This window comes from Oryzias latipes, chromosome 14 (genome assembly GCF_002234675.1).
Source record: "Oryzias latipes chromosome 14, ASM223467v1".
Classification (NCBI taxonomy): domain Eukaryota; kingdom Metazoa; phylum Chordata; class Actinopteri; order Beloniformes; family Adrianichthyidae; genus Oryzias; species Oryzias latipes.
In genome coordinates, this window is record NC_019872.2 from 19,241,151 (window position 1) to 19,492,736 (window position 251,586).

The following is a 251,586-nucleotide window of genomic DNA, read 5'->3' on the forward strand; positions in this document are numbered from 1 at the left end:
ACAGTAGAACATGCAAACTCCACACGGAAAGCCCTGCAGCCAGGATTTAACTTTAGCTTTGAGGCACTAACCACCTCACCTCCATGCAACCTGGATTTGAAACGAAGATCCAGTTTATTATCTATGCAGTCTTACTCCTGATTAGGGTTAGAAGGGTTACTTTGGGTGAAGGCAGGGAGTATTATGGAAAGTCACTATCTCTCAAAAACTACGGGCATCTTTTGATCTACTTTCAAATCTATGTCCCAGAGTTCTTTTGATTGTGGTTATGCTGTTTTTAGCCAAAAAAAAAAAATAAAAAACTGGTCATTTTCTACGATATAGTTTCTGCAGAGCAGCAGTAGTTCATTAGAAATTCACGTCTGAGTTCTGGGCTGAAATGTTGGCATGGAGTAAAACCATCCCTGCTTCCCATCATTCCTCTGTTTACACATTTTTCCGCTAGCTTACAGCCCCTCACAACCCCAGCCTAACATTACTGGTGTAACAAAAATGGTGAGCAATATTGGAGCTATCCAGACGTACAGTTTTGAGGCAGATGCTAGCTCCAGTATAAAGGTTGTAAATGAAAACAAAGGCATACATGGATCATGAACTGGGATGGAGCGGAGCAGGGAGATTGTGGCTTGCCAGAGAAGTCCTCTCTCACATCTGCAAGCTTTTTCAAATGGCTTTTTTGTCTGCTCCTGATTCAGAGCGATGTGAGTAAAGAAATACTCAGAAATGTAATTTAAAGCTTTATTTTCTTTACAAATGTCCTCCATCAGAAAAAATGCCACAAGAACATGTTGATAATACCAAAAACACCTATTTCTTCTGTGTGGGCCTTAAAGCTATGTTCACACCAAAGTTTCAATGTTAAGTCAATGTACAGATGTGATTAGAGGTAGTGCAATGCGTTTTGAGCATCTGCATGACACGTTTAGGCACTGAGGCGCAATTTGGATGCGGCTCGAGAGTTCAAATGTTGAAACTTTGTCAAAGAAGTTGCGTCACGTCAACATATCAGGGACTCAGTCGTTGACTCGTCATGTGTGGATGATGTAATCAATGGGTAGAGTCCTAAAACCAACATGAAAGAGAATCTAATCATTATCCTCCTGAACTTCATTTTATTACTATTTTTGTGTTTTCCCTCCTCGGACCAATGCAGCGGGACAGCAAGTCATCAAACTCGTTCACAGAGAGATGGGAGTACCACTAAAAGCAGCCAGCATTCAGCTCAACCTTTAGTTAACCTGCACGTTTTTCAGAAAAACATTAAACTCCACATAGCCTGTCTGAATCTACGATTACAAAAGGAAAGAAGGAAGGAACAAGGAAGTTTTTTTCTTTAATTAATGTAAGTGAAACAGTAGGTGTTTCTGTAACTCAGGGGAAAACTCACTTTAGGTGTGTTTTACTTTTAACTACAGGCTCCCAGCTGGCTACTGCTTCAATCACAAACTCAGATTCCTGCACATATGCTGCTTTTACACATCCAAATGCAGATGGTATTATCATGCACTCTAAATTAGTTTACCATATGCTAACACCAGTAAAGAAGTAAACTTGAGCCAACATTACTTTTGTTTTGACAAAATAATTGGTCCTATAAAGCTAAAACAGAACAGTTTTTCATTGTGGCTTATGTTGAGCAAGAACGGGAAGAAAATGTTATCAAAACAACTCTTTTCCGATCGTGGTTCTGCTTTCAGCTCTGAACATCAATACATCTGACATAATAACACCTTTTCTGTTAACAACTTCAAAATACGGGCGCTTACCATCTTCGAAGCAGCCTTTTATAAGATCAGTCTGTCATTGACTGACTGCAGCAACAGAGTACTGTCTGTCCTCAGGGGGAAGGATGAAAACTATGGCTGTGATTGGCTGAGTTAAAATTTATCTGAGGTGTTCATATACAAGAAACCAAACATTTCCCTGTTACTCACACAAAGTTTGCTTAAAGTGATGCTGAAGTCTAGTGGTTTTATCTCCAAACTGTTTGTTCAGATATTACATTGTGCTCTCTGAGACAAAGCAGACAATTAAACTGTTCATGGAAAATGTAGTTAATGTCCAGGTAAAGTTTATTTGTGATTCTAATCTCGTAGAGCAGGAGTGTCAAACTCTAAGGCCTGCTGGTTTTTCCAGAAATCCTGCCTATCTAATGCTGATTAACTGGATCAAGGGTGTTTAGTCAATAAGGAGAAAGACCCTCAACGGCAGGTTGGTAGGAAAACACGTAGGACACCAGCCCTCGAGGCCTGGATTCTGACACACCTGTCATAGAGTCTTTGGCATTGTCACTCACGCAGTTAACATGAGCTCCCCCAACAATACCAGCAGCTAAATTCTGTGTGCACACAGACAAATCTAAGACCAGAATTTGAGAACCACTACTGTTGTGTCTTCCATCTGTTGTTTTTAGCTGTACTAGAATTTTGTTAAAATGCTGAAATAGTTTCTGTGTGTGTGTAGTTTTATAGCTCTTTTCACCGCTGTGAGATAACCCCGGGTAGGAAGCCGTCATCAAAGCAAACGACACGTCTAAGGCGGACCTCAGGTGGATCCAAGGTGTGCCAGGACACTGCAGAAATGATAGTCCAGAACCCCTGTCCGGGAAATGGAAGTGGACCTTGCCAAATATGCCTCCAGCTTGACCAGCCAACCACAGTTTTGCCGTGCCAGCAGAGACACTTCAGTCGGTAGAGGATGGACGACATCTTGAGCAGGTAAGCTGGGAACCCCTATGGCAGTGGTGGTGTTCAATTAGATTATTTTTGCAGTTTTGTTGAAGGTTCAGTAATTGGTGGTTGGAGACCAGCAAAGACTCAGTTGTTTGGATGTCAATAATCAGTATAGAAAAATAAGTGAAAAGAAAAAATAACAGCCACAGACGAGCTGCCACATACATTGGCGCCATAGCTAATAATCCGTAAAGGCACCGGAAATTATTACGGTAAATATATAGCTTTACGGTCCTGGAGAAATCTTGATTTGGGGAGGGGGTTGAACTCCTAACTATAGATTGCTGTGTGTGAGAACTCTCTTAAACACACATAATGAAGTCATGTGGGGAAAACTGCAGCCCTTCTGAAAGTAGCTCTGTGACTTTTGCACACTGCAGCCTTAACCTGATTTCACAACGTTAAATGCATTTCACCTTAACCTTTTCCAGCATGTGAAATGTGCAGCCATGGGGAAAAAAATGGCCCATGTGCTCACAAACGTCAGGTACACACACAGATTACATCCTAATCTGAACGTCTGACTGAATTGCAATTACATGTACCTGTGCAAACACTGAAGCGGGAGCATTAACCAACAAAGGTAAATAAAGTGTGGCCACAGGAGGCTCTCGTAGCACTGCAGGGTTACTTTGAATGCACAGTGGGATACTTTCAAAGAAACATCTCCATGCGAGAGTAACAGATTTGTATTGTAGACATGCTGGGGCCGTGTGTTTACTGCCATAACTTTGTGTTTAGATAATGTGACTGTTTTTAAAAGTGTAAAAACATGTGCTAACTAAAAGCTGTAGTCTGGGGAGCTGTGCACACTGCTGAGAGCACACGGCGCCTGCAGTCTTCTGATGTGGAGGCTCTGCAGCACATTCAAAGACACTGAAGCAGAGGGAGAGAGGCAAAAATCACTGCAAGGAAACAGTTTGCTCATCACCTACAGCAACCTTTTACACGCAGATTGAGGCCAACTGTAATTGCAGGCACAGAGACATTTCTCATCTTTTAACTTCTGCAGAAAAAAACAACACATTTTCCCAGGTTTTATTTTTGGCAAACATTTTTAACAGGTCTGAATCAATAGTTCCAAACAAATTAACGTGTCCTTTGAATGAAACTCATGCTGAGAGCTGGTTGTTTAATTGACTCCACCTTAAAGGTTCAAACATCTTTTTAAACTGCTGCACTGTTGAACAGTGGTTAGCACTTTCATCTTGGAGTGAAAAGACCCTGGTTCAAATCCTTGTGTGGAGTTTGCATGTTCTCCCTGTGCATGTGTGGGTTTTGTCTGGAAGCTCTTAGTGGAATGTTGGTGACTCTAAATTCTCCTTAAGTGTAAATATGAGTGTGCGTTGTTGTGTCCCTGCAACAGACTGGCGACGTTTTCAGGGTGTGCCCCGCCTTTGCCCAACGGTGGCTGGGATAGGTTCGAGCAACCCCGTAACCCCAAAACGGAAGGTTTTCCACTGGTTTAGGACTGTTTATAGGAATTTTAATCTTAATCTTTTCTGAAGCACATTTTTTAGATAAGACAAAAAACAATGTCTTTGTGCTAGTCCATCCCAAAGGTGTTCTTGGTCAGGATTCTGTGCAGGACAGTCAAGTTCTTCCACACTAAACTAGCTCGTCCATGTCTTTGGACCTTTTTGTGTATTGGTGGGCTGTAAAATTGTAACAAGAAGGAGGTATACTTTAACCATTCACATGAAGTTGGGAGCATAGAATTGTTTTAAATCTCTTTGTGTTCTAAGTTCTTGATACAATTCAGCCAGAAAAGTACTGTTTGAGACATTTGCACATTCCACTCCTGGACATCTACTTGCCCTGCTCTGTCAACTAAGATCTTTGTCAAAACACCACAAACTGGTGATTGTAGAGTATTTAGAGGAGTTCATTTTTTTAGGACAGGACTCATTGCCCAGTTTGGAATGCTATCACACTTCCAGGCTACAATTCTCAGAGCTCTTGAACAGCCCATTCTCAACACCTGTGGCAATGAAAGTGAGTGAAACACCTGAGTTAAATTATCTGGGTTAGTAAGAGAATGCCTGTGGCAATATTGCGTAATTCAAGAGTTGACCAATGCTGTAAATATTAAAGCAAAGTCTTCTGGATTCAAATTACAATGTTAAAGTATTGTACTTTTTTTTTTTTACATACACTCACCGTGGCTCTTGTTTATTCTGTGGTGCAGTCTGCAAACAGTGACTACAACCAATCAAACACTCAATGAGGTTTTTAAGTCAGTTCCAACCCACTAACCCAGGTTTAAGTACTGTTAATAAACATAACCCAGTCATTGGTATTTTTCTGTAACCTCAACATAAGCAACAGCAAAATTTCCACACTGTCAACATCTGTCTCTTTTACAGCTGCACTTGAGCTCCTCTGTTCACCTGCGGCTCTCTAGGGAAGAAGCTGGGGACACTGAGACTCAATACATAAAGGAATCATTGCAAATATTTATGCTTTTACTGAAAAAGTAGGGTAGCTTTCCTTAGCTATACTCTATTTCCCAAAGGCAATTCTCCACAGATCAATGAACACAAACAGATGAGTTGCAATCACTCAATCGCTGACCCAGAGAAGAAAAGACATTTCAAAGAGAAATACGTTTCAGTCAACCAACATTTTGGGTGATGGTTTAGACAGAACAACAGGTGAACTAGTGTTTGTATGTAAATGATTGTTACTGCTGTCTCTCTGAGCTGCTTTGTGAAGATGTGTCAGTCCCCAATCCTGCTCTCTATGGACCTGAGACCTGAACAATGTAGTGGCACAAAATTCCACAAATAAACATCTCCTGAAATCAAACTGGGGCTTACATAAGAAGAATTCAGAAGGAAAATGAATGTTAATCATTGATTTGAAAATTAGGAAAAGTGAACACTGTTATTATAAGTGTCAGCCTGATGTGGTTAGTAAATGTGGAAAAACAACTTTTTTCTTATTTGCTCATTAGTTATTATTTGATTTTTAGGAGATCGGGATGTTCTTCCAGATTTTATGACAGCTTCAGATAAAGTGATATGTCATCTGGAATACATAAACAAGACAAAGAGACTTGGTGGTAGACTAAAGAAGTTAAGGAGTGTGTTATGAGAAAAAGGTTTATAAAAAAGAGTGGGACACTGAAAGACAGAAGAGACGAGACAGAACAACAAAAAGATGCAACACAAAGTGAAAGACAAGGAGGCACAGGCCAAATGGTAAGAAGTGGTATTAGAAGTTGTTAAGGCATTGGTCATATTCATTTTTGTTTTTTTATCCCGTGTGCCTTATTTCTGTCTTAAAAGGGAACTTGCTGTATTTTTTGGATCTTTGTATATCTTTTTGTGTTGATTGGTTTCAGGTGTGGTGATGAAGAGGTGTGCCAGCTGATTGAAACAGAGCTGATGAAGAAATCCTTGAAATCTCCATGTGACCCTTTCTGGAGAAGGGAGTCCTGCTGTCCTTAGATCTCTGCTCCATGTTGTCATTTGTTGTGGTTAGTGGTGGTGGTGGTGGGAGTTGTAGTAGTATTGGTGGTTGTAATGGCGGTTAATGTTGGTGGCTTTTGGTTAGTGATAGAGATTGTTGTGAACGTGGTTCATGTTGATTGCTGTGGTGCTGGTTGCTGTTGTGGTGATGGCTGTCGTTGCAGTAGTGTTGCTTGTTGCCGGGTGGTGGTGGTTGTGGTGGCGGTTGATAATGGTAGCTTTTGGTTGGTGGTAGAGGTTGTTGTTGTTAATGGTAGGTATAGATGTGGGTGATTGTGGTGATGTGGTAGATTGTTGGTGAATGGTTGTTGGCCATTTTTGTTGGCGTTGTTGTCATTGCTGCTGTCATGGTTGTCATAGAAGATCCTGCTTTGCTCATTTTTTTCTGTGTTAATTGTATTTAAAGTGAATCTGTATGGGTGTACTACCATTTTCTATGCTAATAGTTTTCTCCTGCTTATGTTAGTCCAGAGAGTTTATTTTCGGAATTATTTTGTCTTTTATTTTATTTTCAGGTGAGGATATTTGTGGATTTAGATAGTTGTTTTTTTCTTTGATATTTTGACCTTAAGTTCCTTTTGAAACTTTTTTGCTTCAAAATTCATGTTATTAAATGATCAGTTGTTGTCATAGAGCATCTTTCTGTGTATTTGTTGGTTTAAGTTCTGAATAAGACTTCTGTAGGGCGTCCCCAAAAAGACAAAGACAAAGAAAAAAGGCGTAACCCAGCTTGGACAAAATGAAGGGACAGGTGAGGTGAGTCAGAGAAACAGAAATGGAAAGAAGTGCAGAAGGTTAGAGTGTTTTTGTAGGAAAAGTACATTACCAAGGGACTGAACAGATGTTTATGGGTTTAAATTGGCTACAAGGGAAATATGGTTTTGCTTTGCAATATTCTGATAATAATCTAAAAAATTGTTTCATATTGCAAGAACTGTTTTGATTAGTTGTTGAGACAACAGGCAGCTCAGATGAAGGAAAAAAATGTTTTGACTAAAGTTCTCTGCAGCTTGGAAGCATGTTAACTACTAAAAAAATGTTCTGTGTTTTACTCCTTGGAGACCTTTTTTTTTCTACACAGTTCATCTGAGTGGAGAAAATCTAGCCGTTTGCTGAACTAAAGAAAAAAACTAAAGGAGTTCTTTTGTCAGGCTATTCTTCAACTAAATTTCCATAACAGTGATCAACGAGTACAGGGATGGAAATGTTCATGTTCCACAAGTGTGATGGAGAGATGGAAGAAATTTGAAGAGCGTATGATTGAAAAAAATGTTAGAGAGCACAGAGAAGAAGAGGAGACTGTTGTGGAGCAGAAAGTAACAACAATCAGAGAGGATAAAGTGAAGAAGACTTTGACGAGGAGGAAGAAAGGAGAGGCAGTTGGTTCTGATGACATATCTGTGGAGGTATGAAGGTGTTTAGAAGTGGCTAATGAGTTTCTGACTGGACTGGATCTCAGAGAGTCTAAGGACTGTATGTGTACTAAAGAGATTTGGCGGACCGGGGCGATACAGACTCCTCCATTCTTCAACAGCGGGATCCGCTACCACCAATGATCATGGTGTGTCTAAAGTGAATAAAACCTTGGGAGGGGGCTGTTTGAATTTTTTTTATTTCCTCAATTGATTTTTATTTTACTTTATTTCTTTTTTTCCTCCTGATTGATATTTGTGTCTTTACATAATTTTTTATTTTATTTTCTTTCTTTTTTTTTTGGTTAGTGGTGTGTTGTTTTTTTAACATTCCATCATCCATCCCAAAATAACATAAACACTCACTCGAGCACAGCTGCTAGCTCACCTTTGCATGAATGGTTTGCATGACTGAATGAAATGTTTCACATGTGTTGCTTTTAATGCATAAGTATGCGTGTGTAAACATTAGTTGTATTGTGCACATGTTGATATGTTTATATATAAAGATTTGTAGAGCCAACAGGTATGTTTGTAACACTTTAGTGTGTGTGTGGACAGGCCCCACCCCTTTTAGATTTACTATGCATCTACACCTGACAGTAATGTTTATTAACTTCCAGCAACTTGTTGGCTGTTGCTTTAGGATGATTTATGATTTTACCCCCGGCCCTTTCTACAATCATACTGAGTCTTCTGGGATTTTATGTTGCTCTTTGATGAAGGTATTCAGGTTTTTTTTGAGATCTTCACCTACCTGCTCCGGAATGCCGGAGACAACCAGGTTGTCCCTAATGCTCCGGGCCTAGGGGTAAAGGGGCGTCTCTTTAATAATCTCTTTAATATTCTCTTTAATATCAGTAATTAAATTACAGTTATTTGTTACTTTGTAATTTGTTACCCCTTACACCGTTCAAAATAGTATTTGTACACGGACAGATTCCTTCTGATCATTAATATGTAAATCGACCTTTCATCATCAACTTTCAAGCAAAACCCAACAATCTAAGTATTGCAGCAGGATAAAATTAGTAATTCTATAGGTAATTCTATATTTTGTGGTCTTACATTCATTTGTTAGTGGTCATTTGAAATGCTCTCCAATATTCCAAACCTACCTTAAAATACTATTACAGAAAGCTTGTCGGATGAAGTCATGTGACATGGAGAGTATATTCAATAAATTCTACCATAAAAAAAATCCTTTTTCCCACTAAAACCCTCCATACACAGGGCATGTAAGTGTTTACTTTGTACTGTGATGGTGTCCTAGCTCTTTCTTATAATGGAATACACTGAATATAACTTGCAGAAACACTCTCTCCTGTGTGTTTGTCAGCTTCTATCCAGACACTCCCAGGGCTGTGGACACAAATGTGGTGCTAACAAACATCGTGGCTCCAGCTGCCACTTCCATTGTTCTTTTAGTACTTTTCAGTGCAGAACAACTAAAAATATGATGCAACCTTTCATAAATGATGCAGTGGTTGTTCTCCAGGCTGGGATGGAAGATGCACAAAGCCATGACTTAACCAGCACCTAATGCTGGTTAACATGGTGATAGTCTTGATGGTGCAACAAAAGCAAACACATTAATTCATAAACTAAATCATATATTAATAATATCACCTTTGCTTTGAATTTGTTGTGCAAGTGGGTTTATTTAGTGGATTGGGTTGTCTTCTTTTTTTCCTCTTTTTTTTATGCCTATCCCTGCCCCTGCAATTGTAGGGGTAGGGCTGTCCAAAATTGTTTTTTTTAAGGACTAACCCTCGTGTGTTCTGCGTTGCGCTGTGCAGCGGAGGAGAAGAGCTTTTCTTCACGTGGTTGTGCTCTGATGCTCTAAAGTTCACATTAATGTACGTAAGTAAATATAAGTTGTAAGCTGACTTGGCGACTATTCGCGACGTCACCGAGTGGGATTAACGTCCGAATTCAAAGACACCGTTTTTCCATAACTCTCCATTTGGAGGACTAAAAGTACGGGTAGGAAGAAGCCGTGGGGGAAGAATTCGGATTCGGCCTATGACTTCTAGTTCTAATTCCAACAATGCTCAAGGATTTAGGAGGTGATTGCTTACAATCCCTGGGAGATTTTGGAATTTGTATATGGTACCAAATAGGATTTTCTTTTACCGGTAGTAATTTTCACAATGGTCCCTTCTCTTCAAGGTCAAAGATCAGTGAAACTTTGGTCATGGTTGTAGACCTAACCTGACATTTGTGTGAGATTTCATGATGACTGCATGAGCAAAAGTTTTTTTCTTTTCTTTCCCATACGGTTTGCCCCAAAAAGGCTGCTAAGCCTATAGGTCCAGTAGCCATCCCATAATAATCCCCAAACTTACTTTGGATGTTCTTAACAGGTTTTATTTTATAAGTGGACTTTACCATTTTTTTTTTAGCGCCATTAAAAAACCTTTGTCCAATTCTTTTTTTTTTTTTTTTTACAATTTCTCCCACTGTGATGTCGTCATTTTTTGGGGGACGTAGGATCACTACGATCTCAAAATTTCATTTTCACTAGTTACGAGGTGTGTGTACATTTTTGTGTTATTGTGTCAGGGCCAAAATTTTCGCTTAAACGAAAAAAGAATTGCGAGAACTTTTGGGTCCTTGCAGTGCAGGACTACTGTGAGCCATGATCATGACACTAACAGTGATGCATCAAGTTATCCTGAAAGATGATACTTACAGCTCTGCAGGGTTAAAGAACAACTTAGAAACTGATGTCCGTATTTTTCAGCAACTTTTTCTTTTTTTTAATTTTATTTTTCAGTTTTTTTCTTTGCTCAAAAAATAAAAAGCCAGGCATTCGAAAGCTTAATCAGGTCTAAAAGCCATGCCTCCATGGTAAAGTCTTGTCACCCATGCTAAGCAAAACGATGGAAAACAGGAGTCATACCTTTTGGTTAATTCCATTTTGTGCAATAAATCTTAATTAGTTCACAGAAATTCATGATATTGAATATTAATTGAAGGTGTTGTCAGTCATTTGAGGACGCCTGCTTCATTCGCTAAAAGTGGCAACCGCTCTGCTTGTTATCTGCAAAAATATTTCAGTCCTGAACTCATGTTTATTAAAGTACTTTAATGGAAAAACTCCGGAGACAGACGTTATGAAACCATAAAACACATCAGCCTAGGGCAAAATGCCCTAAAGTTGCACTCGCAGTGAGTATCACTGTAGTTTTTGTTATGTGACGTTTCAAACTGTCATTCCACTGTATAATACATCAGCACTCAGCTCAGCACAGCCCATCCATCACGGCCCCGCTGCAAAAATAAAAAGAGCGGCAGCTGAAAACACTGCCGTTCAGAGCAGAGAGGGCGCAGACTTTACAAAAGCTGTTTCCATAATTCATTTTGCATGTTAGGTGCTGATAGCAAAACAATTACTGCGGCTACAGGAAATAATTTCACAGAGTGCAAGTAACGAGGCAACAAAGCCAGACTGTAACAGCAGATGAAAAAGTCTCCCAGGTGCCAGAATGGGCTGTTCCGCCTGTTATGTGAACATCAAATGTGAAAATAAAAGTCATGCAAACATACTGACATGAATGACTGCCAAAATGATACCTGTGTAGAGAACAACACCTGAGAAAGAAGCACTCGTGAGCACAAAACCCTGTTTCCCCTTTCTTTCTCTCAGAGCTTAGCGTTAAAGCTGCATATGATGCAGAGATTGTGAGATTGTTGCAAAACCCATAAAAAAGACACAAAAAAACAGGATGAGGAACGAGAAGTGGAACACATGAAGAAGAAGAGGAAGAGCTTTTGTACTGTGGGGTGAGAAAAATAGGCCAAGGCTAATCCCCAACTATACAGCTCAGCATATGATTACAGGGTGCTGGAGTAATTGCACAGCCAAGTAAAGTGCCATTAAACCAAAAAGTTATTATTTTCTTCCTTGAGTTTTGGTTACCGGGACATCTCAAGATCGGGTAGAGTCATGCATGTGGACTGATTCTGAGACTTGCAGCTCAATCACCGTTTATGTGGAAAGAATCTGACAAATACAAACGCAAGTGAAAGGGAAGAATCAGTTTAGAAAAACGCATGCGTAAGAACTACTCAATAGATTTTGGTGAATTACCGGTACTTTAGATTTTTTTTCAAATAATAATTTAAAGATCATGGTCTCAGAAAATACCTCTGTTACATCTCTGCGAACCCTTTTTCCTTCTCTGTGAAAGGACACACAAAATTGTGTTATTACATTACATAACAAGGAAAAGAAATATTTGCAAAGCCAAGTCTGAAACTGTCACAGATGCTTACAAAATCAGTACAGGGAATTACAAACTGCATTTACATTCCATTTTGTCACATCTGACAAACATGCCCACTTACTATCATAATTTAAAACTCTCCGTTTTACAATTTATTGTATGATTTTTAATCTTTTTTTTACTATAATTATCACACGGAAGCTTAACTAACAGTCATGTGTTTTTCAGTGTTTGGATAAGTCCCCATCTTCCATTATCAGGTTAGTAACCAAGATTTGACAGTTCCTAAAAAGACCATTTCTGAGATGGTTTCTGAAGGTAACAATTCCTGTTGTTAAAAAGGTCAGATTTTACTCAAAAATGTGTGCACAATCCAATTTTAAAGTGCCACTTCGATAAAAATAGTGTTTTTGGTGTTCTAACATGTTCTTATGGCATTTTTCTGATGACATCTATAAAGAAAATTAAGCTTAAAATTATATTTCTAAGTATTCCTTAATACAAATCATGGTGAATCAGAAGCAAATGAAAAAATGATATTGGTCATACAAGAGAACTGGGTCGAGTGACTGTGATGTCACCCATAGAAAATGACTTCCTGTTCCAATGAAAGAAGTCATTTTTTTGTAATGCGGGCACCAACATGTTTACGCAAGACAAAATTACTAAAAGAGTGATTGGTCCGAGTCTGTCTGAGTTGACGTTTGGAAGAGTGGAAACCACTCTTGCCAATCAGGTGAAAGCTTTAAAAGTGTGGTTTGGGAGAATTTGTCAATCAAACGTTTCTAAAATTCAACGTGAGACCACACTTTTATTGAGGCATCAGATTGGTCAGTTTAGAACTTGAATAGCTTGTGGTACAGGAAAAAAAAAAAGGCTTATCAAGAACATGTTAGAAAAATTTATCAGAGCAAGTATGGTTATTCTGGCAAACAGAATGACTGAGTAATAGCTGTTTGTTTCTCTAATCTATGGGATTTTGGCTTTTTGGGATCAGTGGGTACTTCCAGGTGGGTACGTGAGGGAGGAGGGGTCACTCAGTCAAGTTCCTGATGTACAGTCAGTGGTCATTCAAAGCAACACCACCCCAAACGATCAGGTGTGAAAGGTATCAGCATTCCCTGCCGGGTAGAACTGAATTTGAGGGACTATCCTAGTGTGAAAGCAACCTTAGGGTGCTTTCACAGTAGTTCATGCACCACAGTCATGGAAAAAAATGGTGTGCTACAGCGAGCTCTATAAAAGAAGTGAGTAGTGAGGCAAAGTTATAGCACCAAACATCAGAGCATGGAATACAAACGTGAGGGTCAGCACACTTTTGCCACCATAGGAAAGCTGTTCTCATTTAAAAATCTCAGCTTGGAACTTTGCGCTCAAGATGAAGTTCTTCTGAGTTCAGCTCCTGGCAAGCCAAGTCCTTGTTGGATCAAATTAGATTTAATTTGAGCAATCTACCAGAGTTTTTATTAAGTTCCAGTTAAAACAATCCTTGTGAATCTAATTTAGAATTATAGGGTAAACTAAGGAAACTCAGCCCTCTTTGACAAAAACAGAAATTAGAGTGATTTCTGTAGATGGAAAGAATAAAGTTTTAGCTGTTTCTCTGTACCCATTCAAGCTGTGCTGGGTGTTTCCAAGAAACACACCAGGCCACTTTGGGACTTTCAGATGAGCGTGATTACAAGAGGCCTCACATGGAGATGGAAATTAGGATGAAAAGTTTTAGCAGCTTCCTGAAAAATGTATGAGATTGCATTGAGAAAGGGGAAGAACTGTTAAGTCCCCTCATGGCCAACGTGTGTGACGTAAGAAAAAAAATTTAAAAACACAAACGATGAGGTTGTGTGTTTAATCACATCTACTTTATTCTGAAACCATTTCTGAAAAGTATTCTGAAACAGGCAAAACTTTTGCCTGTTGTTGAGGGACACTCCAATCAGTCAAAAAAAAAAAAAAAAAAAAAAACTCCAGTCAATGTTGACATTCCTTAACTGAATCGACAACTACTTTCCAAGCTGATGAACTAAGGAGTTGCTTTGTTCATCTTGAAATTGTCAGGAAGGGAGGGGCTGGTGGGCGTGAAGGACCCAAAATGCATATACGGGAGGCACACAGTTCCAAATCAAGGGGTTTATTCTAAATAACAAATAGCGCTGCAGAGCAGGAACACAAAACTAAAACTAAACTTACTGTGGACATAGCATGAAAACATGGCATGAAGGGAGTCAGGGAAGAGACGTTAAAGACGTTAGAGAAAATTTTTTGGACCAGCACAAGAGGAAGGCAGAGACAAGACTTATATACAGACAGGACTGACAAGACACAGGTGAATATGATCAGGGCAGATTGAGACCAAGGAAGTAAAACTCAAGAACATGACAAAACAGGAAACCTTTCAAAATAAAACAGGAAACAGAACTCAAACATGACAGAACAAGATAGAAAGCAAAAACCAATACAAATGGAATAACTAGTATAAGATCATCAGAGAAGAGACAGTGTAATCAGGATCCAGGCGAGAGTCAGGGCAATTCAGTTCAATTCAATTCAATTTTATTTGTGAAGCCCAAATTCACAACATGGGCTTCGTATTGGTAATTGAAAAAGTTAAAGATAAAATCAAAAGGATCATAAATACATAGATTTCAATAGGAAAATACTAAATCGAACTAACAAACTGACAAAGCTAAACTGGACATCCAGGGCAGGAACACGCAAACAGAATCAGAAACAGGGTCAGGAGACAGGAGAGTAAAGACCAGATCCAAACACAACCCTTGGCAATGAAGGCAGAGTGGCACAAACAATACTTCGCACTGAGCTTCACTCAGTGCAGTGGTTACGTTTGCTGTGGTTGATGAATGAAGGAGAGTCAGGTGTGCGGCATCCAGGAAGTGTGCACTGGGGTTTCTGGGAACTGTAGTGTGGTTTGAACTCTGGAGACACTTTCTGCCAGTGACCAGAGGGGGAAGCAGAGCTCTTACTTCTGACACATAAGCACGCACTCTTTATTTGGTGGGACTGAAAAGGCTAAAGCTGAGATGTGAATCCCCAATTTGACGTATTATTTAAAAATCGTGATCTGTTTCTTTTTTAACATTATGTAGCTGCGTTCACACCAAATGTGATTCAGGGGGCAGAGGCATCCTGTTTCAATGTAGAGTCAATGTACAGCCCCGATCCTGCGGCAAGATTTAACCCTTGTGCTATCCTAGGCACTTTAACATTGGGAGTGGGGTCATCTGGACCCCACTAGACAGTGCACTGAACCTTTTTTCTTCAATGATTTGTGATCTTCACTGGTGTCCATGGATTACATGAAATCTTCTCCACCTTTATCCACCTTTGTCATGGTAGGGAAAACACGTCAATGTAAGGGTGGGGTCATAGAATAGCACAAGGGTTAAGCATCAGGTGTGGCACAGCAGTCCGGCAGCGGCACAATTTAAGCATTGTTGCAATTTGGGCACCGCGCAGCGTCCAGTGTTAAAAATCTAAACTTTGGCAAGGACAATGTGTCGCGACCATAGGTAAGTATTGGACTAAAGATCGACTAGTAAATTGGGAGATTTGCTTTGTCGCTCAGCTATCTCTTCCCCACAACAGACCTTTAAAGCAATCCCATACTGGCAGATGTTGCACCAATCTGCCTGTCAATCTCACACTCCGATCTTCCCTCTCTCGTGAACAAGATACTGTACTTAAACTCCTCCACCTGTGGTAGGAGCACCCCGCCCACCCAGAGAGGGCAAAGGGGCTGTCTCCGGTCGAGAACCATGGCCTCAGGTCTTAAGGGGTCTATGCAATGCAAAATCAATTTTTTGAGCTTTTAAGTGTATTATAGTGTTCATTCCTCGTGAAAAGAAACCCCAAAGCAGGGTATTTTGATCCACTCATGCATTTCTGAGCATTCCTTTATAAATCTACGCACTGAGCACCAGCTCCTCCCAATCCATGAAAACAAGCAGGTTTTTACATTGTGACGTAGATAAATAAAGAACAGCCCCTTCCAGATTGAGTCTTATGCTGCCAGCACCGTCCTCAGGTTAACACACACACTTGCTCCGTGGAGCTAGCAATGTTTGGCTAAAACCCCTTCCTTTTACATGAAAATATGTACATCCATCTTTGCAAAAGCTTGGATGTTTGTTTTTGTGGGCAAAATGCAGACACGCTGCTGAGGCCGGCTCTAGGTTGAAGTCATGAAATGCACCCGCAAAAAAACATTCTTTTTGTGTGCAAAGGGTAAAGTATTATCATATACATGGATATTGTTTACTATAAAAGGCTCAAGAAAAGTATGGTATAGGCCCTTTAAGGAAATTTACAGTATTCAAAAGAATTTCAATACTAAATTGTGGTCATCAGCTTTCAGTAGAGTACACAAATCCAAAGGACTTCATGTCATATAGTAGCAATTACAGCTGTTCTGCCTTTGACGTCTCTGTGACTCTAGACGCGTAACAGAGACACAACGAAATATGATGTTAGGTTCCATCGCAGCTCAGTTGTGTGGAACAGTAGCTTGTGTCTTAGCTAACACTGATGACAGCTGGTGCTTTCTGCCAAACTTGAGAAAAACGTAACAATACAGTGCAAAACAAGAAGCTCAAGAAGTCAATAAAGCATTTGCTCAGTGCCTTAGGCGCTTTACAAATAAAGCTGCCTAGATCCAAGGCATGTTTCAGCACTAAAGGAGCCAAAACGTCAGAAAATTTCTTTTTGAATCAGCAACCTTGTGAAATTACACTTATATGGGGATGACACAATCTTGACTTCTTCTCGAGAACAATGAAACTGCGTGTTACACTTATTACAGGTGAAGTGAAATCTGTCGAGTGGGGAGGAAAGACAAAAAGTAGATGAAAGCAACAGCTCCCTTTTCCTCACTGACGGGTATTAAAGGAGACAGACAGTCTGAAGCTCCCTTATCACTCCATCATTTAAAAAACAAAAAGTAGTGAGGGTTGGAGCAGCTCAGATCACTAAAGCGTGTGCCATGAACGCAGCATCCCTGAGTCAAAAACAGCCAAGGACTAGTGTTGCATGGCAACTGGCTTTCCTTCTCAATTCAATATGTTTGCATCCAAAACTGAAAAGGTAAATGATAATTATTGAAAAAGTAGAAAAAATAATTTTAAAAGTCTACTGTAATTCAGAAGAAATTATGGGATGCTGGATTATGGGATGAAACAACAAAACCAGTTCATCTATCCTTTTGGCAAACACCAATAATGCTTCATATGTTTTTTAAAAAGGCACATAGTTCTTGGCTAAAATGAAACATAGCTCTCTGGCACACATGAGCTTCGCAGCTGGCAGAAATATCCTCACATTATTAAAATGTACAAGCGGCAGTGCTATGTGTCTAAAACCCATGAGCTGCTCGCGCAATTTACAGTGTTTGTCTGTCTGCTCTGCAAGCTTAATGGATTGGTGCCGTCAAATGGATTTTACAGCCACTGACAGGTTTTCTTCTGATGTGATTACATTTGATTAATAATTATCCAAATGTCACTTTTTATGTATAAAATGGAATCCAACTTCACAGATTGTTGAGTAAATAATTGTAAAGTCCCACTCAGATCGTCTTTCATGTATTTTAAAAGCATTTCCTGTGGTCTTTTAATTAGGATTTTCCGCATTTTTATCTAAAATCAAAAATCAGAGTCATTTTCTATGACATACAGTAGTTTCTGCAGAGCGGCAGGAGTTGAGTTCAGAAATTTACCTCTGAGTTGGGAGTGGCAGTGTTGGTGTGGAGCAACCCCGCCACCCCTTCCCCTCCCCTTCGCTGAGAGCCCTGAGCAGGGTATTTTCTACAACACCAATATGTTCTTTTTCAAACAGCACTTTTTCATCATTCTCAATGATTTGAATAAAGAAATCCTCAGAAGTGCAATCTTAAGCTTAATATATACAGGTGGCATTCTAATTGATGTTTAGAATAAAAAGGGGAGGGGTCACATGAGTTCCCATTTAATCTGAAGTGGTTAAAAATGCTTCAAAGTTGGACTTTCTGTTAAAATGGGTGTGTGAGGAACTTCTTACTAAACTCTGTTTGAGCACTGGTACGTTTATAGCGAATACCAAAATGTCAATTACACATGTACAATAAGGGAAATGTTTGCTGAAGGTTGAAAATAGATTTGTAAATACATACATGAGAATCACCAGTTAAAGCAGATGGAGCAATCCTGACAGCTACCTTTGAAAGAGCATCCCTGCACTTCTGATATGGAGCTGCAGGCAGCAAGCTTTTATCAAGGTTGTCTCTAAAGATATTGGCCTTTGTTGCCTGTCAGTGATGCACAGTTCTAATTACTTTTATCAGATATAATCTGCAACAGTACGTGTCAACCTCCCTGTTTGGTTATTACAGTTTTATTTGTATTTACTATACGATTCTTCTCGATATTTACGTAATTTCTTGAATTACTTTCTTTAAAATGTTTTAAATAAATATTTGTCATGGCTAGCAGGCTTGGCAGACCCAGATGCTGGAACCCGGAAGGATACTCGGCAGACAGAATGGTAAGTTCAAAAGATTCTTTAATTCTAGAGGCAGAATTAATAGGGGAGAATTCCACAGGAGCTGGTTGGAGGTTCTTGCGGGCGAACACCGTGGTCCGAGGATCTTCCAGCGAGAAACCAAAACGAGAGGCAGCGAGAGGTGAGTACGACCGTAGGTCCAGATGACAGCGAGAGTCCTGAGAGGCAGACAGACAGGGGATTAGACAAGGCAATGAGGCTAGAGCGAGATTGTGCATGAGCGGCCAGTGAAGCACCGAGGAGTACAACGAACTAGCGTTGAGTACAGGTCCTGGTCCTCCTTAAGAGCCTGGATCCTGATGGCGCTGATGAGGCACAGCCGTTGTCAACAGGTGGATGAGATGACGAGGGCTCAGCCGGGGGCACCGTGACAATATTGTTTGTTTTACTGCAGAAAAGAGCAGATAGTAGCCACTGTTCACAGAAATAGAAAAAAAAAGGAGAAAGAAGGGCAGAGTAAAGGCTACACAAATACAAGACCCTAAAAAAGATGTGGATTTCATAATTTAGAGTAACAAAATGCTGGGGGAAAAACTGGCGTGATGACATTTGCACATTTAAGTTGAAAAGAACCAATGTTCTGCTCCCTTCTGCATAATGCCAACGATTTTGTTTTTGAGGGGTTCCTAAAGCCGTGGAGCATCTTGGAAACAGGCTGTCATGACTTTGGAACCCTGCCCTCACTGAGCAGAAAACAAGAACAAATTCAACAGACAAGAGGGAGATTAAAGTCACTTTGTGGGGTGAATAAATGTATTAAAATGACATTAGCCCCCAAAATTTAATTATTTAGCAGTAGGGCCACCAATCAAAACCCCACTTTCGAGCTTAGAAAGTAATGAAATAGATAGAATGTTTTTGTACTAGGGAAATAGAGTCAGGATTAGATTAAGCAAAGTGCACTCCTAGGAAGACAGCAGGGAGGTCTATGTTTTTTGTTTTTTTCCCAAAATCCGTTTATGAGTCAAAATGAAAAAGTGGGAAAATAGAACAGACTCCAGAGAGACAGACAGTAAATCCGAAGACCCGGTTGTTTCTGCAAGATGCCAACTCGCAATCTTGAGAGGGAAAGACCACCCGTTTGTAGAGTTAAGATTAAACTAGAAAGTAGGTTCCGGAATTTCTAGGAATTCTTCTCTGAAACCTTATTTTGGAAAGACCAAAAAGAAGAAGATTACATTCAATCCCTGAGTGGCATTGCATGCCCCGGAGGCGCTACCGACTCCACCTTTACTGTCGCCTTTTGATCCACCCTAACTGGCTGAGTGTCTGTTACACATCCCTCACTCACCTTATGCGCCTGCCAGTCTGGTCAGAGCTGAATGACCCAAATTCATGAACAAGACACTTTCAAATAGCTGCTTTTCTGTGGGTTTTATTTCGACAGCAACCATTTCAGTTTTTGGTCGCCTGGGCGTGACTGTCACGCATATGTAATTCTCAGAAGAATCTGCAAAAGTAAAGTTTTGAATTCCCTTAGCAACAGAGGTTGTTTTGTTAAGCACCAACATTCCTAATGCGATCATAACATGTACAATTAATTTCATTCAGTTTGAACCAGGGATTCATCAAATTTTCAAAATATTCTGGGAAAAAATGTGTGCAAACCGGAGATCGTCACAGTTACAAGCTTGCAATGCTATTGTCGTTCAAAATCTACAACTTCTAAAACCAACATTATTTCACATGTGGCTTCTCAATCATGCTTGTGGAGTTAAGATGTGATAGATCGAAATGCCTAGAGGAAGTTTAAATTTGTAGAAGGTATTAAAGGAGATTTTTTTCTTTTTAATTCAAGATGGCAGTCTCTTCTTGAGATAAAAAGTCAACAAAACTTTGGTTTTAGACTTAACCTTGTGCCGTGTGTGAAATTTCATAATTTACCACAAAATGCCAGCCAAGCTATAGGTTTTGTGGCCATCCCATAATAATTTGAAAACCTTCTTTAGGTATCCCTAACACGTGTGTTGTGGTTTCCTTATAGAATTTTGACTTTTTTCAACCCCATTGGATATTTTGGCCCCATATATTTTCTTGTAGGTTTTGCCTGCTGTGATGTCGTCATAAACATGTCTTTTGAATGGGTTCTAGGTGTGTGCAATTTTTGGCGTGTTTTTGAGTATGTGTTGGGGTGCAGATTTGCTCAAAGGTGCAATAAGAAAGAAAATTTGCCAAAACCATGTGGTAATTGCAAAACAGGACTGCTGCGGGCTATAATAAATAAAATAAAAAATAAATCTGTAATGTGACGTAAAGAGTTTGAGCTAATTTAAGTCTAGTGGAATAGGTGCATTCTTTTCTTGGCAATAATTTAGTGCAAATACAAACATCTCGTTGTTCTGAAATTTGATCTTTTTTATTTTGTACTTATCTCTCCAATCAAAACAAAGAGAAAAAGAAATATTTTATTCAGCCTTAAATGGGGCACAAAGAGATTCACAGCCTGTTTTCTGTGCACTCAACCTTCTACAGGAACGAACTCAGCATGTTTCACAAAGTCTGGTCTGTAAGGTTTGAAAGTGCTGGTTGTCCCTTTCAGGCTTCAGAGGAGTAATCAGGAGTAAAAAAAAAAAACACACACACAGATGGCAAACATCTCTGGAAGGAACAAACAGCTGATGTTAGCGTTTAAAATGCTGCAAAAGGAGTGCTTTCGTTTCTTCTGAGTTAAACCCTTTCCTGTAAAAATGTCACTCTTAACAGAAAGATAAACTGACATAAAAAAATGAAACCAGTTTGGAAGGTAGGACGAAGACTGTTGAAGCTATCAGAAGAATTGAACTACCCAAGCAGTAATCCCACCTCAATGTTTAATTGACAGATTCTCCCAAGTTCTCTTTCAGTGGAAGAGCTGTGGATTTTGAACAAGCTTAGTCCTGATTGGTGACCGTAGTTGCCATAGAAACGTTGACTCAGACCAATCACTGTCATCTGGCTTCAACATTGCAGCTTTGGAAAAATGGCATCTGAACTGGCTCTATTTGACTGGAGCCAGAAGGAAGGCATCTTTTATGAGTGATGTCACACTCACTCAGTCCAGTTTTCTTTATACAGACAATGGACAAGCTCCAGCCTCAGTTTTATCCTGAAGATCTGGAAACAAGAACACTCACTATTAATAATATGCTGTTTTTCAGACTATAAATAGCACCAGACTATAAGTTGCAGCATCCAAAAAATCCAAAACAAACATCTTTGGGAGAAAAGTGAAACACCTTTGAACAAATCTGCGATAAGCCCGGCCTAGTGCTGCATTCACACCGAACACGATTCATGCCTCAAATGTGCGTCCACTGACTCTTTTTTGACGCACGTCAAATTTGATGCCCAACGCCTGTCCAAAAATGTATTCATGAATAAGACACTCCTGTCAGGTCTGGGAGAAGCTATATGGAAGCATATACTGTGATCTCAATTACAACGCACCAAAGACAGGGGTATTTATTTAAAAGAGCTCTACAAAAACATTGGAAATTACATTTCCGTGTTCACGAGATCATTGAGTCTTTTTTAATTTTTTCGGTGAGGTTTACCATCAACTGCAGGAGCTGTGTCTGAGTCACGGTGCTTTCAGCTGTTCTTCCGTGTCTCTGTAACCCAGTTTGATGACTACATTTTTATTTAGACAGTATTTCTTCATCTGCATTGCTGTTAGTATCAAATACTGATAGACACAGTTACAGTGTCCTAGTGGTTGTTAGAGGGAAAACAACAAATATATGAGCTTATATTTATTTTTGAAAAAAATCACATATAAGTTGCTCTTGCGCATAAGTCACACACCTGGCCCAACTTTGCAAACAAAACGTGACTTACACTACTTAAAATTCAGTACTTGTAGGATTTAGCCATTTTTGAATTTTTTTCATAGTTTTTTACAAACCATACAAGACATGCTGCTGTTTTCAGTTTTGGATGGCTAGCAAGACCACAAACGGTGGAAAACCCTGGGGGGCATTACTCATCTCTTCTTGCCCACACAGATTCTGGTCTTTACCACTAGACAACTTGGAGTTAAGGCTGCACGTTCCACACCTTGACATCCTCTGCACAGTCCCAGATGTTGGTATTTATTGCAAACTCTGCCACTGTACCCATGCTCCAAACAGGAGCTCATTCTGTTCAATATGAAATGTGCTATTCAGAACTTCGTGCAGCATTGTGAGGCAGCAGCAGCATCATTATCAGAATCATCATACATCAAATTCAGCAAATAGAGACTTCTTAAATGTCAGGCCATGTGCACAGAAGCCCATTAGCTGAGCAGCAGAGGAAATCTGACATTGTTTTTTAGGTAATTATCCCTTGTGGGAGCTCATAAAGAGGAATAATAGTTCTGCTGTTCTTGGTAGGATCCATACAGTGCTATTATCTACCAATTCTCTAAAAACCACACTGGCTTCATGCTGTGAAGGACTGTAATCAGAGAAACTCAAACATTGTGATCTAGCAGAACAAAGAGGCACTTATATCAGAGTACAATCTGTTGTCCGGCAAAAATCTGAGTCCCTGTATAATTTAGTAGTCTTGCATTTATTCCCAGCAGTGCCTTAAATACAGGAACCTCAATAATAAAGGTAGAGCTGGCAACATGGGGATCTTCATTTAATATCAGAGAATAAACGTTATTGTTTTTGCAAAATACTCTTTTCGGGCAGTCTTTTTAAGAGTCAGAAAAAAAGATGGATATGCCTACGAGTCTGTGGCGATCAAAGGTGAGGCTGTTCACTTATATCAGCTAAACCTCTGAGAAAAACAAAAAAAGAGAAATTCCTCTGGCTTTATAACAAACGGCTTTCATCTATATATGAAGGGAATGAATATGAACTATATAAATGCAGCTCAAGGTTAATTTTAAAGCTTTTACCAAGGCAGGAGAAATGTGTGTACCATGCCAGATATCTTCGCCGATATTTGTTTGTTATTTTCAGATACATCACCATCAGGCTTTTTTTTTAATGATATGGTTATTGTGTACTGAGCCATGGACATGGCATCAAAAAATAAATAAATATTTACCTAAATTTCTTATTTTGGCAACACACATTAGTATCACAAAATACTAAGTTGTAATGACAAGTTAGCATTTTGTAGCATTTGATTGCAGAGCCAATCAGAAGCCGAAACTGTATGCAGGGTCCTTGAATATGGCAGAGAGAAAAGTTTTCTCGTGTGGAGAAGCTGTGGAGGGTATATGGATCTGTGAAAGATACGTAAACAAAGAAAATTCCCCTGAAATTGTAACAAATATCTCAATCCCCTACATATCACACAACTAGCAACCAGTGGTTTAACGTGTTTGTTTAATGCGTGAATGCAAATATCTATTTTAAGCTTATCATGTATTAAAAAAAGGAATGTTTGTCCTCCCGTAATAACCTAACTCCCTGCACTTATTGTTTTTGTTTTTGCTTTTCACCAAGATAAATCATTTTATCTGTGTTTAGATTTAACTTTATTCACTATGAAAATTTTCAGAGAACTGTAATTTTAACTTTTTTTTAATTATTATTATAAAGGATGCTGCTGATCCTGTTACTCTGTACTGCAAGGAGCCTGTTATTTATTTTGTTTTTTTTATTTACTTGTTTAAAAAAAAACCTAGTTCATTGTTGGTGTTTGTATTATTCTAAATTTTGAAGCCAATATTTTCACCTCTACCACAAAGGATGAATCCAAAGATAGGCTATTTTGACAACCGGTACTACTAATTTGCATCAGCCCTAAAAAAAAAGAAGATATTTGTTGTGGGTGTATTTGCCGACATATTAAGTTAACTTAAGGCCAACTGGAGATAAAAATGGACGCACTTTACACCGTTCTTCTAGGTTCTCAAGGTTGCAGTGTAATAGCAGACAACGCCAAATAAAGATGTATATTTTTTGACATTACCCACTGAATCTGGCAAAGTTAATAGAGCTACTATGTGTGACAGCACCCCTAAAGTCAGTCATGCAACATCCCAACCTTAGAAAGCACCTTGAATTATTATTTTTTTTGTGGGTGTGTTTTGATTAAAACATAAAAAAGCAATTCAAACTTAGCTGGAAAAAAACATTTCTAAAACGATTTGTATTTTTAGTTTGTTCTGGTAAAAAATTAGTAGAAGAAAAAAAAGTGTGGGAGGTCGCAGCTGATTACACTCGTGGCACTTCCCTATGTTAAAGAATTAATGTGCGTGACAACATCCAGTGCTCCCAAGTAATATTTTGCTTTCTGTCCAGCTAAAAAAAAACATAGGATGACTAAGACCTACCACAGAGTTGCTGTTGTTGATTTTGCATGCCTCACTGGAAGTCTTGTCTTATCCTCACAGTGTCACACAAGCTTCTTTCAGACATATGCATACTATTGCCACACAGAAACACTCCTCAAACCAGCAGTTCTCTCATTCCTGCTGTTGCTGGGGCCACTTTCGATTAAAATTTGGTTAAGATGCATCTCTGATACATTGCTTCTGCATTTGAATCAAAATGTTAAGTCAAACAGATTTTTTTGGTTCAGACACAAGAAGACAGACAGTGTTTGTAGAGCTAAAATGTCTTTTGTTGGTCAATTGTCTGGGAAAAATCCAGAGCTGATGTTGTAATCGTGTCAGATGTTTCATCGCTCTTCCAACAGAGATTTTTACAGTTCCTCCCAACCACACTTGGATCATTTCAAACACAGGATTTACCCATTTTCAGGCTAAAGGATACAATCTTAGCCGATTTACGTTTTTGACCTCCAAAAAACAGATTTGGTCACTTTAACACCGCTGTTCTGTTTTGAGACTGTAATACAGCACAGTCTCTATAACTCCATTTCATATATTAGTGTAACCCACATTTCCCTTGAGAGGGATTTTCTCAGCTTGGGTCCCAGATGCCTTTAAGTCGTTTCTCTCTCACGCTCTTTATTTTATTTATTTATTTATTTCAAATTTTCTTCTGAAGATGCCTTTGGCTGTTGATGAAAGCAGTCTTCTTTTTTTTAATTTAAACTAAATTGTAGAGGCTTGACTGCAGGCTCACAGAGTTTCTCAGAATATTTATATGTTTGCTTCCATATGGCTGATCTAAAGCTTTCTGACACAAACAGAGCACTAAATGATGAACCTGTGTGGAAGGGTCACATCCTAGAGACTTATATTTATTCCTTTTTCTGGCTGCAAGTTTTTTTATACCTAACCTTCTAGTGAGTGCACAGGCTGATCTAACAAGTGTGTGCTTACAATAATACCTTTTCCTTGAATTTATCTTGAAAATATACTGTGTTCTCTCAAATACCAATTATCTATTAATGCTGGTTTATTTTAACATAAAAGGAGGAACTTGTCTAGTTTGACTTCAGTTTATTTCTTCTGCAGGATATTCAAAATGCCTGATGTCATAAAATGTCAGACTTTGAGACGGTGTAGGTACCATAACCATTCGGCCTGGAACTTGCGTTCAGGGTCCTCGGACTAATGCTGACGTCACATTATGTGACTGGCTGTCCGTTGGTCCGATGATGTCAGATAGTGATGGGTCTGGACAAATTACGATACTACCATAGAAGAAAATATTATGAAGTCTGTTGTAAACAAACACAGCTCCGACATAAAGTGAGAGTGTCTTCTAAACGTTCCTTTATTGTTGTTATGATTATTATTGAATGCATGTTCGCTTATAGTTTTTTTAATCTGTGCGCCCAGTGCTTTATTATTGGCAGAACTGTCCCGGAAATACAACATTTAGCCGTGCTAACAACATTTTCAGCCAACTGAAACTTAAACTGGAATAACAAGCAGATTGTGGCAAAATGTCTCTGTCAGACACACTTTTTGCGGGAAAATAACTTTATGTTACAAAAAGGAATGTGAAATGAAAATTTGTAAAGCCCGAGTAGATGTCGACGCTACGTAGTTTGTCCAAGTGTGGTGACAGTAGTGTGACATTACTTCAATCGAAAGGACCCCGAATGGAAGTTCCAGGCCGAACGGTTATGGTACCTACAACGGTTAGTACGCCACTTGTTGACGCTACAGTGGCACACAGTGGGGTGGGTTTTCACAACGTTTACCTGTGCTGCTTAAAGGAAGTGACACAGTGATTAATGGGATTTTTTATAACATCCTAACAAATTGTGTTTTTTTGTTATAAATTATGTAAATAAGCTGTACCTCATTTTCAAAGCATGTTTGTACCACAAAGCAGTGGATGCAGTTTATTTTCTAAGAAGAATAAAGAGGAATTTGCCTTAAAGTGACATCATAAAACCAGGAAGGGAAAAAAGGTGGGCAGATGCAAACGTGCAGTTTGCATCTGTGGTTCAGGCAATCAGAATGAGAGTAGCTCCTCAGTGTGATAAAAGTATGACATGGAAAAAACTATTGTTAAGCTTAATGTATATATATAATTTTTTACTGTGTTACCATGTCTAAAAAGAAGTGTAAAAGTGAAATCATTTACTGCAGAAGAATTCCGTGTTGCACCGTGTCTGTTTACAAACCTTTCAACACACAACTGTGTTCTTACTCATGCGCGGGGTTTCAGCACATACCCATCCTCACGTACAACAGGTTTCAATCTGGGCGCATGCGGCTTATAGACAGCTGCGGCTTATGTATGTACAAAATGGTTTATGCTTTAAAAATGTGATGGGTGCTGCTTATAATCAGGTTCGCTCTATAGTCCGGAAATTACGGGAGTTTTCACTTAATATAGAATTTGAAACAAGCTCAAAAAAGAAGCTGGCGTAAAGATTTATCTAATAAAGATCGAATTATCCGTCTAGTGTTATATTTAAAAATGCTTTAAAACCAATAATCATACGGTTTGTGTCAACTGGATCTTTAAAAAAAAATTGCAAATGTGGACTATTTCAATTCCTGTTGTAGAAAAAGCTTTTCCTTTTTCTGAGCTTAACATTTAACCTGTTTTGCATAAAAAATATAAAAGCTTGCAAAATTACCTTTTTTTTATTTTTGATCGACAATAAGAATGCCGGCTTCCTGGGCCCGGCGGTGCTCTCTCCGCGCGGCGGGGGGGTTCACATTACATCTGAGCCGGGAGTGTTCGTGTCCCTGGGGGGTGGGTTCTGGTCCTTGCTCCTGGGCGCTGGGCCCCGCCATATTTCCAACTGTGGCCGAGCCTGGTCGGGCCATATTTACAACACCCCTTGTGGGCCCTCTTTTTTTCCCCGGGGTTCCCCCCCTCTTGGGCGGGGGCGGCGGGCCCCTGCCCCGCTCCTCCCTGGACCAGCCGCGGGCCGGGCGGATGGCTGCCTGGAGCGCGGAGCGGGTCTCCCTTGGGGGGTCCTGGCTCGTACCTGGGGTTGGGGCGGGGGGATGCCCGGAACTCCTGGGTGGTGGTGGGGTGCTCGTCTGGGGCTGTGGGCGTCCGTCTCCGGTGGGGCCCTGCGTTGGGTTCTCCCGGCGCGGCGGGGGGGCTGCTCTCCTGGTTGGGCTGGGGCGGCGCTCTCTCTCCCTCCGTGCTTCCCTGCTCTCTGGCTCTGGGGGCCTTGCGGCGGTCCTGCTGGCCCTGGCCTGGGTGGCGGGCTTGGTCGCCCGGGCGGCGGTTGTTCCCTGCCGGTTCCCGTGTGGCGTTGGGGGGATTCCGGCTGCCGCTGCTGCTGCGGTGGGGGTCTTGGGGTGGGGATGGCTGGGCACTCTCCCTCCTTCTTTCCACGTTCCACCATCCATTTTAGAAGAACATAAACACTCACCTGAGCACAGGTGTTAGCTCACCTTTGCACTTACAGTTTGCATGACTGAATGACTGAAATATTTCACACTAGTTGGTTTTAAGGCATAAGTATGCGTGTGAACACTATCTGTTTTGTATATATGTCGACAGGTGGACATTTTTTGCAGCTAGCAGGTGTGTTTATAACATTTGAGTGTGTGTGTGGACAGGCTCCGCCCTTATTGTACTACATTTGAACGTTACCATAATGATTAACAACCAGTAAACTTGTTGCTTTATGCTGCTTCATGGTCTTATCCCCCTTCCCCTCCTATTATCACCCCCTACCCCCCCTCTCTCTATCGTCCCTCTCTCTTCTTCCCCTCTTTCCTTTTCCGTCCGGTCCAACACCAAAGATTTTCAGACATGATTGAAATTAATAAAGTTTGGCCTCAATTACAAAAGGGGTTTATCCAGACATACCTTTGGTTTGTCTGAAGATTAATAACCCCTCTTGTTAAAGTAAAATCTGTCCAACACAAGAGGCCCTCAGCTCTCATCTGTCTGCCCAGCTGTTGGACAGGACAAGTTAAAAAAAAAAAAAAAAAAAAAAAAAAAAAAAAAAAAAAAAAAAAAAAAAAAAAGAATGAAAAATACAAAACTTTTATTCACCGTAATTTCGGACTGCATTACAGAATGTGTGCATTGCTTATGTTCCTTAAGTTCAACTGTTCACAGAAGAGTCGAGAATCCAAATCTGGTTTCGCTACACACACCTGTGTGTGGTGCTGAAGGAAACAAGCAACGGTTGAAACAATATCTGAAATTCTAAAAGAAAATAATTGATTATGATAACATTCTCCAACTCCTTGAAGCCTCCTGGAAGGTTCTTTGAGGTGTGGGTAAAGTATTTACAGGCTCCAGCAAAGAACTCCACTGAGAGATGAAGTTGTTGAAAGAAGATGTAGATGACATGCACAAAGGCTTTTCTGATGTTACCATCCATCCTTGTTCTCAAATAAGATGTTTTGACAAACGTGCACACTGCCCTACGTGTAGACATACATGCAGACATGCCAACAAACCCTTTCCAACAAACTAGAATATGAAGGGAAAGTGTATTTATTTCTATAATTCCATTACAAAAAATTCATAAAAGATAAATTTAGGGCCTACTATTTATATGATTTAAAATATTCGTTTGTGTATTTTGACATAAATCTGGGTTCCAGCTCATAAAACCCACAAAAATAGGATTTCAGTATTCAAGTCATGCCTGGAATACTGTGGAGAAATCACCATTTACTTCCCAGTTTTTACAAAAAGTCTTTACAAAAAGATAAAGACAGAGAATTTGATCGCATCGAGTCAATCAAAATGAAGTATTTTCAAAATGACATATTCATGGTAATGGGCGTATACTTGTATAGGACTTTCTACCTTCCTCGAAGGCTTTACAGTCACTGTCCCGTTCACAGACATTCACACACTGGTGGCGGCTCCGCTGCCAAACACTGGCGCCAACCTTCCACCAGAGGCAAGGTGGGGTTCAGTGTCTTGCCCAAGGACACTTCGACAAGGCGGAAATCGAACCTCCGATCTTCCGATCTGAGGTCAACTGCACTACCGGTATCGACATCTTCAACACTTCAATAGTCTGAGCAGGAGCCAGGTCCTGCTGGAAGATTAAATCTGCATCTCCATCCAGATCCTCAGCAGAAAGAGTCATGCAGTCCTATAAAACATTCTGCTTGACCGTTGCAGTGATTTTGGATTTAGGAAGCGGAGTTCACCAACACTGAACATTGCAGCCCAAATCGTGACTGACTGTGGAGATTTCACCTCGGGACTTCCAGCAGCTTATTGGTTGTGCTCACCAGTCTGCCTCCTAACCCTTGGACCTGGACTCCAAGATAAAGGGACACTTTACTTTTATCAGAGAACAAGACTTAGGGCCACTGGCCAAAAGTCCAGTTTAGACATTTCCTCCACTGACCCAGACTCCTGAATGTGTCCGACTGTGGTGGTTTTTAAAGCTGTTCCTCCACCTCCTTCTTTTCTTTCTGGATGTCTGCAGGTTCTTGAATCTTGTCCTTCTGATAATCCGCTGAAGCACTTAGTCGTCTCTTTTGCTGCGGCATCTTCTCCTCCCACATTTTGCCCTTCCATTGATCAGCACTCTGTGAACAGCCAACCTTGTTATGTGGGAACTTTTGCGGTTTACTCAGACTATGGAGGGGATGGATTATGGTGTTCTGGCTAGTTTTCAAGTCTTCCCCAGATTGTACTGAACCAATTTAAGGACACTAGTAACATGTGTTTTGAGTTTAGATGATTAGTTGGTTTTCTAGTTCCAGTTCTATATTTTCTGAAATTCTTTTTTTGTGGGTTTAATGAGCAGGAACCCCAATTTATGTAAAAATACACAAATACTTGAAAACATTAAACAGTGGGTTCTAACACAATATTCTAAGAAAGTTACATTTTTTGAATGGAATTTCTGGAATGAATGCACTTTTCTATGTTTCTATATATACATTAGACTCAGAGCCAACAAGTGTATAGCTTATTGTGTCATTTGAAAGGGTTCCTTTTTGTTGCACGTTGTTCTCCTAAACCAAATTAAAAAAACAGAAAAAGACAAATGTGTTTTTGAAACACTGCAATTATCACCCTTCTGAACATCATTTAGATCACCCAGAAGCTTCGAATGGATAAAATACCAAATGTCTTGAAAAGTTTATTACTGCTGTCAGTAAATCATTGTTTTAAATCATTTGGAGCCAAACTTGGGCTGCATTTCCTCCCTGCACTGTGAACATTAGGGATGCATAATTCATCAAGTCATTAATTTATGAAGCTGCTGCTGCTTAATTGAGAAGATGCAGCTGAGACAGAGATACTTTAAATGCCCGCAAACCACTGCAAAGTTCTGGGCTTATTCCCCTGTGAGGCAAAGTTTCCCAGTATGCCTCAAAGAAAGTTTCCAACTCTTGTCAATACCTGTGAGAAATAGACTTTTTTCTTATATTAATGTATGATTTGACATGTGAAAGCCACTATACAAAAATGATTTTCAAATATGTACTAACATAAACATCATTCACATTGTTTTTTTAAACATTATTTTATGTCAAGAGGGTTTTAAATGAATGTGTTAAACTTGGCTGTAGGCACTCCATAAGACACAAGTTTGGAAATGCATGATTAGTCTCATTTGGGATCAAACTGTTCTTACAAAAATGTTCTTAAAGGTTTGTGGCAAACATTGCAAGAATGATTTGGAGGGTTTTTAGTTTTAGTTTTTTTAAGTAAAATCTGGTTGGCTTTAATTTTTAATTTTCAAATGGAAACAAACTAGTGTCACACGTGTCAAACCTGTTAAAAATTTGCCTCCCAATTCTCCCACACTTCGTCTGACAGAAACTAAATCCAGTCAACTTCCAGGCATCAGTCAGATTTACTGACAACATGCATATCTAAGGCTTAAGTGCAAATGTTTTTAACATGCTCAAAAGTCCAGTGACACGAGAACAAGACACCACATGTTATGTAGCGAAAGCTTTTGCATAGATGACGGAGGCTCCTCTGACTTTGTTGAACGATCCTGCTTAGCATTTATTTATGGAAGAGATTCTGAAGCATAATTAAAACTAAAAGTCAAAACCAGAAATGCTTGTTCATTTTCAAAATGAAGCTGCATTTTTTGACTAAAAATTAAAATGGAAAAGCAATGCGACAAAATGCTTTTTCTTTTTCAACACTGCTTATTCTGTCACTTAATTAAAATGATAATGAAAATGGTATTTGACGTTTCATTTTTAAAAAGTTATCTGGTAAATGTGTAGCAAAATTCATTTAGAAATGTCTACTTTAACAAAAGTCAAAAAGTGCAAGTGAGTCAAAAAAAGCAACTTCATTTTGAAAATGAAAAAGCACTTCTGGTATTGACTTTATTTTTAATTATGCTACAGAATCGCTTCCATATTTATTGAACAGGAAAGGGACACAAAAAACAAAAAATAAAAAAATAAACACAGTTACACCTAAACGCTCACTTCTGGTTTTTCACAATAAGATTAGTCTTGGCCTAAAGAATTATGCATTTCTCTGAATCAATTAAATAATTCAAACTAAATCATAAATGTTTTTTTTACATTGTCATTTAAACTTTAAATAAGTCACAACACTGCATAAAAGACATTTTAGAAAATGTTTAAAAGTTAGTGTTCAGTATTTTTACTTGTAAGTAAGCAACAGGTCTTGATTTCGAAAGAAAAAAATGCTTGTTTGTCTATTTTGTTGTTTGTTTGTTTTTACAATTGTGCATGCGTTTTTTTAACAGTGAACTTCTGCATCCTGATTGGCTGTTGACCATGTCAACCGCCTTCATGCCATGTCTCCTGCTCAAAATGCACACAGTTTACCAAATTTACATATCTTCTTTCTCTTTCGGCTTTTCCCATCAGGGGTCGCCACAGCGAATCATCCTTTTCCACCTCACTCTATCATGAACATCTTCTACCCTAACGTTAGCCAACTTCATGTCCTCTGTTAAGACATCCATATATCTCCTCTTTGGCCGTCCTCTTGCCCTCCGGCCAGGCAGCTCCATCTCCAACATCCTTCTACCAATAAATCCACTATCCCTCCTCTGAACATGTCCAAACCATCTCAGTCTGGCTTCTCTGACTTTGTCGCTAACACAGGCAACATGAGCCGTCCCTCTGATGTACTCGTTCCTTATCCTGTCTAACCTGGTCACTCCTAAGGAGAACCTCAACATCTTCATCTCTGCTACCTCCATCTCAGCCTCTTGTCTCTGTCTCACTGCTACCGTCTTTAACCCATAGAGCAGAGCTGGTCTCACCACTGTCTTGTACACCTTTCCTTTGAGTCTTGCTGGCACTCTTCTGTCACACAACACTCCTGACACTTTCCTCCAACCGCTCCAACCTGCCTGCACTCGCCTCTTCACCTCTTTTCCACACTCCCCATCACACTGAACTGTTGACCCCAAGTACTTAAACTCCTGCACCTTCTTCACCTCAGCCCCCTGTAACCTAACGCTTCTACCTTGATCCCTCTCGTTCAGACACATGTATTCTGTCTTACTACGACTGACCTTCATACCTCTTCTTTCCAGAGCAAACCTCCACCTCTCTAGCTGTTCCCCCACCTGCTCTCTACTCTCACTGCAAATTGCAATGTCATCCGCAAACATCATTGTCCAGGGAGATTCCTGTCTTACCTCGTCTGTCAGCCTGTCCATCAGCATAGCAAACAAAAAGGGACTCAAAGCTGATCCTTGGTGTAGTCCCACCTCCACCTTGAACTCCTCTGTCTGACCTACAGCACATCTCACCACCGTCATACTTCTCTCATACATGTCCTGAACTACTCTGACATACTTCTCTGCCACTCCAGACGACCTCATACAGTACCACAGCTCCTCCCTCGGCACCCTGTCATACGCCTTCTCTAAATCTACGAACACACAATGCAGCTCCTTCTGACCTTCTCTGTACTTTTCCATCAACATTCTCAAAGCAAAAATGGCATCAGTGGTGCTCTTACGGGGCATGAAACCATACTGCTGCTCACAAATGTCCACCTTCTTCCTAAGCCCGGCTTCCACTACTCTTTCCCACAGCTTCATTGTGTGGCTCATCAACTTTATTCCTCTATAGTTGCTGCAGTTCTGCGTGTCACCCTTGTTCTTAAAGATCGGGACCAGAACGCTTCTCCTCCATTCCTCAGGCATCTTCTCACTCTCTAAAATCCTATTGAACAACCTCGTTAGAAATTCCACTGCTGTCTCTCCTAAGCACTTCCATACCTCCACAGGTAGGTCATCAGGACCAACGGCCTTTCCGCTCTTCATCCTTTTCAGAGCCTTCCTAACCTCATCCTTTCCAATCTCGGCTACTTCCTGCTCCACAACAACCACATCTTCCTCCCTTCTTTCCCTGTCATTTTCCTCGTTCATCAGCTCCTCAAAATACTCCTTCCATCTTTTTTGTACACTCTCCTGAGTTGTTAGCACCTTTCCATCTCTGTCCTTAATCACCCTTATCTGTTGCACGTCCTTCCCATCTCTGTCTCTCTGTCTGGCTAGCCTGTACAAGTCCTTTTCTCCTTCCTTTGTGTCTAACCTGTCATATAGCTCATCGTAAGCTTTCTGTTTGGCCTTTGCCACCTCTCTCTTCACTCTACGCTGCGCTTCCTTGTACTCCTGTCTACCTTCCTCAGTCCTTTCTACATCCCACTTCCTTTTAGCCAACCTCTTCCTCTGGACGCATTCCTGTACTTCCTCATTCCACCACCAAGTCTCTTTACCGTCTTTCCTCTTTCCAGATGACACACCTAGCACCTTCCTACCTGTTTCCCTGATAATCTCTGCTGTAGTTTCCCAGTCCTCTGGAAGCTCATCCTGACCACCCAGGACCTGCCTCAACTTCTGCCTAAATTCCTCACAAGTTTCTTCATTCTGTAGCTTCCACCACTTGGTCTTCTTTTGTGTTTTCCCTCTCTTCTTCTTCCTGACCTCCAGAGTCATCTTACACACCACCATGCGGTGCTGTCTGGCTACACTCTCTCCTACCACCACTTTGCAGTCATTAACCTCTCTCAAATGACCTCGTCTACATAGGATGTAGTCCACCTGAGTACTCCTACCTCCACTTCTGTATGTCACTCTATGTTCCTCTCTCTTCTGGAAGTAAGTGTTGACTACAGCCATTTCCATCCTCTTCGCAAAGTCCACCACCATCTGTCCCTCCAGATTCCTTTCCTTCACACCAAACCTGCCCATCACCTCCTCATCACCTCTGTTGCCCTCACCAACATGCCCATTAAAGTCTGCTCCAATAACAACTCTCTCTCCTCTGGGAAAACTCTCTATGACCTCATCCAACTCACTCCAGAATCTCTCCTTCACTTCTAACTCACAGCCAACCTGTGGCGCATACCCACTGACTACATTCACCATCACCCCTTCAATTTCTAACTTTAGGCTCATCATCCTGTCTGAGACTCTTTTCACCTCTAGAACACTGTTTACAAACTCCCCCTTCAGAATCACTCCTACCCCGTTTCTCTTCCTATCAACACCATGATAGAAAAGTTTGTATCCTCCTCCAATACTACGTGCCTTGCTGCCCTTCCACCTTGTCTCCTGCACACACAGTACATCTACCTTCCTTCTCTCCATCATGTCTGCCAGCTCTCTGCCTTTCCCTGTCATTGTGCCAACGTTAAGAGTCCCTATTCTCAAACCTATGTTCCTGCCTTTTCCCTTCTCTCTCTGGCAACGGACCCTTCTGCCTCCCCTCTTTCTTCCACCAACAGTAGTCAAATTTCCACCAACACCCTGTAGGTTAACAGCATCGGTGGCGGTCGTTGTTAACCCGGGCCTCGACCGATCCGGTATGTCTAAAGTGTTGTGGATGATTTGCATGGTTATTTTGGCAATTTTTACGCCGGATGCCCTTCCTGACATATAAATCTTCAAAATTAGAAATTAGACAGTTAGCCTTGATGAGGAAAGCACTTTGGCGGCGTGGACGCTCATAGTTTGACAGTGATGATAACAAAAAAGCTAAGTCCGCATTTATAGACTCTGATCAAAAAGCAATCAGTTTGACTTTTAGCTGACAAAATCTTTCAAGCAAAACTTCGAACAAAGTCAGCCAGTTCAGAAACAGCGGATTTCCCATTAAGTACATGTGGCAGGCATTGTGCAGAGTGGTCACTCGCTAAATCGCAGTTCATTTTGTGTGGTCTTGCTGTATCCCAGATTTTCCTTGTGCAGTTTTTTTGTTTTTTTAGTTTTTCATTGTAGATTGTGTCCTTTGTTCTGATTGGCTGTAGAACATTTATTTCTGTTGTGCTGTGTCTCCTCTTCAGAATGGGGTCCAGCTTGCAAACATGATTTTTGGTTTCAATCTATAATACTGCACTTGTTTCTATACGAAGGTTTGAACTTTGAGAGTTTTTACAAAAGAGAGAAGTGTGAAAATATTCACATCTGTCTGAAAAAAGTGTGTAAAGTGTGTCATGAGGAGTTTACAGCCTTAATAGATCTCCTTAGCAGATTTAATCTATTACGGGCCATTTTTAGAACATAATGAGATAATACTGTACATGAGAACTGAACGAAGTGAGTGTGACGCCACCCGCATAAAATGGCTTACTTCCAGCTCCAGTGAGTAGCTGGTAACACCTACAGTATAAGGCATTTTAAAGATATCAATCACCATTTACTCCTTTACATCTTGTGTGTGTATGTATGTGTGTGTGTGTGTGGGGGGGGGGGGTGTTGGCAGTGTGCGCGTTTTAAACAAAAAATGTTTGTCTTGTAAAATTGGATTATGTTTTTATGTGAAGCACTTTGAGTAGCATGAGTTGTAAAAGTGCTATACAAATAAAGTTTGGCTCGATTAGGTAATAAATGCCTTATGAATGTTCTATAAAGGCTCATAAACACATTATTAAAGTTTGTTAATTTCTTATAACGAGATTATTAAGGAATCTCCTTATACACATTAACTTTATATAAATCCTTCTCATTCTATTATCTTTTAATTATGAACTTCATAGAATGTCATTTCCACTGAGTTACAGTATCTGTGAAATTTGCTTTGCTGGTGTCTTACCTGTGGAGTTCTCCCTGGGCCAAGAGGATGGCTGCGGCTGCAGCTGCTTCTTCTGCTGAAGCTTACTGGAAGACTGAGGAGACAGAGGAAACTGGGGTTAACAATTTGTTTTTATTTAATTTAAGGAGCTCAACGTTTGATATTTTTGGTGATTAATTAAGGAGACATAACCCTTGTTAAATTGATTAATTATTTTATTTCAATATAAGCCGGTATTGTCTATTGTGGTGTAGTTCTTTCCTGTTTAATCAGTCAGTTAAGAAACCTCCTGATGTGTGTTGTTTTTAAGTCAGTTTTTGTTCTTTTGTTAAACTCGGTTTGGTTTGTGTTTGCTGTGACGTATTAACAGTTGTGTTTAGTTTACCCCTTTTATGTGCCCAACACTTTGTAATTTTGTTAATTTAGCTGTTTAGGTGTATTAAAAATCCTGCATTTTGTCATTATTTATGAATTTTCTTCTCAATGCAGTTTAGTACTTTATTTCCAGGTTTCAGTCTGTTTTCAGTGGACTTTACACAGAGGCTTGACCTTTCATGTGTTCCACCATGGTGGTGACACAGGAAGAACCTCGTGTTTGAAGATGTAATTCTGCATTCCACCTGTCGCCATACATCTTCCCCAAAGGCCTCACTATTTGAGTGCAGAAAGGGACAGCACCTTTGTTTTGTTTTTGTGAACAGACAGTTTTTTTAATGGGTGTCACAACAACAAATGACCATGATGGGGCCCAAATGGCCTTTACAGCAAGATGCTCTGGCCATGGTGGTGTGTTTGGTGCAGAATGAGTTCTGGCATTGTCTGGCTGACTTAACTGCAGACCACTGAACACCTCACAACCACAACCCCTCCAGAAAAAAAAAACAGTGTTTGGCTTCAAAAAACAAAAAATAAAGAAATTGCGTAAAACATGCAACCCAGTCCCAAAAAATGGTTAGCAAAATAATCAAGAGACTGCAGGACATTTTTTTTTTTTACCTTTAGTAGATAGTCAGATTTTACTTTAAAGAACGAAAGAATAAACTCCCAATTTTTGCATTGGTGTGCTTATCTTCAAAATATTTTGGACCCTCATGAGTGAGAATCATACACAAGTTTTCATGAAGTTGACATAAAAAGACAGAGCAATGATTGCTTTCCATCCCTTCAGACTTTATATTTTCTTGTGTGAACATGTTTTCCTCTGTAAATCAACAAAAACACATTTTTTAACAAATTAAAACCGGTCATGTCGTGCGAAAAACAATCAATGAAAGAAGTATGCACATTTTCCATCCTGTTCTTTCTTTGTTTTCATTTTTTTTGCAACTTGATGATTAGTCAAAGATGTTTCAGCCTTTTTCTGTAAAATAAATGGCATGTTCAGCTGTATTGCATACAGTGAGAAGTTCAAAAAGGTTTTACAAAATCAGGGTTTTCTCCAGAAAAAAAGTCTGTGCATGTTTGTCAAATACTGAGATTATGATTGCTTGGAAATGTTTACAACTCTCTTATAAATCTGGAAAACATTTTTTTTAAACATCCAAATGCTTTTCCCATGACGGCTCTGAAAAAGAAGAAGACATGAACTTTGCTGCAGTGTCAGAACAGAACTCAGCTGAGATGTCAGAGTGCTGGTATTTGATTTTTGTTATTTTTTCCTTTTTGACCCTCTTCAGCAGTGAACATCCAGAAAAGTCTCTGATTTGCTACGTTCTGCACCAGCTTAAAGCTTAAGATGAGAATCAGCTCACTCCTCACAGGACAGAGAGTTAAATTGACTCAGCACTTAAAAGCTGAAGATTTAGACCTTTATTTTTTTATACTTTCCATGTGTTTTTTTTTAAAGATAATTTCAGGAAATATATGCAAGCTTTAAAGCTTTAGGGTTGGGTACTGAAAAGCCTTTGAAAATGCAAAAATGATTTTTACACTGATTGAAAATACAAAAAAGACAAATTTTATAATTCAAAACAAGAGGATTTTTGTTGTTGTTGTTCAATCGCCTTTTATTTCCTGCATTTTGTAGCTGTGCAGATTTTTATGAAACAGCTGGATCTTTAAAAAATTTAAAGGATTCAAAAATGTAGGATTCTCCAGAGTTCCTGGATACAAATCCCTGAATGGAAAAAAATACCTGATGCTGTTTTGAAAGCAAAAACCTTTACTCCAACAACTAATAATGTACAAATCATTAAGCATTGAAAACTAATTGTATTGTTTTTAAAAATATTCACGTCACATTTTTAGCAAAATAACAAATTGGGAGCTGGTTCTCTCTTCTCTAAAAAAACTAAAAAATGTCTCCTATTAAAGAAAAAGGGGAGATAAAATTAAAAACAAAACCCATAGAGTCACTTTTTTTCAGATATTAATGTTTGCATCAATTCTCTCTTGACAACCTCCTTTTTTTTAAAAAACCAAGCTATTCTTTTTACATGTCCTATTCTTTCAGATCAGAATCACTAGCAAGTGACTCATTTTTCTTAGTTTTGGAAGATAGTCAGAAAATTATCCTAAACAGGCTATCCTGAAACATAATTTGAAGTTACTGTACTTGCTTTATCTTTGTTGGAAACTGACAGAATTAGGTCAGTCACATCCAAATCCTACAGCCACAACCACTGAGGGGTAAAAAAAAGGGGGTCTATCTGCTAGCATCATTTTAAACGTACCTTATGAGGTGAAAATTATTATTATATTAAAAAAAGAAAGACAAACAGTACCCATTGTTCATTTCTGGACTCAAACAATGTGAAACTTTTTTTAGTGGTGCTTAATGATTGCATGCATTTGCAACTATTACATTTCACAGACCAACATAAACGAGGTCAAACTGTCAACTTCAGAAACAGGCTGTTACCATATTTGTCATCACTGTAGGGTTTGACTGTTTGAGGCCTTTTTTTACATGTAACCCTTGTGCTATCCTAGGCACTTTACCATTGGGAGTTGGGTCATCTAGACCCACTAGACAGTAAACTGAACCTTTTTTCTTCAATGATTTGTGAACCTCACTGGTGTCGATGGATTACATGAAATCTATCCACCTTTATCCACCTTTGTCATGGTAGGGAGAACACGTCAATGTAAGGGTGGGGTCATCTAAGATAGCACAAGGGTTAAGTTCCCCTTCGCTCATCCTTGTATCTATTGTCAAAGCGTTCCCAGTGGTCTTATAATTATGATTATGCTGTTTTTTAGCCAAAATTAATTACGCCTGTGTCGTGTTTGATGACATATATAGTTTCTGCGGAGTGGCAGGAGTTCATTTGAAATTCGCCTCTGAGTTGTAGGTGGGACCGTTGGTGCAGAGCAACTCCGCCCCGATTCCCATCACCCTTCTATGTACACGCTTTTCTGCTAGCTTACAGCCCCTCACAACCCCGAGCTAACATTGCTAGTGCAACAAAATTGGTGAGCAATATTGGAGCTCGTCAGAAGAACCAACCACTGTCCACACAAAAAGTCAAAGTCCTCTGTTATGTCTTATTACAGGCAACATTCCAAAATGATTCAGTTGGGAACAATATGACCATGGAAGCACCATAGAAGCCATACAACAGAAAGGGGCTTAACCACTCTACCATGCAGTCCCATTTGAATCCACATGTAAAGCAAATATTTTAATCTTAAAATCTGTTTTTTGCAGTACAAATTTCTCTCCTGTTGCAAGAATAAGAAAAAAAAATGAAAAGGGGTTTACTTTCAAATTCTTCTCCACTCAGCTTGAACTCAGGACCCAGTTTGGGACATGAACATTAACCGCTTGGGGTTTGGGAATGGAAAAGTTGTGACGGAATTCCCTCACTACTCACTTCTTAGTGCACTATATTGGACTTTCGTCATTTTGTAAAGGTGTCCGAATCTACAATTTCAAAATCCAGTGCCTTGGAAATTTTCTCAGAAGTCTTCGCAAAAAAATAATTTGGTGAATATATACCTCAACACATTGCATTTTAATGATTAGTCATTTGAAAAAAAAACGTGTTTAAATGCAATTTATTTAAATCATTTAAGTTTAAATCATCAGAACACAGTGGATTCATAAACAGACTTTGTGAAAATCAAAATCAAAATATGAAAGTGCTGAACATGCGCACTTAGGGGACTAATTCCACTCACTAGTCCCCTATTGTAACACAACCCAAGTCTCATTCAAGTTGTGCTCCTTTGACTTCCACAGTGAAGCTTTATTCAAAATAATTGGCTTAGTCTTAAATTAGTCTAACTCCAAAAGGCCTTCTGTTGAGCAAATATAAACATGTTTTTTGACTCGTTCCACCAAATTTAGTTCTGTGCTGTCATTTCATGCTCAAATGGGAAGAAATACACATCTTTTATCCAGTCTTTGTTTTTACTGGTCTTGAGTTTGGACTTGTCTTTAGATTCAAACACAAAGATCAAAACTTGATGTATAATTTTCAAAACAAACTGTTGTTTACTGTCCTGCTTTTACTGGCAGTAATTCACTTAATATAAATGGTATTTTATCAAAGCTAGACGTGTACATTTACATGTGAAATGTGTGTTGGTCGAAACAGCAGAACGGAAATTACTGGGGTTATTTATGAAATAAACAGCGCATAAAGTCTTTTGGGAGCCTGTGTCAGTCTGATCAAATAGCTCAGTTGTGAAGTCTCCAGAGGCCTATTTTCAGTGTAACCCACTCTTTTGTGCTCCACAGTCAAATAGGCCACAACATGGCACTGAAACGAGCTCTGCTCACAGGAAATCCCAACAGGGCCGTTGTACACATCTGGGGATGACTGCACAGGGATTTCATCCAACTATGTTATTAGCATTCAGTCCAGCTATCTAATCAAAAATTGGAGTTGACCTGAGCTATTGACAAAAAAAATTTGACAAATAGACTTTTTATTGTTTTTTTTGCAAAAGGATGACGTTGGACACATAAATGGAGCTACCTCATTCACAGCAGTGTTGAACAATTGGGCCATGAGAACCTCATGTCCCCACATCAGCCACACAACAAAACGTGCAGAAGGCCACGTTCCCATCTGAGATTATTATGAGCTAAGTCTGGATTCAGATTACTGTTAAGTCTTTCAGGGGATCCCATTTGTGCTGTATGAAACCACATGTGCAAAGTGGTCTCATAATACATTTAAAAAACACCCTAGCAAAAATGGCCTACTCATTAAAGCTTGAAAACTCAAACTACATGAACCGTATTAGGGAGCAGCTGAGTCCAATCAACTGTAACCATGAAACATGCTAAAGCCATGGATGGGCGCACAACTGGGAAGCAGCAAACAGTGGCTTGTTTTTTAAATGATTATTAACTGAACATCGATAGAAGGGAGTTGTTTTTAGTTTACAATAGCACATTTGTCAACAGTAGCATTTCAGGAGAAAGCAGATTGGAAACCAGAAGCTTTGATGGATGGTATAACAAGCCACGATGGTTTCCAATTAATTGCAGCCTTGACAGTGATTTGTGTTGCTTCATCCTAATGTGATGACCTCAGCACTTTTGTCGTAAACCCTAGGTCCCGCTAAAGCGTCACACTGCATTCCGATGCTGTGTTTGTCCCTCTGGCAAACATTCGCATTTCAGTCACACGCATTACGCTCCTCAAGTGGAAATGTTTATGCAGCTGTTTCAGACAACGTACTGTACCGCTTTAAACTCCGCTTTTTGTCCCCGTCAGCCCTCGCAAAGATCAAAATCGGCTCTGTATTGTTGGGACGCTGCGCCATTTTGTGGGAAGGGTCCACGGAATCGCGCTGGAGTGACTGCGATGGTGAGGATACACAATGAGCCCTGGAGCAAAGCAGCTGGATGACAGAAGGGCCAATTGCTTCAATGAGGAGCTGACAGCTTCAGTGAAGCCTCGTGGCAGTTCATGGTCACATTTTGGAGTACATGCTGCCGAGTCTTTATGCAACCATGAGCATAAAGTTCACCAATCATTTTGTATTTATTTATCAACCCCAAAGACCCTTATGTGCTAAGTACAAGCTGAACACAGAAACTATGCAGCCATCTTTCTATTGATAATTATTCAACTGTTGGCAGAAACAAACACAAATTAGCAGATTTAAACCAGCAGAAATAATTTTCATTTCTGCTTTTTATAAAACATCTTAGAGAAAAAAAGAGTTTTAATCCTGGAATCAAAAATTAATCATCTTTTGATCTGTGTTCAAAGCGTTCCCAGTGCTTTTTAAATAATGGTTGTTTAGACAAAATCAATAAACCTGCATAGTTTTTGAGGACATGGTTTCTGCTGCTTTACACCCCCTCACACCCCCAACCTAACATTAGTGGTGCACTAAAATGGTGAGCAATATTGGAGCCACTCAGACGTTTTTTATAATCAATTTAAATTATGTTAATTGCATACATGGTTGAAGAGTTAACGATACTTCAAAGAAGGCTTAATGTACGCATTTTTGATTAAGATAAATGGTTAAGGGGATTAAGAGGTTTGGAGAGAAGTGCCTTATGAAGTTTTTCACAACAGTCATACTAAAAGTGACAACTTGTCACCCGTGTCACCATTCGTGCGCTGTACAGACCAAGGATATCCCATCACCTGCCATCATAAATGGTAAATGGCGGATACTTGTATAGCGCTTTACGTGCTTTACAGTCACAGTTCCATTCACCCATTCACACACACATTCACACTCATTAACACACCAATGGTGGCTCTGCTGTCAAACACTGGGTTCTGCCAGAGGCAACATGGGATTCATTGTCTTTCCCAAGGACACTTCGACACATGGGAGGGCAAGATGGGAACACAGCACCTGCGATCTTCCGATTAAGGGTCGACCGCCCTACCGCTGCACCACAGCATATGAATGCTAATGATAAAACAAATATTTGTATGTTAATGTGTACTATAAATGTTGTTTATATGTATGATTCCAATCATTTTATACTCAAAATTGCTGTATTTTGTGTATTCCCTGCTCAGTGTAGGCTGCGAGGTGCGGCAGCATTGAATTCTGCCTCATGTTAGATGACTCAATCCCATGTAAACTGGGTTAAGCGAGCTCTTTTGGCTAAGTCAGTGTCTGTTACCAATGCTTTATTAAAACGTTTTTATACATTATGGACATTTTTACAACACCTCCACACCTTCAATATAACAGTGTTTCAAGTGTGTATATCACTTATTTAGTAATAAAACCGCACAGGAACACAAAGGATGAGGCAGGCAATATCTCTGTTCCAAGTGAAGAGGGCGCACTAAAGCTTACGTTTGTTCTTCAGTGGTTGCTAATAAAGTTAAACAGGAGTCAGTTATTTTATGTGCTAACTAGCTGCGTTTACATGGACAAAAGTAATAGGAGAGAATGCCTGATCGGAAGAAAAATGCCTCATGCAAAAACGCCATTCGGAATACTCTGCCCCGATCGAGACAGGTGGGTTATGCCGATTGTTGATCCAATCGTGTTTCAAGTAAACACTACTACTCTGGTTTTCCGTCACGCATAGACACGCATAGTTCAGAATATCATCTCGTATATTACCGAGCTGCCGCATAAATATATGTGGCATCTCGGTTTGTTTACAGCGGGACTCATTTCCTCTTCTGGTATTTTCAACACTACTGCGCATGCCCAAATGATTTCTTCCGACCAAAAGTGTGACCATGTAAAGGTTTTTCTGGGCCCATGTACACGGTTGAGTTCTAATCCGACGGTTAATCCGATCAAGATATGTTGCCCATGTAACCGCGGCCTCTGATTGCAAAAAGGGTGGATGTAATATTACAACCACAAATGTTTTTTGAAAAATGGTTGTTCAATCAAAACGACAGCACCATAGCTGGAGCTTAAAGGCTTCAGGCTTCAAAGTTTAAAAAAACGTTCAAACTGTTTCTTAAACCAAGATCCATGGAATTTTTTTTTCCCTGGAAGAAGTGCATACAGACTGCATTTAAAAGGAAAGATGAGAACATTATGCAAATTATGTGTGTGTGCATGGGAGAAAGCATCCACCATGGTATGTAGCGTCCGTACATTTTACATTCTTCCTTGGCCTAATATGTACCCACTGTGTTTATTGAAAGAAGGCTGATTAGTGAGATGAAACACAATCAGTAAATTGGGTCTGTATGTTTGCAAAACTGACTATGAAAGATTCAATGTCTCACCAGCCAAAAATCCCACATCACTGGTACGTACGTTTTTTCATGTAAAAGCTGGTATAGGAGCTCTGTATTGGCAAAAACTACTGTTGAACTACTGTTGTATCCATGAACTGCAGGTGACGTCTCAAAAGAACAGTGATTAAATAAAATACATGGTGTAGTTGCTAGCATAAAAGCTTGAAGAAAAATAAACTATAAATTATCTACTTAAGTAAAGACTGTGGTCCAGCAGAGGATATTCCTGACAATTTGGGCACCTGCTACAGACAAACTGTATACAGATCTCTCCATGTTTACAGTATGAACCTAACCTTTTTCTGTTTTTCTACAGGAATACATAAACATGAAAAGTTTCATTTTTAAATTAAGTATTCAAAGTTGTCAAAGTTGTCTGTGATGCTCTTTGGAACATTGTTTCAGCTCTAACTCCACTTGTGCCAGTTTACACCACTGATTGCTGCAACAGATTGTTAAATGGGTTTGTAAATCAGGTGAATAAGATCAGAAAAAGTGTAAACTCCTATTGCTGTATCGTCTGGATTGCTCCTGAGCGAGATTTTCATTACACAACCATTTCAACCATTTTAATAATGTTTCTTGCCATATTTATGCTGACGAATTTCAATTGTATTCAGTGACTCTGAGTTCCATAACCTAAGTAAGTTAGTAAGTAGTAAGTAAGTAAGTAAATGTTATTTGTATAGCACCTTTCACAGACAAAAGTCACAAGGTGCTTCACAGGTTAAAATATGTATATATACACATATAAAAACATAAAAAACATAAAAGATAAAAAGCATAAACCACGTAAAACAATCATCTCAAGCCCAATAAAAGCAGTTTCAGTTAAAATGCTTTGCAAAAATAAAAAGTTTTTAGTTGACTTTTAAAAGAATTCACAGAGTCCAGGGAACATAGGGACAATGGAAACTCATTCTAGAGTTTGGGAGCAACAGCCTGGAAGGATCTGTCTCCTCTAGTTCGGAACCATGTCCGAGGGAACATCAAAAGGTTCTGATCCGCAGACCTCAGTGCACGAGATGGTCTGTAAGGGGCAATCAGATCACAAACATATGGAGGAGCTTGAGAATGAATGGGTGGGTGGAGTGCTTCTGTCCCAGGTGGAGGAGTCAAAGTAACCTGGAGTCTTGATCACCGGTGAAGGAAGATTGGCGTGGAAAATTGACATGCCGATTGGTGCAGCGTCAGCTTTTACACAGTCGCTATACTGGTCCATTGTGGTGAAAAGAGAGCTAAGTCAGAAAGCAAAGCTCTCAATTTACCGGCTAATCTTTGTTCCAATACTCACCTATGATCATAAGCTCTGGGTCATGACCGAAAGAGAGAGGCCACAATTGTTACCCAAGTAAACATAATTCAATCCGTCTATGTGCAACTTGGATCAAGGACACAATCTATGTCTTTGGACCGTGATTCAAGACTTTTGGTCAAAAATTGTTTTTATCATCTAAGAAATATTGCAAAAATTTGGCGCTGTTTTCAGGCTCTGATCTTGAGATAATTATTCATGCTTTTTTTAAATTCAGATTACTGTGACTTTTTTTAAATTGTCACAAAGATGTTCTTCCTAATTTTCAAATGGTTCAGTAAGACTTTCTACATCCACTAAGGACCCACATCAAACTCATTTGATCCTCCCCACACTGACTTCCCATCAAATGATGTATTGATATAAAATGTTTCTATTGTGACCCCACAATACACTGGTGATTTGTTGTGGCCCTACTCCCCAGGCCAGGTCCTCTGATCTTCTGGCTAGAGTTTTTTTAAAAGTCCCAAAAACAAAACCAAGGGAGAATTGTCCTGTCAGGCTTTAGCCCCCATGTTATAGAATGGCCTCACCTTGTTTGTGTGGCTTAATCTGTTGAGTCTTTTAAAAAGGTAGCTTAAAACATAGTCATTTAAACATGCTTTTAACTAACTAGCCTTTATTATTATTTTTTTTAACTTGTATTGACTCTTATTGTTTGAAGGGCTGAGGAGCAGAAGTCCAGCAGTCGACTTTTAATCACTCTAATCAAAAGATTGCAGGCTTGGTCTTGCTTTCCCTGCCCTTGTGTTGAAAGGCCCTTGGGCAAGAACTGAACCCCTCATTGCTACTTGTAGTTACACGTTTTAACACTGGTGTAACAGCGTTTGGCGGAGCCATGATCAGTGTGTGAATGAACGTGCATGGGTGAATGTAACATGCTTTGGGGCCACCAAGGAAGGTAGAAAAAGTCTATGAAGTATACAGCATCTACCATATTTATATTGTTTGATATAGTGTAACAGCACTCTTTAAATAAACTTAACTTACTTTCTCATATACTTTTTTAAACAATATACTTTGTAAATGCTGACCCAGCCATTGCAAAAAGTACACATTGACATTAACACCTCAAAAGTTTTTTATCCTTAGCCTCGCTTCTTCAGTTCAGGTGAGAAAAAGAGAAAATGTCACTGATCGAACACATGCACCGAGCAGTGTTGCATTCAGAAAACACGGATTTGTGTTTGAGCTTGTTTGTCTGTTGTTTTGTGCAGATTCACAAGCATTTAGATTTTGTAAAGATGTTCATAGCACATCCGATTTTTTAAGCATTTTCTTTTTCATTTTTGCCATTTACAAAACATTTCTTTTTTGCTAAGAAAAGATTTATTTTGGGCTTTTTATAAACAAGTTTTCTTGTTTGTAAACATTTGCATGACTCAAATATGTACATGCTTTGGTTTCACCTTTTTGTTTTTCCCAAATATTATATTTTATTAATGTTTTGCTTCTTTGTGAGCCAATTTGCAACAGTTTTTAAAGCTATTTTCTTTTCCTTTTCTTTAACTTACAATTTCATGTCATGTAAAATGTTCCATCTCCATTCAAGTTTTTAATTAAAAAAAATAATTTTTCAGATGCTTCTCAGGTTCATAATTGTCATAGCCATTTTAATCACATTGTTCATTTGTATAAGTTACTTCTTAGACTTTTCAGATAGAGCACAGCCCACGCATCTAGCACTGTAAATGTTCCATTCATTGCATAAAAACTTGATTCTTCTGATAACAACAAAATTATAATTTTATAAGTATTTTTTTTATTTTAATTTTTTTTTAAATTTAAAATAAATGTGTTTTAATTTGGTACTATGCGCCTTTTTTATGTGATCATCTAAAACTAAACCACTGTATAATTAGTAGGAGGAAGAGGTAATTATGCAGACAGGTGTAATGATGCAATTTGGTCATTTGATTTGATCAATTTGAAAATAAATAGATCATTAAGCTTTATCCTTTTTCGTAAATGTTATGGTTGCTGGCGGTTTCTTAATGGTCAACCCCACCTCTGCACAGTAATTTTAAGTTTGTTTGAAGGAAAATGAATTTTTTTCAAGAGCCCAAATCCATGGACGGCCCATTAAAATACTGCCCATTTCCCTTTCTCATTCCACAAAATTTGTCAAATTTATTTTTAAATGAAAAACACTATGTCCTCTTCATAGCCTTTTTTTCCTCAAACATTTCTCCCAGAAGCTGGAACTAATCAAGAAAAGAAGATGAGAATTACACACACCTGAGTGTCAGTTTTCCTGAGTTTATAATTACTTGCTAGAGGACACAATTACACTGGCCCGGGAATTATTGAAAGGAAGTTAACTGGATGGCATTTGGTGACAGCAGAACGGCTGGAAATGGCACATCGTACTAGATTTAATTTTTGCTCTTTGGAGGAATAAAAAGGCAGAGCTGATCTGAAATGTCAGCCTTGCAGACACTCACCTTTGCAATAAGACAATTCTTACAAGTGGTGAGTCAGCACACAGACAAATAAATAGTCTTCAAACTAAATAGAGAGGCTTGAGCTTTTGTCTGCATTGAACATTTCTTTGAAATAACACTGCTGAGATCTTCATCCGACACACAGAGATTTGTTTCTTATGCTCCGCAGCGTCTGCTGTGCAGGCGGCCATGTCTCCCCCCCTTTTTGCCACAGGAGCTGTTAGCAAATCAAGTTTATTAGAGCTCCTAATTACAATTACAGTCTCAAAGGGCATCACAATGGAACAATAAATGAAAATGATAAATGAAAGCGGCACAACACACAGCCCGTCCGCTATGAACCTTAGACCTTCTGCGAGAGCCAGAAAATATCCTTCCAGGAAAACTCAATTAGGGACGAGAACCAACAAGCTTCATATGGAACATTGCAGGGAAGAAACCTGGTTCCAGAAGATGTTATAAAGTCAAAGTTAGTGCACTAAACTGGGCTTCAAATCAACTAAAATTTGAAAAAAAAAATCCAATAAAGAACAATACATGATTAGTCAAAGGTAAGAGAAAGAAGCTCATTTGGTTGAACCTTCAAATAAAAAGGCTGGGTTGTCAGAACCTAACTCTAAATGATGCAGGCTGCAGCTTTCCCATCCGGTCAAACAGAATAACAGCTGAGCTACATTCACATTTATTAGAGGAGAGAGTGAGTGTTCTGAGACAACAGAGGGCCCATGGAGGAGACAGAAAATCGAGATTCAGGTGTGCTCAGTCCTAATCTTAAAATAAACTTGATTGATTTAGAAAAATAAAAGAACAACTTACTGCAAGCAGTGTCATCAAATGTAGATTCATGCAATGTATACGTGTAAACCTCAAAGCTTTTAGCTTTAGTTTTAAAGTCTCACTTCAATGAAAGTCCTGTTTTTGGTGTTTTTATCATGTCCTTGCGCCATTTTTTTCTATACATAAAGAATTCCATTTCTGAGAGTATTTGATTTTTCAAATTGCTGTAAATCAAGAGCAGACAAAAAATGCTGTTGGAAAAAGAGCTTATTTGGGATGTAGAAAAAAATGTGCTGGGCGGGCCACAAGTTTCCTGCTGAGAGCTCTCAGCAATGGCGAGAGGAATGGGGTGGGATTTGCCATCAGTCCCGCCCACAACTCAGAGGTAAATTTCAAATTTTACGTTCCCACTGGGCATGTGATGCATGTTCTTAAAGGTGCTAAATACACATTCTTGACTGCACATTTAGCCCATGGTGTTCACACTAGACAAGCAGGGAGGGACTTCTTCCTCCTTTTTCTTGCGACTGTTTATCAGTGGATGTCTGCCACCTACAGTATGAAGAGGCTTGGTGGGAAATGTCAAATCGGTGCAAATCTGGTAAGTCTTGCTCCGCACTTTTTCTTTCACAGCCCTATTTGGTTATATGAAAGACTTAGTGACGTAGAATTCCGGAGCGACACAAACAGCAATTATTCATTTTTCCCCCAAATCAACTTTCGAACAGTTAATTCTTCCATGTATTTTGACGTAATCCATCTATGACAATGAAATCCGAGTCACTGATTGGTCAGTTAAACCTGGTTTCAGTGGAAGTTAGCCAAGCAAGTTTATTAGAGCTCCAAGTTACAATTAGAGTTTTAAAGGGCGGCACAATATACAACAAATGAAAATGATGTGATCAATGGCCGTGCAGAGCCCAAAATCCACATTTGTGTGAGTTTACATAGACTTTTTATTGAAAGTGGTTGCTTAAGGGCGGTGTGAACGTTGCTTAATGAACTAATGTCACTCTGCAGAAACTATGCAACAACACAGGTTTTTCAATTTTGGCTAAAAACGGCATAATTATATTTAAAAGACCACTGGAAATGATTGTGTTTTTTTTTTTTTACAAAAGTTGAAGTTTGAAGTTATCAAAAGTTGATCAGACTGGGACTTTGAATATAAGTATATAGGTAAATATATCCATTTTTAAGTGCAAAAGTGTTCTGAGGACCACAGCACTGATGTGTTCATGATGTCCAGAATCAGAAAATCAGATTTAACTAAAAACAAAAGTCTTGAATTGTTTATATCTTAATAAAACATGGACTCACATGTATTTTGCTACAAATATGTCCTCTTTTATTTTTGTTCTTATATATTTTACTTTGTTGTTTTGTTGATTTCTTGCTTTTTTGTTTTGTTTTTTTCCTTTGAATTCCTAATTTCTCAATAAAAACAACTATATAATGATGAACCAAATTCTTTTATATATTAAAAGCACGTTTAATGTTCACTCCACCTGAGTTATTTCTGAAACATTTTGCCTCTTTTTTTAATCCTTCATGTTTTTGCAGCTGGCAGAAGTGTCAGGTTAGATTCCGGTCAATTTAACTTGAGAAATCCAGTCCCAATCCCCAAAAGGCATTTCAACTCAATAATTTCGTTTGTTTTTGACAAGATCCTATAGCAGGAAGCAAAATCAGGTCAGGCGCTCCTGCAGCTGTGCGCAAACACGCCTGGGAGTCTGCGCGTAAACGCAGCGCTCTTGTACTTTTCGCTGTTGCTGTGCGCAGGGGTGAGAGGTGACACCACAGGAGAGCGTTTGGAGACGAGGAGGTGAAGCCTCTCATTTTTTCCTGTCCTCTGTCCCTCCGTGGAGCCAGCACCGCCCCAAGGTCGCACGGTGGATATATGATCAGCTCTTATTTCCTCCCACTGCAATGACTCAGATGAGATTACTTTATCACTGTCAGCGGAGGCGGCGGCGCATCCCAGCCAGCCGGGGTTGAACCCCGGGCACCTGCGTCAGCGCGCAGTCAACGGGGCCCATCGTTTGTCGCCTTGTAGTGCACAAACGCACAAGGACAGGGGGGGGGAGGGGGGGTGCAAGACGCGCACCCTCCTCCCCCTCCAGAGCATCAATGACAAGCTGGTCGGTTAACAGCAAACACTACACGTCCATGTGGGCTTTGATGGCTGTGACAGATCACCGTCTGGGTTCAGGGTTTGCCCCCCTTTAGTCCAGCACCAATCTGAGGTGGGCAAAGGGAGGGGGCGGGAAGGTTAGTTTGAAGAGGGCAGAGCTTTGCGCGCGCGGACGCCGAATTATCCGTTATTTCTCGACTGAGAGGAGAAAAGAAAGAAAGAAAAAAAGATCCCTTCCAAGTGGATAATAACAGTTGAGGGAGAAATCATTGGGACTGAACGTCAGAAGCTAATTAACTCTCAGGAAACCGTGAAGGAAGACAAAACAGCCAGAGACGCAGCAGCAGCTGGTGAGAGTCTTGTGTTTTTGTTTTTAAATCAACTGTGATTCTGTTCATCTCATGCATGATGTGTGGGCTCCGTTTCTGCTTAATGCAAGCATTTCCTTCACACATGCAACAACTGCTGTCTGTGTCGCTACTGCAGTAGAATTGATGGCTTAACAGGTCTCCGCTGCTGAGGTGCAGCGGCTGCCGCGGATGCGGCGCTGCCTTCCCTGCGTCGGTGAATCAAGCCGCCGCGCGAGGTTCGAGTGTTTCCACCCGCAGACCCGGGGCTCTGACGACGTGACATTGCGGTATTAAAAAGGGGCTTTAACCTTCTGTTTGTGTCGACCTCAATGCGACATGGGGGCGCGCGCACAGTTTCTCACTTTCTGTTAATGGCTAATTATCGCGCGTGACGCTTTTCGAGAAAAGCCTAACGAGGCGCACCTGTGTCAAACTCCGGGCTCGTGCTTTGAGCGCGCGGGCTCCTTGCCGCAACCTGTGACCAGTCTGTTGATCTTAACCTTGGACTAAACCCCCGTTCAAGCAATGCCCTGCCTGCTTTTTGTCCCTAACTGCGCTGTTCGGTGCTTTTTCAGGTAATATAAAGAATATTTCTAGACTTTTCCACAAAGGAATCGAAGCCTTTCAGAATTTTAGACATATGTCCTTCAAACAGCTCTTAAGAGCATCTTTCTTTCAATCTGTTCTGCAGTCCTTAGAAAAGAGGGAGATAATTACCCAGAAATTCTACTCAAGTTAGATTAGTTACTTCAAAATAAGAGAAAAAGTAGTCATGAAAAAGTATTTACTCAAAGAGAAAGGTAACTGGTGAAAAACTACTCTAAGTAATGGTTTAACATCTTTATATTTTGTATTTCTGTCTTCAGAAAGCCTCCCACTGATGTATTGAGCAAGTCAGGGATGTCATTTTTACCAATATGATTTTTTTAAAACATGTTTGGACTACATGTGATAAATGACTAGTCTACTTTTGTTTTCTTTATTGGATATGGAACACCAAGTCTGTCATGTTTTTAAAGGTCCTTTTCTTTTTTCTTTAAATATTTATTTTACTGCTGCTTTACAAACCTACAAACAACAGGTTCTTCATTGGTTTGTCTAATTTCTTGATGCCTTCTTCTTCCAAAATTTCAAATTTTTCTCCAGGTGTGTTAAGGCGCTTTTAATCATTGTTGAATTTTACCATCACAAAATCGTTATACTAACTTATTGGTTAACTTCATGCAATGCAGTAAAATAAAAATAAAAAACTACAAGACAGATATTTCAAGCCCATTTCAGATAACAGGTCTGATTAGAAAATAAAGAAAAATGAACAAAGATATTAAAAGATGACTTAGCCCTCTTGACAGTGTAATAACTCATGATCATGTTGGATGTTTTTGCACTTATGAGTACACATAAACCGAATCATTAAGTATGATTATCAATAAGACGTAGAGTTTTATTTTTTTATTATTTATTTTTATTTTTTGCTTGAGAGGGAGTAAAAAGAGTGAGAGGATATTATTCTACCTCTGTTGTGTTATTTTGCAATTATTTTTACATAGTTGCTATTTTACATTTTTGCTATATATACTATAAATATTTACGTTTATATGAAGTATATGTGCTGACTGTGAGTTTTTTGTCAGTGCTGATGGGCATTCTTAGTACAATAAGAGTACAAGTTAGTACAATAAAAATGTCAAAAACTAAAATAACTTGACAAATACAGCCCAGTCTAGACAGCAAACAGTAAAAATAAGACAAAACTGCTCCTGAGAGTACAGTTTAAAAAACAGTTGCTAAGTACAAATGAATAAATGTAACTTTTACCCATATAAGCTCAAAAGGCATCTTTTTTTACTCTTCTAAACCTATCATTAACCAATCAGTGGCTGGGAATCTAAGTTATTATCGTACTCAAGTTATTATCAAATTTTATGTAAAATAAATATTTCAAAAATGCAATTTAGTAAAAACGTAACAGGTATAAAACTGCTAAAATATTGCGTAAGAGTTTAAATAGTTTGCCTAAAACTAATAATTATTTCAAGCTCAAATAGATTTCCCCCCAAAAATTAAACATGACATTAAATCTATCCTTTTTTAGAGCTCATTCATTTTTTCATTTTCATTCATCTTCTTCCGTTTGTCCCTCTCGGGGTCACGGGGCTGCCGGAGCCTATCCCGGCCACTTATGGGCGAAGGCAGGGAACACCCTGGACAGGTCGTCAGTCTGTCGTAGGGTCACACATCACACACCCATTCACACTCACATTCACACCTATAGACAATTTGGAGTGAACAATTGACCTATGAAGAATGTTTTTGGATTGTGGGAGGAAGCCAGAGTCCCTGGAGAAAACCCGCACATGCACGGCGAGAACATGCAAACTCCAGAATGGTCCCCCATTATTGTTCTGCTTCAGGTCCTACAGGGGGACTTGAACCAGGGACTTTCTTGCTGTGAGGCAAGAGCGCTAACCACTGTGCCACCGTGCAGAGCTCTTAATGGACTTTTCTGTGTTAAAAACATGTTTGTACCAATGAATGAGCAATTGTGACTTCATCCATAGAAAATGCTTTACTTCCATTTCCAAAGAAATGAAGTCAATTCAGTTCACCTTTTTATGCAATATGGATGCTGCCATGTTGGAGCCAGTCTTCGTCAGTAAGCACTAATTAGTCAGAGTCAGCCCTGTTGCCATAGAAATCAATCAAGAGTGGACTTGTTGGAAGTCCACACCTCTTCCACCTCAAAGAGAAAGATAATCTGTCAATCAAATGTTTTGAACATCTGATTGGTCACTTTGTAACTTGCAAAAAGGCATCAGAGCAAAAATAGTTATTGGGACAAATAGAATGACTGAACAATAGTTGTTTTTTCTCTTTTTTTCTCAATAGAAGTGTATGGGATTTTGGCTTCTTGGAATCAGCAGGAACTTCCTGTTTGGAACACGAGGGGAAGGGGTCACTCAGTCCAGTTCTCCCATACAGTCAGTGGTTAGTACCCACCTCTGCAAATTAGCTTGTTTTGTTCAACTGATGCTATTATCAGCTTATAAAAGATCTTTCTAGAGTGTTCCACATCCGAATCTTCACAATTTAGGATTCTGTCCTGACCTGTCCTTCAAACAATTAATAAGGAGACTGCGAAGTGCTTCAACCACCTTTGAAAGCATACTTCTATCCTTCTGTTATTATGCATGTCATATAGAGTATTCCCATGGCACACTGAGAACTACCTGAAGTGATGTTTCTGAAACATCAAACCAGCATGCTTCAATAATTTAGCTCCTACCATCTTGCAGGAGCATGCAGACCCTTTCACTTGAGTACACAATGGGGCAATTGGCTCCTTTTCAGGCCAAAATTTGGTTCTGAATATTTTAAATAGCCACAGTACACATCTGTAAGTGGATTGTGGGGCTGCGGTTCCTCTCCTGATGAAGAAAGTGGATTCAAAAAAATTACTTTCAGGAGTCCATCCATCCATCCATCCATCTTGTCTTATCCCTTCATCCTGGTCAGGGTTACAAGGGGGCTGGATTCTCTGCCAGGAGTAATCAGGCAAGGGGGCGTGGCACAAATGGAGCGGGTCACAAATCCATCACACTGAGGCAATACCCGTGCAAACACTCACTCCTACAGTTCATTTACAGTTAACCATCAACCCAACACGCATCTGTGTTTAGGCTGAAGAAATGCACGTCCTTCCTATGCAGGCATGAGCCGGAGGTACAAACTCCACAACTGAAGGTCCTTTCCAGCATCCCTCCCCCGAAAGACTTAGATGTGAAAAAACATAGCTCAGCAGTAGACATGAATATCTTTAAAGCCTCTTATGGAAAACATGTTAAGTTATGCATTCATTAACAACTCTGTAGCAGTCTTTTCCGTTTCTAGTTAAAAATAGTTTAAACAAAAAGTTTTTCTAGAGATTTTGTTCAGATAAGTCCAGATTTATTTTAGGACAATAAAGACAAAGTTTAGTTGACCACAGGGCTTAGAAAAAACAAAACTAACTTTAAACATGATAAAATAAAATATTTTATTTATTTTTTTATGGTAGAGAATGAAAACACAGTCTGTTAATTATACCTGTCTGTTCACATTTAAGAACTATTTGGCATGATTTAGCCAAATGTAGGACTAAAAGACCAGATTTTTACTTTGAGAATCTTTCTTACTAGCTGTTAAACCACAATCCTGAAACTAGTTACTGCTCTGTAGTTATCTGTCACAAGAACAGGCAGACGACTGGATCCAATTGCAGTAGGTTTATTAGCTCAGCTAAAAGTCCTCAAAGCTAAATCAGGGTCAGGCAGGCAGAGGTTAATGACAAGCATGAAATTATCAGAAAAGAGACAGGAGTAGTCAGGATCCAGGCGAGATTCAGGGCAGACGACAGTCAGAAACACGGTCAGGAAACAGAAGATCGGGTCCAAATATAACATACAGAACAATATTTCACAAACAATATATCGCACTGGGTGAGGCTCAGTACAGTGAATATGTGATTGACAATTAATAACATTTACCGTGTTGTGCTGTGATTGAGAGTGAGGTGAGTGAAATGAGAGTCCGGTGTGCGGCATCCAGGACGAGTCTTGGGGTTGCTGAGAGATGATAGAAGAGGTTAGAACTCTCGAGCTTGTTCCCGCTGGTGACCAGTGGGGGAGACAGAGCTCTGACTTCTGACATTATCATTATATTACTGTATTTTTTGCACACCTAAAAGCCTCAAATTCTTTTAAAAAATGACAATGCGCCTTATAATCCAGAGGGCCTCATTAATTAATTTTGCTTGTGAATAGTAATGTAAAGCCAATTTTGGGAGGTACACAGTGCTCTGTCAAAATGTCAGCCTGCTTTTTGTTTTTAATACGAGTTGCAAACAAGGTAAATTGTTATTTTGAAAACACTAACGTGGCTAATGTGTAGCAGGGTCGGACTATGTCACTAACAAGGTTGGTAGTTACAGGTATCGTAAATATTCTATGCCGCTAATGTGTAGAGTGTTGCAAACAAGTTCTAGAATTACTGTAAACACAGTAAATAATGTCGGACTGACGGACTTAACTCTGATTCTTTAATGCAGCTTGGGCTGCGTTCACACATTTGTGTGTCAAATTCACATCACATGGCTTTCTTTCTACGTGTGTGAAATTCAGTGCTCGCCGCTTGTCCAGAATTGTGTTCATAAACTTGACACTCCAGACATGTGTGGGAGGAGCTACTATCTAAGGTTTTTAACCTTGTTGCTTCATGTGCGCATTGTCTAGAAAAATAAAAATAAAATTAGACAATCCTTTTATTGTCTTTATGGGAAAAAAGAAAAATTTTACACATTTCAGGAGTAGAACTATCAAATTGTCTTCCATGTTTGTTCCATCTGCTGATCAACAGGTCATAAACACGTCACGGGCCAAAGCTGATTCTCTGATTGGTTGATGCAATGTGACTTTTTTGCCAAAGTTCAGATTTTTTAACTCTGGATGTGCAGCGACACCCAAATCACACCCTGATCCCCAAACGTGCAGCTGCCAGACTAACGCTCAAATCGCGCCGCAGGACCTCTCATTCCGTCTGTACGTTGACTTTACATTGAAACTGGAAGCCCTTGATGTGCAAATCCCATTTGGTGTAAACACAGTTTTATTGTGTAATAGCTTTAAATATGATATAATTTCAAAAATAGATCATTCGTTAATGGTGCGCCCTGTCATGTGGTGCACCCTAGAGTGCAGAAAATAGCAGAACATGCAGACACTTCCCTTTGGACGCATTTCAGATGAAAAAGATATTTCTCTATATTTTTTGTCCAGATATTTTTGTTTAATTAGTGGGCATCATGATTAAAAGCTGAAGAATAGTTTCCTTTCTGCTTTGGTCTTTGAATGCCCCCCCCAAAAGTTTGTCCTCCCCTCCTCGCATTTTGTTTTCAAGACATCTCTGACTGTGGTGTTGGGCTCAACCGTATGGAGCTCTCCACAGTCAGATCTCAGTCCACATGGTGTGAGCCTCTCTGGCCTCATGAGTGTGACCACAAGTAAATGACTTTTCTCAGTCGGTCCCTTCATCTGTTGAGACATATGGAGCTAATTTTTCCCTTCCACCCCCCACCTCCCCTTGTTTTCTTTCACAGCAAATGTCTGCGTGGTGAAATGGAAGCATTTTCAGATCCTTTGTCCAGTAGTGCGAAGTGTGTGGGAGAGCGGGTTCTGGAAGGAGAGGTTGTTATCTTATCGGAGTGCCAAAGATGCTCAGCTTTTATGAGTCAGACATCTGAAGTGTGGTGATTAGAGGATCTCTTTTTAATTGCTGCTCTTTGCAGTTCCGCGTGCACAAGCAGTCAAATCAAATATGTAGCAGAGACAGAGAAAGATCTTTGCAGCGCTTTGCATTTGCATCTTTATTCCTGAAGGCGTGGAGATGCACGACGCAGGAAGACGAGGGATCTCAAGTGACGGCAAAATAAATAAGAATAATGCCTCCCCTCATGACTTGGGGAAGACCTGTTTTAGCTGTTGCTTTATGCAAGTCAAGGCATAAATATATGTTTTGAAGATGTCTCCATAAAGGAGTTTTCCTGAGCTCCACCCCCACTTCATGTATAGGAGGAGGAAAAGCTGCTTATAAAAACATCACCCTGCAGATCTGCTGGTCCTGGACGTCTCCCTATTCACTGTGCTGGTCAAGCTGACATTTGTTCAGGACATAAAACAACCATCTGATGATGATGATCAAGAAAGCTGATGAGATGTAAGTATCATCTCTTATTTAGAAGCTTCAACCATGATCATGACAGCCATAAACAAAAATACTGAGGGGGAATTTACAGCTTAGGTCCCGAGGGTGACACAAACAAAGCCGATGAGAAAGACGGGCTGGGTTTATCCACACAAACCTGCTTCCCTCATTATGCCCAGCCACGGTGTCTGGATGCACAGCTATTAGTCATCGAGGTTGAAAGGAAGTATTTGTTGACGAAACCTTGTTAAATGACACATTTTTCTGATTTGGGGGAGTGGCTGGAGCACAGTCAGTTGAGCAGCTGTCTGCCAGGTAGATCGATGGTTTAATTCCCGAGCTTAACAGTCGTTAGCTATGTTTACTTGCACGCCAATATTCCTATCTTAGCCCTGCTAAGCTCATACGCTTGACATGGTAACATCAATTCATTCATTTGGTCATCTTAGTTAAAAAAAAAATTGTTGTATTCTGGAGAAATCAATTAGAAACACGCAAATTTTTCATTGATGACCCAAATGATTGACACACAGAAGCAGTCACTGAATTTTCAGACTGAATTTATTCTTTTCTGCATTTTTTTATTTGACTCAAATGTTCCTTGGCAAGCTTTTCCTCACAAAAAGTTTTACATTTACTGGACTTGGGACCAGCTCACGCTTACACTGGGTGTCAGTTACAAATGCTCAGAAAAGACAGTGTAGCACTCATTCCAGCTCTTTTGTTTCCACACAAACCATTGCTAAAATATTCCATTGCCATAAAAAAAAACCTCAAATCTGAAGAAATACAGCAAATGTACATGTTGAAAGTACAAAGACATTTATTGAGATGCCCGCCTACACTCTGAAATGTGTTTTAGTTGACACTAAAATAAATCAAAACTATAAAAAAATGAAGGCAAACTGTAGGTTCAAGTTCCCTTTGGTAAAGCTTTATTTAAAACGTTACAAAATGACTTTTTCTGCTTCAGCCTTGATATAGATGCTTCATAATAATAAATACAGCTGAAGATATTAATGCAATGGCCGTGAATTGGTTTGAGTTCGATTTGAAGGATAAATAAATGTTTAACATGTCAATTTTCAAATGTTATTTCTTTGACCATATGTTTACGAAAATGTTTGAAATCCACACTGGCTGCATGGCGCAGTGGTTACCGCTCTTGCACAGCTAGAAGGCCCCCGGTTCAAGTCCTGGTTGGGGGGGGGCTTGAAACAGAACACTAATGGTGAAGTGTGCATGTTCTCCCTGTGTCTACATGGGTTTTCTCTGGGGACTCTGGCTTCCTCCTGATTCACAGCAGTTTGAATAAAGAAATACTTGATGTCCTTCATCATCAGAAAAATGCCACAAGAACATGTTAAATCAGTAAATCAAAAAGATTTGAATTTTTAATTCATTAGCACTCATCCTCTAACACAGTTAGGAGCCATCGTCCCCACATTTGGGCCGTGATGGAGGCACGGTGATCAGACAATGTACTGTAGCTACTGTTAAATGTATTAAGCTTCAGAGCCTAAGAAGGAGTCAGCACCTCTATACTGTAGTTAGTTAAAACTCTGTAAACATTGATTTGTATTTTTTTCCCCCAGTACAAGTTAAATCAATGTATAATAGGATGTTGCTGAAAACACATAGCCACCCTGCTCCTTTTATTCATAAAGCCCCACTCCAATCATCTTTTGATCTATTGCAAAGGCATTCCTACTGGTCTTTTCATTATGATTATGCTGTTTTTAGCCCCCCCAAAAAAATCCTTTTCTAGCACATAGTTTCAAGAGAGCAACAGAAGTTCATTAGAAATTAACCTGAGTTGTGTGTGGACCGTTGGCGCTGTGTAAGCCTCCCCACACTTCCCATCATCTCTTTGTTTACACTCTCTCCTGCTAGTTTACAACCCCTCACACCCCCAACCTAACATTATGGGTTCAACAACAATGGCAAGCAATATTGGATCTATTTATGCTCAGACAAGGAAGACAATGACGTACATTGTCTGCAAGTGGCTGCATCAGAATGGAGCAGAGCAGGGAGCTTGTGGCTTGCCATGGTAACTTCAACGTCATATCTACAAGTTTTGTCCAACTGCATTTTTGCATCTGCTCCTGATTCACCATGATTGTAATAAATAAATATTTAGAAATGCAACTTTAATCTTGCTTAATTTTCTCAATGTGTGTCCATCCGGAGAAGCATGCTGCAAGAACACGTAAAAAAACTCAATTTTCTCTGGAGTATGTCCTTAAGCATAAAGTATGTTTTTAACAGTTTTGGTGACCTTTCTGAGTGACGGTCAAAATCTCTCAAATGTCACAAGCTTCCAGAAGCCTAAAGCTCTCATTTTACAGGAGGGACAGAATGTCTGCCGGTCACAAGACACTTTGAAAATGTCAGCCATTGGGGACCCAAAGTGGTGTTGAAGATAAATGTGGGGTTTAAAACTGTAAAAGCTTGTTTGTCGAATGAAGAATCGCTCCAGTCATGCATTAATTAGATTTTCTGGCAGTAGAAAGGAACTACAGTTATTGGATACAGGACCTACGGCCGAGGCTGGCAGAGAACTGTAGGCTATTTTAGTCGGAAAGGCAAAGACAGCAAGGGGCCAGTTTTTGATCCAGATAAGCTGAGAGGCATTGCTCGAAGGTTATTGGCTTCAACAGTGGGTGTCATTTTCCTGGATCAAATCGCAGAAGGAAAAAAGTGAAATAACTTCCTAAAAACTGTTTACTCTATCAATAAAATGAAGAAAAAGAAGAAAAAAAACAATCTTCGGAACTTCTATTGCACTTGATGTTCAAAAATGTAATGTTTTTTTTGTGCTTTTGTCACACAGAATGTGTAAAGCGCCGCCGCACATCTGTTGCTGTGGCAACCAGATGTTTTGGCTAAAGGTTGTGTGCGTTTGCTCAGAGGGGTTTCTGCAAAGAGGAGAGGAGCTCCAACTGTCTTTTCGTTGAACTTGTTATGCACTGCAGTAAATAGTGTGTGTCACTGCGTCCTGGGGGTGTCACAATACTCAACATCCACACTGCAAGCATGTTAGCCGCATGGAACGGAATCCTGCCGCCACTATCAACCCTGTTAATGTGAGCTCCTGCATAATTTAATCCCCAAAAAAAACACATAAATAAAATGGCTTTTGTGTTTGTGCTTCAAAAGCTTTTCTGTCATTTCTGACAAAACATCAACAAAAAGGACAAAACCAAAATGATCAATAGAAGATTAATGTGTCCTAAAAACCTAGAAGAAATAACATGGATCAGTGCTGGATCCTATTACGTTATACCTATTATGGTATGGTTTTAGAGGATAAACAGTGCATAAGGGTCTTTGCCTAAATGTTATCACTTTTAAATACCTACTCCATTCCAAATGGTGTTTTTCTACAGTTCTTAGCATTTTTGTCACGATGAAGAACATTATAGAAAAAAAATCAAGATTATAACAGTATTTCTGATTATTTCTTTATTCAAATCATTGTGAATTGAGGGAGAAGAAAAAAACCGTTTGAAAAAGAGCAGCAGAAAGTGTAAACAAAGACATGATGGCTTACTCCATTCCAACAGTCCCACCCAAAACTCAGGGGTGAATTTCTGATGAACTGTCTGAGAAATGGCACAGGATTTTTCATTTTGGCTAAAATGAGATAAAAATTATTAAAACACTACTGGGGACACCTTTACAATAGAGCAAAAGATGATCGAAGTGGGACTTGAAAGGTTCAGGCAAACGGCTTCATACAATCTAATGGACTTTGCGAGAACTCCTGAGGTCTCTTCAGGGTCCATTCTGTGAAGGATATGCTGCATGTTTTTAAGAACCGCATAGTAAAATACAATAGTACATCAATAGCATTGTGAAAATGAAGGAACGCTCTTATTTAAGCAGTTTAGAACCACTTGTAGAAGAATACATTTTTTTCCTTTTCCCTTTTGCAAAAAAAAAAGAGATAATTAAGCAATAACTCAGAAAGTTTGATTTAGACCTAAACCAGTCTTCTACAGTAAATTACTAAACCTTTGAGGCAAAGATCTGCTCTGTTGAGAACAATATGTTAAAATTTTTTACAACATCTGGAAAAAATAGCTTTTTATTTCCCCCCTTGCTGTTGTGGAATGATGACTAAATGCATTTTTTCTTGTGAGGTAAACCAGAGTTTTGGATCTGGACTGTCCTCTGAGTTGATTTATAGTCCCTTTAGGCTTGAAAATGACAGACTGCCAGACACTCCAAAAAAATAAAATAAAAAAGGACAAATAGTAGGGGTGTAACGATTAATTGTTTCAAATATTCAATTCATATCATAATTTGTGATTGACAATCTGATTCATAGTCGACATTTGTTCATTTTAGACAATCCAATTTGATCCATTATGGGACTGTTGGTGGGGGGGTGCTCTTTCGCACTGGTGGGTTTGATGGGCTACCTGCTCTCACTGAAGCATTCAATGTGTTCAACTACATATTAGGAAACACACAGTAATTCAGTTTACATGAAGTTACATTATGACACTCATCCCATGACCCAAACATGACCATCACAGAGGCACTCAGCTGCAATCTGTGTGTTCATTTGCTGGACACGACAAAAAAATCCAAACTTTGATCCAGTTCACTACCTAAAATCAATCCGAGATATCTAGCTAAAACTTCAACCAGTTTGACTCAGAGATCAATACCTGATCAGTGCGAGTGAAGTTTTCCAGATTCTTTGTATTTTTTCAAGATAATCAAGTGTAGATTAAATATGTGTACAAACAAACAAGTAAATAAGAATGACTGTCAAATCCATTCACATTCTAGTTTCCATAAAGTTGTTTTTCCATTTCCAAATAATCCAAAGGGAACATTAGTAGAACATTGTAGAACACTGTATGGTCACATGTCTTTGCTAAATTCAAAGTGTTCCCACTTGGACTGGAATGATGAACTGATCATTTTACTGTCATCATATGTGTGTCGTCTGCTGTGATGCACTTGGTCATTTTTACATTATAGTAAAATAAACCTACCATACCTCAATACAAATGGTATTTTCCAATATTGATATAACCGATTTATTTAATTTTGAAACATTTTTCTTAATGGTATAGGATGATTCATTTAACAGATTGCCTCAAATAGATCATTCTAGTTGGATCATTGGAATAGAAATTGAGTCGATCCATCGTTACACCCCTAGCAAATGGGTGAAGCAAACAAGCCTTACATTTGATGAAGACCGTCACCAGTTAATATTACAGTATTTGATTTTAAATCTATTTACCTATTACTTTTCAATAAGTTTCCAACAGTGATGACAGTTTTGATCTGTTAGCTTAAGGACTGTAGTAAATCGATCAAATTCATAGTGTAAAATGATCTGGAGACATAGCTTCACTCATGCAGTCTTGTCTGCAGGCCCTTGCTTTATTTATTTAGCCGGAAGCCTCCCAAAAAAAAAAAATAAGGTATAAAAAAATAAAGCATATTAGCAGACGAACAGAAGACAAACTCATGTGTTTCAGTTGTTGCTGAAAAGGAAGAGGCTCCAGCCTTCCTTGACAGGAATATACAATAATAATTCCCTCTTCCTGGCACCCGCACAGGGAGAACCTCTTTTAATATAATGAATTATCTGGCTCGATTATGTCCATTATAAAAGAAATGCGACATAGATGTATGCTTATAAGTCACTAATGCAGAAATAGTGAATGCATCGGCAGTCCTTAGTGTATGCTGGACTGTATTTTTATGAGAAGGGGGGGAAATGGTGACACAAAGACATAAACTGAGTGACGAAAGAAGTTATCACCCTCACTGTTTGCTTTGCTCTTTTTTCAGTCTCTTTTTTTTTTAATTAAACTGACTCAAGCTAAAGATAAACCCTCTGACCCACAGGTTATAAGTTGAGCTGTGCACCATGGGGTCTATATCGGCTTTAGGTCATTGCTAAATGGAAAAGAACTGGCTGGACAAAGGTTTTTGAAGCTGCTCCTTAGGTTTTTAAACCATTTTTGCCTTCATGAAAATTATCACAAATATGAGAATGGACTCCGGCTTTACTAGATAATTAAAGTAAAACCCATAAGTATCAATCCGGTCATGATTTTGTATGTTTTTTCATGTTGTCGTGCAGCTGTCAGGTTTCTAAATAAATGTTTTCTCCTTTGATCTCCTCAAAACACAAACAAAAGACGTTTTTTATTTTAGGTCATGTGTGCAAAATGAACATATGTTCTTTAGGTTCTTTATGCTGAATGCAGGGTTGCTTAGAGTGTCTTCAGGGACTCTAGAGGATCTCCACCTTTGCCTCCTGCTGTCTTATTTAATTGCATGTTTGCATGGTTGCATGTGGTCTCTGGTCTGCAAAACTGAACATTTTCATGGGAAAACTGCCTTTTTGATTCCTTTTTTCAGCATCTGCTACTTTTTGAAAAAGGTGATTCTAGTTCTCCAAGGCTTTATCCTTCTGTGTAATTGAGGCCAACCTAGTTATTGGCATTTGAAGAAAATAATCTTCCCAGTGTGGGTATTAAGGATCTGTATACTAGTAACAAATGTTTCTTTGTTTTCTCCCAGCTTGATGAAACCAGAACTATATTTATCTATTCTAAGGGTTTAGTGAATTTTCTGTTTTTATTGCTGATTATTTCCAATCTAGCCACAGGGGTTGCAAGCCAGTTACTTCTGTGCCGGTCCCAAGCCCGGATAAATAGAGAGGGTTGCGTCAGGAAGGGCATCCGGCGTAAAAATTGCCAAAATAACCATGCGAATCATCCACAACACTTTAGACATACCGGATCGGTCGAGGCCCGGGTTAACAACGACCGCCACCGATGCTGTTAACCTACAGGGTGTCGGTGGAAATTTGACTACTGTTGGTCGAAGAAAGAGGGGAGGCAGAAGGGCCCGTGGCCAGAGAGAGAAGGGAAAAGGCAGGAACATAGGTTTGAGAATAGGGACTCTTAACGTTGGCACAATGACAGGGAAAGGCAGAGAGCTGGCAGACATGATGGAGAGAAGGAAGGTAGATGTACTGTGTGTGCAGGAGACAAGGTGGAAGGGCAGCAAGGCACGTAGTATTGGAGGAGGATACAAACTGTTCTATCATGGTGTTGATAGGAAGAGAAACGGGGTAGGAGTGATTCTGAAGGGGGAGTTTGTAAACAGTGTTCTAGAGGTGAAAAGAGTCTCAGACAGGATGATGAGCCTAAAGTTAGAAATTGAAGGGGTGATGGTGAATGTAGTCAGTGGGTATGCGCCACAGGTTGGCTGTGAGTTAGAAGTGAGGGAGAGATTCTGGAGTGAGTTGGATGAGGTCATAGAGAGTTTTCCCAGAGGAGAGAGAGTTGTTATTGGAGCAGACTTTAATGGGCATGTTGGTGAGGGCAACAGAGGTGATGAGGAGGTGATGGGCAGGTTTGGTGTGAAGGAAAGGAATCTGGAGGGACAGATGGTGGTGGACTTTGCGAAGAGGATGGAAATGGCTGTAGTCAACACTTACTTCCAGAAGAGAGAGGAACATAGAGTGACATACAGAAGTGGAGGTAGGAGTACTCAGGTGGACTACATCCTATGTAGACGAGGTCATTTGAGAGAGGTTAATGACTGCAAAGTGGTGGTAGGAGAGAGTGTAGCCAGACAGCACCGCATGGTGGTGTGTAAGATGACTCTGGAGGTCAGGAAGAAGAAGAGAGGGAAAACACAAAAGAAGACCAAGTGGTGGAAGCTACAGAATGAAGAAACTTGTGAGGAATTTAGGCAGAAGTTGAGGCAGGTCCTGGGTGGTCAGGATGAGCTTCCAGAGGACTGGGAAACTACAGCAGAGATTATCAGGGAAACAGGTAGGAAGGTGCTAGGTGTGTCATCTGGAAAGAGGAAAGACGGTAAAGAGACTTGGTGGTGGAATGAGGAAGTACAGGAATGCGTCCAGAGGAAGAGGTTGGCTAAAAGGAAGTGGGATGTAGAAAGGACTGAGGAAGGTAGACAGGAGTACAAGGAAGCGCAGCGTAGAGTGAAGAGAGAGGTGGCAAAGGCCAAACAGAAAGCTTACGATGAGCTATATGACAGGTTAGACACAAAGGAAGGAGAGAAGGACTTGTACAGGCTAGCCAGACAGAGAGACAGAGATGGGAAGGACGTGCAACAGATAAGGGTGATTAAGGACAGAGATGGAAAGGTGCTAACAACCCAGGAGAGTGTACAGAAAAGATGGAAGGAGTATTTCGAGGAGCTGATGAACGTGGAAAATGACAGGGAAAGAAGGGAGGAAGATGTGGTTGTTGTGGAGCAGGAAGTAGCAGAGATTGGAAAGGATGAGGTTAGGAAAGCTCTGAAAAGGATGAAGAGCGGAAAGGCCGTTGGTCCTGATGACGTACCTGTGGAGGTATGGAAGTGCTTAGGAGAGACAGCAGTGGAATTTCTAACGAGGTTGTTCAATAGGATTTTAGAGAGTGAGAAAATGCCTGAGGAATGGAGGAGAAGCGTCCTGGTACCGATCTTTAAGAACAAGGGTGACACGCAGAACTGCAGCAACTATAGAGAAATAAAGTTGATGAGCCACACAATGAAGCTGTGGGAAAGAGTAGTGGAAGCCAGGCTTAGGAAGAAGGTGGAGATCTGTGAGCAGCAGTATGGTTTCATGCCCCGTAAGAGCACCACTGATGCCATTTTTGCTTTGAGAATGTTGATGGAAAAGTACAGAGAAGGTCAGAAGGAGCTGCATTGTGTGTTCGTAGATTTAGAGAAGGCGTATGACAGGGTGCCGAGGGAGGAGCTGTGGTACTGTATGAGGTTGTCTGGAGTGGCAGAGAAGTATGTCAGAGTAGTTCAGGACATGTATGAGAGAAGTATGACGGTGGTGAGATGTGCTGTAGGTCAGACAGAGGAGTTCAAGGTGGAGGTGGGACTACACCAAGGATCAGCTTTGAGTCCCTTTTTGTTTGCTATGCTGATGGACAGGCTGACAGACGAGGTAAGACAGGAATCTCCCTGGACAATGATGTTTGCGGATGACATTGTAATTTGCAGTGAGAGTAGAGAGCAGGTGGGGGAACAGCTAGAGAGGTGGAGGTTTGCTCTGGAAAGAAGAGGCATGAAGGTCAGTCGTAGTAAGACAGAATACATGTGTCTGAACGAGAGGGATCAAGGTAGAAGCGTTAGGTTACAGGGGGCTGAGGTGAAGAAGGTGCAGGAGTTTAAGTACTTGGGGTCAACAGTTCAGTGTGATGGGGAGTGTGGAAAAGAGGTGAAGAGGCGAGTGCAGGCAGGTTGGAGCGGTTGGAGGAAAGTGTCGGGAGTGTTGTGTGACAGAAGAGTGTCAGCAAGACTCAAAGGAAAGGTGTACAAGACAGTGGTGAGACCAGCTCTGCTCTATGGGTTAGAGACGGTAGCAGTGAGACAGAGACAAGAGGCTGAGATGGAGGTAGCGGAGATGAAGATGTTGAGGTTCTCCTTAGGAGTGACCAGGTTAGACAGGATAAGGAACGAGTACATCAGAGGGACGGCTCATGTTGCCTGTGTTAGCGACAAAGTCAGAGAAGCCAGACTGAGATGGCTTGGACATGTTCAGAGGAGGGATAGTGGATATATTGGTAGAAGGATGTTGGAGATGGAGCTGCCTGGCCGGAGGGCAAGAGGACGGCCAAAGAGGAGATATATGGATGTCTTAACAGAGGACATGAAGTTGGCTAACGTTAGAGTAGAAGATGTTCATGATAGAGTGAGGTGGAAAAGGATGATTCGCTGTGGCGACCCCTGATGGGAAAAGCCGAAAGAGAAAGAAAGAAGAAGATTGCTGATTATTTCCAAAAATGAAAAAACACTAAATAAAGATTATACCCCTGTCAGTTTTTAAAATGATTACTTTTAAAACATTACTTGGTTAAAAATGTATTTTTAAGCAACTTATTCAAGCATAACATGTATTTCAAGTTGTTGTACTTTTCCTAATAGCTTTAATGTGCATAATTAGCCCTGATGAAATGTAGACACAAAATGCGGAATTTAGTTTTCAGAGGTTTTGCATTAAACACATAGGAACCTAATGCTTTTCTGTATTCATGAGCTTTAGTGTTAATTAAACCCTTTCAAAGACTCTGAATCAAGGCAAAAGCTTTAAGGAACAACCCAAAGTTTGAGACATTTGGCTCGTCGCAGCATTTCAGAGTATAGGATTCAGAACAAAAGACACAAAACAGCTCAAATGTCTTAATAATTGTGTAGAATGCAAATGTTTAGTAAAAAAGATAAAATAGAAGTCTCTTAAAAATCAGTGCATCAATTCCAAATGTAATATTTTAAACAGCTAGAACAGAGTCTACTGTATACAGACTAGGTAGGCGATGCCCCCCACTCACAGTGATTCTTGGCGCCTCGATACCCTTGGAGTCCCACTCCAATCATCTTTTGTTGTTTTCTAGAACATAGTTTCTGTGGAGCGGCAGAAGTTTATCAGAAATTCACCTCTGGGTTGTATGTAGTACCACTGGCGTAGAGCAACCCCCCCCCCCCCCCCAGCTCTCTGTTTACACGCTCTCCTGCTAGCTTACAGCCCCTCACACCCCCCTCCTAACATTAGCGGATTTAACAAAAATGGTGAGCAATGTTGGAGCTATCCAGGTACACATTTTTTAGCCAGATACCAGATCAGACAAGGAAAATGACGAAGTACATGGATCTACTCGTCTACAAGTGGATGCTTCAGAATGTAGCGTAGCTGGGAGCTTGTGGCTCGCCATGGTAACTTCAACGTCCCACCTACAAACGTCTTCCATCTGGATTTTTGCATCTGCGCCTGACTCACTATGATTTGAATAAATACTTAGAAATGCAATTTTAATCTTGATTTTCTATATATGTCCTCCATCAACAAAAAAATACCACTGGAACATGTTAAAAAAATCATATAGACATTTTTCATCCTAATGGGTCTTTAAAGATCATTCTTCTCCCCTGTTAACCAATTCTAGATGAAGTTCCCTTCTGAAGGACATTTCTAGTTGCTCAAGAACAAAATAATAATAACCATGATGCTTTAGTTTTCCATCACTCCAGTTATTAAAGATTCATATCATCAAGAACGAGAGATGTGTTTAATACATCATTGTTTAAAGGCAAAGGATTTTCCTTTTAATGACGGCTTGATATATGTCTTCGCATAGTATGCGAGAATGGGATAATAATCCTGAAAAGGTAAAACAGAACTTTTCATTTTAATACCCAGAATATTTAGACCTTTAACCATGGAAACAAATATGAATTAATCAACTTTTTTTTAATCAAAGGACAGATTTAAAAAAGGGCCAACAGAGGTTTATAGTTTTACGTAAAAAAAAATTGAAAGTTTTATTAGAAAAGGTAACTCAATCATACTTTAGCATCAAAAACTAATTTACATTATTTTGAAGAGATTAGAAAATATGGAGAAAGTGCTGTATTTGTTAAATGACCAAATATCCCAAATGACTAAATGGTGTAAAATCAACCACAGAAACAATACACAAAACAAAAATTATATGTCCACTATTCTCAGAAGACCAAACAAGGATTTTACTTGATTTATGCAAGCTTTTTACTAAAAAAACAAAAAACAAAAAACCCTCACCCATTTGACTCTAAAACCTTAAGGCTGGTCTTAAATTTTTAAATGTACAAATATCTGAAAAATGTTGACAGTTCTCTTCACAACTCTTTTTTTTTTATTTTTAGTTTTTAGTTTTTTTCACTCCACAGGATCTATGATGTGTGGGGTTTCCAATTTGTTTACTGCTTTGTGTCAAGCCCTACGAATGTTGGTTTTATTAGACTTTACTTCTGCTTTTAATACTTTCAACTTATTTCATTGTGATCGATCAATTGATGAAATGAGTGGGTGATAAAGAAAAGCTGTTGCTTCTCCTCCTGCCTCTTAAATCAATCTTTTTGAGTATCCTACAGTTCAAATCCTCCAGCACCTCCTTTTACTTTAGTTGGTAAAAAGGAGTAATTCCCTGACCCTAACTATTCTCAATTTATCTAAAAGCTTCTGTGCCAGGGTCCCGCAACTTCAGTTTTCAGATGCCATCGTCCTGTTTCTGTCCAAGTTCAAATCAACTAGGGCAGCACGAAATGAGAAAAACTTGCGATATGCAATATTAGTGATCAATATTGCAATGATGATATGACTTGCAATAAATGTACAAATAGCAAAAACAACAGAAACATTTTAATTTGACTGCAAAAGTTTAATTTAAATAAGAGTCAAAATACCTTAAATTATTCTCCAAATATGATCCTCGTCTAATTAGGAGGGCAACATTTAACATAAAAGCTCCATCTGATTGGTCAACAACGTGAAGGGCTTCAAGTTGCCATAAGATTGTTTTAGCACATTTAAGGTTTACCATTTATTGCGATTTTCGCAGACCTTTCCTATATGGACATCGCACAGCTTCAAAATCGCAATAACGATACATTTGCAATTAATTGTGCAGGCCAAAAATCAAACATGCCTTTGGAGCTTTTCTTTGGCTGGACACACCTATACAAAGTGATCAGTGGATACGACAAATATATTAAAAACTATATTATTGTAGCTCTCTCTTCTCTTTTTATTCAGACCTTCACCATTTGTTTACCATCAAAGTTCACCATTGGTTTATTTGTTTTTCTCACCACTCTACAGTCCCTGACAAAATTCTTGTCGCTTATCCATTTTATAGAAACAAAAGCGTAACAAATAAATAAAAAATAATACGACAAAAAGGGGTTTATACAAATCTACACTCTAGTTTCTTGAAGCTATATAACCTCTTTTTGTGATAGTAAAACCTGTCCAACACAAAAAGCCTTCAGCTCTAATCTGTTTGCTCAGCTGTTGGACAGAACAAGTTAAAAAAGAAAAAAAAAAAAAAGAAACAAAAGCGTATAACCTCACTTTTAATGAATCCATTGGTTTTAGAAATGTCTCATATTAAAGCTAAAACCCTCCCAAATATTTTCAATATACTAAAATAAAATTGCTTCACTGAAGAAATATTGATCATGTAATGAACACAGAAAGGTCACATTGGCAAGACAAAAGTTTTGTCGCCTACAGAGAGTAATGTGAAAATTTAACAAATAATTTACTTCAAAAACAAAAATATGTTGCATAGCATCAGTGAGTTAAGTAGTGCTACTGTGAGATCCATATTTAATATCTTGTATGACTTCCATGAGCTTGAAGGACAGCATCCTGGCGGTTTGACAATGATTCATACAATTTATCGATGAAGTCATCAGGAATAGCAAAGAAAGCAGTCTCACATGTCTCCCAGAGTTGATCAAGATTGTTCGGTTTGGTTTTCCATGCTTCCTCTTTCATTCTAACCCAGACATGCTCAATGATGTTCATGTCTAGTGACTGGGCTGGCCAGTCCTGGAGCACCTTTATCTTCTTCGCCTTGAGGAACTTTGATGTAGAGATGGAAGTATGCGATGGAGCACCATCCTGCTGCAGAATTTGACCCCTTTTATGGTTGGGAATGTAAGAGGTAGCTAATTCTTCTTGATATTTTAGGCTATTGATATTGCCTTCCACCCTGCAAATGTTTCGCACACCCCCATACTGGATGTAACCCCAGACCATGATTTTTCCGCCACCAAACTTAACTGATTTCTGGGTGAATCTTGGGTCCATGCGGGCTCCAGTTGGTCTCCTGCAATATTTGCGGCGGCTGTGATGTAATTCAACTGAAGACTCATCTGAGAAATCCACCTTCTGCCACTTTTCCAGCGTCCATCCATTTAGCAGGCTGTGGGCCTTGGCAAATGCCACACGTTTTTTCAATTGCCTTTAGTTTAGTGCTGGTTTCTGGGCACTGATTCGACCATGGAGGCTTTTTTGAGACAGAATTCTACAAACTGTTCTGGTTGACACAGGGACTTGATGTGACCAGGCCTGGTGGAGCTCTGCTGCAGTGGAAAAGGGGCTGGCCTTGGATTTTCGAACCAACAAACGGTCCTCCCGAGCAGTTGTCTTGCGGGGTCTGCCGTACCTGGGCTTGTCAAAAACATCTCCAGTCTCTTCAAATCTTTTTCTTATTCTTTATACTTGACGCTGAGACACATTGAAGGTGTCAGCCACCTCAGGAGTGGATCTGGTCTTCGGCCTCTTGATAATCAACGCTTTGGTCTCAGGGTGAATCTTAGGCATGTTGTCAGAGGTCAAGTTGCAGTTGATGTGAAGGCCTGGTGTGCTGGGGTTCTTTTTATACACACCCACTAATTGATTGATCAGTAATTGATCACAGGTGAGGCTGTAATCTAGGATTGGGTGCATCATATGAAAGGGGGGGAAACTTTTGTCTTGCCAAAATGTGACCTTTCTGTATTCATTAAATGATCAATCTTTCTTCAGTGAAGCAATTTTATTTTAGTATATTGAACTTAATTTGGGAGGGTTTTAGCTTTCATATGAGACATTTCTAAAACCAATGGATTCATTAAAAGTGAGTTTATATGCTTTTGTTTCTACAAAATGGATAAGCGACCAGACTTTTGTCAGGGACTGTATGTCTGAACTGTTCAGTACATTTATATTGATGTATTTTCTCACCATTTTTCATTGCTGCACAGATCACCTGCTCAGTGCTTAATGGCCTTATCTTGCACTTGACACAAAGCTAAAGGTGATGGTGTCTTCCAGTCAATTGAACACACTTATGGCAGCCAGTATCTGTGCAGTTCTTTAAGACATCTGAATGTTGTTGTTTTTTTTTTTTATCTTGACTCAACTGCAGTTATTGGTTTTAGTTTTTTTTTTTTTTTTATTATTTGCTAACTCTTAAATATTATAATAATATATTGTTTGCATATGAATGGACTGGAATGTAACTGTGGCTGTAAAGGGCTTTGGGCTTTAAAAGATAATTATGATAAATAAATAAGAAGTAGCATGTTTTTGGTGTTATCATATTCTTGTGGCATTTTTTCTGATGATGGAGGACATACAGTACAGACCAAAAGTTTGGACACGCCTTCTCATTCAAATGAATGGGAAGGTGTGTCCAAACATTTGGTCTGTACTGTATATAAAGAAAAATAGTCTTAAAATTGCATTTTGAGTATATCTTCTTTTAAATTAGTGTGAATCAGGAGCAGACGATCACTCCAATATTTTTTAACCATTTTTGTTGCACTATCAGGAGAGTGTCTGAGCAGATGGATCACGGGAAATGGGGCTGGGCTTAAACTGCACCAACTGTCTTGCCTCTAACGCTGAAGGAATTTCTAACAAACTACTCCAGTGCTGCAGAAACTATGTCCTCGAAAACAATACAGGTTTAGTGATTTTGGCTAAAAACAGTATAATCATAATTAAAGGACTACTGGAACACTCTTAAAATAGATCAAAAGACGATCAGAGTGGGACTTTAAAGGCCTATATCATGCAAAATCAAATTTTTTAGCTTTTTAAGTGTATTATAAGGTTCATTCCTCACAAAAAGAAACCCAAAAACTGTATTTTGATTCGTTCACACATTTCTGAGAATTCCTCTAAAAACCTGCATTCTGAGCATCAGCCCCTCCAATCCATGAAAAGGAGTGGATTCTCACGAGCTGAAGTGAGGAACGGCCCCTTCCAAGGAGAGTCTGATTTGCCAGCACTTCCCCCAGGCCAACACACACACACACACCTTCTCCGTTGATCCAGCAGTGATCGGCCTAACACTTTCATTTTATATGCACAATCCATCTTTGCAGAAATTTGGATGTTGTTTGTTTTCTTGGGCACGACACAGACATGTTGTCGAGGCCGACTCCAGGTTGACATCATGAATGTGCTGCACCCACAAGGAGCGAAAGGCGGTGCCTCAGAGATTGAGTCATTTTACTTCTGGGTTGGAAAAGATCTTTGGAAAGTAACTCAAATTTGATTTAAAAAATGTGTTCTTTTGTGTGCCAAAGGTAATATAATATTTGTCATATACATGAATATTGTTAATGTAAAAGGCTTCAAAATAGAGGGGGCTGCTCGGTGGCGCAGTGGTTAGCGCTTTTATAGTAAACAATATCCATGCATATACATGGATATTGTTTACTATAAAAGGCTTAACAAAAGCATGATATAGGCCCATTAAAGCAAGATAGAACAGTGAGATAAAGGTTTATGCCATACACTAATGTTGTCATGCATCCAACCTTGATGTTAATCCCAATAAAAGCTATCGGATGTATTATAGTGCACACACAAGTTTATGTAGCTACTCAAATTGTTTTTTGTTTCAAGAATTTTAGACAGGCAAACACTGATCTCAATCATCTGATGTTTCACCTAAATCTTAGTCTGTTTTAAGGAAGAAGATGCCATGGCTCAACTTTAAGACAACCTAAATCTAACCTCCATTTTTCCCTTTAGCTTTTATCTTTACCAAGAGCACATAAATGGCATTTTTCACTCATTAGCACCAATGGGTCCATGGTGTGATAACCATAGCAGATCACTGAATATTCTAAAAATTATCCTTATGGTTAACAAAGACAAGAGCACACACTGCATGCAGCTTTGTGTTCACACTGAGATCTTTAACCATAAGGACTGATTAATGTGCAGAACACGTTTGCCTTTCCTTTCAGGGGTCTCCACAACAAATCATCACGCAATTCACACCTGGATTTGGTTTATTTTAAGCAATCATAAATAAAACTACAAAAAAGACAAGCACATAAATCTATACAGATGATTAGTCTTGACTTGATTTGAAAAAATTAAAAAAGTAAAGAGTAAAAGAAGATACACTTCCATGTATATACATCCATTTACTCATACAAATGATGGCACGTTGAATCCACTAATTGTTAACTTTGTCAAACCCAGTTTAACAAATTGCTTGAAAGGGGGTGGGAGAAGACACTCATATGATCCCACTCATATGATCCCACGGGCGGCCTTGGTGCAGCGTTAGGGCGGTCGACCTATGATCGTAAAATTGCAGGTACGATTCCCGCCTTGCACGCCCATGAGTCGAAGTGTCCTTAGGCAAGACACTGAACCCCATCTTGCCTCTGGTGGTAGGCGGGTGCCTGTGTTTGGCAGCAGAGCCGCCACCAGTGTGTGAATGTGAGTGAATGTGTGTGTGCATGGGTGAATGGGTCTGAGACTGTAAAGCGCTTTGTCCTTGTAAGAAGAAAGGCGCTATATAAGTATACGCCATTTACCATTTATATACGATTTGTAGCCAAGCGTCTTTATTTACCCAAACTTGGGACAGGCCCATAAAAATACTACATTAATACATATTTCAGATGAATAAAGGTCAGCTCAGTGAGTGAGTGAGTACTTGTAGGCATATACTAAATGCAGCAGCTTCACACTCTTCACAGTCTGCTCCAATTCAGTATGAAAATTTAATGTAAAACAAAAGAAATAAAGAATCTACAGGGACTGTAAACAACAAGCTTCTATGGAATTAAGTCATTTTTGTTTGTTATTTATGAATAAGATATAGAAAAGGATTGGATTTGACTGCACACATTTTAATATTAGAGGTCATAGAGACAATAGAGGTATTGTTTTTTTCCCCACTCTCTAGACAAATTGAAGAATAGGTACACAAACCTGTAAAACATTGTGGGTTAATACATTCATCTATTATCCGTTTCAGCTTCATTTTAATCAAGGCCCTTGGCTTTGCTGACAGCAATACAAACAAAGACAAAAAATGCACATTCACTTTTAAGAAAAACAAAGGACATTTATATTATTAATTTGTGAAATGTGCTCTTGGGCTGTGGAAAGAAGCACCCAGAGAAAATCCATGCATGTGCAGGAAATCGGTATAATACACAAGTAATAGAACCATTAACTACTCAAACTGGGACATTTTTTTTTTTCTTACTTGTCCTGTCCAACAGCTAGGCAGGCAGATGAAAGCTGGGACTTCTTTTCTTGATGGCAATGGTGCCAACAACCTTTCCACCATGCATCTTGACTTAGTGTATTCAAAAAATATATATTTATTCCAGATGTGACTTGAAAAGGTCTCAAAGAGTCTCAACACTGGTTTGAACGTGAACACTCAGCACCATGCTGGCATGCTATGTCCTGCAGCCTTTCCATTCCTTTCATTACATTCAACTACTGTGTAATGCATGTGTTGATTAATAGAAAAAAAAAAAAAAACATCAAGCCTGGTGGGCACTGATGTCTGTTTAGAGGTAATCTAGCTGTAGGAATACATTTATCTTCATCAGACTTGGTTGTATTGTTGGCTGTGGCTCAGAAGACAGCATATTGTCCGCTAACCTAGAGGATTTAATCTAGATATGTCTTTACCTCTTTATGCACATAATGCTGGAGAGGATGAGCAAGGCTTGAAGTAAATAAAAGTGCTTGCTAGATGTTCATCTAATGAAACATTGATATGCTAACATATATTTGATGGTAGACTTTTGAATGTCTTAAATTTCTGCTAGTTTGTCTATTGTATAACTAAAGATACATTTCTGAAAGACTCTTTTGTCAGATCTGCATCGTCTATTCTCTTTTTGCTCCATCCAGGTTTTAGTACAGTGAACTTAAATCTGACCTAGACGCTGCATAGACACTGAACCCGAGCAACCCAGCAGTCTGTGTTTAGTGTTGTGTGTCGACTTATCAGCAGAGTTTTCCCAAAGTGAGTTTACCAGCTTTCAATTATAGATGAGCAAAGGAGGAAAAAGCGGGGCAGCTTAAGTGAATACAGACTCCAGACCTCATACAAACTCTGTGGAAGCTATTGTTGGGGGTTTTACTGGCCTCAAAGTCTTATCAGGGTGAGTGAATGAAAATGAATAACTGAAATTCAAGTTGAAGAATAGTGTGGAATACTCAACAAAAGTAAGTTAATCACTCCTTTAAAAAAAAAAAAAAATTGCTGTGTGTATATTGGTGATTTTTTTTTTCTTCTTTTTTGGGGGGTGGGGGGGTGTTTTAGTTTAACACTTTAACCTGTATGGTAGTGTTTTGTTTTTGTTACCACAGACCATACATTTGTCCAAAAGTGAAACTTATAGATCCATTCCAATTAAGATTTTTTTTTGTCTTTCTAACATGTTCTTGTCGCATTTTTCTCATGATGGAAGACATGTATAATTAAATTAGGATTAAAATAGCATTTCTGAGTATTTCTCTATTCAAATTGTTGTGAACCAGGAACAGACGACAATGACATTTGAAAAAGCGTCTAGTTGTTATGTACAAACTACATTGGGCGGACCTAAGTCTCCCTGCTCCGCTCCATTCCGATGCATCCACTTGTAGGCAAATGACGGCTGGATAGCTCCAATATTGTTCACCATTTTTTTCTGCACCATTAATGTTAGCATGGGGTAATGAGGGGTTGTAAACTAAGAGGAGAGAGTGTAGACAAAGAGATGATGGGAAATGAGTGAAGGCTTACTCCTAGCCAACGGTCTCACCCACAACTTAGAGGGAAATTTCTAAAGAACTCTTGCCGCTCTGCAGAAAATGTGTCATATAAAACAACACAGGTTTTTTTAAAATTTTGTTTAAAAACCGCATAATCATAATTAAAAGACCACTGGGAACACTTTTATAGTAGATCAAATCTGAGTGTGACTTTAGAAGGAAAATATTAGAAGCAGTTAATCAAGTCATATGGAATACACACTTGGGAGCTTGGACCTCCAAACTATGATGGTTTGACTTTTGAGATCTTTGTGTTCAGTGTACCGTGTCTATCTGAAAAAACTTCCACCAAAAAAAAATAGCCCTGTAATGAGAAGGGCCAGGGAACAGATCAGTGGAACCTGACATGTTTGTGGTGTGATCACTAAACATTGTTGAGCATTTTGACTTGTACTTCTAAGTCAAAATGCCAATTAAACAATGTCCCATGTGTGTGCTGGCTCAGCTTGACTTGGCACACGCGGTACTCTATAGCATCCACTCCATGTTTTCAATGGAAAAGTCACGTTCAGGTAATGGAAGCGCATGCAAAACCTTCTTTTTTCTAAGGTGGATGGTAAAACAAAAACAGTAGATACTATTACCAGAACAACATCAAAAGTACAAGAGCATTGATTAGTTGATGCAACAGCTGTGAAAGGGATGGAAAAGGGAAGGTTTTAACTCTCCGGTCATCCCTATCTTTAAGGATAAGGAAACCCTTTTTAAATATTTTTTGTTGTTAAAAGTTGTTAAAACTCAAATACAGCTAGAGTGAAGTAAAGCTAAAAACATTAAAAGAACAAACATAACTAAACTAGTATTTTTCAGTAAAGTCATTTTTTACCATGAGAAAAGGGAATACTCATGTCTGATTGGCTGCAGGATGTCCATTAAAAAGTGGTAATGGTCACCTAAAAAAAAATGTTCCGGTCACATTGCACTTGAAACATGGGTGGACATTCATTATTTAATAGTTTATCACAACACCAAAACAGTAGAAAATATATTGGTCTTTTACATGGCTTTATGATGGAGATGACAGTTTCTCTATCAAATTTTACCATCAACGGCATGTTTTCCTTTAAATGTTAAAATTTGTTGCCTGTCTTTTTTCTTTACCTTATTGCTTAATACAGAGCCCTTATATATGACATCCATCTACACAATATATTTTTTAGTCAACAATTTAAGAATGTTTGCTTTAGTCTTTCTTTCAGGTTGTCTTGTATAAGAATGCAGGTGACTCCCCTTCTTGTGTAAGTAAGCCCCTAGAGGTTACTTCATGAACAATCCTGCCTTATTTAGCTTTTTTAATGAGCTTCATTCCAGAAACCAAAAAGGTGACTTCTTGGTTAAGACCTGTGTTTGGCTGTGAAGCACATAGGAAATTCTTCAATGCACCCTAAAAGCTAGCGTTGAAACAAACAAACAAAAAGCAAAAACACAAAAATGTAGCAAAAAGCTTTGTAGAGGGATTTGAGGATTTTATAAAACTGGTGAAGCAAAGAGAAGAAAGCATGATGGACTGGTATTTTACAGACTCTGACAAAACTTGCAGTTGTCAAATAACAACTGGGTGGGTTGGGCATGAAAAACGACAGGTCTGTACCTCGTGTAAAGCACATATTTAAAGAAATGCTGCATTCATGTTGGGTTAGAATGGTCGAAAAAATGAAAAACAAAATCTTACATCACAATCAAACACCAAATGGATGCACAATAACTTTCTGCACCTAAACAAAGGTCAAATGTTTTGCAGTGCACCATCTGTGGGGAGACTTCAGAAATACAGGGAAAATAAAACATTAATAATTTATTATATTTATTATCAATATCATTTATTCTAGTTTAGCTCGCCAGATTAAGTAGTTCAACATACCATATTGACTGGACCCTAGTTTACCCACCCCTGCTCTAGACCAGAGGTACCCAAATATTTTGTGAGGGCCACACAACTTTTTCTTCTCCGATGTGTCTGATTTTAAACGTCTAATGTCTTTCTTTATTGTGCAGCCCTTTGATAGTAAAGTGTCATATGAACAAAGTTTCATTTCATTCCTTCATTTATTCATGATCCTCATAATAAGATAAACACCATTTATAAAATACAAAATAACCAAATAACTTTCTTCTGAGATCTTCAAAGGAAAAAGTCAGGAAAAATAATACTAATACATTTCAAAAATAAAACCAATAAATATTCAATCCTCTCTTATCATCATCCATTTATAACTTTGGAGGGCTGCAGCTCTGCACATCATACAGTTAGTGCTAAACTTTACGAATAAAACTAGGCAGCTGTGGTGCGTCCTGCACAACTGTGAAGTCAAATTTGTTTGTCTTCTGTTGCAGCTGGGCAGATATCTGCATTACTTTTTCATCAGTACAGTCTTCCCCCATTTATTGCCGGAGTTACGTTTTAAAAATAACACGTGAACTTCAGTATGCCAAATATGTAGACCAGAATGCGCCTACGGCCCATCACCTGAACATTCATGTGCATTCACACACCAGTGAAGCCACACTGGAAGTTGGGAGGGTGAAGTGTCTTGCCCAAGGACGCAACAACCATTGACTGGGGGGAACGGAGATCGAACCGCGAACCCTTCGATCATTGGTTAAACCTGCTTGTGGGTTTGCATTAAAGGTTACACAAAAAGATCATGATTTTAATGGACTCCCCATTTCAAACATGAGTTTAATGTTGAGAAAGTTTTTAAATCTCATTTACGTTGACTGGCAGTGATGAGCCATATCAAGATGATAATGTTCACAGTGGCAGATCATAAAATGATGTTCAAAATGTTAAACATCTAACATTTAGCAGTTTGTGTAATTGTGAAACATCATTTAGCTCTTTAAATAATTTAGAGTGAGTAGCACAGCCATCTGCTAAGGCTTTTATGAATGGTGATTACACGTCAATAAACATGTTATGCTAAAGTTACAGCTATAAATTTCAAATTCTTCTGCCTTACAGGAACATGCAGGTTTGATTCAGATTTAAGTCAAAGCTGAAGCTGTAATGATGTGTGAAGCAGTGATGATTTATCCCTGCGCAGATGGCGGTGCTCTAATTTAGCTGCCATTTTAATTAACCGGAACACGTTTTTTTTTTTTTTTCGTACACTCTTAACAAACATTTTACAGACCCTCACTAACAATCACGACCATCCCCGAGAGTCTACACAGCTACCTTACCTTAGTCAGAAGGTTTTCTGCCACAGAGGAGCTTGTGTTTGGAATTCTCTGTTAGATGAAGGTCAGCAGTTGCCTTCAGCTTCAAGTTACTAAAAATTAGTGGCATTCAGATACCAGAGGGCAAAGTGTTAACAATATCAGGATCATACAAAAATGTGTGTGGAAGATAGTTTGTGTTGATCAAACTGTAGATTTTTTTTTTTTACTTCTGGTGTTTGGCAAAGGCTTCTTCTTCCAATTTCCAGGTAAATGTTACCCCTGTGGATGCAAAAAGTCAGATATTTAAGACTTTTTTCTTGGCAATATTTTGACTTGAATCTGCCTTTCATCAACCGGCAAATTTAATCCTGGGTGGTAATAGCAAAGATATTTCTTAGAACGTTATGAGGCGATTTATGAGGCATCATTGTTCAAAAACAATAAAGTACCTATGTTTTATTATATTAGAACAAAAGGCAACAGATTCTGTTTTGGTCAGGAATAATTTTGTGCTCAACTTTAAAAAAAATCTCTTTCAAAGGTTGAAACTTGTGGACTGAATTTCAATTTTGAATTCATATAAGCTGCTGAAAACGGAACGACAAAAAACTATCAACTAAGAAAACATTGAAAATCCACTTAACAAAGGCTCAGACACACCCCACATGGTCATAAGGCGGGGTTTATGCAGCTTTACATGGGAACTTTATGAATCATTCAGAACAGAACAGCCTCCTACTCTGCTTATTGTACCATGGAGTCTATTTTACCATGCTGTGCCAGCTGAATAATGCCAATTTACATTAAAAAAAGAAGGGCACGCTGGAAGTCTTCATGAATGTAAAAAAAAAAGAATCTGCAAAAATAATTTCCAAGAAGACTTTGGCGCCACCTTGCTTTAAAATACCACTCTACTCATCTTTTGATCTATTGTAAAAGTGTTCACAGTAGTCCTTTATTTATGATAATGCTGTTTTAGCCAAAAATTAAAAACCTGTGTCATTTTCTAAGACTTAGTTTCTGCAGAGCAGCACGGGTTCATTAGAAATTCAACTTTGAGTTGTGGAAGAGACTGTTGGCGCTGAGAAAGCCTGCCCTTTTTGCCCATCATCCCATTGTTTACACTCTCTCCTGCTAGCTTGCAGCCCCTTGCAAAACCAACTTAACATTTCCAATGCAACAAAAATGGCGAGCAATATTGGAGCTATCCAGCTGTACAGTTTTGGACCAGATGTCAGCTCAGACTACGAAAACAAAGACGTACGGTGATCTAGTCATCCACAAGTGGATGCTTCAGAATGGAGCGAAGCAGGGAGCTTGTGGCTTGTCATTGTAGTTCCTTCGTCACTGCTACAAGTTTTTCCAACAGCATATTTTTCGCCCCCTGTTGATTCACAACGATTTGAATTATAAAAAAACAACTGATAAATGTAATTTTAAGCTTCATTTCCTTTTATATGTCCTCCATCATGAATAAAATGTTACAAGAACATGTTTAAAACACCAAAAACACATTTTTTATTGGAATGGGTCTTTAATAAGATGAGTGAATTGAATTGAGACGGAGAAAAATCATATATACTGACCTTGGCGAGTGCAATGTATCTTTAGTTAGAAGTGGAGATATGGTGTGAGCTAAAACTAGATTAATTCGAAAACAAATATATAAATAATACAATTTTGTTTGTTTCTTTAATATGCCTGCTTCAAACTGATGAAGCTCTATAGTATTATAAACTCCTACTATATAACTAACAGATTCACAGATTCCTGTTTATTTGAATGGAGCTTAATGTAATGAACGCTCAATAGGGTTCTGTGTACCACATCTGCAGTCAGTCAGCCTTATTATAGTTGTGTCGATTATGCCTTGTGCTCAACCAGCAGTCTCCACCAGAGTGATAACGTGCTGTACCAGCAGTCAGAGCAGTGCCGATCACCAGGGTCACTCTCAGCGCTCTTGTCGCGTGCGACAGCAGCCTGCATACAGCTTACAGAAGGCTGCCTGTCACAGACACTCAGTCATGCCTTCATGAGTCGCACTAAAGCAAATCCAAGTGGCCAGATGCGCGATGCTGATGTTTTCTGTGGTTGCCAGAACTTAAGTCGAAGTTGTGCTCACCCTTCCTGCCTCCAGCGTGGTTCCCACTGGAGACATGCTTACCTCAGCCGCAATCAGTCATGCTCACTGGAGGGCTGTGGAGCAGGAGCAGCTGGCACTGTACACTACGTGAGGCCAGGCAGCCATTGTTGAAGTCACTCTCGCCAGAGGCACCCTCACAGCTGCCATCATTTACACTAAGTGGGATCCTACTGGCCACACAAAGAGCCCAGCAAACATATCGTCCGCAGAGACCTCCAGCAGCATCCGAAACCGATAGTGGCTTTGTTTACAATCACACACCTCGTGGCGCTGTAGGAGAGGCTCATTAGTGTTCATGCCAGGTACTCACAGTGATGGAAGTTATAGTAAATGCTGCAGATTTATTTATAGCTGTTCTCTGTAGTAACAGTTGTGGATCATCTTTAATATATTCCATCAATCTGTAGAGTCTAGTTTTCATGCAATAAAACTGGAGGATGTCTAGATCTGTGGGATTTGCAAATGCATCTGCTCTGACGAGATTTACCAGCTCTTGGAAGCTGGATTTTCTGCAAGGGTTCTGCAGGGAGGAACATCAGTAGTCTCATCTGTGTATTAGAGGGGAAATTTCTTGACACCCCCCCCCCACTCCTGGCAGCACATCAGCAGAACCAAAGCCCACGAGTCACAGAAAGTTCACATATCAAGTATCCATTTGAAAGTTGCTGAAGTGAGAATCTTATTCAGTGCATCGTCATTGACAGTAACACGTGCCGACTCTTGAAGTGGGTGAAATGCACGAGATTTTTCTGATTCAACGAGCATTGGATGAGTTCATAAAACTTCTGCAAATATTTCTGACACAGTCACAAAAAAATCTCATTACTGCTTTGATTTAATGCACAGTTTCTGCAGCTATGACAGCTTTGATATGGTCTACTTTTCCAAAGAGCAAAATTCCATTTAACACAGGTAGTGTCAGCAACACTTTAAATATCTTGTCTGTTACTTCGGGTCGGATTAGATTTAGAACCCGAAATGAGAAAGCAAAAAAATATCTCTCCTCATCCATCACCCTCACAGGGGTATCGTGTACATTTCCAGCTAAACGATACATCCTTGAACCCATTCGTGTTTTGATGTGATATGAAAACAAGTACACATATTTAACACAATTTTTATCTGAGTGGCAAAGACAGGCGTGTAGAGCTTCAAGGTGAATCACAGCTTGCGTGTTGTTTGATTTATGGTTTAAATTGTTCTGTTGGGTCAGTCTAGCATAAGCGTTGAACTCCACTGCTCTTAGATCGGCCATTACTTGGGAGTGGAACCTTGAATTCCAATTACAGTGAGGCTGTATAGCTGTCATTCAGCTGGATAATGGCTTTAGCTTCTACTTACAATGAATCCCAAGCCTGCCCATGAAGCATCGGCTTGTTAGCTTGATTGATGGATGACAATCAACTTAGTTAAGGTGTGGTGATGAGGATTTTTTTCGCTCCCATTTTAACTTTAAGTTGCTCTTCCGTTTAGTCATTTTTACAAACTCTGCAAAAGTAAATCTAAAGCGTGGAAGGGACAAAAAATTAATTGATTAAAACTGTGATGATGAAAGGCCATGCAAGTCAAAAGGGGAGCCGCAAAATTGGATTTTAAATTAAAAAAATAGAATGATAGATGATCAAATACCTGGATTAATTTTGAAGCTGGTTTGATTAAGAGGAATGTCATTAGAATAAATGTTTTATCATCATCTCTCTGTTGGCTTGATAATTTGGCATTGACAACTGATATCCATCATTTACAGCCAGTAAGTTTTAAAATGTCCAGAAACCAAAAGGAAAAGGCATTTACTGAGAGGTGCATGCTCAACTTTCTGCTCTTTCAGCTCCATTCCTTCAAAATCTGCAGAACTATATTCTCATGGGCTGCAGTGGATGGCAGTTATAAAACAGGCACATAGATGAATGTGTCTGACTGGCAAAAAAAGCCTTCACAATATATAGACCATGTTTCATCTTTATGATAGCTGAGTGGGCAATATCAATATTCCTGTAAAACCCTTTGTCACGGCTTCGTTTTTTTTAAAGTGCTTTTAAATAAAGTTGGATTGGGTTGTAATTTTCTCACAACCCTTTTTTGTAACGTCTGAAATTATTTCCCTTTAAAGGTTTGCATTCCAACAGAAGCTAATATAAGACAAAAGGATGTCAAAATTGAAAACATTTGTTGACTTGTCTCAGACAAAATATCTGGCACCCATAAATTTCCTAATGGCGGATAGTAAAGCTGCCCTTACGGGGGGATATGGGCTGTCTGTGAGAGAAAAATCTGTACAGGTTCTTGTGCAAAATTTTAAGATCATAGACAACCCACCCGTAAGGTGAAAATGTTCTTGCACAATCTTTCTGTGGGTCATAACGAAGTTATACAACTCACAAGGGTAAAGTGATGGTAAAGTAGGTAAGATGCAGACATGTCGTATGCATTTTTCTTCTTTTTTTTTTGACCCCCTCCAAATCCTGCAGACAAGGGGCCCATAAGTCCTGTTCACATGATAACTAAGCACTCCTTGGGCGCCCCATACAGGGTTTTCCATTTTCAACCACAGCCGTAAAGGCAGTTGTGACTGGAGTGTGGCGTAAGGGCACTGGACAACGTGCGGTTACTTACCACACGTACAACACTCATATATTCCATTTTCAACAAACCTCAACAGAACCTGCGTTCCCTGTAAGATGTGGAAGCTCCTCCACGGGCCCTGACGACCCAAAAACCTGCAGCACCTGTACAGGTCAAGCCCCGTATGGAGGCATGTTACTAAGGATTTATACCAGGGGTCGGCAACCCATGGCTCCGGAGCCACATGTGACTCTTTTATCCTTCTGTTGTGGCTCCCTGTGACTTTGGAAAATAATGAGTATTTTATAATAATTAAATTTTATTTTAGTTTTTTCATTCTTCATGGCATTTCAAAGCCGCTGATGGCTCCATACGAAGCGCGAGCCACGTAAAAAACAGCTTCGTAATGAGCTTGTATTTATCGGGCGAGACCTGCAGAGCTGATAGCAGGAGGAGACACGCGGGGCGGCTTCAATAAACACTCTGATCTTCTGCCGGGAACTTGACGTACCGCGGGGCAGAGACTGATGACAGACTGAGAGTTCGCGCCAGTGTTGCCAGATAGAGTCACAGTTTTCCAGCCCAAAAGTCATCTGAAAACCGCCAGACCCAGCCAAAAAACCGCCCAAAACAGCTTTTGTTGATGTTTTTATTCGTACTGGACTGATAAAATAAAAGATTTTTCTAAATAAAAGATATTTCTGACCAATAATAAAATGTGTACAATATTGAATATTTCTTCAGTGGACCGCCTTCTTTGATTCATTTGCTTAACCCGCTCTATCCCCGCTATAACCTGCGTCCTGCTCTTTCATCCTTGTGCGGCGCTGGAGCCCCCGACTACCGTATTTTGCGCTCTCTGTGTAGGACACGCTGAGGAGCGCGGGGGAAACCAACTCTCAGCTGCAGAGTATGTGAACAGGTAGAGAGGAAAATCAGGTAAAGAGGCGGGGGAAGGGCTTTGGCTTCAAACTCTGTCAGAGAGATGCAAACACGGGCGTCAGATTGAGACGCAGTTTTCCCTGCGGGAGTTGAAGCAGAGACTTTCTCTGGGATGATTTTATGAACTCAAACATGGAAACATGATTACCAAGTAGAACTCTTCAAAATAATAAACCTGATCTCTCCACATTCTCAGTGTCTACCATGCATTGACAAACACATCGCTCCATGCAGCGATCAGACCAGAACCAGTAGCTCCTCCCACACGCGGCCGCGGTATCATCCTTTAAAGAACATAATGTGCATTTGCAGCGACGTATGCTTCAGACGATGTCCGATTGGCCAATCTACATGTCAATCAAGTCCCGTACTTCTCAGTGAGGATTATGATTGGCTGGTGGATTTTAAAGAAGTACTTTTTAAAAAAAATCTTTTCTGGCCCGCGATCTACACTCATGTCATTGAAGGTCGACCGGTCGATCGCGATCGACGTAATGAGCACCTTTGAATAATATATACATGCATAATATATATAATGATGTCAAAACGGGTTGTGGCTCCGGTGCCTTATCATTTATTAGGGGCGGTCCCAAATGGCTCTTTGAGTAAAAAAGGTTGCCGACCCCTGCTTTATACCATGGTTCAGTTGAATACTCGATTCTGATTGGCTGCTGGGTGTGGATTAAAACCTGATGAAGAAAAAAGAAGTTCCGGTCACCTAGCTTTAATATTTTGTATCACTGCGCCGGCTTCTTTAAAACAACCTTTTGTGTCATCATTTGGACAAAAACAAGCGGTAAGAGGTGAACTTTCTCTCTGAACTGATGCTTTATTCAACCCATCGGGACGATCAGCATATATATATATCACCAAATCTTGACTGCAGTGGTGGTGCTGCGCGACGCGGACTATGTGTTACGTGATGCGGCGCATCACGTCGCATCACGTAACACATAGTCCGCTTTTTGTGAGAAAAGCGATCCAAATCGGAAAAGAAACAAGAATTAAGGACTAAAAACTGGTCAATATGTATTGCTTTTGTAAGTGACCATGGTATAAGCGGGTTAATGGCCTTCGAAGTGTGCATTATTACTAATTAAACGCACTCAAAAGCAACCGTCCGACGCGACGGCTTCCACGGCGTGCGTTAAAAAGTAAAAACGCACACTTCGTCGGCCATTAACCCTTACTTATGTTACGACTGTCTTTACAAATGTTACTATATTAATCAATTTATGAGATTTGGTTTTAATTGCAGCCCAATACAAGTTACTCCTTGTATCTATCTGAATGAAGAAACGTACAATGGGACACTCTGTCCTTTAGCAGTTTTTGAAATTTCTTGTCTTGGCATGGAAAAAGCCCTCTGAGACCTCTGAAATGACAAGACATCTTCTATAAAGTACATTAAACCAGCGGCTCATTAAAGATGTACAGTGGTTTTAGCACCAGCTTGGAGAAGCAGTTGGCCGAAGTATTCTGCATAGTATCTAAAAACTTTGCTTGGATGATTCACCTCATTAAAAAATTAGACAGAGCGAAAGGTTTAAATAGCTCTGCTCCTTCTGGGCTTATCTTAAAATGTCTCGTTAGCAGGATACTTTATGGGATACCCATCATAAAAAAAGGAACGAGGAGTAAAGAAACTATGCAAAGTTAATTTGTCTTGGTAGTTCATTATCTTAGCTTCTGGCCATCGGTCTGTTGGGACATCATTTCAGTGACTGTTAACCAGAGCACAACAGTTTGTTGTGTTGTTGTTTGTTCTTCTTTGAGTGGTGCTCTCAGGTGGATGACTTCCTCATAATCTGTTATCTTCTGCTGTGATTGTTCTGCAGCATTTTACTGGTGAATTAGGGCTGCATAATATGAGGAAAACTTAGGATATGTAGTATTAGTGATCTATATTGCAATGACCATTTGACTTGCGATACAAGAACTAATAGCAAAAAAATAAAAATAAAACCTAAATGCATCATTTACAATTCACTGCAGCAGTTTTATCTAAATAAAAGTCAACATAACTTGAATAATGCTCAAAATGGTCTTTGTCTACATATGAGGAGGGGATCTAACATAAAAGGACTTCATTCGAATGGTCAAATATGTAAAGGGCTTCATCTGATTTGTTAAATACGTTGAACTGCTATGAATTGTTTTAGCATGTGTATAAACATTTATGGTATGTACTTATCGCAGTTTAGTCTGTCTTTTGCTTTAAGTTTATCACACAGCATCAATTTATTATGCCCCACTTGACAGGGGAAAGCATCCACAGAGTTTTCCAAGCAGGAATTCACACACCATCCAGACACACTTTTCCCTTTTTTTCCTGTTTTGTTCAACTTCTTGAGAGGTTTAAACAGTAATGGCGAGGTGCTGGTTACGCATGGTGAAAAACCTATACAAGACATAATATTTTATCAATTTACCACAATAAATAGAACAATAAATGTATAACATTAATCACCAGTTAAATTCATGGCTCCATCATTAACTCAACTCAAAGTTAACTTCATAGTTACGAGAATTCATTGAAAATACAGCAATAAATAAATATGTTTCATAAATAGCAGTGCTCTTGTAAATGACATTTAATGAAAACTTAACAAACATTTTCGCTGACGTGGCAGCTGACGCGGAAGCGCGCGGCTGGAGTTTAAGCGCACAGCGGATCACCATAATTATGCCCTGCACAATGATCGAATCTTGCCGGCTACTTCTGTGGTTCTGATGCTTTTTAACAAGGTTGTTGGAATAGATTGTTGAGATGGATCTCAAGTGTTCTGATCTCTCTCGACCTCTGTCTAACCTATGGAAGCGATTATGTAGCATAAATAAAAAGCAAAGTCAAAACCAGAAATGCTTTTTCATTTTCAAAATGAAAAAGCATTTTTTGACTCAAAAAGGAAATGAAAAAGCAATCCACCAAAATGCTTTTTCATTTCCTTCCTCAACACAGCTTATTCTGTCACTTAATTAAAATTAAAATGAAAATGGTATTTGACATTTCATTTTCAAAAAGGTCCCTGGTAAATGTGTACCAAAATTCATTTAGAAATGTCTAATTTGACAATTAAAATGGATTAACAGAAATGCTTTTTAATTTTCAAAATGTAGCTGCATTTTTTGACTCAAAATTAAAAAGAAAAAGCTATATTTCAAAATGCTTTTTCATTTTATACTTAAAACCGCTTATTCTGTGTCATAATTCAAACGAAAATGCAAAGAGGGGATTGCATTTGCATTTTAACATCCAACCTGCGCACCTTGTCGCAATATTCATTTCTTAAAAGCATTAGCAGAGGGGAGGCGGGGCGATGACGTCACTGCTTTCTCCGTGTGTCCGGCTGCTGACTGACGCACACACACGCACCAGGAGCAGACTGTGTTAGCGGCAGAGACGAGGGTTTTGTGATGGTTGTGAACTTCTGATGAGTTTCCACAGCTTCTCAGGACTACATAGCAGCATGTCCGCCTTCTGCGGTCCTCCTCCGGACGCATCGCGGACAAGCTTTTTTCTTAATCGGACCGCCAGCTGCCTTCGCACAGCGGAGCGCGAAGCTCCCGACGATCGCTGAAGGCGGAAATGCTGCTGCGATCTGAGAAACCTTCATATGAATTTGTGTTTCCAGTGGTGTCCAGAACAAAATAAAGACTGATATAATTCCCAGATATTTACACATTTATTTGCAGCTTTGCGGTGAATTTGCTGTTTGATTTATTAAGATCCAGGAATCCAGGTTTGAGCAGGCCAGGTCCAGCGGTTTTTGAACAGGACCCGGTTTTAGGTGATCTTAATGTGAAAAATGCAGCAGAATGTTCCTTTAGCTCCCTTGCGAATCAGAAGCTGTGAATCGTAAGCCAACTTTAGCGTCGTCTGACCGCACGGATTTAAAAACATATGATCGAGCAGAGCAGGCCGTAAAATATAGTCATGACAGTAATAAAAGCACATTATGAAGATAGTATACTGCAGCTTCGCGCTGAGTGAGTGTTTTTGGTCCAACCAGCAACGTTTAGCATGGAGAAATCTGCTGTCTGTTGATGGAGCTCCAGCTGTCATCAAACAGTAAATTCACCGCGAAGCTGCAGATAAATTTGTAAATATGTGGGAATCAGTCTTTATTTTGTTCTGGACACCACTGGAAACACAAATTCATATGATGGTTTCTCATATCGTAGCAGCATTTCCGCCTTCAGCGATCGTCGGGAGCTTCGCGCTCCGCTGTGCAAAGGCAGCTGGCGGTCCGAAGAAAAAAGCTTGTCCGCGGTGCGTCCGGAGGAGGACCGTAGAAGGCGGACATGCAGCTACTTAGTCCTGAGAAGCTGTGGAAACTCATCAGAAGTTTACAACCATCACAAAACCCTCGTCTCTGCCGCTAACACAGTCTGCTCCTGGTGCGTGTGTGTGCGTCAGTCAGCAGCCGGACACACAGAGAAAGCAGTGACGTCATCGCCCCGCCTCCCCTCTGCTAATGCTTTTAAGAAATGAATATTGTGACAAGGTGCGCGGGGTGGATGTTAAAATGCAAATGCAATCCCCTCTTTGAATTTTCGTTTGAATTATGACACAGAAGAAGCGGTTTTAAGTATAAAATGAAAAAGCATTTTGAAATATAGCTTTTTCTTTTTAATTTTGAGTCAAAAAATGAAGATACATTTTGAAAATTAAAAAGCATTTCTGTTAATCCATTTTAATTGTCAAATTAGACATTTCTAAATGAATTTTGGTACACATTTACTATGGACCTTTTTGAAAATGAAATGTCAAATACCATTTTCTTTATCATTTTAATTAAGTGACAGAATAAGCTCTGTTGAAGTATAAAATGAAAAAGCATTTTGGTGGATTGCTTTTTCATTTCCTTTTTGAGTCAAAAAATGCAGCTTCATTTTGAAAATTAAAAAGCATTTCTATTAATCCTTTTTGAATGTCAGATTAGACATTTCTAAATGAATTATGCTACACATTTACCATGGAACGTCTTGAAAATGAAATGTCATATACCATTTTAATTTTAATTTTAATTAAGTGACACAATAAGCTGTGTTGAGGAAGGAAATGAAAAAGCATTTTGGTGGATTGCTTTTTCATTATATTTTTGAGTCAAAAAAAGCTTTTTCATTTTGAAAATGAAAAAGCATTTCTGGTTTTGACTTTGCTTTATATTTATGCTACATAATCGCTTCCATACTAATCTGGCGCTACGCATGCACCTCATCCAAAAACAGCTCCGTTGCGCACAGCTGGGACTTTGAATGACACCGCGCCCACTACTGACTTAAACTTCCCTTTTCCTCTCTTTTATTTTTTATTTACTTACTTAAATTCATTTTCTCTCAAATTTAACAGTATATACTTTAATACAGTGTGTGATGTACTTCAATAAATTTTTATGTTAATTTTTATGTTAATTTTTTTTTTTTTAAATAAAATCACTTGAAACATCAGTTTCCTCTAGTTTGACCTCACACACAGGCTGATATTGTAATAACGATAAATGTGCGATTTTTTTTGTGCAGGCCTAAGCTGAATGCTCATGAAGCTGATGAAGGTTGATCAAACACCAATTCCCAAGTTCACCACAAAAACAATGAATGCCATGTAAACAGGTCCTGTGAATAATCCAGACAAACCTCCTGCCATTACTGTGGTGCATCGCTGCTTCAGAACACATTTTTTTAGGTGTTTGTTTTTTCCCAATCACTTAGTATTAGTGCAGTTTTTCATACAGCTTGGACATTTGAGCGTCATTGTTGGTTTCTTATCTGAACTACCCCTCCCTCCTCTTCCCTGACAAAGGTGTTGCACGCTGCATGTGAACCATGCTTTCAAGTCCACACTCATTTGTATTCCCAGAGAGTCATGACAGCAGCGGGTGTCCATGCTGACCAGCAACAACAACTGAGGTGTGTAAACAGCCCTGTGAAGTGATTTCCTAAGTAGTTTGTTCCTTGAGCAGACTGAACATCAGCACAGCTGCAGAAACTGTAGGAAATGATTATAAATCTCAGCTCTTTGTCCATGCTCCAATTTTTTTCTCTATTAATTTGCAGCCCTTGGTGACCACAGGTCAGCACTGCAGCAAAGTCAGTGTAACAGCAGAAATATGCACAATTATGAACATCAAGAGCAAAGTCATGCATGTGAGCCTTGTTATAAAATTGGTTTTGCCTGGCTAGATCAACAAGTCCTAATCTTTCCAGAGATGGATAAAATAAAATAAAAAATTTTAAAAACAGGGACAAACAAACCTTGCAGGTGTTATAAAAGTCCCTGTAATTGTTCTGTAGAGCTGGGGAGTAGAACAGTTATTCAAGTAACAGGAATTCTAAATAAAAATAAATACTTATTCAATTCCTCAATGAACACTAATTTCACCTATATAAATATGTTTTTAAAAAAATAGTTTATTTCGTTTTTTTGCCTACTTGAAGAATGCAATAGTTGTGTAAAATCTTTCTGTAAGAACGTAGGAACAGTCTCTTCTATTTTAGTAATTATTTTAGTTTTCTTAAAATCCCATATGAAAGTATATATGTGTCATATGGAAGAATCTCTTCAAGATGCTTTAGTAAATCTTAAAAGTAAAACCCTACAAAAGGTTGTGAATAAATAGGTTGTAATGCAGAGTTTTACTTGCAAGACAAAATCCCCATGTACAACAGCACTGTTGATGGGGCAGCTTACTCAGAAATTTCATTTACAGATTTGGAAAATAAATCCAGTTTAAATTAAATTTCTTAGAGTAGCAATATCTACCAGAGATTTAAGGGTGCATCTGTCCTTAACCAGAGTTCACATTCCTCATACAAATCAGGGCAAGACTGCAGTTTTCACACACCCTATATGTCAGTTATTAAGCACTTGTCTTCATTTATCATGTTTATCATTTATCATAAATGACAAAAAGTCTCATACGCCACTGTGTTAAAAAGAAGTCTTTCGGTGCTTAGAGCATATTTATTATTTTTCATTCTGGTCTGCCTTGAGGAGCACAATGTACTTTTTAGTTTAGTTTATGCTGTGGATTTAGCCATTTCCTGCATTTGTAACATGTTAAGCAACACATCTGGTTTAACGTCATGCATAGACGGTGTTTCGCTCCAGAGAAGGCTTTGGAGCTCAAACAGGACCGACCGGCTGCTCTGCGGACGCCCGGTGCAAAGCGCGGAGCGCCGCTCCGCCCTCGCCCCGTTGGCTCCTCGCCTTTCCCTTCTCTTACACCCCTCGCAAGGTGGGTGGCGGGGAGGAGCACTTTGTGCCCTGTGACGTCTGGACCCTACACGGTTCGGGGTCGGTTAACGGTGGACCGAGCAAACCGTGTCTCTGAGCAGAGAAGCCGGATTTATAACTTTGTGTTTGAGTGGAAGGGAGAATGCTTTGTTACGTGTGCGTTTTGTTGTTTTGTTATGTGTGGGAGACTTCGGACTGCGATCCGTCCCGCCGCTCTGGGTTAGCAAGCTGTTAGAGCAGAGCTCAGACTGCCAGCTCACAGACCGGCTTTGGGGCGGTGTGTGAGCTTTTCAAAACAGAAATGCCGCGCAGTCCTTAGAAACCGTTCAATCACCTGGATTTTGTTTCCAGTCGTGTTTCGACAAAATAAAGGCTGATGTTATTCCCACATATTTACATGCAGCCAAGATGCAGATTGTGGCATTTCCTGCATGGATTTTATGTTCATCAAACAAGGCTAAATGTTGTTAGCGCGTGTAAGCCTTCTCTTAACCTTCTTCCCGCTCCGTTCCGCGACAAAAAAAGCACTGATCCCACGGATTAAAAATAAAATGATGAGCGAACAGGCGCTTTATAATAACTATAACAATACTAAAAGCACGTTTAGAAGATAATCTCATATATTACGGAGATGCCACATATCTACTATGTATGTGGCAGCTCAGCTTGTTTACTGCGGGACTCATTTCCTCTTCCGACATTTTAAAGAGAAGTGCGCATGTTCAAATGATTTATTCCGACCAAAAGTGTTGCCCATGTACACGTTTGTTATAATCAGAAAAGGTTTTTTGGGCCCATGTACACGTTGAATTCTAATCCAATCTTTGATCCGATCAAAATATTTTGCACATGTAACCGCGGCAATTGATTTCAGCTCCTTGCTGTTTCCCTCTCTTCTGACCAAACTATCCTGCCAAGTCTGAAGGACCAGCTTCCTTGAAATTCTTTTAAATTCTGTTTGCCCTTAATTTTCTGAATTTAAAGTTTCACTCCAGTAATCTTCAATCTATTGTAAATGCAATCCCAGTGGTCTTTTACAATGTTCATGCCATTTTAGCCAAAGTAAAAATTAAAAAAAAATTGTTTCTCAGGACATATTTTCTGCAGAGCGGCAGTAGTTCATTCAAAATTCACCTCTGCGTTGCAGGTGGGACCGTAAACACTATGTAAGCCAGCCCTCATTTCCCATCATCCCTTTGTTTACACGCTCTCTCACTAGTTTACAGTCCTTCACACCCCCAACATAACATTACCGGTGCAACAAATATGGTGAGCAATATTGGAGCTATTCAGCTGTACAGTTTTGAGTCAGATGTCAGGTCAGACAAGGAAAACAAAGACATTCGTGGATCTGATTGTCTGCAAGTGGATGCATACGAATGGTGTGGAGCAGGGAGCTTGTGGCTCTCTGTAGCAGCAACATCACAGCTACAGGACTTTTCAAATGGCTTTTTTTTTCATTTGCTCCTACTCACAATGTTTTGAATAAAGAAATCCTCTGAAATGCAAATTTGAGCTTGATTTTCTTTATATATATGTTTTCCATCATGAGAAAAAGGTCACTAGAACATGTTGAAAACACCAAAAAATGCTATTTTCATTGCTGTGGGTCTCTGGGGTTTCAGATGCATCCAAGATTAAAAGAACAGCCCTTTTCTTAAGGAACAAAAACGCTTTTGTAGGTTGCATCAACATAAATTTTAAATGAATGCTTAAGCTGTTTGCTTTTCCCTGGTTCCCTCACCCTGAGCAGATGTTGACTTATTTTGTTTTTCCTAAAGCACACAATGTCTGTGCCTAAGAATCATTGCTTCCAGTGCTACCGCTCGTTTTCTCTGTTTAAGTAATAATGATGGTAAAATGCATAAACAGGCTATTACTTGACACGTTTTGCTATATCAAGTTTTTTACCTCTGCATTTGCATCCTCCTCTGTAGGATAAAAGAGGGCCCATGTATTGCACTGATGCTGCCTGTTTTATTTCTTCTTGTAATGCCGGGTGTTACTCCCTGCAATGCAAATATATGGTTGTGTAAATGTAAGCTGTTAAGGGGCTTATAAAGTGTGAAACATCCAGAGTGGAGATCTGCATCGTTTGTCATTCGAGCTGTGAACAGTTCACCGGCCCTGGGTAATACGCCTGCACAGGTGGTAGGTGCTAGAATAGGTATCACTCCTCACCAGGAAGGCCTGATAAACTCTGACACATTTCACCTAAGAGGCAGGGATCCTGTCTCCACTGATTTCCAGTGTTTTTTAAATCGCAGCCGCAGTGACTCGTACTCTGATTTGCCATAGGTTGGTTAGAATCGTAAAAGCCACATTGATTTGAATAATGATCCTGATTAAAATCTCTTCTTGGAGCTTAATGAATTTTACCACAGGCTAATAAAATGTATTTATAATCATGTCATTGTAGGATGAGTGCTGCACATATATTCAATTAATTTTTCTTTCACTTCACTGTCATTGGAATTACTTTGAAAAAAATGATTATGACCTACCAATTATTGGAAACATGCTGAGAGTGAAGCAATGCTCCAATCTTCAATCATTATCAATCTTGTAAAAGCTTTATTAGTGGCTTTGTCGGGATCTCTTGACATAAGCTCACGAGGTCTTTGACATTTCAGGTTTGTGACTCTACCTTCAATGCGTGTCAGGCTGCACCAATGAAAGCAGAACTTGGCAAAGAGTTATTAAAAGTGGACAATTATGCTAAAGAGTGTATTGGATATTTTGCAGATCATGTAAACCTACACAACTTTGTTAAAGCCTTAATCACAGTCTGTTTTACAGATGAATGCTGGCAAAAGTTATAAGTCCACCAAGAAAAAATGTTAATTTACATCTTTTTCTACGGACATGCTGCAAGTGACAGGTTATAGCGAATATGTAAGGATAAGTAAGGGTGAAGTAGGTAAGACTTCTTTTTTTTTGCACTGCGCAGGGAGCCTGTTAGTGCAGTTCAAGTACTACATGCACGCTCCTTACACGCTTTTTGCGTGTCTCCTCCATGCAGCTTGCTGCTAGAGAATAAACAATGAGTGTAGTTTGTGTGGGCATCCTACTGGTGTCCTACGGGCAGATACATATCACCTGTACACCCCGTGCGTGTAGCTTTTGCACACAGTCAGTGAGGGCACTGTATGACAGCATCACCCATACCTTATAAGTGCCTGTAACTTACGTTGTCCATACAAATAGTTAACGGTACAAGCACAGAATGGTACGCTCCATTTTTATGACATCTCTTAAAGTGGTTGAATGAGTCTCAAGGGAACTCACCTGCTCTCTCTTTAAGATGCGGCCACTTCTGTCTAGAACCTTCAACGGACCAGGACAACCCAAAAATCTGCAGCACCGGTACGAGTCAATCACTCATACGGGTGCATGTGACTAAGGCTAGGCATTGTAAAATATTTAAATTGAGGGATTTAACAGGATTTTGGATTTAAGCTCATCTACAGTCATGAAAAACCAGACATTGTAAAGGTCTGGATGAATTTGTGTGGCGATTGTCTTTAAACTATGAATATGATTGGAGGACACGAAATTAAGAAGATAATGAACCACAGAACTCATAAATTTAAAGGTTCACTAAGACTCCGGTCAGATGTGTTGACATTTATGAACTGAAAATAAACTGAACTGATTGGAGGATTGCAGGTTTGGTCCCACCTCACCTGCCCATGTGTAGTAGTGTCCTTGGGCAAGAGACTCAACAGCACATATCTGCTGCTGCTTGAGGTTGGCACCATGTATGTCAGAATGTGTGTGTGGGGGAATGGGACTGTGACTGTAAAGCACTTTGGCCCTTAAATCAAGGGAGAAAAGTTGCTATATAAGTATATGCCAAACTGATTTGATTCTATATTTTGAAGTTATGTCCAAATTTGTTGCTGTTTTAAAAGAAATGTTGTTTGAAACGTAAAATGGGGCGCTTATTCCAGACTGCATTTTAAAAAGCAGACCATTAAAAATGCATAGTAGGAGAAAATTAATATTTATGAAAAATTCCTGACTTTTAAATTAAAATAACTGAATCTGCAATCATAAGAGTTTTTTTTTTTTGATTATTGAGCGTATATAAAGACAGCAGCTTTTCAAGCAGCAAATATTAACAATGAAAAGCTTGAGTTGTTAACTATACAAAAAAATATACCAAAGACAATTTACCTTAAAAAGATTCTGAACACTTGTGCACATAGTACCTGATGACCTGAACATCTGTCTATATGGTCAAATACATTATATCTGGCATTCTACAGCTTAAATGCGTGATTTAGTCAGACACACAGGTTTTTTCAAGAAACAGGTTCAGGAATAACCCATGAAGATTGTAACAATCAATAAAATTGGACTGCACTAACTGAGGTGCCTCAGGCTTGCATCTCATAAACTTGCGTGCACTTTTCTCTCCACTAATCTAAATAAAAATGTCTTTAGGGTGGTCTTGTTTGTAATAAACCACACAAAGACAGTTTAGCATCTTAATGATGTGACGGGAGCATCAACGCGTGTTCTTTATGGAGAAAAAGTCAGTCTCTCTTCTACAGAGAGTACTTCACACGTTTTAAGAAAAACTGGGAATGTACAGTTGTCTAAAGCACTGCTTTAACAGCAAAAATGTTTTCAGTCCCAGTCTCTACATTAGATTATGTATTTTTTGGGTTAACAGACCTTAGTGACCTCAATTTCTTCACCTTAAATGCAACGTTCTCTACAAGACGTCAAATTTCACACACATTCTGTTTTCTCAGAATTGGGTGCAGTTCTTAAAAGACCAATGCAACATTTAAAACACAGCATGAGGATGGATTTAAAACAATGATATGCCTAAAGCTACGTTCACATCGATCGCAATTCTTGTTTCAGGGGCGTCCAGTTTCAATATTAAGTCAATGTAGAGATTTGATCAGTGCTCTCGCTGTGCGTTTTAAGTGTCAGGCACAGCGGTCTGGCAGCAGCGCCCAACCGATCTAAACTTTGCCGAAGAGGATGCGTTGCTTCAACCCATCAGGAATTGAGCTTCTTTGTTCCATGAAGTGGAGACATGGAGTCTAAAACAAACGTAGAAGAGAATCTTTTTTTCCTCAGACCAATGCGGGACAAAAAGCTGTCAACCTGCTGGAAGTGCTGAAAGTAGCCATTGTTTAGATGCAGCTCCTGCAGTAGGCAGTGAAGCTCACCATACTGGAAAGTCTCTGAGTGATCTCATAAACCCAGACATGGAGATGAGATCACCAAGGCATTTGTAGTACTCTTCAAAATACATAAACCTCATCTTTCAATGCCATACATGTCTTATATGCAGTGTAAATGAGATATACAGTCATTGCTTCCATGTAGCAATGAAGCTAAAAACCTTTGACGGTAACTCCTCCCACATACAGTGGAGCATCAAGTTTATGAACATATTTTTGGACAAGCATCAAGCAACCAATTTATTGCCTACCAAAAAAGTGACATTCAACGCAAATTTGACTCGCAAATTGCATTCAGTTTGAACGCAGCATAAGGGTGCGAATTGTCAGATTTGTGTAATAATCCCCCTTTTCACCAGGTTAAATAAGCAAAGGCAAAACTTTTACTAGTAAAATGATAGATTGTTACATTACAAGTAACGGTAAATCTGTTTTATGGATATTTACAATTCTATAGGAAACTGATTCATTGCTTGCATTTTAAGAAAATTTGATTTTGTTTTGATGTATGAATTGTATTTTTATTTTATTGCTTTAGTTATATTTAAGAATGTAAAGTTTGCTGTTTTTCAGACTCCTTACTGGCTATTGTTGGGAAGACAGGGAGCTGAGTCAACAAGCAAAACTTTCAGCTCCTAGTCAGTTTGTGTTTCTACTCTCACCTGGGGTTACGAGCCATGATGAGTGAAGGGAAGACTAAAAAACCAAAATACAAATTACTTACGCTATCTTTTAAAAGTAGGAGCACAGAGCGGGTTTGGACATCTGGTCAAAATGCATGGTGGTCACCTCCCTGGTGAGGTGTTTGTCAAACAGGAAGCAAGCCTTGTGGCAGATCTGGGACATGCAGAGGAAGTTTATTTCTTCTCATCAGTCTTGAAATGTCTGTTTCCTTCTAAAGTAGCTGGGGAAGTGCACATGGAGGTGGGGGTGGGGGTTGGCTTTTTCGTTTAGGTCACCTCCCTCAGTGACCTGAATACAGATAAGAGGAATTTAATGGATCTATGGATGGATGGAAGCTGTCAAGTGCAGACAGATGTCTTCTTTAAGTACTTTTGAAGTCATGGACTCATTCTGGATTTCATATCTGTTTATCATCCTACATATCTGAAGTAAAAGAAAATGTAAAAAAAAAAAGTTTTTTGTTGGTTTATATATGTATAATAAGTCAAATACATAAAGCCTTGCCATCTTGTTCATGAATATGCAGGCTAAGTTTGTTGTTGGATCTTGGCAGCACCACCAAGGGAAAGAAATGGGTGCTGCTGCCAAGATAGGCACTCAAAGATTTGTTGAGACATTTTTACTTAGAGTAAATTCATGAAAGATTATGTTATGTCAGTTTAACTCTGATTAAAGTGGACCATCAGTCTGTTTTCTCCCACACTTCATCACCTTCGAAACACCTGTAAACAGCTTTATTTTGAAGATTTGTCATCCCAGTCCTTCCAGGAAGACAAATAGACGGCGCCTCCCTTGTGCCACAAAGACAGAGGCAGCAAAGCTTCACAGCCATGTGGTAATATGTTCATAATGGATCCAATTTAGTCTCATTGTGTCTGTGAGGAACAAAACCAAATCCAGACAAATTATGGCTGGCATAACATAGTAGTCATAGGTCCAAGCAGACTGTGCTTTGCCTGGCAGCCTGATCCACTGATCATTCAGTCCAGTAACAGTTTTGATGCTCATAATGTTGCACTTGCCCACAGTCCCAAAGCTGGGAGGAAAACTGTCATCTTCCACTCATGAGACGATTCATCAATGAGCTGTTGAATCAAATCTTTCAATGTTTCCTTTTTTTTAACCAATTTATCTGCAATTGGTTGCATACATCCCCAGTGTTTGTAGTGTTTTTCTGCACATATTTCTGTATGCCAGACACCAGTTGTCTGGAATGTGGCCCGAATCACTGACTACAGATCATTGGCTGATGCTTCCTTCTGATCCTTTCATCAAACCTAATGTGACAAGATTTGGTGATATTTTTAGTTAAGAGCCGCTTCATTTTAAAGGCTATTAATCTCTAAATTTAACAATTACTGCAGTTCACAGTACTTTCTGGGTGACAAGGAGGTCTCGTTTGGGTAGTTACGTGCTTTTTGAATCGAGAATCAATTGTACCAGTGGGTTTAATTTGCCAATGATGAACTTAGAAAATGCACTATAAAATGATTGGGTCCGAGAAGATTTTACTTTACTAAAGGATAACAGCTTCATATTGAAAAATGAATCTAGTTTTGAGAGTTACAGCAGTATTGGTTGAAAGCCACAGATATCAACAAAATTATTAACAGTAAAATTCTGTTAAACTGTGTCAGTTTCTCTTCCTGTTCTTCTCTTCACTGTCTTTGCATTTTTTTTGTGCATGTAATGCACGCATGTAACGTCTTTTTTTGTGCATTACATGCACAAAAAAAGACGTCTAATCACCTGCTTGCTTGATGAACCACGGTGAGGGATGGGTGAGCGAAAAATATAAATCTTTTTTTCCACAGCAAACAATACCTAAAATGAATTTACATGACACAACTTTTTAACTACTGAGAACGAAAGAATTTAAAAGATCCAAAAGGTTTTGATGTCTGAAGCTGCTATGTTGTTTTTGTTGCTTAAAATAAAAATACATTTTCATTTATAGTTTTAAACAGCAAATGAATAATACATATCTAAATTGTATCCATCCATTTAGGTAAAATAATCTGACTCTGTTGTATCCCTACCAATTTAGTTGAATATTTTATGTATCGATTTGTGGACCATGCATGGAGATGTGTATCAAATCATGATAGGAAAAGTTATACACCCCTATACCTAACTTATCCTCTAGTTCATGTAATAATGTCCGTACCACATGTTTCAGTCTCACTGTATGTTTGTCATGTTAACATAAGAACATAGCACATTGTATCTGACCCCCAGCAGGTAAGCAGAGAGAAACAGGGGAAGCAGTCAAGACAGTATTTAGTCATCTCTGAAAGGGACACTAGTGAAATTGCTTGTCAGATTTGACTGGCTCCAGCTGACCTGTTGACTAGTGCAATTAAGTCTGAGCACCAACAAAGGAAAAATGCAGAGGCTAAGTTGTTTGGAAAGTCGATCTGTTTCAGGTCTGGAACATGTGGACAGATGAGAGGACAGGGTTATGATGCCAGAAGCAACAAAGATTCAAGATTTTAGCTGAAACTCCTTATAGCCACTGCCTGGCATAGTAGAGGAAGGGTGATGATTTGGGCTTGGTACAAAAGCTGATGTTGTAATGATCAGTCAGTGTAATTATTCATTTTAACGCTAAAACTTTATAATTAATATTAGAATTAACGCATTGATTGCTAAAACCATGCCACATGAAGTCTTGTCCTGGCAGGAGACCTCTCAGTTATGGTAAAAAGTTAAATAGGTTTAGGCTAAATCCCATGGATGATTCAGTGCTGATACATGATCCTATTTTTTGCACTTATTTTTGCAGAGCTGAGCTCATCAATATCTTTTACCCTTTTCTTATTTTCAAAATCAGGTTGTTTTTTTATATAAAGTAAGAATTGTAGTTGCTCTTTGCAGCTGCAGAAACAATCTAAGATAGTTGTTCTGCTATACATTTTAGTAATGTTGAGTGTCACCTACATAAATGATAAAATATGTTTTTGTGCATTATTTGACTCAGAGGGTGCATGTACAAGTTTGATAATTAAAGCTCAAAGAATAAAACTCCCATCATCTTCATAGTGATATACCTTCAAAAATACAAATTCTAGGATATTTGGCACTTTAAACCTTTTTTTATTGGTATGTTTGTAATTTCGTTTTAGCTTGATAAGTCAGGTTTTATCCCCTGAAATTTAAATGTTTTTCTTTAATTATAATGGGATATTTATATTCATTAATTTGATTTTTCAAGTAAATATAAGCTATGTTCAAAGTTTTAACAAAATTGAACATAATTTATCTTCCTTTTGGCCTAATTTTTCTCATTTTTATGAGGGCAAAAGAAAATATTTAAGATGGCTCTGTTTTGCACATTGGATTAAGAAGGATTTTGTACACTGCCAATTTTTCTGATAAGCATCCATGAATTTCTGTCTAATCAGATTGACTCACCTAATTTGCATAACGTTCTTTTATATTTCACGGTTCAGTCAAATGTGATTACATAATTCATTACATTTTGTTTTTCTCCTGAAAACATAATTGTAAGCAGTTAAAACAAGCATTTCAGTGGTAACTAGAGCACAGTGTAAGTGTACCATCACTGAAGGCAAGCTATTTTTAATTTGCCACCAAAAGCAGTGTTGTTGTTTTTTTGTTTTGTTTTTTCCCTCTATTTCTTTGTGTTCTTTGTTTCAAGCACAATCAAAGCCGCAGGGACCTCTGATTTCCTCATTTGCATGACATGTGTATAAGTAAATCAGGTGCAGAATTGCACAGTGTGGCAGGCCAACTGTCTTTTGTAGTCCATCGCTCTTTTTATAGAAAGGATTTGTTGACACTCAGAAACGCTGCTGTCTTGATGATTTTCCACTGCAGTTCTAATTGAAAACAGGGAGCGAATCAACAAAACACAGCAGAAATCCTAAAGGACACTTGAGATTATTGACTCTATGAACTGACTAATGCAAACAATTAAAACTTTACTTTTATCTGGGCCCTCTGAAACTTCTGTTTTTTATTTATTTGTTGACCTTGCTAATATTGATCCGTCTATATCTGTGCTGAATCTTTTAAACCAATTTACTATTGAGCCCACCACAAAGTGCACTGTATGAGTAAACCTCCAGGCATACAAAGGGATGAGTATATCTAAAAGATTTCTTCATCCTGGACATGCAGAGCCCTAAAAAGTGACACATAAAAGAGCAGTAGAAGGGACTTGAGCAGGTGGCAGAGTATGTTAGGAAATTAGCTGCTTTCAATCAGACCTAACAGGATATGGAAATGGTCCCTGTGACACCAGTGGGCATCTTGCACTTTTTATGAGAACATAAAATCTTGAATAGATATAGATGAAAGTCTATGATTAGTTTAGAATTCCCGTTATTTTCAAGATACAGAAAACAAATTGGGGGGGGGGGGGGGGGGGACGAGCAATGAAAAGCTATTAAAATGTTTGTAAAAATTGTTGTTGTTTTTTTTGTTTACTAGAATTTGTCAAGAAACATAAGATTGGTGGGTTTTGACACAGCCTGGGACTTGGCTTTCCCTAGAGCATGACATCTGTTGAGATGGAAATGAGGGCTGTAATTATGAAAAGTAGCATTTCAGCTCATTTGCATGAACTGTTCTCATTCATCTGGCTGCATTTACAGATTTATCCCCGCTGTTGCTTCTCATGCGACGCGGTTTCGGCCGAACTCTGGTGAAATAATGTTAGCACTTTCTCAATTCTATTTTAGTCAGCCTGTAATTTGATACATGGAAATTGCTGGAACTGACTGACTGACTGCAGAGTTATATTTCAAGCTTAGTTAATCAGAGTGAGCGAGCAACACATTTTTAGAGCATTTTTAGTGAACACACTCAGTAGCCAGTGGCCATTTCTCTTTCAAACATATTTTCCTCTTCTTCGCCCATAGCCTTCCTTTTTTATTGCTTTCTTGAGCTCTCTGTGATCAAACATTTGTTTAAAACATATATATTACCCAAAAAAGGGAGCTGGTGCTTTTATTAGAATATTCTGTGTTAGATTGGTTGTGAAGGAGTGGCGCAGTGGGAGAGTTTGGTAAGAGTTTGGTATGTTGCTCTTCAGCTGCCATGTGCTGTAAAACACTTGCTGATGAGGACTTTAGAAACAGCCATCAAGCAGGAACACTGACGAGGACAGAATATTGACTCTTGCAGCAATTAGTGTGTCTCCTAGTGCTATGTATTAGGCTAGTTAGGATTCTGCTAAGAAACAGCAGAGCTTCCATGTTTTAGAGGCTGTTCAATTCTGTTAGGTAATGTCCAGGAGAATGGAGTTGAGTTTTAAGTCGAAAGGTAATGTAATGTAATTTGACTCCTAAATTGACAAAAGTAATAATTTTCTTTGTGTTTTGAAATCTCATTTCTCAAGAACACAGACTTTGTACAATAGAACTCATGTAATGGTGAGTCACAGCTGGTTTGACGGCAATGTTCTGGCACAGCACTCCACTTCCCATTTTTAAGTAAAAGTAGCTGCAGTTTCTTATTTCTTGTCTAAAGCTCCCGGGCCTTAATAAAATGTGAATTTTAAATTTTCAGGTGCATAAGATGGAAGAATAATTTAAGAGTCATTGTTGCCTTGAGGCGTTTCTAAGGCCAGCACTCTCCAGGCAACATTAAATTTGTGTCCTACTGCTGTGGGAAGGTATGAGCTTTTGTTGTTTATCTATGCTGTTACTACTTTAGGATGAGGGAGGATCCCATACCGGGGTTGACCCTTACACTTGCTGCAGCTTTTGGGTTTTCCGGTTCCATGTAAACAGGAGCATCCTCATTTAAAGGGAAGCACAGGCGTATCCTGCATTTCCCTTAAGGTTTGTTGAAAATGAAATGGAAGATCGTCATACATCTGGTAAGCGTATCGTCACGTACTCGACATGTGTCTCACATTCATGAATGCGCTGAACATGGGTACTTAAACACGGGTTTGGCATATGATGCACCGGACTCTTCCTAACCAAGGCTAGCGCATGTACCCACAACTGGAAAAGGCTGTTGCTCGCAGCATGGCCGTAGAAAACAAGTGTGCCTGAACATTTTTGCTCTACAAACTCACCAAGCAGTCACGACCTTGCTATTTCATGTGGGCCACTTGCATGCTCTGTACAGATTTGTCCATTTTTTGCCTGCATACAGCCTGTATCTAGCCATAAGAGCAGTTGTGACTAAGGATTTAACAGTTTCTTTACCCCAATTAACTAAAGACTTGAATAATTTGTGTTGCTCCCTGTTTTCATTTGTTGTATAAGAATGATTGAAGTGGTCTAAAAAATTAATAAATACAGCAACAAAGAGGTTCATATTCCAAGACTTACAAGATTGTAGATGACGAGACTGCAAATAAATTAACGGTTGAAGAACAGTGCATCAAATTGCAACTGTGTTGGTTTCCATAGAAAATATTGGCTGCAGGTGTTTTGATGTTCATCAGTCGAGGCTGAATTCCAATTATTCCACTTCGCTCTTCCACTTGACCTTTTCTCAGAGCTGCCTCACTCTCAATATTACAAGAAAAAAGCTAAGACTGACCTCTTCAGTAGATTTCTATGCCTCATAAAAACAAAAATAAAAGGTCCATCTACTCCTTGACATTTCTTGTGTCTTAGACGAATTTCTTACAGCGCTTAGCTTAGATTGTGTTGACTGTGACTCAGGTTATGATTGTTGTGCTCCTTTCAACCCTCACTTTCATCTTCTAAATGACTGAATGTAGTTTTCATTGCTGATATGGTTTTTCTTAAATTCTTTCCCATTTATTTATACCTTTAAAATAATCAACGGTTCAAATAGAGAAAATCCGTAACATGTCTACACTATACTTACCAAAAGTATTGCTTCACCTGCCTTGACTCATATGTGAACTGAAGTACCATCCCATTCCTAACCCGGTCGTCCTTTTGCTGCTATTATAGCCTCAACTCTTCTTGGAAGGCTTTCCACAAGGTTGAGGAGTGTGTTTCTAGGATTTTTTTTACCATTCTTCCAAAAACACATTGGTGAGGTCACACACTGATGTTGGTGGATAAGGCCTGGCTCTCAGTCTCCGCTCTAATTCATCCCAAAGTTGTTCTATCAGCTTCAGGTCAGGAATCTGTGCAGGCCAGTCAAGTTCATCCACACCAGACTCTGTCATCCATGTCTTCATGGACCTTGCGTTGTGCTCTGGTGCACAGTCATGTTGGAAGAGGAAGGGGACGCTCTAAACTGTTCCCACAAGGTTGGGAGCATGGAATTGTCCAAAAAGTTTTGGTTATCCTGAAGGATTCAGAGTTCCTTTCACTGGAACTAAGGGACCAAGTCCAAGTCCTGAAAAACAAGCCCACACCATAATTCCCTTCCACCAAATTTCACAATCGGCACAATGCGATCTGAAATGTACCGTTCTCCTGAGAACCTCCAAACTCAGACTCGTCCATCAGATTGCCACATGAAAAAGCGTGATTCATCACTCCAGAAAAGGCGTCTCCACTGCTCTAGAGTCCAGTGGCTATGTGCTTTACACCACTGCATCTGATGCTTTGCATTGCACTTGGTGATATGTGGCATGGATGAAGCGCCTCGTCCATAGAAACCCACTCCATGAAGCTCTCTGCGTTTTGTACTAATCTGAAAGTCACATGAAGTTTGGAGCTCTGTAGCAATTGACTGTGCAGTCGGTGACCTCTTTGCACTGTGCTCTTCAGCATCTGCTGAAACCTTTCCGTCAGTTTAAGATGTCTACCACTTCATTGCTGAGTTGCTGTTGATCCCAAACTCTTCCATTTTGTTATGAGAGCTGACAGTTGACTGTGGAATTTTTAGGAAATGTCACAACTGTATTTGTTTCACAGGTGAACTCCTGTGACTGCTCCATGCTGAAAATCAATGAGCTCCTGAGAGCGGCCCATTCTTTCACAAGTATTTGTAAAAACAGTCTTCATGCTTGACTTTCTTATGCCTGTACCATAATGAGTTTGGACCTCTGCAACCATACAACTGACGGCGAAAATGACACGGCCACTGGAAATCCACTCCTTTTTGGTTAAGAATGATCTTCTGAAGAGGCTCAGTTTCCTGCAAATTCTTTTCAGTGTATCTTTATTATCATATTTTTTTATTTTCATATATTTATTTCTTTTTTATTTTTGACAATGCCCACTGTAAAATTAGTGGGTTAAAAAACCCACTAATCAAATTATTAACGGCCAAATTGAGTCGATCTTGATTGCAACCAACTCATAAAATCCTCCATAATCCACATGTCTTCATCAAAGCTCAGGCAGCATATTCATGTCATTTGTCAAATGACACCATGAATATATTTGAATGCATAATCCTTGATTATGGGCATATTAATCATAAAGCAACAACACCAGGGAATATGAACAAAAGCCTGGAGTCACAGATCAAGACTCAAACAGGAAGTTGAACAAAAGATTCTTCCAACTCTAGTGTTTATGTGCGCCCTAGCATTTTATGTGGCTTTTATCAATCTTTTATGGGAAGCTTTTAACATTTTCTTCTGCTTGATGGTTTAATGGGTAGTCTGTGAAGGACAACAGCGGCCTAAACAGCATAATGAAAGTGCTTGTCTGTTATTGGAGTCCGATAGAAGAACTTAAGCTCCCTCAGTCAGAAACAGGTAGATGGGAAAGGAAATGATATTATCCGTCATTTAGACCTTTTTTCACGTCTGAATTCTTTCTAATACCTTTAGGCTTGTGTTATAGAGTGTCCTTCAGGAGAACAAGTCATCGAGCAATTTTTTCTCTCTCTCTGACAATGTTAACGAAAACCTTTGCTTATAATTCAGTTGTTTCTTGCTTTATGCTTTAATATTTCATCTGTTTTACCTGAAGTCTATAATGAACTTCCTCTGACTTTAACCTCACGTGTTATATGCCTGTATAAAATGAGAAACCAGAAATAAATGAATTAAACTAATTTCGTGTCACCATCTGCAGCATAAATTGTGAATCCACACATTTCTTGTTTTGTCTTCCTGAAATGATCGCTGTGCTCCACAGCGGCACACTGGTCACCGTTGAGCCCTGAGGAAAGTCTTTGATCATCCCATCATGCACTGACATTAAAGGGAAACTCAGCCCCACAAACACAATGAAAGCCTTTAACACAGCTGCCACTCATGTTGTGTTTGCACAGCTGTTTCCAGGAGAGTCAGTCTTGTGCTGCACTTTTAATATATGATTAAATATAACGATTTATTTTAACAATGATTCGATTCATACCATAATATGTGGTTGATAAATTGTGTTTCATAGTCGATATTAGTTTATTTTAGACGATCCAAATTGTATAAAATCAATCCAGGACATTTTTAGACAAAACTTTAACCAGTGTGACTCAGAGATAAAAACCTGGTACTGAACAGTGCAGGTGAATTTTTCCAGATTCTTATTTCTTCAAGATTACGACGTGTAAATTAAACATGTGTACAAACAAACAAGTAAACGAGAAAGAATGTCAAATCCATTCACATTTTATTTCCATAAAGTTGTTTTCCCGCATCCAAATAATCCAAAGGGAATATTTTTAGAACATTCTAGCACACTGTATGGTCATATGTCTTTCCTAAATTCAAAGTTTTTCCACATGTTTCAGCTTTAGTTTTGACACTAATGTGGGAGAACCAGACTGAGATGGAAAAAAGAAAAAATATTCTGGAGCTCAGCTCAAATATTTAACATCTCAATTTTTCATTATTTAACATCTTAGTTATTTTAGAGTGCTAAATTCACGAGCCTTAAAAATATAAGCATCTGCTAGTAATATTATCACCCCATTCAGAATTCAAATTGTTTTTACTTGTACATGATTACGACGCTTAATATATTATTGGCTTGCTAGCTATGAAAATGTATTATCAGCAGCATCCTCGTTTTTAATGAAGTGCCCACAGGGCAGCAGAAATGGAAACAGACACAAAGTGTTCCTTAAATATCTACATATTTCACTGAAACACTGCTTCAGTTTACAGAAACGACAGTTTTAAACAGCATTTAGACTGAAAAAGGTTCAACAAAGGATTACTTGATGGTCTGACAAGGTTTTTTACGTATGACTTGATCCAAAAGTTGACATCCAAAATCTTAATGTTTATGGATACAACTTTGCAAAATGACCTAGTTTTGCATTTTATGTTTAAAGAACCCCCCGATGTAATAAAATCACTCACTGCACATATTAGAATAAAACATGTTCTGAAAAGATGATAATACCACCAAACAGTGGATGCAGTTTACTTTTCCAATTGTGCTACTTCAGCCTCATGAACAAAATTTACTACAAAGCTGGACTTGCTCAAGAGCTTTTTTTAGCAATCAGAAAGTGTTTTACCCAGGAGTCTGAAAAAGTCGCTGAAAAAAAGTCGTCACTTGTGTAGATCATGACTTTGCTTATGACAAACTGTGTAATTAGTTCTGTATGTGATAAAAGTATGTTTTGGGAATACCTGTGTCTTGTTTTTAGACTGTTTTAAATCTAAGATCATCACAAAAATCTTTAAAGTGACAGAGCCATGGGTGTTAATAATAAAACCCTTGTTTATCTGTATTTTCACAGATATTATTTGCAAATAGTCTAATTGTGAGGACTCTCAAATTTCCAAACCTACGTCACAGCATAAGCATGTTATTTCCAATGTTCTGCTGTGTTTCTACGTAAATATGTTTGAAAGGATGCTTGTTTTACCCACATTTTCATGCCAAGTACAAATTATTTCACCCTAAAATAAAATTTAAAAAAGATTTTGAAAAATACCGACGCCTTAACAAGTTAACCTGTCTGAGAAGACCTTCTGTGTATCCCTTGTGCTATCCTAGGCACTTTAACATTGGGATTTGGGTCATCTAGACCCACTAGACAGTGCGCTGAACCTTTTTTCTTCAATGATTTGTGATCTTCACTGGTGTCCATGGATTACATGAAATCCTCTTCACCTTTATCCACCTTTGTCATGGTAGGGAGAACATGTCTATGTAAGGATCGGGTCAACTGGACCCCACAGGATAGCACAAGGGTAAAGTGATGCACAGGGTTACCTGCTTTAACCCTTAAACTCATTCATTCATTTTCTAAACCCGTTTAGTCACTTTAACAGGTTCCCTTACAGGGTCACAGGGCTGCTGGAGCCTATCCCGGCTACTTTTGGGCAAAGGCAGGGTACATCCTGAACAGGTTACCAGTCTGTCGCAGGGCCACAATCTCACACCCATGCACACTCACATTCACACATAGGGACAATTTAGAGTAACAATTGAACCTATGAAGCCTGTTTTTGAACCCTAACCTGTGATTGCATGAACAGTTTTAACCCTTAAACTGTTTATTCAATAACAATTATTTAACAGATTCAGAAGCTGAGAAAAGCAGAATATGCTAATATGCAACACTTTACAGTAGTAGTGTTTTCGTAATTAGCGAATTCAGATGCCGAGAAAAGAGACTTTGTGTCAATATTAGGTCAATGCTCAAAGAGTCACAGTAGTTGGAAGAGGGTGTTATGCCGTGTCGTCGGTGACACGCTCAAGCCTTAAAGGCTTAATAGAATAGACCTACATTGAAAAAACTGTTTTGAACCAGAAGAAATAATAATGATATGTAGACCTGTTAAAATGAAGATGATATGGTCTTCACCACATTCTGAATTAAATGTATGGGCCCGTTTTGTTGATATGTTATCTGTTGTTTTTCCTTACTTGGGATTGTCTTATTTAAAAAAAGATGCAATTAATCTACTGCAAAACCCAGTCTTTTACTTCGATCCATACCTAACCAAAATGTGGACTGGGCTCTTCTTCCGCCTGCAATACTATTTACCCACTAAATTAAATCTTCAGGTTTTAAATAAACTCTTGCTGACAGCTGAACAGAAAAACTAAAGGAAAGGTCACATCACAGCACCAGAGTTTCTGCCTTGCAAAGTAATAACACACAGAATTCCCCAAACATTCAAAGCAAATAAGGGAACAGCGTAGCAAAAATACAGTGATATGATGTTAAGATACTATAAAAAAGACATGCTTTTTCTAAACCAAGCTAAATGATTTCATATTGTCTTTGAATTTTAAAAGGGAGAAGTATTTAGAGGAAATTTCTGGATAAAATAGAAACAGTGGTCTGTTTGTCCTAAGTGTTTTTGTTTTAAATACTAATCAATCAAAAAAGGACAACATTAATAAAGTACAAAACTTCAAATTGAGACATCCTAGATTGTATGCTAATAATGAACTCAACTGTGTTTGATGATTTCCTTTTTCTCTTGTAAATGCAGGGAGAGTTAAAGGGTTAAGTGAAAAGGGGGCGACAGTAAGCCTCATGCTGAGCCGTCACAGGTGAATGACAGCCCACAGTTTTCATTTTCTCTACCTGGTGTTGTCGTGGTGACAACAGACTCCTGTTAACCCTCTGGTGCCGCACTCCAACACAAGCGCACAATAAATCAGTCTTTCCAGGCGCCGCACGTCTGAAACCTGCAGTTTGAAGCTGTGTGTGTATGGACACACATGGTGTTGGCCGGTTTTATTAACCCATGTGTTCATGCAGTTCTCTTTGATGAATCGGAACGGTGGCAATTTTCATTTCCATTTTTAGCCATGCATGGAAACACTCCTTTACTGACTCATTTGCATGAGAAAAACAGCATTTGCTGCACATCTAAACATTCTTAGCAATAAAGCCAAAGCTGCAAACAAAGTGCTGCTTTAACCAACAAAGAAAATTACACATCTTAACAAAGTAGGAACACGAAAAACTGTTCATTTGATTTATTCTTTGTTGTTTTAGTCGTAGAATTACAACAAAACACTATGTGGAAACACAAGAAACTCATAAAATTCAAATTAGATGTTTTCTTATCCTTGAGAAAAGGAAAAGAAAAGATTTGTATCACAATGGAGGACAGAATCTGGGCTTTGTGACAGCGGCTTCAGCTTTATCACTAACATATTTTATGATTCAGCTTTTTTAATAGGTGGCTGGCAGATGAGCCATGTTATGTTGACTTACTTTCTAAAGAACATTTGGAAATGTGTGGGGCATTATAAAAGCCAGCTGCCAAAATCTTACAGGAACTGAATGAAAAAAATCCCTCCATTTAAAGCTTGTAACATCTACTGACATAGCTGTGATTGAACCCGGTTATTGTGAAGCTTTGCAGCAGCTTTCAGTCAAGAGTTGCATATTTTAAAAGTAAATGATAAGGAACAATTAGCATAATATGGATTGAGACCATTTAGGATTTCTACTTTTTATTTTTGCTTTCCTTAACAGTTTTTGTGTCAAACAATCTTCTTTTGTAATAGGATGGTAAAAATTAATAAATGTTTACATTTTTTCCTAGTTGCTGTATTCCTTCAGACGCATTTTTGATAAATGGTTGCAAAATGTGGCAAAGATCTGCTGTAATGTTTGTGAAATCAGGTTTTGCTGAGCTTTTATTTAAAGAAAAAAAGAGGCAACAGTACTGTTTCAATTAAATTAAGACCTTTTTTTTCAGAAAGCATCAGTTTACAACAAATAGTTGACTCAAAGTTCTGCACAATATGCCAAAAAACATCAAACTGAGACTTGAGACTGAAATTGTTAAAATCCAGTTCATTCCAGATTTTTATGAGGCTTTTGTATAATAATGGGCTGTATTAAAGTCTATAAAATTATTTTTAAGTGGCCAACATCAAAAGCTGGAAGTTCTTTAACTGAGCAAGCAAAAGGCTGCCTTGATCACATCCCCCTCCTTTGGGTAGACAAAATATGTAATTGTCTTGTAAACGGGTACATTTATTCTTCTTCAAGATTAAAAAACACATCGTCATTGTGTTATTGAACAGCACAAAGCTAAAAGTAACAAGTATTAGTATTTTAGTCAATAAGAATGGAATGATTAAAAAGTGACCCTCTGCTGCTGGAGGCTTTTATTGTGACTTCTTGTGTTTTATTTTTAAATTAAATTTTTGGTTTGTTCAGTTAAGATCTAGGAAATTGCAAATTTCACTTGTATTTTCAACATTTTATGTTAAAAATGGATTCAAATCAATAGCATAATTAATAAAATTAATTTGAAAAGACATTTCTTTTTTTTTTTTGAGAAAATACATTTCTGACTCCAATACAAGGCTAAGTCAAGGCCAAAAATCCATGATTTAAAAAAAATAATTTTGTAAAACCTAAAAAGCCTTGAATGTTAGAAAATTTGAACATTTCAGAATCCCCTCCATTGTCACAATTTTAGACACTTTTTACCTGTAAATACTTTGATTTTCTGTTTTAAAGTTCTTTCTTTTCCATTTCGTTTTCTATGCAGGGTTGTCTTTGTAAGCAGACATGGCCCCTCTACCCTGGAGAGCTAAATCACAGGACCTGGCCTTGTGGGTTCTCCTCCTGCTCCTCAACCTACTTCCTGAAACCAGGTATAACAACATCCGCTTGTTTTAACACCTCTGAGCTTCAGTTTCCTTTTCACTGCGGCCCTTTCTCTCTGTTCCTTCTTCTTTGATGGTGTCTTTGATGGTGACGTTTCGGTTTGCTTTCTGCATCACACTTAACTGTCTTTGACACACGTTCAAATGCTCTAAGGTGAGATTTGTGATGAAATGAAGCTTAAGATTAAGTCTTAGTCTTGGTTTTTAAGACATAAAGACTGAAAGAGGAAAAAAAACGACACAACAATGAGGTCAAACCCTCATTTTTCTGACTTTTGTTTCCGTTTTTGCAAAAAATCCAAATTTTTACTGTTTAGCAAATAGCTGCTCCCGTTGTCCATTTACAGCATTTTCCCTCCTGCATTATTACACTATTTCCCGTCTTTGGGATCAAGGCAGCAGAGAAGAACTTGCGCCTCAAAGAGGCTATGCAGGTTTGCACAGATGATAAGGTTTGATGTTTTAGCTAAAGAGATGAAGGCGTAAGTCTTTTTCAAATTCTGCATGAGAGGGCAGGCTTCTCAGAGCTGGGAGAAGAGAGGCCGAAGCTGCAAATCAAAGTACTGTGATAGGGATTAGCCCAGTTTGCTTTGTCAAGGTGCCACTTGGCTCTGCTTGCTTATTAGGAGCACACAGCTCTTATAATTGCCAATATTAAATAGAAAAATGAGTCCAGAAGACCTGGCCAAACCAGGCCAGATGGTTTTCAAGAGAATGTCTCCTAGCCTAAAGAGACACATGCAGATACACCATATGAACATCCAATATCACTGTGTTGGACAGCTGGTTACATTAAGCCAAGATGGATTTCCTGATCACATGATTCATCGAGAGTCCTGCTCAATTTAATTCAATTCAGTTTTTTTCATATAGCCCAGTATTACAACAACAGTCTTCTCAATGGGCTTCATACCGATTGTATAATAAGCATGAAATCATAATGAACATTAAGTCATAGAATTCAATAGGTAATGGCTAAACTAAACTAAACTAAACAGACCAAGCTAAACTGGGCATCCCTGCCCTTAGATCCCCCTTTCACATTAAGGAGGGATCCTCTCCCAGCACCGACAGGCAATGTACCAGAACTCTTGGAGAGAATTAGCTTATCTAACTCTACAACTACATATTTAAATAGTCCAGCAGATGGACTTCATCCAGATGGTATGGAGGACGCCTGGGGATGCGAGACGAGCCAGAGGCAGGGTCACAATGATACAGCTAAAACAAACGTTACAGTGACTAAGCGAACTCCCAACTTTGTTAGTAACACATAGAAAAAACACAATCCGACACTGCTACACTTAGCCATGTTAGCGTATTCCCAAAGGAACTTAAGCTTGTTTGGAACTGGTTAAAAAAAGAACAGACTTACATTTTGCCAGAGAGCTGTTTACATCTCAAAAGATAGATAAATAGATCTTTCATTGTCACAGGCACAATGGAATTAAAAGTGCTTCCTGGTCAGTGCAACACTCGTACCTTAAAAACAACCCATGGTAAAAACTTACTGCTACAAAGTTGCTTCAACATCAGTAAATCCAACCAGAATTAATTAATATACAAGGTGCTCCAGATTTTAAGGCGATTTCGGAAAAGGTTAAGGCTTTTAAGTCCAAACAATACAGTAACTGTCAATGACAAAAGGGTGCACCAACAAATTAGTATGTTACAACATAAACCACAAAGTATTACATTTAATTATCAATTTGAAATGTAACCTACAATTTACTAAGCACAGGACTATGACATGGGAAACCAGAGTTCGATTCCCAGGGGGCAACTTCATCCAGTGTGGGTCCTTGGCATGGCCCTTCATGCTACTGCCTAACTATATTGTCATGGTTTGAGTTCGTTGTGTCTTGTTTTTCGTTTTAGTTCTTGTTCTGTCTTGTTTGGTTCTGTTTCCTGTTTTATTTTGAAAGGTTTCCTGTCTTGTCTTGTTTCTTGAGCTTTACTTCCTTTGGTCTCCATCTGCCCTGATCGTGTTCACCTGTGTCTTGTCTACCCTGTCTGTATTTAAGTCTTGTCTCTGCCTTCCTCCTGGGCTGGTCCATTACCTTTTGTCATGGTGTTCATGTCTCCATGTTTTTGCCACGCTCTGGTTCCATATCCCTCGCCACGCCACAGTAAGTTTTGTTTTGTTTTGTAATCCTGCTCGGCAGTGCCTTTTGTTTGTATTAAACCCCTTGTCCCTGAACCGTGTGCCTTCGCCTCTGCATCTGGGTCCTACCGGCTCTCGAGCCACCCCGCATCGTGACATATATATAGCCACATGGAGGCCCAAAGACAGTGTTGTGTCAGGAAGGGCATCCCGTGTGAAACTCTTTGCTAAACCACCTGTGTAAATCAGTGATGGCGGATTCTATATGGCAACCCCTGGTGGGATATGCTGAAAGGTGAACTACAACAACAACAACTCTAGTTAAAAGGATTTTCTTGCACTCTTGAAAAGTGCATTTCATTTATTCATGCACTTTTCATGCATTTTATTTTTTAATTGACTTTGTATTGATGAGTCAACATTTTTTGTTGAGGAGAGCTTGCAGTTCAGTATGTATGTTTGAGGATGGTTTGTCTCCTTGGGGGTTGAAACCTTAAGCTCATATGAAGAGAGAGCTGTGGAGATTTAGCGAGATCAGTTCTTGTATTCCCCGTAAGCAGATCTTTGATGTTAGACTGATTCTAAGATGGCATGTGATGCATTCATCCCCCTCTGGAAATCTTAATCTATCAACTCATATATGATTTGTGGAGCATTTTGCACCAGAGTTATCCCTTTTAATGTGACATCAAAGCCAACAAGGAAACGTCAATGGTACACAGATTTGTAGATTGTGCAAATCTTTTTCCAGAGGTTCCAATACGTTCCACATTTATTATCAAGTAATTAAGTATAATTGTACCATGTTGTGCCTGAATACTTGATTCTGATTGGCTCAGTGGCGGACCGTGCGTTACACACCTGGGCCTTGCCACGTCTGAATCACATTAACCATTTTACGATGCAGAAATGAGCTTTGGGTTGCATATTGAAATTTCTTGTACCCACAATAAATGCCTCTACATAAACGGAATTTAAAAGAAACAGTAAACAAATCTTGTTATGCAACTTTATATCCAGCAAAAAAAATTGAAATAATGTATCATCTCACTAATCAAAACAATCGGATTATTTGAAGAAAAAAAACCCATCCTCCTCTCTTTCCTCAAAAACCCTGTCATGTAGATTATTTGGTTTTGGTTCTGTCAAGAAGTCCTTTTCTATTGTTATTGTTGTATTTCTTGCGTAGGTTTGTATTTGCTTTAGAGCCAAAAATTTCAGCTCGACAGACGCAGTGTCTAGGGGATGGTCATCGTCATACACACAAATCTGTACAGCTGCTTCATGCTCTCACTCAGATATTTCTGATGAAGGAAGTCAAGGAGATCAGTGGGAGATTTTCCTGCTAAATCCTCCATGGTGTACATTACAGTCAACTTACAGTCAAACTGGGCAAGGCTGCATGGGACTTCCTGAAACTTCTGTCCAATCAGAGGGCCTGAATACTGTGGCGTTGCCTAAGCCTGCTAGAAGGCCCTGCTGACACCAACTCAAAATCTGATTGGTTAAAGGAAATGAATGTCCGACATTGATTTTGCATTAGAAGTCCTTCAGAACTGATAGTGAACGCCTCTTTACCTCTGACCCTGTCTGGCAACAAAGGAAAGCTGAAATATGACTGGTTAATATGAAAATACGTCTGTCTGGAAGCAGCATAACCATCACAAACACAATAAAAGGAAATGGACAGACCATTTGAAATGATTTAACAAGTATGCATGGACAAATGTAATTATCATACAATTCAGATATATTTTAGGTCTTCAGAGTAGGCCTTGAAGGCCCTGACGGCCCACCACTGACTGAAGGCTTGCTGTTGGCTGCAAGGTGTCCTTTTGAGTGAGGTATAATGGACACCTACAAAAGAAGTCCCCGCTCAAATAGCCTCAGTGTTTAATATTATTGCACTGGCCCAATTGCCAAAACTCAGAACATTGGTTGACATTTGTTTTCTGACTGTTTGTGGGCTGATTCTGTTACGACTCGTGACCGAAGGAACCCAAACGCAGGAAGGAAGAACTCAAACTCGAACTCAAGTAGACTGTCACAGATTTACTCGAAATCTCAAAGAAGTCAAACATCCAGTTGTACAAACAAACAGGACTCTGCGACACTGAAAACAACAAGGACAGAAACTTAAATAACAAACCACATAATCAGGAAACTGAAAACAGCTGAGAGAAACAGGTGAACACACAGAAGGGGGAGGAGGAGGGTGCAGCTGCCAGCTGATCCATGACATAACCCCCCTCACAAAGTCCGGCTCCCAGACGGACCACGACGAGGCTGATCAGGGTGGTCACGGTGGAAACGGGCAATCAAGTTTGGGTCGAGGACGTGGCGCTCTGGCACCCACTGACGATCAGCAGGGCCGTAACCCTCCCAGTCCACCAGATACTGGACGCCTCGACCAACCCTCCTGGAGGCGAGGAGTTCCCGAATAGTATAGACAGGATCTCCATCCACAATACGAGGTGCAGGGGGGGGCACGGGAGGAGGCTGAAGAGGTGAGTCCTTTGCAGGCTTGAGTTTGCTGACGTGGAACACCGGGTGAACTCTGAGAGTACGGGGCAGACCAAGCCTGACTGCCACAGGGTTGATGATCTCAATTATGGGGTAAGGACCAATGTAGCGAGGCATCAGCTTCCTAGAGCCCCCTTTGAGTGGAATGTCTGCGGAAGAGAGCCACACTCGATCTCCCACCTTGTATTCAGGGGCGGCAGTCCTCCGGCGGTTGGCGACAGCGGTAAACCTCTCTTGGTTTCTCAGCAACCGGTGTCGGAAGTCCTCCCAAAAACGACGACAACGCCTCACAAATGCAGCAGGACCCGAAACCGAGGCCGCCTGCTCCTGGTGTGGGAAGAGAGGCGGTTGGTAGCCGTAAGCTGCTTGGAAGGGGGAAAAACCGGTGGTATTGATGAGAGAGTTGTGTGAATATTCTGCCCAGGGGAGATGAGATGACCAGGTGTTGGGGTTCTTTGAGCACATAGCTCGTAGAGTGGTCTCTAGATCTTGGTTGAACCTCTCTACCTGGCCATTGGTCTTGGGGTGGAAACCGGAACTTAGACTGACCTTGACTCCTAACATTTTACAGAACTCCCTCCAGTAAGAAGCTACAAACTGAGGCTCACGATCAGAAACTATGTTCTGCGGAAGACCGTGCAGACGAAAAACGTGTTTTGTCACCAATACTGCCATCTCCTTGGCTGATGGTAGCCCCTGTAGTGGTATAGCATGAACCAGCTTGGAAAATCTGTCCACTATCGTCATTATGACTGTTTTTCCCTTAGAGCTGGGCAGACCGGTGACAAAATCCATAGCAATATGGGACCACGGCCTGGAGGGTACAGGAAGAGGTTGAAGAAAACCAGCAGGGGGAGTTCTGGGAGTTTTTACACTGGCACACACAGGACAAGAGGCAACAAATGCCCTTATGTCTAAAGACATGGTGGGCCACCAGAATCCTTGGGCCACCAGGAAGGCAGTTCTCATAACTCCAGGGTGGCAGGCTAACCGGGACGAATGTCCCCACTTTAGGACTGACGGACGGAGACTGGAAGGAACAAACAGACAGTCTGCCGGACAACCTGGTGGTATATTTGCAGGATCAGAAACCAAGGCCTTGACCCTGCGTTCCAAGGACCACCGTGTAGCACCCAGAACCAAATGAGACGGGACAATGGGGCTGGCTGTAGTCGAATCTCCACCCTCCTCTCTCTGATGTAGACGAGACAGGGCGTCCGGCTTGGTGTTCTTGCTGCCAGGGCGATAAGAAAGGGTGAAGGTAAAACGATCAAAAAACAGAGCCCACCTAGCTTGGCGAGGGCTTAGGCGTTTGGCAGTCCTGATATACTCCAGATTCTTGTGGTCCGTCCACACAAGAAATGGTTTCTCAGCACCCTTCAGCCAATGATGCCACTCCTCAAGGGCTAGTTTAACAGCAAGTAGTTCTCTTTTCCCAATATCGTAATTTCTTTCTGCAGGAGAGAGCTTGCAGGAGAAATACACGCAGGGATGGACTTTATTATCAGACGCCCTCAGAGATAAAACAGCCCCACCCCCGTCTCAGACGCATCCACCTCCACAATAAATTGTTTGGAGTGATCAGGCTGAGTCAGGACGGGAGCTGCAGAGAAGCGTCTTTTCAGCTCGGAAAATGCTTTGTCTGTGCCCTTATCCCAGATAAAAGGTACCTTAGCTGATGTGAGTCCATGCAGAGGTGCAGCCACGTCACTGAAGTTTCTAATGAACCGCCTGTAGAAGTTGGCAAACCCTAGGAATCGCTGAACTGGTTTGCGTCCAGTAGGAACAGGCCACTCCAGAACGGCCCTCACTTTGTCCTGGTCCATGAGAACTGATCCAGGTGAGATCACATGGCCAAGGAACTTTGTGTGTGTTGTGTGGAATTCACACTTCTCGGCCTTACAATACAGGTGGTTCTCAAGGAGGCGCTGGAGTACGGCTCGGACGTGCTGCACATGGGTCCCGAGATCTGGAGATCAAGATCAAAATATCGTCCAGATATACAAACACGAACTTATTCAACATGTCCTTGAGCACATCGTTAATAAGACTCTGAAAAACAGCAGGTGCGTTTGTGAGCCCGAAAGGCATAACCAAATATTCAAAGTGGCCATTAGGGGTATTGAAGGCAGTCTTCCACTCATCCCCCTCACGTATACGGACAAGGTGGTACGCACTTCGGAGGTCCAATTTGGTGAAGATCTGGGCCCCCTTTAATTGATCAAAGGCAGTCTGTAATAGGGGTAAGGGGTAAGTGTTCCGAGCAGTGATGCAGTTCAACCCCCTGTAGTCGATGCAAGGACGCAACCCCCCGTCTCGTTTGCCCACAAAGAAAAATCCTGCTCCTGCAGGAGATGAAGAGGGACGAATGATGCCAGCCTGGAGACCCTCCTGAATGTATTCCTCCATAGCCTCCTGCTCAGGACGAAAGAGAGGATATACATGTCCCTTGGGTGGATATGTTCCTGGCAGAAGATCTATGGCGCAATCATAAGGACGGTGAGGGGGAAGGGACTTGGCAAGGATCTTGCTGAACACAGAACCAAGGTCATGGTATTCAGTAGGAACAGTGCTAAGATCCAAAGGTTCAGGGGAAGGTCTCTTGACTGAGGAGCGAATAGTGGCTGCAGTTAAACAGTTCAACAAACAAAACGAACTCCAAGACAATACACGTCCTGAAGTCCAGTCCATATGAGGGGTGTGTCTGCACAGCCAGGGAAAACCTAAGATAACCTGTGGTTTCAGGGATTCCACAACAAAAAATCTCTGCAGTTCAGTATGGTTACCTGACACAGTTATATGAATTTCAACCGTACGTGCAGACACTTTATGAATGACTGCCCCATTGATGGCATGAATATGCAAAACTGGAGACAAATGTTCAACAGGAATCTTGAGTGTTTTTATTACTTCATGAGAAATTAAGTCGCCATCTGAACCAGAGTCAATTAAGGTCTCAAGCTCTTCCTGAACTCCTGCATAGTTTATTAAGACCTTGGTTGAAGGCCTTGAGGGAGAAGAAAAAGACGAAATCCGGCTCACCAGTTCCCTCCTTGCTGATGAACCCTGTCGTTTCCCGGGCAGTCGCGCACAAAATGTCCAGACCGTCCACAGTACAAACAAAGTCCAGCTCCCATACGGCGCCGCCGCTCAGCGGGCGTCAGACGTCCTGCACCCAGCTGCATGGGCTCCGGGGAAGGAACGAAATCCTGGCGAGGAGTGCTGGAACGGAGCGGCGGATCACTCACAGGAGGAAGCGGGCGAGGGCGGGGACTGGTGTTGCGGCGTCGCTCACTACCCCGTTCCCGCATCCTACGATCAATACGAACTGCCAGATCGATCAGCTCCTCTAGGTCCTCTGGAATCTCCCTCGCCGCCAGCTCGTCCTTGAGGACGCTGGAGAGTCCCTGGAGAAAAACGTCCACGAGTGCCTCATCCGCCCAGCGGGTGCTGGCGGCCAGGGTCCGGAACTCCACGGCGTAGTCAGTGGCGCTGCGCGGTCCCTCCTGGAGGCGAAGAAGCTCATACGCGGCTGCTCGATGGGGTGTAGTAGGGTCGAACACAGTGAGGAGGTGGGTTGAAAATGCCCGGAAAGAGCGGCAAAGTTCTGCTCCGCGCTCCCACTCTGCCAAACCCCATCGTTTGGCTCTACCCGTCAGAAAGCTCAAAGCAAAAGCAACCTTGCTCTGTTTGGAGGGGAACTCGTCGGGGTTGAAATCAAAGTGGAGGCGACAGGAGGTGATGAACGCCCGGCAGTCCTCAGCTGTTCCATCGAACGGCTCGGCATGACCCAGTCTGGTTTGTCGGGTCGAAGGTGAAGGAACATGCTCCAGCCTGGAGAGACGATCGTGGAGCTGTTGCATCACGGACATGAACCCACGCATCTCCTGAGCCAAGGCCAACAGCTCTTCACCGGCGGCGGAGCCTCCTTCACCCGATGATCAAGGTAAGTCCCTCAGCTGGGAACCTCCTGCTGGGTTGGTCATGGTCGCAGAGTAATGTTACGACTCGTGACCGAAGGAACCCAAACGCAGGAAGGAAGAACTCAAACTCGAACTCAAGTAGACTGTCACAGATTTACTCGAAATCTCAAAGAAGTCAAACATCCAGTTGTACAAACAAACAGGACTCTGCGACACTGAAAACAACAAGGACAGAAACTTAAATAACAAACCACATAATCAGGAAACTGAAAACAGCTGAGAGAAACAGGTGAACACACAGAAGGGGGAGGAGGAGGGTGCAGCTGCCAGCTGATCCATGACAGATTCCTTATTATATTCAAGGGTTGTAGGGAAAAATTGATTTGGTGATGTACAGCGATATTTCATTTGGCAATATTTGGGTATCAAACCGAAACTCGGTTGCTGCTAGTATCATAAAAACGCAGATTGCGGTGTTTTGCTGTGGGCTCAGTTAAAAACAAGTGAAGCCGTGGAGCTGTGCAGTGACTAATGCACCAAGCATCGGGCAAAAGGATGTCAGCAAAACGGGCCAAAATTCTGCAGAAATTTAAAGCAATCGATTCTATTTTAGCGACTTGGTGGATCGGAGTGATGTGTACAACGCTCTGAAAAAGGCCAACATTGTACAATGAAAGGCGTATTAATATTCAGGTAAATGTTTTTTTTCTAAGTCATACTCTTTTTAAAAAAATGGGAGCCGGTTTAGCTCGTGCTGGTTTGCGGCGCCTTCCGTCCGTGAAACCAGGGTTCGACTCCGGGCTGCTCCCTGTTCCCTTCTCTACCTCTGTGTCCAAGCCCGGTTTGAGAAGGTTGCGTCAGGAAGGGCATCCGGCGTAAAACATTGCCAAGTTTACCATGCGAATTGCTCGCTGTGGCAACCCCTGATGGGAGAAGCCGAAAGAGGAAGACTCTTTTTAAAAAAATGAAAAAGTGTTATGGTATTTCTTGCAGTAAAAGCAATCTATGAAACTACCTTTGAGACTTTCAAAACTCAAAGTTCACGAAAAGTAAACCTTAACCTTTCTTAATTTCTGCTACATATTCATCATTAATGGGTAATAAACTATGAAAGGCTTGATTAGCTAATTTCACAGATTAGTTTTATAATTTTCTTTCGTATATTATATGTTTGATTACAAGACTTTGTGCAACCCTGTTATCAAGTTCTGCAGGGAACACGGTTGCAGAAACGCTTATATTAGCTTTCTCTCAGAAGTAAAAGCTAGTTGTTTAGCTTTAGCTGTTGCTAATGATCAAGAGAACAAACTTACTCATGTAAATAAGTTTTAAAAAATGTCTTATTCTGAGTATATGTGTAACAGGGTTGCATGGGGGTAGAATGAGACATTGAATCTGTGCTAACTATGCTGTAAAAATATGAAAAATTGAAGAGATGAGAGCCCTTTGCTCTGCCTATTCTTCCAGAAAACAGTCTGACGAGTATATCTTATGTAGATTACCTGAAATATTAACAGTAACTTACTGTAAAAACTACTTTTTTTTTATTATTTATGCTTTGATTTAATAAAGACAAAAAACAGAAGACCACATTCAGAGTTCACGCCTTTACACAGAACTTTTCTCATAAAGTGGAATTATACCCAAACTTGCACAAAAAATGGATTTAGGAGAAAAATGTCTTCATGAAGTACCTGCCAGAATATGGGAATAATCCTCAGAGCGTGCAAACTTTTGCAGAATATATGCATATCTGCATAGCCTCCTCTGTCTGAGCGCTGCCTGATGCTATCAGCAGACTTCAAATCGGCTTTGCTGCACAAAAGGCAGGAGTTTCTTAATGGATTAAGGTGTAACAGACAAATCCTCTTTTTAAGGGTCTACACCTAAAATTTTCACATGGCCCTCTCACATTGACATGTGGAGCACAATTAAGCGGTTACTTCTACCAATTTATGTATTACATTCTAAAGAGAAGTTAAAGTGAAGGCCCATCAATCCTCAACTTTCCGTGTTCTCGCCCCCATGCACCCCCGCTCCCTTTATAGAGCAAACACTTAACAGCCACGGACAGTCAGACCGTCTTGTCGTCTATTTTATTTGTAATCTATTGCCAAGCTTCTGGCTAACGTGGCACATAATCAATAGCTATAAGCATGGGAGTGCTGTATGTACACTTTGCAAAATGATTGGCTCTGAAGTTGTCCGGGCTTTATCTGCCCTCTCTGCCTGTCTCCCATGAATTATTCAGCACACAGGAACAGAGGGGCATCACTCTGAGACGTGACCCGGTCAACAGATAACATTCTGTTTCGGTAGTGTTGTCAAGGTTAATACGACACAGGTCTGGACAAGGGTAATGTATTCAGGGCTGAGCGTCTCTGTCGACTGAATGACCAAGAAAACAGTTTCTTCATGCAGTAAGAGTAGAGTCCAGGGCTGAGTGGGTCTAAGCTCCACATGGAACAACGTGGCCAGAAAGGCAAGGGCTTGTCAGCTAGGTGTCCTCAAACCCCAAAATTTCAGAATTTAATAAAGTAAGTAGCAATAGTGGTAGAACAAGACCTCACAAGTTTTATCCTGCTTTGTAGTCGCATGATCAAAAAGGCTGTTCCTTTCTTCACCCAAATAAATAAAAACTTGGAATTTTTCATGTTTTATTTTAAGGACGGATCAAATTAAACATTTGCACACGTCTTATTTTAACCTGTGATTGAGTCCCAAGCACAGTTCTGAACATTCAATTAAAACATTCGGAAAAGTAAATGTTATTGGAGGCTACAAAGCTCGGCAGAAATGGTCGCTCCATTGCTCTTCAGCGACATCATGAGTCTGGCTATCGCTGCCTAACTGATCCTAAACATGTTTTTTATTTCCTTTATATGTGAATATATAGCAATTAGAGGGAAGGACTATAAATATATCCCAAGCATGACACATGATACTCAGCTTAAACGTTTTGTCCGGTTGAAGCAGAAAAATGTATTTTCTAAAATGGTTGGGAGAAAAAATGCTGTCCTTTCAATCCTTCAAGGACAACAGCATAATGGTTGCACATATCATCAAGATGACCAACCCATGCAAAAACATCTCTTCATCATCACTCATGTTGATCTCACTGTCCAGATAAAGGAGAACATTCTAGAAATATGGAGTAAAATGGAAAATGATTGATCATGCTGTATCTGTGTGCCTACATAAAGCTGTTTTTTATGTTTAAAGGTGCAAAGGTGAGAGTATATCTAATATGTGGGATGTGATGAAATTTTACCAAAAACTTTCCACATAAAGTGCTCTGACTTTACAATTAAACTCAAAATGCCTAAATGTCTGACAGGCTATACCTAGCTAAGTACTGTCCCTGTAGTACATTATCTTTTATTGCAAATAATAGAATTTTGAAAAAATGTATTTGTAATCCTTAGTGTCAAGTTATTATACCCCACTTGAAGGGGGAAAAGGATCCATGGAGTGTACTGAACAGGAATTCACACACCATCCAAACACCTCAGTTTTGTCCGGATTTATTTGCCAGGATTTTGACAGGCTTAGACAATGAGATGCATTGTAGGAGTGATATGGGTGGTGAAAAACCTATACAAGAAATTACATTATATAGGTTAACATCAGTTCAAAGCCACAAATAAATATGACAGTAAATATTAAGCAACACATCAACGTTAAATCTGTAGTTTACAGTTAATTCAATTTGAACAGTTGGTAAAATCTAATTTCCTAACTGTGAAAATCATTGACAATGCAGCAATAAATACATATAAATATATTTTATAAACAGCAATGATCTTACTATGAATGAATCAAATGTTAGCGCTGACGTGGCACTCTACACAGTAATACGTAACCGACGCTGGGCGCGTACCATCACCAAAACGCACAGTGAAATCACAACCCCGCATTAATTCTTACCTCCGTGGTTTTGACGCTTTTCTGAATGGATTAAGACGGTTTGCGAGACTTTCGATCTCTCTCTGGCTGTCGGATCTGACGCTACGGGCGAGCCTTCAGTCAGCTCCGGTGCGCACAGCTGGACCTTGATTGTCGATGCGCGCTACCCATTCACAATTCCCTTTTTCCTATTTCCCTCAACTTTCATTCAAATACACCTGTACTTTTTAACTTTCATTTTCATTTTTACTTTTTATGTTTTTATTTTTGTAATGTTTTTTTTTCTTTTTTTTCTCTATTTTTATTTACTGTAAAAAAAAATAATTGAAATATAGATTTTTTTTCAGTTTGACCTAATACTAAGTAGATATGAAAATTGGTGTAAACTTGTAAACTTGTATAAACAAGCATGCTTGTGATGGTTGGGTTCAATTGACATAATATTATAAAAATGCTTTTTAGTGTGTTATTTAACTTACACAGATTTAATTCCAGACTTTGAAAGTTCCAATCAGCGCATTACGTTCGTATCAATTTCTAATAAGACATTAAATGCAATTGCCAATTTGACCTAAACAACATTAATTAAGTATTTTTTTGGTGAAATAAGTAGCGTCACCTGACCTTCATTAATCTTGCTATTCTAAAGGATTCTTCCTATTGTCATAAAGTCATGCAAAAATACATTGCACATTACACCCCTGTGAGTGGTTAGCACTCTTGCCCAATAGAGAGAGGTTTAGAATCCCAGCTGGGTCTTCTGGGTTTTCTCCCACATTCAAAAAACATATCTCACAGGTTGATTGGTGATTTTGTGTGTTTGTGCGTGCGTGCGTGTTGGTTTGTCTCTGTGTGGTCGTGCAATGGACTACTGACCTGTCCAGTGTGTACAGCACCTTCATTTAGACAGTTGCTGGGCTAGGCTTCAGCAATCCTTTGACCTCAAATTGGATCGAGCAGCTCCAGAAAATTGATGAAATGGTTGGATTGATTAAAATGTTTGTTCTGGTGTTTTTTAATCCTTGGTTCTTTAACTTTTTTTAGGCCAAATCCTGAATAAGGACATTCTACATTCTTAAATAAAAGTTGGATACATTTATAAACAAACATTTAAAGACCCACTCTGATGACAATTGTGTTTTAGGAGTTTTTAACACGTTCTTGTGGCATTTTTCTGATTAAAGAGGACATATATAAAGTATTTTAAACTTAAAGCTATAATTGGCTTTAAGTCAAACAGAATCAAAGAAGGCAGACGTTTTTAAAGCGAGGAAAACAAGGTGGCTGAATCAAAAAAGCTGTCAACGTTTGTGTTCGGTTCATCAGTGGGATTTGACAACTGCAGGTCAAAGAGACACAGTTGTAGCCTGAAATCTCTGTCCTTCGTTTGCATTTCCATATTCCTGCTGTCTAAAAGCTTTCAAGTCATTATCCTCGTCACTTTTTTTTTTATGAACTTACACTAGATTTTAATGTATTACCGGTACTTTAATTGTAATTAACCTTATTTCACAGTTTTATTGTTTATAGCTTTTATCAATACGTTTACTTTTTCATTGTCTTTTTATTTTTTATTTATTTATTTTTATTTCCGGTGCTTCCTCAGTTGGGACCTCTCCCTCTGGGTCGGCTAATGTTCAGCCACTGCGGCTCTGGATTGGGACCTGCATCACCTCTCTGCTGTGGTGGAGCGGTCCCCGCCTGTGATGCTGCATTTGGCTGATTAAACAGCCGTTCACAAAGAGGGAGGTTCCAATTATCAGCGTGTCCAACATCTTGTTTCATGCTCAGCCTGTTTCTATTTCTCTTTGGGGGTGGGAGATGTGAAAGAAGTGGGGGGTTGTGTAGGTACAGGGAGAGGGGCCCTATTTTTATTTATTTATTGATTTTGTGCTAGTTTATTTTAATTTTCTTGCTTGTTTTCATATTATTTATTTTGTTCTTTTTTATGTAAAGCACTTTGTGTTATACTATTATATGAAAAGTGCTTTATAAATAAAGTTTGATTGATTGATTGATTGACTTCGTCATTTTTAACTTCTCATCCTAATACAAAACTTACAATCAATAACAATAAAACACTTTTGTTTTTTGTTGAAAATTTTTAACATAACTTTGTCCACTCATAAACTAAGAACTAATGTTTCATAACTGTTAAAAAATGTTTAGACCTCAAAAATCAAACCTGCATCCATTTCAAAAACAGAAAAAAAAGGCTGTCCTGTCTTTCTTTGAGCTTAGCTTAAGGTCCTCATGTAGCATTTGTAGTTCTTGATCTTTGCATTGATCCCTTTTCTATTTACAACAACTTGTAGTCAATAACCAGTTAATAAATTAGCAGCCATGCCAAGAAACTGACTGAGAAAAGCCTGATGTCTTTAAGTGCAGGCTGACTGCAAACAAGTATTGAGCGGCCGGGGTGGGGCTGGCACGCAGACAATCATCTGACCACTCAGCTAAAGCACTGACCCTCCCTGACGCTGTACCGTTTCATTGATCTTTATTCTAATTACTTTAGAGTTTTGGTCAATTTTCAATTGATACAGGGAGGATCTGATCAATGAGGTTCTAAGTCAACAATTAACACACATCCGAAGCACCCATGAATCAAACGAAAGCGAGAATGGGTTTCTCAGGAAATGTCTGCACCGACCCTCTAAAGATTTGCATGATGGAACTTTAAAACAATGCAAGCATGGAAAATGATGTTTTCGTCGCTCCAACTTTATGTAGGCTGTTGTTTGTGTGTTTGGGAAAGGCTCACTTTCAATGAAAGCACTATCCATATGCGTTGCCACCGGCAGGATCCACCCCCATCTCCCTCTGAGGCTGAGTTGGTGAAGCCTTGACAAACAAGCCTTTCAGTACAGATTAAGATACTTAAACCCAAAGCAGCTCTTTCTTCTTCAATCTGTTTATCTTTAGGATGTTAGACTGTCAGCAGCAAATGTAGCTGTTAGAAAATATGCAGAGCACGGCTTGGATTCCAGGTGTTTATAATTCTGTTGAATTAAGCATATTTAAATCTTTAATGTGGAAAACTCCTTTACACATTTTAAAAGATATCATCAAATGAGTTTTATGGAAACTCTGGGATGAAAATTATGGAAAATATGGAAACACAAAAAAGGACCACGATAAGGTGATCCGATCCAGCTTTAATTCCTACCGGGGGGCTTTTAGAGGCATAGGAGTTCTGTGTGCCAGAAGTTGTGAGATCACACATTTATTTGAAGTTTATTTGCAGATGTTGTTTTATTCTAAAAATCAAGAGAATGTCCAGTTATTTTTCTGTTTTTTTGGTCTTTGCTTTTGGTAACGAGTTTGCAAAAAATATACATTCAGTTTGTATTCACATAAGTGAAAAACATTCATAAGTATGCCATACAGAAATAAACATGCTGTTTGCGTCTTAGTCACCACTGGCCTTCCAGATGGACACGGGCTGTCTGCAGGTGAAAAATGGGCAAAACTGTAAGGTCCACGCAAGAAAGTTGTAGATCGCTTGGTTAGCCTGTAGAACAAAAATGTTCATGCATGTTTTTTTCTATGGACATGCTATGGGGAAAAGGTCATAGTGCATATTCATACAACACAGGAGATAAAACGACAATTATCGCAATAGAATTTTTTGCAATAAAAAAATCTGTCTATTGCGATATACTTTTATTTTGAAGGGTCCGAAATTAACAGTCGCCAGTTGTGAGCATTTTTTCCTCTTTGGCAAGTAAACGTTAGAGGGTTAGTCACCACATGTCGAGTAAACGTAAATGTAGATTAGCTCTCCTTTTGGTGACTTTTTGTCCTCTCCTCCTCTACGTATGCAAACAAGTGCATGTGAGACAACCCCACCCTCGCGGTCACTTCATCTGTCTGTAGCGTGTAGTTTAAGCTGATGAAACAGCGGAACATGCGGCGATTTTTAACAGGACCCAGTCAGAGCTGGAGGATAAAGCTGCTTCACTTACAGCAGCAACAGACAGATGAATAAAACATGTTGAATTGGGGTAAGTGCTGTTATCAGATGCTAATGCTACTGTTAATGACACCTGATTAACTAAGATCCCTGTGCAAGAGTGCAAGATTGATGCACAAGCACATTTATTAGCTGTACTGTTTTTATTATGACTTGCAGGTTATCAGCTGAATACTCTTGCACAACTGATAACGGCTGCAAACAACGGTATTTAAATGAGGAGAGTTCAGACGGGGAGCTCAAAAATTGAACACAAGAAACTAAATATATTAATGGTTGCAATTGAAGTTATTGCGGGTATTTACGGAAGGAGGGAAAATCCCAACTCTGCAGCAGAGTATGCATAACCTACAAAAAAAAAAAAAATCAGATCTTAAATAGAGCGACCAAAATTAATGTCAGATTGTTCCATCTCACGCATTAACACGTCCAGAAGATTCAAGATTGTAACAGTGAACAGGCGATACGTCTTAATAATCTTTGCCTCTGGTATTGCAAAAGCATTAAGACGAGCAGAAAAGATGCATTCACTCTTGTATTTACACCTCCTTGTTGCAGCAGCATTTGCAGCTTTTTCTGCATTAAACTAGTGCCACCTGTATTTCATGCGTAACATAGTTGCAAACGTATTGCCGCAACCCTCTATTTATGTTTGACAGCTTGTAACGACTGTATTCATTATTTATTTCCCAATTAATGAATACAGTCCAATGTGCATCTGGTTAGTACAATAATGCAACATGATTTTGCACACGCTCTCAAGTTTGAACACGTTTTTAATCGTGCGCACCTTCAGTAAACCAGACCCTTGCTTCTTCATTCCAGCTGTTTTCCAAGTTCTCAGCCTACAGCTAAAACCTCACTAGAGTTCTGTGTCTGACCTGAAGCTTCCACTTGGTATGACATTTCCAAATGTCTCCCTGGACTAGAAGCAGCCAAAGCCTGTCTGGAGGGAAGCACTGCCACATGCTTACAGAAAAGTCATTTCAACCATTTGCATTTCTTTTTTTTATTCTATGAGCCTCTAAATGCAGTTGAGCACTCAAATGTAAATCAGCTGGTAAATTGATAATTCACTCTTTTAGCTCTTATCTCTTTATTTTACACTCAAACACAAAAAATGTCCTAATTTTGGACCATTATTGCCAGACTGTGCTTAACTTCAAAATTTTTACTGGAGTTTTATGGTTTCAAAGATTTAATTAATGGGTTTAAATTGTATTGCATGAATAAAGATGAACCCAAGCTAAATCTTTAGATCGCAGCTCAACTGTTCTTCAGTCTGTGCTTCTAATTAGTGAATCCGTGCAGCTCACAGTCCATCGGTTTAATGGCGACCGAAACATTTGAAGATTAAGGCGAATAGCTGGACAACTGTTATGATATTCTGTTACATCCATGTCATGTGAAAGAAACTGTGAAGATTCCCCCGAAGACGCCCAAAGACTTGTGTCATAATAAATGCTCCAACCGTGTGAATTTGGACTATTTTGTCAGAATTTGATCTCTCTCATCTGTGACTGTCCTTAAATGACTAAGCAGGAATTAAGAACCCCATCCCTATTTCATAAAAAAGACATCAGAAAGGTTTTATATTTGTAAACCTCCCAATCATAAGCACGTTAAGGTGTTGCCCCACCTTATAGGCCAGGTGTGCTTTGCCTACTAATGCAACCTCACTCAAACTATCACTTCACGCTTGCTGTCTTTTCATTGGCTTTCTGTGCAGAGGTGGAACCTACTGCCCTCTCAATGCCCACAAACATAGGCAATTATTCTTCAGCCTCAAATAAAACTACTGCAGCTCTGTGAACCCCGCAAGCAAACTGAATTAGAAAACAATCACCCCACTGCAGAGCATTAGCTTTACAAACCAAAACATGAGAACAGCTGTAGATCTGTCTCTTTGTGCAAAAAATCCAGTTAACAAAACAATGTTTTCCTTTGTAATACCATACAAAGAAACTCCTGTTCTGTGCTTAATAACTACAGCTGTTGTTTAAAAACCCACTATTATTTCACTTTTATATTTATAAAGTAAATAAAGATCTTCTTTACAACACATTATGTCCATATTACAAATTTCCTGCAGGCTGCCTGATTTGAGGAACAGCTTTCTGCCAAATACAACTTCCTGTTGACTTGCATTCACAAAGATCTCCCTCAAAACCAGGCATCTCCAACCCTGTTTCTTCTGAGCTAGTGCCCTGCTCGTTTTGCATCTAACTCCACTGCATTAATTGCTGATTAGCTAAATTTAGTGAATCTAGATTCTGATTGACTGGACACACCTGATCCAGGTGACCAGTAATCACTGAAACAGGGTTAGCTGCATTGCAAGCAGGAAGTAGCCTACAAGGAACCAGCAAAATATCCAAAATTTTCACATAGAAAGTTGCAGGTCCAAACATAAAACAACCACTTTCTTACACAAATATTTCTTGGTAATAAAGATACTTTTGTGTCTTATGGGCAAAAATGTCAACATTTTGACAAATCAAAAAAGTTTTTTTCAAACAGTGCAGCACACGCACTTACGAATTTCAGTAGGTGAGCAAACTTTGTTGATGCTGCACCGTCTTGTTTGTCTCCTTGGCATATTGAAGACAGATGTTTTCTAATGTCAGGGCTGAGGGTCTCTTTAAAAAAATTAATTACAAGAGATCCAAACAAAAAAATATATATATTTTTGTGACAAAGAAATAGAAGCCCCCCCCCCCCCCCCCCCCCCCCCCCAAAAAAAAAAAAAGGAATTTTGAGAAACTCTTGAAACTTGTATTTCACCTTTGGAACAAGATTACTGTTTGTGTTTTGTATAAGAAATTCAGCTTAAAATGTGTTTGGCTGTATGGTAGAGAAGTGGTTTGCTGTCTTGCCTCACAGGAAAAAGGCCAAGGTTCTTCTAGTTTGCATGCTACCTGTGGATGGATGGAATTTTTTGAGGGACTCCAGTTTCCTTTTCCAGTCCAAAAACTGGCTTCAGACATTAATTAGTGAATCCTTATTGTCCCCAGGTGTTCATGTGTGTGTTGCATCAGAATGTTAACCCATCCAGGGCATACCCCGCCTTCATCCAGCAGTAGCTGGGATAGGCTCCAGCAGCCAAGCAGTGGGTTGTAAAGATGAATGGATATTCTCCATTAAGCTACCATCGCATATTACAATAAACTTAAACGATCTGAATAGTTCTTTTGGTCATTTCCAGTACACTGAGTGTGGTAAATAAAAACTTGACCACAGAATCTGTTAAGGAAATGCATTTGTTGGCTGTAACCCCCAACTGAGAAGTAAAACCTGAATTCCAGAGTCTTTTATTGCAATCCTTCTTGATTTAAATTTCAGTGCAGTCCATCAATCATGGGTCTCTATCGTTTTTTTGAAACAACTCCGAGCTTTCCAATCTTTGGCAGGATTCAGTGTTTTGCATTGACATGAAAGTCTTACACTATGGCAAATGAAATCAACAGTAGGAGCTCACATGCAGACACAGCCAACAGCAGCAGTGCAGGTGGTAAATCAGGGCTTTCTTTAAGGTATCTGTGGCAGCTTTAGCATCAGCAGATGAGAGATGTCCCAGGTGGAGATAAGACGTGCGCCACCAGCTTGTTATATTGTTGCCTGCCTGGAAGCGCCAAAGAAGTGATCTTAATGTTGCCCAGAAGCTCTTTAACAGCATCCCATCTGCAGCGTGTGACACCAATCCCCTTCTCCGCTGTGCTGGATTCCTTTGGTTCATTAATCAGGGATTTTGCTACAAACACAAGTGAGATGGAGTTCTTTTGGTGCTGTAAAAGCACCTGAATTTTTTGGGGGAAGAAAAGCTCCTCTAAAAGTCTGTATGTTTGGCTGGGAAGTTAGTTCAGTTTACTGCATCTGATTTTGCACAGTTGTCAGTAATCCTACAAAGAGGATAATGATTCAGACCATACATATGTAAATCCTATAATCTCTCTTTTGCAATTGTTTAAATGCTTTCTGGGCAAAGAAAAGTCATGGGATTGTTCAAAAACATATGTATAGCTATTAGACAGAAGCTATTCAAATATGTTTATGACTCTTATGCATTCGTGGCAGAATATCAAATCTATTGAAGTTGCAGTTATTTATTCACTACAGTAGGATTTTTGGGTCCCGACCTCATGACTCCAAATGTTTAAACAAAGGAAAATAGAGCTGGTCTTTTTTCTAAAACTCCATTATGAAAATACCAACAGATAGGGCTTTACTAGTGGTGTGTATCTTTACCTCTTACATAATTTGATTGGGGAAGAAAGTCATTTCTGAGATATTTAGCAAACTACAACCCATTGAAACTTCTGCCTCTTTTATTTAGTAAAAGACTTTATCTTTATCTATATTTTGGATATAGATAGAGAAAAGCCCATTTTATTGCCAATTCTTGTCAAATAGTGCAACAAAATAATACACAGAAAAAGCTAAAGAAGTGATAAAACAAACTTATACTTGACTGTTTAAATTAAAAACTAGAGAATTTGAATTTGCTTGGACATCTGGTAGTTTATGTGTAATGACACAATTCACCAAAACTGTGATTCAGTTGTGTGAAACCTCATGACAGTTAGTCTAAAGCTGCTTTCACATGGAATGTGATTTGCTGGTCAGATCTATCCAGTTTCAATGTTAAGTCAATGTACAGAAGCGTTTAGAGGTCCTGTGGCGTGACTTGAGCAGCGGGCGGAACACAAGTCTGGCAGCAGCAGCGCGATGCGTCCAGAGTTAAAAATCTGAACTTTGGTGAGGACAATGCAGCAACCAATCAGGGACTCAGCTTTGGGAAGGTTATGTGTTGAGTGACTAAATCAGCATGTGGGGTCCAAATCCAACATGGAGGATCTATCCAAGCGTTCTCCTCTTGAACGTTATGATATTTTTCTAATTTTCATCAAGAGAATAATGGGGGGGAAAAAGCTCTTCTAGTTTTATTCTAATTTTTATTTTTCCCAGTCAAACTGGGTCAAAGAAACACCGTAGGAAGCAGCCATCATTCAGACGCAGCTCCCACCGCAAGAGTGAAGCTCACCATTTTGGGAGAGTCTCATGAACCCAAATATGGAGACATGATTACCGGCGCTTTTGTAGGGCTCTTAAAAATATTTAAACCCGATCTCTGTGTCTTCCATGCATTGTAAATTATATAAACACAGAAACTACTCCATGCAGCGGTCAGGCTAAAAACCTTTGGTGATAGCTCTTCCCACACGTGTCTGGGGCGTCAAGCTTATGAACTAAGTAAAGTAATAGCCTAGGAGAGATCTGACAGTAATGCACAATTATGTCTTGATACAGAATTCCAGGTATGAGTACATCCTTAGGCAAAGAATGGATCATCGAAGCGTTCTTAGCTTACAGTTTTGTTGCAAAACCACAGGAGAGGTCACCGGTGACACCGAAATAACACACACTTTTTGACATACCATAAGTCTGCGCCATCACTATGGATTGTGTGAACATTTCACTACTAGAAAGTGTTGCATATTAACACTAGACCACTTTTCTCTGCTTCCGAATCTGCTGAAATCATGTTAACTACATAAATGGTTGAATAGTTACAGTAGTGGAGCTTGGGTGTAAAAGGGTTAAAGCATGTAAATATCTTAGACCTCAGCGTACAGTACAGACCAAGAGTTTGAACACACCTTCTCATTCAACTGAATGGAAAGGTGTGTCCAAACTTTTGGTCTGTACTGTATAGGACAGTGAGCCTAAATGCTAACTTCCAAAAGTGTCACTTTTAGTTGACAAAACAGGTTTTTCTGATTTAGCTCAATGAGACAAACACTTATGGTACCTGTTTTGCTAATGCTGCTGTGTCATTGGGCACTGTGTGCAGCCCTCTAAAAACACTATGTGAAAGCTTTGCCAGCTGTAACTGGAGTAGGTCAACATAAGGCCACATGCACTTCAAATGCATGTCTAATAAAACCTGTTAAAACTTATTGTGAACTCATAAATGTACACTTTGGACATGTGCCTTTCTTTTATAAGTATACCCAAATTTAAGCTCTTTTATGAATCATTTCAGTAAAAATGTCCAAATAAATAACATTTGCGTGGGGGTCTTTTTGAAGATTGGAAGTTTATTTCAGCTGCAATCAGCAAAACTAAAAGAGAGCAAGGAAAATCAGAGAGAAAACAGATGGAGGAGCAGGTACATACGTTATGGGAATGAAAAAGAAATGGAAAAAGCAACCTTGCTGTCAAAGATCTGAGAGGGAACGACTGCAATATTTCCAAGTTCCATTTCACTGAAGATACTCTTTCCTGTCAAATGGGGCTGTAAATGCAGGTTGGTTGTAAAACCTACAGGATTTCACTGTATTCCCCGGTCATACTCTGTAATTAAATCAAGGGAGAACAGGGAATATAAAATAAAGAAGCAATTCCTTTGTTGTAAATGAGATGGGCTCTATGAGGCCAGAATTTACAGAGCAGATCTGCTGGAATAAAGTCAACATGATTCTATCGGTTTCTTTGTTTCCTTCAGCTGTAAAAACGCTACATTAATTTAAGAAAAGTAATTAGATTTAAAATTGAAAATAGAGAGGCTCCTAAATTATCAGTGCTTGCCTTAAATGCAGCTTTTCCACAGCTTTGTTGAAGATTTACTGTTTGTGAAATATGATTCCATCTTTTGAAGGGGCCAGTTTTACAGCACTCATGCAGCTCCACAGAGCATGCTTAATGTTATAGATGATATCTCCAATGCTGCTGATGGCGGTTTCATAATCCCTGTGGACATCCATGTGCGACCAGTGGCTGGGGCCGTCTCCTGAATGCAACCCATGAGCTAGACTGCTTTTGCAAATGCTGATATCACACATTTTAATGTCATTTTTGTTTGGCTAGAGCTCATTGGCTTTTGCAGCTGCAGGGAGAGTCCTGTCCTGTTCAGCAGTTGTGTTCAGAAGCTTTTTCTTCTAGGAATATTTTTGTGAACATCATCTTGGTGCTTAAAGCAAATGTCCATTTAAAATGAGATGTATAATTCTTTTTTTTTTTTAAAGCACGTTCCTCAAGGGAAATCAGGGTTCAATTCCCAGGGGGCTGTGCTGGCTGTGCCACTCCCCAGCCTGTAAAATAGGATTGTGTCAAGAAGGGCATCCAGCCTAAAAAATCTCTGCTAAACCACCTGATTCGGTGCAGGGACCCCTGAAGGGATATGCTGAAAAGTATAAAACAACAATCCTTAGTCACATGCACCTCTAAATGGGGGTTGACCCATATGGGTGCTGTTGTTTTTCTGGTTTTCGTTAGCTGTATTAATGGCACCTATTTGGACTGGTTATCTATATAAAAGACACCTGTCCACAACCTCAAGTAGTCATACTCCAAACTCCACTATGGCCAAGAACAAAGAGCTGTCTAAGGACACTCTTACATATTGCAGGAAGAATGAATCTGCAATATGTAAGCAGCTTCGTGTGAAGAAATCAACCGTGGGAGCAATTTTTAGGAAATGGAAGACATACAAGAAATCTGATAATCTCCCTCCATTTGGGGCTCCCCGTAAGATCTCACACTGTGGAGTCAAAATGATCACAAGAACGGTGAGCACAAATCCCAGAACCACACAGGGGGACAGAGTGACTGACCTGAAGAGAGCTGGGACCACAGTAACAAAGGCTACCATCAGCAACACACTACACCACCAGGGACTCAAACCCTGCAGTGCCAGACGTGTCCCCCTGCTAAAACCAGTACATGTGGAGGGCCGTCTAAAGTTTTCTAGAGAGCATGTGGATGATCCAGAAGTGGATTAGGAGAATGTCCTATGATCAAATGAACCCAAAATAGAACGTTTTGGTAAAAACTCTACTCGTCGTGTTTGGAGAAGAAAGAATGCTGAGTTGCATCCAAAGAACACTATACCTACTGTATAACATGGGGGTGGAAACATCATGCTTTGGGGCTGTTTTTCAGCAAAGGGACCAGGACGACTGATCCGTGTAAAGGAAAGTTTTATCGTTAGATTTTGAGTAAAACCTGTTTCTATCAACAAGGACATTGAAGATGAAACGTGGCTGGGTGTTTCAGCATGACAACAATCCCAAACACACTGCCCGGGTAACGAAGGAGTGGCTTTGTAAAAAGCATTTCAAGGTCCTGGAGCGGCCTAGCCAGTCTCCAGATCTCAACACCATAAAAAATCTTTGAGGTAGTTGAAAGTCTGTGTTGCCCAGCAACAGCCCCAAAACATCACTGCTCTAGAGGAGATCTGCATGGAGGAATGGGCCAAAATACCAGCAACAGTTTGTGAAAACCTTATGAAAACTTACAGAAAATGTTTGACTGCTGTCATCGCCAATAAAGGGTATATAACAAAGTATAGATTTAAGGTCTTGTCATTGACCAAATACTTATTTTCCACCATAATAAGACAATGTGATTTTCTGGATTTTTTTTCATTTTGTCTCTAGTAGTTGAGGTATACCTATGATGAAAATGACGGGCCTCTCTGTAGTGGGACAACTTGAACAATTGGCGGTTAACTAAATACTTTTTTGTCTCACTGTATGTGCCTGTAGGATGCTTGTATCACAATCTACTCTGTGATTGTTAAATGTCCTCATTTCGAACAGCCAGACTGCATGAAAGGGATGCGCAAAGGGTGCCCAAGGTGCACACACTTATCACTTGAACAACACTAACGGGCTACCAGTGCCTTGCTCAGGTTTTGAGGAGTAAAAAAAGAAAAATCCATGCCTTTTTCTCACCTTTTTCACCCCGATCTCCCCTTACGTGTTGTTAAGTGTTCACTACGACCTATTGCTCACAACATGCCCGTAGAACATGCATTAACATTTTCACATTACGAGTTCACAGAGTGATCTACGATCTTAAACTTTTGTGCGGGTCACCTGCATATCCTGTACAGGTTCGTCTATTTTTCACCAAAAGACAGCTCGTATCTACCCCTAAGGGCAGTAGTAACTACGGCTGTTGTTTAGATGTTCTGCTGGAGTGTGCTGATCTTCAGCTTGTGTTTTTATGGCCACCATGAATTCCTTTGTCTGAGCAGACATCAGAAACACATTTGCCTGCCAGGATGAAAGCAAATTAAAGCTGCTTAGAGATCAAGGAAAGCGCTGGTAAATTCACAGTTTAGAAAAGACAGAAGCTTTTATCAGAAGCTAGGGAGATGAGGCTCTGCGTGGCAAAGGCACACTGAGTGGAAACGTCAAGCGCCGTCTCATAATGGCTGGACCAGTGCTGTGTTAACTTATGACTGAAACATGCTCTTAATTCTGCTGTGTAAAGACATGAAGCTCGTTTATTTTCTGTCATCTTTAATGTGACACATGATTTCTCAGTGGACGAGAGAAATAATGCATGGCCAAATTTCTATATAGAGCTGAGACTGAAAGTGACAGGCAATTATTAGGGCAGCTTCTACAAACACTTATCGACTGTAAATATGCCTTAGTCAATAAATAAGGAGAATTATCCAGTAGACTTTTAAAGTATTCCACCACAGTATCTAACAGTAATCAACGGTAAAAGTGTGTTCTCTTGTGGCCTTCACCTATTGTTTTTGCCACAGAAGACTGCCCTTGGATGTCTTTAAAACAAGAACATTTAAACACTTCTCTGCTGTGAGCAAAAGCCTCTCAGTAATTAATTGGAATTGTCTGAAAAACCTAAAGCCAAGACCTTAAGAGTTCCTATTGTTCACATCATCACTTAACTTGGCTCATCTTGCAAATGCACATCACTTAAAGCACCCAGTGGAGATGCCAAGAGTGTTGGGTGGATATATCCCTCAGGGACCTGCCTCAAGAAGACTGCCGACAGCGAACTAAAGGCTCCGGAAAGTAGAAGAAAGAAAAACCCACACAGACTGATATATTTCAAAGGTTCATCATTTTAAATTTTTATTACTATAAACTGACGATCCAAAATTTAGAATAAATGATAAAAATTTAAATTCCAGAGGGTTCTGCTCCACTCCATTCTGGAGGAGGGAGCTTGTGGCTCGCCATAATTTAATGTAACATTTACGATTTTTTTCAAATGGAATTTTTTCGTCTGTTCATGACTACCAATGATTTGAATAAAGAAATGCCAAGAAACACTGTTTTAACCCTTATTTTCAGTATATGTCCTCCATCACGAGAAACATTCTACAATAACATGTTAAAATCACCAACAATTTTTCATCAAAGTGGGTCTTTAAGGAGCTATGCCATCTCCTGTCGTGGTCTACTGTGTTTCATCAGTTCCAAGGATCTGCAATTGTTTGCAGAGAAGTTTTAGAGTGCCTTCAGTTGGACCTGAGCCCCCCTTCTTCCCCGCTACCATTAGTGTCAGGATTCTACCCCTCCCCAGCAATCCCCCTCATCACCGGCATCTGTTCACCTGCCTATTTGTTACTCTGCTCACCACCGGTTCTCTGCCAGATAGTTGTTTCTCTGCAGCTCTCTAGAGTGTTGTTTCAAGTCCTGCTCTTCTCACCTGTTCCTGCTTTGATTCGGATCTGACCTTCTAATGCCCCTGCCTGTTCCCTGGTGGTACTTCTGCCTGTTCAATTAGAAAAACTCAGGTTCTGGATTGTGTCTGTTAAAGTGTGAAAAAATGTTGGGGCTTAGAACTTCATGACAGGTTTCTGAGTCAAACCATCTGTCACCCTCCCTTCTCTGGACTGTAAGAGGACCTTTGCTTGTATGGAACCATTGACTGAGATTTGGACCAAGTGTGTCATCACCCACAGAATTTTGCCTTATTTCCGGCTCCCCGTCAAAAGAGTCAACATTGCTATGTCAACCGCTTTCGCCAATCAGGAGTGAGCTTGTTGGTAGTCCATGACTCTGGTCAAACATTTGACATATGGGCCTGTTTTTGTTGAGGCATCAGGTCAGTTTATAATTCGAAAAACTTGCAATAAAGAAAAAATATCATGAAAAATATAAGGACTATCAAAAACATTTGAGAAAAAAAAATTAGAGCATTAATGATTATTATGAAAAATAGAATGACTGAGTAATAGCTGTTTATTTCTCTATAAAGGTCTATGTGATTTTAGCTTGTGACTTCCCCAGAAAGACGTTGGTGCTTCAGCCTGTTGCGCAGCTGACTCCTGCCTGTTTGAGGTGAAAAAAAGGGTTCAGTGCCGCCCCCCTTGTGTGTGCAGGATCTGATTCCTTCCCTGCCTGCCATGTCTGTCTGTTCTTAAAAATTAAATGAACTTTTGTTCTTCCTTGCATCTGGAGTGCTTTGCATTTTGGGATTCAGCATCAGCACCAATTTCTGGTCCTTTAGTTGGTCAACTCAACTAAAGGTTTGTTGTTACATATATTAAATACAACTATTTTGAAACTGTTAGATTTATATTTTTACAGTTACAGATTTGACAGACTGAGGCACTGTTTCTTGTGACTTTTATTTAATAAGGAGCATAAATTACAATTCCCATTCCGTTTGTTATAAATGCATACCAAAAATTATTGTATGACAATGATGTTGTCATACAATAATTATCGAAAAGAGCCAGTTCAGGTGCCTCGGGCATCCTGTCCGGATGCCTCCCTGGAGAGGTGTTCTGGGCATGTGACACGTTGGAGAGACTATGTCTGTTGGCTGGCCTGGGAATGCTTCGGGGTCCCCCCAGAGGAGCTGGAGGAAGTGGCTGGGGCGAGGGAAGTCTAGTCTACTTAAACTGCTGCCCCCGCAACCTGGTCCCGGATAAGCGGAGGAAGATGGATGGATGTATGGACAACATTTCCAATAAGTATTCAATGTTCTTCTTTTAAACTGTCATGAAAAAGCAACTGTATGTGACAGGAACTCAACACTTTTTTATATTTTCAAAATTTGACCTAAAGCAGACTTTAAATAAATTGTTGTAAAATAAGTTTGAATTTGTGGAACAATTCTCTAACAAAACTCTGGCTGTTATTGATTTGTTTTGCTGGGCGGTCCACGTTTTTTTTTTAAAACTGGATGTTCTGCAGGCAGCTCATGGTTGTGTGTTCATGATAGGATTAGGAGTAAGTTTTATGTTTTATCTTATATATTTTTTTCCAATGGAGAATGGTGCTGAATGCACTGTCAGTTCAGTAAACATTAAATAACAAATATTTATTTTAAGTGACTTTTAAAGGTTAAGTCGTTTTTTTGCTGCATGAAAAGACTGAATATAAAACTCTGGCTGTACAGTGAGGAGCTCTAACAGATAAATATTGATTGCCCAGATCTGTTGAGGGTCAGAGTGATGGAGTGCGGTGAGAAGGACAGTGTTAATTTTGCTGTTTAAGAATCTGGCCTGCGGGCAGGAGCTGTTTGTGAGTCGTGCCCTTGATTTAACACTCCCGTGATGATTTTTCAGCAGCAGGAGTGTGAGAAATTTGTGCTGTGGGTGTGTACTGTCTGTCTGTAATTATGTTGTGGGCCCTCCTGATTACCCCGATGGTGTAAAAGCCCTCCAGTGATGGCAACGCTGCACCAAAGAGGAACGGAGCATTCATTATTACATGGAGGAGAGCCCGCCTTTCGTGAACAGTGCAAACAGTGTCAAGCTGATGGGGACCCTTTAGATGCCAACAAAGAGGACTTTGTAGGCCTGAAGGAGTTGATAGGGGTCTTTGGTTGAACTCCAACTCTTAAAGCAAGGAGGCTTTAAGCAAGGATGCAGCTTCAAATGTTACTTGTATTCTAGGAGTGTGGGGATAAATCGATTCAGTGATATATTGCGATATTTCATTTGGGGATACTTGTCTCGATTTGATAAGATGTCAGAACAATATTTATTTGATCATTTATGAGTGTCCTTCAGCATCTGACTCTTGTTTTCTACTTAAACCCCCAACCGCTAGTTGGCAGAACAGCACACTGAGCCTCTTTGAGCACCAGCCTGTGTTTCATCATTTTCTATTTGCGGCTTCCTTATTGTAGATTGGTTCATCTTAGTCTTGTTCAGGTCCACAATCTTGTCTATTGGCCTGTTGTAGCTAAATAGGTTGGATACATGAAATTGAATAAAGGCAAAACTATTCTGTGGTACTTTTTCAGCAGACCCAATCTTAAGAGTCATAATGTCATGATTTCGAAAACCAAGACAGACCCAGACGCGGAAGGATCACAGGAGAATGAGCAGGTAAGTTCAAAGAGATTTATTTTCCTGGATGTAGATCCGATGATGGCAGTAGCTTTGGAAATCCAGTGGAAGCATGGCACGAGGAGGATTGAAGTCTTGAGCTGTGGCGTGGCTGGAGGGTTTCGGCAGAGAACTTGCTTGCAGGTCTTGGTGTGATGAACGGTCACTGTGAAGCCGTGGCGTGGATATAGCTCTGATGATGGAAACCAGGTAGATCCTTGTGGTAGGAAATTCCTGCAGGCGAGGCGTAAACATGAGATAAGCAAGAGGCAAACTATGATAAGCAAAGTGCTAGAGCGAACAGACTAAGCACCGTAGAGGAGCAACGAACTGGCGTTGAATACTGTCAATGGATCTCCTTAAGAAGGCTGCATGCTGAAGAGGTGAGGATCCACAGCTTGCGGTGATCAGGATCAGAGCAGAGAGTAGAGGGGGAGGAGAACTGACATAGGCACCATGACACATAATAATCGGTCATACATTTACCGGATTGAAAATAATAGCCACACCTCACCTTTAAGGCACAGCAATGAGTGAGTTATATTTCTTCAAATTTTTCCAATGTATTCAATAATTTATTTATAATTTAAGTACTGACTTCAGTTATGGAAAGATTGAGATTACTTCCCCCTTAGCCTAAAACATACATATGTATTTTTAATTCTGTTAAAACTAAGTCTATCTGCATAACTTTCAAACAAAACTGCTGTTCAACTTTTTAGAAATACATAATTTAGCTTCTTGTCGCTATTGGAGTCAATAGAAACAGGGGGAAAAAAGCCTCCTCTCCACTGCTCCACATCCCCACTCCAGCTTTTCTGCATATTATCTGCTCCAAACAGGCAAATGGAGGACTGCATCAAGAAGCATACAAAGAAAAATCAGTCACATTGTAAAGGCCGTGAATGATACAAGGCACCCGTTGGTAGAAGACAATATGCTACATAATGCCTGCTGCATAACATTATCAATATATTGTTAGAGGAAAGCAGGATGATGAGTCGGCTGAGGAATATTAGCTAGGATTTAAAGGTTACTTCATGCATAAATTACTGCTTCAATTTTAGCTTCATGTTAACATCTAACCAATTGTAGGTTTGCAGCAGGAAGCAGAAATCCTTAAAAAAATGTATTTAGCCGAACTCCATATCATTAAATAAATCTAATCCCAACCCGGTGAAGAAATATTTACAAAGTAGTAAACTTTCCATAGCTTTTCCTCTGAGCAGTCTCTCTAATCCCTTCCATTAGATTCAGTTGGTGCTGCAGCAGGGCACTTCAGTGGAGGATGGGGGCTTTCTCAGAGTTTTAGTTCTGTGGTTCTTAGTTTTGCAAAAGGTCCTAGTTTGAATCCCAGCTCCTTCCTGTGTGGAATTTGAATGTTCTGAATCCTCTCCTTTCAGCTCTCATGGACTGTCTTTTTTTTTAATTTGGATGTTCTACCAAACTTGCTAGTTGTTTCTCCATCAAATTTACGGCTTTATTTATACAAATGACAGGTCTGTCAAAGTATCAGAGGTTGAGTGAGCTGGCGGGAAATCACTCTAAGTGAGCTGGCATTCTAAAAAGAAGATGGTTTAGCATTGTCCACATCTTCAGCAATGATATTACGCAGTGAGCTTTCAGAGAGCATGTTACTTGCATTTGACGGCATAAACTCTCAAAGGGGACCAACACTGATCCCAATCAGCAATTTTTTCAACAGTTGTATGTTTTAGCCATAAAACAAGAAGGGTAAGAAAGTGTAATTGACTTTTTTTATCTTTGTCACTTGTATTGTTGGCTGCCAGCTCGCCTTACAGCATAGACAAATAAATCTATGGAAAGCCTGAAGTGCCATAAACTCCAGTTTGTAAAAGTTTCAGAGACCAACAAGGGAAGATTTTGTATTATATTACTAAAATGCTAGAATAGAAGTGGTTTAAAGTTATAGTCAAAATAAACATGTGTCGTTTTCTAGGACATAATTTCTGCAAAGCTGTAGCAGCTCATTAGGAACTACTTATGAGTTTAGGCGGGACTGTTGGTGCAGAGCAACTCTGCCAGCCTTCTCGTCGCCCTTAAATGAAATGTTTACATCTCTAGCTTTCAGCCCCTCACATCCCAAACCTTACATTAGCGGTGCAACAAAAATGGCAAGCATTCTGGAGTTATCCAGCCACACAATTTTGATCTAGATTCCAGCTCAGACAAGGAAAACAAAGACGTACATGGATGTAGTGGTCTATAAGTGGATGCATCAGAATGGAGTGTAACAGGAAGCTTGAGGCCCCTCCAGCATATTTTCTATGTAACAAATCTTTTTTCAAACCGCATTTTTTCATCTGCACTTGATTCACAAGATTTGAATAAATACTAATAAATGCAACTTTAAGCGTAATTTTCTTTGTATATGTCCTCCGTCATCAGAAAAAGTCCACAAGAACATGTGAAAAACAGCAAAAGCCCAATTTTCATTGGAGAGGGTCTTTAAGAAAAGCACTTCAAACTGCCAGCAGCATCATAAATAAGCAAAGTGGTTTGCTCCTGTTGTTGGTGACCATTGTCGCCTGACTTCTTGATGTCTTGGATTGATCTCCCTCACAGAACCTGAACTCACCAATCAGCATAAAGAGAAAATAACTGCTGATCTTCACAGTGGACTGAGTTTTGAGGCCCAACAATTTGGAGCCCATATTTCTGTAGATGACAGTATTAAAAAGCAGAAAGTAAACTTTTTTCAGAAGAAAACACCCCAAAGACATTCTTAGCAATGCTCAGAGAAATATCATAAATAAACAAGCTAAAAGGTTTCTGTTGAAACAGCTCTGTGTAAAACTGGGTCTTGGCTCAGTAATGCACAGATCATAATCTAACAATGGCCATCTTATTATATTTTTGATCCTCTGTGATTTGCTCATAGTTTTCCCTTTGTGATTCCTTACTTGATGATGTTAATTTCAGCTGTTTCAAAAATAATAATTGATTAATGCGAATGACTGAATTCACAAACATTCTATCAAGCGTAACTGATAATTACCATAAATGGTGCTTTGCATCCTGCCTTATGTTGCAGCTTTATTTATTCGTATTTATTGCAAAAAGCCATTATTACCTTATAGAAAAGCTGTGCTTTTGCGGTACTGACTCCTGCCGCACGTGTGACTTTGACTTAAATAAGTGAAATGTTTTGTGGCTTTACAACCTTTCACAGCACTAACACTCGAGGCTGTTGGCTTAAGCACGAGCTCCATCCCTCACTGTCGGAGGCGTTTCCCAGACATCCTGTTGAAAATACATCACATCAAGGACGTAACACCATTTCATTTTTAATGTATTCATCAGCGTAATGGATGATTTTTTTATTCTTACTTAGCCTCTCCTCACCCCCCCCCCCCCCCATTGCTATCGTAGAGCTATTTCTTCAACTGAGAATGAACTGTGGGCCGTGCCACACATGTGCAGAGGAATTAATCAAATTAAACGTCTTGCGATATCGAATGGGAGCCCTGCAAGGATGAAACAGCTTGCCACATGCAAAGACAGATCCGTCACTGAATGAAACACATTTTCACGCTGAACTTAAGCCTGCATAATTACACTTCCACACTCAGGTCTGTTTGCCATCATTCTGTCAGCTCGTGAAGCACCATCATCTGCTGCCGCCCAGCAGATCTCCACGCTGCTGTTCTGCCTAGCACATCCCACCCCCCCACCCCACCCCACCCAACCCCTCCTCCAGTTAGCAGCAGGCTAAAGCCAGAGGAGACTACCAGCACATCTCCTCCTGGACCAATCTTGTAATCCTTCACCTGTCAGACCGGTTCAGAGCATCAACCTTGGATCAGTGCCAGTCCACCCTATCAGTATATGTCGTGTCCGCTAACTCAACCCGTAGGGCCCCCACACGCAGTCATTCCCATCAGCCTGCAAAGTCTGCAAAAGCCTGCTCGCCCCTTAACAGTCTGTCAGTCATACATGCAGCTGCAGCACCACTGCAGGATAGCTAGACCGCTTTATGCTGTGCAGTCTGGAGGAGCATTACTTTACCAAGAGCGTGAAAGCATAAACAGCCTGAGTTTGTGTCAGAATCAAAGTCTTTTGAATTAAAATAAACTTTAAAATGTACAAAATGAAAAATGCTCGATGGAAAAAATAATCCCATCGTTAAGGCGATTTCTGGTGCCTTTTTAGAAATGAGGCTGCGCAATAATTAATTAAAGCCCTGACTTTAACGTAGCAGATAATTAAGGAACTTCTCCCTTTTTTCCAAATGCTGTCTTCATTAAAGGGGATTTACTTCTTAAAAAGTGTGTGCACAAGGTTTTAGAGTTGCATAACTGTGCTGCCAGACATATATCTGTAACTTTCAACTTATTTCAACTAATTATGTGGAAGGACATCATGACTGTGAAGTTGTTTCTAGAAAATTATAGACCTTAAGTGTTATAGAAACTGTAATGTCTTTCCATTGCATCAGGCTGAAGGGGCTAAACCCTGAGATTACACATTCATGAAGCAGATATTCCCTTCAAATCTACAAAGTGCAGCACCTTTTATAAAGTTGTCTAAATAGTTTTAATAGATAATTATGGCTGCTTAATGTATATAATTATGAGGAAGGGGTTAATCAATGCTTTTTAAAGGTTTTTTTTTAATCAACCCTGCACTGGCAGACCAAGAATATTTTATATGGGGGCAGGAGGGGGGCAAAAAGAACAGCGAAGAACATCAGTGGAAGCTATTACAGAACAGTACCAAAATAGTCACTTCAAACATTTTTATTACAAAATAGTACATTATATTCCAAAACAGCATCAAAATATTCATTTCAAACCTTTTTTATTATTTTTATTAATATATAATAATATTTTGAGATTTGATTGAAAAATATTGCTTTTGCTATTTCTGCAGTGCTTAAAGTTCCACTCCAATCATCTTTTAATCTATTTTCAAAGGGTTCCCAGAGGAATTTTAATTCTTATCATGTTGCTTTTAGCCAAAATCAATAAATCTCTGTTGTTTTCTAGGATATAGTTTCTGCAGAGTAAGCCTCCACTGATATCCCATCATCCCTCTGTTTACACTCTCTTCTGCTAGCTTACAGTCCCTCACAATTCCATGCGAACATTAGTGGTGCAACAACAATGGCGAGCAATATTGGTGTCATCCAGCCGTGCAGTTTTGATACAGGTTCCAGCTGGATCTGTGTCTCTGCAAGTGGATGCATCAGAATGGTGCGGAGCAGGAAGCCTGTGGCCCACCCATATCGGTAGAGCTTGCTTTAAACTGTTTTTTTTATTTGTCTGCTCTTGCTCCACATTTTGAATAAAGAAATACTCAGAAATGCAATTTCAAGCTTGATTAAAAAAAAAAAAAGTCCTCCATATTTAGAAAAATCCTACAAGAACATGTTAAAAACACCAAAATCCTGATTTTCATTGAAGTGGGTCTTTAAAGAAGCTATTGATGATTTCCTAATATTTGTCAATAATGATAATAGTATTGAATTAAAAATTGAGGGGAAAGTTACGGGGGCAATGGTTTTTGCACAGGGGGCAGCTGCCCCCCTTGCTCCCCTGTAGCTCCGCCCCTAAAAACCTCCATCAAACGCTGTCTGGGGTCAACTTTGTGCCTTTTTCTTTTCCCTTGTTGAGTCCAAACTGCTGCAAGTGGAAGTGACATTTTTTTGTCACAGATGTGAAGTAATGTCTAACCAACCTGACTCCTTCATGGCCGCTGACAGTCAATTACAGGAACAGCGGCATTGATGACATCCGCCACTCTGATATTTTATGAAACGTTTCTCATAGCTGCGTCTCTGACAGGATTCCTCCATTACGGTTTTTATCTTCATATTTTGTTTGCCAGACTGATGAGTCCTTTTTTTGGCTGATGACACTTATCTAAAATAGCAACCTGATTAACCAGCCAACTGACTCATCAGTCTTTCAGCGAAGCCGTTTGCTGCCAAACGCTCGTCTTTGGTCAGTGTTTTTGGCACCATTTGCTGCAAATAAACAAATGAGATATTAGAAGGAGGGGGGAAAAGTGTGGGAAAGTCCCTGTGCCAGACAGCTGAGCCTTCCCTTAAAATTTGTTTTGAGAGTGAAAACTGATGCGATGGACTTGGATCCTAAAAGCTATTTGAAGAAAGGTTGTTAGTTGATTCTGGACTGAAAGGATGTTTAAATGTAACCAGAACTGATGCACATTTAACAAATATTCAGAAGTTGCCTTTTTTTTCAATGTGTGTTTTCATTTTTTAATCGGTTAAAGTTAAAGAAACTTGAGTTTTGGGCGGGATTGTTGGTACATGGCCACCCCTTCCCCCCTTCCCCCCTTCCCCTCCCCATTGCTGAGAGCTCGGATCAAAATTCACAACATTTTGAATAGATTAATACTCAGAAATGTAATTTTAAGCGGAATTTTCTGTATATGTGTCCTTCCTTTACTGACTGATATATTTCAAGTATTGTAATCAAAGCAATATAGAATGTACACAGATTTATCAAACTCATTACAGAAATGATGAAATGCATAGATTAAAAAAAAACAGAGAATTAAACAAAAAGTCACTTAAATCACATTTGTTTAGTTAAATATAGTGATCATTAACTACAGTCAAGTAGCGCTTTTTCTACCTTCTTCAAAGGCCCAAAGCGCTTTACAGTTACAGACCCATTCACACACACATTCACACACTGGTGGCGGCTACGCTGCTGAACACTGGCGCCAACCTTCCACCAGAGGCAAGGTGGGATTCAGTGTCTTGCCCAAGGGCACTTCGACACAAGGCAAGGCAGGATTCGAACCCCCATTCTTCAGATCAGATCCACTGCACTACGGCCGCCCCCACCAAGAAGCGAGTTTATATAATCCCACACTTATATAATCCCAGCCCTACTGAGTTTATTCATTTTATAGTTTTACATTGTTTTTGCAATCCGGTTCTAATCTGATAGATTCTTTTAAAGTAACAAAATCCAGTGCCTAGTAATGATTGATTATCTTCAGAAATCATTGATTCAGGATTTCACTAAACTATAACGGTAACTGATATGTAATACTGTAATCATTGATTATCATTAGAACACATTATTACATTAAACCAGTAATTATTCCTACACATTGCAGTCTGACTAAAGAAAATCAACAGTTTATTGATTGTAATTTAAAACATTTCAGTAATCATTATTGCAGTTTACACAGTGTAATACTCATTGGTTGTTAATAAGAGCTTTGATTATTTCATCACAGTCAAGTTCACATACAGTATGTATTTGGAAATTATTCAAACACCTGTTGATCCTTAACTCCCCTTATCTTTACATTGTCAAATCAGGGTTTCTTTATACATTTTCTTGAATATTTGGGTTGGTTAGAACATTGTTTGAGCTCATTACTTAACCCGTTCCAAGGTTTATTGCCACACACCGACACACAGAAACTTTTCTTTGTGGTTCTTATCAGTCTGATCTTGAAGTTCCTACATCCCCTCAGTTTGTAACCTTCCTTCTTTTTCTAAGAACTGTTTTTGGATATTGAATGGTAACAATTTCCCACTGGCTCTGCATAGAAGTTGCGCGGTGTAATATTCACCAAGGTCTAAAGTTTTATAAGTCTGGATTGATAAAATAAATTGTTTGTATGATCAAGATAGCCGGCTTTATGTGCTTTTCTGATGGCTCGTTTTTGAAGTAAAAAGAGAGGATGTAGTGAACTTACAATTATTTCCCTAAATTTCTATACAGTAGGTGAAATATGGTAATATTAAGGAGCAGTATAATTAATGTTGACTGTTTTATTCTAATATATGTTTAGATTTGTTTATGATTGAATTACTTTTTTTGTAGACTTCAGTTTGTATTTGTCTGATGTGTGACTTTCAACTTAGTTTCATCGTCAGAAAAATGACTCAAGTACATGTTAAATACACCAAAAACACCATTTTCATCAAAGTGTATCTTTAATACGTTTGCTGAGTTTTACCCAGCCAATACTTCTGTTACAGAGTCTGCAGCAGAATTAACATATTGAATAACAGTCACTGGAGCAGTAAACAGTTATCAAATATCTTTTTCCACTCCAATGTTAGCTTTGATGCTTTAAAGGAAATGAATTAATAGATCAAAAGCTTCATGCTCGAATAGGAAGATTTCTGTCAGATAACCATCACCACCAAAGTTAATCATTGTAATTGTTAAATACAAAAGCTATGGAATTCTGGCTCTGTGCTGCACTAATGGTAAACTCTTTTCTTTGTCTCCTGTCAATCATATTTTTGTTGCCAAGGTAACCACTGCTTCTGACAACTCTCATATTGTCAGACGTTAAAAAAAAACCTACATTGAGTCAGGTCAAAGACATGCATTACCCATATTCTCTGAATTTTTTATGTTCCCCAGTCCTTGTTCTCAGTTCACACCTTCCTCCATGTTGTCCATGTCATTCTGCTCAAACAGCCCTGGTTCTGGTTCTCACCAACCCATGCAGAGACTTTTGACTGATACTCATTAAAGGAGCATAAAAACATGCAGGACACCAGGGTTTGCAAACACTCCTCTAACTTTTCATGACATAAAGCAAATCCATCTTCGGAACCCGCTGATGATGGTTGTTGTATTTTGGTTGCTGTATCACAAATATGAGCCTTTTTAAACAGCTGTTTTTTATCTGCTCCTGGTCCCAGGCCCCTTTCAGCATAACCCTTCAGGGGTCGCCACAGTAGGTCAGCTTTCACTGGTTCTCACTGGTGGTTTGGCAGATTCTTATGCTGGATGTCCTTCCAGACACAACCCAGTATTTTATCCAGGCTCCATGTGGCTACATAGTTAGGCAGTGGCGTGAAGGGTCATGCCCAAGGACTCAAACCCTGGTTTCCCAATGATTGTACATAGGGAACCTTTGATAGGGGACTGTCCCTATAAATGCATAGATGCTGCAGATAAGGTCATGGTGACTTACAAGCAAAAGGCATTGATATTATTTTAAATATAAATATCAAACAGGTAACTGCTCTTAATTGATTTAGTCTGAGGCAGAACTAAGACAACATGTCAGACAGACACGCATGCATCCCACCAGGAAACATTTAGCAGCAAACGGGTGCAAAAACTCACACAAAAACTGGCGGCATGCAGGCCGGGAAAAGCGTTGGTGTGACTGACAACTGATCTGTTGGAATATTTCTCACTTCGTTATTGTTCTGACCTTTCCGCTGCTGCTCTGACATGTCGACATGCACGCACTGTCAGTCTCTTTCCGCTCGCTCTACAGCGGCTTCATAGTCAGTGAGAAAATCCATGCATGACGTGGGAGCGGAACAAAACTGAGAAGTGGGAGTCTCAGTCGGTGTGTGACAGTTGGCAGCTCTACATAATGCTGTTACTCAGATTCCAGACATTTTAAACTCTCTCCATCTCCTGGCATGCTGCTGAGTTCTGCAGCAGCAGCCCATATATGAGCAGGTGAGATGCACTGTTAGATGTGCACACTGGCCTCAATGCTTTAACCAGTTAAAGGAAGTAATTATTAATGAACAACTATTGACAGGCCAATTGGCGCCCCATTACATTTAATGTTCTCCTCTTTTAACATTCTTCAGGACCATGATTTTATTGGTACAAGCTCCCCTGGTCCTCTGCTGAGGTCCTCTCCTCCTCCTCTTCAAACATATTCAGTCAGGCCTTTTTCTTTGATTGACTGCTGGACTGTTGTGTGACAAGCTCTAGAAAAAACTTGTGATTGCTGATTTTTGACCATCTGACAGATGGCAGGAGATGCTGACGCCATTCTTGGGTGTTTGATTGGTGAACTTGAGGGATCGTTTGGCCTCATCTTGTATGTGAATAACATCAATTAAATTGACACTTTGAACTTTAAATTTAATGATGAAATAGTAAAATACTTGCATTGTGATATGGAAATTATAAAGAAAGACAAAAAACAGTGAAGTTGACAATATTCTGTACTCTGATTTCAACACTTTCTTCTGTAGATTTAGCTTCTTTAAGAAGATGATTGCAGATGATTAGTTAATTGTGGGAAAATGCTGCGTGTCGTCTATAAAGTTTTAGTGGAAAGTGACTTAAATACAGTCATCTGTGGAAGCAGCAGCTTCAGGGCCACATAGTCTGCCACAAAGCAGCACATGGGAGGCAGATCCGGGAATCGTCCTCTGTGGTCCACTGAGGCACCTGACTGGCCAACTGTTCCATTAAAGACACAAGACAGTTTTCATGTAAAAAGGCAAACAAGTCCAAACATCCTTGATCAGAAGAAACCCTTTGAATTGCTCCCTGTCTCTGATCCTCTGAGTAGTTAATCAGCATTCAAGAATGCATCAAGATTCCCTTGCAAGTAAAGTGAAGCATTCACACCAAAAACCAATCTGAGCCTGAAGCTGTGTTCACACTGCCTTTAAACCCTATGTGTGATGCTTTTTCTGTGCTTTTGTTCCTAATTTGCTTTGGGTGACAGGCAGACGCTCAGAAATACGGTGGCCCTGAAGTGCATATCACATCAACAAATCACTCAATGCAAAAACATTTCAAAGATCTCAACAATTCAAGGGGGAAAACAAAAAGTAAAATAAAAAACAATATTGCATTTTTAAAAATGGGTGTCTGGCCACACCCACTTCAAAAAATCAACTCTTTACCACAGTTCAGGTGTAACATCCGTCATCGTGGAATCCAGACCGTCAAGTTTCTAATTTTGTTTCAGTTTTTCAGCATCTTATTTGGATTTCTGGAAATCACTTTTGCTCTCTGAATGTATTTCTTTTACATTCTTGTTTTAGTAATTTTGTTTTGATTTCTAAAACAAAGTGAACGACCCCGGGAGCATTTCTGGAACGTAACTCAAGCAGTGTGTGATGAGGATGGGTGTTTCACAGATCCAGGCAGTCGTGTTCCAATTGCAACTGGTTTATTTTTCTCCACAATTCCCCCAAGTGCAATAATCCTCAGTGAAATTTTACATAGTTACACAGGAGAGGAGCACATCCATGTCTTCCCTCATTGCCCGCCCGCGGCAACTAACCTCTCCCTCTTATATACGCTAAGCCCCTCCCATTAGGCTGGATTCTGCATATTCCTCTGATTAGTCCTTTGCTTGTCATTCTGGCAAATTCTGCCACCTATTTACAAAGAAAATAAAATTAAAAAAAACATAGAATAATTCCAAGCCATTTAGGAATAAATCCCTCCATCCCAAAATGCTACAAACAATAATAAATAATATATTTACATGAATAATTTGTTCCCCCCCCCATTTGTGTGATGACGTCATTTCCGCCCACTGCTGCCGGTCGCGTCTTAACACAGCTGATCAGGTGTCGCCTCCGTTTGAAACTCGCGGTCCTTAACGGCTCCCGGTAAAGCGCATTGAGTGTGCACCCTCAACACAACCCACCCAAGGAGCGCCTGCCTCGTGACACAGCGTCTGAAAATGCGGTGAGAGGTTAATATGTGTGGAAAAACTGCGTGTGTATGCTTGTGTTTGTGTGTGCGTGTGCGCAGGTGACTGCATCTATAGGCGCTCCGTCACATCACCTTCCTCCTCTTCCAGGTTGACACTGTGTGGCAACCGTGAGAGATAGTCAGCCACCACGTTGGTCCTTCCGGGCCGATGTCTGATGGTAAACTTGAATGGTTGAAGTGCGAGATACCAACGGGTCAGTCGATTATTGTGGTCCTTCATTGAATGTATCCAGGTGAGGGCACGATGATCAGTCTCCAAATCAAAATCTCTTCCAAGGAGATAATAGCGCAGGCTTTCCAGGGCCCACTTGATGGCTAACCCCTCCTTCTCCACTGCAGAATACCTCGTTTCCCTGGGCAGTAGTTTTCTGCTGAGGTATAGGATGGGCTGCTCAGCTCCTTCTTCTCCTTGAGCGAGGACTGCTCCGACTCCCACAGCTGAAGCATCTACCTGGACGAGAAACTTATTTTCAAAGTTAGGGCTGCGAAGAACAGGAGAAGAGCATAGCTGTTGTTTTAGGGCTCTGAAGGCCTTTTCACACTCATCATCCCATGGTACTGGGTTTTTCTGTGCTTTGGTTGTGAGGGCCGTGAGGGGCGCAGCAATGGTTGCAAACTGTGGCACAAAGCGGCGATACCATCCCGCCAAACCCAAGAAGGACCGAACTTCTTTTTTGGTCCTTGGACGTTGGCAGTCGAGAATGGCCTTTACTTTGTCCACTTGGGGCCGCACCTCTCCCTGTCCCAAAAGGTAGCCTAAGTATTTTGCCTCTTTTCTTGCCCACTCACATTTTTCACTATTCAAGGTCAGCCCGGCCTGCTGAATGGCATCCAGGACTCTCCTGAGATGCTGGAGGTGGTTTTCCCAAGTGTTACTGAAAATAACCACATCATCAAGGTAAGCTGCGCTGAAATTCTCACACCCCTGAAGGACTTTATCCATCAACCTTTGGAAGGTTGCTGGTGCTCCATGGAGGCCAAATGGCATGACCGTAAACTGGAAAAGACCTGCAGGCGTGCGAAAGGCGGTGTAGGGTCGAGATGCTGGTTCCAAAGGCACCTGCCAGTATCCCTTACAGAGGTCCAGGGTGGTGATGTATCCGGCCGCTCCAATCCTTTCGAGCAATTCATCCACCCTTGGCATAGGATACGCATCAAACTCAGAGACTGCATTCAGCTTCCTGAAGTCTATGCAGGGCCTAAGCGAACCATCTTTCTTTGGGAGGAGGATCATGGGACTGCACCACTCGGAGTCTGATGGTTCAATCACTCCCAACTCCTGCATGTTAGTGATTTCTTCACCCAGTCTTCCCACAAACTGTTGCGGGACACGGTATGGCCGTTGACGGATGGGTCTGTTGTCTTTCAATCGAATTGCGTGTTTTGTAAGGTTGGTACGGCCTGGCTTGCCTCTGAATAATGATGGTACCGCCTGCAACACCTGCTGTATCTGTGTCTCTTGGGTCTTGGTGAGATGAGACAGCTCAGGTGTCGTCATCTTGGTGAAGTTATGCCAACTTGTGTCCTCTTCTGTCTCACATTCTTTCACTACCAGACCAACTGGTTCTGGTGGGCTGTGGTGTGGCTCTTTCCACTCCTTCAGTAGGTTGACATGGTACGTCTGGTACTGTTTCCTCTTGTCTGGATGATGAATTTCATAAGTGACTGGCCCCATCTTCTGGCTGATGGTATATGGCCCTTGCCACTTGGACAGTAACTTGCTGGTTGAAGAAGGGAGGAGTAACAGAACCTTCTGGCCTGGTCTAAAGGCCCGGTGACGTGCCTGTTGGTCGTACCAAGTCTTCTGTGCTCTTTGAGCCTCCTTTAGGTTCATTTCAGCCTCTGATTGGTATCTTGCTAGACGCTCCCTCATCTCTAGGATGAACTGCACCACACCAGTTTCTTTTTGGTTGCTGGTCGATCCTTCCCATTTACCAGGTTACACCTCCCTGAGGCGGTTCAGTCTAATCAACTCACCTGTTCAGCGTCCTACTCAAGTCCAGGTGCGGTTCAATCCTCTTTCTAAAAGAAATATGGAATAAATCTTCTTTACTCCAAGAGTTGTCTGACAGAAATGTTTTTTTTTTCCTTTTCTAATTTGTTGTTGTGATCTTTAACATGTTTTTGCGTTGATTAATTTGTTGATTCGATGTGACAGGCACTTCAGGGCCACTGTACAAGAAGTTGTCTATGGGCTCAAAAAAGGTCTTGAATAAGTGGGGGGGGGTTTTTATGGTGAAAATTGATATTTGCTAATTTGTTTCTGGTTTATCATAAATTGATTGAAAAGCTGTTTTTTTCTATGTTTTATTTACCCAAACAGCTGGTTCTGACAAAAACAGTTCAGGGTTTGTGTTTTTGTGTTACAGCTTTTGTTTGACATGTACTCCCATTAAAACTACAGAGGCTACCCCCCCCCCCCCCCCCCCCCCGCACACACACACACAAGTGCTTTTTAACCCCCCATCTCATAGTGGATGTTTCAATATAGAGCCAACATTACCAGAATGCTTTCTCGGGGCCTAAAGGTTTCTTATTAATTTTTGAATTTGCACTGGTGTGGCAAACACAAGCAGAGAGGCTTTTTGTTTGATAAATGATTCATATTAAGCGAGATTTTACCTATTGCAGTTACTCTCGTCCCAGACATTTCCAAAGCTTTTCGGAGGTTTCCGTCTGTCTGTTGGGCTTCAAAGTCATACACCTGTCAAATTCTGATAAGGTGTGTGGAAAGTCATCCAGAAAAATCCTCAATATTTCCTCCAAGTTCTCACAAAATGCTCTTTTTGCAACAGGGACATTTTAGCATATCTTTGCTTGGGTTAATTATAGAGGTAGATGCATATTTGACAGCAAGAATATATCAAAATATGCCCTTCCTGGTGACATGCAACTTGTAAGTCTCATTTAAAAGCCCCAGTTTCTGTACTTTGGAGTTCTAAGCCTCAAACAGCTGACATCACCGCCTGTATTCCTAAAGCTCTAATGCTCCAAGGTGCAATCCTAAAGGCTTGATATCACATCTGACACTCCTGAAATAACTTTGTTAAAAATGAATCGAACATGAAACTGGTGTGTCTACACTGCAGCCTTGACACAAAAAAATGTAAAGAAAAAAAAGCTTAAGAAGTCAATCAAAAATAATTGCAAGCACAATCTGCACTCTGTCACCAGTATCCTCTTCTACCAGCTTCTTTTATGACACTTCTATTGCTTTTGGAGACTTCCAACTGATTATAAATAAGCCAACAGCCCGCGCTTGTTTATTAAAGGACTTGTAAGAACAACTTTTCTGTTAAAAAAGACTTCCCTGGAGACTCTCCACCTGGAGCAGCTGTGGTTTAGCAAAGCTCTGACAGAGAGGAAGATGGAGCCATCAATCAGTGAGAGGAAATTAAAGACTGGAACTCATTTATTTTTTATGTCTTTCTCATACCTTTTCTGCACATTTGCTTTCAATTGTAGATTTTAAAAAAAGAAAAGAAAACTGAAATGTTAAAATAATCCATTCAAATATGTTTAAGTTATCAGCACAGTTTGATTGACAAATACTGAGTTTACAATTCTCTATTATTTAGTTTGACTTTACCGTAATATTAATTCCCTCCCAGTGTGTTATGAATATTTGACCAAAATTATGAATAAGGAAATATTAGTACCATAAAAAATGTCCCCCAGTCTTCTCCATCCCAGAGATTCTTACTGATGACTCTGAGGTCCACATGATCTACCTCCCTGCTGGCTTAGAGCCATCCCTTTTCCAGTAGTTCTCCTTCCTTGAACTGTTTAAACTCACCTGATCCTGCAGGTGGAGCGCTCGATCCAGGACCGGCGCTGGGAAGCCCCCGCATTAGGAATAAAAACTGGAAATTAAAAAGGCAAATGATGGCTATCGGCCATAGCAACCTCTGACCAGTATCACTAAAAAAGGTCCTAAAGGGACACAAAAAAATGTTTTAAATAAAGTTTCAGAAAAAAAATTAAACTAAACTTCTAAAGTCCGTGAGAAATCTACCGGTACTTAACTTGAGACAGTAAAACTGTCTTACTTAATAATAATAATTAATTTAAGATTTATAAGTTTTCCTGACTAAAATTTGTCGTCAAAAATAATGTTGTTTTTTTTTTTTTTTACATTTAAGCCAGGAATCTGCAACATGGTGGCTCCAGAGCCACATGAGGCTCTTTAATCCCTCCATTGTGGGTCTTTGGCTTTCAATACAAACAATTTAAATAAATAATGGGTTTGTAGTTTATGGTTTATTTGAAGAAAACAAAAAGAAAAAAAAAGAAAACGAAACAAAATGATGGTAAAAGGTTTAATCTGCAGTCTGTAGCATTTATTATTAGAATTAGCTTAAAGCTCATATTTTTGTTATTTTTGACTTGACAGTCTTGCATTTTTAATTCAAGTAAATCTTCTGCAGCAGGAGGATATTTGAAACAGAGTGTACTTCATTTTTGAAAGGAATTTGATGTGGTGGGACCAAGGTTATTATAGTTAACGAAAACGAACGAAAAAACTAAAACTAGAACTGTAAAAACATTTTCGTTAACTAAATAAAAATAAAAACGAGAGTTTTAAAAAAAACGAAAACTAACTAAAACTGTTTGTTGTGTGTATAAAACGAACTGAAACTAAAAAATATTAACCCCAAAAAATACTTCGTTTTCGTCTTAAAATCTATTTACTTCACGCTGCTAGTTTTACTGTGTATTTGACCCCTACGGTAGAGGGCTGCATTGGGATTGGGTCTCGCCGGGTCCCGCGGGACCCAATTCAAATCTCGCGGGATTGGGCGGTTTGAATTGTGCTGCGGGCGGGAGCGGGCGGCAAAAAAAAAACCCGCGGGACCAGTGCTGCCATGAATATCTCATGAATATATAATAGCGGACTACGTTAGGCTGTGCAGCTGTTGGATTCTTATGTACTGAAGCTCCGTGAACGCACCAGGTAGAGACGCCCAATGGCCCCTGTCATCTAACCTGTTGTTGGGGGTGTGCAACGCCCCGCCCCGCCTCTTAGGCCGCCTTTACACTGCATGGTTCAAGTGACACAATTCCGATTTTTTCCTCTCACGTGGCACAGATCGGATATGATCGGTGAACGTGTAAGCAGGAAAAAAGCGCATGGATTCTGTTTTTCTCAGATCGGATACAGGCCTCTCTCATATGTGGAAATAAATCGGAAACGAATTGGATACGTGCATCTGCGTGTGCCATGTAAGCAGACAAATCGGATATTCCCCAGTAAATGCGAGTCGTACCTCAGTGACATCAATTCAGGAGACCACCAACTGAGATCACATGACTTATTAAAGTGCTTTTGTGCGCTGATTTTGCTGTCAGCGTGTTACCTTTCAGCCTCAGGCTTCAGATCGAAGTCGGAAATCGCTGTTATGTCCGGTCCGGACGCAAACGGTAACTAATGAAGCGGGACACCGTTGCTCTGGAACAGGCTAGAAGCCGTTTATTTCTTTGGGTGGCGTGTATGATGGGGACCGTGTGTGTGTGTGTGTGTGTGTGTGTGCGCGCGCGCGTGCTTGCGTGTGTGTGTAAGGAGAGAAGGGGGGTGAGCACGGAGCGGGGGAGTGTCGGAGAACCGTAAATTAAAAATAAGGTGTCTCCCCTAAAAGTTACGGTCACCGTAGGTTGACACGATAGTCCGGGCGCCACAGCGCAGCACACGGATGAAAGAGCTGTCAATCTATCCGGCAACACTGCGCAGGTTGCCTGGTAGGGACATGATGTCAATTGATGAAGTAGAAAAGAAACTCAAACGAGGTTCATCCTGAGTCACGCATGGTTCTCAGATCTGCGAATCAGCAAAACTGGAAAAGGCTGAAGCTAAAAAAAGTATTTTTCCGTCAGGAAAAAATTAATTCATAAATTTTCAGCTCTGTTGAACCATTACAATGTTTTTTTTTCCATCCATAAATCCAAATGACTTTGACCTGCATCTTTACCAGCTGGTTCAGCGCGCTTCAGGCTGTCTGTCTGCGCACGGACACACGCATACTTTTAACCGAACAGGATTAGTGAAAATATATTTAATAATTAAGTTGCAAATTACACAAAAGAGGAATGCATGAAAAGATGAGGCTGGAGGAGGGACACGAATCTCTTTAATAATAAATAATATCAATACAAATACGTGTTTTTTTCCTGCGGGACTGGAGACGATACAAAATCAATGCATCTCTATTACTGTGCGGGAATAAATTCTCTGAGTTTTGCGGGTGCGGCCGGGAGTGTAACGCATACGTTGCGGGAGCGGGCGGGATTGGTCAGAAATTCAGCGGGCGGGAGCGGGATGAAGAAAATAGTCCCGCGCAGGGCTCTACCCTACGGCATCACGTTGTCTGTGACATCACATGATGTCTGTCAGACGCTGCCGGCTAGCGTGGTCATAGACATTTACATGAGCGTGATGGCTGCATTAAAAGTTGGGAGAAAGCGGGAGAGTCCTATTTGGGACTTTTTTGAATATAACAGCGTCGAAAACAAAAGTAAGTGCCTTGTAGTCGAAGCAGGAGACAAAATTTGTGGGACGCTCCTCAAAGGGAAAAAACCCTACGAAAAGTACATTTAAAAAGCGCACACTAAAACGCAAATCAACACTACCTACAAGCTAGCCTCTCGCCCGCCCTCCCCCGAAAAAGAAGCGAGAGCAGGGAACGTAATGCTGTTGTCGGCTGTTGTATTTTAATTTAAGGATGGTTGTCCTTGTGTCTTCTGAATAATAAGTGTTTCAAAATGGATCTTTGATTGAGTTTTTATCATACAATACTTATTCTGGTGATTTTGAATCATGCACCTGACAAATATCCTAATTTACAAAAAAAAGAAAGAAAAAACTAAAACTAACACTAAAACTAATAAAAACTAAACTAAAACGAATCAATTTCAAAAAATAAAAACTAATAAAAACTAGTAAATCTGCCTCTAAAAACTAATTAAAACTAAATAAATTTAAAAACAAAACTTCAAAACGAAATAAAAACTAAAACTAATAAAAAATCCGAAACTATTATAACCTTGGGTGGGACCGCTCTTGTTAGGTTTTAGTCAGCAAGAAACTGCACCATTTGGCTCTTCATATTAAAGGTTGCAGACCCCTGATTTAAGGTCTTGAGGAACAAGAACCCACTCACACTATTAGTAACTTGTGAAATTACTGAATTAAAATATATTTTGAGTTAAAAATCCATTTGGTTTCAGTTATGAAATTACTGACTGTTAAACTTTATGAAGGACAGTTTTTTACACTACATGATTACAGTAACACTATCTATGCTCACAGCAAGCACATGATTAGCATTCAAACACCCGCTAAACACAGGTTCTTGAACACACTTTTACCCCATGAGGTTCACACTGGACCAGCAAGGATGGGCTTCTTCTTCTTTTTTATTTTGCTATTGTTCTCTAGCGCCATCTACAATTGGAAGAGGTCTGGTGTGAAATGTTGAAGTGGTGCAAATCTTGTGAAAATAGATAGATAGATAGATAGATAGATAGATAGATAGATAGATAGATAGATAGATAGATAGATAGATAGATAGATAGATAGATAGATAGATAGATAGATAGATAGATAGATAGATAGATAGATAGATAGATAGATAGATAGATAGATAGATAGATAGATAGATAGATAGATAGATAGATAGATAGATAGATAGATAGATAGATAGATAGATAGATAGATAGATAGATAGATAATCCATGGCGGAAAGTTTAAAATGGCCATCTGTTGACAATCATAAAACACACACACACATTAAAAACGATAAAAGCCGATAGTTAAAAAATCAATGGATTGAATAATTTAAAAAACAGTGGGTTAAATTAGTTAAAAGAAATTGTTTTTTAGATGCTCTGCCAGAGAGTTGTATTGCCTGATGGCACGAGGAACAAAAGATTCCTTCAGTCTGTCTGTGGATCAGCGCTGGGACAGCAGTCTATTGCTGATTGTGCTCCTCCTGTTGGTGAAGGCCTCATGTAGGGGATGTGAGGGATTCCTCTTGAGGGCCCTGAACCTGGTCAGAGTTTTCTGCTCTGCCACCTCCTCTACAAGAGCCAGCTTCAGTCCCACCACAGAGCTCGCCCTCTTGATGATTTTGTTGAGCTGGCAGATGTTCTTCATGCTGGCACTGCACCAGCACACAGCTGCATAGAGAAGAGCACTCTCCACCACTGACTGATAAAACATATGCAGCAGTTTTGTGCTGATTTCAAATGAGCGCAGCCACTGGAGAAATTACAGCCTGAACTGCCTCTTCTTGTAAAGCTGGTCCGTGTTGGTAGTCCAGTCCAGCTTGTGATCCAACACAACCCCCAGGTACTTGTAGGTCTGTACCATATCCAACGCTTTCTCCCTCGATGTGCACGGGCTGAGGTGTTCATGCTTTCCTTCTGAAGTCCAGAACCATCTCCTTGGTCTACTGGACGTTCAGCTGCAGCTGGTTCTCCCTACACCAGGCCACAAAGTCCTCCACCAGCCGTCTGCACTCCCTCTCGTCTTCCTCTTTGTTATGCCACAATTGCTGTAGTGTCAGAGAATTTCTGCATGTGGCAGGTTGAGGTGTTATAGCGGAAGTCAGACGTATACAGCGTGAAGAGAAGAAGAGACAGCACTGTCCCCTGCGGTGCCCTTACACTGCAGCTGAGGGTACTGGAGACATATCCCCTCATGCAGGCATATTGCTGCTTGTTAGTTACATAATCCATGATCCAGGACACTAAGAATGGTTGCACAGCCATTTTGATGATCCTGTCCTGCAGCAGGTGAGGATGTGTTATGTTAAAGGCACAGGAAAAATTAAAAAAAAGGGATTCTCACAGCACCACTTCCTTCATTCAGATTCCTTCATCCAAATTTTGACCTGGTTTCCACGTGCATTATTAGATGGCCAAGCATTTTGTGCGTAGAGCCCGGAAACAGACTTAAAAATGTGCGTAGCTACATGTGAATCTGAGAGTTGTGAATGCAGAAGCCTGAATTTTTCATTTAAAGTTGTCGCTTGAGCACACATTGTCGAGGGCGGTGTGAACGTAGCTTGACGACACACTAGTGTTCCATGGCACACTGGCTGAAAAACACTGACATACAATATGGCTTGTGAAGTCAAGAGGAAAAATAGGACTTACCGCTGCATTTACTATTCTCAAAAGAAAAACGCAGAACTCAGGAAACTTTAGGATGCTATTGAAAATTCCCCAAAGCTCTTTTCTTTGTTGAAAACGGCCTGTGACAGCACAGCAACGTGTCAAACTGTGGTTGATGAGGATTACTTGGATATTATGGGTCAGCTCCTCGGGGCATTTTAGTTTAATTAAAGATGGTATTCATTAACTCATCATCGTTCCACCTATAATATAGTGGCTTTTTCATCTCATCTCAGGATTGTTCTGCAGGAGATTTTGGGTCATGTAAAAAATAACTGAGGCTGAATTTGTGTGATAAAGCTTCTAACAAAAAGTCTGGAGCTAATATCCTTTTTTTTCCTCAGTAAAAAGTTTCTTTTTATACACTGCCCCGCAAATAGAACAAAAACACGGCACAAAGCCAACTCAACCAGTTGATATTATTCCAATATTGACTGAAGCCTGAGGCTTATCTGAGTAGCTGATCTAAAGTGCTCTCCTTAATCAGGACATAGATTCTACATTCAGCCTGGCAGATTTAATGGCATTGTTTGTTTGCATAAACATGGTGGATCATTGATGGATGGATTTATGTGACGTCAAAACTAGCTTTTCAAGCTTTGCTCAATGAAGGAGCGTTCAGCTTCAAATTTTATAGCCAAATTACACGGTTGATTTCATGTTTTTTAAAATGTCTCTTTGTCTCCCTGTCTCCATCTGCAGGGCTGTAGTCGGACACAGAGAGCCGCTTCCCGATGACAGCAAAGACAACATCACCATTTTTACCCGAATCCTTGACAGGCTGCTGGATGGCTATGACAACAGGCTACGTCCTGGGCTGGGAGGTGAGCAACGGCATGTGTGGGATGGATCACAAACACCCACACACAAACTGAATCTGGACAGGATGTGCTCACTGCTGCTGCTCTCCTGCAAACAAGCAAACGAGCACCTAACTCACCAATGAACTTCATGTCAGCAATACAAATTCATAATGCATAATCTGAAGTAAACGTCCCCAGGTAAGTTTCTCAATAGCATTGATAGTGGTCCTTACTGGACTTCTAGAGATATTTAGCTTTTTATAAATGGCGTCTCACCTGCAGGAGACGTCAATGTCGTATCTTGAAAGGTCAGAGATCAATTTACTGCCAAAACTGCAAGTGACAGCAAATTTTGGCATCTTAAATTTAAAAAATTTAAAGTTTGCTAAAAGTTTTATTATAGATTATACTATTGTAAGTATAAAAACTTCATTACTCCTGCATGTATGGATTTCTCAACTTTCCTTAAGATTTCTTGGTTTGGCTTCCCTTTTCAGAAGATGGATCTGCAGCAAAACAAATTTGGTGAAACAATAAAAAAGTATTTTTGTTTTCATTATTTATTCATTTATTTTATTTAGATCAAAACAATGCACATTAAATGGTGTAGCATAGGTAAACATGGCACAAAAGCAACATTATTTGTTGTCCAAAAGCTTCACAGGAGCTTGATACATGTTCAAGAACGCGCTATAAACTGGCGTTCAGCCCATAGTTTTCACAGTGGATGAGCAGGGAGGGGCTTCTCTTTTTTACTGTTTACTAGCGCATGTCCGCCACCAACAGTTGGAAGAGGACTGCTACAAAATATCAAAGCAGTGCAAATCTTGCACTTTGGGCACAAAGGAAAACAGTTGGGTTCATTCATGGGGCACATGCAAACAGTGACAAGCAAATTTAAAGGCACTAAACAAACTAGACATGACCCCACCGATGAAAGTGCTTACATTATAAAAACAACATTGATCTGTTTTTTTATTATTATTGTAAAAATGTGAAATGCACAAAAAATGTATATTATCATTGTTGCCATTGCAAAAGGATATAGTTGACTACTCTGTTGGTGCTTTTTGAGTAGTTCATCTCACTTTTTCTTCCCTGAGGCTGCAGATCTGCTGTTTTTCTGCAAGAGATAACTATTTCTCATTAATATTCACTGACCAGACAGTCCACAACAGACACTTACACAGAGCACAAACTTGACCTTCCTTTCTATTTCTCAGTAAAAAGCAGTGTCAGCTGCAAAGCTTTGAATGCATGCTCCATCTGCTTTGTTAGCACATCCATTATTCTGCATGCTAACACAGTCAGCTGCTGGAGTCAGTCCACAGTGTGGAATATGAGGGTTAGAAGGTTATTAAAATACATTAAAGGTTTTACCTTATATTGCAAGCAAGGCTCTTTATAGCCTCACACATAGTAATGTTACTGCAAGCCATGGAAGATAAAAAAAAAACTGTTTTGTGGGCATCAATACATAAGGATCCATGGTGACATCAGTGTAACAGAAAATTATCAGAAATGTGTTTAGTGGTCCACTTTGTTCTACTTTTGGTTATTTTTTAGGAAACATTGGTCTGGAGTTCTTCTGGGTTAAAAGCTCATTTCTGCACTTTTTAATGCCTTTAATATTTATTAAAGCCATAATTTTTTTAAATTCCTTTTTTGACATAAATTAAACGTATTTTTCTCCTGCTGATTGAAGCTTGTTTCAAAGTCAGACCAGCATCTGGATCCTGATGAAGTCCAGTCACTATGCGCCTCCCTCTTTAAGTGCCTTCCTCTAGGTGGGATTTCAGTCATGCTCAAATGGCAAAAAAGCATATATGTCAGTGATAATCCCTTTAATTGATGCCTTTTCATCCAAATATTCATTGCTCAGAGGACACTGTATTGCGTAATGGCGAGCCCACGTGTTCAGCAGGCTTTGCTCTTTCTCAGCCAGCCAGCTGGAACGTCCGTTTTTGCTCAGCTGCTTGTCGCTGAAGCTGCGAGCGTGCCCACTGGGCCCGGACTCACCGGGCTGGATAAACCAGGAAGATGCGAAACACGCAGGCTGTTAATGTCATGTTCCACCTCTTACATCTCTAAGGACATGGAAACGATCAGGCAGGGAAAAAAGATTGCAAAATTATTTGGGTTTTTATTCTTTTTCCAGCTACGCAGAGTCAGATAAAAGGATTACTGCTCTGCTGGTATGTACGTTTACTTAAAGGTCATTAGAATCTCTTTGTTTAAGAGGCTAAAAATATAGTTTCAAGTCTCTTTGTTGAATTTATGTAGGAACATGCTTAAAGGCAGATGTCAAGATGACCTTAATAGCATCAGTTCTCCATATTTCAACCATTGTTTGTGTTAATTTGACTGAGAGGAAAAAAAAAAAAAAAAAAAAAAAAAAATTTGACTGAGAGGGAGTCAAGTTCCATATGAAAATTATGTAAATGAATAGACAGATTTTTCACTAAAACTGTTATTTTTGTTTCTCCTTTGGAGAAAAATTGTGTTCTGAAAACCAAAAGAAACAAAAAAAGTGGGGGGAAAAATAGACCAAAAGGAGCATAAAAAATTCCATAAAATGCCTTGTTGATGTTTTTTTGTGTAGATGTTGTTACCCTAAAACAGCAGCAAAGTGTCAATTCAATATGCTCTAGTGCTACATTCTGTTTACATTCTACCTGAGTTTAGTAAGTTACAAGCATAGACAACTGTGTCAAGGCAAAAGTACATTTTGAGATTTTCTCAAAACTCATTTATTTCATAGAAGTTCTGGCTTCTTTTGAAGCTGACAAACAAAAATTTTGCTCTTAAAAAATGTGCACGTTTTTCAAAATAAAGTCTTGGACATGTTGAGGACAATATTACTAACGCGCTTATGAATCTGCCAAAGGCCAGAAAGTTTCCAAGTGACCGGCTTTGACCAGACCTGACAAGAGGCCCTCTAATCAAACATGATGCTAATGTACGATATAAAAGGAGTATTTTTTACCAAGAAAATTTCATCCACCTTCTATTTATTATGTATATTTAAAAAAAATTAAACATTTTAAAAATTGGAACTTGATATGAGGTTTCTATAAAATTATATTCTCTTTACAGTTAAAAAAAAGAGAAAGTATTTTTGATTAATTTAAAAGTAAAAAACAAGAGAGCTTATATACACATGTTGATTTGTCAAGTCTATGTTTAAGGATATACTTGTTTACCAAAGATGTGTCTGATGATGTGATTATACAGCACTGAACTTCTTAAAATAAATTAATGCAATACATTTTAAGTATTGATCAATTATGACAGTCTTTTCCATCCCATAAACTGTGATTCCACAGTTTATTGCAAGGCCAAGAAAAGACATGAAATATTTTTTAATATCTTGAAAATGACAAAACAGAAAGAAAAGGTATACATGATTCCAAAGGGTTTTTAACACTTTCATCGGACCCTTCAGTGTGACATTCCAGCCCTTAAAAATTCAATATATAATAACCATTTAAGAGAAGGCTGCCCTTCGATTTTAATGTATTTAAAGGTTTGCAGTGAAAATAAAAGTTTTGAATTTCTGCTTGTTGTTGTTTACAGCTATTGGCATATCTGACATTGTTGTCCTGAATATTGGCTCAGTCGAAAAATCATGTAGGCTGATCTGAAACAGAAGACTGGACAGGAAATTACCATTTTGTTTTCAGCAACATATTACCGCAGCTCCATGCTCTGATGCATTGTTATAAACAGAAACAAGCCGGCTCATTTTACCCCTCAGACTCTGTTGTAACATGCAAACTGCTGACTATGTGTTGTGATAATCGCATATTTGTACGAGCCATTTTATGCCACAGGAATGATAAATGTGAAAATGGATCTTTCTTTTTCTTCTCGACGGGGGCCTCCGCTAAAGGATTAGAAACTTCACCTGTGGGTGGTCGCTTAGATCTGGGACACAGTTATGGTTGAGGATCCATTCTCTTTCAGAAAAAAGCCTCATCTATCTCGTGTTGCTGCTCCAGAGGGAGCAGCAATTTGTCTCGCCAGCAGCCCAAGAGGCTGCTTTACAGAACTGCCCCAGAGGAGCTGATTCAGCCCACACTGAAGAGGGCAAGTTTTTATCTGTCACCGCTCTCCCATCGCGCCCTATCTAATGCTGCGTTAAAATAATCAGTGATGCGTTCGGAAACAACCCATCCACATTGCGTAATTAAAACCATATTAAAAGTCCTGGCTAACTCTCTATAATGATGAATTTGACTGTTGTCACGGTAACCAGTGTCATCCATATCCCATAATGATAAAAGGAAGAAACGGCTATTATGGAGCTTGTTTTGTATCTCAGTGTGCAATGATACATGTAATTATAATTAAAGAAAAACAATAACGACATAGAACATGTTGCAGCCATTATATGACTGGAATAATAATAAACACAAAAAACATGGTGAATGCTGAGCTGCAGCACTTGGTTCCTAAATCATTAGCTCTGGAGGGACTATTAAATGTTTTTGGAGCAAGCTAACCAAATAAATAATCTGGGTCAAAGGAGATGTTTTCCCTCTAAAGGCGAGGACTTGAGCCAAGCCTCGAACCACGTTTAATGCTTTAATGAGCAAAACAAGCTAAAGACAAACAAATGGGTACTTTCACACACTCCAACAAACAAAAAACAGTCCGAAACATCTGTGAAATTACAAACTGCAACGCTGTGAATTGAGGTCGGGGTACAATAACCCCCTCCTGAGTCGTATCCTTGAAATGATTGTTGTTATTACCACGAGTCAGGACTGCTGAAGTTTGCATTTCAGACAAAGTCCAGAACTTTTATAGCAACATCAATTGTCTTTCTGCTGAACAAGGAGGTCATGTATGGATAAAAGGAGGTTACTGCAAACACAGTTTTAATGCATGTCTGAAGCTGCTGAGAAAATGTAAAAGATCCTAAAAGATTACATTGTATTTTCAAATTATCTTTGATTTATGTGAAGCCCTGCGCTTTAAGGTTGATTCATTTGTTGTAATTTGTTGCTGTAAAAGACACAAAAATTGTAGTTTGGATATTCATTGTTCCTAATATTGTAAACAATCAGAGCAGAGGAGATTTCAATTCCCAAAATTAGTCAAAGCAACATAATTACAAGTCAAGGTTGAGTGAAAATGAGATGAGTTTGCTTACATCTACTATCAAGCTTTTATAAGTGTTTCTGTCTAATTACTGGCTGTTGTTGTGTGTTGCAGAAACTGTAACAGAAGTGAGGACAAACATCTACGTGACAAGTTTTGGGCCGGTGTCAGACACAGACATGGTGAGTCTTTTTCCTCCCCACAGCTTTCACACATATGTGAATCATGCTGTCAGAGAAATGGGGTTTCTTTACTGCAGAATAACTGCACAACTAACACTTAAAGGAGGTGAAAAACTGAACTTCTCTGATTCATGCTGCTAAGTTATTTTAGTGCTATTAATTGTGGATTTTCACACTTCAAGCACTTGACCCTCCTTGTCGGTTCTTTTGAGGGTTAAAATGAGAAAGGTTCTCATAAATGGGCTGTAGCACACCAATTTAAACAGGCAGATGTAAGATAAAGAAGAAAACATCAAATCTTAAAGCTTAGATGGAATTTACATCCCTTTGCTTCCAGTTTGTCTCAGACTAGCTCAGTATTGTGTGACTTTTGCAATGATGCTCCCCTCTTTCAGCATTTTTAAAGACCCACTATGATGAAAATCATGTTTCGGGTGTTTTTAACATGTTCTCGTGTCTTTTTTCCTTCATTTTTTGATGATGGAGGACACATACAGAGAAAATGAAGACTAAAAACTGAATTTTTGAGTATTTCTTTATTCAAATTGTTGTGAATCAGGAGCAGACAAAAAAATGTAGAGGGAAAGAACGTATTTATGACATGGAAAATACACTGGGCGGGCCACAAGCTCTCATACTGATGCATTTGGCTCAAAACTATGAGGTTGGGTGGCTCTAATATCGCTCACCATTTTTGCTGCACTGCTAATGTAAGGTTAGGGGTTTAAAGGATAGTGAACTAACCGAAAAGCACATAAACAGATGGGAAGGGGAAGTGGGGGCGAGGTTGCTCCATTCCAACAATCCTGCACACTACTCAGCCGTGAATTAATAATAAACTACTGCCCCTCTGCAGGAACTGTGTTCTAGAGAAGCTGCATAATCATACAGAAAGACCGCTGGGAATGATTTTTCAATAGTTGAAAAGGTGATTGGAGTGGGTTTTTAAACTAAGTTACACAAGTATGGACTCTTCTTCCTCACAGTTTCCTGCTGGTGATGGAACGGGATGCCTCTCTCTCTGAGTTTTTGTCACAGTCACATCAGCTGCGGTGAAGCTGGGAAAGTTTTTTAACCTGGTTTGAAAAACCAAAACACTTTAACTACCTGGAAAAAGCATTAGTGTCACCTTTCTGGATTTATTTCTAGTTAATAACAGGTGCTGGGAAATGAGGTGTTTTTCATAAAAGTGAGTTGAAGAGCAGCTGAGCACAGTGCAGGTTAAATTTGTTCACATTGCATTTAGAGCAGTCAAACAGCCTCAGGGTGAAGGAGCAGCCATGTCAGGGGAATAATCTTTCTTGCTGTAAAATGATGGACTGTCTTGTAGCTCTTTCCAGATTGACAGACAGAGACAGTTGTTTCTCCAAAATCATTCCTGTCTGTCAGTCATGGCAGGGTGTTAAGTCACACCTGAGCTGACAGAATCTTTATGAAGATGCTCACACTTATGGTTTTTTTTTCTGTAATATAGGATTGCATTTGGCTTCAGTTTTTATGTTTAATTTGTGATAGGGTGTTCCAATAGTTTAACAAGAGTCAAATGAACTCTACTTTTAAGCACATTTTCCTGGAGAAAATCAGCTTTTGATTACAGCAGATAAACCATGAGCCAATCCACAAACCAAACCATCATCACTCCACCACTGTGCTTGAATATAAGGTGATTCTGCTAAAAATAAATAAATAAATAAATAAATACTTGAAATGCTGATGTTTTTTCCTGTTTGCTTGTTACTGAACTTTTGTGTCACTAACTCACATACTCACATAGTGAGATTTATGAAGAGGGGTCAAACTCCTTGTAACCTTGCGGGTTGGTGTCCTTCTTTCCTGCCTTACCTGCTCCCTGGGTCTGCTGTGTTTTGGCGGTAAAAATGACTGAGAGCAGGATTAGTTGGAAAACACACAGACCCCTGTCCCTTGATGTCTGCAGTTTAACCTCTGTACTCTAAAACTACGTTCACACTGGTCTCTGCAATGTGCGTTCAAGCGACCACTTCCGATGGAAAGTCTATGTTAATGCATGTAAATGTGCATTTCAGGCTTCTGCATTTAAAATCATTCCATTCAAAAGTAGCTACATAAGTTTTTAAGACATTTTTCAGGCTCTATGTACAAAATGCACGACCACTGAAAGTATGTTGAAAGTTAAACCAGTTGAACTTTGACTCCAATTTCATAGTGACTTATGGGTAGCAGAAGTGACATTTGAAAGTCGATCATGGAGGAGAAATTAATAAAAGTAGTTTGTCCGGCTGGAATTCTATGACACAGAGTCTTTCAAATATCGGAATAAAGCTGTGATTTCCCATCAAACCTCTGATACTGCACATGCTTTATATAAGGATTACGGCAAAAAGAAGAGCCTTGGCTGCAGCAGGACTGCAGCCATCTGTAGCCAATGTGATTCATCTGCCGTGGCTAGACCGCACCGGTGCAGCCACCGGAGCTGGACTGGTCATGTACTCACTGTGAGTACATGCACTAGTATCAGATAGTGTTGCCGTGTGCGCACTGTATGCTAAAGTTGGCGTTCGTCGCATTTTTGAACACACTTCACACGGCCGGTGTGAAGAGATTTTGTGTTTCAAACAATTCTCCAGTTTCAAGGTGGAGGTTAACATGCTAGACATTACATCTGGAAGATTAACCCGAGCTGACCAGTCCAGCTCCGGTGGCTGCACCGGTGCGGTCTAGCCACGGCAGATGAATCACATTGGCTACAGATGGCTGCAGTCCTGCTGCAGCCAAGGCTCTTCTTTTTGCCGTAATCCTTATATAAAGCATGTGCAGTATCATAAAGGATGGGGTGGTTCTGGACCTCTGTGATCAGCCTTTCGTCATACATGCTGTTAAATAATCGATATGACGCTCTACCACACACTTTGTGACCCCGTGTCAGGAGAAATGCCGTTATGTTTCCACCACAGAGAAACATAGTGAGTACAGTGGAAAATGGACCGGATGCACTTTACACACGCTCGCATGATTTCTGGGTTAGGTCGTTTAATTTGCCCCAACTTCACAAAAGAGTCCTCAGGCCTGCTCCTGCTTGCTCCAGCGTCCGGCCTGAATTTGAAGATAAGATTCGGAGTGTCGGAGAGGCCGGCCGGACTGCATACCGTGTGAGTGCCTCTCGCACCTTTCAAGTTACGTAAAGACTCCTGCGGCTGCACCGCCGGACTGAATGCAGTGTTAGCCCAGGATAACAGCTGTCCTGAAAGCTATCTGTTGCATGCGAATGTGTTAGTAGCTGTGGATGGTTAGTAGTGGTTTTATACACCTTTCAGATGGATTTGAAGCTCTTTAAAAAGATGAAAACACAATTCATAAAAAAAGGCTTACAGAAAAATAATAGATTACCTAAAACTATTATAACGAACTTGGTAAAGAAATGTTTGGTTCCTGAAGACCACACTCTCTTGTGGGTTTTTTTTTTCTTTCTGAAACAGAAATATTGATAATTACCAGCAATAGGGAAAAGAAGCTTTTCACAAAGTCAGCCCAGTAAAAAAGAAAACTTTACCAGAAGCCACTCAAACGGTTTTTTTTTTACCCTTTCAAGTAAGCTATATCGTTTTTTGAATATATCATGAAACATTTTAAAATACAACATTTAAAATTAAGATGACTAATCTTAAGATGATATATTTTCTTTGGTAAGATGCAAATTCATAAGATCAGTCAACATCTTAAATTATGACCTAATCAGACAAGTGAAAGTCATTTTCTATCCCCTAAAGAAATAAATCACTTTACAAATGGAATGTTGTTCTTTTCTGCATCATTTTTCCTACTGTAAAACTGCTCTAATGAGATTTTAATTTTGCTTCATAATCCTTTTCTAAAAAGCAACAACTGTTGTCCTTTAGGGTCATTGTTAGAAGTTGATTTAAAGTCAAGTTAAAGTCGCACTATTTTTCACACACCTATGTGTGTGAAATTGGTTCTTTTATCTGACACATGCCTTGGGGGAGCAGTGAGCTACAGAAACAGCTGCGCTTTGGAGCCATTTGTTGGTTTAACCCCCCAATCCAACTCATTAATGCTGAGTGTCAAGCAGGGAGGCATTGGGTCCCATTTTTAGTCTTTGGTATGACTCAAACTGATGGGTGGACACTCTACCACAAAGCCACTGAGCTGGTAATATTGAAATCTTTGTTTATTTACATCTTAAATGATTCTGGGCAAATGAGAAAAGCAGCTTTCTGGCTTTGCCCTGCGGTAGCAGTGAGGGCCCACTCAGTATTTCCAACATATTGTTCTTTTTTACATCATTTTCACTTGTGTAGGACTATAAATCCTTTAACGTTTTCCAGAGTTCATCCTTTTTAGCCACACAAGGACTTTCAGTGAAAAAGTTTCAAAACCGCCACAGTCCACCTCAGGCTCCTCACTAACTGTCAGAGACTAGCTGGTGAACATAGTGAATTTGGTAGTTAAAGAGCGGAGCATCTTATCCAGGTTTGAGAAAGTAGTTTTTTTTACTACGGCATTTCTTTATCTATTTCAGAACATATCATTTTTGGGGTCTCTTGTTGCTCAGTTCTCAATCTAGTCCAACTCTCGCATGCTCCGTTTGGCAGCATCATGAATCAAGAGGATAAAGGAAACTCTCATGTGATGTTGTTGGCAGATCTGTGGATATAGTGAGGCCACCTGAGGGGTCCTCTGCATTTGCTGTCATGTGGTCTGCTTCAGAGCTTGTTTCCAAATCTATTCAGTTCAGATTACATTCAAGTTCATTCCTTCTTTTTAATGTCAAGTTTCCATTTCAAAACCAAATTTGAAAATGAAAAAGTTTCACTAAACGAGTATTCAAAAAATAAATGAATGTGGATCCTGTACTGAAAAAATGGTTTATGTTTACACTAAAAACTAACAGTAAAGCCATTCTCTGCCACTAGAAAAAAACATATATGATTTGTTGGATTTTATTAATTGCTACTTGTGATCATTTAGAATTTACATTTTTAAACCCAGCCATCGTAAGTAAATGCAGAATGAGTCTCTGCATTGCCTCATCGAGTTCTTATTATACCTCAGGTGAAGCTTTTTTTGGCTTCAGTTTACAGGAAGTTCCTCGTGCTCCATATTTACATACAGATTGCACACTTTGAGAATTTCCTTTCAAGATTTCCCAAAGTCCTGAGGTCTAGTCTCCAAGGATAAGCAGGCTTTAGCCTAAGAGGGCCTGGCGCTGTGAAACAAGATAAAGACTCATCCTCTGGATTGCAGTGCACAGTGTGTCAGTTTATTGTATCATTCCATTGCGTTTTTATGGAGATTTATGCTACAAATATCAAGACAGGATTTCACTTGCTCTTTTGCCCATAGGTTTTGTTTTTGACTGAAATATTGAATCAACCAGTTAAAAGTGTGAATGTGGTGACTACAGATTATTCTGGACTTTTTTGCACAAAAGCGTATCTGAGGTTAACAATAATTACACCACCTGATTGGCTATGGGGTATCCATTGAGAGGTGATAAAACCTAAAAATGAGTTCCGGTCAATAGCCTCAGTGTTCTATATTATTGCGCTGGCCTAAACGCCATTTGGTAAGTGGAACAACAGAAAGTTGATACGTTACTGTAACATATGTTACAGTTTATCACAACAGCAAGACGGTAGAAAGGATCTCTGTCCTTCAAATGGCTCTATGATGGACATGCATGATCCCTACCAAGTTTTTTCATCACAGCCAATGTTGCCTTTCATTTTAAAGTGCACTTTCCCTTAGAAATTGTGCTTTGTGTGACTTAACATGACATTCAGAATATTTAACCCTTTTTCTCCGCAGCGGCAAAGCGAGGTCAGTGCAGGCTCAAAAGCTGTTACCATGACAACGCGTTGCACCACATATCACATAGTTCCGCTTCTTGTGAAAAGTGATTTAAAAGGTTAAAAATAACTAAATTAAAGTACTAATAATTGATTTTAATATTTATTTGTTATGTAAGTGTCCATGGTATTAGCAGAATAATGCCTTTCAAGGTGTGCTTCAGAAATTGATGGACTCAGGGGATGGACACCTCGTCGGGCACTATCCATTAGCTGTTCAGCAAGTGACATTTCAGAAAATGGAGGATTGCAAACAACATAATCTACTGAGCCCAGATTCCTCCTTAGGTATGGAGGCGGCAGAGTCATAATTAGGAGTAAACAACATTCAAGCAGGAATCTATGTAGTGTTCTGTCAACAGCCATGGCACTTTCACCAAAACCACCATTCCTGCCCATTAGAACTTTAGCATCCCCTCTTCATTATGCCTACATGTCCAAACGCACTGAGCTGCTGCCATGCAGTTTGCTAATTTGTGGGGATTTGCCATTCAGCTGTCAGAGCACTCTCTGTTCTGAGAATTCAGAAGGAAACTGGACAAAAAATAAACTCACCACTGCTACAAAACCGAACCATAACCATAGCATGTCCCAACCTTTATATAAAAAGAATAAAGTATTGTAAAGGCTTTTTTAATTAGAATATAAACACATCCACTACACATGAACAAATAAAAAAGGAACCTTTTAGTGTGGATAAGAAAGGGGATGTTCATATGTGCGCTGGCACATGTCCTTTTATGCAGGAAAGGGTGTTTGTTTGAGGTTCCTCTCTTAACTCATGATGAATGCGGGCACTGTCATGGTGTCCATAAAATCCTGATGTTTTATGGCAAAACCAATCATTAAAAAGTGCAGTAAGCAGTGGCCCTCTACCCTGGACATAAATAAAAGGTTTAAATGCACACACTCACCTCTGTGTTCCAACACCTTCTGAAGGGTCATGTGTCTGCGATGGTGCTTTGCATTTTATTTGTCAGAATACTTATTGTAATGGTTTACACACTGTGATCAGCCAAATGAAACAGGTTTATACAGTACTAGAAAAATGAAAGTGCATTCTCCTTTCATTTGAAGGTCTTGCATAATAAAACAAAACAAAAAATAAGCTCATCTTAAAATAAAAAAACACAACCTCATAACACAACCTTGTAGCGTTAACAGTATATGCACATGTGTCATTGGGCAAGCAAAGCACTCAACTTAGAATTGGATCCAATGCATCCCTCTGAGTTTGCATGGATGTGACTTCTTTGTACATTTAGGGGATACAGGCTGGACAAATGAATTGGTAAATGTCCCTTTAATGTAAAACTGTATTTCTAGCAATTATCTCAAGCTAGCTATTCACCATTTATTCATGTCAGGCTTTTAATCCCATACACGCAAATTTACATTTAAGACTAAATTTAGTATAGAAAAAAATGGATGGGTATTTCTATAGCCACAAAAATGACCTGCTTCAAAATAATAAATAACCTGCAATACTATAAATATTCAGAATAAGTCAAACAAATGTCCTTTACCGATACGAAGACCATCGAGACGACTGTTGTTGTGAATTTGGACTATACAAATAAATTTTTTAGGTGACTTCTTATAAATCTAACAAATCAAGAACTACCCAGCAGGCTGAAGTTGGCATCCTCTACATTAAAGAACATTATTGTACCAATAATGGTAACGGCTGGATGGCTCAGTTAGCTACGTGTTGTGTCGCATGGGAAACCAGGGTTCGTTTCCCCGGAGGCGCTGTCAGGAACAGCATCTGGCATTAGTTCATCTGTGTGTAGCAACGAAAGCTGATTCGCTGTGGCGACCCCTGAAAGGTCAATAACAAATTGTCGTCTTAAAGCGTGATTAGTCAAAGCGTTGTCTCCTTAAAGAAAGGTACAAACTTAACCACACATACAAAAATCATCTGCCTTTGTTTTACTAGCCATATTACTGTGTTAACCATTTCAAGTAATACTTTCAATCTATTTGGTATGGGATTGTTATAAATACACGTTTGCAGTATGACATTTTTTTTGTTAAACACACTAAAACTGAGAGGGGTACATGCAAATAGATCAACTGCAATGGGATTCATCAAACATGAAGCAGCAATGTGGTTGCCATTTGGTGTCTATATTTAGCAACTTTCAAAGGCAGGTGAAAAAATAGGACAACTTTATCTGCAGTCAATGTTTAGACAAGGAGGCGAAGACCTTTAAAGAGACAAAGAGAGACATCTTATCTGCTCATGTAAATTTTGAGCGATGCAATGGGCTGAAGATCCCACCTTACTGCTCATGATGCAGCGCATACCAGGTTTGTAATAGACACCAGAGTGTTATTTAATTTGTTCCAGCGACATCTTTGGTCTTATTGCCCATTTTCCATTGTCTTTTTTAATCAATTTAAATACTACTGTTTGTACTTAACTGCAATGGTTATTTAAATGACCACAACATTCATAATTGTATGCCCATTTTGAAACAGGAATAAATTAAGTCACATAAAGAATAAAGATTTTTGTGGTCAAATTTCTTTTTTTGCATGCGCATAAATGAAGTTTTGTGTCTCTCGTAATATATATATTTGAAAAGCAGAATCATGTAAAACGTCCTTAGTGCTTATGCACCATCACATAAGTTAACCAACAGTCAAGCATGGCAATGGAGGGTTAATAATTTGGTGGTATTGATTTTACTCAATGGAGTTGATCTGTGTTGGTGATCATTTCTGATTGAAACATGAGAATATCTAACTTAAGGTGAGTCTGCAACTAAAGTAATAGATAGCTAAGGCATCGACAATCTCCATGGCAATGATTCTAAATGAACTAATAAATGTGTTGCAGCTCAAAGTCCTGGACAAACTAAAACATTGTGGGGTGATATTAAAAGATCTTCATGTCAGTGTGTTCATAAACAAGAATGAACTTGAGAGAAAAAAGAGGGTTAAAATCCATCTATGTAGCAATCTTATGAATCATTACTTTAAACTGATACACCAGCAGCAGTTCTATACATTATTCTGATAAAAGTTTGCATTTTGATACTTTACATAATGTTTGCATATTAGCAATGGCCTATGAAGAAATTGTACTTTATCTTTTTACTTGACTGTAGATTCATGTAAAACAGAACTGAAGTTATTTCTTAAGAAGTGTATTTCAAACGTTCTTGGTCTCGGCTGATGAAAACACGTCTTAGGTGGTTGTAAGATTTGTTTTTCTTGAAAGGGAGTTTTGTGCCTGCAGTGGCAGATGAGTGCAGTGTGGGAACGGCTGCGAGCAAGATGTGCTGCAGTAAACAAAACAAAGGAGCGTTTTTGTAGGTCAGTTCAAAGAGAAGAAAACTACTAATCCTGGAGGTATTTTAAAAGCTGGTGGAACGATTTCTCGAGACGTTGACACCAAAGCAAATGTATTTCTGGAGACATTTCACTGATTTGTTGAGACATTATAGTTAATTCCAAAAGGAAGAAGATGGAATGCTCAGGACATTTAAAGACCCACTCCAACTATATTTTAATCTGTTGTAAAATCAGTCCCAGTGTTCTATGATCATGCAGTTTTTAGCCTGTATCGTTTTACTGTACAGCAGGAGTTCAATGAAAATTAGCTCTAAGGCAGGACTGTTGGCGCCAAAGTAACCCTACAATGATTCCTAGTCATTCCTTTGTTCACACATTCCCCTGCTAACTTACAGCCCCTCACAACCCTATGCAAACATTAGCGATGCGAATGGCGAAAAGGAAAATGGCGAGCAATATCTGAGCTATCCAGACGCACAGTTTGATCCAGATTCCAGCTCAGACGAGGAAAACAAAGATGCACATGGATGTAGTTGTCTTCAAGCGGATGCATCAGAATGAAGCAGAGCTGGGAGACTTTGACCTGCCCATTTCAGTTGCTGTGTATGAGTCTTTTTCCGCGGGTTTTTATTTGCTCCTGATCCATCATGATTTGAATATAGAAGCTTGTATGAATATGTGCTTTTTGTGTTTAAACGGTGTAGTTTTTTATTTTTGTATCTACACATTGTGCACGGTGTTTAAACTTTTTTTTGTCACCATTGCCCCCTATACCCCCCCCCCCCCCCATTTGTAACCTACCTTCACCCATCCTAAACAAGGCAGCGCAGTTACTGCTACAGCCTCAGTCAACTCTGAACTGTACATGTGTATTTGTTGTATGTCTGATCTTGTTCGGGTTGTACTGAAATTAATATTGTATGTCAGTGTAAAAGCGGTGCAAACGACAATAAAAGACTATCTATCTATCTATCTAAGCACTCAGAAATAGAGTTTTAATTTAACATTTTAAAATGTTACTAGAACATGTGAAAAACACCAAAAACACGATTTTTTTCTTTTATTGGAGTGGGTCTTTAAAAGGCGAATTTTGTGTAAATCATTTAGCGCACTTGTCTCTTATAAATTGGATGGTTTTAACACTCAGAACGTATCTTAATTTGAGGACAGAAAAAGAACAAAGACGTCAGAAAGTTTTAATAAAAAGTGACTTTGGGAGCTGGTGTTGTAATGTTGTAGATAAATGATAGCATGATTTATATTTATGAGATGTTTCAGAGCTTGAGGACACTTTGACTTTGTCCATCGCTGTAATTCTTGATTAAATAGCTGATAGTTTCATATGTTGTTGGTGATCTCCTTATTTTTCCCAGTTACCTCAATTTGTCAAACATTAAAGTTTACAACCTGGGCAGAAGGAAATTAGCATTTTGACTCACTATTTAGAGGAAAGCAGAAGTCACTGGGTTATGCCCTCTGAGGGAAGGAACTATCTGAGCCGAATTTTAATGGCAGTCCATCCAGCAGTCTGACGGACTTTTCTCTGTGGGCCAATGAGATCAACTGACCGACATTGCTGCTCCTAGGTACATGCTTCTAGCATGAAATTGTTTAGCTCAAGTGCTTTGAGAGACCATTAAAGCTGAGATTCTTTGACAGAGCACCCTGCACCCAAGGCATGTCATACTTTTATGTTGTGTACATGCAGTGGTCCAATTACCCATCTCTGCAACATCAAGTGTCCCAGAAATGTCGGCGTCTTGCTCACCCTGAGGGCCAGGCTCTGCCTTCACTGTCCTGTATCCCAACCGGAAGGAAGCTAACGGAACATCCAGGCCAAAAGCTCGCGCATAACGAGACGTACTTCAGAGTTGGCCAAAGAGAATTTCTGTAGACTGTCACAGAGGTCTGCAGAATGTAGGTTATAATCTCGATGTTCATCTCCACGTTGGTGGGTGTGTTTTGCTCTCTTTCATGTCTCTTTCGTTGTTTCTCTTTTCTTTCTCCAAGTCACATCTCATTGGCATGCATGCGGTGATCCGACTAATGTACCTGTTTTTATAGTTGCCTTTGACAGGACTCCACTGATTTGAAGCGACTCAGGTTGTCACATGTGCTGCGCTGAATCTTGTTTTGACAAGGCCTCAGTGATGGCCTGATCTCCCCAGGACTGCACATTTTCTGCCAGGCTATGAGATAAGAGATGCTCTGCAAAAACCTGTATGCTCGAAATTCAGAAAGCTGACTGGTTCAAGGTCTTTGCAGAAAGTTGGCACTGTTAAAATTTTAAGGTGAACTCCTGGATTCTGTATCAATCATGCTGTCCTTGTTCAAAGACATACAGGCCCAAATAAGCCCCCTCCATGCAGTACATGCAGAATCTAAATTTGCCCCCACAGCATCTTTAGACAAAACATACCCCTTTAAAAATAAGGTCTAAATTAATTTTTTTCAGTTCCCACCATGCAGGTCAATGGTTTTCCCCAGTGTTTCTGTATGATTCATATTAAAATCAGATTAGGCCCAAAGGTAATACACACTAAAACCAACAATACTTTTGGTAATCAAACAGCACAGGGTTGGGATTGCAAAATAAACTAATAGTTTGGATGCGACATGGTTTATCCCAGTGTAGCACGTTTCGAGGTACATGTACATTTGGTAATTCTTCAATGTCAGATAATCATTGCCCCGGACTATGATTTGTGATCACTTATTACTCCAAATAATGATCCCAAAGTGTCACCAGACTTTAAGAAAAACAAATGATAGGTTGCATAGTTTAAAAAACTAAGGCACAAATTTATATAAAGGAACCAGGGACATAAATACAACAAAAAAATTATATGCTGGGAACAAAAAAGTCCCAAAACAGGGACCACACCATCCAAATCGATGCAAAACAAGGTTTTAGACATGAAATACAACTCAACAGCTGTGGCATGCTAGACTAGCTCACATTTCTGCAACATGACGCTCAACAATTTGGTTCTTTCCATCATTTCAAAATTGTCTTTGCTCATTTAGGTTTAAATATGTGATCTGAATGAAAGTAGTATGAATATAAGGTTAGGATTATGTGGTGTACAATTATTAAAAACGGTGTGCTGGTTTGAGTTATGCAGTCACCAAACCAACAACTCATTAAAGCCTCATTAAGAATCTCTCAGGAACTAATGCTCCATTTACACACTTGAATATCTCTGTTGACTTTAAACGTTTTCTTCTGTGCATCTTTTACATGGCTTCTGGTATTTTAATGGTGTTATCTAGTAAACCTTTCAAACACTTTCACAGTTTTCTCTCATCAATGAAACTCAAAGTCTTTTTAAATAAAAGACTGCATAAAAACAGGTAGATGGTAAGTTCCACCATGGATACACTTTCTTCCTCCAGCCCAAAAGCTTTTAAAAGTCCTTAATGCATAGATTAAAAACTATCAAAAAAGCACTCCATCTCTTTCTCACAAGTTTGTGAAAGATTTAAAATGGCCGCCAAAACAGACTCAATAAATGTCAACAAACACATGGAGTATGTCTGAACTCTAACCCTACGCCCTAACTGCTAGAGACACTAAATAGTACAGGACTATTTAGTGTTCTTTTAAAAGCAATTTGGACACCATGCTTACTACAACTCTTTTTTTAAACGCCAAATATGATGTCACAGATTTCACAAAGTAAAAACCTAATAAATAAAAGCATTTTTTGAAGACTATTTATTAATCCACTCTATTCTGATGATGAAAAGGTTGATAGTTTTTAAAAATGATTTAGATGTTACTTTTTTTTTTTTTACAAAAAACTAAATGCATTGTGGTCTATATTTCCCAATCCAGTGAGCATCGGTGCACACTGGTTTTTGCAGAGTCTTCTGGGAAATTTCCAGTGCACTGGATTTTGGATTGTGGATTCAGACAGCATTCCAAATAGGGAACACATTATGTGGTGCACTATGTAGTGAGCATTGAAGGAATTCGGACACAACCATTGACTCTATTGGAAGAAACCATCTTTGAAATGATGTAGGTTTTCAGTTACAGTGGAACAAAAGAGTATTTAGTCAATTACCAATTGTGCAAATTCTTCCACATAAAAGTCCTGTAATTTTCACCATAGGTATACCTTAACCAAGACCAAATCTCACTTTGTTATCCAGAAAGTTGCATTGTATGATTTCTAAAGAATTTATTTGTAAATTATGGTGGGGGGGCGGTTTAGCTCGTGCTGGTTTGAGGCGCCTTCCGTCCGTGAAACCAGGGCTCGAATCCGGGCTGCTCCCTATTCCCTTCTCTGCTGCTGTGCCGGTCCCAAGCCCGGTTGGATTGAGAGGGTTGCGTCAGTAAGGGCATCCCGGCGTAAAAACAGTGCCAAGTTAACCATGCGACTCATCCCCGAGGGAGGGTTGTTTCGCTGTGGCGACAACTGATGGGAGAAGCCGAAAGTGAAAGAAGATTTGTAAATTATGGTGGAAAATAAGTATTTGGTCACCTATAAACAAGCAAGATTTCTATCTCTCACAGACCTGTAACTTCTTCTGTAAGAGGATTCTCTGTCCTCCACTTGTTACCTGTATTAATGTTACCTGTTTGAACTGGTTATCTATGTCAAAGACACCTGTCCACAACCTCAAACAGTCATACTCCAAAATCCAATATAGACAAGAAGAAAGAGATGTCTAAGGATACCAGAAACCAAATTGTTGACCAGCACCAGGCTGGGGAGACTGAACCTGCAATAAGCAGCTTGGTGTGAAGAAATCAACTGTGGGAGCAATTTTTAGGAAATGGAAGACATACAAGACCACTGATAATCTCCCTCCATCTGGGGCTACCCGCAAGATCTCACGTGTGCGGTCAAAATGATCAAAAGAACGGTGAGCAACAACCTGAACCACAGTGGGAGACCTAGTGACTGACCTGCAGAGAGCTGGGACCACAGTAAAAAAAGGCTAACATCAGTAACACATTGCGCCGCCAGGGACAAACCCTGCAGGGCCATATCTGTCCCCCTGCTAAAGCCACTACATGTGCAGGCCCGTCTAAAGTTTGCTAGAGAGTATTTGAATGATCCAGAAGAGGATTAGGAGAATGTCTGATAGTCAGTTGAAACCAAAATAGAACTTTTTGGTTAGAACTTCTTGGTAACAAAGGAGTTACTTTGTAAGAGGCATTTCAAGGTCCTAGATTTACCTAGCCAGTCTCCAGATGTCAACCAAATAGAAAATCTTTGGACGGAGTTGAAATGCATGTTGCCCAGTAACAGCCCCAAAACATCACTGCTCTAGAGGAGATCTGCATGGAAGAATGGGCCAAAATACCAGCAACAGTTTGTGAAAACCTTGTGTAGACTTACAGAAAAGGTTTGACTGCTGTCATTGCCAAGAAAGTGTATAAAACAAAGTATTCAGTTGAACCTTTGTTATGGACCAAATACTTATTTCCCCCCATAATTTTCAAACAATTTCTTTAAAAATCAAATTATGGGATTTTTCCAGATTTGTTTTTCTCATTTTGTCTATCATAGTTGAGGTATACCTTTGATGAAAATGATGAAAATCTTTTTAAGTGGGAGAACTTGCACGATTGATGGCTAAATACTATTCTGCACCACTGTATATATTACAGCTTTCTGAAGTTCTGACTTGTGAAATCATAAAAGCTACATGAAAAGAAACATAATAGAAGTTGAATAAAGCAGTGTGGAGCCAGGAGTCAGCAGGCAAACTAAGGCTAAGAGGTAGTACTGTATATTGAACAGACAATCATCAACAGTCATATCTGGAAGGGATTGTCTTTAAATGTAGCAACCATACTTTTGTAAATATAAAACTTGGTGAAAAAGAAAAACAAAACAATTTATATTGTAAGATCTGATCTAGAAGGAGTCAAAACCTCAGGGAAATCATTATGTGTACACCCTGAGAGTGTTATCAAAAGTGTTCTAACACAGTTCACTTTTTAAGTATTGCTGTTTAGCAGATGTCTTTTCCAGTGCATTGTGTTCTGCATTCTAATTTTTTTTACCCGATTGTCAACTTCCTCTGTGTCCAAATGTCTGTCCAAAAATCTGTCCGAAATGCATTCAGTTTGCCAAATTTACAAAAATCTTCGATTTATCGTATAGCTTCTTAGACACTACTCTTCATTGTATTACTTTTTGGTACTTTAGTGTAATAATTACTGTTGTTACATATTGTATTTTATTGCTATTCATTATATGTTATTTTCCATTGTTTTATTATAATCTGTTTTGTTAGCCATGGTAACATAGGACTTCCCTGTCATGGGATCAATTAAAGTTCCATCTATCTAGATCTTACTGCTGAAATACGAAAAAAAAAATGTTAACAAAAATATTAACTATGACCCTGTAAAATCCAAGCTGTCACTAGCAACATCTCAATAACACACACCTGCTGTGTTACACAGTTAGTAACACACTTGCTGTAGTACAGTGATTTCGCAAGCACTTCACCACTGTAAAGTGTTGCATGTTAGCACCAGTCTGCCTTTTTCCCTTTCAGAATGTGCTGGAAATAAGTTAGATACTTTGAGATTTTATCTATAACATGTTTTGTTCAGACTCCTGTGATAAACAAGAAACCAAAGTATTTTTGGGAAAGTACAACTTTCAAACTGAAAAGGACTGGAAACATTGTCTGTGAACCATCACATATTGAAACAGTAGAACTTGTGTTCAGTACTTAAAAAAAACAGAAAATTTGATCGATACTACAACATTTTATCCGCTATCAAAGTATTACAACAATGCAACCTTTTATTTAGACCTGTGACAGTAGGTAATCACATACATTTGGTGACATTATTCCTTTTTTTGCAGACTGAGATTGAGGGAACAGTGGATGACAATATGTTTTCTTTTTCTTTGTTTGTTTTTTATAAATTGATAAAATTATCTTTTTTGTGTTTATTGTAGGGAGGTCTTTTGCTTATGAAAGGATATTCCAGAACATGTCGTGGTGCAGTGCCTATAGCAGACACAAAACTCACATATTGGAGAAAGACTTAGAACAGGAATTTTATCAAAGGAACTATTAAAGTTTGCACAATAGATTTATTTTTTGATAATGCTGGAATTATTATGTGGCTGGCCTGGGAATGCCTTGCCCCCCCCCCCCCCCCCCAGAGAAGCTGGATGATTTGGCTAGGGAAAGGGAAGTCTGGGCATCTTTGCTTAGACTGCTGCCCCCGCGACCCGGTCCCAGATGAGCGGGAGAAGATGAATGGATGGATTATGGCAATGCTCTTTCTCTCTGTTTTTCAATCAGTGGGTCCCATAGCTGCAGTGCCTCTACTGGTTGATGGTTTGCACTAAGCTGGTTTTGATAAGTCATGTTAAAACCTTTGTCGAAGAAAAAACATATCATCTCGTTTATATTAAAGTCATTAATGGAATTGTGATGTTAAATACATGTTTTTTTTTTCCCTCGCTGATCAATTTTATTTGTCCATATCATATTTTGTGTGACAGTTAAAATGACATGAATGGCATAAGATCAGATTGTTCTTCAAATCCCACCCGGTGCCACTCGAAAATGTTTTCTGCAACACTGCTTCAGTCTGCAATCTCATTTATCCAACTTTAATGCCACTGTTGTGCAGCAGGCATCACAAACCTGCAGTGTTGAAAACGTAGTAATGACAAACACAGCAGAGAAACACAGACGGGAACTCAGTGTAGGAAAAGGAGCATTTCTAATTTTTAAAACTCAAACCACTTAGTATCTTGACTGTTTTAGTTGTTTTTAGCTATTTTGACTCGATCCTGAAATTATTAGGATAGAAATGTGTAAATAGGAAAAACATAAACTCCATGTTAGGCAAAATAATGGCTTGAAGGGCTTTTGCTTTTTTAAATTAATTATTTATATATTAATTTATAAATTTAATTATAAATTAAATCATCTTTACTAAAAACTGTTTTTCTGTAGGGACACATGTTGGGACACATTAAAGTTGGGAATTGGAATGTGGCTAGTAGTGAAGTATGCAAATCATAGTTATTCCGATATAATACATTAAAATACAAATCCACAACCTACTTTGAATATGGTATATGGATTTTATTTTTAATAAATGTATTTCATAAATTGTTCAAACTTTCTCTCACTCATTCCAGGTGGTATATTTCAGGTTCATCTACATCCATGTCCGAGGATCAGACTTTTTTCTGAAAAAAAGACTGTAGAATTATTTTATGAAGAACTGTTGTACAAATGTAAAATATTTTTTGAAGACTATTCTGAGTGGTAATCTGACCTTTTCTAAGCAGTCCCATAGAGTCTGATTCACGTCTGTATTAGTCAGAACGTCTGTGTTTTTGGTATTTTTTCTTTTTCTTTCAAACTTTTTGAAGTGCCTCATCCTTGGAGGGAATTAAAAATGACCAGAAAGATGGGCTCAGGATCCTCATTCGTTCCCAGTTGCTCACCGAAGGGTTTTTTGCTTGTATCTGTATTGAATTTTGTGAAACTTTCCCCGTACTTGTGGTCAAATTCTTCAATGTTCTTGAGAAGAATTACTGCATAGCTGATCTCTAAAAAAGATGCATCCAACTAAAATGTTTTATTCAGTGAACTGTTTGCTTGGTGCATGAGTGGAACAAGCAGAGGGATAAAACTGCAACCCTATTCTAATAAGGAGCTTTCTGTTGCTCCTGGGTTAGAGACAATGAGGGCGATAAAGAAGTGAATTTGGCTGGTTATAAATCTGTGTTGCTCCCTGGATCTCTCTTGCTCCAAACTGAATAATAAATCAGGAAAAGAGGGGACGAGTGATAAGTGGAGCCCAGCTGCCAGGGATGTGAGTTGTATCTAGGTGGCCCCGTTCTTCCATCCAGACAGACTGCTCCATCGACCCTGGTGCTCAGAGGGACTCAGGAGCAGACAGCTGCAGAGTGTCTGAAGCAAAGCTCCCCATCCACACGCTTACATCTCAAAAATAGATCAGCACTGATGCATCTTGGCCCCAAATCTCCATCGGACAACCTGCATCCTCTTGAACCAGAAATAGTGAGTCTGAAGTTAAAGATTTGAAGTCTCAAAGTACCGCAAATATATTATAAACGATCTGAGGCGTTTTAATTGCAGCCTCATAAGTGCTTGTTACATGGACAGATGAAACTATTGAACAACCAAAAGAACCAGATAAAAATATACTTTTACCTGCAGAAAAAAAACTTTTTATGCACAGAAAATATATTAAAAACTTAAAATTTTAAACTCTTTGAGTCTACATTTTTCCCTGCAGAATAAGAATGGACTAAAAAGAAAGAATATTATATTTGTGACGATTTTCCACTTTTTATGTGCAATATTTGTGAATTTGTTAAAAATGTTAAAGGTCCATTGCCATGTTATTCTTAAGCCTTTTATAGTAAACAACATCCATGTAAATGATAATATATTACCTTTGTCACACAAATGAACCTAGAAGTACGACGACTCAATCTCTGAGGCACCGCCCATTTCATGACATCTCCCTGCAGTGTGTCTGGGTCTCACCCACAAAAAAATACAACATCCAAACTTTTGCAAAGATGGATGTGCATATTTTTTTAAAAAACGTTTTAAATAAAAGTGTTTTTGCCAAACACCGCAACCTCTGTGGAGAAAGTGTGTGTGTTAACCTGGGGGCAGTGCAGACTCTTCCTGGAAGGACTGTTCCTCACTTATCTACGTCACATTGTGAGAACCCACTCATTTTCATGTGTAGGGAGCAGTTGGTGTTTTAGGAAGAAAACTCTGAAATGCGTGAACAGATCAAAATACTGCTTTGGTGTTTCTTTTTGTGAGGAATTCACATTATAGTAAACTTAAAAGCTCGGAAAATTGATTTTGCATGATATGAACCCCTTTAAGTTTTTCTTTAGCCTGATTAATTTCCTGCAGGACATTGGCTATTAGTTTAACCCAGATGTTAATAAGAAAACAGCATTTTGTAGTTGGAATGTCATTTATCTGAATTATAAAACCAACAAAACATAAAAACATTGGCGCTGCCATAAAGCCTGGAATTTACAGATGAAGCCACATGATGGGGGAATAATCTGACAGTCTTTCTTGTCTTTGGCTGACATTCCTCTGCTTAGGCAAGAGATGACAAATTCTTAGGACATAAAAAACGGAATTGCCTGATCAGGAGGGCAGGCTGTGTGGTGGGGCGGAATCTGGAGACGGTGGAGGTGGTGGCATTATGCTGTCCAAACTGGACAGCATAATGAAGAACACTGATCATCCCCCACACAGACTCTTCGCTGACCAAAGGATCGCATTCAGCGACCGCCTTCGCTCTCTGCCATGCTCTACAGAAACACTCTGGAAGTTCTTTGCACCGAGTGCAATTAGACTGTTCAATGCCGCTGGGAGGGGAGAGAGCATGAGGAGGAGTCACTAAACGGGCATCTACTTTTACCACTTTTATTGCTCTCATATTTTTATTCTTTTTACTCTGTTTTAAGTGAGTTCGATTATTTTTATGTTTTTATGACTATTTATTACACAATTACTTTTCAAAATGTCTTTCTATTGAAAGTATTGTGTATTTTGTGGAGCAATGGATGGATAAGCAAGTTCCCTCGGTATTAATGAAGTACTTTATCTATCCACCTATTAGGTAGATGAAGACCCTGCATACAGGTTGTTCCTCCAAAAGAAGAAGTCGTGTCAATAAAGAAAACAAAGTTCAACACAACAAAATAAAAAACAATCAGATAATTACAAGAAAAGTTTAAAAAGAAAAAAGGTAATCCCTCATAAATAATATTTATGGTCAGTGTACATTTTGATTGATATGAATGTATTTGTGTTGTTTTTGTTGGAAATGAATAAGATGGAGGCCAAGTTAAATTTGTGCTAAACATCATTGGGACTAAAATCAAAAGTTGTTTTTTTTTCTCTGGTTGCCAAGTCAAGATTTTTGATTTAAAAATAACAGAAAAAATCCCTCCTTTGGAATTCATATTTCAGTTAAACCTGTATTCTGCTTATTTCAATCAAATACTTTTCACTTTTAATCATTTACATTCTGAATACTGATGAAACAATTAACAATGACTTCTCAAATGTTTATTCCGTTTCTCTAAATGTATTTGTTTCAGACAAAGTAAAGTGACTCAGCCCCTCCCACATACAGCTGTTGTTGACTCGTACAAAGAGTTTGATCACGGCTGCAAGCAAAAAGAAGTTCATTCCTTCCATTATCTGGTTCAATTGTTTGTTATATGATTAGAAATGCATTTGCAGGAGTCTAATTATAATTCGATAAAAACACTGTTATATCCAACCAAGATGGCTACAAGATAGACAAACATTAGCAAGTAAGACAAAAAAACTGACTTCAGATCAGCTTTTTTGGAAAGAGCTACTTGACCATATCCACTATTCGTATTTTTGACAGTCGTGGGATATAATTCTGCAAAGGCAAACAAGCCTAACCATTTCATTAGTCATGGAGATGATGTATATTGTATATATATTGCCACTTAAGGTTTAAAAAACATATTTTTTTTATTGTAGTTAGATTTGACTGATTAATAATTATTGGTGTTGTAAACAGGGCACTTAACTTTCCCAGTTTCTTTTTCCATTCTCTTAATATCTGCGTCAAATATAGATAATCATTTTTTTTTTTCATTTCAACACATAACAAGTTGAATTTATTTGACATGAAAGGTCATAGGAAAACTTTCCAGCACAAGTTGACAGTGTAGAGCTGCAGGAGCCTGCACACTCTGCAGATAATTGAAGTCTGGAATTCACAGCTCATTACAGATCTCACACAGGTTACATTCCCAGCAGGGAAATGCAAGAAGCAAAGCGAGGGGAATAATTTACAATGAGAGAATACAAAGCAGCTCTAATTAAGACATTGATCAAGCCTCTGACTGATGACTACACCACACAGGGTGTGATATCAAGCAGAGCCAGATTCAATAGATATGTGGTTTGTTTTTTTTGGAGGAGATCTGATGCTTTGATCTGTGACTTGATTTTTAAGTTACTGTGAAGGCCACAAGTCTGAAACACCCATAGAAATTCAACAGGTCTAGAAATTAAAGCATATCTGACATAGCATTGAGGTAAAAGGCGTTATCCATGGAGTTACTTTGAGTTATTAAATACTTATCCAAATAATTTTGGAATATTTATGTAATAGTAAATACTGGTCAAGATTTTTATCAATCTTAAGGGGACCTCAAGTAATAGTCAAAATATCAAAAACATTAGAAACACCGTTTACACTTTGACTGACTTTTAAAGCCCCAAATCTTCTTGTGGCATTTTTCTCATGATGGAGGGCATATATACAGAAAATTGGGTTCAAAATTGCACTTTTTCATGTATGTCTTCATTAAGGTAATTGAATCAGGAGCAGACAAGAAAATACTGTTTGAATAAGATTGTATTTTATTTCTGCTCTGAGTTCTTAGCATCGGAAAAGGGGGGGCATGGTTGCCCACAACTCAGAGCGGTGTTCACACCAAATGCATGTGGCAGGACAAATTCGCATCAGCAGCCTCTCCTTCACTGCACAGCGAAATCTCTGCTCGCCGCCTGTCCAAAAATGTGTTCCTTAGCTTGGTACCCTGGCCACATGTGGGAGAAGCTACCAGCTAATGTTTTTAGCCTGATCGCTACATGGAGTGGTGTCTGTGTTTATCTCATTTACAATGCATGGAAGACACGAATGATAGTGAGAATTCAGGTTTATTTATTTTAAAGGGCTCTACAAAAACATTGGTAATCACGTCTCCATGTCAGAGTCCATGTCTCTCCCGGTACAGAGGTCTTCACTCCCGCTGCTGTCTTTAAGGCTTGCCCTCCGGCATTAACCAGAGAGGGTAAAAATAAAAACAAGGACTAAATCAGGGAACCTTTTTTGTTATTGATCCGCCATAATGGATGTGTTTTCTTTCCTTGCCCAAAGTGGGCAAGGAAAGAAAACGGCGACCTGACCAGAGTTCAAATTTTTTAACTGGCCCACTGTTGCACGGCACCCGAATCACGCCGCGCTAGCCAAACTCATGCTGCTGCCAGACCTTCGCACCGCACCCATCGCTCAAATCGTACTGCATGACCTCAGATCGTGTCTGTACCATTGACTCAACATTGAAATTGGCCCTCTCTGCCGTGCAAACCGTGTTCAGTGTGAATGCAGCTTAACGACCTACTGTCACTCTGCAGAAACTGTGTCCTAGAAAACAAACAGGTTTTTAGATTTTGTCTAAAAACAGCATAATCATAATTAAAAGACCACTGGAAATTCTTTGAAACTAGATCAAAAGATGATCAGAGTGGGAACGTAACAAATACTACAGGTAAGGCAAGGTTGAATGAATTTGAATCTTATAAAAGTTTTAAAATTGTAATAACAGAGGGATCCTCAAAAGCAAAAGTATGATAGCCTCTCTGGATGAGTAGGAGCAGCAGCAGGAAATGTGGGTTTGTGATGCTACCTTCGACCTCAGACGGGACAAAACAATGAACTTGCCTTGATTTTTTTACAAGCGAACTCTAAATAGCAAAACTACAACCAACTATATAGTCACAACAAATACAAACAAAACATTTGTTTGGCATCAACACAGAAATGCAGAAACACAAATGCGGATAATAGTGTGATCATTCACAGTTTGCATAAAATATGCTTATAGGAATTTTATCTTAAAAAGTGAACTGTGTCCACAGATTATCACAGCATAAAGAAAGATAAGTGTTGTTCAGTTGACCTGGTTACATTTATATGGGTAAATATAAACAACAATTTGTATATAAGAACTGATGGTGGTGCAAGGATGTCCAGTATTGATTGGAAATCAATGAGTGGGGGGGTCGGTGTGAAACAAAGTTTAGCAGAGAAACATCCCTGGGGTTAAAGGGTTTCCTCAGTGTGCTGCAGTTTATGACTAACCCAAATCTTTATTCACACTTGAGCTCTAAAGCTAAGCGGGAGCCTAGAAACTGTAATCTGTTCCTGAAAGACCAATCGAATGTGTCTTCCTGATCTAATAAGGAAACTACTCACAAAAATGAATAAACACCTCATCGTCACATAGTGTGTGGGGCTGCATCCACAGAGCTTGTTGAGGTTTTAAATTATAAATCTAGTTGTTCTTGTACAGAGTCACTTTGGTACTCTTGAACACATGTCATGAATCTTATCCAGTGGGTTAGCCTTTGCCTCAGCTCCACTTCCCCACACATTTTTTGTTTCCACACACATTCAGATTTGGAATAAATAAGTAATGTACATGCATGAAAAAGAAAAATGTGCACTTCGTCAAGTGTGAAAAGTCATTTTGTTTTTATGGAAGCATTTTCCTAACATGAATGTTTTTTCAAATGCCATTTAGGTGTTCAGTTAGTTTTACTGGAGTGAAACCATTCATGATATTTTGCACTATAAATAAGACATGGGCAAACCATTGAACAGAAGCCACAGTCTGTCTCCCACATCAGGCAGAAATCAATCAGCAGCTTCCTGGAGAAGCACCAGCTGGAATCTGAATCGCCTTCGCCATTTGGCCTTGTGGAGGAGATTGTCTCAATTTTTCCTCGTTCCAGCCGTTCAGTCCACAGCAGGATTCTTTATGCCTGTAGGAGCTAACTGTATTTCACACTTTTTTATTATTAATATTAAAAGGTTAAACTGCACAACGCATTTATTTACTTTTTCCAAACTTAAATTTACTACGCCTAACAAGAAAATCTGTGTTAGAAAAAACTCTCAGCTGCAATAGGTTTTAAGAAGGGTTTTATTATTTGGTTTATTATTGCAAAACTTGGTTTGGGTTTTGTTCTTTAGCATTTACATTTTTTTATTGGGCTAGTAAGGCAGAACTGAAGAGTCCATATTGCGATCTTGTGCTGTGTGGTGCTGGGACCCTGCTGTCGGCAGAGCTCAGTAAGCAGGAAGGGACCTGGATGAGAAAGTGATGGTAGAAAGAGTCTGTTGAGTTAATTATTAGCCAATGTCAGAGCTTTGAATCTGATCCAGGATGTCAGTGAGAGAGCTTAACACTGCTGTGGTATGTCCTTTCTGGCAGAAAATGAGATGTGCAGCAGCTTTTTTGGATCACCTGTAGAGGCTTGATTATGCAGGCTGCTAGTCTGCCTAAAGGTGAGGTCTGATCTACCATATGTTGTAGAGCAGTGATCCCAAACCTCGAAACCACAAATACCAGTCCGTTGGGCAGGCGGTACAGGGCCAAAGAGAGGGGAAAAAAAATCAATTTGCATTTTATTTATAATATGACACTAAAGGGAGTTTATTTTGGGAATTTACTGGATTTTCTCACTTTAAGCTATGGCCGCTTTAAGAAAAATTAAAAAAACCCAAACTAGCATAGTTCCCAAAATCAAGCATATTTTGAAAGTTTCTTTTCGCAAAAGAGAGCTAGTGAGGAAACTGTATTTAACAGAACCAGGAGTCTTTACTCCAAACACAGATTTATTGCAAAAGTTGTTCCCATACACCATAATGATTAAAGTGCACAGTATTCATTAACTGGCTATCTAATGTTAAAAGGAAGCTGATAATAAAATTCTTGAAATTTTGGATTAACATTTATTATTATATTTAGAAATACAACATTTAGTGACCTATTTTACCAACTTTCCAGAAGTGAACCTGCATGCTGGCAAAGTGGAGGGGATGTCTTCTGTAAAGTGAAGTCAAACATCAATAATGAGCCCCAAAATTTGGTTAAAATGGACAGAGATCCCAAGTGGATGTTGAAGCTGTGGTGGAAGGACCAACAGGAAAAATTAGGACTGCTGCTTTTCAGAAATTTATTTGAAGATGCTTTTTGCTGAGATGAGTTGTTCTATTATGACACTGTCATAACAGAAGAAGAGTTATGTGTCAACGACATGGAAATGGTAAGAAAAAAACTATACAAGAAGACTATTGACTGTATATCAGAATCAGTATATGAGAACTGGACCAGGTGCATGTAACATCACCCATATAAAATGACTTGCGTCCCGCTCCAACCAAACAAAGTCAATTAAGTCGGGGTTTTGTTTTGTTTTTATACGGATGCTGCCATGTTAGGACCAGACAACATCAGAAAAGCATTTGGTCTGAGTCAAAGTTTTTATAGCAACAATTTTAACCAATCAGGAGTGAGCTTGTTGGAAGTCGACACCCCTACCACTTGAAAGTGGTCTACACAAAATCTATCAATCAAACATTTCAAACGTTTGATATGAGACCACATGCTTTTATTGAGGCATCTGATTGGTCAGTTTATAACAACTAACTTGAACTACAGAGAAAATATGAAAATAAAATAAGGTTTATCGAGAACATGTTAGAAAATGTATCAATGCAGAAATGGTTAATCTGACTATTAAAAAGACTGAGTTAAAGCTTTATTTCTCTATAGTCTATGGAAATTTGGCTTTTTTGAATTAGGAGACCATGCATACATAAATACATGCCTACATAATATACACTTTGCATACATCTTTATATGCAGTCATTGGAAGCACTGGTGAAGCTAAAAAGAAAAAGTCAGAGTAGTGTTTGTCTTGGGAGCTATGTGGTCATGAATCTCTACAGGAAATCTAAATCACCCAAGAGCTAAATGTCTTTTTTTAATCCAGTTTGTGAACTTGCCTGGTAATCTCGTGCATAGACTAGCTTTAAATGAACAGGCCAGATAAATGAAATAGGACAGATTTGGTTGTGAGAAGTACGAGCCTCACTCTGCAGGATTTACTGCAATAAGGCTCCCGGTTGGCTTTATTAGATGTTCTGCTTTGAGTGCAGATGCAGTCAGTTTTACGAGACAGCAGGTTTTCAGACCACCGGGAGGTCAATCATTCAGATTACCAGACGTTCACCCAGTGTTGCTCAGAGGATCCAAACTGCTGAGCATCATGACTTCCTTTAGTGGATTTCTTTTCAAAAGAAATATTCATTCCATTTCAAAAGAGAAAAAACTAATTCAGAGAGAATCATGTATGTTTGCTTCTATCAATCAGTAATATTGCATGAACTAAAGGAACCTTCCTACTTTCTTATTCTGCGTGAACGACTGCTCTGAGTTTGTTCACCTGCTGTACACAGCTGGTGGGTAAAGGCTGTTGCTAAGACACCAAATTCTACATCCCGAAAAATGAGACAAATGTTTGTTTTAGCTGGATATTTCCTGATTTATTTTGGCTTTTATTTCCTTTTTACGTGCTAAAAAACAGAGATTTTGTGACATAACAAAGCAACATGGAACAAATTTAACGTGAGGGGTTTTGCTGCTTGAGGGCTGGTTAATTGATACTTACATCTTACAGTAACGTAAGCACATACAAGGTTTGCTGAAACGACACAGCAGTAACAGTCGAATAACACAAAAATGGCTCATAAAAAACTAATAAAGATTTGCATCCAAAATGCAGCACTCACGGTTTTGCTGGGGGGCCTCATGAAATTTGTTAACTATATATTATACTTACTTGCTTTGACCAATGCAAAATAATTTTTACACTTAAGGGTAGATTTTCCATTTTTTTCAAAATAGTAACAATTAAGGTGTCTATAATGGAGATATCACTAGAAACATAATCCAGCTGTTCATTAAAGAACTGGTCATTTACCATAACCTCCTGAGACTAGTACTTTCGTTTGGATTGCTTTTTAGTTTGACATTTTTGCTCAAGTTTTAGAAAGTCTAAATTTCTCTATATGTGCACAAAGGGTCTCAAGAGGACAAGACTAAAACCAACAAATGTATAGCTTCTTCTTCCACTTTCGGCTTCTCCCATCAGGGGTCGCCACAGCGAACGAGTCGCATGGTAAATTTGGCAATGTTTTACGCCGGATGCCCTTCCTGACGCAACCTTCTCAAACCGGGCTTGGAACCGGCAGAGGTAGAGAAGGGAACAGGGAGCAGCCCGGAGTCGAACCCGGGTTTCACGGACGGAAGGCGCCGCAAACCAGCACGAGCTAAACTGGCTCCCTGTAACAACAAATGTATAGCTAAGCCTCCTTTTTTAGAGCTAAGGGGCTTGGGGGTGACACAGGGATGACTTCTAGTTCCTCTCTCCATTTTTGCCCTGGAGCAACTCTATCTGTAAGTCACCACTGGTGTCCCTTGTTGATGTATTAAAAAGTTGAGTGAAAAGACAAAACGATTGTGGGGGAAAAAGTTGCTTAATGTCTTTTGTGTTACATTAAATGTTTATATAATCCTTATATAAATGTATACAATTATTCTAAGCTTTAAGCCCATACAAATAAATGTGTTTGCATGTTTAAGCAACTATACTACACAGCAGTAGTTATACAAGTGAACGTTACATTCGCACATCCTCTTCTGCTTATCCAGCGCTGGGTCAAAGGGGCATCAGTCTTAGCAGGGAAATGCCCAGATCTACCTCCCCCAAGACATTTCTTCCATTTCTGTCTGGGCACTCCAAGGTCCTATGAGGTCAGCTGAAAGATGTAGTCCCTGCAGCAAGTCCTGGGTCGTTCTCAAGACCTCCTCTCAGTGGGACATACCCAGAATACCTCCCAAGAGAAGCATGCAGAAGGCACTGTTAAAGGGATGCCCACAGCAGCTAAACTGGCTTCTCTCAATGCGGAGAAGCAGAGGTTCTAATTCAAGCTTCTCCCGGGTGACAGAGCTCCTCATCTTATCTCTAAGGGAGCACCTAGCCTCCCTATGGAGAAAACTAATTCCGTCCTTAGTAAACTTTTCACCTATTCAGAAAGGGAAAACCTGAGAACCACGGCCTCCAACTTGGAGATTCTAATTCTTATTTCAGTTTCTTCACGGTCAATTGAGAACCGTCGCAGTGCACTGAAAGTCCTGGTTTGATGAAGCCTGCACAGCAGGCCTACATGCAAAAAGCACAGGCAAAATGTTTCAGTGACCAAACTCTCTGCTCTCCCTACCTGAGTCTAAAATTTTGTTTCAGCCCAAAAACATTTTTAAATAGGACATCCCTGCTGGAGTCTAAAATCCACTGGGAACAGGTTTGACTTACTGCTGGTAATAAGAACCAAGAAACCAGATGGCCTTCGGTGGGGCGCCACAGACTCCGTATTCCCAGAGCAAATCCTTCAGAACACTGCAAGAGACAAATAAAGATAAAGAAATCCACAAAGCACATGTGGATTTACTAGACCTATTCCCATAACTATCAAGCATTCTGTGTAAAACATAAAGCCAATCTGTTGATCCAAGACCAGGACAAAAACTACAGTATCCCTCCTGAGTAAGAGGTTCTCTTCTTCTGTGCCCCTGGAGTAGACTTTTCCTCTAAGGTTGAGTAATGTAGTTGGAGCAAACTCTGCGTACCAACAAGGTCTTGTGGTACAACAAGGTCTTGTGGTACGCAGAGTGGACCTCGTCTACCCCTGGTGCCACTAAATAACTTTTTGACTACCTTCTGCCTGGATGATATACTGGCCCATTACTGAGTACCCAGCCTTTACTTCCTTAGTAAAGGTAAGTTCACAAGATTAAGGAATATGCCTTTCGCCAATTGGCAATGTCCGCAATCAAGGGCAACAGCTTACCTACTGCACCCCCCTGATCACACCCTTCCATGTGTTCCTGTTAATGCTCAAATGGGGGTTTAAGTCTTCCAAAAAAATAATCAGGGCATACTCTGGCACTCAGGGCACACCTAGAGACTCCATGAAGGCCTGGTATTCTTTTCTGCTTTTTGGCCTTTTTGGCCTGTAAGCCAAAGAGACCTGTCCCACATCCAGGGGCAAAGGGGCATGACTGTCTGTTCATTGGGGTTGTACTTCAACAAATTGCAACTAACCTGGTAGGCTATGACCAAATCCACACCAAACCACCACCTCTCACCATGGGTAACCCCAGATTAAAAAGAGAGTCCACTTTAGAGTTTTCTAGAGTTGTCTAATTTTTACCAATAAAAGTTTATTTGGGTTAGACTGTATTTACAGCCAAGAGTTTGACTTGCCATGTCTAAACTAACCAGGCGTCCACACTGTCCTTCTGTCAGGAGTACACAATCGACGTCTTCTTTCGTCAAAGTTGGAGGGATGAGAGGCTGAAGTTTGATGGACCCATGCAGGTACTGCCTCTCAACAACCTGCTCGCCAGTAAGATTTGGACCCCTGATACGTTCTTCCACAACGGAAAGAAATCAGTGGCCCACAACATGACGACTCCCAACAAACTGCTGCGACTGGTTGATAACGGGACACTTCTCTACACCATGAGGTGAGTTACTTTCTTTAAATGTTCAGTTAAAACATTTCCATCCTTGAAAATCCTTGGAAAGTCTGAGTTTATTGAATCAAAAAGGATCTTTGTTAATATGTGAAATTTATAATCTTGGCTAATCTCTATGATTGGAAAAGAGTAGTAAAAAAATGAAAGTGAAAATGTTGAAGTTAGACATAAAAGCTGATGAAAGTTGCACTTGCTAATTGCACCAGCTCTGGGAGCTGATAGAGTTTAATGATGCACCTTTTTAAAGCAGTGTCTAAAACATGTTCTATCACAGCCACGCACACGTGTGCAAACACTGGTCTTCTTTGAAAATAAACTCTGGGTTTTAGCCAAAAAGTGCGTCAAATTAGACACCTGAAGATCACACAGCAAGCTCTGGGAAATTATAATGGATGTCTTTGACCACTGAGCCATTTCAGGGGCTGCATGATTAATGGGGAAAATAACTAAAAAGTGCACCTGACAGTTCCAGAAGGAAAGTCTGGAGCCTGGCGTGTTTGTGGTTTTCCATTTCATGGCAGTCACTTCTGCTTTTGTTGAGATAATAAACTGATAGCCCAAATGTCAACGTTTTGATGGTGCAGAATGTAAAATGCTATGATAATGTAAAAAGAGAAAAAGGTTTCCCTGTAGATGTGGACAGATCATGGTTTGAAACCAAACTGGGCCACGTCTTTCACATGGATCATTCCATCAAAGGACTGCGCGCCTTAGGTACACTGATTACCATCAGCCTCATTCACAAGTCACTGAAACCTGTAATTCACTGGAACAAAGCAAAAATAATTAAGTCTGTGCGGCTCTGCATCAGTGCCATGAAGGAAGACGAATTTTTATGACACTCGTCCACAAGGTCAGTATTGATTTCCAAGGGTGAAAAATGAAATGGTGGAAAGAATTTCATTTTCTTCTCCCATGTGAGCAAATCTGATGTAGCGGCAGTTCTGCAAAGGGCAAGAGAAACTGATTCAGCATTACCAACACTGCCTTGTTTGCATAACTGAGTAAATGTGTGGAAGGATATGGATTAAGTTGTGAGATGATTTCAGTCTTTTTAAAAATCATATTACACCCGTGATCTTCTTATCAGCTTGACAGAGCAGCCATTAATGTCATTATTCCCTGCATCATACAGTCACAGTGATAGTTTATCCAGATCTTGCTTTTTACACTGTAGATTTAAGTAACTAATACCACATTGCGGCATGCCTTTAGAAGTATTTGCACATGTGAAATTCATGGCCCTCTTCCTGCATAGTGTCAGATGATAAATTGATGCAGTTCTCAATAAACCGTTCCTGCTGCAAAGTTAAGGAAACATTTAAAACGTGCTCTCTGCACAGGTCTTAAGCTTGAATATGTAAATCCATTTTACAGGATGTGTGGAGTGCATCAGTATAGCACCCTGTGTTGATTGGCATTCCTCACTAGACAACTGCTTAAATCCATTAAATCAGCGTGTCTCCAGAAGCCGAACTGACAAATGCGGCGCAGGCCTCCGCTCTGCAGGACTGCATCATTCCTCTGAACGGAGCGAGCTGCTTTTGTCTGCCAGAGCTGCTGCAGCCGTGTTCTTCAGGAAGCATTTATCACTCACTGTCAGTTCACTTCAGCATTGGTCTTTGCTTTCAACTTCAGCTGAACCTTTTTTTCTTATAGTCCCTGGTAAATGTTCAACAACTCTACAAGTAAAAAAAGGACTGATCGTTTGACACATGTTTAATAGTTGGACATTAATTATTCAAAAGACAACAGTCATGATTTCTCAAAAAACCTGCACACCAGTAGCTTAATTTGGTAGCCACCCACTGGGTGTCAACTCCACAACTGTGAGATTTAGTGACTCCACTGTCCTTCAAAAGTCTCAACAAAGACTAAATAGGACCTACAAATCCCAGCTCTATGGCTATAAATTAAGGTTAAACTGAGGTGAATAGTGTTGCTGTGACTGTAACAGGGTTGACCATTTTTTGCCTGCAGACAGCCTGTATCCAACCCTAAGGGCAGTCGTGGCTAAAGCCAAAGCTTGACCAAAAGACAATTTATTGTTACGGACTGCTTTAAAGAAAAAGTAGGTGAGCCTAGGCCAGTTCACCAGGTAACCACTAGGCTATATTAATTCCCATGTATTTTGATCTAAAAACAATCCCCCGCTTCACAACTAAAATAAACATACTTGGATTCTGGATAATTTATTTTTTGTTATAAAAAAGATCGAATTATTATTCTGAGATCATTTTTTCAGGAAGGTAATCATTTTTTTTTTTAAAGGAAAATGGGAAACAGGTGTTTCTGTCTTTTGATTGACATCTCAGAATGATCTCAAACTATCATCAAATCAATTTCTCTGTAGTGCATCTGTCCACACATCAATCACATTAGCAGCAGCTGTACTGTTGTTGTTTTTTGTTGACTTGAAAACTTTTCAACTGAGATCAAAAATATGTTTTATTTTACTTCACTTATTCCTTAGAATTTCATCTAATGAGATGTTTGCTTTTCTGTCTTTGATCAAATGAAGTCTGTGGTCCATGCTATTTCTCTTTTTGCCATCATGTCTATCGTAGTATCAGCACAGTTTGGAAACGAGATGAATGTCATCAATTAGCCGCTGAATTAAGTGCCGTGTGATATACGGCGGCGCAGAGCTGGAATTTGATTTATGTTTTATTGCATTAATTTGTGTGGTTATTGAGCTACTTATCAGTAATGAGACAGCGCCAGAGAGCAGCCAGGAGGATGGAGGGGAGATGAAACACGTTGTAAAGGCAGCACAACAAGCTAATTAGAAACAATGAGTTTGACCGTATAGCAAGCCATGATGGTACAAGCCCTTTGAAATAAAAAATAAAACTACAATAAATTTCCCTAAGGAATTCTTCTGCGGCATTCAGCACAACAAATGAATCTGCGAGTTGCAAAAGTAGTTTCATCACAATTATGGCGGCAATTTAAAAGTTCAAGTGTTGCACATAAAATCAATTTAAGTGCCTGATAAACAAGAAGAAAGAGCTGCAGTTGCACACTGAGCTAAATCGTGGTTGAAGTAATCTCTGTTGATCAAACATATAATGTTGTTCTGATAGCTTGGAGAGCTTGTTACGGCTCAGCTGTGGCGTGAGCAGCTGAAAATCCTCCAGCACCGCCCTCTTCAGATTTCACTCCACACTCGCATGAATACATGCAGAGGAGTATATTGAAATGCACGCCCGGATTTATCTGGAGACGTGCCGGGATGGCGTCACATTCACATCACAGTGTGACTGCTGAACTGTTTTCTCTCCCTCTGCCCCCGCAGGTTGACCATTCATGCAGAGTGCCCCATGCACCTGGAGGATTTCCCAATGGATGCACACGCCTGTCCACTCAAGTTTGGAAGCTGTAAGTCAAAGAGATTCTAATGGAAGATTACACAGCTCAAACAGCAGTGATTGTTCTCCACAGGTGTCACAGACCTTTCCCCACTCACTGCTACTAGCTTTAGATACCCTTTGAAATTAAAGCACTTTATTATTTCTAGCCACTCTTGGCTGAAAGTGAAATTTTGCCCAGAAACGATTAAAGGCCAAGTAAGTCTCCATTAAATAAACACTAAGAAGAGTAAAAGGTTTCCACCAGCAGGACCATTAAAGCAGGGATATAACTCTGCTGCATAATGGAGCACTGCAGCTGCCAACATTTAACCAATATTATAGTTAGTTGAGGATCTAACGGTATAATAGAACGTATATTTCTCACATATCTGCAGAGAAAAATACAGCAGGAGAAACTGTGAGGCTGGATTTTTTTTTTATTTCTAAAAAACTGATGTAGTAAATCAGTTATCAGAATATTTCATTATAGAAAAAAGGATAATAATTAATGGCTGGTGGAAATCAAAACAAGATGGAAAATGACACAGGCGCCATGCCTTTAAGGAAACAATAACCAATGATAAAAATCAGGAAAAAGTTAGAAAATATCTAAAGTTTGAGCAGTTTTTTTATCGTTCCAGTTGATCAGTTTGATTTATTTTTCACAAAGTTAAACTCCCTTCATAATCCATTACTTTCTACTTTTTTTCAAAGGTGAAAGCTGAAGAGCAGGACATACAATTTGCTGACTGTTCATATGCAATAAATATTGAAGGTTCTGTACAGGTACACGTATATTTACTTATTTCAATTGACTTGCAAAAACTGACCAAAAACATGAAAATTTGACAAATGGCAAAATTTTCATTACTGTAACACAAATACTTACATTTTCTACTTACTAATTACTTCAATGAGAGAGTAATTCAGCTACTAACTCAATTACTTTTGGGTACGTAGTGACAAACTATAACTATTTTTAAAGAGAAGTTTCCAACACTGCTTACCAGTAACAAACCCTGGGAATGACACACACCACTGAACCAGCTGGCCCCTCTTTATTTTCTGCCCTCAAACTACCACATGTTGTAACTCCAGAAAGTTTCAGCTGCTCTCATAAGTGCAGTGTGAAATCAAACTGACTCATATGAAGGTTTACAATTTTTCAGAAAGCATTGTTCAGTTGAGCTGAAACTGCTAGTCTGTCCTGGTCTGAACTCACTCGTACTTTACGTTTCAGTCCACTTAGTTTGGATGTTTCACTTTTTTGGGGAAATTTGGTTACCAGCATTTTATGTTCGCAGAACAATACAACAAATGTGTAAAAACCAGTTTTTCAAAGTTTAAAGTGATTGATGTGCGAAGAAGCATCAGAAGATTGAAGTATGTTTTCCCTCTCCATTTATGGAGTCAGGAGATGTTTCATTGCATGGAGGAGAAAAGTCCTGGTGGTAACAAATCTCTCAGGGAGTTCCAACACTGGCTGGTCTGTACTTTAAGCATGTTTGATCCTTAGTAGTTCAGTGTGTGATTCATGCGGTCACGCCCTTCCAAGCTCGAGCCCAGTTCAGTCAGTTCGGCTTGAAAAGATGAGCCAGAGCAGACAGAAAAAACATTGTTCTTTAGTCTGGCTGGCTCCATGAATACGCCTAAAGGGTTCTCAAAGCTGGAATCATTTCTCCCAAAGCTGCAGAATAGTTTTTAACCCCACTGGAAATGATTTATTTAGTTTATTTTAAGAAATCAAAACAAAAAAGCTAAAGAAGACAAACATAAGAAGGATATATATCTACATGTAAATATATCAAACTTAGATGGGATCATTAGTAATGAATTGATTGTAAAATAAAAACTAAAAAGTAAATATTTATGTACACACATGTGCATTAGGGCAAATAGATATTTAGTCAGCCACCAATTCTGCAAGTTCTCCCACTTAAAAAGATGACAGAGGCCTGTAATTTTCATTCAGGGGTATACCTCAACTATGAGAGACAAAATGTGACAAAATACTTTGTTACACACCCTTTGTTGGCGATGACAGCAGTCAACCATTTTCTCTAAGTCTACACAAGGTTTTTACAAACTGTTGCTGGTATTTTGAATAAGTAAATTATTCTTTTTTACGAACAATAGTAAAAACTACTGTAAAATTTAGGCTACTGGCAGGAAGAGATTGATTGATTGGAAGAATAATGTTTTGCATTTGTTTCAATTCAGTTCCAACTTTTTTCATTTCCGTATATTAAACTAAGATACTGTACATTTTTAACGACCCACTAATGAAAAGTGAGTTTGGGGTGTGTTTAACATGTTCCTTTGGCATTTTTCTTTTGATGGAGGACATATACAGAGAAAATGAAGCTCAAAATTGGATTTGTGAGTATTTCTTAGGGATGGCCCGTTTGACACGACGCTTTGTCGCGCGTTTCACCTTCATGAAACAGAGTGGTTCGACACAATGTTTCGGGGCGTGTGTCAACTAGCGCAGATCACGTGGTTGATGACGTATGGCGTGCCAAATGTATCGTTTGGTCAAACCACGGTTCAGATGTCACTTGTGTTTTGAACAGTTGGGCGCGCTATTCTCTAGAAATATGAAATGAATCCCGAACGTTTCCCGACCAGTTTTATTGTTTCCCCGAGATTGGAATCATTGTCAGTTCATTGCACATCGCTGCTTGTAAAAAACATACTGTGGCTCAGGATCGTTTCAACTCAATTTCTCTGAATAAAACAATACACTATAAACATTGTGTATAAAAAAAATGCTTCAATTAATCTACAATGGCAAGCCAATTTTGAATCAGTAGAGATAGCTCAGTGAAACAGTCAGCAGGGTTAGCATCCAGAGGTCCTGAGTTCAAGACCAATGTTTTTACACATTTGTTTTTACTTTTGCGTTTATTTTCTTCATGTGATTTGTATTTTGCTGTGTCAAGTACCTCTCACAGAAAACGTCACATGTGGTGTTGTTTTACATTGTTTTTTTCTAATCATCATTAACAACATTGTTTTGTTTTACGCTTTTTCATCATTTCCACATTGAAGTGTTACAAGGAGCTTAGTTGAAACATGTGTCGATATACATCCAGTCCGCTACCAGATGCCGCTATTCTGTCTGGGTCTCAAAGCGCTGAATGGGTGGTTCATTTTTCCGGCACAATTACATGAACGCCAAGGGAAGCTTCATGGGGCTTCTATTCCCATCTCTAGTATTTCTTTTGTCAAATCGTCTTGAATCCGTCACGGTGGGGGTTGGGGGAGTACCCAGGTGCAGAGACGACGAGACAGGAAGTTCCAGGGGAACAAGATCCTTAAATCATAAACAAACACAGAAACAAAAACCACTGCTTAAACAGGCAAGCCAAACTAGAAAACTCGAAACGTTCAAAACAGGGGAAGAGTATAATATGGAGCAGCACAGGAGGAAGGGAAAGACAGGACTTAAATACATACAGACAAATGAGCCACAGGTGTCAACAATGAGGGCAGATGGGGACCAAAGGTAAAACTCGAATACAACACAAAACAGGAAACCCTACAAAATAAAACAGGAAGTGAACTCAAAACATGACAGAACAAAAAAGAGAACCAAAACACAAAAGCAAAGAAACTAAAACCGTGACAGAATCAGCAACAGATAATAATGAAAAAAAAAAAAGAAGAGCGTATCTGTGACGCAGAAAATACCCTGAGGGGGCCGCAAGTTCACTTCATCAGAATTCATGAACAAACTGAACAAACTCATTAGAAAGGCTGGCTCTGTAATCAGGTGCAAAATGGAGACCTTCGAGCTGTGATGGAGAGGAGGACTTTGAGTTAGCTCGTATCCATCATGGATAATCCTGAGCATCCTCTCCATCCTGTACTTGACGGACTGCGGAGCACCTTTTACCAGGAGCCCAAGGCAGCTTTGCTGTCACACAAACCGCTACAGATCAATCCTCCCTCACTCCATTGGACTTAATAACTAATCATCCTTTTGCCATGGATAAACTCATTTGGTGTTTGTTTTTCTGAAGCTGTATCTGACTCATTGCTTACCTGATTGTCACTCATTGTTTGTTTGTTTGTTTGTTCGTTTGTTTGTTGTTTGTCATTGAGCCTGTACACAGTCGCTGCAATAATCGAATTTTCCCAAGGAGGGGTCAATAAAGTACCTTTATTTTATCTTATCTTATCATTTTAAGGGTCTCATGATTAATTACCAAAAACATTTTTTAATTCTAGTGTTATTCGTATACATCAAGTGAAAATTCTTGAGTTGTGCTAGTGGGATTATAAAAGGATTAACCTGAGAATATCCATATCTGTTTATCTATACCTTTTGGTCCAGATGCGTACACCAACAACGAGGTGATCTACCTGTGGACCCAGGGGGATGAGAGGTCTGTGGCAGTGGCAGAAGATGGCTCCAGACTGAACCAGTACGATTTGCTGGGACACGTTATTGGAAAAGAAACCATCAGTTCCAGCACAGGTACTCTCAGACCAGACAAGATCATGTATTACAGCATGAATTTAATCCTGTTTAGCTCGAGTGAAAGGTAAGGGACCCCAACAACGTCTTAAGCCGAGAGCAGTTCAACACAGTTTTCTGTTTTAGAGGAACTGAACTACAAGCTGCAGGAGACGGATGGGTGTATCACCGAGTAAAACGTTCACTTTGCTGCTTTGTAGTAAATTCAGTTGCCCCCTTTACGTCGGATTTTTTGACACTTGCTCTGTTGGGAGTTTTCTTTGAGAGTAAGCATTCTGCACTTTTCCGTCATCCCAAATTCAGCTGAAATTGTTTTTGGTTTTGTGGAGAAAGTGAAGACTGTCATTGCTTTTCCCCAAAAAACATTCCGCATATTTACAACCACAACAGAAAAGATTCTCAAGAGAAATGTCTCACTTTGGCTCTTTTTCTGAAGGGTGGAGTTGGGAAGTCAGAGTTAAATTTTCTTTTGTGCTCTTGAAATGGAAAGAAATTCCTTCCACATTTGAGTGTTTGTCAAACCCGCCGAAGGATTGAAGGTTCAGAAGAGCAGCTGAAAGACCTGAAAAGGAGGTTTAGAAAAGTAAGCTCTAACAGGATGGAGGAATGAACGATTTAAACACCAGTCAGACATAAAACGAGCACTGACAGGTGAAGTGAAGAACACTAATTATCTCTTTTATTACAGCACCTTTTAGTAGGCTTCATAAAGGAGACAGCAAGTGAACATTTTGTTCTCAAAGTTAACGTGTTAAAAGCAGGAAAAGGACACACCTATGAGTTCAAGCAAGGTTGATAGCGGACAAATGAAGATGGCAGCTAACAACCAGCAGGGAGTATCTGGTCTGCAGTGATCAGTATCTAGGGAAAGCAGTGACAGGTGGATGTGGTCATTTGTACCCGATGCTCAGAGAAAGGGAAGTCTGGTCTGAGTGGTTTGATTTTCAGAAAGACTTCTTTTGCTGGAATGTTTAAAGTTCTGGTTCAAGTCCCAGCTGGGTGACCTGACACAGAACACCAATGGGAGACCTTTCTGACTGGGTGCTTGCGTGGGTTTTCTCTGGGGACTCTGGCTTCCTCCCAGCGTCAAAAACATGCTTCGTAGGTTAATTGATTACTCTAAATTGCCCTTAGGAGGGTGTGAGATTGGTGTGACTCTCCAGCAGACTAGAAACCTGTCCAGAATGTTCCCTGCCTTCCCCCAAGTGGCCAGGATAGGCTCTGGCAGCCCCGCGACCCTGAAAGGGACAAAGCGGGTTTAGAAGATGAATGGGTGAATATCTGAGGCTGACCTTTGCTGACCTTTGACCTTTAGTGTTGTGACCTTTAGTCACAACTTCTATTACGGGTGGATACAAACTGTCTGTAGTCAGAAAATGGGCAAACCTGTATGGGGAACGTAGATGGTTGTAGATTGCTCTGTGAGCCCGTGGGGCAAGAATGTCAGTACATTATCTTTTCTATGGGCATGCTGCAGGCGACAGGTCATAGCAATCACTTATACAACGTACAAAGTACAAATCTCAAGTGAACTGCAATACACACCTATGTTCCCTCACACCTGCTTCCCCCTTACTTACCCATAAGTGTGTCTTAAGCTTTCACTACAACCTGACGCCTCCACAGACTCGGACAACCCAAGAACCCGCAGCACCAGTATGGGTGCATGTGACTAAGGCTTTGAGCTTGGTAGCTTGCTGCATGTGTTTACCAGATTTTATTTCGAAAGAGAAACACCAGCGGGATGTGCTATGGTGTTTCTTCGTTTTTTCCTTTTTAGAACATAAAGGATTTTCAGCTAACATTTTGTATCTTATAAACTTCTTATTAATGGCGGGGCTGCCCACCCCTTGTCCTTGAGATCTACTTCCCTGCCTGTTTCCCAGCTCTCCTTGCACTGATTGCTGCTGATTACCTGGGTCAGGTGTGATAAGCCTGTGATAAGCGGAGGTCCTATCTGGCTGTCTGGCTTGTGCAGCTTGTTCAGTATATGGATAGGAGTTTAAAAAAATATACAAAGGTAGACTTGCAGAGTTGGTTCAGATCTCTAAAAGTGTTGATTCATGATTCTCCAACGGCATTACAACAGTGAAAATCTGTACAGACAATAGGTTTTCTTTCAATTTATGAGATAGTTGCTCACACAGATTGCATACTGCCACCTGCTGTTGGAGTGCTTAACAGTGAGGTTTTTTTTTTTTTTTTTTTTTTTTATGGAATCCCCACCCTTACATTGATGTGTTCTCCCTACCATGACAAAGGTGGATGAAGGTGGAAAGATTTCATGTAATCCATGGACAATAGTGATGTTCACAAATCATTGAAAAAAAAAGGTTGAGCGCACTGTCTAGTGCAGGGTTCACCAACCTTTTTGAGACCGAGGGCTATTTCATGGGCACCAAGTGGTATGAAGGGCGCCACTAAAAACCTCCTACCCCCCCCCCCCCCCCCCCCAAAAAAAAAAAAAAAACAACACAATTTGAGGACTTCCTTTTGTGTGCCCTATTTTTATTTGCTCACTTTACACACAAAAACATGCATGAATTTTCTAGACTCGTATTACAGGGGGGGGTCAAACTCAGTTGCAGAGGGAGCCTAATTTCAAAACAGACTTTAGGTTGCAGCCGAACAAGATAAATATTTATTGAACACACTAAAGCAAAACTTTTAAACCTTTGTAACTTTAACTTAATTTTAACTTTTTAAACATAAATGTAAATAAAAACAGACAGGAATATTAATCCTCACATTAATGGATTACTCAACCACCTCAACCTATTCTCAAAATCTTTACATTACATGAATCATAAGAATGTCCAGAAATTGTGTAATTTATTTGATCTATTTAAACTTTTGTAATAGACCCTTACTTTTAGTGATTCTTTTTTAAGTTATATTTGTTTACATATTTGGGTTTTCTTTGTCTACCTTTATCTCAGAATTGATATTGTTGTCATTGACAGACATGCCGTGGTTGTTTGTTGAATATTTGCTTCAATAAAAAAAAAAAAAGATTTTTTTTGGGTGCATTCCCTGCGGGCGCCACAAGGGGTGCTCGCGGGCGCACTGGCGCCCGCGGGCACAGGGTTGGTGACCCCTGGTCTAGTGGGTCTAGATGACCCAACTCCCAATGTTAAAGTGCCTAGGACAGCACAAGGGTTATGCAGGTGGAGATAAAGTTATGTGTTGCAACATATTTATGTGTCAACAACCAAAATTTTTTCCATATGGGTGTGTTGTTATCAGTCTATTCAAAATTTGTAAGCCTCTGAAACGCAACACTTTATTATGTTATTCAGCTGCACAGGAGCTGCATGCTGATTTCCCCAGATAAAGATGTACCTCTGCATTACCGATGTTTCCCCGTGTGGCTCTCAGCAGGACTGCCAGCATCACAGAATGGACTTTCTTGGTGTTTCAAGAGTAAAAAGTTTTCTAAAAAAATAAAGAAAAACCCACCTACTCCCAAGCAGAGCAATGGCTTGAATTCAACCTCTAAAAAAATAAAGGAGAGACATTAAACAAGTGAATTTTACCCGCATCAAAATTTCAGATAAAGTCGATGGGATTCCTTTTCTTAAACTGCCTCAATTCATTGATGTCAGAAAATCCCATTTCTTTTCACTCTAAACTTAATGGATGACAATGAATTGAGGGAATGGGGAGGATTTGAGCCTCTTCAGCCCCGGTCAGGGTCTTGTCAGAAAAGCACCTCTGGGGATGGAGGCTTGTTTTTCTCATATCTCTGCAACACAGATTGCAAACATGGCAATGAGAGCCAGCGCTCAGGGAAACTGTGGACGTGTCCATGAGCTGTCCCTGATAAATACAAACCAGTGAGGAGGATGCAGGTAGAGATTATTCTGGTCGATGCCACAAACATCAGCAGGAAAAATCTGCGAGTTGGATGAAACATGCGACTTGAATTAATTTAATTTGGGGATGATTGGCTTGGATTAAATACTAGTTAGAAAATTTAGGATTTTATTTTATATATATTTTAACGTTTAAATGTTGATATACCAACAGCAGCAACTGTTTTTTTTTAAAAACACTATCATTTTTGCAGATTTCCATTATAAAAAAAAGGATTTTCTGCCATGATGTTAATGTTGTAATCACACTATTTAGTTCTAGGTTCAAGTAGATCAGATTTCCTGTATAATCTTTTTAAGTACACAAAGCTTCAACCAGCAGTACGTGTGTTTTTTAGGGGTGTGTGTTTCAGGGGGCTTATTTGTTATTCCAAACTAGGCGCAGCTGCACTAATATTCTTAACTCTGTCTGTTTCTCTCTATCTTCCTTCTGCTTTCTCTCAGGAGAATATGTAGTGATGACGACGTATTTCCATTTGAAACGGAAAATTGGCTATTTTGTAATTCAGACCTACCTTCCCTGCATCATGACTGTCATACTGTCTCAGGTCTCCTTCTGGCTTAACAGAGAATCAGTTCCAGCACGCACTGTGTTCGGTGAGTATCAGCACATTTCTTTAAACAGATACTTTGGCAATGATTGGGTCAAATCTGAGTGGAATGAAGAGAATAAAGATTTAAATTTAGAAAATATTTGCATGTGATACTCAAAAAGTATTTGGAAAAATATACCAATTTCAGTGGTGACAAATTATGCTCCAAAATAAAAGACACTTGCCTCAGACTGGAAGGACGGACTGCACATTAGAAATGGTGGATTATGTTTGTTCACACAGCAAAAACCGGCATCCATTAGAAATAGGGGAAAAATTCTAACGCCATTGGCAGATTTTCTTTAAATAAGCAATCAAATCTACTTAAGAAAAAAAGGTCAGTCATGTTATTTCAAACTAAGATTATTTTGCTATTGAAAAACATTATTGATAAGATTTTTTTCTTGCATGACAAAAGAAAATAGCCTGTTTTTTTATTTTCTCAAGGTTCAGTTTTTGTCGTGTATGAAAACACTAACCTGTGCATTAATAAGGTCTGTGTTTTAAGATGACACCAAAGTCACCTTAGGCCTCATTAGCCAGTTTTTCCCTTGTTTTTCAAGTGGTGTTAAGCGCATATCCCATGTTTTCTCTCAAATTTGTTTTAATAGAAAATCTATTTTTATTCCACAGGCTGGTTTGTTTTTGAGTTCTTTAACTTAACTCTGTGACATAAATCCAAATAAGTGTAAAATCACACATAAATGTCAGACATTCACAGATTTTATCACAATGTGAGTCTTTAATTCAACACCTTAAAGAATTTATAAACACAATAAGTATTTTATATTTAATAAAGATTAATAAAATATATTTTAAACGTTGTGTTTTGTCAATGTTTTTTTATTTATTTAATTTTAATTGAACCTTTATTTACCCAGGAAATGTCCTATTGAGATTAAGAATCTCGTTTTCAAGGGGGTCCTGGCTAGGGGGAAGCAATAAATTAAATTTACAATAAAAATGTAAACATTTAAAATGTAAAATAAATAAAAATGAGAGTTTGTGTGAAACAGGTACAGTTAAAAGTGGCTTTCTCCTCTATTCTCAGCCTTGGACTCAAACACATGTTTGAGTGTTTTTAGACCAAAAGCATTTAGCTCTAAAACATGAAACCTTTGGAAAACTCTGTACATTTTTCTTTTAAATAAATCTATTAAACAATAGATGCTGAAGTGTTGAAACAGGCACTACATTTTTATAAAGCCAAGAATATTCCTGAAAATGTTTACCCTTTGTTTTAGAATTATCTACATTGTGTATGAGATCATCAGTCTTTTTATTAGGGAGTTTTAATAACACTAAATTAAATCTAAAGTCGTGATTTTTTGTTGACTTTTCCACTTGGAAACTTAAGTGTTATGTTATCCTAATCATGAAAATTTCACTTTATGTAAAAAAAAAAATTAAAAGATAAACGTTTGAAAAAAATGATAATCTCTCATTTTAGAGTATGTCAGACTAAAACATTTTTTCCTTCTGGTTATTTTTTGTAAAGATTTCTATTTTTCATATTCCCAGAGGACAAAAAAAGGAATGTATGTCAGCTTGACAGAAATATAAAAAAAAAAAAAACATTAATACATAAACTCCAAATTCAGATGGATTACTTGAAACTCTATGAATCATTTTTCAGTCTCAGTTTTTTCATTCACTTACTGAAATTAGTCCACTCTTTTATTTTTTCTACATAGCATTCAAAAGTAGCATCTCCTTTCTATTCCGGAAGCAGCAGAGGGATGGGAAAAGTTTCAACATCAATAAAACAGACGGTCACTTGAGGCAAAAATCCAAAGTTCCTGTTTTCGTTCTGTACATAGAATTAGTTATTATTACTATTTTTCTATTTACATTCACAAGAAATGTGGCTTCAAATCTCCCACTCACTTAGTCCCATTTTTAATTCTACAGAACAAAGCTGCATACAACAGCTTTAAGAGCAAGCATGCTGCTCTGTGCAGCCCATGCAGTGATTTGCTGCTCTGAGATCTAGTTCCCGGTAGTTTGAACCTGAAAGACTGCACCAGAGCTTTTCTAATGTTTATGCACCAATGAACTGTGTCAGCAGTATGAAGCTCAGCCTTCTGATTTCATACAGTAGATTATGGAAAGCCCTGCAGAGCAGTGGGCCAGACTGTCGCTTCTACTTCTGAGTTTTGTCTTTTCCTGGGTTTAAGATTAAACCTAAAATCTAATCAGTTTATTGATTTTTTTCATTGAAAGTGTCTGAAGTTTCTGTTTCATAGAAAACCTTTGTCTCTGGAGAGGAGCTGGGTAAATGAATTTTAGAAAAGTTTATTGCAAAGAGAAAAAACTCATTTAAGTTGTGTAGAAAAAAAATAGTAAAAAGTGTTTACTTTTCTGTTACTTTCTTTTCTTTCAGGGGTCACCACAGTCCTAACCATGACCACCCTGAGCATCAGTGCCAGAAACTCCCTCCCCAAGGTGGCCTACGCCACAGCCATGGACTGGTTCATGGCCGTGTGCTACGCTTTTGTCTTCTCTGCCTTGATTGAGTTTGCGACAGTTAACTACTTCACCAAGCGCAGCTGGGCGTGGGACGGGAAAAAAGAGGGCATGGAAATAAGGGTGAGTGACGGAAAAAAAAAGAAATAAATCAGAGTTAACAAATACTGATGACTGCAAACACTTCTTTAAAAACATTTGCTTTTCCAACACTTTTATTTTTTATTTGTTCTGAAAGTTTTACAGTGCAGTGAGGGGAAATAGTTCAATTTGTACAAAGTGCTCCTTAAACGCAGCCTTCAGTTCTTCCTTGAGGATAAGGGACTTTTTATTTATTCATTATCAGCTAAATGGAACAGGAACAGCGAGGCGGAACAGCGAGAGCAGAAACCGAGGTAAACTCCCACAGACGTTGGCCCCAATTTACAATGGCAGCATATGTTCAGTTCTGATTCTGAAGCTACTGTCCACAAACGCTGGCAGCTCTCGCCTGCTTTTCCACACTAAAGGCTCTGTTTAACAACAGCACGTGTCGTTTTTGTTTAAATCAGTCACCTGAGGGTGACTTTTTACAACAGAAAATTAAACAACGTTTCATTAGTTAATGAGTGACAGTGTTAGTTTGTTGTTTTCTTTTAAGGCAGAGGTGTAAGAATACCAATGGGTTGACCAAAAGGAGTCTAAAGCACATATGCAATGTGGGCGGTCGCCCACGGCGCTATCTCACAAGGACCTCCAAAAAAAAAGGAACAAAAATCATTACCATTTTTTTTTTTATTGCTGGTTTTCTTGGCTAAAACTGCCTTTTTCCACATAGAGTTAATTAAATGTGAGCTAGGGCCCCTCTATTATCGTGTCAACTTTCTGCTCTAGTGACAAAACTGTGTGGGAGTTCCTTTAAGCTTAAGCCTAAAAAATCCTACTTGAAGTCCAAAATGTCACAGGGGCAGTTCTCTGTCGTCATCAACATTAACTATATGATTGCGTAAAAGATTTTTCATGATCATGTAATTAATGATTTTGCCAGAAAAGTAAAGTTTCAGATTTTGTACATTTCTACTGTCATGTATTTAAGAACCACGTGAAAGAACATAAATCATAATATTATGAACAATTCTAATCACTACAATTAAACAATGCCTATTATTTTGTTATATTAATTAAATTCATTATATATCGATTTCATTATATAGAAAAATTAATAAAGAAGAGATAGCATTATAAAATCAATAATAAATAGTATTGATAAAAATAAGTATAATATTAAAATGACCACAATTTATATTTATTTTATATAGTAATAAAGTGACATAAATACTAATTTATATTCTTGTGTTTGAATGTTTTGAGTTCTTTGGGGTGGAACTTGGGGGGGCATTCAGTGTTTCGCCCAGGGCATCCAAACTAACCAGGACCGCCTCTGGTCCAAATTTAAAGTAACAAAAGCGTTTTTCTTTGTTTGATTCTTTCATATATAGAATAGGAAGTTTAAAAAAAAGGAGCTTTTTGACTTTGTACCAACTGAAAGGGTGAATAATGAAAGGGATATCATCTGTTGAAAGACGTTTAGTGGATGACGTGAAGCACTAAAACTAATGTGAACTGTAGTAACGTATGGGACAAAAATGGTAAAGAAATCAGACATAATTTCATATATAGTGAAGTGTTTGTTCCTTACAAAACTGAGACTCACAGTCACATATTTTACTTACTTCTTTCCATTTTCTTGACATTTTTCAATACTCTATTAAAAAGATTCAACCTTGCAGATATGAAATTAAATTTGATTTGCTGTAGGAACAGGAACTGATTGTAAATTCTTACCTATTTACTTCCCAAAATGTATCTTTCCTTGGTAAAGTTTGAAAAAAGTAGCTGGATTTGTTCAAATGTCCTTTCCCTGAAGGAAAAGTTCCAGCTTAACCCAACTCCGAAAGCTTCATAAGCATTGTTATCCCCTTCATTCTTCATGCACGCCCACCAAGAGCTGTCCTGAAGATGTTTCCGCATTTCTGACATATTATCACATCTCAGACCAAGTTTGGGCTCCCGCCTCTACAAGTGTACTTCGAGGGTTGACATAGCTGCTATTTTTGCGACATGCATGCGTCAGCTGAGTGGCATACAGAGCAGAACAGGCTCATCATCAGCAGCCAATAAAACAGCCGGACTGACAGAGGCTGAAAACAGCATGTAGGAGGCTCCAGACGCACAACATCAGGGTAATAGTTAAAGTAAAAATACACAACATATTCCTCAGACCTGTTTTCTACATTTGTGTATTTGATTATTGTTAATTAAAATTTCAAAAAATTAAAAACAGAAAGAGTAACCAAAAGAAAGGATTTCAGAAAATCTGACTGGTTTTGTGAATCCTCCTTCAGTCCCTAATTCCAACAAGAAGCCTTGTAGAATGAGGTGAATTGCAGATGAAGGTAGTGTAAAAATGTGTGTAGATTAGTACTTTGTTTTGCAAACCGCTGCATAGTAGTAAATACAGCTGAATATCATAGTAAACAGGAGAGTCCCAGTAGTGAACGCTGCTCTGCATGTTGCTGCGACAGCACATAAACTCACCCGTCAGCCATAAGGACAAAATAAGAAACCTGTTTCTGCTGTGATAGACAGCACTGCAAATCTTTTTTTTTTATGTAAAAAGTCTTTGACACAATCAGTGCAGTCATCCAATTTTTTTTTAGTACTTTTGTGAGCATGTGAGTTTTTTTTTTACAACTTGACATTTTGTTTTTTTAGACTGACAGGCAGAAATGCAGGCTGCTGCCACAGAACATTTCAGTGGGCAGGGATCTTTTTTTTTTCTTCTGTGACGGCTCCTGGTGATGGCTGCAGCATGAGCCGTGCTCTGTGCTGAGCATGCACTTGTCATGAGAAATGAAAAACACTGGGGTCACAGATAAATGAGAAAATTCCATCGTATTCCCTGCACCTAGAAAACAAAGCTATTAACATTTTTGTTTTCCTACAAAAATAATTAAACGATTTTGAAGGAAAAATTGTTGACCAGTCAATGCAAGTATTCCTCCTGGTCCCATTAGAGTTTGTCAAGTTCTTCTTTCATGCCTCCACCATGAAGAAACTTTTATCAAACAATGAACTTAGCAGGGTTTGTCCCTTTTTTTCTTTTTAAGCTAACTGCCTCACTGCTTACTACAGAAATTAATCTTTGGGGAGCTTTTGGCTACAAACTTTCCCCCCTCAGTGACAGGATTGTACATATCTGTTCGAATCAGCAGAAACCAAAGCGCCGGCTTTCACTGCCGGAGCAGATGAGCAATCGCTTCTCTTCACGCACGCCCTCCTACAGCACAAGTCGGGGCGTTTTTCTGACATTTTAATACCGTTTCTCTGAGGACCTGTCATCCCCTCCGCCAGATGTGCACACGCACGTGGCAATGCCAGTCCTTCAGAGAAATGCAACTTTCATGAAGAAACCTTATGAGTTCAGGTCAGAAGTTGAGCTGCTGTCTCTAGGGTTTTTTCACCCCTTACCATTGAGTTCTCATGGAAAAACATTCAGCACTTGGAAAGCTTTGTCTGAGAATCTTTGCAACGTAAAAAAAAAGAAAAGGAGGTTACACTTGACTAATCCATCCAAAGATGTGGGGGAGAGGGTCTTTTGATATGTGTCTCCGTCAAAGAAAGACTCACAAACAAAGAAAGATTATAAAGAGACGAGAATACATATGATGTGTGTATTTGGTGAGCTTGCCCAAAATAGGATAGGTCTTTTATATTGGTTGCAGGTTAACCCTAAACCATAAACGTTACATATCAAGCAAAAAGAGAAAAACATTAAAAAGCACATGGTGTATTAAAACTAGATTGTTTTATGGTCAAGTAGTAACAGGACGTATTGACAGAGTGGTCACTGGTTCACGTTATTGGTGTGTATCTGCAAGAGTCTGGCGATACAATGTGTATCCCGATGTTGGACTTGAACACATTTTCTTTTCTTTTTTTTCAAGAGTATGACTTAGAAACTCTATCTGAATTTTAACACGTCTTTCATTGTAAATATATTGTAAAATTCATTTCATTTAATGATCACAATGTTAAGAACTGTATCTCATACAAGTTGCTTTTACCCAAGCAAATTCATAGTGCTTTTATTTTGTTAACTTAAAATATGTAAAGGAAACAGTCAACATTGTCTAATTTTTATAAAGGGCTGTTTGTTTTCAAAATTGCTTAATGTAGCTTCTCCGGTCCTTATAAATGGTGCAGGAGCCTGAACGGAGCTTCAAAAATAGGAAAGGAAAAAAAAACACCACTTCTTTGAGGAAACAATAAAGTGTGATGAAGCAGCATGACAGGGTGAAAGAGAACGCCTTAATATAGCTAAGATGCTTTGTTTACATGACAGTCTGCACTGCAGCTGTGGCTCCATTTTCTCACACACGGAAGTAAACACGTATGTCACCGGTCATGGCCATGACGTTGGCCTTTTTTCAGAGCGTTGTACACATCACTCTGATCCATCCGGTGGCTAAACTAGAATCTATAGGTTCTGCAGAATTTTGACCTGCTTTGACGATAGCATTTTGCCTAGTGCTCCGTGCTTTAGTCGCTGCGCAGCTGCAGTGCTTTTCACGTTCTTATCTGAGCCCACTAAAAAGCACCACAATCCGCGATTTTACATGATACTGGCAGCAACATGGCACAGAGTCTCTGTTCGGTCCCCATCCCAAGTAAAAACTACAGTGGTGGACAAAACTGTTGGTACCCCTCAGTTAAAGAAAGAAAGTCCACAATGCTCACTGATATGACTTGAAACATTCAAAAGTAACGATAAATTAAAATTTATTGAAAATTAAATAATCAAAATCAGCCACTACTTTTGAGTTGTTGATTAACAAAATTATTTTTAAAAAAAACAACTAATGAAATAGTGCTGGACAAAAATGATGATACCCATAACTTAATATTTTGTTGCACAATCTTTTGAGGCAATCCCTGCTATGAAACGGTTTCTGTATTTGTCAATGAGCCTTCTGCACCTGTCCACAGGTGTTTTGGCCCACTCCTCATGAGCAAACTGCTCCAGTTGTCTCAGGTTTGACGGGTGTCTTCTCCAAATGGCATGTTTCAGCTCCGTCCACAGATGTTCAATGGGATTCAGATCTGGGCTCATAGAAGGCCACTTCCGAATAGTCCAACGCTTTTCTCTTAGCCATTCTTGAATGTTTTTGGCTGTGTGTTTTGGATCGTTGTCCTGTTGGAAGACCCATGACCTGGGACTGAGACCAAGCTTTCTGACACTAGGCAGCACATTTCTATCCAGAATGCCTTGATAATCTTGAGATTTCATTTTACCTTGCACAATTTCAAGACACCCTATGCCAGATGCAGCAGAGCAGCCCCAAAACAGAACTGAGCCTCTTCCATGTTTCACAGTAGGGACAGTGTTCTTTTGGTTGTATGCTTCATTTTTGAGTCTACGAACATAGAGCTGATGTGCCTTACCAAAAAGCTCCAGTTTTGTCTCATCTGTCCAAAGGACATTTTCCCAGAAGCTTTGTGGCTTGTCAACATGCATTTTTGCAAATTCCAGTCTGGCTTTTTTATGATTTACTTTCAACAGTGGTGACCTCCTTGAACGTCTCCCATGAAGTCCACTCTGGCTCAAACAACAACGAATGGTGCGATCTGACACTGATGTACCTTGATCTAGGAGTTCACCTTTAATGTCTTTGGAGGTTGTTATGAGCTCTTTGGATACAGTTCCAACTATCCGTCTCCTCAATTTGTCTTCAATTTTCCTCTTCCGGCCACGTCCAGGGAGGTTGGCTACTGTCCCGTGGGTCTTAAACTTCTGAATAATATGTGCCACTGTCGTCACAGGAACTTCAAGCTGTTTAGAGATGGTTTTATAGCCTTTACCTTTACGATGATTGTCTATAATTTTGTTTCTAATGTCCAATTCTCTCCTTCGATTTCTGTTGTCCATGTTCAGTGTGGTACACACCTTTTCCCCAAACAGCAACGTGACTATTTGTCTCCCTTTAAATAGGCAGTCTGACTGATTTTGGGTTTGAAAACAGCTGTGATATCAATTAAAGGACATACCTGGGTTCATCATGAGCCCCTGGGCAATTAGTTCTCAGACTTTTATGGGTGTACTATCATTTTTGTCCAGGCCTTTTTCATTATTTTGTTTTTTTAAATAATTCTGATAATCAAAAATTTAGAAGTAATGGCTGATCTTGATTATTTAATTTTCAATCAATTTTAATTTATTGTTACTTTTAAACGTTTCAAGTCATTTCAGTGAGCATTGTGGACTTTCTTTCTTAACTGAGGGGTACCAACAGTTTTTTCCACTACTGTAAGTAGTTCACGTCACATCAACAAAACAAGCTGCTTCCAGCTGAGATCTTGTAGTTGCTTTGTGCAGTGTAGAGCTGCTCAAAGAGGCTGAGTGTGCGGTGCTGCCAACTAGCGGTCAGGGGTTTAAGTGGAAAACAAGAGTCAGGCGCTGAAGGACACTCATAAATAATTAATTAATATCATCCGCTTCAGGATTTAACCTATATGGAACAGATCTCCAAAAAACATCTGGGATCAAATTTAGCAACTTCAGGATTGGAGAGGAGGAGAAGCCTTAGTCACATGCACTTCAACGGGGGTTGACACAGACAGGTTTTGAGTGGTCCAGGTCAGTTGAGGGTTGGAGAAAGGAGCAACTGCATCTTCAGGGGGAAGCAGGTGTGTCTTTAAGTTTCCATGAGGTTTGTACGGCCACCTCAAGGGATGTCATGAAAATGGAATAAACGACCATTGTGCGTGTGGTTCGTGTATCGTGAAGTATTTGTAGGGATAATGTAAGTTACAAGCACTTATGACGTGTGCGTAATGCTGTTGTATGTTGACCTTCCACCGCAGGTGCATGCGCTCACAACACAAATGCTTCATGCATGTGGTATGCAGGTGAAACGTTACTGCCCATAGGATGTCCACACGAACTATGCTCTGATTGTTTTTTTCCTAGTTTTTAAACAGTCAGGCTGCACACAAGGAGCGCATACTTACCACATGAACAGCACCAATGGGATTTGGGGGTTCAAAACATGAAAAATATGTACGACTTCTCTACGGGCTTATCCAGTGGACTAGGATCGTTCATGTGTACCCCAAACAGGTTTCCCTTTTTCTTGCTCGCAGACAGCCTGTATCCACCCGTGTGGATGGCAGTCGTGACTAAGGCCTAAAGGGTTAAGATAGCCAACGGAGTCGGATTGCATAATGCACAAAATGAGACTTCAGATAAAGCTCTGCCATAACAAAACCTTAAAGCAAACAAATGTTGAAAAAATGAGTTGGTTGGGCAAGAGTCCAAAAAATATGCACACACAAGGACACAATCAGGGGCAATGCAGCCTTCTTCATACTGTCCGCTCTCTCTCATAGACACGTGCTCACACACTTGAGGCTATTAGACATGTCAACACCTCATCTCCAATCAGAGAGAGGGACAGCCTATCCCATGGTTCACTTGCATGCACACACTGAGCTCCAAACAGCAGGACACAACAAAGCACAATTCCCCCCAGGATGCTTAGTCAAACTTCAAAATTCTGAAGCAACAACTTGCAGGAATTATGAAAAACAAGGTCAACCCAGGCATTGTATGTAGATTTTACTGCTTCTTCAGCCCGCAGCCAGATTGCTCCGAACCATGGACGGGAATGTGTGGGCAGTAGTAAATGATGTGCTCCGCCATGTTAGGTTCATAAACACAGCACACACACACAGAGCCCAGTGCCACACATACACTTTTCTCAGTAATTAGACCATATAAATTACACAAGATGACAGCAGAGCTACAAAGCAACAGGAAATGACACTGTGTGGCTCATTCATCAGGTTGCTGTGCAAGAACATCTCAAATGTCAAAGACTGAGGAGTCCACTGAGCTACGATGAAGGTCATCTGACACAACATGATGGTAATTAGTTTTTCCTGATGATGGAAGGCATCACCATGAGAGCTGCATATCTGGTTGGATCAGTGTGTCCTTCCATTGTCTGTAGGATTTAGTATCCTCAGCATCTGTCACTATGAAGGAAGAATCAGTCATCCTGCTATCTGTTTCCTTCCTGAAAGTGAATTAGAAAACATTTTCCCAGAACCCTAATCCGTTATTCCATTACCGCTTGAATTTTTAAACTGTAACATGTTTGCTGTTGTTCAGGTCCCACTATGGGGGAATTTGGAATCAAGCAAGAAACTTTTTAAATCAAAGTGAAGTGAAAGTCTATTTATAGCATTTGAAATGTTCAAACTGTCTTCAAAGACTCTTATGAGCAGGTGAAGTAATCTGACCTGAGCTCAGACAAAAGATAGTGATTGTTTGTCTTGAAAGATTAAGCTAAACTTCCATTTCCAAGGGTTTTATTTTGTGCCCCAATAAGAGCCAGAGACTATAAATAGAGAAGATAAGAAGAAACCCAAGATGACTGCAGAGATAACTTTTGCTAAACCAGTTTGTTCTGGACTTGTTTGCTTTACTAAAAAACTGCTGTCATGTTTGCTGATGACAAACCGTTTGAGGATACTGAAGAAGAAAAATGAGTTACAGAGGCTCTTCCTCTGGCCTTCCTGTGATCATAGACCCTAACTCCTAGCGTTAACACTATCAACCTTGGGGGAGTGGAAGTGTATTGTTGCTCACATTGAGGCATTACAGAGTTCCCTTGTTTATTGTGGGGGTTACCATCTAAATATAACCTAAATGTATGGTTTAAGGCTGTAAAACACCTCACTACACACTTTTGATAGAAGGATATGAACATTTTCCTATCCTTTCATACGCCCTCAAAGTTCAAACCTTCATAGAAAAATAAGTCAAGTATTATGGAATGAAAACAAAGATCTGATCGCAGTCGACGATTTGTGTTACTCCGGCAAACTGAACGCATTCTGTACAAGACACGGCAGAGTGGAGACTGATTGACAAGGACTACAACCAATCAGGACGCAGAACACAATGTGCAGTGCAAAAAGAAAAAAGCATGCAAAATTGTCCTCAAAAATGTGAAACAGAGACCCCAAAGGTGATCTGTTATATAATAGGGGACCATTGTATTCTGATAATGAGGAAAAATTTAACTTGATCTTTTTTGGGGGGGAATGCCCGAAATGGTCAGTATTTTTTAAAAGTCAGTAACATCTATGATAGTTTTCCCCCTTTAAAGTCCAAATTTCTAATATCTGGGACAATAAAGTTTAATGCTGAAATTTCTGAAATTCTGGATGAGATAAGGCATTTTCTTTTGGAAAACTGGACCAAAGCTGATTGTTAGTTCTTAAGTTTGGTAGCATGGACTACCTACCTTTAAGTGAACATTTCATCTCTTGAGTCCAACAACAACAAGTGCTAAGACCTACAAAAGATAAAATGCAGATAAAGTGTTTCTTCCACTAAAGGCCACAATTGAATTTAATGTGTCTGCCTTTATTCAGAAATACTACTGAAAAGCAACTATCAAATATGGTTTTGATTTCTTTTTTCATTTTAGAAATATACTTCACATCTTTGTTCAGCTTAACCCTTTAACACCGGAGCTTTACTCCCAGCGTTTACATTCTTTCGAGTACCGTAACTCTACAATCGGAAACGCAATTAACAATATTCCAGCGTGTTCTGTAGCGCAGAAAAGCATCTTTGTACTGACAAGCAACACTCTAGAGTAGTGAAGTTCTTACCCAATCAACATAAATCAGCTGATTCTTGATTCCACCTTTCTCTGTATCAGAATGAGGTGGTTTACGTTGATCGCGTGAACGATCCAAGATTTTACAGTATGTCAGCTCTGGTGTTGAAGGGTTAAACATATATGTACTGACCATGGTTTTTTGGAGAGATAATTTAGAAAGTGTTGTTCATAATTGTTCCCGTCCAGAAATGTTTGGTTGGTTTTATGAAGGAGATTTATACATTTTCCTAATGTTTTGGTAAAAAGACCAGCCATATCACACAGCCACTACGTACATTTTGCGCATTTTCCACGTATGAAATTTTGGTCTTTCATGATACATGCGTGATATACATAACTCATAAGTGTTTCTCCCGTTCATCATTTGTCGATGGTTCCGATGAAATTTGGTTTGAGCGGTTCAAAATTTTTGGTTGGTTGAGAATTACGCAGTTCATGCATATTTAACGTTGTTTATACACAATTATTACATAAATCTTATGCAAGGGTGTGTGATTTTTGCAAGATGTATATACAAATTTATGGATTTCCACGACTGTTCTCCATATGTCACGCATGTACCATCGATGTATAACTTTAATCTCATGTATTTGGCGCACATATGCAGAATTACTTAATTGACGCATGAATCAATAATGAATTGCATATAAACAGCGCAATATTCACGCACGGTTTATGTTTTATGTTGATTTACGTTTAAATCTGTGGTTTATTCATACTTACTCTGTGGTTTTAACATGGTTTATTCGTCGTACATCTGTGAAAATTTGATGTAAAGTCCACACCTTTTCTAACCTTTCCTACGTATATTCATGTTTGACCAATTTTCATCCGTGCAACACCTGCAACATGTATGTAGTGGGTGTGTGAAACAGCCTTTAAACACACCTAAAATGTGTGTATCCCTGTGATGACTACTGTAAGTATGAAACTGAACAAACACTAAATGTGATGCCATATGCAAAGATTTATGATTTGTTGTGAGTATGTGAGTGAGAATGTGGAAAAGCCAGAGCATTTTGTGCAAATATATAAAAGATGGGTCTTGAAGCATGTCAAAAGAGGGGAAGACAGGACATTAGTTATGCTACTTGAAAAGGATGCAAGGAAGGGAAAATGAAATGAAGCCGAAAAAGCACAATAACTGAATTTGGGTTCACAGCTAAAGTAAAAACTGTTGGCATGTAAAGTAGCTTGGACTGGATGCACTGTTTAGCTTCACTGCTGATCTCTAAAGGAGCCACGCTGTGAACAAAAATGACTGCGTGCCATGCAGGAAACTGAAAGTTGGCGCTGTAATCCGTCTTATTGTCTGAATTTTTTCCCCTCATCCAGTCTGTGTGCAGCGCTGTGCACACCGTTAGGCTGACAGGTTCATCAGCAGATGCAAGTTTAGACATCTAAGGGTTGTAATTCAGCGGATAAAACAGGGACTTCTTGTGTGATTTCAAACTGAAAGACAGATCAATCATGACTCTCCAGCTTGCTTCCTCTCGCAAAGCCTTTGTCATGTTGGTTTTATCACAAGCTGCTTGCCTGGAGGGGCCTGGCTTCTCTCATTGATACAGTTTGTTAGACATGTTTTCAGGCAGGATTGTTTTGCTTTGTTTGCGGCGCCGCTCTGTGCTGCTAATGTTAGCCGTATCAGACGCCCAGACCAGGCCGGTCTGCAGGGATTCAGAATAGAGCCGTTTCTGCTTTTACCAGCCTGTCATGACAGTTTTATCACGACAGCTTCCTTCTGATAATGTAGCTTTCATTTTACAATATGTAAATTGTTCAAAGGGTGCTTCCAGGCAGAAACTGATGAACATAGCATGTAATTTTAATATATTTGGTAAACTTTTTTTCTTTTCTACTTTTCTTTTCAGGAACCGTTTCAGGCTAACATGGCAAGGATTAAAGATATGGTTAGGCTTTTGTTTTGTTCTTGTGTGTGTCGTGTCTCGTGGTGTTGCTTCTATTTCCTCTTTATGAGTTCAAATGGAAGTATTGTTTAGTCCGCTTCTTTGCAGCTGACAAACTTCTACTGCTTTCCTTTCCTTTTCAGAGAAGAGAATCTGCCACTTTGGCCAAAAAATCAAACAACACCTTCAACATTGTCGGGACCACTTATGCAATGAACGTAGCCAAAGACCAAGGCTTAACGACCATTTCCAAGAGCGCCGGGGGAGCCACGGCCAAGCACTCCTATCTGCACAAAATGGATGACCCCTACACAGAGGCAAAGAAATCCTACAACCGTGTCAGCAAAGTGGACAAGATATCACGCATCATTTTCCCAGTGCTGTTCTTCATCTTCAACCTGGGCTACTGGGCGACATACGTGAACAGAAAACCTGCCATCATGAAGGCCAACAACCTAAACTGAATTTTACCAAACGCTAGGCTCGGATTTGGAGTGTAGACATGTTTCCAGAAGGCCAAGTCCATCCCATCTTAATGTGTGTGCGCACGTACTGTGTTTCTGTTTGCTCCTAAACATCTTGTTTTGTTTGCTTGTTTGTGTAGACAGAAGGCAAACTCCAACACACATAGGTCATAGTGGACCTCAGTGGGTACATCCTCACATCTACCTGACTTTGTTTGGGGGATTTGTTCCCCTTTCCACAATTAGCTCTGGCCCTGTTCCCTAGTGAGTCCTCAAATTGTGCATTCACTGTGTTTTGACATGTTTGGGTTCTGCTCATGAGAAGTAAGAGTAAGCATTCATTTGAAGCTCTCATTGCAGCTCATTACCAATGATAAGGCATTGGCAAATCCACCGAGTTGACAACATGTATGCACATGCAGGAGATGATGCTACATTAAACAGAAGCCGAGATATTTGCTGTTGGCTTTAAAACACCCTTATGGATCGGGGGGTCTGTTTTATAGGAGCATCATTAATAATTGTCTGGCCATCTGCTCGTACTGAACCTCAACAGTTGCTGCAGTCCTGAGGGGCTGCCGTCTCGTCCACCGGCTCCTTTTGTTCGCTGAGTGCGTTCAAAGACAGCAAAGTTATGTGCCTTGGTAAATACACTCATCACGAAGAACAAGGCTTGCTTACTCTCACATTAGACAACACACACACACGTTTCAAAACCTGTCCACAGCGACCAGTGTTAAACTGCCTACCAGTATGAAGGGTTAACTGACCTCTGCCTGTGAGAAGATCAAGCTAAGATAGCCCGGATCCAATTTATTTTCAGACACAGAGTCAACTGTTACCTCAGAGTGAAGTCCTGACTGCAGCTTGGGTTTGTAAATTAAATGTACGTTTCTTATCAAATCATACCAAACACTTTCCATGAAATCTTTTGCAAGCCGATGTCCCTGAAATCTGTGTTTTCATTTTTCCTTCTTCCTCCATAAATGTGATGCATTTCTTTCTCACCTAGTTTTGACTGGTGAATCATTGGTTTTGTGTTTGGTAAAGACCAAAAAGTGACCATTTTATTAAGTTGGAGAGTCTGCGAATAGTGAGGTCGAGACTTATAAAAGCTGGCTGTATTTAAATGCTCACATAGAGGAGCTAAAAACTGGCAGAACTACTATTTTCCATATTTTCTGCACTATAAGAAGCACCGGATAATAAGGTACACTGTCAATGAATGGTCTATTTTTTAACTTATGGCGCACCGAACAATAAAGCGCATTTAAAGAGAAATAAAGAGCCTGAGATAAGTCCATCAGGCTTTTGTCAGTCGGACTTTATTATTTATGTGCACAGTAACTCTAGAACTTGTTTGTTACATGTTACACATTAGCCATGTTAGAATTCTTGCCTACGTTAGCATAATGACAATACCTCTTACTCCCAACCTTGTGTGCTACACGTAAAAAAACAGACTGATACTGCTAATACAACCATTACTGTGACTACTAACTCCAAACCTTGTTAGGAACGTAAAAAAGTAAATGCAGTCCGACATGCCACACATTAGCTGCATTAGTGTATTTACAATACCTGTAGCTCCGAACCTTGTTTGCAATACCTAAAAAAAACAAAACAGATAACACTAAAATTAACATTAGTGTGAATATGCTAACTCTCAATCTTGTTAGTACCACATCAACAAAAGACAGTCGGACACTGCCACATGTTAGCCATAATCGCGTTTTCGCAAGAAAACACCCAACCTTGTTTGCAGCCTTGTTTGACAGAGCACCATGAACCTCTCAAAATCTCTTCGACATTAGTAAAAACAACCAGAAATTAATCCTTGTATAAGGCAGGTTTTTAAGAGCGTCTTATAGTGCATAAAATACAGTACAGGTTACTGAGTGACATCTAGTTTCAAACTCTTGTTTGCACCTAAACATGTCAGTGATCATCTCTACTGAGATTTTAAATTTTATGCACATCTACTTATAGTTCTGTTATGCCTTTTTGCCATACTATATATATATATATATATATATATATATATATATATATATATATATATATATATATATATATATATATACTCTATGGGGGATTTAGTACCTTGAAGACTCCAACATACTACTGAGTGCACATGCGTGTATAGACAACAGAGTTAGAGTTGTTGTGGCCTCTGTATAGTTTTGTTAATACCACTTATGTACAGTGTATCTCCTGTAGGTTTATGCATGACAATATGTACATATTCTCTTTTTGAAACCTCCAATAATGATGTGTGTCATACTGAACTAGGGCTTAGTATTTGTGTCACCTCAGTCGTTATCAGCAGTTATTTTGATTTGTGCCACAGTCTCTGTGAAGTGAACCAAAATGCAGACTAACGGTACTCTGCAAAATTGCACCCCAAAAACTGACAACAAGTTAAAGTGGGATCTCAACTGGCTGGGGCTTCTCGCAACAAGCTGGAGATACAAATTCCATGATTTTCAGTATCGTTTCAATTTGTTCTAAAGTTCACCTGGTGTTAACAGGCATTTCATGCACACTTAAAACTAATGGAATGTCAGATTACTTTTTTTTCTTTCAGTTACTGTTAAATGAACAGAGTAGTCAAGGGTGAGCCAGCTCCTGACAAATCTGTGCCAATTTTGGGGAAATAATTGTCTTACAAATTATTTCAGTAGCTTTAAAAACTTTAGCAGAACAGGTTGAATGACCTGTGACATACAGGATGAGTAATTTAAGAATCTAAACAAACACTTCTATCAGTCATTTGGATCTCAGTAAGGAGGCAGAAAGCAAGCTGGAGCAATTTTCCATTGACTCCCAGAATTGATTCCAAAAACTAAATGCATGTACAGTCTTGTTTCAAAAACTCACTTTACTTTGTTCTTATCACTTGTTTAAAGCAGCTAAACTCTGGTCAATGTGCCAGACCCACTTCAGGCTTTTGCCATGCGGAATCCTGAATTTTAGAAAAGAAATGATCCTTTCAGTACAGTGACTGGACAGTCTTCCCCCATGCATTTGCGTTTCACCATTCGCGGTTTCACGTATACACAGATTTATTTCAGTCACGTGACTCCTCCAGTTCATCACAAAAACTCAGCTCAGGGGCTTGTATGAGATTTTTACGTCCGCAAGAGGTGTTGCAGGGGAGGAGGGGAGCGGAGATGAAGAGCATGCCGGCCCGTCGGCATCCCTGCCGACTGCTAAAGAATATTTCACAGATATTTCCACCGGTTCCTGAATCTCTATAACCAAAGTTTGTGTCCCTTCACGAAGAAAGGGAATCAGCGGACTCAAAAGCATCCGGAAAATATCCTGATGCGCTGAAGAATATAATCGTGTAGAATAATTATCATCCAGAGTAGGTTTTTAATATGAATGAAACAAGCCTATGAATGACCTATTGCAATTAACTGATGAAGGAGGAAGCACGGACTTCTGGTTTTATGGCACAGAGTGACACTCCTGATATACGTTGTAAAGTTCGCAACAGTACAGTCTACTGTTCTGAATAATAATTGAAAAAAATCTCTGTGTTGAGCAATATACCAATGTTTTTTAACAAGTGTTTTTTCAAAGCATCAGAAATGTTTCAGAAGGGTTTTTAACGAGTAAGGATCAGTGACGGACATTCTTCGGCCACGAGGGTGGGCGGTCGGTTCTCCATATTCATGTATTCTGCGTATTTGCAGGTGTCTCTGGTCCCTAACCCCCGCAAATAAAGGGGGAATACTGTTTTTTTACAACTGGTCTGAGTGAGTGAGTCACCCATGGAAAATGGCTTACTTCTGGCTCCACCTAAGGAAGTCAACTTTGTCGCTGTTTGTTTTGTGATACCGACATTGCCTTGTTGCAGCATGATGATGTCAGTAAGCAGTGATTGATCTGAGTTGCTCTGAGTCATTGTTTCTATGGCAGCCACTCGCACCAATCAAAAGTGAGCTTGTTGGAGGGCCACACCCCTTGATAACAGGCTTAGCAAAATCTGTCACTCAAATGTTTCAGTTTCTAACTTAAATAACTTACAACAAAGTAGAAATATGGTTTCAAAAACATGTCAAAAGGGTATCAGAGCAAGAATGGTTATTCTGACAAATAAAATGAATGTGTAACAGCTTTTTATTTCTAAATGGAAGTATGAGATTTTTGCTTCTTTGAACCAGCGGGTCCTTCCTATTTGAAACGCGAGGGGGAAGGGATCACTCAGCCAGTTCTCATTGTACAGTCAATGATCTAATATAAATATCCATCTATGATTTTTACCCATTTCAAAAACTTTTCATGCCTCCAGTTTGTTGTCAGCATTCACAGCTCGGTGAAGAGCAACCCTTCACTTAACAGGAGACACAAGAAAGTAAGATAGCCTATGAGTGTAATCATTGGATAAATAACCCAAATGTGGGGTGATCAGCAACTGATACTAGGAGGGGTGAAAACAGGAACCCAAAAAAACAGTTCTGGTGATAAAGACTAAACTTCGCTGCAGAACTTGGATTACCACTAAGAAATAACAGCAAAACACTGACACTGGCAGGCTTGAAGGTCATGACAAGCCAGACTGCACCAACATTCCTACTACTGCTCTCCACTGTGTGCAGTTCTCCTTTGACAATTCCCCACAAAGTTAAGCCCAACCTCTTCTCTCTCCAGGCACATTTTGACCTTTTATAAATCCATCCATCTGTTTTTAATTTCCAAAACTGATCTCTTTTCTTGTATTGTGGAAATAACATCTAAATCCCCTAAATGGTTTACATGCAGCCTTGCATCAACCTACTGTCTGTACGATGTTATTTTGACGAGTCATTGTTAGAATTACTACAATTCCAACCTGGTTGTTTTATTTTGAAAATCAATCATTTTTGTTTATTTTTTTGAGTGTGCATCTACTTGACTTACATTGGATGAGCAAAGCTTTTTGGGATACAGCAAAGCTTTTCTGGAAAGGCTGCTTTGACTGGAACATCTTTAGCGGCCGAAGCCGTCCAGCTGCACTGAAATCAAAATCCTCTGGCACAGAGGGGTTAAACCCAGTGCTTTTTTCCTTTTTTAAAAGCATTATATGAAATAAATGTTATTTATTTGAATTATTTCAGGTATTTTGAAGTGCTGGTGAAAAGCCATTTGGAAATAATTTCAGTATACAATAGATAAAATTAATTAAATAAACAGGAAGAAAGCTACAACAAAACCGTCTGATTTCCAAAAGTCTTAAAGATCTTGGATCTAAAGGAGTATTTCTTTTAGATAGATCCATGTTTGACTCGAAGTATACTTTTACATCATTCAGAACAGACATGTTGTGTTGAAGACTTTTAGCTTTTTCAGTCCCACCTGATTAGTTTATTCAATCAATGAAATGTTTCAGTAGGTTGGAACGACAGCCATAAGATCTGATTTGTCTTACATTTCTTGTTTGACTGTAGCTAATTGAGGATCTGATGATGCAAGTGTCTAATGTTAATAAATAAAAGGAAATAATGAGATATAAATACTCAAGTACAAGGTTTGTGTGTTGGGTTAATTCCACTTTAACTCATGTTTGATGCTCTTAGATGTCAATGAAAAGAGAAAATACCACAATAACACAAGTTGTAAAACCTGGCAGCTGAATAGAAGTAAACAAACTGAAAAACAAGTGGCCACAACAACTACATCATGTAAAAGATCAAAAATATTTACAAGCTGGGTAACTCTACACCAGTAGTTATGAATTGTATTTCTACAGCTTTGTACATAGTATGGCATAAAAGAACAACCGCCTGTATTTTTTTTTTAATGTAAAGATCCACTTAGATCATCTTTTGCTCTATTCTAAAAATGTTCACAATCCTCCTAATTATTGTTATGGTGTTTTTTGGCCAAAATCTAAAAACCCTGTTGTCTTCCAGGATATAGTTTCTGCAGAGCAGCAAGAGTTCGTTAAAAATTCACCTCTGAGTTGTGGATGGAACTGTTAAAATGGAGCAACCCCGCCCCCCTTTCTGTCACCCCTTACTGAGAGCTCCCTTCAAGGTTAATTTTCTTTATGTGTCACAAGAACGTGTTAAAAACACCAGTTTCATCAGAGTGGGTCTTTAAAGGTTTTAACAGACAGACAGTGCTGTTGTCATTTGATTGTATTTTACATGCAAGTCTTTTTTCACAGGGCCAGAGTTAACATCTGAACTAACATGTCATCCTATCCATCAAGATACATTTTATGAAGAGTATGACTCTAGAAGAATATATTTATGCTATCTAGTAAAGCATTATATGTTTTATACAATATAACCTCTACAGCAATGATGCAAATCTGATGCCTAGCAAAGCCGTAGACAAATAGATCAGCTAAACAAACTATAAACAGTAACAACCCTTAACTGCTCAGAAAATGTTACTAAATTGTGAATTTGTAGATGTTGTGAAATCAAATCCAATAGTTTTATGTGAATATTTGTATGTCTTTTTTTTAATCCCAATTATTCTCCTGTCTTACATCAAGGTTTATGGTGTAAAAAAGTACAGTAGAGAAAAGCTTTTTATTGGATCAGTACCTTGTGTGCACTTTCCAAACCCCTAACTGTGAACTAGCAGCTGTCTGCAAGCAGAGTGGTACACACTGTGTTCCCCTTCCAGCGAATCCACTGCATGCCCCTTCACAGACAGATCAAAGACTTCCTCCACAAAGACAGCTCCAGGAACTTTGTGGACTTTGTGTTTTCCTTGGCCGAGTTGCTCTCATGTGCTCAATCACTGGACTCTGTATGTTGCTCTCTCTCGTTCATGTGCTTACTGTATGAGATGTAGCAAATGGAAATGGAGATTAAAAGGATGATGTATTTTGTCTTGGAGTCTTTAGAATCCCTCTTTGGCTGCAAACTATGGAAGGCTGAAAGTGACTAAATGCACACAAATAAAAGATATAATTTACTACGATTGCAATTCTAAATGTATTCATTTGTGTAGAACACTTGCTAATTAATGGTCTGAAGAAGCTTCCAATTCATGTTCAATAAAAATGTAAAAATATATATGTCATTATTAGTTTTATATGAAAGGGTCTATATTATGCAAAAGCAACATTTTGAGCTTTAAAGCAGTGGTCCCCAACCTTTTTGTCACCGCGGACCGGTACAACGCAAGACACGTTTATCGCGGACCGGTGGGGGGGGGGGGGTTGAGGTGCAACGCAAGGCACGTTTACCGCTGCCTGTTAAAGGCAGATTTACCTTTTTTAGCGGGTGCAGGTTCCTCTTCTGTCCCTTCGTTGGACCGTTTCCCTTTGTCAAAGCAACTTTATAAAGAAGTTTGTTTTTTGCTCATTTTGGTTGTTTGGGTTTAAGTTTAGCGGGGTGTATCACGTGATGTTTGGTGTCGCGACTTTGACGTGCGTTAAGTGTGACGGATGTAACAGAGAGAATCCGGTCAATTTTCAAAATAAAACGTTTTTTCGAAAAAAAAACAATAAAATGGAAATTATTTTTTCTTTCTGTGCGTCCCGGTGCCAAAATTTCCCGCGGCCCGGCCCGGTGGTTAGGGACCACTGGTCTAGAATACACTTGAACCTTGAAATGATTTATACATAGCCACTCTTTTGTTGCCTTGGTGACATGTTTGGCATCATTGTCATGCTCGTAGATACAATCATGTTTCATCCTTAAAGCTCTCACTTATGAAAGGTTTTGACCAAAATCTCTACAGGCATGGGTCCATTCATCCTTCACATGGATCAGTTGTCCTGTCCTCTTTGCAGAAAAGCAGCCCCAAACCAGGATGTTTCCACCCCATGCTTCACAGTATGGTGCTCTTAGGATGTAACTCATCCTTCCTTCTCCCCCAAACACAACTAGTGGCGTTTATAACAAAGAGTTTCAATTACTTTCATCTGATCACATGACCATCTCCCAATCCTCCTCCGGATCATCTAGATAAGGCCTGCTAATCCCATGTCCTCCAGATCTACCACCCTGCCTGTTTTCCACCTCTCCCTGAACTGCTTGCTGCTGAACCTGAACCAGGTGTGTTAATTCAGTCAGAATGTGGAGACATCTGATCAGCAACTAGCAGGGCTTGGAGTTCTGGAAAACAGGCAGAGTGGCTAATCTTGAGAACTATGACTGAGCAGCCCTTATCTAGATGGTGTCAGGAGAACTGGCTTAACTCTTGTGCTATCTTAGATGACCCCACCCTTACATTGACGTGTTCTCCCTACCATAACAAAGGTGGACAAAGGTGGAAAGATTTCATGTAATTCATGGACACCAGTGAGGTTCACAAATCATTGAACAAAAAAGGTTCAGCGCACAACGTTAAAGTGCCTAGGATAGCACAAGGGTTACGAGTGTGGATAGGTGTATTTTCTTCAGATAACCAGTTCAACTGTGTAATTGGGGATTTGGTTGCCATGAAAATGCTCCCTTACCAAGAAAATATCTTTCACATGGTTACATTAAAAAATAACAAGGTTTACATTGTAGGTATATAAAACACCCATTGAGTTTCTTTGGGTTTTACATTGTGTCTGAAAAAATGAACAAGTTTCAGATGTCAACCAAAAACCACGACGCTTTAAGAGGGCCAAAGAAGCTTGAAAAATGAAGCTCAAAACACAAAAACTGACTTAAGTGAGGCACAGTATCAGAGACTGCTGTCATAACGTAAAGTATTTACACAAAATCACTTTAAAACTTTAGAGACAAATAAATAACACATTTAATAAATGGGAAGTGAGCACAATTTGAGGACAAAATTACTTAACAAGAGGTCCACTATAATAGAAAATACTGCTGTTGACATTATAACGTAGGGATTTTTTCTCTTCAGCAAAACAACTGGAATAAATGAAAACAAAATACTAAAAAACCAAATAAATCAGAAAAAAACAAGATGAATCAAAAATCTGACAGATGTAAGTCGTTATCAGCACCATTTTCGTGATAAAGCTGTTTTCTTTACTGTTTGGGGGCACAAACATCCTTTAGCTTTGTGGACTCAAGTGCAGAGAAATAATCCACAACCTAGAGTCGCTTTTGTCTTAAAGTTAACCAACTTTTCTTCTTCTTTGTCTTTAGGCATGTCCCTTTAGGGGCAACCACAGTGAATCATCCGGCTCTATCTAACCCTCTCCTCTGCATTCTCCTCACTAATACCATCTACTCTTAGGTCCTCCTTGACTTCCTCTTTGGTCTTCCTCCAGGCCATTTTCCTGATAGCTCCAACCTCAGCATCCTTCTAGCAACATAATCCTCTCAACGTGTCCAAACCATCTAAATCTGCTTCCTTTCATTCATATTTAAAACATCTACCATGATCATGTTATCTGATGAATTTATTCCTGATCCCATACTCCCATAGAGTCTCACTAACCCATATGAATGAACACGATCCAGGAGCCTCTGGACATTTATTTTTTTCTGTCATCATAGATTCTTTATGGGGGTAATTCAGCAGGTAAGAATATCAAGGCTGAGCATGATCTGATGACCAGCAGGGTCCTCTTCTCTCGGGAAGGAGTCAGCTTTAATCCACGCTCTTATTCCCAAAAATTAACCAAACAAAGAGTAAAAAATCGTGATAGGAGGAAACCATGAAGACATCCACAGGAAGACGCCATAAATGTAACACAGACAGAACAACCACAAGAAACTTTAGTGCATTTTATTGAAAACCATAGCTTTATTTTCATCTGCCAGCATCCCTCATATTTAGTTACTTGTCATGTTATCTCTTTTTTTTGTGTGATTTCAGCTCCATTACAAAGAATAAGTCATTCCACAGCAGAACATATGTTTACAGAAGCCCATGAATAATTGGCACCGATGTGTTATATAAAACGAAACGTCATTTTTCCTCGCCCCCTGATCCATACTGGGAACAGAACAAAGAACTCCTACCTGTCAGCCGTAATAAATAAATCGTGGTTTGCTTGCTTGTAAAAATATGCAAATTTCTGGATAGAAAAGTTCTGGCCAAAGCTATTTCTGATTCCTTAGAAAGGAGAGATTTAGGAACCAGATTTTACCCAGACCACTGTTTATTAGAACCCTTTTTCTTTTATTTGATTTGATCAAATATCTGCACACTCTGGAGGCTTAAGAAGACCCTGTTGTGACTATTATGTGCCTTTTTCATATTCTTATTTAATGTTTTCTTTACTTATCTTTTATTCATGCAAATTTGGATTTTCTTTTACAATAAAATTGTACAGAGGACTGATTTTTGGCAAATGATTCAACTTTTAAATTGAAACATATTTTAGTAAAATTGCTTGGTTTTAATTTTAAATTAAGCTGTCAGGTAAAGCCCACCGCTAAGAAACTGGGGTTGAGTCTGCATTTGTGAACTTTTGTGCCGTTCAAGAATAAATTCATGTTTTATCAGAGAAATAGGTTGACTGGTCAGAGCCGATCACAGTGAAAACAGCTTAACCTAAGCCTGTACACACTGAAATAAATAACAGATACAAAAACATATGGGCTTTTTAGGCGTCAGTGGTCGGCACAGTATCAGGGTAAAAGAAAAAAAAGATATCTGTTCAAATCTGCACAGAGACTGAGCACCCAGAGCACTTCTGAAAGCCAGCCGACTGTGCTGTCTGCACACGCTGAAGGTTAATGTTGCTGTCTGGCTGCCGTCCAGTCCTTCCTGCCCTGTAGCTGGTTTCAACCGTACAGGAACGTTATTACGCTTAAAACTAAAGCACCTCATTTTTTTTCTCTGGCTGGGGAAAATGAGCTTCCTCCTGCCGCACCCCGCCTAACTAACCCCTGTGGACATGGAAGGTTATTTTGCTGCTTTTGTTTTCCATGATAACTTCATTTATGCACAAAGCACTTGTAATTTACAGCCTCCATCTGTGCTCGACCCACTTTAAACAGAAAAGGAGGAAGCGTGTGCAGCGTTGTACTGAAATAACAGCTTCCTTCAAGGAAAAAAAATCACAAAACACACATTTTGAAAGGCAGTGTATAAAACCCAATCTTTAAAAAAAAACAAAAAAAAACATTCAGGCATAAAAAAAGAAATGTAAATTGGGGGTTTTATGTGCTTAAACCGCAGTGTTTGTTCCAGCTGCATGAAGATAGTGACTCTTTTTAAAGTCCCTCTACAATCATCTTTTGATCTATTGTAAAAGCGTTCCCAGTGGTCTTTTAATTCTGATCATGCCGTTTTTAGCGGGTTCCTACCGCGGCTCTGTGTTCCAGCAGAGATGGCTGTACCGACAGGTCTTAAAAGTGTAGGGTGCTCTTAGAAGAGGTTTATTAACAAATAAAAAAGGCTTTGAATCGGTATAGCACAACTACATGCATGGGCGACACCTCTGGTGAGAATCAGTACAGAAATCAAGCAAAATCTAGTTTTTATTTTGATAGTCCATTTTATTTTGATGGTTCAATTGCATATTGGCTAAATATTTTGTTAAAAAGCCAAACATTTAGGTCCAAACTAAATAGCTAAAAAGCTAAACATTCCATTTGGACTTAAATATTTATTCAACAGAAAATTTTTAAGTTACAAAGCCTAAATGCTTAGTTTGGAAATATATATTTAGGTCTAAATATTTAAATTAAATATCAAAATATTGATTTTAAATTTACTGTATTTAAATTCCAAATAGCCAAAGTGTATATATAAATGTAATCTAATATTTCATTTGCAAACTACATTTTTAATTTTATAAAATTAAATATTTCTTTTGCAGACTAAACATTTGGTTGGTAAACCAAGTATATGATAATAAAAGAAAAATTTAGCTTGCTAACTAAATATTTAGTTAGTAAGTGTAACATTTATAAATACATAAATTAAAATGTGAAAAAATGAATTTGAAAATTGAAACCCGTTTTTTTGTCCTTAAACAGGCTACATAACTAAAAGTATGGCTGTTAATATTTGTCTGTGTAACTTTACAAATGACACCCCATAGATGCGCACGCAAATTAAACACGCCTAGAACACAATTTTGATCTGCTTGGGTCTTTAAGGACTGCATGTTTAAATAAAACGTGCGATTTCATCAGAAGATTCTTCAGTGTAAGTCCCCTGTCCAGGCTTCCCAGTCCACCCGACTCAACTTTTCAGCGAGCTCTGCAGAAGCTTGATAATATCACAGTCTTTTCAATTGTTTCAAAGCAGGGAAACATGGAGAACATGCAGCGGAGACCCAGAGTCAGAAGAAAAGCCTCTAAGATTCTCTTGAGCTCACAGCTCTGCTCACCGAACTCAGGAAACACAGGGTTTAGAGTGGCTGATGGGCTCTGTGTGAGCCTCATCACTGCCTTCAAGCAGAATATACAGTGAAAATGAGGTATCCTGTCACAATAACAGGCAATCAAAGACTGATGTTCCACTGAATCATAGATGACTACCTCAACCCTGTGATCACTGCCAAACTCTTAAAGAAGTTAACATCTCTGAAAACCCACAGAAATCCAGTTGATCCTAAATAGTAGTCAAGCTCACACGCTGTGCACAATCTCTGATGCTTCTTCCAGATCTTTTATCATGATCACAGTGATGCATGCAGCTTTAAAGCACCACCAAACTGCTCTGCAACACAAACAGCCTCACACACATTCACTCGAGGGTTTCACAGATATAATTCCATATTGACGGCCAGAGGACAAAGGCTTGTATCCTGTCTGGAGGATGTGTTGGGTCGCCTGATGTCTTCTGAGCCTGTCTGAGAACAAACTGCTTATAAATCGACACGAGAGGCGAGTATTCTGCTCAAACAATCACCATGAAGGCAGAGAGTGAGAGAAAGAGGAGACTCAGATTTTATTTGCTCTGACACTGCAGATCCATGATTATATCCTGTATCTGACAAATTGGAATTCTTCAATAGTGTTGATTCTTTAGATGTCATAATAGCACTTTTCTGTCTGTATAAACCAGGAATAATGTTTTTTTAGGGATGCATCAATTCACTTTCCCCAACATTTGGTTCAAACCTCAACTTTTGGGTCACAGTTTTGTTTCAGTTCAATGGAGTAACATATGGTTTGTGGCATCCTTAGATGTCACCATCAAAATGTTGTTGATTCGGTTTAAATCTCGATTTTTGGGTCACGGTTTTGTTTCAGTTCAATATATGATTTATGTATTACAAAAAATCAAAAATTTGGAAAAATCTACTTCTTTTAATTTGCTAATGAGCAAGTAACAATGAAGTCAGTACACTAAGCCTTGTGTGATGTAATAAAACAATAAATAATAAATCCCTCTTAAAATTAGCATAATTCGAAAACGCATGCAAACATTTGCAGTAGGGATGCAACGATTCATTTTCCCCTCAATTCGGTTTAGACATGTTAGAAATCACAAAAAGCACCAGAGTGTATAAATGAGGGTGTTGAGATTAATTGTAGAAAGTTCAGGCAATTGAAAAAGTCTGTAAAAATACATAATCTTATATTGACATTGAGTTAAAATATTTGCAGACCCACTTTGTATTTTAAAAGCTTCAGACATTCATTTCTTAGCCGAAGCAGTAAAACTGCCTCCATGGAAGAAAGTGGTCTTCTTTAACTCTGGTTCAGCGACTTATAAAAATAATTATGATTTTATCCTCAGCAGAGCAGTAGCCGTTTCTAAGGTAGGTAAACCCTCACTGATTGCTTGAAAATCAGACTGTGCAGTGCAGATCAATAAAAAAAGAATAAAATGCAAATGAAAGCTGGGGGCTTCATTTTTATGCAGATCGTCTACCAGCTTGTGTGTTTGTACAGACGGTGCACAACCACACTCATGCAGATGACATGATGTGTGAGTGATTAATGGGGGTTTTATTTTTAAACCTTTAGACTGTCATGAGCTTCGAGCGCCGAATAAAGCTTTACTTTATGATGGGACGCACTTTTATTCAAACTTGCAGTGTGAAAAAAAATGGACTGAAATGAATTTAAGGGGGTGTTTTTTGTGTGTTTTGCACCTTCCTGTTTATCTGGTTCGCTTTTACCACGTTAACCAACAGACACTGAGGTCGTACAGCAAAGCCCCGCTAACTGAGTCAAGCAGAAACCCACAGAGAGGCATCATGTCAGTATCATGAAAACCATCTTCGGAGCAGCCTGTCAGGCAGCCTGAGGGATGCAGAGAATGTTAAAACTTTCAGGAGCAACATTAAAACCCCCTTTTTTGATTTAGCTCAGTTTCCGTTTATATTATGTGTTTTAACTCCCATTTTACTCATTTCATTTAATATTTTAATCCCATCCTTTTTGTTTTATTTTATCCTTGAAGCTCAAATTTAATGTGTCGTTTGTTGTCTGTGGGTTGATATTTAAATACTTTGAATTTGTCTACCACCTTTTCTGGTAGGTTGACGCGTTGAGAGTTTATAGTTTTTTTCTTTGTGATGTCAAATTTGACTCAAAATACAAGTATCTTCATGTGAATTAATTAAATGTGTGTACTGACTTATAAAGTAAAAATCTCACATCTCAAATGACCTACAGTGCACATGGTTGCCATGGCGATGGTGTGCAGAGGGTGCTCTCATGAACCACATAGTAATCAGGGGTCATGACCACATTAAAGTGTTAATTATATCTCAGTTTGACATATGCATTTTTTAGCCTAATTTTCTTGAATTAACCACAAAGTTTCATGCTAAACCAAATTTGTAGAACAGTCCTGAACTCTGTGTTTCAAATTGGTTCAAAGAGGCTGATTAGAGAGAGGAGGTACTCTGTAAAACACAGAATGACTGTTATGCAACATGCATGAGAGAACACAGAGAGACTGAATTTTCCTGAAAAGGTCCAAGTGATAAGTAAGTGCCATTAAGGCCGTGTCACACAGCCACTATGTGCATTTTGTGCATTTTCCACGTATGAAATTTCGGTCTTTCGTGATACACGCGTGGTATACGTTGTTCATAAGTGTTTGTTGCGTTTGTCATTCGTCAATGTGTTCAGATGTTGGTCAAGGGCTTCAGCCGATGGGTCTTTACATGAATTCAGTTTTGAACAGTTTTTGGTTGGTTGAGAAGTTTTGCTGTTTAACCCTTGTACTATCCTATGACCCCACCCTTACTTTGACGTGTTATCCCTATCATGACAAAGGTGGATAAAAGTGGAAAGATTTCATGTAATCCATGGACACCAGTGAAGATCACAAATCATTGAAGAAAAAAGGTTCAGCACGCTGTCTAGTGGGTCTAGATGACCCAACTCCCAATGTTAAAGTGCAAAGGATAGCACAAGGGTTAAGTGTATTTTATATAGTTTATACGCAATTATTACATAATTCTTACGCAATTGTGCATGATTTTGCAAGATGCACACACAAATATGTGGCTTTTTACAACTGTTCCACATATGTCCAAGAGACTACATACAAATATATCACCAATGTATAACTTTTACATCACGTAAATAGCGCACATATCACGTTAAAATTACAGAATTGACGCATTGACGAATCACAAATGCATTGCATTTACACGCTGCAATAATCACGCATGGTTCATGTCCTGCATAGATTTAAGTGTTCTTTGCGTGGTTTATTCGTACTTTTTCCATGATTTTAACATGGTTCATTCATCTTTGAAACTTTCATGTTAAGATCGCAACTTTTCTCACTTTTTTTCATATTCACGTATGACCAGTTTTCCTCAGTGCATCATTTGCAAAATGTATGTAGTGGCTTTGTGGCACAGCCTTTAAATAACGGTGTTTTCTTTCATTATATACTATGTGTGTAACGATGAATCATTTTAACAACAAGTCAATTCATAATATAATTTGTGGTTGACGATTCAATTCATTGTCGAATTTTGTTCGATTCACTGACCTAAAATTGATCCAGGACATCATTAGCCAAGAATTCAACACGATTTGATTGACAACTTGCCTCAGACAGATCTGATTGGATTGTAGGAATATAAATCAATGCATCGATTAAGTCGATTAACCGTATACTCTCAACGTCTGTAACGGGTTCTGAGATCTCTTAGTCCTTTGGCTCAATCCATTGAATTGAATATTTTTTTGCCACACCTTCAAATCCCCTCAACATTGACAAAAACTAAACCTCCTGTAGGATTTTCTCTCACTGCAACTGGTGTCTCACAAGACTCGACCACCGTGTTGTTGACCTTAAAATTGCATTCTTGTAAAAGTGCTTGTACAGTGATCCTTTGCTTATTTAAAAGCCATAGTGGGATACAAGTTGCTTCCAAATGTAAGGGGAAAAAATTGTGTGTTCTACGTTGAAAACAAAAACATCACTCATAATAATTTCATCCAGTCTAAATAATAAAGTTTTAAAAAGTCTCTAAGTAAACTGTTTGCACTTCAACATAATTATAGGAACATGAGCGCTGGAGCTTTGCTTGCTCGGTAACTGCTCTATTATTTAGCAGAGTTTTCAAAGTCCGATAGAAAGTGGATTTAACTCCATAAATAATGAAGAACTCTTGCCTGTAATGTTTGGATTTTCTCTGTTCACCTTGAAACAGAAAAATGTGGAGTGTTGTGTATTATTTAGCCTGATTTTCATGAGATAAATGAGCCGGGTGTTAGAGGATGTTGCATGCTCTGGCACTTCGCACTGTGTATGAACTAACCAAAAAAAGACGCTCTCAGTGAGTAAGCAGAGATTCGTCTGATGGCCTCTGCTCAAGAAAATGCAGTTTTCTTGCCGCAGTAAAAGACCCATTCAAATAAAAATGGTCTTTTGGGTGTTTTTTAACAAGTTCTTGAGGCATTTTTTTTTTTAAATTGCATTTCTGAGTATTTCTTTATTCAAATTGCTGTGAATCAGGAGCAGACGAAAAATATAACAAAATAGATAACAATAATAGACTGAATAGATGTACGCTTCACTACTGTAAGACATTCATGCTTATTTATCATCATGAAACATAGGCGGAATCCAGTATACATGTGAACAAATATTCAGATAACCATAAAGAACATGCTAACAAGTCGACTAAACTCTTTATATCACTTCAAATCACCAAATCCATTCAATTCTTTATCTTCTGTGTTCCTTTGGAACAACTCTGTCAAGCCCGGCGTACGACTGAGCAGCACTTCTTCTTCTGTGTTTGCGTCAGTAGCAACAATTGATACACAAACCAACAGTGCCCTCCAGCAGTTGACTTTTAATAAATCACAACTAAAAGTTACACCCTTCGCCAAACTATGCAAAAGCAAAGTACTCAACCAAATAACCAAAATACTCTGAAAATACTAGAAGGCCCTGGTCCTTTCTGTGTGGAGTCTCCTTGTGTATGTGCACTCTAAAAAGAGAATTTGGGCTGTAGTTGGAAAGATTAACTTTTTTACTTTGATCTAATTTAATTATTTGGTTTGATGAAAATAAATCATTTTTTTAAATTCAATCAACGTAAAAATGACATAGTTATTTTACTTTCATTCAACTTAATTCAATTAAGTTAGTGTAACTTCTGTGTGAAGCTGTCAATGTGTCATGACGTCATAAAGCAGCACAAGGAATTGTGGGATATCATCCCCTTTGCCTGTCTGGGCAGATTGGGGTTTAAGTGTGAGTTTTTGTCTATGATTTTTTGTTGTCTAGCTGTTTTACTCTGTTTTAACTATCTAACCTATTTTGTTTATTTCTTTCTGTACCATGAGCTAGAGCGAGGGAGAGGATGATGACCAACCCCCTTGTGCTGAAAGATGTATTATCTAATATTAAAGACAGAATTCACAATAGCTGAACTCCTGCCAAGTCGTGCAAGACATTGCTGGGTCATTCATGTCTTTAATATTGAAATAACAAGGCCAGTTGGCCTAAACTCTAGCATATGTGAGTTCAATATAAGCATCGAATGAAAACATTTTTTTCTTCTTAAGAGTATGTGAGTTTTCTCCGGTTTCCTCCCACAGTCCAAAAACATGCTTTGTAAATTCATTGGTGACTCTAAATTGCCCCTGGGTGTGCATGTGATTGTGTGATTGTGTGGCCCTGCAACAAACTGCCGTATTGTTCACGGAGTACCCCGCCTTTAGCCATCAGTTGGGTTACCTCCAGAATTCCGTTACCCCAAAAGGGATTCAGCAGGTTAAGAAACTGGATGGATAGAAAAGGGGGATTGGGTCGTCACACAAACACACACATGGCCAACTGCTCTGTCATAAAAACAACAAATCTCTTCCAATTTTTTTTTTCTAAACAGTGTTGCAACAGTGTCGTGCTGCAGTGTCAGGCTGACGTCTCCAGGTGTTTCATTGGAAATGTGTTTTTCACTTCAGGCTTTTCCCTTCGATTAACAAGTTCAAACTGACTGTTTCTGCTGCAGTTGGCACACTCAGAAGATGCGACACATTAGACTGCCTCTGAACTGAAAAGCTCAGAGGCAGCGGTCGGGATGGGGCTTCCTCTTAGAGGGAAGCAGCCCGAGAACAGCACTTGTCCTTGGGAACATAATCCAGGAGGAGCAAAGTTAAACAAGAAAGAAGAGGAAAACTGAATTTTGTGGATAATAAGAACATGAATTGGTCCTGAATGACTTTACATTACGCAGAGCCTTCTAGTGTGGTCTCTCAGAACAGCTGGAGGCTTCGACTGCAATGGAAGGAAATGCTTAAAAAGAGGACACAGATTCCCACACAAAGAGACTCGTGTTGTTCTTTATCAGATGTTCTGCTTGTGATCTGTGTGCATTATGGATGGCTCATCCTCTTGAGTTTGGGTTTCCTCATCTGTGGACTGCGCTGCATCCTCCTGAGATGATAGCCTGACACCCTTTCTGACTTCTCCGTGCTTCGTACCCCCCGCAGGAGATGCATGGATGAGCAGGCTTCGTCTGCTCTTGGGGTTTTCTCCATGCATGAGCAAAGTTTAGATTCACATACTTGACTGATTCCTGCTCTGCAATGAAAGCGAGAATCAGCCTATGGGAGTTTCCGTGCCTTTCTTTGAGGAGCTGATTGATTTTTTTACAAACATAAACTCGGGCCCTCAAAAGACTTGATGTGGGTTTATTTTTATAGATATCCTGGCCTGGAGCGCGGCTGTCTACATCTGCGCTCTCGTTTTGTCACTTGTGCATGTTGTTATGAAGCCTCTACCAAAACACATGCATGAATTGTAAACTTTACATCCAAATAATTTACATTGACTTACTACAATCAGGTAAAAACTATGGATAAAGATTCACAAAATGCATTATTAAAGAATTGGAAATACAACAATCTCCTTAAAATATGACCAGCATTAGCATTGAGGTACAACAGCAATATTATTTTCTATTTAATTTGTTTTCTAAACAGGGTTTGGCAGCTGAGCGGCATGGATTTGGCTCCAAGCTCCTTTATATTGGTGATGTGGGAATTAATCTTTCACAATAAAACACTGTTTGGCTGTCAGCTGATATAAAAGACTGCAAAGAGTCAAACTGTAAAAGCTCCAGGTCTGCATTTATCAAGGATTTACAGGGAAGAGCAGCTTTTTTTCCCACGTCCTGCAGAAATGCCTTGTGTGTGTGAGAGGGGGGACTGCAATCTTACATCGGAAGATGAAATGGTCACATCGCCCCCTGGTGGACAAACGTGAACAAAAAAACGGTTCTGACTCAGATTTGAGATAAATGACCAGCAGTCTGTGACAAAGTCGCATCTAGAGGAAACAAAAGTTAAAAACATTTTCTTTGTCTGAGCATTTTTAAGTAGAAACAGGCCTCTTGTTTGGGTTGAATTGACATGATGTCTCCTCTAATAGGTCTGTAAAGCTCACTGGATCAGAGAATTGACAGAAAATTAAATTAAAAATGTTAGGTTAAGATGCAAACATATTGACATGAGTGTTCAGTAAGAAAGCACCCTATTTATGGGGTGTGACTTTATTATATATATTCGATTATGAATACAATTTGCACTCTTTCAATAAAACAAGTTGTCATTAAAATAATGAATAACAATAGACGTGTTATTCTCAACATAAAGTTTTAAAAATTAGCTAAACGTTTCCCACCAAATTGTTTTTGAAATTCCAGTTAATTTGAAATGAGGAGGAAAAGCTCTTCTAGTGGAATGATGATGAACTACAGGGCAGAAAACATGGACCAAGTTGTAAACTAGTTTTTTTTTAGGAAGGTTTGGATCATACTAATGATGAAATGCGTGTCTTTAATATGATACGACTGGTTATATTGGGCTATCTATCGGCAGACACTTATTTCCTCAAAATAGAAAAAATAGACACTAAGTGCTGAAAACTTTTAGAAGTACACTGTCTTCTTCTGAATCAGAGCTGTTTTCTTGATTACTTGGTTTTCCAATAATTGGCCCTTTTTTTAAACAAAACCTAAAGGTTTTTTTTGTTTTTTCCAAGCCTCCGGTGTTATCTCTTCTTGCATAAAAATCAGTTGGTTCTTTGTCCCTCTAGATCAAATGTGATAAAAAAAAAATATTATATTGATTTTCCTGTTTTGCACTTCTCTGCATTCTGAAAGGATGCCTGGACTTTATAACTCCATCCATCCATCCATCCATCCATTCATTTTCTAAACCCGTTATATCCCTTTCGGGCTCATGGGGTTTGTTGGGCCTGTCCCGGCTACTGATGGACGAAGGGGGGGAACACCCTGGAGTCGTCACCAGTCTGACGCAGGGCCACATTCAACTCAATAAGCTACAATTTCTGGTTGGCTCGCCACAATCATCCAGTAAAAAACCTGTTTTTTTAATTTACTTTTGTTTGTTTTTTAGTTTTCTCTTCAGGTGACTACCACTGACAACCTAAAAGAAGACAGGGGCGAACCACTGCAGAGATGCCACGTCTTTCACTGTGGACATTATTTTCAAAGGGATTTCTTTGGTTTATTTTGGATATGTAACCCTTGTGCTATCCTAGGCACTTTAACATTGGGAGTTGGGTCATCTAGACCCACTAGACAGTGCGCTGAACCTTTTTTCTTCAATGATTTGAGCTTGTGAATGCTGCAGCGGCTGGGCTGGTTCAGAATTCTTTCAAGCAGCCATAAAATAAACCCGTAGAGGCTTTTGAAACTGACAAAGAAAAGAAAGAAGAAAATGAAACATGGTGTTTTCTAAAAGAAGGCCAACTGAGTCTCACAAAAACTTTATCTCAATAACGCAAGGCTCTGAGAACAAAGAGTGGGAGACAGAAGAAAAGTACTTGGTGTTAAAGCCCAGGCACAACATTTAAACACAAACATTCTCTCTCTCAAGCACAGTCGTGGAGGAGTAAGGATTTGGGCTTGCTGTATTTGCAGAAGTGAGATGTGACGTTATTTGTTTACAAAAGAATTATGACATTCCTCAAGTGGAACTGTGTCGTCCAACAATGTCATTTCCCAAAACACAAAAGGTCGACATCAGAACAGGGAAGATGCATGTCTGAAGAGACGTGTGCATTAGCAAATGTTTAAAAAAACTGAATGAAGCGAGTCAAAGTGAAACTTTAATATATTATTCTTTCAAGTTACTGCTGGTAAATTGAATTTACAAGATGCTGAATCCTTAAAAATATTCATCATTGCCCATTTTTTTATTTTTTAAACCATATGTGATTGCTTTGTTTGTTTCATAACTTAATGAATTAACCAACTACAAGTTAGGATTTTATCTGGTGTAACCCCTTGTGCTATCCTGGGCACTTTACCATTGGGAGTTGGGTCATCTAGACCCACTAGACAGTGCTCTGAATCTTTTTTCTTCAATGATTTGTGATCTTCACTGGTGTTCATGGATTACATGAAATCCTCTTCACCTTTATCCACCTTTGTCATGGTAGGAATCACACATCAAAATAAGGGTGGGGTCATCTAAGACAGCACAAGGGTTAATTCGTACCTCATTGCTTTTGCAAAGTACTGATATTCTATTGTTAAAGCTAAATATAAACATTAAGACATATTTCCTTGTCCAAATCTATAAAAACTAATTTAAAATGGATGCCAACTGATAATTTTTTGATTCCAAAAAGGGATTTTGAAGGATGAAAAATAAAAAATTAAAAGCCGACATCTCAGTGGATTAACTCAGCATCTCCAGGAAAATGGCCTAATTTACAGATCCAGCTCACATGTGGCAGACAGAAGATACACAGTGAGGTGGATCTTATCATAGATGGAGCTGCCGATTCAAACTACAAGATCCTTACATGCAAATACTTAACAGCACTCTTCCCTGAGATCAGGTCAAACCACAGAGAAGTTTCTTTTTTTCTTTTTTTTAGCAGATCTGGACACCGCATGATTTTCTTTTAACTCATGGGGGTTTTCTGAACTTCTGCTTCCACTGAACATTGGACTCTCACTTGAAGCAGAAACTTCAGAGATAAATTTGACCTGTTTTGGGAACACGTGAAGCCCCTGCGTCAGAATGGATGTGAACCAATTCATTTATCAGAAGGTGTAAAGAGCAATTTCCGACCGTCCTTTGGATCATCCGAAGCCTTCCCTGCTAAAGGAACAGCAGCCGGATGAAAGCCGTGCTTCCTCACAACACCCACCAATCCTCCTCTTGACCCCCTCAGCTGCAGCATCCTTTAACTCCTTCCCATGAGTCACTAAAGGACTTGGTGAAGTCTGGCTTTACAACAGGACTACATCATGCTTTTTTTTTTTAACCACAATTCGAACATTTTCAGTTGAGAGTCCTGCTTTGAAATGGACAAACTTCCTTACACGCCCTTACACTAATGGGTTTGCATCAGTTTTGTGGTCATTTTAAAACCAAGTAGTTTCCAACCGCGTTGGCAGAAACATTAGTTGCACTCAAAATCTTTTTTTATGCTTTTTCTCTTCCCCCGAGTCTCTGTGAGCCAAAATCTAAGAGCAAACCAAATATAATTACATAGTTAAGTTCTGGGGCTTGGCTCACACTTAATCAAGTATTTCAAACCCTATTTGGCCGTGTTTGACCCTCTCATTATTTTCTCAGCAATAAAAGCATGTATTTTATCATAACTGACAGTTATTTACATGTTCTATGAAAAAAGGAGGTCCTGAAGAGTTAAGTTTGTGGTGTACAGATGAGTTCTTTAAACAATAACCCTGTTATAATGTAATGCTAAGGTCATAAATACAACTGCCATTGGGATGGGGAGGCATCAGCAGAATCTTCCAGATTATAATATATCTGCTGTTTTTAATAGCGCTATGGCAACAAGGTAATTCCACCTTTGTGGGATCAAAAAAGTTTTAATTAATTCTATTCTATACCAAAAAAAATACAATGTAACCCTTGTGCTATCCTAGGCACTTTAACATTGGGAGTTGGGTCATCTAGACCCACTAGACAGTGTGTTGAACCTCAATTTCTCCAATGATTTGTGATCTTCACTGGTGTCCATGGATTACATGAAATCTTTCCACCTTTATCCACCTTTGTCATGGTAGAGAGAACACATCAAAATAAGGGTGGGGTCATCTAAGATAACACAAGGGTTAAAACAAAAAAGTTCAATTTTGGCTCTTGCCTCACAGCAAGAAGGCCCCTGGTTCGAGTCCCGGCTGGGGGACCTGAAACAGAATATCAATGGGGGACCTTCCTGTGTGGAGTTTGTAAGTTCTCGCCGTACATGCATGGGTTTTCTGCGGGGACTTTAGCTTCCTCCCACCGTCCAAAAACATGCTTCATAGGTTAATCGGTCACTCTAAATTGTCTGTAGGTGTGAATGTGAGTGTGCATGGGTGTGTGATATGTGTGATCCTGCGACAGATGGGCAACCTGTCCAGGGTGTTCCCTGCCTTCACCCATAAGTGGCCGGGATAGGCTCCGGCAGCCTCGTGACCCCAAAAGGGACAAACGGAAGAAGATGAATGAATGAATGAATGAATGAATGAATGAATGAATGAATGAATGAATGAATGAATGAATGAATGAATGAATGAATGAATGAATGCTCAATTTAACCCTTGTGCTATCCTATGACCCCACCCTTACATTGACGTGTTATTCCTACCATGACAAAGGTGGATAAAGGTGGAAAGATTTCATGTAATCCATGGACACCAGTGAAGATCACAAATCATTGAAGAAAAAAGGTTCAGCGCACTGTTTAGTGGGTCTAGATCAGTGTTTTTCAACTAGTGTGCCGCGGCACACTAGTGTGCCGCGGCACACTAGTGTGCCGTGGGAGATGGTCAAGTGTGCCGTGGGAAATTGCCCTCATTAACTGATCTAAAAACATTTTTCATCTCCAGGAAATCAGCTCTTTGTTCATCCAAATAGGCCCTGATAAAACACTGAGTAGTTAGGAATATAAAAGATCTTAAAATTACTATTTCTTTGTGTTTATTTAATTCTATTAAAGACGTTTTGATAAGAATGACTGTACCGCGATTTACCTGCAGCTATGACAGTTTGCGGAAAAGTCCCGTCCCTTTAACCGTCTCCGCCAATCATTCTCGAAGGCTTAATCACATGTCATCAGTCTGACCAATCAGAAGTGCTTAAAGTCTTCACTTCCTTGTTCTTAATTCTGCTGATAAAGTCGCTCAGTTCTAACAAAAATACCAGCTAAAGCTCGTCTTTAGCGGTGTAGCTTTCCACAGAGTCCGGTGTCAGACCGTGGAACAAGTGAATAATAATAAGCTCAGAGACGCTAGTCTTTCTGCAAGTTTTCACACTACATCTCCCATGATGCATTGGCTTAAAGGGCCAGTGTCCCAGCGCACAATGAGTTGTCCTTGTGAAACGTCATGAAACCACAACAAACAGTTTCTAAATTTTCTAATTTAACTTTCATTTCAT

General features: G+C 39.4%; 1 protein-coding gene across 2 annotated transcripts; it reads left to right on the plus strand.

The window, feature by feature from the left end:
- Window positions 1-51,467: 51,467 nt before the first annotated feature.
- LOC101165582 (gamma-aminobutyric acid receptor subunit alpha-3) lies at window positions 51,468-228,902 on the plus strand. 2 transcript variants are annotated; one of them, XM_023962376.1, is made up of 11 exons: window positions 51,468-51,848; window positions 114,240-114,345; window positions 165,239-165,360; window positions 170,560-170,627; window positions 199,784-200,004; window positions 203,315-203,397; window positions 207,709-207,852; window positions 212,172-212,324; window positions 214,704-214,909; window positions 226,395-226,433; window positions 226,574-228,902. In XM_023962376.1, exons 2-11 carry the CDS (start codon window positions 114,260-114,262, stop codon window positions 226,892-226,894), a joined length of 1,443 nt encoding a protein of 480 aa, XP_023818144.1. In that variant the 5' UTR covers window positions 51,468-51,848; window positions 114,240-114,259; the 3' UTR covers window positions 226,895-228,902. The 2 variants fall into 2 exon arrangements, with proteins under 2 accessions (XP_023818144.1, XP_023818145.1); XM_023962377.1 differs by lacking the exon at window positions 226,395-226,433.
- The last annotated feature ends 22,684 nt before the right edge of the window (window positions 228,903-251,586 follow it).

Coding starts and splice junctions, on each gene's coding strand:
- LOC101165582 (XM_023962376.1), top strand. CDS start 114,260: ATGGCCCCTCTACCCTGGAGAGCTAAATCACAGGACCTGGCCTTGTGG. Junction 203,398..207,708: donor TCCACTCAAGTTTGGAAGCT/GTAAGTCAAAGA, acceptor CTTTTGGTCCAG/ATGCGTACACCAACAACGAG. Junction 226,434..226,573: donor TGGCAAGGATTAAAGATATG/GTTAGGCTTTTG, acceptor TTTCCTTTTCAG/AGAAGAGAATCTGCCACTTT.